Here is a 266,335-nt window from a genome sequence, read left to right as displayed (position 1 = left end):
ACTGCAGCAACTAGTCATGAAGAAATAAAAAGAATATTTTCTCGGTTGTCATATAAGATAGATAGCTGAAATATACATATATTGAATATTCCTATAGCCAGTGTGCATTTAGTCTATATATTATTTTGTCCGTATGTCTGTCGTTCATGCATTAAAAAAAACTTTTTTATTATTGGGTTGCGTGATAATTTTTTTTTTGCATATTCTCTCGTCTATTTTTAGCAAGTGAATGTCCACTCATTTGTCTGTTTGTCTATCAATGGCATGTTTTGCTTCGCTGTTAAATGATAAAAAGAAGAAAAATACTTTTATTTCCATATAAAAATTGTGAGTTATCCCGCCTTTAAGCGTTTACATGCTTACTTTTTCCAACCTCGTAATCTCCAGAATCTCTTATGCAATAAATCATGGACACAGGGATAGGACAATGAATTAGAAAATTTTTCTTCTCCCAAATTATAAAGTTTGGATATAGGTCTCTAGGGGCACGAAAAAATTGGATGAAGAATAGTTGTGAAATGATTTAAATTGTTATTGCTCCTTCCCTCTCCCTGGTAATATGTGGATAACTTTCTCTTAAACTTTCTCCCGTACTCCTTAACGTAAAAATTGGGTTCCAGCAAGGCCCAATCCCTTCAGCCCCCCCCGCCCCCATAGTCTCTTATCTCAACGGAGGCAGCAAGGAGATCCCTTTCCTCTGGTGGATTCCCCTTGGAAGGAAAAAAGATAATAAAAGGGAAATAAATATATCTGTAAACTTGTTACATTAGAATCTTTCATTTCTATCATACAATGAATATCTTTTGTTCTTTATTCTTTCTTAATTCAACAATATTTTTAAAATGATTGTATGAATTTATAACAAAATTTCAAAACTACCTAGGTATCATTTTACAAAAGTTTTCATGTGAAGAAAGTCACAAGAATAATGGAGGTTATAAGTAATTAAAGAATATATTTTGTATTTTTGTCTTCTTAAATTACCTATGTTACATTAATTGTTTGTTCTTATTTTTTTTGAATTTATAGTTTTCCCTCAGTTAGTTCAAGTGTCCCATTTTACTTATTATAACAGTTAGAAAGGCCTATAATACTTTCTCTTTTCACAATGTTTACTTGAATTTCTGCCGGGTTTGTAAACATTAAAGATACGTTTCATAGATATAATTTTAATTATAAATATATTACTAGTAAAAGGGGCATATCAAATACTTTGCTGAAGTCTACAGTACTAATAAAGGTAGTAAGACAAGAGAGGTAATGTTTGATAGAGCCAATAGGAGAATCGCATCGGAACTTACATTAAATCTCATTGGTTGAAATTGTGTACACATTTCATTACGAACGAATGTTTTTTTTTTCATTTCATACATAGATAAAAGTCAGCTGTAAACAATATCATTTCTTACTTCAAAGCTTTACTGAATCAAACTTACTTGCTCAAAAATTTCGTCATAAATGAGAAAGCTTCAAACAGAGGTGGATTTTTAAAGAAATTAGGCTCGCTACTCGCTGGTGAGACAAAATTATTTTTGTGAAAAATCCTCAAAAATCTACAAAAATTAAATAAAATCATAAAATGATTATTAACATATGATTTTGTTTAATTTTTTTAGATTTTTAATAAGCTTTTGGATGATTTTTCACAAAAATAATTTTGCCTCACCATCGAGTAGCGAGTCTATTTTTTAAAGAATCCACCTCAGCTTGAGTGGAAAGTAAACAATACTATCGTCTGCTAATAATGTTCCTCTTAAGATTTGACAAAATTAAGAAGCATAATTCAGTATAAAACTTCCCTGGCAGTCGGAGTGTTTTTAGCAGGTTTTTGGCTATCTTTATATTTTTTACATTTCCCCCTTATCTTAAGCGTTTTTGGTTCAATTTTCAAAAATTTTCTTGATGACAGCACGAAAATTAATTTCTGTCGTTCTCAGGGATTTTTTGATCAAAGATGAAAGGACTAGTAGTTTTTTTTTGTTGATAATATTTTAAATATTCCTATTTTCAAATTTTTTGTGGATAATGGTATCAAAATCAAATATTGCATCCTTCCTAGCATCCAGTATGTATGAATTGTCTAATTGATTTTAAACTTGATGAGACTTTGATTTTTGGTTGCAGTTAGGTACAAATTTAAAAGCGTAGCAACTCTATAATCAAAAGTTTTAAATATCCTGATTATAGTATTATAGCAGATGAGTGCAGCATAGAACATGTGACATTTTTTTTAAAAGTCACCCCACAATTGAATTAAGGGTGTATTTGATAAAAAAAATATGACCTTCGCGCGTTAGTTCACCAATTCATGGCCGCTTTTGAGATTTAAGTATGTTAAATTTGTACCCAGCTGATCATAAATTCGCATGGAAAATAAGGGAATGACACATTCATGTGATACATTTTAAGTAATGCGTCAGTTTTAAAAAATGTAACGCTATTGTCGCATTAACATGGCAAGAATTTGATAAAATTGTTGCTTGTTATACCGTTCCATTTTCTAAAATAAAACTAATTTGATTGCTATATTTTTATTTAAAAAATAGTAACTTTTTCGTTGCATATAAATGTCGTGAAGTTGAAATAATTGTAGCCTGATGAATCGTTGTATTGATTTGAAACCTAGTATAAGAAGTAAATGTTGTTATTTTTGTTTTTGACACCAAAGGTATTGCAACTATACTACATGTTTATTGAGAATTTTACGGTTTCCCTCATTTGCATATAGACACAAGCAAACTTTAATTGGCTGAGATCCGTTTCTAGGGATATTGCTACTCATTTTTTTTCTTTCTCTTTGATCTTTGCAAAATCTGTAAAAGGGTTGTATAAAAAGTAGTAATATTTTACTTCATAAGTCTTTATAAAACTATTAAAATATTTTTCTAGTATTTATTCAAATTCGGTATATAGGAACCGGTTCTCATCCATACGGAAAAACTATGTCTAGCATCGTATTATATCCAGCTTTCTACGAATATAAAAATGTACAATCATAAGACTTAATCTAGTTTTTTTAGCCCGTGCCTTCGGCATCTCGGGGTTAAAAAACTAGTTTTAATCTTATAATTGTACATTCTATATCCGCAGAAAGCTGTTTATAATACGATACGAAAAATAACTATTATCGAATTATTATGTATATTTTTTTTCCCCTATCTAAAGAAATTTTCTATTTCTCCACTAAAAAAGCTCTGCAATCAAACAATTATTAATGAATGTTTGATTAGTTACTGAACTTTCGCTTTATAGAAAGTTTATCATCCTTGAATCTTAAAATTTTAAAAATCTTTCAATACTTTACTAAACAATCTTCAAAGCAATTAAGTATCTTTAAACTTAAATGCCATTTTCAGATGACACAATACAATCTGTCCCGATTTTGTATTACTTTTGCGGAACATTTTTCCAGTTACGTCATATTTTTCTTTCCCGAAAAAGGGAAGGGGGAAAAAGGGAAGGGGGGAAGAAAAAAGAGATGGAAGAAAAGGGGGTTTTTCCCATCTCTTTTGAAGAGATTTTCTTCCCCCCTTCCCTTTTTCGGGAAAGAAAAATATGACGTAACTGGAAAAATGTTCCGCAAAAGTAATACAAATTCGGGACAGATTGTATTGTGTCTTTTCAGATTGAAAACTTATTTTTTGATATTAAATTTATAACTATTATTTTAATCTAAGAAAGAAACGTATTAAAAAAAAATAACGGACGATAGAGAGCTGAAAAGAACGTGAGTATTTTCTAGAATTTTTAGTTGAAAACCTGGTTTCCAGGAAAATTTTTCTCTAATCTCCATCTCAATCCCAAAGAAATGATTCAGCTTTTTTCCTCTGTTTTCTGTAAAGATTTATACCTTCCTATTCTACTAAAATGTTGGATGTTAAAACATTCTTTCCATTCATATATTTTTATTCGTTTACGTACTATTTGACATCTTACAGTCATGTCTATAAAGTAACTTTTTATTAGGATCAAAGATACTTAGAGTATTTCAATTATTTTTACCATCACAAACACAAAATGTAACACATTATTAACTCATAAAAACATCAAATTATTATCACAGCACTCAATAAAAACTACCTTTCTTTTTGATGAACAGGAAACTACGAATTTGACAATGGAAGGAAAAGAATAGTTCCAATAATTTAAAGCTGAAATTTAAAAGTATATAAGGTATTCTTGTTTAAGGTGCCCTTTTTGTATGGAATTTGATAGATTTTATAGTTTTGGATAAATTATCTTCCTCCTTGTTGAATAGTAATATCTGGTAATATCCTCTTAGAATTTTTTTTTCAATTTTGAAAATTTAAATCCCCCCCCCCCCCTGAAACGAACAACTCTGGCCGCAGCGCTCGGCTTCCTAGCCTGCCTAGCCGCAGCGCTCGGACACCTTGCCTGCCTAGCCGCAGCGCTCGGCTCCCTAGCCTAAAACCTAACCTAACCTAAAATAGTTGTTCGGGGGGGGGGGGGAGGTACTCAAATTTTCAAAATTGAAAAAAAAATTTCTAAGAGGGGAACGCCCAATATCTTATTTTTGGAGTTGAGTATATCTATTAAGAACAGTTTATATAAAAAAAGACTTTTTGTGAGTGTTGTATTTGTTGTAACAGCTTTTTACCTAATCCTTATACCTTTATTTTAGAAATAGCCAGAAGCCGTTTGTTCAGCATTGTATGAGTGTAAATTTTTATTCCTACCAACCTTAGTTTATCACTGAAACTAGAAGAAAAATATAAGAAATTTTTTTTCTCGTATTCATTCGAATCCTGTGGATAGGAACCGGTTCTCATCCATACGAAAAAACTATATCTAGCATCGTATTATATCCAGCTTTCTGCGAATATAAAAATGTACAATCATAAGATTAAAACCAGTTTTTTTTATCTTATAATTGTACATTTTATATCCGCGGAAAGCCGTTTATAATACGATGCGAGAAATAATTATTATTGCATTTCTCGCCGAATTAGGCAATTTGGAATCATTTGTGACCATGTTGTGTTTTCTGGTGGTGGCAGAAATTGGCGGTGAGCAGCGGGAGCGGGGGTCCCGCCGCCATTTTTAATTCAAATATTTTTTACCTAACAATCTAACAAGATTTTGCTCCAATATCTTCAAAAGCACAAGAAAAGTACTAAATTTAAGTTTAAACCTTGATAAATGAGATTTGAAAGCAGGGCGCTGTTTTTATGAAAGATACCAAAACTTGAGGTAATTAGTGACACAACCAAAAAGATGTTACCCAATTATCTTTAAAACTAAGGGAGTAACACCCAAAATAAAATTGCTGGTATGTCATGTTACGAGTCACCACATTCCCTCCCCCTCCCCCCCTTTATCTGAAAAGACACTAGGGTGGGTCGATTTTGGACATTTTTTATCTGAGACCAAAGCGGGAATCAGCATTTGATGATTTAAAATGTATCTTAAGTCTTAAAACTGCTGACGACTAAACAGTAAACATACAATTTTATGGCTATTTTTGAATAAAGAAATTACGGGTAATAGTTGCTCTTAAGGATAAAATATATTTTTTTTCTATATAAAAACCTGTTACAATATATACAGCTTCCTTTTGATTGCTAAGATGTTAGGAAATATGCGATTTTTAAGTCTTTATTCTTGTGAAACATCCAGGTAAAAAGCAATAATATTGTTTTGACCTAAACAAAGTATTTTATGTTACTAAAATACTTAAATATCATCTAGTAGCACATCCTAATATGAAATATAGGTGTTCAAGTCAATTTCAGATTCTAGGTACCATTCTGCAGGTCCTGATCCTCCAGGCTCCGGCAAACTTTAAATGACAAATGTGACCGCAATTTTTTACTCAAATACTTCAAATTCTAAACTTAAGCTTTTCTAATATGTCCACATAAAATACTTAAATTTAGTGAAAATCCACCGTCGTTTTCCCGCCGATTGATGCAGTAGTTGCACAGTACAGCAGCCAAGTACAGCTGCTGCCGCCCAAATTAATATTTTGTGATTTCTAATATAAAATTGACATGAAAATAAACATTTCCTGAAAAAAATGTTCTTCTAGCTTAAAAAATAAGAAAATCTACATCAAAGGAGGATGTGCTTAAGGACCATTTGGGCAGGGGGGGGGGGGGGTTTACTCGAGAACCCTTAGAGCTAGAGGGAGCTAATTTTGGATTTAAGCTTCTATGGGGCCAAAGTTACTTTTAAAATTATCGTCGACACCCCACCCCCCCCCCAAAAAAAAATTATTTTTTATTGCATTTCTCGCCGAATTAGGCAATTTGGAATCATTTGAGACCATGTTATTTTTTTCAAAAATTTTTCGCCTTACAAGCAACCCTGCAGGGTTGATTGTAAGGAGAAAATTTTTTTTTCAAATTCTCGTTTATGAAGGTATATCTTAAATACAGTATGCTACTCTCTTAGTTTTAGAGATAATTGGATGAAATCTTTTTGATTGTGTCACTAATTACCCCAAGTTTTGGTATCTTTAAAAAAAAACGGCGGCGGGACCGCCGCTCCCGACGTCCGCCGCCTTTTTCCGCCGCCACCAAAAAAAAAATTTTATTGCATTTCTCGCCGAATTAGGCAAATTGGAATCATTTGAGACCATGTTATTTTTTCAAATATTTTTCCCCTAACAAGCAACCCTGCGGGGGGACTTGGTCATTTTTTTCAAATTCTCGTTTATGAAGGTATTTTTTTTAGTGGCGGCGGAAAACGGCGGCGGACGTCGGGAGCGGCGGTCCCGCCGCCGTTTTTTTTTAAAGATACCAAAACTTGGGGTAATTAGTGACACAATCAAAAAGATTTCATCCAATTATCTCTAAAACTAAGTGAGTAGCATACTGTATTTAAGATATACCTTCATAAACGAGAATTTGAAAAAAAATTTTCGCCTTACAATCAACCCTGCGGGGGATTTAGTCACTTTTTTCAAATTCTCGAAAAAATAACATGGTCTCAAATGATTCCAAATTGCCTAATTCGGCGAGAAATGCAATAAAAAAAATTTTTTTTGGTGGCGGCGGCGGGCGGCAGGAGCGGTGGTCCCGCCGCCTTTTTTTTTAAAGATACCAATAGTTGTGGTAATTAGTGACCCAGCCCAAAAGATTTCATCCAATTATCTCTAAAACTAAGGGAGTAGCACCCAAAATAAAAGTCGAAACAAAATTGTAAGTAAAAGGGGGGGGGGGAATTGTGGTGACACGTCACACGACATACCAGCAATTTTATTTTGGGTGCTACTCCCTTAGTTTTAGAGATAATTGAATGAAATCTTTTGGGCTGGGTCACTAATTACCCCAACTATTGGTATCTTAAAAAAAACGGCGGCGGGACCGCCGCTCCCGCCGCCGTTTACCGCTGCCACAAAAAAAAATTATTTATTGACCATGTTTTTATTTATTGCATTTCTCGCCGAATTAGGCAATTTGGAATCATTTGAGACCATGTTATTTTTTTCAAAAATTTTTCGCCTTACAAGCAACCCTGCGGGGGATTTAGTCATTTTTTTCAAATTCTTGAAAAAAATACCATGGTCTCAAATAATTCCAAATTGCCTAATTCGGCGAGAAATGCAATAAAATTTTTTTTTTGGTGGCGGCTGTAAACGGCGGCGGGAGTGGCGGTCCCACCGCCGTTTTTTTTAAAAGATACCAATAGTTGGGTAATTAGTGACCCAGCCCAAAAGATTTCATCCAATTATCTCTAAAACTAAGGGAGTAGCACCCAAAATAAAAGTCGAAACAAAATTGTAAGTAAAGGGGGGGGGGGAAATGTGGTGACCATCACACGACATACCAGCAATTTTATTTTGGGTGCTACTCCCTTAGTTTTAGAGATAATTGGATGAAATCTTTTGGGCTGGGTCACTAATTACCCCAACTATTGGTATCTTTAAAAAAAACGGCGGCGGGACCGCCGCTCCCGCCGCCGTTTACCGCTGCCACAAAAAAAATTATTTATTGCATTTCTCGCCGAATTAGGCAATTTGGAATCATTTGAGACCATGTTATTTTTTTCAAAAATTTTTTGCCTTATAAGCAACCCTGCAGGGGATTTAGTCATTTTTTTCAAATTCTCGAAAAAAACAACATGGTCTCAAATGATTCCAAATTGCCTAATTCGGCGAGAAATGCAATAAAAAAATTTTTTTTGGTGGCGGCTGTAAACGGCGGCGGGCGGCGGGAGCGGCGGTCCCGCCGCCGTTTTTTTTTAAAGATACCAATAGTTGGGGTAATTAGTGACCCAGCCCAAAAGATTTCATCCAATTATCTCTAAAACTAAGGGAGTAGCACCCAAAATAAAAGTCGAAACAAAATTGTAAGTAAAGGGGGGGGGGGAAATGTGGTGACTCATAACACGACATACCAGCAATTTTATTTTGGGTGCTACTCCCTTAGTTTTAGAGATAATTGGATGAAATCTTTTGGGCTGGGTCACTAATTACCCTAACTATTGGTATCTTTAAAAAAAACGGCGGCGGGACCGCCGCTCCCGCCGCCCGTCGCCGTTTACCGCCGCCACAAAAAATTTTTTTTATTGCATTTCTCGCTGAATTAGGCAATTTGGAATCATTTGAGACCATGTTATTTTTTTCAAAAATTTTTCGCCTTAGTGACCCAGCCCAAAAGATTTCATCCAATTATCTCTAAAACTAAGGGAGTAGCACCCAAAATAAAATTGCTGGTATGTCGTGTGACGAGTCACCACATTCCCCCCCCCCCCCCTTTACTTACAATTTTGTTTCGACTTTTATTTTGGGTGCTACTCCCTTAGTTTTAGAGATAATTGGATGAAATCTTTTGGGCTGGGTCACTAATTACCCCAACTATTGGTATCTTTTAAAAAAAAACGGCGGCGGGACCGCCGCTCCCGCCGCCGTTTACAGCTGCCACCAAAAAATAATTTTTTATTGCATTTCTCGCCGAATTAGGCAATTTGGAATCATTTGAGACCATGTTATTTTTTTCGAGAATTTGAAAAAAATGACTAAATCCCCCGCAGGGTTGCTTGTAAGGCGAAAAATTTTTTGAAAAAATTAACATGGTCTCAAATGATTCCAAATTGCCTAATTCGGCGAGAAATGCAATAAAAAAAATTTTTTGGTGGCGGCGGTAAACGGCGGCGGGAGCGGCGGTCTCGCAGCCGTTTTTTTAAAGATACCAATAGATGGGGTAATTAGTGACCCAGCCCAAAAGATTTCATCCAATTATCTCTAAAACTAAGGGAGTAGCACCCAAAATAAAATTGCTGGTATGTCGTGTGACGAGTCACCACATTTCCCCCCCCCCCTTTACTTACAATTTTGTTTCAACTTTTATTTTGGGTGCTTCTCCCTTAGTTTTAGAGATAATTGGATGAAATCTTTTGGGCTGGGTCACTAATTACCCCAACTATTGGTATCTTTTAAAAAAAACGGCGGGGGGACCGCCGCTCCCGCCGCCCGCCGCCGTTTACAGCCGCCACCAAAAAATTTTTTTTTATTGCATTTCTCGCCGAATTAGGCAATTTGGAATCATTTGAGACCATGTTATTTTTTTCGAGAATTTGAAAAAAATGACTCAATCCCCCGCAGGGTTGGTTGTAAGGGGAAAAATTTTTGAAAAAAAAATAACATGAACTCAAATGATTCCAAATTGCCTCATTCGGCAAGAAATATAATAAAAAAAAATTTTTGGTGGCGGCGGAAAAGGCAGCGGGAGCGGCGGTCCCGCCGCCGTTTTTTTTAAAGATACCAATAGTTGGGGTAATGAGTGACCCAGCCCAAAAGATTTCATCCAATTATCTCTAAAACTAAGAGAGTAGCATACTGTATTTAAGATATACCTTCATAAACGAGAATTTGAAAAAATGACTAAGTCCCCCCCGCAGGGTTGCTTGTTAGGGGAAAAATTTTTGAAAAAATAACATGGTCTCAAATGATTCCAAATTGCCTAATTCGGCGAGAAATGCAATAAAAATTTTCTTTTTTGGTGGCGGCGGAAAACGGCGGGGGACGGCGGTCCCGCCGCCGTTTTTTTTTTAAGATACCAAAACTTGGGGTAATTAGTGACACAATCAAAAAGATTTCATCCAATTATCTTTAAAACTAAGAGAGTAGCATACTGTATTTAAGATATACCTTCATAAACGAGAATTTGAAAAAAATGACCCCCGCAGGGTTGCTTGTAAGGCGAAAAATTTTTGAAAAAAATAACATGGTCTCAAATGATTCCAAATTGCCTAATTCGGCGAGAAATGCAATAAAAAAAATTTTACCCCCCCCCCCAAAAAAAAAATTTTGGGGGGGGGGGGGTGGGGGGTCGACGATAATTTTAAAAGTAACTTTGGCCCCATAGAAGCTTAAATCCAAAATTAGCTCCCTCTAGCTCTAAGGGTTCTCGAGTAAACCCCCCCCCCTGCCCAAATGGTCCTTAAGCACATCCTCCCAATGATGTGTCTACTAGATATTTTAAATATTAACTATTCTAAACCCTAAACGTATCGTATTTCGAGAAAATTTGGAAGGGAATTTAGAGATATGAAAATATTGAAATTGGGGAATATTTATATACGTGTGCAAGAATTCTATTTCAAAAATAGGATATTAATTCCCCTCTCACTTCGTTCAAAAATACATCCCTATTTCTATTTTTCTAAATATTCAAATTTCTTAATATTTATATACGAAGTACTTGGTAAATAAATAGAAGATTTTGAAAAATAATAAATTTTTACGTTTTATATTTCTATTTCGAAATAAATCACGCAATCTTAAATTAAGTATGTTCGTTAAACAATTCCGAAATAAAATTTACTAGATATATTAGACTTTTAGGTTCTTTCTATGAAATTAATGTGATGACATAATTTCCTTACTCCAAAAAGTCTACCTGTTAAGAATACGACATTTTAGACGTCTTACTTTTTTCATTGCTTTTTTTACAGGGTAAAATAAAAATTCTTCCTAATATTAAAAAAGGATAATTTTGCATTACGTAAAAAAAGTATATAACGATAATGAAATATATTAAAGTTAACTTATAATAGTTTGTAATTGTATTTGTAACAATATATTTATAGATTCCCTGTTATTTGATATCATCCGTTTCCCTTTTTTAACATATTTATGGGGATAATTTAAGTTGACATTTTCTCCAAAACACTTTTCATGTGTGGTGTGTCTATATTCCCCCAATAGTTTCATTTTTGCTAGTTGTTAAAACAGTCTAAACTATACCTTATACTTTGCCTCTCTTTCATCATTGTACACTCCTACTTTTTTGTATTTTGTTTATTATCATTACTTTAAGTCTGGTTAGGTTAGGTTATATCAGTTATATTTGTAGCCCCGCTGGATTAGAATTATGCCCTGCAGGGGTTAGGTATTGAAGAAAAACCTACACCAACCTTATTTTCAATTTATCATAAAATTAAATGGCGCCTCTCATAGGAAAGCACTCAATGCAATTAATTATTATTTTTTAGAAAAAATAAGTGGAATTGTAGACACACCCATATGAGCAAGAGAGAATGAATAGATAGATAGATGGGGGTGGGGTGGAAAAAGGGTGAAATTTGTATCTCTACTCTGAGAGACCTTGCACCCCCCCCCCCCCCACACACACACACAAACACGTTCACATATACTCTGATATGCCTACCCACACATTCTTCTTTTTTTGTCTTATCTCCTTTCTTGAAATCATACATTATTATATTCTCTAAATTTATCACTTTTTACAAAGTCTGTTTTATGAGTTGTGTAATACAATTTTGTCTCAATATTTCAATAGTATATTTCTTATTTATACAACTTTACAAAATTACTTTTGTAAAAATGATAAAGGGAATGATTATTAATGTGCATATTTTTCACAGGGGAGATACATACATGGCTTCATTTAAAACTTGATGCCCTTGATTTAAAACTTGATGGCTCATGATTTAAAGTTTTGAATTCACATTTTTAAAATATATTTCAACTATTTTAATTTATAATTTTACCCCCTCCAAATAAAAAAGCAAGTACGTTCTTGCATGTCTGTATTAGTTTTTCTGTCTGTTTGTGGGTACCAAAGGATCTCGCTAACCGCTGAACAGATCGGGTTCTCCTTTACAGGGTAGCTTCTCATAGGCCCTGGGAAGTTTATAACTATTTTGGGGGGAGGGTACCACCACCCTCCCAAGAGAAAATTAATTGTTTGAATTATAAATGTGCACCAGGATATCAAAACTAAAAGGGTAAAAAAAATGTCACCCCCACCCCCATTCTGCCCTCCCAATCTTATTATAGGGTTGATATGGGTCACAAATATGAAAAAGGGTGGGATAAAATATTTTTAAGAGGATGGGTATAATTCAGGGATCTATGGGGATAAGACAATAAACAATAAATTGATGTTCATCCCCAATAATGATACACAAAATTACCCCTTCTTTAGTTTTAAATTAGAAGTTGAAACGTTTAAACACTCAATTTAATTAACCAACCAATCAAAATTCACTAAAGTTCCCAAAGTTGTTAAGCCAACGAATAAGAAAACCTTATTATAAATCATTGGGGACTAATGTAATAAACAATGTTATTGTCCCCTCTCTCTCTCTCTCTCTGGCCAACCCAGGTTATGAAAGTACCAAACTATGCATAAAACTATGTATATATGTGTAATGATAATATTATCATTTTGTATGCTTATGTTGAAATACATATCTATCTATCTAATTATACCAATTAGTGCTTAATGTATGTTTGTGTTCTGATATCCTTTTTATAATGCAAATTTAAATGTTAGTTTTCAAAATTATATATGTAAAAATTACTTTTAAAATAATAAAAAATTGTTGAATCTGAGTAGTAAAATCAAGGAAAGTTGGTAAACTCAAGTTTTTACCCCCCTCCCCACTTTTTTTTATTTTCCCATAGCAACATATATTTTTCAATATTATTATACTTTCAACGATTCTTTCCTTTTTTGATTTTTTTATGAAAGGCTCACAAAAAAGGGAAATTTTGAAGATACCAAATATCTTTCTTATATTAAAGACTAGCGGCTAGCCCTAAACTAGATATAAACCTTACCAGGACCTATGAAAAGATAACCTGTAAAGAAGAACAATATTGATTAAGTTATTAGCGAGATCCTTTGAAACATGCACACACAGACAGACAGAAAAATGTCCTGTTGCTTTATTATCAGAATAGTTTTACATAATTAGTGTCAGGGATATAAAGGGATAAGACAATGGCCGATAAATTGATGTACATCCCTAAAAATTAAAATAATCTATGAAAACTATGTTGATAAGGTCTGTATACTCCGACATACAGCATGTCTGATTCCATGCACAATTTACATCCTTATAATCACACCAGAGCTCAGTACAAAAACGTGCTGTAATGTTAAATCAAAAAATGTTCTAAGAACAGAGCTTGGGTTGTGTGTTGTAGGTAGGGATGAGGTATTAGTCATAGAAGGGTGGGGGTGTATGTTTTAAGCTTTAACATCTCTCAGAGGGTTAGAGGGAAAATTTTTCAATGTTAAGGAGAAGAGGCGAAGGGAAAAGGGCATTTTATTTCACATCTTCAGCTGGTAGGGGGAAGTTTGGGGAGGGGGGAGAGTTTATATATTTTGTACTTTGAGTTAAAGTCATTATTATTATGGGGGGGGAGGGGTAGGAGGGGTGGCTATGAGAAAATTATATAAAGGTGGGTATACATTTCAATACTACCCTATAACACATTTCTTGACCTAATAGTAATAAATTAAATAAATATGTGTATCTATCTATCTATCTCCCTCTCCCAAACTCTCTATTTAAACCCCTAAACATTTTTGACATCCTGTTTGAAATTGAGAAAATTTTTGGCAATTTTATGCATTTCCGAGGTTTTAATGGACATTAATGAATTTAAATTTTTATATTTATTATAACGTTATCATAAAATTTATTTATGCATTTAAGAAAATTTAAGTCATTTTTTACATAAATTTATAAGATAATGTGCTTTCTGGATAATTTAGATAAAATTCTTGAAAAATAGAGAACAAATCTATCTTCTTTTTTTTACACTCTCTCCCCTGAGCATAAATAAGCATTACAATATTTTCTTCCTTATCACTTTTTTCAAAGGTTGTTACAAGAGTTGTATAATATAGTTGTGCGCTATCAGTCTCATATGTACACCAGGGATCTAAAGGGATAAGGCATTAACCAATAAATTGTTATACATCCCCATTAATAATAAACAAAAATAACCCTTTTGTAGATTTCAATTAGTCGTTAAAACATTTGAACACTCCCTTCCCCCATTTGCTTATTTCATTTTACAAACTTTTGTCCTAAATAGTGTTAGGTAAATTGTAAACATTTTAAACATTTTAACTCCCCATCCCAAAAAAACCCTCTCAAACACACATAAAACGCACACTTACACATGTAAAACACACACACACACACAAATATATATTTTTTTTAAATAGAACCTATATTATATGCACACTATCTATCTATCTATCCATCTTCTTAAAAAAAGGGGTCATAGGGCGGAGAAAAAAGGGGGGAATCTTATCTTGCTAGCCAACATGGACAGAAAAATATCTCTTCTCTGATTGGTTAATTTTTACAAATGCAGTATTGTGATTGGTTAAAAGATTGATAAAAAGGACAATTTTATTGTACTCCACATGGGGATGAAAAAATTTCTTTGGAAGGGACAATGGGTTGTTTAATCAGGGATCTAAAGGGATAAGACAATGGCTGATAAATTTTTTTTTAGCAAAGCTACTCTAGAAATAACTTGGTGCGTCTGTCCATCTGTATGGCTAAGGGGAAACATAAATTTCCTGACTACTATTTAAAATGGAAAGCTAAAATTTTTGGTGAAAACTTGTAAGACCTATGCACATCAAGGCTACATACATCTTCCCTTATTATATTATACCAGGGAGGGAGACGACATTGGGCTGTTTATTACACTTGTCCACAAAGTTTTTTTGTCGAACAACTTTGGGGACTTTTGAAGAATAATGGTTGGTTAGTTCAATAAGTGTCTTAACGTTTCAACCACCAATTGTAATCTACAGAAGGGGTAATTTTGTGTATCATCTTTGGGGTTGTACATCAATATATCTGCCATTGTCATATCCCTTTAGATCTCATACATGCTCCATTATTACATTATACTGTTTAAATTTCTTTCTTGAAAACCTTTTTTTAGACAAGATTTTTTTCTAATTCTGTCTGCACGGTCATCAGTTTGTAATTTGGATGGGTTAGAATTGTTCTATTGTTTTCAAACTTTGCATGATGATTCCAATAACAGTTAGGTACGATTTAGAAAGCATAGCAACTCTATGAAAATCCGAATGTCCATTTAAAATAGGGTGATTTTTAACGTTTTTTTTGCAACATTTTTTTGTGTGATATTCATCTGAATTTTGGAATATTGATTCCTATGACAACAATGTTCAAAATCTCTATTAAAATAATTATGTATTATATAAATCCTGGGCAGGCTTTTAACCTCTCCTGGTTTGATTGTAGAGAGGGGGGGGGGAGGGTAGTTTAACCCCAATTTTTAAAAATCAAGTACAGATTAACTCATAACCATTAAATAAAAATAAATGGGCGGAGACAATAGTCTATGACCGTATTCTAATAGAGATTAATACCTGACCGTTTCGTTTTTTAGGAAATAAATGGGCGGAGATTAATGTCCGTTTTAATATGGGGCGGGGAATAACACACATTCCAATGACCGTTAAGATACACTCATGACCGTTTTAACCACGGCAATTTCAAATAAATATTTGGCAGGGAGGAAGTGGACATTGGGCTGTTTATTACACTAGTCTCTAGGGTTTTAAATTTCTTATTCGTTGGCTTAACAACTTTGGGAATTTTGATTGGTTCATTTAGTTGTGTCAAAACGTTTCAACCACTAACTGTGATCTACATTAGGGATGTGTGTTAATGAAGAAAATGCTTTTTATAAAACTTTGGGGACATGTGATATAAATAGCCCATTGTTCCCTTTCTCTAATATTTACTTTCAATTTTAGGATTTGATTATAATACTTTACCTTGTTGTACTAAGAATCATTATTTAAAAAATCAGATGAATAAGATAATTATGTCATACAAAATTGTTTTGTCAAAGTGTCAAGAAAATCAGCATGTTTTAAATGGATATACGGACTTTCTGGTAACGATTATAGTGTTGCTATGCTTTCTAAATTGTACCTAACTGTCATAGGAATCATCATGCACAGTTTGAAATCATTAGGACAATTCTAACATGCCTAAATTAACGAAAAGAACCAACAAAAGAGAAAGAGAGAGAAAGAAAGAGAAAAAGAGATAAAATGAATATAAAAGATAAAGAAAGAAAACACTTGATTATACAGATGCTTCGCTTATAATATTGAACATTGTTTGAATTTTTGAAAAGGAACCAGCATGTTTTTAAATGGATGTGATTCTGGTAATGATTATAGAGTTGCTACACTTCATAAATTATACCTAACTATTATTGGAATCATCATGTAAAGTTTAAAATCGATAGTATAATTGTAACATGTCTATTTTAGTTATCATTTCACAAATAAAAAATTTGGCAAAAAGTAAAATCATCATGTTTTAAATGGACATACGGACATTCTGGTAACGATTATAGAGTTTCTAACAAGGCCAATAAAATCTAAAATATTACATTTATATAGTTCATAGAAGCGAAGCTCCTCTATAATTAGGTTTAGCCAGTTAATCATTAAACAGCTTCCTTAAAATTAAGTTATCCATCTTAGGTAAGCTTCATATAGGTCCCCGTATAGTTTAAGGGAAACCATAAGGGATAAGACAATGAGCGATAAATTTATTTACATCCCCAAAGATTGATGCTCAACTTAATGAACAAACCATTAAAGTCCCCAAAGTTGTTAAGCCAATGAATAAGTAAACGTTATCATAAAACTTTGAATTGACAAAATTGTCCTATAGGAAGAATTATTAGGGGGGGGGGGGGATGTATGAAGTGAGAGAGAGTGAGTGTTTATTTAACTCCTCCCCCCCCCCCCCCCAAGAAATGCTAAGATTGCATTCCTAAGATACAGGGATAGAGCAATAATTCAGACCAGAAAATTGTAGACTGATCATTAATGATATTGTCTTCCTATTGAAAACTTTGGATCATGTAACTTGTCAATGGCCGAACAATTGATTTACATCCCCAATCATGATATACAAAATTTTCCCTTCTGTAGATTACAATTGGTGTTTAAAACATTTTGACACTAAATTAAATGAATCAACCAATCAAAATTCAATTTATTGTTTAGGTCTTGGGATGTTTTGAAGCAATTTTCTGATTTCCCTAGCTTCAAAATACAAATGAGAAAGATTTCTAGTTTCTACAATAAGAAGAGGCGCTAACATTTAGAAAAATTAGAACTAATACAAGAATGACAACATATATCAAAGCGAACCTCTGTAATGGTAGGACAAATAAACTTTATAATTACTTGTAAGTTGTAGAGTGTTAGAACTGAGGGCAGAATATAAATAGATATAAGGACATATAAGATTTTTAGGACTTGATTAGGGAGATGCTTCGCTTATAACATTACTAATATTATGCATGGTTAAAAACTTAAACATTTTAATAGATATTGAAAACAGAAATATACTTTTAATTTTTCATGACTCTATACATGTTTTTTTTATTATCTTTGTCTTAAGATGTATTATGTGTTAAACTTATAATTATTAAACTTTAAAAATTGTAATTTACAGAAGGGGTTGTGTATGATCATTGGGGATGTGAATCAATTTATCTGCCATTGTCTTATCCCTTTAGATCTCATATAAAGAATACAGGACTACAGCCCCTCCACCCCCCCCCCCCATCTAAGGTAATATGATATGAGTTGTCCATCTGAAGTCTATTATTAGGTTTGTTTGTTTTTTTTGGGGGGGGGGGAGGGGGGAGGCTTATGTTCATCATAGCTTAGACATTTTAAAGGCGAGGCTTTTCTATAATTAGGGTTGGTCCTTCCATCCGTCACAAATGGATAGCTTTTTTTGTTAATTTAGGCATGTTTGAGATATCAAGCAGTTTTTTAACAAATTGACTTACAATTTTGCTTCGACTCTTCTGACACTATACAAGTGTTAATATCCGTTTGTCCTACTGTATCAGTGCTTCGCTTTTATGGATCTTGTAATCCTTTCTAAAATTTTCCATGACTGAGTATATACATGTCATACATTTCCCCCCCCCCCCATAAAATGGGATTATCATCATCATAAATAATTAATGGGGGGTGGGGGGAAAGAAAGGAAGGGGTTGAACATAGGAATAGTGTGATCAACAGCTCATTGTCCCCTCCCTCCCTGGATATTAATTTTTCCGCCTCCCTTTTTATGTTTTAGGTTATGTCAGTCTAAAAGTCAAAATATCTTGCAATAAAAATTAAAAGTAAGAAAAATCAGGGATCTTAAGAGATAAGACAATAGCCAATAAATTGATGTACATCCCCAACAATGATACAAAATATGGTTCTGATATCGCAAAAACCAATCAACCAATATTATTTTTTTTATAATTCATTCTATAAAAATAAAAAACTCATCAATATTTAATTTTTAAAAAAAATTGTATAAAAAGTAAAAAAAAACACTGAGAAAATATTAGGTGTAGAGGTTTCGTGTTTTTTCTAGACAGCCATATTGGCTATTTTTCCAAATTTTGACGAAACGAAAAAATTTATTGGAAAATATCAGTAAATATTAACTTTCAGGATCGTAAAAATTTAGAAAAGATTTTAATATTTAGGTTTCCTGTCTAAATTCAACCCTTTCCCTAATTATTATAAACGTCTTTGGACAGTTAGAAAATAGGGGGAATATTAAAGAAATATTGACCCGACAGTTTCAAATTTCCATCGTCTAAGATCTATTGAATAGATTTCTAGTAGACATATGTCTGCATCCTCCTTTTAAGGACTTTTTTTATGAAATTCGTTTTTTTTTGTAAAATTCTTTATCTAAAAGCGAAAATACAATTTAAGTTAATTAATTTTGACATCTGTGATTGGTGGATTGAAAACTATCTACGCTCTGATTGGTGTCACGGATGTGAAAATTAATTAACTTAAATTGTACTTGCGCTTTTAAATAAAGAATTATACAAAAAACGAATTTTATAAAAAAAATCCTTAAAATTTTATGCAGATTTCAAATATTAAAATTCTTTAAAATTTAAAAAAAACGTATATATCTTAGTAAGGAAGCGAAATATGACTTTGACTGACTTATAGTCAGATATTCTTTATTAAACTAGGGAAGTGCACAAAAAAATTAGCCCTCTAGCTCTAATAGGAACTGAGATAATAAGGGGAGAATGTTTTATATGAATGTCGTCTTTGCATATTTTAAGAGTGAAATACACTTTTAAGTGGTCGCACTCAAAAACTCAATTTTAAAATTCTGTTTAGATAAGAAATACATTTTATCTGTTGCATATCCCCTCTTTGTCTAATTCCGATATGAACCCGCCCTAATAGATACACATTCATTTACTTATACAAGGTTAAGATTTATGTATGTATAGATTTAATTAAATTAAATATTCGTTGTTAAATTTAGAGTTCTGCTGCTGATATCCAGAAAGGAAAGAAATTCAACATGGAATCTAAAATATTTGCTATACCTGTTGGTGAGTTTATCATTTAATTAGGGTTCAGCAGCCGCCAGCCAGCAACTAATAAGTCTGATCAATAATAAGCTGCAAACCGCAGTATATTAGCTGCTTGTTACGGCTTCCAAGACCGCTTTCTCTTCATATTCTAAAATATCTACTTTACGCAAACTTTTAATCTTCGAAAACATGTTTATTTTAAGGAATTGGCAACCAGCGGCTGCAGCTTAATTTTGATTTTTAAGGCTATGACTACGTGCGGGTTTTAGTGGCTGCGGCTGAGCTTACCTTAGGCTGACTGAACTAAGTAAAAATTTGTAAACTGTTATAAAAATTGGAAGCAGCCTTTATAGTGCATAATAAAAAATGACGTCATACAATACAAATGACCAATGAACCAGTATACATTTAACCATTGGTCACTTACAATGTATACTGGACTATCATTGGGCATTTGTATTGTATGACGCCATTTTTTATTAGGCACAATAATCTGCTTATATTTAACACCTTTCAGCATTGTGGTAAATATGATATATATGTAGTGAATTACTTTACAATTTAAATTCAGAATTTACTCTTTAAAAGCATTTTGTGTGTGCGAGTGTCATTTGAATTTGAATTTGGCACAATCTCTCAAATCTTATTCTTAATGCATTTATATGGAAAATTTTGGACATTAGACTTTACCAGATTTAAACTGAGTGGTGAAAATTTGGATGCATTTAGATAAGTAAAGAAAAAGAGATGTTACAAAATTAAAAAAAAAACAGTTCTTTTTGCTACATATAAAAAGATTGCAATATTTCACCTACAATTACTTGATAATAGTTCAGTTTAGTTTTAGGCTATTTTTTGTCTTTACCTTCCTTTCAAATACAGATCCCCTTTGATGCTAGGGCTCAGACGCTTGTAAAATACAAATAAAAAATAACATTTATTTATAAAATTATTGTCTTATAAGATTACAAAACTTACAGTTATCATTCATTATATGTATTATCATTATTGTACAAAATTGAAACTTTCTTTTCCCTTTGAAGTAAGATCAGGGCTTCTTTTATAATACAATTCCTAAGAAAACATTTTGTTTTAAAAGGTAAAGTAATATACAATAATGAATCTAAAATACGTGGATGTATTGACAGGGAAAAATTTAAGGTTGCTAATATGGACCTAATTTATTTGACAGTTCGTTCATACAGTAGGAAGGGAGGAATTGGGGTTAAGGGGTTGAATGGGAGGTATCGTTGTTTTAGCCAGCTGGGAGTATCACTTTATTAATAAGTGATTAATAAGATATGCAAATAATAATATATCAATTTCAATAATAAATTTAAAAGTAGCGCAGCTTTATATGATTTTTTGTTTTAGATGAAAGAAAAGAAACATTTAACTTATTTCAAAGGTTAAAAGAACCCTAAAACTATAAAAGGGGTGTTTTTTTTTGTAAAAATGTAATATGTTACAGAAAACCTTTCAGTCTTTCAGCAGTTAAAGCGGTATATTTCTTGCAGGATTCCTTTAAATGTAGAATACCTAGCTAAGTTTCTGATAAATAAGGAAAACTTCTTTTTAGCTGAATTATTCTTACTTGGGACTTTGACTTAAGCATCAAGTGCTCTGCATTTAAACGGAGAGAGGAGGCACAAAAGTAGCCTAAAACTATTCAAGAGATAAATTTAAAAATTAAATAGGGTAAGGGGGGGGAAGTTTCGGTAAGGGGCTATTCTCGGTAATTTCGACCTACCTTCATTAAATGACCTTTTTCTCCATGTTCCTTTCAAATGACAGAAAAAAACATAAAAGCAAATTTGTTCCTTATTAAATTGCCTACAAAAAAGTATAAAATGAATTTTTTGTGAGATGAATATTAAGGGTACTTATTGGGTCTCAAAGTCGGACGAAAAATTTTTTTTTTCCAAAAATTTTTTAATAGGTGTGTAAAGATCGACCTACACAAAAATTGGTAAGACCTAGAGCTGATCTGAAAAACTTTTTGAACTAGAAATTGCCCGCTTTTTCCAAATCCGTTGAGAGCTTTAAAATCGGGTTAATATTTTTTTCAAAAATGACCAAAGTTGGCGCCGGGGGAAAAATCGGTAATTTCAAAAGAAATTAAAATTCAACTTTTAAGGTCATGTTTTCATGTTTTCTTTTGTCAAATCTATTATTCCATATGGACTTTTTAAGAATTAGGCCTAAAAATGAATAGAACAGATAAAAAACAAAAAAAAAATTAATTTTATTTTTTGAATCAAAATTTTGCGAGGAAAAAATCAAAATTTCTGGTCCTTTGAAAAAAAAATATTTTTGACATAGGAGGAATAGTCCGATCTTTATGAATTTTTTTGTGGTTAATCCCAATCACCTATACTAATTATGATTTATTACGCTTGTTTGGTCGTTTGGCCTTTTTTCATCGATTTTTTAAAGGTTAAAATGCAGTCAAGATTTTTTGCAAAGATGACACTTTTGCTTCAAATTCAATTTTTGAGGTCAATTTTTAATCAATTTTCATGTTTTTTGGGCTAAATCTATAGTTCAATGTGAGCTTTTTTAGGATCAGGCCTAAAAAGTAATAAAATACGTTTTTTTCTTATATTAATTTTAAGTTTTTAAAAAAAAAATTTTCGAATAAAAAAATCGAAAATTCGCGTCTTTCAAAAAAATTCATTTTTAACATAGAAGGAATAGTCCAATCATTATGAAACTTTTTGTGGATAATCCCTATAACCTATACTAATTATGATTATTTATGTTCGACTGGCCGTTTGGCCGTTTTTCATCGATTTTTTTTAGGTTGAAAAAAATTACCTATATTTCCCCCGGTGGTGGGGAAATATCGGTAACTTTTTTGCGGTCAATTTCGGCCAACTTCTAAAAGTCCTAGGATATTGTCCTTTTAGCACCTGATAGTCCTTTCCGTAAGCTTTCTACTGGTCTTGGTTTCATTTGAAAATATTAATATTTACCCCATTTTTTTTCAAAAAAAACGAAAAAAACCGAAATTTCCCCCCCCTTACCCTAGCCCAAACTATTCCGTGGCCTGTTTGAAGCTTCCATAAAATGGAGAACTCAATCGGTTCAGAAAATTTACTCAAAATTTAGCTTTTCTTTCTTAATAAAAATTTAGTTTTAGTTGATAAGTATATGAAAGTATTCCATCATTAGAGCATTCTATTTTCCTTATTCTTGATAAAAAAAACGTACTAAAAGTTAAATAATAGAGAAGCCATGTTTCAAAAGAGTCTTCTTTTTGAAAAGATAAAACACATTTTGGTTGGCAACAGTATGAAAGTATTCCACCAGTTGTTCAGCATTCATTCAACACAATTTAACCTATATCAGGGATCTAAAGGGATAAGACAATGGCCGATAAATTGATGTACATTTACAAAATTCCTCCTTCTACAATTAGTGGTTGATACATTAGGACACTGAACTAAATGAACCAACCAATCAAAAATCAATAATAGTTATTTCTTTCATCGTATTATAAACGGCTTTCCGCGGATATAGAATGTAAAATTATAAGATTAAAACCAGTTTTTTTAGCCCCGAGGTGCCGAAGGCTGGATATAATACGATGCTAGACATAGTTTTTTCGTATGGATGAGAACCGGTTCCCATCCACCGGATTCGAATGAATACAAGAAAACATATTTTGGTTGGCAACAGTATGAAAGTATTCCACCAGTTGTTCAGCATTCATTCAACACAATTTAACCTATATCAGGGATCTAAAGGGATAAGACAATGGCCGATAATTTGATGTACATTTACAAAATTACTCCTTCTACAATTAGTGGTTGATACATTAGGACACTGAACTAAATAAACTAACCAATCAAAAATCAATAAAAGTTTTCAAAATACTTAAACCAACAAATGAGAAAATGTTATCAAAAGACTTTGGGGACTAGTGTAATAAACAGCCCAATGTCATCTCCCTCTCTGAATCTATATTCATTACAGTTATCCTTTACTACATCAACATTTCACTTCCTCTTTAGCTAAAATTATGCTTTATATCAATGGATGTAGAATATACGTAGATATTTTGACAGGGGAAAAATTGTCGTCAATTTAGATTGCTAATATGGCATTCATTCATTGGTCAGATCGTTCATCCATTAGGATGGGATAGGATAAGGGGGATGGATGAATCGTTTTTTTTTTTAGCCAGCTACAAGTACATGCAAATCTGGTGTGAGGTTCAGTATTAATATATCCATTTTCATATAGTTATGGTTTAAAAGCCGGCCTGTTTATATAATTGGTACCTAAAGTCGAGCAGCTTTAGGCCTAATATGAATGAAATAAGTTTAAATTAGGGTGACTCAGTTTCGGATTTTTGATGATAGTAGGCCAAATCCTATATTTTTTAGGTTAGCCTAGGAGTTAACGTTTCCGAAGTCCAATACATAAAAATATCTATACATGCAAAAGGAAGCCCTAACTAATAGGCTAACCTAAGAAATATCAATAGGCCTAATGTGTTTTAATCTGTCTAAAAACAGGGTTGGTCTGTTGTGGTTTGATAATTTACACTTTTTTGTTAATTGATTTTATATGGTGTTCAGTTGGAATTGATTCTATAGATTTCCTTGTACAATTTTTTGGAAATTACTTGTTTTGTGATAACATCCTATTCATTCATTGTGAAAGGTTGTAAGAATTAATTCTGAGACAATTAAGAGAATATAGGGCAACGAGAAACCTGTTAACTTACTATTCTATAGTTTAAAAAGTAAATCTTTTACTTAAGACCCGTATTCATTAGATATTTTGTAGATTGAAGATGATAGGGTTGACTTATTGCTTTAAAACCTTTCATATTATGCAAAGCAACTATAAAGTCACAGAAAAATGCAAGTTTATCAGGGAACAAGAATGAACTTTAATCTTTTTGTATATCTTAATTGGTTGGTACAAACAAACAGTTTATATCAATGTTATTGGTGGATAAGTTTAAACACTTATAGTTTGTACCAGCTAATTAATATTTAATAAAAGTATTCGATGCTTTCAAGCCAAACGATTGTTCTCTCCATCCCTCACTTTGATATTCCAGCAATTATCCGTGGGAAAACCTTTCTAATTAATGATTATTGAAATGAAAATGATTTAATTTCAGGAATTACTGCTCCGTTGACGAAGGATTATCATGATGTTGTAGTTGCAATTTCTTTTGTTTTCAATCTTGTAGCAATTTTTTGACAATTATGACTACATTTCAATAATATTTAGAGATTCTATGAATGTTTTGTTAGAAATTATATATTGTATAACTTGTACTAAAGATAATGAAACTTGTAAATCTCATCCACAATATATTGGACAAACAGGACGTAAAGCAGTGGATAGATTTAGAGAACACAAAAATTCAATTGAACCAAATTCTGTAAAAACTGTAGGACAACATTTTTCACAAAATGGCCACAACCCTTGCCATTTACAATTTGTTCCTTTTGAGCAACTTAAAAGTAATAATATTGGATAAGATTAGCCCGAGAAAAATTTTATATTAGAAAATTTGAATCGTAGAACTTGATTCAAAATGTAGTTGCAATTGTTTTTTAAAAATATTTTTTTCAAACTATATACCCTTCCCTTTCTCTCTCTTATTACACAGCCAGTTTGACCCAGCTCATACCAATAACGAAATTAATTCGGAAGAAAATCACGAAACCTATACGTGTTTTTCAGCTGTCGTTGGGGGGCAACACATCGTAAAATTGACGACCTCTCCATGTGCCCCCCAAATATTATTTTAGATTTATTTTGCTTGTTGGTTATACCTTATTCCTGAGTTTGACCGCTTCTCCTTTATTTGTTGTTTGGTTGTGTTATAGTAAAGATCTAAACAGTAGCTGTGAATTTAAAATTTTATTTTTTATGATATATTTTAACATTTTGACTATTTTTGTATAATTCTTAATGCTTTTTTTTTCATTTATTTATGTTGTTGTTTTCTATTACAGATGCATTGATAATGAAGATTTTTTTCTTTGAAATATATTTCGTTATGAAGCAGCAGTAGTTACTAATCTATCAATGTTATGGTTGAGATAGATTTATAACTGTTAAAAGAATTAAATCGTGAATGTAAAAATTGATTTTTTATAAATATTTTCTTAACAAACGACTGTGCAATTACCAAATTTTACAAACTGACAGCCCAAGTAAGTTTTATTAAGAGTAGCTTCAATTATAATAACACAGATAAGCAAAATAATTACATTTATTACATCATGAACAAAATACAAAGAAAAAAAATATGATCATATTTACGATGAAAAGGGTTTCAACAATCGGAATTCAAGAACGGAAAAATTATTAAATAAATAAATATCTAAAATTCTCCCTTCGTAAGTGGTTTCTTTACTGAAGGAACTGAATCAGAAAAACTGGCATTATTAAATCACACAATTTTGATAAATGTTAGGTTTAAATCTTCAAACTAGGATTTTGTAAAAAAAAAAATATATAAAATTCTGGTTAATTACAATGATTTACATCCACATATTTTCTCTTGGGTTTAAATTTGGAAGATTATTTGAAAGAATTTTAAAATATGACAGAAATGACCTTTTACTTTTATAATTTTTAGAAACAATCGCTTTGCATTTGAAAAAAAATACAATATCATAATAATTGCATTTGTTGATTAAGCATAATAATTTTGTGAAACTAGAAGGTCTGTCATGACCAGTAGCTGGTCCTCTGTAAACTTTGTCTTGTGTTCCTGAAATAAATACAAATATTTAGAATTTTTAGTAGCGAAGGTACTCTATAATTCACGAGGTCCATCCGTCCGTAAAGCAATGGAAGAAATGTGATGTTCTTGGATTCTATATAATATAAATGGTCAATATAAATTTTAGTGTAGATTCCCAGCAAAAATGAAAATCCAGTGTAAATTTTACTTTTCTGTCAACCAATCTTAAAATTACACAAATACATTGTTTTTATAAACTTTTGGTGATTTTTTTCTATGATTTCTCGCATATTATCTCTCTTTCTTTTACTACTTTATGACCACTGCTCTGTAACACACATCGTCTGTTGGTTCTTTGAATCTTTATACTTCACTACTTTTGGATGTTGTTATCCTTTTTTTTGTTTACAAGTTGGCAATATCATTTATTGATGTCTTATCAAACGGAATTTGGTCCATATCTAAAATTTTCCCGAAAGAACGCAGTCTACCTCTTAGACCTAACTTTTACTTCTACTTAGTATGATGGAATAATAAACAACTGTATTACCTGCCAATTATCTTGATGAGTTCTCTTGAATTCTTGAAGACATTTCTTAATCGTTGTGGGGATTGGCTAAAATAAAACATAATTAAACTTAGTACTCTAAGATGATTTTTGAAAATTCAGTATCGTATTATAGACAGATTTCCGCGGATAGTGATTAGATTAATTCCAATTTTGTTGGCCCCGAGGGGAACAAGGATCGGGCCAACAAAAATGTTATTTTATGATTCTTACTTAATCATTCGCAGATATTTGCCTGTAATACGATACGACACATGATTTTTCAGTATCAATTAAAACTGGTTTTTATACAGCATAATATTAATCAGGTTTTGAAAACTAACTGTAAAAAAAGCATGAACGACAAGGACGTATACTATTGCAGAAGACTTAATATCCTACCTGGGAATCATTGAGATGTGTGGAGAGTTCCATGAGGACTGGGGGTACAAACTCTGGAACATCGTAGGGGAAAGCCTCAACAAATGCGCACAGTCCGATAATACCAGCATGGTGCGTTATGGTTTTATCCTGAAAATGATTAAGGATATCAAAATGTAAAAAAATAAATATACCTAGTATATCTAGATTCCTAATCAGTAAATTGAACCAATGAGAACACAGTGTAGGAAAAATCCGGCAATATTTTTTAATTAGAACGTGTAGGTACACATTTTAGTACTAAATGGCAGTTATATTTTTATATTTCGCATATATTAAAATGTCAGCTATATATTATAGGGTGGCCACAGACTTTTTTTCAAAATAGTATAAAATAGTATGCAAAAAAAAGTAAATAGTATGCAATAGTATGTAAAATTTTAAAAAATAGTATGCAATAGTATGTAAATTTTTTAAAAATAGTATGAAATAGTATGCATTTTAAACAAAATAGTATGAAATAGCAAGCATTTAAAACACTACAGGGCCTTAAAATGTTGGTTAGCTATCAGGAAATCATTACTTTCTTGTCTTATCAGATTGAAAAACATAGTAACAAACACCAACATTCTATTCTGAAAAAAAATAAAAAAAATGAGCTAAGAATTAGTAAAAAAATAAGTTGTTTATTGACTATTAAAAATTTTGGACTAGTAAAATAATTTTGTTGTGCACAGTGTCATAATTCATATCGTGATTTTAAAAAGTTCAAATATAATAATAAATAATAATAAATAAAGGTAAAGTTTCTGACAAGGGCGTCCAAGCTTTTTATTTTGGGGGGTTAAAATTTTTTTAAGGGGGGGGTAATTCGTTTTTGGGGGGGGTAAAATGGCGCGCGAAGCGCGCCGCAAATTTTTTTTACCCCCCCCAAAATTTTTACCCCGGGGTAAAATTTGCTTGGGGGGGGTAATTACCCCCTCTGAAATCTGTTGGCAGGGGTAAATTTAGTTTACCCCTCCCAAAATTTACCCCCGGGGTAAAATTTTTGGGGGGGGTAATTTAAATTTTGTTAAATATATAGTATTAAAAATGCGCGCGAAGCGCGCCAAAAAATTTTTTTATTAGAGATTTTTTATTTGGGGGGGGGGGGGGGGTAAATATCCCCTCCTAAATGGTTTAATAAATAATAATAATAAAAGTTCAAATAATAAATATTTTACAACAAAATGAGAGGATCTTTCTAATGACATAGAGAAACACATTATATTTATATTAGTTTGTTAGGAGTTAATCATAAACCTCAGTAACCTGTAGGATCATTTAATAATAAAAGTACTCCTCAATGATATTAAAATTTAAAAGGAGAAATCTTTACATTGAATGTAGAAATACCAATAACTTTCAATAAAGGTACAACAATCTGAACTGAAAGACTACTTTCTTCTGGAAACATTTCTAAAAAAAAATTGAAAACAAAGTAGCGAGTTTGCCGCATTTTCACAGTAGCATAGATAGGCATTTAGGTTAGGTAAGTGTTAATGATTGCCCCGCAGGGTAAGAGCCCCCCGCAGGGACTAGAAATAGGAGAAAAGATACTGTGAAAATGCGATGAAACCTGCTACTTGGCTTTCTTTTCATGATCAAAAAAATCAGTTTGTTTTAGTTACCTAAAAATTGAAGATTTATCTGAAATCCAAAGAAATAGTGGAAATAGTATGCAATTTTGGACAATAGTGGAAATAGCATATTTTTTTGGAATAGTTTGCATAGTATGCAAAAATAGTGGAAATAGTGGAAATAGTATGTTTGTGGCCAGCCTGTATATACTATATAGTTGAATTTCCAAGTATAAACTATATCAGGTAGATAAATAATGTCATCCAAAAAAATTCGTCGCTCGTATTATTAAAATGGATCATATGTGACTAGAATTCAAAAAAAACTGTCTTCTAGCAATTTAATTTAAGGTTAGTCAGATTGTTGCGTCTCACATCCCTTTAGGGAAGTGAAAATCTAACAAAAAATAGCTGACTGAATAATCATAAAAATTTCGAATACGTCTGGACCGGATGGGTTGATCTCCAAAAAAATAATATCAATTTAGCTATGGGAATATTCAATTTGACTATTGAGAAATACGTTTTTTATATTAAGAAAAATAAGAAAATCTCATGGTAGAATTTACTCCTGAAGAAAGTTTATTTTTGAGAAAAAAATTTAAGAATTAAGTTAATACCTTGCTGTTATCCAACTGTTCTTTCTTAACTTCTGGTTTTATAAACTTCTTTCCCCTTCGCGTCATCTTGGGGCGAATAAACGACCTCAGGGATGTTAACAGGGTCTGAACCTAAATAAATATTATGATTAGGAGTACGTCCAGTACATCACCCTGGTTGCTAAAAATTAATAATGTATTGGAAAATTTTTGATTAAATCTGGCATTGTCCCCTTACCACTATTATAACATTCATGACCCTCGCCAAATTTTAAATTATTGAAAAAAATAATTTAGGAATCTTCTCCTATTATAGGTTAGGTTAAGTATAGTTCCTGCAGGGTGTGTGTGAGTGTGTGTAGCCATAATTTCTTAGTGTTTGGATCTAAGTAGTCATACCTGCAGGGCAAAAAAACATATACTTCGTAAAAGAAAATGTACCTGTGAATTATCAATGAAACCAGAATGAAGAAGGCCACCGAGAATTTTTCCAGCCTTGATTCTGACGGTCAAATTGTCATCCTGTAAAATATGTCCATTAGTTCTATTGTACCTAGTTTGTGTGTATATTTCCTTTTTTATACATCATCAATATTTCTATTCATGTATCTTAATCATCTAAATCACTAGGCCTTTTTTTTGACATACGGACATACTGATCGACCTTCGCTTAAGACTGGGACTTCATGTTCTAAAGTAATGTTGTTTATAATTAAAATATTAAAAGCGTAGCACTGTACAACTGTGTACATACATATGATATACCTGCAAAAGATTGATAACAATTGTCTGAACTTGTTCTTTGTAGCTGGCATTCACTACGATCTTCAGAAAGTTGGTGAACACAGAAACCTGAAAAAATTACAATAATAAACATGAAGCTCTAACCATGAAAAATTTACCTATTGATTTAGAGGCTTTTGTTGTTGTAAAATAATAGACCAACTTTCCAACTGAAACCTATTCTTAATACCTATTGAAAAATCTTTCAAAGGAGTAGCTAAGGTAGAAAAAAAACAACAAGCCCTAAAACTGCAAGCAAACGCGTAGCTACGCCCCACTTTGTTATCCTTTAAAAGGTAAACATTTACGAATGAAATATACCTGGATAAATTCTAGTACAGACATTTTAGTCTTGTAACTGGAAGATTGAACAATTCTTTTGACCATGTCCAGCATTGGCTGGATAGCTTCTTCTGGCAGGATGCAGATGGACAGGTAACACAGTGCCTAATATGAATTTCAGAATAAGATTTTTTGTCTGTTTATTTCTGTCTAATTTCAATACACAGAGCTGAATCTTTAAATCACAGCGATACCACTGTCGATGCCTCTAGTGAGCCGATTTTGAAAGCAGCTCGCCTAATAGCGATCTTAAAATAAAAATGGCAGTGGTGAGCCGGGATACACTTTGGAAACACCCTCACTGGCATCTCAAAATGACTAATCCCATTGAGAAGGCGGGTGTTTCTAAAGTGCTTCCCGGCTCACCACTGCCATTTTGATTTAAGATTTAAAGATTCATGTTTTATTGGCAGCAGTGGCCAGCACTAAATAATTTAAAGGTCTGTGTCTGTCCTACAAGTTATGATTTTTAACTAGAAATTTTATTTTTATTGTCTTTCCGTTTTAATATCATGTTAAATCATCTATTTGTCAACTTTTCTTTATCACCTGCAGGCATGATTGCGAGACATCCTGATCCTTCTCTGTGCCAATAAACTGGCAGAGGTATGGCAGAAGCCGGAACATCTCAATGGACATGGTGCTTGAGAAGTTTCTAATCTGATTGGTCAGCCACAATGATGCTGTCTCCAGTATACGGTTGGATCTCTGCAAAAAAAAAAATTAGATGTAAAAAAGATGTTTTAAGAAATATTTTTTTTTATCGATGATAAAACTTTACTTTTTTTAGTTTTGATGAAGGTTTAGGCAAGTAATTTCACTGAAAGTGTCTTGTCGATCAGTGAACCCCCCTCTTATTTTGAGAAGTTTTCGTTTGTTTCTGTATTACTTAGGGTCGGGGTAGGTTAGTTTATATTGGATGCTGGTGCAGAAATAAACTAAACTTCAATACCTAATCATTTGATTTTTGAAAATGTTAAAAGAAACCTTCCTTTCTTATGGTAAAATATCACTTAGTCATGTAGACAGACCCGTGCATTCAAAGAATTGTTAGTCTGATGGTTGTTATTACGTTACCTTTGTTTCTTCATCATCAACGTCAGTCGTCATAGAGATATCTTCAGAACTTGTATTAGGAGATACTTCCTCTGTAGGAGGTTGGGGAGTAGCCGTTCCCGAGATAGGAGTGGTCATACCTACACAGATACTAGAGTTAGCTCGATATAACCATCTCGCTATTGGCTAGTTACCTATTATGATCTTATAGAACAATTTTGTTGTCACCCTATACGTTAGAAAATATAGAAAAAAATTTAAGATAAGATAATTTTCTTGGAAAATACCTGCCCAAATTGGTTTTACATTTCTTAGATTCTTTATAATGTATTGGCATGATTTAATAACCAATTTAAAATTTAATTTACTAACCTTTATAAACTGAAATTTTAATTCATACACTTTATTTCACTCTCTCTTTAGATTTAAAAAAAAAGACAACATCAAATATGTTTTTGAAAACATGTTGTGTTCATCACAACATGTTGTAACATAAACAGAGGTAAGTTCTTATAAAAAGAATGCTGTGTTAATGCAGAGATGGAAAAGAAAGGCGATGGCAATATTTTATTTCAATCTTGTATACTTTGGCATTTAAACTGAGAGTGTAAAACATATATTTATGTCTTATGATTATATGGCTCTTTTGGTTAAGGCAATATTTTTTCTATCTTATATACATTGGCATTTAAAAGAAGACTGTAAAACATATATTAATGTTTCATGCTGAGGTAGCTCTTTTGCTTAAGGCGTCAGATTTCAGATGTTAAGGAGGGTGATTCAAGACACACCAATGAAACAATATTTTTTCAATATTATATACTTTGGCATTTAAAGTAAGACTATTGAACACACATATATGTCTTATACTAAATTTGCTCTTTTGGTTAAGGCAACAGGTTTCAGATGTCAAGGATGGTGGTTCAAGACACACTACTGAAACTATATTATTTGCAATATTATATACTTTCGCATTTAAAATAAGACTGTTGAACTTTTACATATGTCTTATGCTAAATTAGCTCTTTTGGTTAAGGCAACAGGTTTCAGATGTCAAGGATGGTGGTTCAAGACCCACCACTGAAACTATATTATTTTCAATATTATATACTTTGGCATTTAAAATAAGACTGTTGAACACTTACATAAGTTTCAAGCTAAATTAGCTCTTTTGGTTAAGGCAACAGGTTTCAGATGTCAAGGATGGTGGTTCAAGACACACCACTGAAACAATATTTTTTCAATATTATATACTTTGGCATTTAAAGTAAGACTGTTAACCATACATATATGTCTCATACTATATATGCTCTTTTGGTTAAGGCAACAGGTTTCAGATGTCCAGGATGGTGGTTCAAGACACACCACTGAAACTATATTATTTTCAATATTATATACTTTGGTATTTAAAATAAGACTGTTGAAAACTCACTTATGTCTCGTGCTAAATTAGCTCTTTAGGTTAAGGCAACAGGTTTCAGATGTCAAGGATGGTGGTTCAAGACACACCACTGAAACAATATTTTTTCTATATTATATACTTTAACATTTAAAGTAAGACTGTTGAACACTCACTTATGTCTCATGCTAAGTTAGCTCTTTTGGTTAAGGCAACAGGTTTCAGATGTCAAGGATGGTGGTTCAAGACCCACCACTGAAACAATATTTTTTCAATTTTTCAAGGATGGTGGTTCAAGACACACCACTGAAACAAAAAAAATTCAATATTATATACTTTGGCGTTTAAAAGAAGACTGTAAAACATATATAAATCTTTCATACTTAAATAGCTCTTTTGGTTAAGGTGTCAAATTTCAGATGTCAAGGAGGGTGGTTCAAGACCCACCACTGAAACAATATTTTTTCAATATTATATACTTTGGCATTTAAAATAAGACTGTTGAACACTCACATATGTCTCATGCGAAAGTAGCTTTTTTGGTTAAGGCAACAGGTTTCAGATGTCAAGGATGGTGGTTCAAGACACACCACTGAAACAATATTATTTTAATATTATATACTTTTGCATTTAAAATAAGACTGTTGAACTTTTACATATGTCTTATGCTAAATTAGCTCTTTTGGTTAAGGCAACAGGTTTTAGATGTCAAGGATGGTGGTTCAAGACACACCACTGAAACAATATTATTTTCAATATTATATACTTTGGCATTTAAAATAAGACTGTTGAACAATCACATATGTCTTATGCTAAATTAGCTCTTTTGGTTAAGGCATCAGATTTTAGATGTCAAGGATGGTGGTTCAAGACACACCACTGAAACAATTTTTTTTTCAATCTTTATATTTTGGCATTTACAGTAAGACTAAAACAATAAATCTACAAAACAGGCATACCCCTGTAGAAATTTGGAGGTTTGGTGAGAAAATAATTTGTTTTACCACTGATATTTGGTTTAATGGATGCAAGATCGAGTCTCACCAAAAACAAATTAAAAAATATTTTAATTTTTTAAGTGACTGTATAATGTATAATGTAAATGATTAAAAATATTTTTAAATTTTGTATTACTTATTATCTCAGACAGTGAAAATTAAATTTTGTGTTTGGGTAGTTTTGAACTGAAAACTCTCTGATTGGAACCTCATCTCTACCCCTGAGCTATGATGACAGACATGGAAGAATGTAAAATTTTAAAGTATACTATAAGAAATAAGTTTTTGTATACATTGTCTATTTTCACAATTAAGAATTGGTCTCCAATATAGCTCATTTATAGAATGTTGGTTTCCTTATCCGTATGTTGCGGGTTCGAGGCTCTCCGAGAGGGGCAGGGATTTTATAGTTGTTAAAAATTGGGAGTTTCTGTGTAGTAAAAGTTGTCGCAAATATAGGTATTAAATATTAGGAGATACCTGGCAGAATGTCTTAAGAGGGTGATTATGGAGATTATATTAAACTGTACTGATTAATTACCAGAAACGAAATGGGGAGTTTTACACTTAAGAAATTAGAGATCTAATCTATTTATTTTCCATTGTTATATCCTATATCCCTACAATAGCGACTGCGCCCCTAGCATCTAAAGGCCCTGTATTAAAAGTAAAATATTCTAAAAACATTTGAAGGCCTAAATACACACACAAACTAGTCTAAAACCTTCCCAAGAACTATGTGAAGCTTACCTAAAACAAAGAACTCAATCAGTTCAGTGGCTATTGAAATCTTAATCTTCAGAGAAAAAAATCCTTCAATAAAATAGGAAGAAAGGTATTTCCTAGGCTAGAATACCTGAAACTGGTGTTTCCTCCCGTGAAAACTCAGGGTTGTGGTGATGTAGATTTAGCATGGGAATAATTTCATCCAGGAAAGTTTTCTTTGTTGGAAACCCTTCTCCAATATTCCATTGTTCCTATATTGCAAGACAAGATTAACTTTTCATGAAAACTTGTTCCTTTTAAAAATGAAAAATCACTGGTATTTTATCTACAGACATACAAACAAACAAAAAACGTCTTAATATTTTTTATCATAAATTAAAAATAAACTTAATCTAATGGAAATAATCATGATACAAAAATTTATACAGAAAAACTACTAGACATCCAATAAATGATTAGAAAATAATTTCTGATGCTTTTATATGACTAGAAAGCATTATGAAACTTTTTTATAGTGTTAGCAAAGGTAAAAACTCTAAGCAAATGTTTGAAATATAAATAAATAGCATTAGTCGTGATTAGTAATTCATACGTGCAAGGAAAAAAAAAGAGATTCAATACCTAGATAGCTGTGTTTTTAGTCATATTTACAAATTTAATTTAAAAACATTTTCATAGTATCTAACCTTATTAGGAGCTCCTTTCAAGGGAATATCCATGCATAGAAGAGTTGACATTGTGTTTGCAATTTGATGGCGCACATTGTTGTAAGGATGGTCCCAATGTTGTCTGAAATTAAAAAATAGTCTTAGTTTTCAGGGATAGGAGAATCTAAGGTGAATGAATTTTATTATTATTATCTATACATAGAATTTCTCAAATTCATCGACCATATTCCTGAATTTTTAATTAAAAAATATTTCAACCCAAAGGATGTAGAAAATAGGTGGATATTATGAAAGGGAAAGTTTTTTCGTCAATTTAGGTTGCTATTTCTTTTGTCATTTATTGGTTTGTTCATTTATCCATTAGAAGGGCAAGGTATGGGGTAAGGGGGGGGGGCGGGATAGTTGTGATCGTTATTATATAACTTTAACAGTTTGTTTTCTTATACCTATATAAACCTAAAAGCTTAATAATAACAAAAATTATCATTACCTCAATATGTTGTAAGTTCTAATAAACAAGTCTCTTGCTCTCCAATTAGAACTCAAACATTTGGTTACAAACAACAGATAAGAACTTTCCTGTGAGCAAAATAAACATTTAAGACATTTATCTATTACCCCATCAAAATATACAAGGATTTTTAAAGGGTAGTACCCTTAGTAGTCCTTGTTAAAAAGAAGTTTTTTCATATAAAAAAAAAATTTGAAGTAACTGTAGGTATTGTTTAGTAAACTAGCGGCAACGCCCCTAGAACCCTTGAGGTGGTGGGAGGTGAATTCGACCCCCCTCATTTTATATTTTAGTTCCCGAAAGAAAAAGTAAACACTAGAATAAAAGTTTTTTTTTGAGGAGGAGGTACAGTACACTCCCTCCAAAGCAGTTGTGAACTTTCCCAGGACATATGAAAAGCTACATGGTAAAGGAGAACCATAACTGTTCAATAGTTACTGAAATCCTTCGGTACAGACGTACAGACAGAGATCCTTTTACTTTATTATAAGGATGAACAAACCTTGAAAGCGCCCTGTGAAACAAGATTTTCCGAGGTGACCAACAGTTCCAACATTGATCTCAACCTGTTGGGATCTCCCTGCACATTACAAGCCATCATTTACTTTAGTTTTCGAATGAATTAAAGTTTGGATAAATTGGTTTAACTTGCAACAAATATCCAATTGAAATAATATATTTCGTCTATATTGATCAGAATACTGACGTAATGAATACTCGAAGTTTATGACATTTATTGGGGGCTAAAATGCACGTATAGGACTATAGGCAATTAATCCAGCTATATATATAGTTCATTAAGCTTAATGCATGATGAACTTAAAAATCTATTAATCCAGGATAGGCAAGTTGAGTAACTAAGGAACCTGTAGAGATAAAAGGGACCCATATATACTTCAGACTTAAGTTTCTTTAAAATATGCCCAATTTAAAAAAAGATGTATGTAGCATATCAACGTCAATTGATTAGCTCGAATGGTCCAAATATTAAGTACTTAAAACTCGTAAATGATTGTTTCCTTATTGCTAGCTCCACTGAAGCAAAGATCCCAATCAGACTGAGTCTCCAGAGTCACGTTACTCAACACCTTGATTAATATTTTTTTACACACAGTTTTAAAAAATCTTAGGGTGTTAATTTTCCATATTTTCCTCACATAAATCATAAAATTAATACCAGTTTTGTTATCCCAGACCTTAGGCCCCTCGGGACAAACAAAACTGGGTTTAATCAGGGAGGGAAGGGATATTGGTCTTTTTATTACACTAGCCCTCTTTGTAATATTTTTTTCTTATTCGTTGACTTAACAACTTTGAGGACTTTTAATGAATTTTGATAGGTTGGTTATTTAAGTTGAAAGTCGTTTTAACCACTAATTACAATCTACAAAGTGGGTAATTTTGTGTATCATCATTGGGAATGTACATTGTACATCAATCTATCGGCCATTGCCTTATCCCTTTAGATTCCTGGATTTTAATATAATATCTTTTATTTTGATATCCGCGAAAAGCTGTCTATAAACCGATGCACTAAATAACTGTTACAAATGTCAAAATAAAGAAGTTTCACTGAACCTGCTGGAAAACCGGAATTAGCCATGTCCATGCTTGCTGAGCTGATTGATAGTCCCAGAACCTCATGCCTCTGACCAAGCCGTACACCATCTCCGCGGCAGCTCTTTGCTGCGACTCCTCCGGCGAACACACCAGCTTCTCAATGTGACATTGGAAAACTGAAAGAAATAGTCTAATTTTCAAATATTTACTCCAAAACCATTTAGGTAGGTATCAAGTTTTCCTTGTCTTCTATTTTTACTTTGTATTTTGTTTCTGCAATTACATTAAAATAGTTCAATTATATTTACTAAATAAAGAATAAGAATTAAACTTACTTTGTCCGAGTTTGGGGCCAATATTCTCAAACAGAAAGCACATAAAAATTCCTCTGTCCATATTGAAGAAATCCAAGCCCTTCTCGTGTTCAAGAGAATTCAACTCCACAAACCTAAAGTTAAATTTACATGAATGCATTAACAAAAAATTATAAATTCAAAGAATTTTAATTTAAGAATACGAAAATTTGAATTTAGGATATGATACAACATTACAAGATTAAAATCTATTTAAACTACTTTGGATAAGAATTCTTAAAATAAGAAAGTAGTTTCTAAAAGTAATGAGACTTTTTATATTTTCTTATGAGATTTGTCTAAGGAACTGACCTTGCTACAAGGTTTTCATCCAGAAAGAATTGAGATATCAGGCTTCTCACTGAGTCAGGACTTGTATTAAAATCCTCCTGAAAAAAATCATAATCATAATTCTTAATCATATTTAAAGTACTAGCGGCTTCGCCCCTAATATCTAGGGGATCTGTATTCGAAGGGCGAAAGAGAGGACAAAAAAAGCCTAAAACCATCGCTTTAGAATAAAGTCACTAAAAGGAATGGGAACTTCCAAAAAAATTTATGTAGAATATACGTGGATATTATGACAGAGAAAAATTATCGTAAAGGGATAGTTGCACGAAATGCATTTGAACTTAATTTAGTGAACCGCATATTTTTTCCTAGTTATTAGGTTAAACTACATTTGTATGGTATATATTTAAAAGAATTTTAATTTTCTACCACGTAGTTTTTAAAATATCAAGACATGAAAATCGTCTTTTTGTAATAATTGCAATTTATAAAGACGATTTTCAAGTCTTGATATTTTAAAAACTACGAGGTAAATAATTGAAATTCTTTCAAATATATGCCTTATAAATGTAGTTTAGCCATTCAATCAGGAAAAAATATGCGGTTCACAAAATTAAGTTCAAATGCATTTCGTGGAACTACCCCTTTAGGTTGCTAAATGGAACTCGTTTATTGGCCAGTTCGTTCATCCAGAAGGAAGGATGGGGATAGGGTAATGGGTGTGGTTTCACTTCATTAAAGAAAATGATCTGGCGTAAGATCCAAGTAACAATATATCTAATACCAAAGAAAACTACAAAATAGGTTGAAATGGTACAATGAGCGACAAAGCTAAAATGGTAGACATCAGAAATTTAGAATAAATATCTTACCGGTCTGTGTGCCAATCTAACACGTTCGTTTTTAGGCCAAGTCCAGTAGCCCAGGTATGATTTCACTACAAATGGTTTGTTCCAGTATTGTTTCAGTTCATCCTGCAAATAGTTTCAAGTATTTTTTTTAATGGCTGCGTAAATTAAATATTTTCTCAGGGTTGAATATAGAGCAAAATTGAATAGTAAAAATAATATATCTACTATAATATTACTAAAATATCTAAATGAAATAGAAAATGTTAAGAATGAAAATGATTAAACTCACTACCTCCTCCATATTTCTATACTGCAGTAGAAGGTTATCCTCTCTTATTCCTGGTAGTTTTGGACTGTCTATATCAGTATCTAAAGAAAATACTTATCAAATCAATAATTTAAGATATCAAAGCACTAGTTAAAATCTTCATCTTACAACGAAGAATAGCTATGAAGTGGATTTTACTACCCAGTCATGGTACTTGAAGTAGCAATACTTCAAACGTAAAATATGAAAAATATAAATACTGTGTGACCCCTAAAAATTATTTTTGAAGGGTTTGCAGCCAATTTTTCTTGATGAATTATTTAAAGACGCATATGTCCTTGTACTCTTTACATTTCCACATCAGAATATATAATTTTTTTTATACATCAATTACCAGGAGAGGTTTTAAAAATATTTTTTTAGAAGGTCACACTATAGAGGGTTATAAAGATTATCAAAAGAAAACCAATGACAACAAGGAACCAGTAAAATGGTAGGTAGTCATTTTGATTTCACGAAAACATGTCATTCTTAAAATTTGCATATATGCAAGATCTATATTTGAAAACTACACGCACTTTCTGGAACTAGAATTTTTAATTTTCATAAAAATAAACTTACCTTGTAACATTTCCTTGAGTGGGATCTTTCTACTTGGCAATTTCTCCAGCTTCAAAACTCCCTCCATGGCTTGATTTGCCATGCATCTGCAAATTTATCCAAATACATTAAATATATTTTTTATTTAGCTACATTTTTATGTTTTTAGCAAGTAAATTCTTATAATTTGTAGCGCAGCTATTCTAAATCTTGGGTATGTCCGAAGTCTGAATCACATGTACGTAAAACCCATTTTCAAGAGGAAAGGGCATAATTGCTGGAATATTGTGAGAACAGACCAAATATATGTGTTTCTATCTAGGTATATGAGCAGGACTTCCATAGACCAAACATGTGCCAAGCGAGGATATACAGCCAACAAAGAGCAAATCTCTACTAGAAACCCTAGATGCTTTACACAAAGCAAGAACAGAATACACAAAGGCAGAAAGATGCGAAAGGATAAGAAAAGCCTTAAAAGCAAAGATCAGAATTGCTGACACGATATATGAGAATGGAGATATTGTGTATTTCAAGAAGGAGGGAGAAGATGCATGGAAAGGTCCTGCTAAGGTTGTCTTTCAAGACAGCAAAGTTATTTTTATCAGGGTAGGTAATACATACTACAGAGTTAGCGCTAACAGGTTGATAAAAGCAGGAGACGAATTAGCAAAAGAAATATTAAAGAAAGAAGAAGGCGGAGATACCAACAACAAAGAATCTCTGAACGATGATGACAAGGAAACAGAAAAAGAAGAGCAAGCAAATGACAAGGAACATTTCACAAGAAGCAAGCAAAGAGAGATTGACCAGATGCTAAATGAGCAAGAACAGACAAGAAGTAGAATATCCAACAAAGGCCCAAGAATGAACAACGACATATTGGAGAAAGTTGTGGAAACAAACAATGATCAGCAAGAACCACCATCAACAACAATTCCATATACAACCACCGTGACAGAATTTCAAGAAAATGAGGAAGCTATTGAAGAACCAATTGAAATACAAGAAACAACAAAGGAACCGGGTGAAATACAAGAATCAACTGAATCGAATGAACCAATTGAAGAGAGCAATGAAGACAAAAGCACTGAACAACAAGAACAAAATAACACAAAAATTCCACTGCGTAACTCAAAAGGTAGAAAAAGAAGAAAAGTAAGTCAAAAACCAACACCATGTTTTAATGAAGATGGCACTCTTCAAAATGCAATGAATGTGCTGAAGAGAAATCAATGATAGAATTGAAATTCTGGAGAAAGGCAAATGGGAAAAAGGAAAAATTCTCAGTCATGGAGGTAAGCTTGGAGGAAGAAATGCGGGATGGTTTAATATAGAATTGGACAACGGTGAAGTATTTCATGACGAAGTCTCTAAAAGAAACATCAGGTATGAAACCGAGGATGAACAAGTAATTGAAGACGATGAGATCTTAACAGTGATCAAGCTAGACAATGGCAAAAGTCTAAAAATCAATGATATAGACAAGCAAAAGATCAGAATGGAGGCTGAAGAAGAAACTGCAGTCCTAATGATATGTGAAGAGATTTTAGCAGTCATGGTACCAAAAGAGAAAAGGAACTCACCTGAATGCTTACAAGCAAAGTTTGATGAACTGAACAAGCTAATTGCTTTTGATACGTACAAAGTAGTAGAAGACAAAGGTCAGGATAAAATAACAACTACCTGGGTGCTGACTGAAAAAGGAACCGAAGTAAGAGCAAGACTCACTGCTCGAGGTTTTCAAGAAGACACAGATTTTCCTACAGATAGTCCAACTGTGCAGAAAGCCTCAATAAGACTACTAGCAGCCTTTGCAGCTACAAATAACTGGACAATTCACACAACAGATATCTCATCTGCATTCTTACAAGGCAGCCAGATGGATCGAGATGTCTTTGTTGAACCACCGAAAGAAGCTAACCAAAAGGGAAAGCTGTGGAAATTGATCAAATGTTTATATGGTCTGAAGGATGCTAGTCGTAAATGGTACATGAGAATACTTGCCAAGCTGAAAGAACTAGGATTCAAGAAATCCCCTCTTGATAAAGGTTTGTTTTACCTGATCAAAGATGATGTTCTGATTGGTATAGTAGGTGTACATGTCGATGATTTCTTCTATGCAGGCACCAAGGAATTCATAGAGAAGATTATGGTGGAAGTAATGAGCATTTTCAAGGTTGGAAAATCAGAATCAACAGAATTCATGTATACTGGTTTCCATTTCAAGCAGGACAGCACAGGGATAACCATAAATCAAGACAAATACATTGATGCAGCAAAGATCCCTGATGTAGATGCAAAGAATGTCAAAGATAAAGAGAGAGACATGAATCAAGAAGAACTAACTATGCTGAGACAGATCACTGGTGTTCTGAATTGGACTGTGAGAGCTACACGTCCCGATTTGGCTTTTGACTGTGTAGATCTTTCAACAAATTTCAAAGGTGGTCCACTAAGTGAACTAGTCAAAGCACAAAAATGTGCTGTGCGTATGAAGAAAGACAAAGTGTCTGTGAGAATTTCAGATTTGGGTGATCTGAACAATTGCCAGATTTGGATGTTCTCAGATGCAGCTTTCCGAAACTTGAACAAAAACACAGACAGCTGTGGCGGATTTGTGATTTTCTTGGTAAATATCAAGAATGGAAAATCAGCTGTGATTGAATGGAAGGCTAACAAGCTGAAAAGAAAAGTCCACAGTACACTCGGTGCTGAAGCGCAAGTACTCTCACTTGGAATAGATGCAGCACTAGGAGTGAAGACACAAATCAGAGAAATGACAAATGGAAAGGTAGATCTAAAAGTTAGAGCTATCACAGACAATGAATCAACTAGAGCTGCCATTTACTCTGAATCTGAAGTCCAAGAACGCATGCTGAGAGCAGACATTGCAATCCTGAAGGACATGATTGAAGACGGAAGAATCCTGGAAGTTCGATGGGTAGCTGGCAAGGATATGTTGGCCGACGTGTTAACTAAACGTGGAGTTAACAAGGCTGCTTTGATTGATGTCATTCAGAATGGAAGAATGCCACAAAGACTCTTAGATTTAATTTTAAATTAAAGTCAAGAGCACAAAAATCATGTAAATATGTACAAAAACAAACAATTTCTCAAAAATCAGATGTTTACATTTTTTGGCCCGAACTTCAGAAAAAGATGGCAACATGTCTCAGTTTTTTCATAAGCGATCCCGGAAGAAATCTGAAGTTAGAAACTCAAAATTGGCGATCCCGGCAAAGATATACTACGCGGCATCCTGCGCAAATTCTCGTCGAAATCGCCAAACCAAATCGAATTTTCCAGAACAGAAATTTTCGGAGCCCACATTTCATTTTTCACGACACGAACAACAGTGATAACTCTTTTAAAAGAAAATAAAAATTTTTTTTGCCGGCTACAGTAAAAGAACAAAGTATGGATCTCCATTTAATTTTTATTTTACCCAAATTTTTTTTTTATCACACCTGACCAATACAATGAAGTTTTTATGTGAAAACCTGGCTATATTTTTTATTTTATTTTTAAATGAAGTCCTTTTCTCGCATTAGTAAAAGACCAAACTATGGATTTTTTTTTCAACATCTTGACAATTTAACAGATTGTATCCCGTTATCCAACAGCGGCACAGTGAAAAATTATCTTGTTTCTCTTCTCAATTTTTCAAAGTTTCTTAACCATAACATGCAAAAGAACAAAGTATGGCTATTTATTGATTGTTTATTCTCATTTTCAGACAAGTTTTTTGAAACGAGAAATGCCTAACAACGTGCAAGACATCATTTTTGGATGGTTTTCCATGCCTGAGCGCCTTTGGGATCCGAACATCACACGTATTCGCTGGATTTCCCTGAAGGATTATGACATAAGAGAATGTACCGACATAATTCTGGAGGCAGTTAGGGACCAAACAATTGCTAAAAATATAGCAATCTGCTGTTTCCAACGCTGGGCTGGAACCATGGAGAAAGGAAAGATCAGAAAATACTTCGATGAAATTGTTGCAGAAGTTCAAAGACAAGAAAAGAACAAAGTATGTTTCTCCACAGCTCTTTTTCTGCCGAACAGTTCTCCAATCTGGCCACAGGTAGCCCAATTTAACGATGAAACCAGATGGTACAACGAGCTGCTCAAGATGCCGCCGATGAGCCTACACAAGATGGGGACAACAACAATTTCGGAGTATGATAAGACACTGAGAGTCCGAGGCATGTGTTTTAGTGAATTTCAAAGTGGCCTTGGATTCGGCACTCACCCCAGCTACGAAGGTTGCCAGAAGATAAAAAGCTACATGCTGGTGGCTTTTGATAATACCTTTGCTCCTCGTGCGTACACAGGGAAGTCTAGATTTGTCGGAGTTAAAATCCCTCCCCCACTCATTGAGACTGAAGGCTATAGATTTAATGCTTTCCATCGTCAAGAACTGGAGCTGAGAGGCCTGGCAGGAAGACCAGCTGCCTCAGAAGGGGCAAGAAGCCATAACTTGACCTGGAGTCACAGAAGACCTGAAGGTTGGCAACGCTGGGACATGTACCTCAGGTTCCCCATGAACACCAAAGAGGAGCGTGAGCATGCCCATGGAGAATGGCTGCAGGAGATAAACAGAACTGATCCCAAGCCAGTCTGGGGCAGAGTGGATGAAATTGAACAGGTTGAAGAGGAGGTAATTTTTGTCGAAGAGGTCATTGTTGCTGCTGTGCCTGGTGCTCAAGAGAGAGAGGTGGACTTGATCACGTTTTCAGATGAAGAAGCTGCTCAGCAAGAGCCCGAGCATCAAGCTAATGAAGATGATCTACAGGATCTGGCTGAAGATTTCAACAGAGCAGATGTAAGAGAAGACCTAACTGTTGAAATTGAAAACACAAACTGTAATGAAATCGAGCTTGAACTTTCTGACTACGAGGATGATGATTCTTTTGGCATCGACAGATATAACCAGATAAACGAACAGCTGGTTACAGAGTACAGAAAAGAACTAGCCAACAAGAACGTGCTTATCAGCCAACAGAAAACAGCGGCAAGGCAATGGAAAGGATTGGCAAATAAAAGTGAAGAAGAAAAACAAGTGTTGAGCAAAGACAAAGATTATTACATGAGAAGAGTCCAAGTGCTAGAGAAACAATTAGAACGTGTCACCCTGCAGTACAACTACCTCAAAGGATTGTACGAACAAGGCAGCCGTAAAAGAAGTGTCAAAGTCAATGACAGGAGGTTTGCCAGAAAGAGAGATTTCTCTGTTAACAGGAAGTAAAAGACCAAAGATTGTTTCTACGCTATACGGGTGATAAAAGACCAAACAATAAAACTGTTTAATATTAATGTGAGAACAGACCAAATATATGTGTTTCTATCTAGGTATATGAGCAGGACTTCCATAGACCAAACATGTGCCAAGCGAGGATATACAGTTAGCAGAAGAACCCCATGATCATAGACCAAAGTTCCATTCTTCTGATAACTGTGCTCATAGACCAAATATAACTATTTGTAAAAATATATCTATGCTTATATTTTATCTTTGATATTATTTCATGTGCCATTAATTCCAGAGTGTTTAGACATCTCTGGGGTTTTAATTTATGTCTGCAATTAATCTTATTCTGTGCATTTTAGAGAGGCTATAATGATCAGGTCCTACTAGATGATAAGTTGCATTGTGTGTGTGTTCACGGTGAGTCACACCCGGTTTATAGGAACTTCTCAAATATGTCTTGAACTTGTATTTTAAAGAACAAGTGTTTTTTTCACCGACTGCGAGTCGAAAAAACCTTAACTTTTTATTTTATATAAGGATCATTTCCTAATGCTTCTTTGATCATCAAGCAATAGTTTGAGCCACAGGCTGACCGTATCCCTAGTTGGGGTGGAGTCATAAGTGATCATGGTCAACAGCATGCCGACGGCCATCTCGTGGTGTCGCCAGTGCAGATTTTTATTGGACACAAGCTCAATGATTCTTCGCTCCAGCTCCTAATATAACAATGAATATAGACAATAAGGACTACAAAACATACATAAGTAGCGGGGCTCTTTAATATAAAAGTAAGAACAGAAGCAAGAAGTAAAAAGAAGATGGGAGAAAAGTGATCATAACAGACAAAGACAGACAGATGGATTTTATGCCACAAAATTTCAAAATTCTACCTTTGAACTAAGAAAACCCTATATTTCTTTTGTCTTTCATAGAAATATAGACTGATTATGAGATAAGGTGAATCATAGAGTAGATTTGCAATGTTCAGTAAAATGATAAAATCTTCACAAATTATGATTAATATCACTAACCTGGAAATGCAGATGAGAGCCCAGGGACAGGTTAGCCAGACTGCTCGGTTTCTCTACACCTGGAACCTGTTTAACAAGCTCCAGCAGGCTGCCAGGTAGCTCGATACTTGACAACGGTATGGTGTACAGGCAGTAATCCTAAAAATAATGCCTGTACAAAAAAAACTAATAAATGTCCTTAGTACCGAAGTAACAACATGTTTAATATTACAGAATCTTGTATTGTAAAAATTGTGTGTGCAAAAATCTGCAAAATAAAGGATGCAGATTTTGCTTAAGAAACTAATCTTAATGCCAATTTCCCTGAGAATATTATTAATACTATATATATCATATAACTGGTAGTATCTACTCATCTTGATACTAATATCTCTGAGAATATTATTAATACTATGTATATCATATACCTGGTAGTATCTACTCATTTTGATACCAATATCCCTGAGAATATTATTATTACTATGTATATCATATACCTGGTAGTATCTACTCATCTTGATACCAATATCTCTGAGAATATTATTAATACTATGTATATCATATAACTGGTAGTATCTACTCATCTTGATACCAATATCCCTGAGAATATTATTAATACTATGTATATCATATACCTGGTAGTATCTAATCATCTTGATACCAATATCCCTGAGAATATTATTAATACTATGTATATCATATACCTGGTAGTATCTAATCATCTTGATACCAATATGCCAGAGAATATTATTAATACTATGTATATCATATACCTGGTAGTATCTACTCATCTTGATACCAATATCCTTGAGAATATTATTAATACTATGCATATCATCTAATATACCTGGTAGTATCTACTCATCTTGATACCAATATCTCTGAGAATATTATTAATACTATGTATATCATATACCTGGTAGTATCTACTCATCTTGATACTAATATCTCTGAGAATATTATTATGCTATGTATATCATATACCTGGTAGTATCTACTTATCTTGATACCAATATCCCTGAGAATATTATTAATACTATGTATATCATATACCTGGTAGTATCTACTTATCTTGATACCAATATCCCTGAGAATATTATTAATACTATGTATATCATATACCTGGTAGTATCTAATCATCTTGATACCAATATGCCAGAGAATATTATTAATACTATGTATATCATATACCTGGTAGTATCTACTCATCTTGATACCAATATCTCTGAGAAGATCATCAATACTTTGTTTATCCCTGTGCTGAGCAGTAATCAAGGCTGGCCATAACTTGGAGGCTAGTTCCCTAAATTTATATTATTCAATTAATATAAGTTACATATAAAAAATTTAGTTCTAATTTAGGTGTAAATTACTTCAGTACACTAATTTATATGTATAACAATTTTGTCTTATTTGTCTTAAAAATTTTGGGTAGTATTTTAATTGAATTTTTTATAAGTTTGTTCCAAACTCGTAATGTCCAAACTTTTCAAGTTGATCAACCAAAAGTTTTATCTACAGAAGGGGTGATTTTGTTTATCATCATTAGGACATTAATTAATCGTACATAGTCTTATCCTTTAGTTACTTAGTTTGGTAACTACTGTTATGTGTGTGTTTAAATGTGGTGACTGCCATATTTATGGCAACATTGCGGCCCATTGCATTGTGACAATAGACTGTTATTAGAGCTATTATACACTGAGTATAAAAATGGAAAGAGCTAAATTAACATCTGTTGTATAAATATGCTTACCATGAATAGAAGAACATGTATTTTTCCTGATTGATGAGATATAAAGCACCCTTCATCATTTCCTCTGTAATTTCAGGACTATTGTGTAGACACTCCACAATTCTTGGCACTATCAGTTTCATACAATCTTTACCAAGCCGTCCTGGATAGAAAGAAAAATCGATTCTGCGGATTAAGCATAATAAAGATCTATTTCAATTTACTTATTAAGTATCCGTATGTAAAAGTAACTGGATGTCTATCTATCGGTAGCTTAAGATTTCGCAACCGCTGGACCAAAATAGTTCTTATTTAAAGTAAACCTTATTATTTTCCTTCTTTTCAAAACTAAAATGGAAGGTAAAGGGTCGTTTTCCCCTCTTCCTTCATCTCTCAAATGCTCCTAGAGGCCCCTAAGTTGCCAATAGTTGAATATATTATGCAATAAAATCTTGCAAAAAAAAATCTTTTGCAAATTTCAGAAATTTCTGCAATCACTAACTATCAGTTAAAATGTAATTTTTTTCCAATTATCTCCGACATTGTTTACCTACAACTTTGAGAAGAATTTCTTGTGCCAGAACTCTGACTTCACTGTACTGATGAACACACAGGGATAATAAATCATTCAACATCCGTGGACTGAAACTCTCAATAACTAAAAGTAAACAATAATGTTCTCGAGTCGATGCCATTTTTAAATTTTAGCAACTACAAAGCAAGGATAACGACATCCAAGGAGAACAAAACAAAATGAATTATAAGAGGGCAAATTCGGTTTCATAAAAAATAAACATATTCCTAGATAGTAAAAACAACAAAACTCTTTAATATAAAATGTGTATTGGTCTTTTTTTTGGCATAACCAAAAGACATCGCCGGACAAAATAAATTATTTATTAAATGCTATTGATCATTGGTATAAGAAATCTTCACACACTAAAAAATAAAGCCGATATTCTCCCTAACGGTTTCTTACAGACGGGCATTTCAAATTATAGAGTAGTTACGATACCTAAAATACAGTAGCATTTAGCATTAACCAAAGAATTACCTAAAAGATTCTTGAGCCAGAGATGAGTCTCCCACTGAATGCAAATTCTCTCAAGAATAACACTGGGCAGATGTTTCTTTTCTCTGACCAACCTGTCCTGGCGGTGGTTCTTGTCCCGTTTCTGGTCCTCCAAGTGGTCTCTAAAAAAGTTTATTCAATGGATATAAAACATACGACAAGGGGAATGATTTTGTCAACTAGGGTGCTAATAATAACATGAAAATCATTTTTGTTGTCAGTACGTTCATCCAGTGGAAGGTGAGAGGGGATGGATAGGGGGTTGTTATTTTAGCCAGCTGCAAGTTCCACTTTATTATTAGGGTAGATGATTATCTTGGATAAGGGGATCGTTATTTTAGCCAGCTAAAAGTGCTACTGACATGATAATCTGGTTTCAGATCCAAGTCATAATAAATATTAATTTAATTTTTAATAAATAAGCAAAAACCTGTATATCCTTTATAACATGCTTTGAAAACTTAGAAACATACTAGAAAGCAAAAATATTGTCAAAGTGTAACTTATTTATTTAACGATATTTTAACAATAAAAAATGATATTTTGATATCTATTCCAATTGAACTTCAAAATACTTCTACATACATACATACATAAATACATACATAGTGTTGATAGGAAGCTAAATATGAATAGTTAGTTTTACACAATCTCTACATTAATCCTGTTCCATTTTTTCGTTAGTCAATGAAAAGTAACACTTACCCAATTTCTTCTTCATCCATTCCATAGCAGAACAGCATGACGTCATAAACATTCAAGATGGCGCCTAATGACTCATAATCGTCATTGGCAGTGGCTACTATTTGCTTTTGAACACGTGATAATAGTTCATTTACACCCTAAAATACATGAGGTTATCACCAATATTCTATAATTGTAAACTTTTATCTAAAATTTTGAATCGGAACATTTTAGTTTGAAGCAAAATATCTCTCAAATGACTGAAGACTTTTAAGTGTTTGTTTAAATGTATTATGCTATTTTTGGATAAAATAAGGGTTTTAAAGGCTAAGACGAAGCCGCTAGTATCATGTAAATTAAAGTTGTTGCATGTATAATTTTTACTGGTAGTATTTATTAGTATCTTTAAAACAACTGGATTAGGTAATCACTCTACAATTTGTTAAGGATGTTTTATGTTGGTATAAGGGTTGGCAATCCGGATCCGTAATCCGGGATCCAGAATCCGCTCAATTTTTGGGCCAATTTTGAATCCGAATCCGGAATCCGTTTTTTAATAGCGGATTCCGGATTCTTAATTGGTAGGCTAAAATTAGCGTCTTGAGTTTTTTCTTTCAACAAATAGCAGTTTTTTTTCAGACAAAACTTATTTAAAAAGTGGCAGACATATACCTAAAAAGTATTTTATTGTTTCTTCTTACTACAGGTATAATCATGATTCATTTATTTTTTTAAAAAGCCTTTTAAAATACTGCTAGAATCCGGAATCCGAATCCGGAATCCGCCAAAAATAAGAATCCGGCCCAAAAATTCGACGGATTGCTATCACTTGTTGGTATATAGTGTTTTCCAAAATAAATTCAAATTATCTTATTTCCTTTTCAGGCACAAACCTGTCTAAGGGGTACTTCTCCAGATGGTCCAGGTAAGGTGATGGATAGTTTGTCCAACCACAACAAACTGGATGATAAAACGCTGTCCCATGGTCTACAAAAAAACAATGACAATTACTAATACCTAATATTTCAATGACAAAATAAAATAAGTTTGGATTAGGTACCTATTAAAAGATAAAAACGACCGGTAAACAAAAATTAATTGTCTTCTCAACAAAACTTTAAAAATATACAAAAGCAGCAAAGATACGCCAAAGTGGGACAATTATGCTACTCCTAATGCAAAAATAAACCCTCGGACCACCAAAATTATTGGATATTTTATTCTAATCCTGTAAGTCATAAAAAATATATCTCTTTAAAAAAATTTTTTAGGCATAGTAAAACGATTTAGTTACCTTGTTTGCTCCGGAGGGACCAGCTCGCTGACCCCCAGAATAATCTTGCAGACAAGCTTCAACTTTCTCTGGAGTGTCTCCTTGCACATCTGCTGTTCCTCCCCCTTGCTGTAGGAGTCCAGCAGGACCAGCAGAGGAGTCAGGTACCTGTCCAGTAAGCCTCGCACCACACCAAGCTCCTGAAATTAAAATTTTTGGCTACCGTTATTTATTTATTGAGTAGGTATCTGATTTAGATGTGAGGAAAATCATCTATTAAGTGACGTAAAAAGTAAGAAAGAATAGGAACTAGTTACTTTAAAAAAGCGATTTTGGTAAAAGATGTTTACCTAACTGTTCAATGCTTGTTTAAGCTTTTGAACTTCAATTTTGCGAAAAGAATGAAAGGGGGGAGGCGGATGTGCCACTTTTTGAAACCAGAAGTAAAACGCGCATGATCTCAGCCCATAAAAGAGTTACAGCTCTAAAATTCGGCACAGCAGTTGCTTTTGTGGAGAACAATATGGAACTGTGAAGAAACGGCGGCGGAAACGCCGCTCCTGCCGAAAATTGCCGTTTCCCGCCGAAATTTTTTTTGCCCTTTTTCGCCAAATTAGACAGTTCTCAATCGTCTGAGATAAACTTTTTTTTCTCATAAAAATTTCCCTTATATTTTAACTTGACACTTGTAAGATTTTACACTTGTATTTTTTTTAATATTGACATGTTTGAAATATTACAAGTGAAACGGCGGTTTTCGGCGGGATCGTCGGTTCCGCCGCCGTTTCTTCACAGTTCCATATTGTTCTCCACAAAAGCAACTGCTGTGCCGAATTTTAGAGCTGTAACTAATTTATGGGCTGAGATCATGTGCGTTTTACTTCTGGTTTCAAAAAGTGGCACATCCGCCTCCCCCCTTTAATACTGTAGAACTAATCTGCTCATTCTGAAAGTTTCAATCAATGAACATAGATAACATTCCTGTTATCATTACATCATGAGTATGTAAACTACTATGCTTCTCTATATGTCAAATAAACAAACCTGTTCATTAGGAATATTCCAGTCCACGTTGATTTGATCCATATGTACAGTTCTGCCCCAACCTCTGGCGTCCATCTCTATCCTGGGACTACATTCAACCAAACGGATCCGACACAACCAAGTGATCAAATTCTGAACATTTGAAGATTACTAAGACAACATCCAAAAGTTGTTTAAAAGGGGGGGGGGGGGGGCGTAATGACATTTATTCGTAATCCGTGAGCAAAATGGTCTTAAAATTTAGCTAGACCCTTCAAACTTGGTATATAAGCCTAGTCCTATAGGTATTACATCTAAATGGCAAAAAAATCCAAAATTTTTTATTTTAAGGTTAGGTTAGGTAAGAAAAACCCTGCGGAAATGGGGTTTTTAGGCTTTTTTTGGTCGATTTTGATGTGGAAACTTACCCTAAATTGTTTTTTTTAGGGTTTTAACTTAAATACACTGTATCTATTCATATGGACATTATTTAAGATGATTCAGCAAGTCGGGGACCGACCCCAGGGGGCTAGGTGGGTGGCCCGCAGGGGTTAGTGCCTTTTTCCCAATACATATGTTGTGATACATCTAATTATAGGTTTTTTAGGTCAAGGAACTCAAATTCAGAGCTAAAATAAGCATTAGACTAATCTGAAGCTAGCCCCAGCGGGCTAGGTTGGTGGCCCGCAGGGGTTAAGTGCATTTTTTCCAATATATATCTTGTTATATATCAAAATATAGGTTTTTTAGGTCAAGAAACTCAAATTCTGAGCAAAAATTAACATTAGACTAACCTGAAGCTAACCCCCCCGGGCTAGGTTGGTTTTCTGCAGGGCTTAAGAGCATTTACATAACCTAACCTATAAACTTACTTATATTTTTACATGTTTTTTCTTGAATAAACTTTGTCTATTAATGAGGACTTTATTTAAGATAATCCAGCTAGTCGGGAACCGACTCCAGCAGGTTAGGTTGGTGGCCCGCAGGGGTTAAGTGCATTTTTCCCAATATATATGTTGTTATACATCTAATTATAAGTTTTTTTAGGTCAGTTAACTCAAATTTAGAGCTAGAATTAGCATAAGACTAATCTGAAGCTAGCCCCAGCGGGCTAGGTCGGTGGCCCGCAGGGGTTAAATGCATTATTTTCCAATATATATCTTGTTATATATCAAAATATAGGTTTTTAAGGTCAAGAAACTCAAATTCAGAGCTAAAATAAGCATAAGTGTTACCTGAAGCTAACCCCCGCGGGCTAGGTAGATCTTCTGCAGGGCTTAAGTGCATTTTACCTAACCTAACCTAGAAACTTACTTATTTTTTTGGTTTTTTCCTTGAATGAACTGTGTCTATGAATGAGGAAATTTTTTTAGATGATCCAGCAAGTTGAGGACCTCCTTGGGTCAGCCTCCTGTATGAAGAATCTTTTAAATGATGGCTTTAGGACTGAACACTGTGTATCTAAGTAAAACCTAGCCCGCCTGGGTCAGTCCCCGACTTGCTAGATCATCTTAAATAATGTTCTCATGAACAGTTTATTCAATTAAAAAAACTAAGATTCTAGGTTAGGTTTGGTAAAATGCATTTAAGCCTTGCAGGCAACCCACCTAGCCCGCAGGGGCTAGCTTCAGATTAGTCTGATTCAATTATTAGCTCTCAATTTGAATTTCTGGACCTAAAAAACCTATAATTTTATGTACTTTTTAAAAATGCACTTAACCCCTGCGGGCCACCCACCTAGCCTGCTGGGCTCGGTCCCCAACTTGCTTGATCATCTTAAATAATGTTCTCATAAATAGACACAGTTTATTCCAGAAAAAACCCTAAAAAAAAGTAAGGTTCCAGGTTAGGTTAGGTAAAATGCACTTAGGACTTGCAGGCAATCCACCTAGCCCGCTGGGGCTAGCTTCAGATTAGTCTGATCCTTTTATTAGCTGTAAATTTGAGTTTCTTGACCTAAAAAACCTATAATTTGATGTATGATAACACATACTTTTTCTAAAAAATGCATTTAACCCCTACGGGCCACCCACCTAGCCCGCTGGGGTCAGTCTTCGACTTGCTTGATCATCTGAAATAAGATCCACATGAATGGACAGTTTATTTGAGAAACAAAACCTAAAAAAAAATAATATTAAATGTAAGTTTTTAGGTTAGGTTAGGTAAAATGTACTTAAGCCCTGTTGGCAACCCACCTAGCCCGCTGGTGTTAGCTTCAGATTAGTCTAATGCTTATTTCAGCTCTGAATTTGAGTTGTTTGACCTAAAAAAACCTATAATTGGTTGTATCTCAACATATATATTGGGAAAATGCACGTGACTTAACCCCTGCAGGCCACCCACCTAGCCTGCTGGGGTTAGCTTCAGATTATTCTAATGCTTATTTTAGCTCTGAATTTGAGTTCTTGACCTTAAAAACCTATATTTTGATATATCACAAGATGTATTTTGGAAAATAATGCACTTAACCCCTGCAGGCCACCGACCTAGCCCGCTGGGGCTAACTTCAGATTAGTCGGTCCTCGACTTGCTGGATCATTTTAAATAAAGTCCTCATTAATAGACACAGTTTATTCAAGAAAAAAACCTGTAAAAATATAAGTAAGTTTCTAGGTTAGGTTAGGTAAATGCTCTTAAGCCCTGCAGAAAACCAACCTAGCCCGGGGGGGTTAGCTTCAGGTTAGTCTAATGGTAATTTTCGCTCAGAATTTAAGTTTCTTGACCTAAAAAACCTATATTTTGATATATAACAAGATATATATTGGAAAAAATGCACTTAACCCCTGCGGGCCACCAACCTAGCCCTCTAAGGTCGGTTCCCGACTTGCTGGATTACCTTAAATAAAGTCCTCATTAATAGAAAAAGTTTATAAAAAAAACATGTTAAAATATAAGTAAGTTTCTAGTTTAGGTTAGGTAAATGCTCTTAAGCCCTGCAGAAAACCAACCTAGCCCGGGGGGGTTAGCTTCAGGTTAGTCTAGTGCTAATTTTCGCTTAGAATTTGAGTTTATTAACCTAAAAAACCTATATTTTGATATATAACATGATATATATTGGAAAAAATGCACTTAACCCCTGCGGGCCACCAACCTAGCCCGCTGGGGCTAGCTTCAGATTAGTCTAATGCTTATTTTAGCTCTAAATTTGAGTTCCTTGACCTAAAAAACCTATAATTAGATGTATTACAACATATGTATTGGGAAAAAGGCACTTAACCCCTGCGGGCCACCCACCTAGCCCCCTGGGGTCGGTCCCCGACATGCTGAATCATCTTAAATAAAGTCCATATGAATAGATACAGTGTATTTAAGTTAAAACCCTAAGAAAAAACAATTTAAGTTAAGTGTCCACATCAAAATAGACCAAAAAAAGCCAAAAACCCCATTTCCGCAGGGTTTTTCTTACCTAACCTAACCTTAAAATAAAAATTTTTAGATTTTTTTGCCATTTAGATGTTATACCTATAGGACTAGGCTTATATACCAAGTTTGAAGGGTCTAGCTAAATTTTAAGACCATTTTGCTCACGGATTACGAATAAATGTCATTACGCCCCCCCCCCCCCTTATTAGTCTTCATTCAGATGAACCATCCCTGGTATTAAGATTGTTAATCAAATACTGTGACAAAATTCAAATTTTTTTTGCAGGAATCTTAAGGGATAAGACAATGGCTGATAAATTTAAGTACATCTACAAGGATGATGATCAATATTTAATAAAAGTCCCTAAAGTAGCTAAGCGAACGAATAAGAAAATGTTATCATAAAACTTTGAGGAATAATGTAATTAACAGCACAATGTCCTGTCCATTCCTGATATTTTGTCTTAATAAGCTATCAAATTATTTCGGTATTTTTTTTTTAATTTTTGTACCTGTAGAATATTATGTGATAGCTCATATTCCTCTTTCTGTGCCAGGTCGAGGGTGAGATCAATAACCTGGCAGATTGGGGCTATATGGGGCAGGATATCACTACTCCGGCACCTGTAAAATCTTAAGCTTTAATCTTTTTCTGTTTCTTTTTGGGGTGTTGGTATTGGTATACTGTTGATTCTTACAATTTGTTGTTGAATACAAATTGGAACTAAGACTTGACATCTGACTAAGGGCAGAAATGAACAATGATAAGGTGGGGGGGTAAATACATTAACTCGCAGCATGATGTACTAACAATTTTATTTTATGTGATTCTCCCCTAGTTTAATGATAATTGAATAAAACCTTTTTGAATAAATCAGTTGTTTACCCCTTCCCATGTATCCATTTCCCCCTTTAATTTTTCAATAAAAAAAAACCTTTTTGCCCTTCAATACTACAAGGATCCACAATTATGGGAAAGATAGATTTGCTATCGCCGTCAAGTAAAATACAGCTTATAATTTTACATCATAAAACATGTGCTCCTACTGGTTTTAAATAGTTTAACACAATAAAGTAACTGTAATCTTTGACTGGCGAAAAAGATTTATCTTAGATAAAAAAAAACATACCTGTCAGCTTAAACACATGATACCAAGTAATAAAAGAAAATTATTTTTCTAACCTATAAACTTGAAGATTTCTAACATTGATAACTTCTCCCAGAAGTTGAAGATTGAACTGGAGCTCCTCGTCAACTTTTGTTGTGTCCTCCTTTCTCTTCTTATCCTGGTCTCTCTCCTCCATTAACCTTCATATTTAAGATTTGAAATATTCTATTTTTAATTTTTGTATGCTGATGCAAGTTACTGGCAGTGATTAAAAAGATATAGTTTAAAGAGTTTTAAAAAAGGTTGTTTGAAAGAAGAGATATCAAGATTAGTTTTCATAAAAACTTACCTATGCCTTTTGAAATGGAAAAGGCTGACTTCCTTAAGTAAAAAAGCAAAAAAAACATAGTAGGTACTTAAGGAAAGAAAATACAGGGATCTAAAGGGATAAGACAATGGCCGATAAATTGATGTACATCCCCAATGATCATTCACAAACTTATGCCTTCTATAGATTACTGTTAATGATTGAAACGTTTAAACACCCAACCTACCAATCAAAATTCAATAAAAGTCCCCAAAGTTGTTAAGCCAACGAGTAAGAAATATTACTATAAAACTTTGGGAACTAGAGTAAGAAACATATCAATGTCCTCTTCCTCTGTGAATAAAACAATCAAATATGAAATAAATTGTTACCTAGTCAAGGACTGGCATAGATAAGGAACAAAGAACTTTAAGGCTTTCTCTGGATTGCATTGCACAACAGATTTGCACATGCTTGCCAATATTCCGCCAGCCACGGTTGGCTCTACTATCTTCCCTTGGATGTAAACCTAAATAAAATAAAATATTACCTATCATATACAGTGAAGAAAAATTCATATCAATCATAAAATAGTTTGCCCCGTTATTGAATAGTTCAGCAAATAACATTATATCCTTTCGCAGTAAAGTTAAGTGAAATTAAAAGGTTTTGTTCAACAGGTTTATTACCCATAATAATATCTCCAATGTAGCAAATCAAGATGTCGTCTATATTAAGTCACGTTTATTCACTGTAGGTATACGAGCGACGGTTTTATTTGGACGATAAATTTGGTGTTCCAAAAGGATTTATCCTTCAGTACATAATATTCTTATTGATGTAATTTACTGATTAAGGATCTATACATACTACATCTATTTTATTTTCTGTACCTGCAGCTTTCTAAGGATGGTGTCATACATAGCAGGGGAGCTGTTGGCCACAATCCTGAGGAAAGTATCATTGATAGCAGCATCTGCGGCCAGCTCCTCGTCATTTAGATAGTCGTCAGTTATACCAGCATCTGATTTTAAGTCATTATTAAATTATTTTTATAGATAATAGGCAGATAATCAAGTCTGACAATAAAAGAAGCATTTCAAACAAGGTAACCAACTAAATAGGTATACACTTTATCAGCTGTTAACCGAATTCTTGTCGCTATTTTATTTTGATAGCTTATCAGAATTTGTTTGGGTGCAATGAAGATTCAATAAAACCATCTTATATCAATCAATCAATCTATCAAAGTCAAACCATAGAGTAATCAAGATAAGAATGGTAATGAGAAATAACTTAGAGTAATCAAGATAAGTATAAGGACATGTAGATACATAAGTCAATGATAATGAAGATTCTACTATTAGAGAGGATATTGATGTCATTTGCAAGTCTATTGAAAAGCCTAAGAAATCTTTATCTGCACTTACTGATTCTAATTATCCTTAACAAAAATATTATTTTCGATTAAAAGCTATTTAACCAAAGCTCTATGTTAATAAATGTTAAGTTTCTTCATACAAAGCGCATAAATAAGCTTAGGTTATAAAACTGTGTCAAGAAGACTAAACTTAAGAAAATAGACGGACATGCTTTACAAGCAGCCTACCCTATTTCTAAGATTTAATAAAACCATTCCTGAACGGATATTTTCTCTTCTCGAATTCTCGATAAGAGTGAAGCATCTGTCCATAAATTCTGCCACAAAGTTTTCTATGCAAACTGTCTTCAGGGCCAGGTTTCGCTCCTCTTCTGTGTAGTCTACAAACAAGAACATTACGAATCGTAGTAATATACCTTTGAGAGATTCATAATCAATTAGGTTCTCATCTTGGATGGAAAGTGGACAGTGATTTTATCAATATAAGCTTAACAATGAAATGTAATGTTATAGTGGAAACGCTCCTAAAAGACCATTATGGGGTACTTGTGGTGGGGGATAAGTCACCCCCCCCCCCATTATTATTTTAATTAAATTTTTTTTTTTGGGGGGGGGGGAGGGGTGGCGGCTTTTTTTTAGGGGCGATTTTGGGTGGTGGTACCCTCCCACAAAATAGTTATAAACCTTTCAAGTACATATGATAAGCTTCAATGTAAAGAAGTATCATATCGGTTCAGCGGTTAGCGAGATTTTGTACATACACGGACAGACAGTCTCACAAACATCCTGTTCCTTTATATAAGGAACCAAAAAATAAGCTTTCGGCTTAATAGATCAAAAGTGCCAGATTACTGTCCTCTAAATTTTCGCAAAAAGATGTATGAAAGGAAAATCATTCAATCTTATTTTCCTTCTACATATACATATATGAATTCTTTCAAATTCATTTGACTAACTAAAACCATTTATAATCCTTACTTTTCTTGTTAATATCACAGGTGAGATCAGCGACAGGAATCATCTCCAACAAATCACTCATCAGGACAAATATGTCCGTACACTTCCAGATGTCATTAACAGTGATGCCAGGTAGAAGCAATGTCAACAGCTCCAGTGCTTTTTCTGGATAGTTCCGCACCATCGGCCCAGCAACAGATGACAGAGCCTAGAAATTTTCAGCATAAAAAATGTTCCTAGCCGCTGTTGGATCATTAACCATAATTTGACTTAAAATTGGGGTGAAAAATACGCTTTTTATACATTTGTGTGGGATTCATTTACAGTTGGGGACAAATTATCTTCTTTTTGACTTGTAAAAGGTTGACTTATCTCAATATAGACGTAATAAGGTACAATAAAATACAACAAGTAAAGCACCATTGTTTGATCGATGTCAAGCATACTGTACAACTGTTACTTTTAAAACTTTCTACCTGAATACACACATGGAACCTGTGGGGTTCTGTTAGTGACTGTGAAGCTATTGCCAGCTTATCCAGAAGGTCAGGTATAATCAATGAAGGCGCAAGCACGGACAGTGAAGAAAATACAGCCCTTAATTTAAAAAAAAATATATTCTTATTTCGTAAGAATTTTTCTTGTACATCTAAATTATCAATAAAATTTTACCTAGATGTGTATGATTAACCCAATAAACAATTATAATAAAATGATATAAAAACCAGAAAAGTATATTACAATTTGTGCTCTTTAGACTATATTAAAGCATTTGATTTCTATTATTTTCTCAAGAAAGATAAGAGAATGTAATAAAATAGAAACAACTGATAAGGATATACCAATTTGATGCATTATTTAGGATAGTTATATATCGCATCGTATTATAAACAACTATCCGCGGATATTAAAATGAAAAATTATATCAAAATCAGGTTTGTTAGCACCGAGGGGCTGAAGTCCCGAGCTAACAAAACTTGTATTAATTTTAAGATTTTTATTTTCATATTCGTGGAAAATTTCTGTAATATGATGTTATACATTCTTTTTCAGTATGGCTGAGGACCGGTTCTAATCCAGCGGACATTAATCGTTTTTGAAGCAATACTGGAAAGTTATTTTTTATTTACCGTGAGTCATCTTCATAGCTGTTGTAAAGAACCAACATGGCAATAGGCTTCACAGACAACACAAACCTCTGGATATCATCGTCTGTCAGCCGCTTCTCAGGCTTTATCTAAACAATTTCATATTTTTATACAACTCATCCATATTTACTGACAATTAAATAGAAACAAAAAAATGTATAATGTTGAACATAATTAAGATGCACCTACGTGTGTTTTTAAGCTAATATTTTAAACATTGGCATGTGTTAAAAATAAATATGATGTTTTGAATAACGAGTGGCATAAGACAGAAGGACAATCACAAATGATATTTTTAAGATGTCTTTATTTGATAAAGAAAGGCTCTCACCCTGCACTCCCATTTCGTGTTATATCTCTCGACATGAACTCTGGACACAAACTGTGAGGTCAGGTTGGAAATAAACAGGTGTAGTTCTTCGCTACTGTTGTTAGTGTTGGCAGGATGGTAGTAGGACTGCAGAGCAGTCAACAGTTTGGTCAGATAATCCTGGCTGCTGGAGCCTGGTCCAAGAGTGAAGATTATCCACTAAATTGAGATAATAATATTTTAGGGGGCTATATTTTTACAACAAAATTAATTTTTTCTCTCTGCTACTTCCATTAGGACTAAATTTCTTTTCCTATCCCTTTAACATAATTAGAAACTCGTAGTAGCCAACTTTTACGAATATTGGACAAGTAAATAATGTTCACAATGGCATAGACTCGAAATAAAGTATTACCAAACTTTACCAATAAACTGTAAAGAGATATGATAAATATACAACCAAAATAACAAGTTAATGTTGAAATTCAAATCCTTCTCGTTCCTTCTTGAATATAAAATGAATTTGAAAATTTTGAAGATATATTTTAATTTCCTTATCAGGATGATGTTTTTATATGTCGTCTTTATGACAGGTTATTATATTATGAATATATTTCTTAAATTATGTATATAAAAAAATATTGTACGATAATATCAAATTAAATTAAAATAATTTATTTTTCATGTTTTTTTTTGTTCCAAAATCATCCCTGCATTAAAGAAAGAAAAATGTGTGTTTTGTTTTACAAAGCAGACTAAATATATTATGATAATATACAACGTCTCTTTGTGAGTTCATATTTAAAATATTGATTTTTATAAATGAATTAATAAAAAAATATTTGTTTGAAATTTGACTAAATATCATATCGTATAATTTACTTAACCCTTTTATTTAACAACCTTTGTTTTTAGGTCCTTTTTATTTAAATATTTCAAACAGCTGCCTTTTCTTTATCTTTAAAGTTAGAAAAACAATTTTTTCAGAAGATGTTTATCTTTATTATTATTTTATATTAGAAATCTCAAAATTTATTAGCGGAACCATAAAGTATTTTGAATTTGGGCTGTGGTAAAAAATCTTAATAGTGGACATAAAATAAAAATGCACATGAAGCTCTCTAAATTTTTTTTAGGATTATTTTTTTGGGGGGGGATATTCACCCCCCAATTAAAAAAACTGTTTGGGGGGGTAAATTTTATTTGGGGGGGGGGGAATAATCACCCCTTTACCCCCTCCCCTTGGACGTCCTTGTAGTTGTTACAAAATGGGTGAAATTGCACCACAGTTCTGATCCCACAATGTAAAAATTTCAAGTTAGTTTGAAACAGCATTTTGACACTCCGAGTATCATTTTACCCACAAACCTGTCGCATGACTCTTTTTTTTAATTTGAATCCCAAAATAAAGCTTGAACGTCTTTGATTTTTTTATCCTTATATAAAAGTATCATGATAACTATTTATCTATTTGTCTCAAAGAATCTCGCTAACTGCTAGACAGATATGGTTTTTCTTTACATTAAAGCTTTTTATATGTCCTGGCAATGTTTATAACTATTTTGGGAAGGGTGCCTCCACCATATAAAAATTGCTCCTGTACAAAAAATAACCCTCTAAAAATTTTGAAAAACAATCATCTTAAGTATAGTTAGGACTCTCCACCCCCCCCCCCCTCCCCTCCCTATCCCCAAGTGCCCCTAGAAATTTAAGGGTACGTAGCTGATAGTCCTTATATGGAAATAATGAGATGTATGTATATCTGTCTGTAACAAAGGAACTCGCTATCCACTGAACAGATATAGTCCTTGGTTTTTTTTTTGTAAAACTTAAATTTAAAAATGGAGGGGATCAAATTCTAGTGCCCCTAATGAGCGCTGGGGGCGTAGCCGCTTGTTTTAAGTATGTCAAGCATCATTTTAAAATTAAAAAGAAAATAAATGTTTCAGATAATAACAACCCAACAAATTATGTCTATAGCAATTTGATCAGCTGATTGGTTTGAATACTAGATGTTTTTTTAAGTAGCGCAGCTACTCTAAATCTAGGGGATAAATCTAATTTTGCTTAGAATTTACTTTCAGGTGTTTTAAACGTTGTAAATTGAAGATTTTATTTTGATAATTAATATTTTACAACAATATCTGCTATAAACTGTGAGTAAGTTTGATAAAATTACGTTTTTTTTGCAAGCTTTTTGGAAAATACTTCATTATTTTTATAATTCTGACAAAATAGAATTTCTGTTTAAGTAAATAACATAGCCACAAAAAGGTTTAAGTGGTTATTGAAATATTTTATTACCATTCTTGATAATTAAATAGTCGTTAACTATGTTTAATTTGCATTTTTAAAAAAGACAAGTAAAATATCCTACTTTAATGCTACTTTTATGAAGTTATCTTAAACCTTTTCCAAAAGTTTATTTTATAAAACTATTTTATTTTCCATTGATTTTATTGATTATATAGGTTCAAAATATTGAAAGTATTTTTTAAAGGTGTGTCAATTTAAAATTTCTATGGACTAAAGATATATTCATAGTGATAAAATTATGTTTTAATAATTGATATTATTTTGTTCAGGTTGTTTACAGTCAGTAAATTTATTTTTCAAGATTATCTAAACCTGAAGATTTTATTACTTGATTTAAATATTTAAATATCCATTTTTTTGTAAGTTCTATTTTAAGTTTATATTTGCTTTTCTTTTCAATTAAAATTCAAATATTAAAGATTATTTTTATTTTCAGAATAATCCTCCAATTTATTAGCACACCTATTATAGGAATTGTAAGCTATATATCCAGTAATATAATAGTGTGTGAAGGGGTAAAAATGTACTGTTAAGTGAAATAAATTAACTTAATAAAAATATACCTCCCCTTTATTCCTTTAAATTACACCAACATCTGATACAGCTAGGACACCTAAATCTTCTGTATCTGAGAAAACTGGTACTGTTCTCCGAAAGTCCACCAGACCTAGAATCCCCACACTGAAAGCTCCTGTATCTACTGGAAGAGCTTCACGACTACAGAAAGACATGAATGAAATTATGCCAGGAATTACTGTGAACCAAAGCCCTATGGCACTTGATGAAAATTTGGTGAATCCTGTATTACCTAATGATAAAAGCAGTCTCACCCCATTTCATAGCACCCCTGCTACCTCTCCAAGTACTGAAAGAGACAATATGACTCCTAAGATAAGACTTGCCAATTATCAAGATGACAATCAATTCACTACTACACCACTTGTTGACAGTGCAGGCACCAAACTTATTTCAACTCCAAGTCCTGTACCTCAGATTACTGCTGAAAGCACACCAGTCAATCTTAATAACTACCTGGATACTGTGAATGCTCACATTGACAAGTATGGTAATGACTTGTCTGTTGATCCTAATGCTAAAAGATCAGCTAATGAGAGATACAAGGACCTTCTTGTAAAGGTGAGTAATGCCAAAAGCATTGCTATTGAAAGAAATGACCATGCTTTATTGATTAGATGTTCTGAACTTAGCTCAAAACTTGAGGATTTTAAACTCAAGTGGAATATGTCAAGTAATAACAGCTCACTACTAAATCAGTCAGATTTCCATGGTTTCCCTACTCTACCATTATCCATTTACCCTGCTACAAACATTGTTCCTGAATTATCAAAACAAAACAATGATCCAGCAGTTAAGCCAAAGCAATCTACTGCCAACATCTTAAGAGAGGAATTTAAAAATCAGTTAAGTGATCTTGAAAAGAGAGTTCCTCCTACTGATCTCATCAATGGTCTGACCAGCAGGATTAATGCTCTAGAACTTAAACAACAAACCCCTCTTATGGAGCTTAATGCAACTTCTTCTGATGCAGCTGAGTTGTTCACGCAACTAGCTGATATTGGAACAAGAATGAATGAATTGGAAAATACACTAACCAGCTACCAACTAGGAATGAACAAGTATTCCAATCTTGCCTCAAGAATAAGTGTTATTGAAAATGATCTAAGAGGTAATTCCAATCAAATCAACTCTCTTGAAGATCAACTTGCAAGCACAAACTCAAAGATTGAGGATCAAACTCGTCTTAGTATTAATCAATTTAATGTTATTCAAGGGAGGCTAGATAATTTATCTGCTCAATTCAATTCATTTACACAACTTCAGCATGGAATGGGAAAGGAGTTCTCATCATTTAGAATGACAATCAACAATGAACTTGAGAACATTCATGGAGCTGTTGAAAATTTGGCTGGAAATCCTACCTCTCAACAAACTACTGCTATTGTAACTGAACATCAAGATAGAACAAATAGAACATCAGCAAAGCAGGTAGAATCAAACTATAATCATACTAGAAGCTGGGTAGATTGTCATAAGGACAATTTTAATAATCAAAGCAATTGTCCTCAACCTCGTCCTACTCCAACAGGACCACAAATTCCAAGAGGACCTCAAACACCAAGAAATTGTGTTGATTCTGATGATAATTCAACTGCCTCCATCCAGTCATCATTCTCTGCAAACTTGGATATTTATGGTAAGTCCTTGAATAGACAATCAAAGAGTGATTTCTTCAGACTCTGACTTCTTCTTTGCGCTACTAATGCACATTCATCACAATGTGCGCGCTCATGCTGGTACTGAAGCAACTTTAAGAGAATTAATGAAAACTGTTTTTGTGATTGGCAACCCTAGAAGAGTCATACAAGCTGTTCGTAAGAATTGTCCTAGATGTAGACTCCTCCTTAGAAAAACCTTAGAATTAGAAATGGGAAACCACCCTAACTCAAGAATGCAAATATCACCACCATTCTATCATTGTATGATTGACATTTGCTATGGCTTTAAAGGAAAAGTCCACAAATACTCACGAAGTAAGCCGCTCAAGAGTGGTCAAAACCCTGGTCTTAAAATATATGCACTTGTAATTGTGTGTTTACTATCAGGAGCTACCAACATACTTGCATTAGAAGGTATAGAGTGCCAAGATATTGTTGCTGCCATTGAAAGACATGCTGCTAGATATGGAATACCTTCAGTTATGTTTGTTGATCAAGGTACCCAACTTCGAGCATTGCAAAATGCTGAAGTAATTATAAGGGATGCTAATAACAACCTGAGAGACTCCATTGGACTTGAAATAGTACCTTCCACTGCTAAAAGTCACTGTGAGAGAGGCAGAGTGGAAAGAAAGATTAAAACTCTTAGAGAAATGCTTTTGAAGACAGCTGTTAATACAGATGTTGCAATGACTGCTCTTCAATGGGAAACAGTATTTTCTAAGATGGCCTCTCAAATTGATGATCTACCTATGGCTAGAGTTGATAAGTCTACTAGTAGTGACCCAGGCTGGGAATTGCTTACACCAAACAGACTTAAACTTGGAAGAAGTAATAACAGATCAATTGAAGGAACTATCAAACTTGATCCGAGCACAGGACCTGTTCAGCTTCTAAAAAGGATTCAAGATATTCAATCATATTGGTATGAGCTGCTGCTTGATAGACTCCATCACCTGATTCCTCGCCCTTCTCAGTGGTCAAAGACAGATATTATTAATCTTAATGATATTGTTGTGTTCAGATTTATTGATAATCAATCATCCAAATTAGAAACTTGGAAGACTGGCAAAGTTTCTGCTATTATGAACAATGGCAGAAAGATTACAGTTTCTTATCCTGTTACTTCACCAGATGGTTCTAGAGTATCAATAAGAAGTGTTTCAAGATCACCAAGGGATTTGTGTGTGATATCATCAGCTTCAGATCTTCAATTAAATTCAGCAGAGTTCTTCAACAAGATTAAAAACATTTCAAATTAATATCTAGCTGGATTTGTAATAAGCTAACTTCATTGTAATATGTTATATTCTTAAGTTTGTGATTTTTTACTTCCTTAAAGTTAACATGAATTCTCTAATAAGCATAAAAGCAGCATTAATATTTTTTCTTTTATCTTTCTAAGTTTTAAACTTTATCATTGTTTAATAAAATTAAAATTAACATTATAATGTCTTATTTTTTGTATAGTGCTTAGCTGTGCCAATTTACACTCCTATGTGATGCCTTTTGTTTAAAAAACCCCTTACACACACAAAAAATTATTAATTATTATTTTATTTTAATTTTTATTAATAAAATTGTATGGTGCATTGTTTGATAAATCATTCTAAAAATTGTATGCATTTCAAATCTTATCAAAACCTTTCAATAGAAAATTATCTGAAAGAGCTTGTTTTGGTGCATTGTTTGCCAAATTCATTCTAAAAATTCTATGCATTTCTAATCGTATCAAAAACCTTAAAATAGAAAATTGTCTGAAAGAGCTTGTTTTGTGTTATTCTAAATATTTTTCTTTTTATTAATACATTGGCTGTTCTTAGACACAAAATGGATGAAGCAGAGTTTAAATACCTCACTGCTAGGAGTAAACGCCGAACTGTGGATGACCCAACATCAGAGGATTTATTTCTTACTACTTCTGAACATGCAAAAACAATTCGTCAGTCACATGAGCGCTATTTAGGCGAGATACATCGTAGAGCTGCTCTTAAAGCTCCTGGGTCTACTAATCCTTTCAACATATTATTCTCACAACATCTAAGTTTACGCGATAGTTGGAATATGGCTAACATTCTCTCAAGAGGAATTGAATTAACTGGTTCTTTTGAAATAGATCAACATCATACTAAATCTTGGCAGCAACCTGCATTTCATTTGCCAACGCCCCCATTTAAAATTGAGATGGTGAACACTGTTGAATTTGATCCTGACAAATTTCAAGATCAAGTCATATGCTTCAACCAAGGACTCTCAGCCTATAGGCTTAATCACCATAATGTGGATCCAGTTGCTATGTCCTTAGATACTGTTACAGTTAGCTCAACTGATATGGATCTCATTATAGACTGCCATAACAAACAGCAAGTTTGTTCCATTACTATTCATGAAATTGAAGATTCAGAAATGTCAGGTTACAGACAGCTTCCAGCTTTGCTTTTAATAAGTAATGGTTACTATGCTATTGGGTTCAATTTTGGATTGAAGGATGTATCTGTTGGGCCTGAACGTACTGAGGTTTCTTACTCATACTCAGAATTGCCAGATCAAGTAAGAAGATTCTTGAAGTCTTTGCCTTTTCTATACACACATCAAAGAGGTCTCAGTATGGATAGAGTCTTGAATGAGTTCTTCCTTGATTTGTATGGTGCTGATATCAAGCTCAACATTTTGGATATTACCTCTGTTGCTGTAGCAGCTGGAATCAGGGCTGATTATTATGGATTATTCACTCTTTCTGCTATTGTTGTTGGATTACCATTCCCAGACATTGAAGGGATATTTGGTTATGAGTTTATTATAGACAACAAGCTCTCCAATCTGTACAAGAAGTATTTAATTGAGAGGATTATATCCCTAGATAATGTATATGCTATATTAGTTGGATTACTAGTTCGCCAGATGTTTCCTGATCCTGACATCACTCTAGCCATAACTGGAATGTCCCAGCACTCATTCACCTATTGGTTTTCAGCTTTTCTGAACTCAGCACTGTATACTGACAAAAATCTTCACAAACTATCTACTGCTGAAATGTCTACTAGATGTGAGATGATTAAGAGCATTACTGATGAGGACAATGACTATGCCAAGGCTTTGTGTGAACTACTGATTGATGTCCCAGTAGCCCAAGAAGGAGGGGAAAGGTTTCTCCACCATGCCAGAAGGTGTTTTTTGGATCAGTACATTGTTATTAAGAGACTTAATTTTGACAGCTTTGTGTGCCAGGCTCCTAATCAGGAGGTAGATATTGATCAGTTAGGATACAGATTTCTTTACAAGAGAGAAGTTGATTCCAAACATCATGGTCTCCCTGTTATAGATCTTGGTTTGCTTCCTAATCCTGAATTTGATGATTCTATCTTTAAGTTGGATCCTTTCAAAGATGATGTTTCTGTGTTATTCAGACAAGAAGATAGAGACCTTATCCCTGCTGTTGAAGAATGGGGTAGACTCAATGTTGATGATATCAAGGTTCTCATTGATAGGATCAGAGCCCTTAGAACTGACCAATTGGCAAGATTCTGGGTCCCAAAGATAAGATTGTATGAGATTCTAATTGGTGTTTACTACAGGATTACCAATGAGCATATCAGGGTTAACTATCTTGAGAGATGTATTTCTATCAAGCTTAGCAATGTTAAGACTCATCATGAGGAGCTTCAGGTTAGAAAGGATTCTCAGTATCAACAGATTAGAAAGGATTTTGTGTTGCACAACATTCAAGCAGGTACATCAAGAGTTGGTTTACATCAAGAAGCTGTTAGTAAAGTACCTGGATTCAATGCTACCAAAAATGCCAAGAAACTGGAGAAGAGAAAGGCTCGTTTGGCTAGAAGAAAGAGTGAGAATACTGAGAATTGGGTTTCAAGAGGAACTATTAGGAAAGCTAAGATAATGAGAAGAACTGAGAGTACTGAAGATCTGGGATCTAGAGAATCTGTGAATGAGGCTAAGGCAATCGGATCTCTTGATGCTGATGATCTTAGAAGAAAACTTGTGTAAGATTCCCAATCCAGGAGGTAATATCTTGATTTTCAATCTTCTATAGTCTGGATGAAATTGTATTTTATCTGACTGAAGTTTATTAAGTCTATATCTTAGTCTGGGTAAGATTTTATTTTATCTGACTTAGTAGACCTTTCTTATTGAATTATATTAAATTTAGTCTGGATGAGATTTTTATTTTATCTGACTATTAAAACTAAATAAAATTTAGTCTGGATGAGATTTTATTTTTTCTGACTAATAAAACCATGTTCAACTTAGTCTAGATGAGATTATATTTTATCTGACTAATAAAATTATATTAAAATATAGCCAGGCTATCTGACTAAACAAATCAACGTTAGAAGAACAAGCATAATCAAATTGAACAAATCTTTCCACAATGAATCTTTTCTTCCTGGGGGAGTGTGTCAATTTAAAATTTCTATGGACTAAAGATATATTCATAGTGATAAAATTATGTTTTAATAATTGATATTATTTTGTTCAGGTTGTTTACAGTCAGTAAATTTATTTTTCAAGATTATCTAAACCTGAAGATTTTATTACTTGATTTAAATATTTAAATATCCATTTTTTTGTAAGTTCTATTTTAAGTTTATATTTGCTTTTCTTTTCAATTAAAATTCAAATATTAAAGATTATTTTTATTTTCAGAATAATCCTCCAATTTATTAGCACACCTATTATAGGAATTGTAAGCTATATATCCAGTAATATAATAGTGTGTGAAGGGGTAAAAATGTACTGTTAAGTGAAATAAATTAACTTAATAAAAATATACCTCCCCTTTATTCCTTTAATTGCAAGGATAGCATACCAAAAGTAGCTTTTAATTGGGACAATCACTACTCGTTAAAGTGAAGTATTTTTAAGTAATTGGGCAATTATTTTATGGCTTGTGAATATAAGTTTTAGCCGCCACAAAAGGCTATAGATTAATTTTGATTGATTCCGATTTTTAATTTTTTAAATTTTTTTCAAATCTGAAAGAATATGCATGTCTTTTCAAAGAATAGATTAAATAAAAAACGAAATTAAACATATTCAGGCTATCAAAAAGCAAAAAATATTTTTTTTTACCATTAAATCGCAAATATTTAAAATCATTAGATTTTAAGCTTATTTTGCATAGAAACACATTTTTTCAGTTATTTCTTCTCAACAATGGATCTTAAATGATTATTACTGAAAACTTTTATGAAAATGTTATTAACAAAAACTTCAAATAACGGAAATAATTGCCGTTTGCGAAAATGTGTGCAAAAAGTTGCCAATATCTCGTTAGAAGGGACTTAATAGATTTTAATTCTTACTGCTTACGACTCAGTGGACTATAAACTATTAGAAAAGTATCACTTTAAGGTGAAATTTTGAGGGTCAACTTTTTTTCTTTTAAAATTCGCAGTGTGTTCAGTTCAAGTTAATCTAACATTAAACTTGATTTTATTGTATTATTAGTAAATAAATTAATATCCTTTGTTGGTCTTAAAAGCTTGTTTTATTTATAATTCGATGTTAGCACCAAAAACAAGTTTTTTCATACTTTGCCCCATAAAGGATATTAGTGAACATTATTTGTGCTGTATACCTGTGTAATACTATTGAGACAAGGTTGTCCAGACATACCATGCTTCAACCTGACACCAGAGCCACCATATGTGACAGGCAGGTTGAAACTGTTCATAAACCTGGTGTACATGTCACCCATGTATGGCTCCCAATCCATTTCTCCAGCCTATTCATATAACAAGGTTAGATGTCTTGAAGAAAACAAAAACAATCGGTACTTCAAATGTAAAATTTTCTAATCTAGTGAGGCTAGGTATATTAATATTGAGAAAAACAGGTATGCTAAACTACTATTAATACATTTTACACAAAACATGGACTGAATCATGGAAAAAATTATAAAGATTTAATAGTTATTTATCATACCATATTATTCATAGTTTTAAGCCTCTTGGGGCCAACAAGACTGGAATTTAATTTCTCGTATTCATTCGAATCCGGTGGATAGGAACCGGTTCTCATCCATACGAAAAAACTATGTCTAGCATCGTATTATATCCAGCTTTCTACGAATATAAAAATGTACAATCATAAGATTAAAACAGTTTTTTTAGCGCGTGCCTTCGGCACCTCGGGGCTAAAAACCTGGTTTTAATCTTATAATTGTACATTCCATATCCGCGGAAAGCCGTTTATAATACGATACGAGAAATAACTATTACAACTTTTCATTTTACTCTCTGGGGAAAATTTTCTTTAATACGATAAGATTAATCACTATTACTGTATCGTGGAAAATATATTATTTTATTAGTTATTTGTAAATTCCAGATTTGTTGAACCCGAGGGGCCGGAGGCCTGGGTCAACAGAACAGTGATAATACTCGTGGTTTAATTTTATCATTTGTGAAAATTTTCTATAATACGATACATTATTTATAAGTAACGATTCTAATCCAGGGGATATAACCGGATTCGAAGACGTACTGAAATTATATTAAAACTACTAACCTGATGTATAGCTAATCTAGCAAAGAGCTTGAGTATATCAACCTCCCAGTTAGGCGAGTTGCTCCAGGTTTGCCAGAACATGTTCAGGTCTGGCACCCACAGCTTCCATGACTTGTCTGGCGGGATCTTGCTGGTCGTGGGCATGAACAGCATGTAGTATTTGGTCACCTGGCAGATGGAGCGGTCATGCGGGCACATCATGTGCCGCCAGCGGTCAAGCATCTCTTGTGTAGCCTCTTCAGTAAAGTAGTGCCTGGCAACCTTGGAAAAATTTTAATTTTAAATCAGCATTTATTTGAATAATATTCCTATTCCTATAAAGATCTCCAAATAATTATATTAATAACCTTATTACCTTTATAACTGAAATTAACTGTGATTTAAAACCTTGGGCTGGTTTCACCAATCCTCTCATTGTGAAACTTGAGTCCTCCCAGTGCCTAAAAAACAATGAGGTATAGTTGTCACAAGAAGAACAGTATAAATATATTTATCCTTATACTAAAGTAACAGGATGTGTGTCTATCTGTGTATTGTCTGTACCGAAGGATCTCGCTAACCGCTGAACCGATCGTGTTCTCCTCTACAAGGTAGCTTCTCATAGGTCCTGGTAAGTTTTATAACTATTTTAGGGGAGGTTACTACTCTCCCAAGAAAATCGCCCCTAGAATTTTTTTTTTTTTTTGAAGGGGGGGGATTTTTTTCTAGGGGCGATTTCCGGCCAAATTATTGGTACAATTAGGCACTTATTTTTCCCTTTTGTTTAATAGATAATTTTTAAAAAGGTAAATATTGTCTCACTTTCCCTTTTTAACATCCCCCTATAATTTACACCCTAGTGGCCAGCGCTGTAAAGCCGGGAACCGCCATATTTTGCTTGAACCGGAGCTAGAGCCGTTATTTTCGTTTAAAAACGGCTCCGGCTCCGGGTTAGCTTAAAAAAGAGATTTTTTACTAATTATAATTTGGTAACTCTGTTGTGACGTGTGTAAATGCCCCTTTAAAGTTTTTCAAGTCAATTTTTATCAAAAATTGAACTATTAAAACCTTCGAAATTCAAAAATAGACTTGGCAAAAAATATGATAATGTTGAGCTTTTCTTGATTTTAAGTCGGAGCCAGAGCCAAATCCGGAGCCGCACCAAAATCAAACGGCTCCGCAACGCTGCTACTGGCAAATCTTAATGTAAGGGATTAATAAAGTATCATAAGTCTTAATTTTACAAAATATTATAATTACAAAAAAAAACTTACTTGTAAAGCTCGAAGAGGGGTTCCCACGGTAGAGTCAGCTCGTGTCGTTTTACCAAATATTTCTTTTTCATTAAAACATGAAGTAACTACAAATAAAATAACATTTAAAATATTGTACCTATCAATTATAGAAAAAATTATAAAAAAAAACATTTCTTTTTCTTTGGCCCCAGAAATTAAATTGAAAGAAATTAATTTTTCATGCTTTAAAGGTTTTTTTGGGTCAATACCAAACGCAGATAAAAAAAAACATTCTTAATTGAAAAATAAATTGAAGGACACATTACCTTGGCAAACGTATTTAGAGCGAGAGAACACACATGCTTCGTAGTCATCAGACCAAATATAACCTAAATACATACATGGGTTGGGTATTTTAATCATTATGATAGTGCCATCGCCACATGTAGCTTTCCTCGAATTATTGCTAAGGTGATATAGTTATTCCTTTCGTCATAAAAAGGGTTAACTTGGTCCCCCCTCCCCCCATTTTTTTGTTGAAGAGTCAGAACTTGACAAAGACCCGATTCCTACAATCATTTTTTGTCTTAAACAAAAACATATTTTGCTTTTTGAACTTTCAAAATTTACTAGATAAAACCGAGTTCATTTAAAGTAAGCTTTCATAAACACGATGGTACAAATTCAATGGATTTCACAACCAAAGGAACTATTACTTTCAGCAAACAAAATATTGATCACCAAAAAGCATTTAATAAATGATACTACTTTTTATCCAAAGGTTTACTGAACTAATGAATTTAAACTAGAAATTATTTTTACCTTTATGAAGAAAATGTGATCCTCCTTTGAAAACTTAAGCCCATACATTATGATATATTTGTGAAGATTTCTAACCCAATCATCGGCACCTGAAAGAGATATTTTGATCATATACAAATTGCAGTAGTTTTGATACCTAGGCAATGCTCAATAGATATAAATTTCAAAATTTCTAATCCTCGCAAAAACTTAGGTAGCTGTTTATGTTATTATTTTCAACACATTTATGTTATTTAAAAGAATTTAAATGAAATTAGTTGATGATTCAATCTTTATTGTTTCCAAATAATACTCTAATAGATATAGAAAACGTGGATATTATGACAGGGAAATTTTTGCCATCAATTTAAATTGCTAATATAGTCCACAGTTATTGGTATGTATAGGAGTGTAACCCGCGAACGTAGCTTAACACGTTGCGCATCCCGGCTCAACACAGCGTCAAAACTAAGGACGTTAAAAATGGTTACTACTGCTGCTATGTCAGATGTGCAACAATAGAGTAGGGGAATTCATTGGCCCAAAACAGGCGTAACTCATTATCAGACAAATATCTCTATTTGTACATTGAAACAAGGTAGGTAATCCTTTCACCTTTTAAACTTGTCTTTATGTGTATAAAACTTTTTTTTATAGACGGAAAGAAGTTTAAATCAGACCTACCTTTGTCAATATCATTATTGAGAATAGACTGTGACAGATTAAGTTTAATCTCTTGAAGGTACCGCTGCGAATCCGCATCTAGCTCCGCACTGTGCGGCAATTTCCGGTTGTAGATGTTCTCCCTCTGCGGATTGAACCCGAGACATTTTTCTCGGTCCATTTTTTTTCTAGTAATTTTAAAACTAAGTTAGTAATATTTTCTTAAAGCTTTGTTAAAAAGTAAAAAAATTGCAGACAATTTTAATCGATTTAAATCCTGTAAAGTAGACTCAAAGTCATATAGAATAATTTAGATAAAATGTCAAAATCAATGGAAAGAGGGTGTATATATAGCATAAGAAGTTGTTTTTAATTTACAAATACTAAAGCTTTACACGATTCAAATCGATATTAATCGCATAACATTTAACCCTTTCAATTAACTATGCATTGGACTAATGTTTCTGAGATGTTTGTAAGGGGGGGGGGGGGGGAGCGAAAGTGACACTTTTTGAAACCAAAACTAAAAGTCAAAGGAACTCAACTAAAAAAAAGAGTTACAGGTCTGACATTTTGCATGGCAGTTGCTTTATAGGGGTACAATATGGAACTGTGAAGAAACGGCGGCGCAACCGCCGAAAACCGCCGAGAAAAGGCAAAAAAAATATCGGCGGGAAACGGCGGTTTTCGGCGGTTGCGCCGCCGTTTCTTCACAGTTCCATATTGTACCCCTATAAAGCAACTGCCATGCAAAATCTCAGACCTGTAACTCTTTTTTTAGTTGAGTTCCTTTGTTGACCTCTAGTTTTGGTTTCAAAAAGTGTCACTTTCGCCCCCCCCCCCCCTTTTATATTTTTAACTAGGTGTAATTGTCGGCAAATTTTCATCTTCTTAGATCATGTTAACAATATTTACAAATCAAATTAATATAACAAGTAGGCAGTAGGTATTATGACAAGCAACATATAAAAAAAATACAAATTAATAAAAATAAAAATGATTTTTTTAATTTGGTAAAAATTTAGTATAAAATGTAAGAAAATAGAAATTGAAAAAATTATTGTTGGTATAATCTAAAAAATAAGGGGGGGGGGGGGGAAGTTTGTACAGTTATAGGAGATGAAAATTCAAATTTTTCCCTGGCCGTGTGGGCTTGTTTTTATAGTTATCAACCTAATTCTTTTTGTAAGCTCTCTTATATGATTGGATCTACCTGTAAAATTTTGAAAATTGAATTTTGGGACTTTCCCTCTAGGGGCTAGTGGGGCAAAAGACCCCCCCAAACACTAAAATAACTGTACAAACTCCCCCCCCCCTTCTATTAAACATTTTGTAAGGCACTTGATTTATAATTTTTATGTTAATAAATATTACATAAATAGGTAACAATAAGTATCAAAATCAGGAAGACTATCTTTGGCATAAGAAATTGAATTACATTTATAATACATTTCAATTAGTTGTCAAAAGACACAAGGCAGCAAAGGCAAGAGTATTAATTTTCAAAGCAACAATAAAGATATGATAAAGATACTGCTTTTTATTTTGTAATCCTGTCGCTTTGTAGTTTTAGAGTGAATTTATTAATTCCATTGTCCACGTCCACCATGAAGCTTGGATTGGTTGGCCTTTGGGCCATAGAGAACATAATCAGACATCCTAGTTTGTTATTACAGATCCAAGATTGATAATATTAGCATCCAGCTGTTGAGTATTATCCAAGATATTTAGTTCAATTTTGTGAAGGATGGATTTGGCCAGACATAAACCACTTGACTTACTGCACAGATAAACTTTACATCTGTTCCATAATATGTCTTTGTATTTTTGTAAATAAGACATAGAAATTCCTATTAAGACATAGCAATCACATAATCGAACTCGAATTCCGATCAGAATGGCAAAATATTTGTTGGTGCATCCGAAATGACGGATTAATACGAAACGGATTCTGATTAGCACCCCTGAATTCATGGTGGCCTAACCAAAGAATACATTGTATATTCTCTCATGTACAATAATTATAAGGTTAAGACTACTAACAATAAAAACTTAAGTCGCCCCATTTTTCTATGGCAGTAGCCGAAACATCGCTACCTCATTCATTTTATTTTAATTTGATACCTATTTGTATGAAAAATAAAAGACACATTCCTGAGATCAATTTGGATTGTTTTTAGAACATTGGATGAGAGTTTTATTGCTATTGAATTATCTTCATCTAATTTTCCAGTTTTATCCACTTGTACATCGCTGGCGACCTCTAGGTTCCAGGTTGATTTGGCATCTGTGTTCAGCTTCAAGTCAGGATGCTTCGTGTTGAACTAAAATAAAATATAAAATGATTTTTCATACTATTTTATTACCTAGATATAAAAATCTTTAGTAGTACATCTACTCAAGTTTTTTTTTGTTAAGTTACAAATATGAAACCCTTATCTTTTGAATACCTCTTTCTCATGGGAGTAGCTAAAGTGATATATAAACCACTAGCGGCTACGCCCCTAGAAGCCTCTAGAGGCACTTAAGATAGGAAGAGATAAGTCGACCTCATCCCATTTTTATTTTGAGTTGCAAAAGATTTTTAAAAGTATTTTTTGGGGGGAGGGGGGTGAAGACACCATCCCAAAAAAGTTTAAAACCTTCCCAGGACATATAAGAAGCTTCACTGTAAAGGAGAACAATATCAGTTCATCGGTTAGCGAGATCCTTCGGGACAGACAAAAAACGCTTACTACTTTATATAATAGGATTACATTACATATGTTAATTATAAATCATTGATTCTCAAAACTTTTCACTTTATATCAACACTTTTTCTAATACATTTTTTATGTTGTTTTTTTGAGCTACTTATGGACATAATTGTCTTGGTATCTTTGTAAAATTTCACCTTTAATGTTATTTCTTTGTCCAAACACAAAGCTACATCGATTTTGTGCAATACAACGTTATCATCAGAGACTTTTCCGCCTGAAATAACAAAAACCAAACTTAGTTGATTTTTAAAATAAAAATTAGAGGATTTTCTTTGATTATTATAATGTTATTTATCCGTTACCTGGAAATTTTATATCAAATAATTCGACAGTTCCAGCTTGAATATTGATTTGTTTAATACAATGATTGTTTGTGTCAGCAACATATAAAATATTTCCATCTTGAGAAAAGCATATTCCTCCAGGCTCACAAAATCTAAGATCATAAATTAAATAGGTGTGGGAATTGGTTTTGATGTATTACAACTTATTTTAATTTAGGTTTCATTTTATTTTTACTTGAAACTTTAGTTCTAAAACATGTCACTACATAACCAAACCACAGTGAACACAAATACATACTATTAATTACTATTCTATTCTATTACATTCAGGGAAAATATTTTTTTCTTCAGTGAAAATAAAATGTCTAATATTACCTTGCACTTTCAAAATCTCCAACTTCATTTCCAGGTTCTTTACCTGCCAACGTTTCTGTATTATTCTGTGGAAAAATCAAATTACCAATTGCAAAAAAATAGTTTAAAGTACGAACTATTGTTTTTATACTTCAATCATCCTAACCTATTTATTTACAAACTTTTTGTTAAATATAAATATCTTTAAATAGAAATAACAGGAGGCATGTGTTTTGTTTGTCTGTGTGTGTGTAGTAAAGGATCTCACTAACTACTGGACAAATATGATTCTCCTTTGTAGTGAAGATTCAGGAAAGGTTAAGGGATGTTTTACAACTATTTAGGAGAGGGTACCTTCAGTTTTCACCCTCCAAAGAAAAATTACCCCTAAAAAGAGACATGCTCCCTCTGAAACTAAATTTGAAAGTAGAGTGTCGACATACCCCTTCCTTCCTTTCCTTTAAATGCACCTACGGGCGTAGCCAGTAGTAAATAAAAAAAGTAATGATTTCCTTAGGCCCAGTAATTTTTTTAATTTTGTGGTTGTAGGAATCTGCAACAAACAATTCTGACCTGAAAAAATAAAAAACATTCAGCGACATGAATTAATTCAAAGTAAAGACAAAAAAAAACACCAAGCAAAAACATAATTTTCTATTTCTAAACGAACAGCTTCTTAAGTTCATCAAATAGCCCACCATCACCCCACAGGGATTAGACATTTGAAAAACTACCCTTCCCATATTTCAATTTATTAAAAAAAATAAAGGGGGTTTCAATGCATGACATACACAATACATTGTTGCCATTTATCATTAATATTAGATTGTGAAAGAATCAAGTAATCAGTAAAATGAAGGTAAAACTAATTTGGGTAAAAAATTTAATTTTCCACCTGACAGGATTCCAAGCAACAGCAAGAGGATGTTGAAGCTTAGCATTGATACCAGCCCCATCAACATCACCATAGGCAAACAGGTTCGTGGGATCTCTTTCTCCTCCACAAACATTTTTGACTGATCCATCCTGAGCAAAATTGTACTGTTTTAAAAATACCAACAACGAGGAAGAAAAACAATAATTTGGAAATTGTATGAGGGTTCCAAAAAGGAATATTTTTTATTAAAGATTTTGTACAATAATAAACACTAGCGGCTACGCCCCTAGAGGCCTCTAGGACACTTGAGGGGGAGAGAGTCGAATTTGATAACCTAATTTATTATTTTAGATTTGAAAAGATTTTGTAAAAATTTTTTTTGGGGGGGGGGATTTTTTTTCTAGGGGTGATTTCTCTTGGGAGAGTGGTGGTACCCTCCCACAAAATAGTTATCGCCACCCAATGATCAACCTAACATTTATAATGCTTTAGGCTTGATCCTTGATGTCAGTTTGTTGAAAGAAAGAGAAGATCATTTATCAATCATAATCATTGTGATTCTTACATATATATATATACTCGCTCCTTATATATATAGCTTTCATATTGCAATGATCTCTCTTTACTTTCAGAATATTATTATTATACAAATGTTACTCCAAGCAGGCCTTTCTGCATAACTATTATTATATCACTCAACTTCTCCATCTTCGCCGGCTACCTATCTGTTGACTGGCAGTTCCATCAGCCAGTTGCAGCTTCCATCTCCAGGAGTCCTCAGTTCCAGTTGACCAGGTACGGTTGTTTACGTGGTGGCAGTGGTCTCAATTCCCACACCCATCAACCTTTCACCAACTATGTCATCCCTGAAGCTTAAAGCTCCCGAAGTTCTACCAGCAGATGGAGTCACATCTGTTGCATTTAAAGCCTGGAAAAACTCTTTATATTCCTTCCTTGAACAAGATACAATCAACTATCTGTTCTTGACTGGTGGAATATATTCTAATTGGATTGCTCTTGCCGAGTCTAATAATCGCAGGAGAATTCAAGAGTTACACACCAGGGACCCAGACAAACTTAAACTTTCTCGTAAAGTTGGAAATGATTATACTCAAGATGACCTTGAAGCAGATCTTGATGAGTTACTTCTAAAACGAAACTCTCAACTATCCAAAATCATTCAACTAATTGCTGTGTGTTGTCATTACTCTGAACATGATGATATTACCAACCAAAGCACTTCCACAGAGTGGATCATGAACTATCTCCTTCAACACTACAACTTAGAAAAAAAGGGTGCTCATTTTCTGAAAGTCAGTGAGCTCTCCTATAAGCCAGGATCCAACCATCAAACCTTCTACAGAGAATTTAGATCAGCTATTTGTGACAATACTAAACGTAAAGGTCATAAAGTTAAATATTTGAATGAAAAGGAATTGAAAGAGGATGAGGGAATTTCCCCTACCTTTGAAGAGACCATTGTGCTATGGTGCTTAGAAAAAATTGATTCTAGATTACCTATGCATGTCAGCAAAACCTTTGGTCATCAAATGGTTGGTCATACTACTCTTAAAGACTTGCAAGTTCAAATCTTTCAAAGAATTCCAAGCATGATTGAGGATTTGAATGATGCGGAAGCTAATCGTGCCTCAGCTATCAATTCCTCTTCACTTCCAGAGGATTTCAGTCAAAACTTATCTCTTGCTGCAGGACAAATCCAAAGATCTAAATCTTGGAAATCAAAGCGTAAAAACACCTTCTGTCGCATCTGTAAAACTGCAGGAAGGCCTCCAGCAGTGTATGAATCACATTTTCCATCCAGCTGCAGATTGAAAGGTGCTCTTCTTAACTCAGTTCTAACTGAAGATTCTGATCATGATGATGATGATGATCATAACCCTAATGAAAATCAATGACTATCTACAGGTTGCTCCCCTACTACAAATGAATTCACTAGCATAAATTATCTCAACCCAATTCCAAGTCAGATTTTAACATTGTTTTACAACAACAATCCATTTCATATTACTCTGGACAGTGGAGCAACTGTTTCTTTTATTCGCAAATCTTATGCGGATAAACATAACATACCAATCTTGCCAAACAATCAGCTGGCACTACTCGCCGATGATAAAACAAGAATGACATCACTTGGTGAAATTGATATCACCTTACAACGTGGGGATCTAAATGTCAGACTAAAAGCCTTAGTAATGGATAAACTTCAAGCAGATTGCTTTGGTGGTACTACCTTTCATCATGAAAACAATGTGCAAGCTAAAATCCGGTCAAGAGAAATAAAGGTTGACAAACACACCTTTCCTCAGACCAATGAGCTCCTGCACCTGCCAGATCCGCCCTCTAAACTGGCATCAGCTTCAATTAAAGTACCATCTCATTCATTTCTTCAGCTTAATAAGGTAATCTCAATATTACCTAATGGAACCTTAGACATCCCTTTCAATGATAAAAGGCTTCCAAATGAATCACTTTTAGCTGTTCAACCTACAAACAATCCATTGTGGCCACCTCAGATATGTACTGTTAACTCTAACAGTATATCTTACACTAATCATACAGATAAACCACTACTTGGAGACAAGACAACAAAGTTCCTCTGTCTTCTACTAACCATAGATAAAATAGAGCCTAACTTTACAGTGCCACCACCTACATTGAACAGTGTTTCTGAACCATGTTTTTCGGATATCATTCTCAAAAACACAAATAAAGACATCTTACAACCCCATCAACTGCAAAGACTAGCACAAATACACACCATCAATAGTCATGCATTTAATACAGACTTGTCTAATGGTTATAATGGAAATTCAGGTAAATTTCAAGCTGCACTTAATTTTAAGTCTGAACAAATGCCTATTTCCAAGCACTGTCCTGTGCCACTTTATAATCATAAATGTCTAGCACTACAGCAACAGCTTATGGACACCCTTGAGCAACAAGGTGTTCTTGTGGATCCTCAAATACATAACATTCAGGTTAAGAAAGTATCCCCTTCTTTTATTCTCCAAAAAGGTAGAGCAAAACATAAAAAGCTAGAAGAATGCTCTCTAGATGACATTAGGTGGGTTGTTGCCTTCAATAACCTTAATGATGATCTACTACCAAAACCCTCTAAGCAAACTTCTGGCAGAAATGTCCTGACTTTCATTGCTAAACACAAATTTCACATCCATGCAGACCTGTTCAACTCATATTTTCAAATACCCGTTCGTAAACAAGACTGGCAATGGCTTGGAGTGCGTACACCCTTTAGAGGAGTCAGGGTATTAACAAGAGCTGGTCAGGGCCTACTCAACTCAGAAACAGAACTTGATGAATTGGTATCCAGGGTTCTGGGTGATGAGATTCTGAAAGGTTTCTGTTATGTTGAACGAGATGATATCATTGTTGGAGGTGATACTATAGATTCCACTATTGAAAACTGGAATAAAGTCTTATCTAAGCTTAACAACAATAACCTGAAGGTTGCTGCATCCAAAGTTAAGATTTTTCCCAAAGACATTGAAGTATTTGGTCACAGAATCATTGATGGTAAAGTTCACCCATCAGACCACATCCTTACTTCTCTTGGAAAATCTTCCATTGACCAACTAAACACTGTTAAACAAGTAAATTCTTGGAAAGGATTATACAAGACCTTGCTTTCCTCTATTCCAGGTCTTGCTCACATTTTAGATCCTTTTGACAAAGCAGTATCAGGATTGTCATCTAAGGATTCATTTTCCTGGACACCAGACCTTATAGCTTCCTTTAACAATGCCATGTCTCATCTTGGCAATGTTAATAAGTTAAATTTGCCCCATCCATCTGAACAATTAATTCTCATGCCAGATGGAGCAAGAACTCCAGGTGGAATTGGATGGGCTCTTTTTGTCCAAAGGAAAGTCGATGACAAACAATGCTTACTTCCAGTACAGTTTTTCAGTGCAAAGATTAAACCATACATGGCTAAATGGCTTCCTTGTGAAATAGAAGGTGTTGCAGCTTCACTAGCAATAAATGCTACTTCACATTGGATTTTGTCTTCTACTAAACCTACTTATGTCACACCTGACTGTAAAGCTGTTGTTGAAGCAGTAGAAAGAATGAGGAAAGGAAAAATTTCTAGAAATCCTCGTCTCCAGACCATACTGATTTCTATAAATAGAAGACCAGTCACCTTTATCCATTCCTCTGCTAAAACAGGTCAACATATTATACCTGATCATGCAAGCAGACTGGACATCACTTGTGGTTCCAAAGATTGTGCAGTGGAGAGATTTCTGGATGATATACCTGACAATGTTCAATGCATGTCAATGGTGTCCTTAAATGATCTCTTTACTCCCAATAATCCATGCCACATAGCAGCAACAGCCTCAGATAACATTCTGTCCCTTGCTGAAGGAGATCACCTACCTCTAGGTGACAAACATGTCTGGAAATCAATGCAAGAAAATGACAATGATATTACAACCGTAAAAGAGCTTCTAATTACTGGAGATTCTCCCAGGAAAAAATCTTCTCGCATGGTCAAAACCATATTTCGCCATGCCTCCCTACATGAAGGTATTGTGGTTGTCACTGAATCAGACAACAAACTATTTAAAGACTATCACAGAGTCGTCATTCCAAAAGACAAGGTAAGCACCATCTTACAGATGATTCACCTTAAAGGAAATCACCCATCTCTGTACCAAAGTGAAAAAGTGTTTGCTAGGTATTTTTTCTGCCCAGGATTCCGCAACATTCTTACTGAATTCTACAGTCAATGTTTTTTGTGCACCTCAGTCAAAAAGAATGAGAGTCCTAAACCTCCATTCAGAGAACCAGATCCACCAAATCATCCTGGTACTCACTTCAACATTGATGTAATGAAAAGAAATAAACAAATCATATTGGTTTGTACTGACATTTTCAGTAAGTATGTCACTGCTGTGCTCATACCCTCAGAAACCACTGATGATCTTGCTGATGGTATTGCAAGAGTTGTTTCCCCTATCAGAAGATCTCAGCAGATAATTGTTAAAACAGATGCCCACCCATCCTTCAAATCTCTGTTACAATCACCAACCAAGGATATGACAAATGCAGGCATTAAGCTTGTCATAGGTAATGTTTTTAATAAAAACAGTAATTGTCATGTTGACAAGATTATACAAGAACTTGAGTATGAAATTCGTAAATCACACAAAGAAAAAGATATCCTTTCTAACTTTGATGTTGCAAATGCTACATTTGCCCTGAATTCAAAGTTACGACGGCAAAATCTTTCTTCTTCAGAAATCCTATTTAAAAGAGATAACATTAGCAATGACTCAATTGATTTCTCAGATAAGACATTCAGAGAGTCAACAATACTAGAACAGACAAAGCAGCATGATAAAGGTAAAACTATTTCACCTTCCACTTCTATTAAACCTGGAATGATGGTTATGTTTAAACAAAATCCATCAAAACACTCAAGAAGACTTCCATTTCTTGTCATAGAAATAAACCAAAATCTCGCCAAAATAAAGAAAGTTCTGAACTTGGACACAGATAGACAAATGAAACTCTCATCAGTAGTACATGAAGTTAATGTAGAAAATCTCTTCCAAGTTAAATCCTTGTCATTTGGTTCAGGAATTCAAAAGCCTTCATCTGAAATGCACAGACCTGAAACCTTTTGGTCACCTAACAGTCCTCCAGATGACCCCGAGTCTGATATTGAGACAGAAACTCATGACTCCTTAATTCAAACAAATTACAGTTCAGTTTCAGCTCCAATACCAGTTTCTTCAAATATGGATCAAGATCCTGTTGAAGGTAACATGTCAGTTGATTATCCTACCACAGAGGAACATAATGATATGTCTCTTGACCAAGAAACTGAAAAATCAAATGTAAGACCAAGACTCAAAGAAAAATGGATTACCAAGAGAAAAATTCTACGGAATGAAAGAATAACAAAACTACGAGAAACCATTGCGGCTGTTAAAATTCAAACTTGGTATAAACAAAATATCATCAAAAGAACCAATCACAGACACTGCATGAAGTTACGCAATAGGAATCAAACCCCTGAACTCATCAGAAGCAAAAGCTTAAATGACATTTCTGAAGTTGTTTTCAGCAATGATGAAGACTGTAGAATCGTTGATTCTGAGAGCAAAGACACTCTTGATTGGGATTCATCCCCAGAATGTTTGGAACTTGATGATTCCAACCAACAACCTCTAAATATTGAATTCGGCAAAAGCAGCCATGATTTCTCACGTGTTTACAATTTTAATAATGTCTTACCTATCACCAACAAACCTTATGACTTTTCTTCTGTCTTACCTATTTCTCCTAAGAAAACTAAAAAGAAATCTACTTTTAAATACATAAGAAAGTTTATCAGTAACAGGAAGGCAAGTGGGGGAGCTTCTAAACATTAAATAACCAAATAATACCGCTTGAAAATTTTCAAACTAGGTATGGTTCTTAATAAACTGCTGTAGAGTAATCTACAATTAGGTTTATTAATTGATTAAATTGTCTCTTGTCATATCAACTAATTTCATTAATTTTGGTCTCATTCCTTTCAATTGTAAAGTGTTGGTAAAATATTAGTAGTAAATCTACAATTTGTTTTGTCAACATTTCTCATGATTTTAGCTAAATATCAAATAAATTAACAAGAAAGTTAAAGGGCACTTTTGGAAAGTTTTCCAGCTAGGTGTCATGAAACTTTTTTACATAATACATCATTAATTTACTAATCTTTTTAAAATTTTATTACCAAATTCATTTCACACATCAATTAAGAATGCTAATTTGTTAATTCAAACATTAGTAGTGTATCTACAACTGGTTTATTTAACAAATTCTTCACATCAATATTTAAGCACAGATGAATTTAAAATATTTTTAAACACAGTATTTGTTTTTAGCAAACTGTATCAAATAATAAAGAGTAACTATTTACAGTACAGACATCTTTGAGAAGTTTCTCACTTAGGTGACTGTATTGGCAATACAAATAAACAATAAAAACAGATTGACATTGCAAAACATCTTACTCAATTAAACACATCTGTAGTGTTACTACAACTATGAGTTTAATTGACTTCTCAAGGGGGCAGCGCCACCCAATGATCAACCTAACATTTATAATGCTTTAGGCTTGATCCTTGATGTCAGTTTGTTGAAAGAAAGAGAAGATCATTTATCAATCATAATCATTGTGATTCTTACATATATATATATACTCGCTCCTTATATATATAGCTTTCATATTGCAATGATCTCTCTTTACTTTCAGAATATTATTATTATACAAATGTTACTCCAAGCAGGCCTTTCTGCATAACTATTATTATATCACTCAACTTCTCCATCTTCGCCGGCTACCTATCTGTTGACTGGCAGTTCCATCAGCCAGTTGCAGCTTCCATCTCCAGGAGTCCTCAGTTCCAGTTGACCAGGTACGGTTGTTTACGTATAAACCTTTCCGGGACCTATGAGAAGCTACCCTGTTAAGAAGAACCCGATCAGTTCAGCGGTTAGCGAGATCCTTCGGTACAAACACACAGACAGACATCCTGTTATTATCCTTAGTATAAGGATAGGAAAGAAAATATCCATCGTAAAAAATCTCGAAAGTAAGACAAATCTGATTTTATCTCCTACCTTTAAATCAATCTTTCTAATGGTAGAGCTTTCACTATCTGCTAGAAACAAGGCCCCATCAGGTTCATGCTTGGTATCCAAAGTAAGGCCGCTAGGTTGAGCCAATCCAGCTTTGGCAGGATAAGAATTATTCCTTTAAAAAAATCATTACAAATTACTAAGAATTCTGTGTCAAGATTAATATTTTTATACACAAATAGCTCAGCATTAGAATAACAGTAAACTGTAATTCAGCCATAAAGATGAAAAATGTAATATAACCAATAAAAGTTTAACGATCTCGCTGCGTATCTGTATGTTGAATTGTACACCCTCGCCTCACATTCAAAGCAAATACTCAGTGCATTAGCGATTCTCGTTGATAATTTGGCAATGTAAATTACTTTTACACGATAGCTTAGCTGCACTACCAAAAACAATATAACAAATATACATATATATTAGGAATTATCTTAAATATGCGAATTAACAAAATATCAAAGCTTTTCATAGATCCTACTTTAAGAAAAAATAGATGATTTTAGTGCTTAAATGGGACATGGGTGACAAAAAAATATAAACCTATTTTCTTCAGCACCGCTGCCAACAATTCTGACCAATGTTTTGGCTGGATATTGCGCACCTTTCCACCAACTAACATCATCCAGGCAATACAACCATATCTGAAAACAAAATTTTTGTATTAATTTCATAGCAAGAATGGTCATATGAACAATAACATTCTAAAGTAATCTCAAGAGCATATGCTATACAGGGGCTGCTATTCAGCCAATTAATTTCATTTGTAATTAAAGAAAATTAAATATTTTGTTGGAGTAAAATTAGAGTAAAACTTGTTTTTTGGTGTAACTGAAAGGGAAGTGGGTATGAAGGGAAGAAAAAAGGGAAGGGGATTGAGGGGAAATATTAACTTAGAATTGTTTGTCAGAATCGCATTCTCTTTTCTCTGATGCTATAAAATAACATCCGAATAAAAATTCTACATTATTTCTATTATCATCACTCTTTGGAAAAATAAAATAAAATCATTACACATAAAAAAATTATGCAATTCCTATTCATTACACTAAGCACCGTTACTTATTTACAACTAGCTAACAACAATGCAACAAATCAATTACTAGTTTCATTTTTATTGCAAGTTTGCATTTTATTTGCACATGTCCTTGCAATTGCACAATGTTTTTTTTTTGCATCCTGCTAAATACTTGAATTAAGAAATGCATACCTAGATTTGTAAATATGTTCAGTTCAGACATAACATTATTTTTTGATACTGTACAATTAAATATTTTGCCAAAAAAAACAATTGAAATCCATCCATGCAATATAAAGTAATCTGAGATAAAAGCAAAAAGTTTTTATGAATCTTAATAAAGTTGCATCATAGTTAAAGCTATTAAAAGTTTACTAAATGCATTTCAAACAGCAAAAAAATGGAGAAACTTTACTGGTTCAGGAGCAAATACCCCCCTCAACTGCTGAAACTTGGTTGCTACATTAATGTAAATACTAGGGATGATAATCCGAATCTGCAATCCGAAAAAAAACAAGAATTCGCAATCTATGGATTAATCCGCTTTTTTTGCGGATTTTTGTAAGAATCCGAATCTGACCCAAAAATTGCAATCCCAAGAAAATAAATCCCTCTAAGGTAAGGTAAAGGATCTTTTCCCTTAAATGGTGAAGGACTAATTTTGGGAAGAAGGGTAGGATTGTTAATTCACAATAGGTATTAGAAAAATACAGGCAATTGAACAAAAAGTTCTTGGCAGCCCTGAGGTCTGAAGAGACTTAAGGCTGCCTGGCCTTAAGGAGGTAATACGAGGTAAGGTAAAGGATGATGAAGACTGGAGAGAAAAATATCTACCTGATGTATTCCCGCCATTGCTATAGCTACACATTTTTCTGACAGCTTACAGATATCCCATGGTGAGGAGATTTCCTGATCCATTCCAGGTTTTCCTCCCTCCTTATCCTGGCCTTGTTTACCAGTTCCACCGATGGTGCTCACCCTATAAAAGAAACTCTTTATTATTATGTGACAGTGTTTATAAACTCAATCGGCTAAAGTTTGATTCTATTTTAAATTTTAGCTGTTATTTTTAGCATTTCTAGATACAAGAAATTTTTTTTTTGCATTTTTATTTATTTAACATTCCATTCTCTCTTTTATTACACTAAAGATATGCTCAACAACCTATGGTACACTATGTGCCCAGAATTCCAAAATAAAACAAAAACTCATAATTCTGTTAATTTTGCTTCAAATTAAGAAATTTTTTTTTTAAATGAAGGATAATTGATTTAAGTTTTATTTTAGATACCTCAAAATGCTTTAAAATACTAAAAAATTAATAATATCGACAAAAAACACTTATTTAGCTATTTTGACAGTAAAGGTTTAGTGATTTTTAAAGATTTTAAATATATTGAAAACACAGACAGACATACAAACATCCTTTAATTTTATTATAAGGAATTATACTTGTAGCTTAATGATTTTCCATCACCATAATCATTTTATGACTAGTAGGGATATTCCCTGAAAAGCAGATCCTAATCGGTCCAGCAGATAGTAAGATATTTTTAGATTAATCCAGACTGACAGACCGACATATTTAATTATTCAAACGACATTTAAATTCTATTATTACCTCCCCCTCCTTGTTTAATTTTAGGTTTACGCCAATAAAGGACCAATAAAAAGCTACCCTAAAAATTGTTAAGTTAGGGCGTTAAGTCCACATGTATACGAGATCCTTCTGGAAATTAAAACAATTTTCTCGTATGTATTATTATAGGTTTTTGCTTAAATTAAATGAATTATCAATGTTATACTTATATATCAATTGATTTGTTGCAGAGGGGGAGGGGACATTGGGCTGTTTGTTACACTAGTCCCCAAAATCTTAAAATAACGTTTTATTAACCGTTGGTTTAACAACTTTAGGGGCTTTTACTGAATTTTAACGTTTAAACCACTAATTGTAATCTACAGAAGGGGTAATTTTGTGCATCATCATTGGGGAAGTTCATCAATTTATCGGCTATTAACTTATCCCCATAGATCCCTGGATTTGTTGAAATTACTAACTTTAAAAAGGAAAAACGTTAATAACATTTTGTAAAATAATTTTCTATTTTCCTATAACCCATTTTACTGTACTTTTTCATAAAAAAATTTACTTGTTATTGCTGCGCTACGTATAGACAAAACGGTCCTTGTTTTGAAAATAAAAACAAATCTATCACAAATCACCACAAAAGCACTAAGAACTTTAATCCAAAGGCATTGAAATCAAAGGATTGATAGTCTGCAATAGGGCCTTTATCAAGAAGGGAGGGGACATTGGGCTGTTTATCACTTTAGTCCTCAAAGTTTTATAATAACATTTTCTTGTTTGTTTTTTAAGTTGAGTGTCTTAACTTTTCAACCAATAATTGTAATTTACAAAAAAGGTAAGTTTGTGTATCATTATTGGTAATGTACATTAATTTATCGGCCATTGTCTTATCCCTTTAGATCCCTAGGCGTTCATACTCATAGGCTCTATGTATGTATAATATACATTTAATAACAAATTGGTTTAAATCATTTAGTTTCTTTACAAGTTTGCTTGACTCTTTTATTTCTTTAGAGCGTGTATACGGGGTGGATTAGGTTTTAGTTTTATCAAATTGAAACATTTAAGATGATATTCATTTGATTTAAAAAGAATGTTGATTGATTAGAAGCAACAGGTTCTATAACATAGCTTAAATAAATGTTTCTAGGGGTGTGCATGGGGGGTCTCCTCCCACCCTCCAGGGGTGGGGGGGGGGGAGGGGGCATGGATATCCTTTAGAGACTTTAAGCAATAAGAATAAGGGATTGTATAAAAAAAATTGCATCGAGAACTATAAATATCACGATAAAATGATTTGTAAAAAAAGTTATTTCAATTCGTCTTTATTATGTAAAAGTTGCTATAAAATGGGTCCGACCGCTCCTACAAAAATGGGAAAAAAAAATTTCAGCTAACGAGGCCGCCAGTGAAACTAACGGGATTCATTTACTGAGTGCCTTGATTAAACATGTATAAAGGTCTGATATGTTGCCTCGTTAGCTGAAAAAAGATCAAACTATTTGAAGTTGCAAGTAATAAGACAAAATATTATAATTCCTGCTTCTTTAGGGGGGAGTGCTTTGACATCAATTTTTCATGAGTTTTAGAAGTAAACGTATAAAAATTAATTTAAAATCGTATAGTATATTCAATAAGCCTTCAAAAAAGGTATAATATATTACTGTAGCTCAATTTTTGGTAGTTTGACGATAATTTAAAGTTTGCATATAAAATGTAATTTCAATAGTCAGGCTTTATTACAAAATCCTAAATATCTAGGTAGGCTACTTCAAGAGGCTATAAAATCATAAGTAATTGATATTTTCACCTCTTGCTTTGGGAATCCTTCTCAAATATGACAAAGATTAACCTTAAACTATAAAATTGGTCAATATCCAAAATTGCATTTTTTGGAATCTTGGAGTTTTTGCATTGCCTGGGCACATAGTGTGGTATTATCCTCTTAGGAAATTTTTTTTTCAATTTTGAAAATTTAAGTAACCCCCCCCCCCTGAACAACTCTAGCCGCAGCGCTCGGCCCCCTTGCCTGCTTAGCCGCAGCGCTCGGCCCCCTTGCCTGACTAGTCGCAGCGCTCGGCTCCCTAGCCTATAACCTAACCTAAACTAAAAAAGTTGCTCGTTGAAGGGGGGAGGTTAACTAAAAAGTTAACTTACATTTTTCTTTCAATATCAATTTGTCTAATAAGATGATTATCAGTATCAGCTACCAAAACCAGGTGCTGTCCAACACCCGCAACACCCTGGGGATTGTTAAAGGTTGCTGTGCTGAACTCTCCATCCGTTGAACCCCTGGAAGATCCTCCGATTATATGTAATACAGAATTGTTTGTTTTGTCTATGACTATAATACGATGGTTTCCACTATCTGATACAACTAAAACAAAAATTTGTTATAGGGAAATGAAAAGAATAGTCTTTCTTTAATTTAGATTTATTAAATCAATTTACAATTAGGCTGATAAAACGTGATTATATATTAATGATCCCCCCAACTGGGACTTCCTTGCTTCCACTTTCGATATGATATAACTGTTTTTATAGCTCACCTAAATAATTTTCGACAATGCAAATTTTTCCAGGATATTTTAGACTAGATCCTGTAACTTTACTTTGAAGACTTCTTGGCAATTTATTCTTGGTTAGCTCTTCTTTTTCTAAATCAAATAGAAAAGTTTACAAATACTGGGAATTAGGGGAATATTCACAAAATGATCCATTTGTCATTAGAATCTTACCAAAAAAATATTTAAAATCTAAAGGTATATTCAAAATATTAAAACGTTCCATCCTTGCCATTTCTTGCGGACACACAGAGGGACATTAGATTTTAAGAGTAGCCTCACTAGGTACTTAAAAACATTTTTAGTAATAATTGCATTAGAATAAGGTCAGATTTTTCAATTAACATGCTTTGTGTTAGTAGTTCAATATCTTCAAACATTACATACCTTTAAAATACTGAATAGCGACAGAGACATATTCAAACAAAAATTCCGAATGTCCCTCTCCAATAAAAACATGTATAGGTACTCCGGACGGTGATAGAATCAATAAAGTTGGCCAACAAGTCACGCCTGAAATTAAAAGTTTTAAACAGTATAAACTTTTGTCTATATATATCAATAATCAGAAATATTATTGCCATGCCCTTCCCTTCCATGCTTGTAAATTCTAAAGAACCTAAACCTACTAGCTCAAAGATATAATATAAATACCTAAATTATTCCAGAGTAATAAATCCACATCATTACAAACAGGATGTTCTATTTCATACCTAAAACATAATTTTTTGAAAATAAATTGATAACAGATGAAAATCATTCTTTTTTTTCGTTAAAAATGAGTAAAAACGAATTAATTTGAATATTTACCTTTTGATTGCATTTTCAAGCTGAAACTCAGACTTTTCATTTTGAAATTTAGCACTATGAACACCTATCACAGCCAATCCTTCAGGAAATTCTCTCTCAAGCTTTTCTATAAAGGAATAAAAGGTTGAAAATTACCTAACTTTTTTTAGTAGAACTTCTCTTTAACTACTTTGTCCATCTCTCTCTCGATCAGTCCTTCAAATCTAAAGATATTTCCAAGCAGGACCAGTAAAGGCTATTAAGGAAAATTCCATTTGCGTAAGAAATTATCCTTAACTAAAATACTAGATGAACTCCCATGTATCTTAGTATTACCACTATAAAAACCATCTTTTCCTGTAACATATATTGGGCACACTTAAATAGTCACACATGTCGTTATTTTGGGTTTTTATTGAGTTAATATTATCTTTAATCACCTAAATCTGGAAGAATGTGCATACAGTTGATGCAACAGTAGGTAAAAAAATCTACAACAGTGACATATCCCTGAAGTGAATCCCTAAAAAATTAAGATGGTATTAAATAAATTATTTCATCAGAAAATGTTGTAGGTTTTGTTTTCTTTCATTTCATCGAAATGAAATATTAATTTTAGTAAAAGTATATTATTATAACATAGCAAGGATATTCTTCTATGACAACAAAAAAATAATTGACTAATCTTTACCTAGAAATGGAAGAACTTGTGTTAAACCAGGTTAAATGTTCAGCAAACTCAATTCTTTCCTTTGTTTTGCTGAACTTGTCTAAATGATATGTTATGGATCTTGAGATGATATCTTTTCTAATATTGCTATTTGCAGGATCCTGGAGTTTTGCCTGAACCTCTTGACAGGCCCAATATAAAGGCATTATTACGCCTTCGTCGTCCATTTTTTTTATCTAAAAAACAATATCGTCCCATTATTTCAACAAATACAATTTAAAACACTGTAACTTTAAAGCCTCCCACCTCTTGATCCTCCACCCCAAATTAAAGTGATAAAAAAAATTGAGATGGGAGAAATCCCTTTAGACCAAATACCTAAGTACATAAGTAAGAATTTCCAAAGTGAATGAAAATAATGTGTATTCCATCTGGATGATTAATTACACTGCCCGCTAGTAACTATGAATGGTCATTTCCGCTGTACCTACCTACCTATGTAGAATATATTTTTACTAAACTTCCATTAGTTCAACACAATTACGTTTAATAATAAAGGCGTCATCATTTTAAGGATAATGTTGATAACATAGACAAATTTTGCTAACCATTATGTGCAGCGCGGGTAACACCCTTTTTAAATAGCGGCGCGCACTATATATCATTCCACGGAACTTCAGCACATTAAACATATGACACTATGCAATTATGTAACAACTTCCTAAATAAACCTTAAATCAATGATATTTTAATGGACAAAACTTTGGTACATACGTTTCCGGTCATCGTGCGTATTTGTTTATGAAGACTTTTCAAAATTGCACCATTCGTATTACAAATACAGCTTTTAAACACAGAACAATATATATAGACCTTCAATAACAAGTTTGACATACAAATTTTTTATTGCTATTTCTTTTTGCCAAGAGAATCATTTTTCGAAAAGACGCTGTAAACATGGTGGCACATGGCTTCATTCTACATAACTTGTTTTTCTATGATTGGGCGAGTTAGGGCGATGTTAATTCTACCTGCAACTTGTTCTTTAATTTTCGTTGTGTGCTTACTGCATATGGACCTATAGAGGACATTATACTCCTGACATATTTTTCGGTGTACGAACCGTTGATTTTATTTCTGGGATATTTTGTCTGTCAAGTTTTCATCCCTCTTACAACCAAGTTTATATATTTACAATTAGTTACGCGGCAACTGCGCACATAAGTTCAAAATTTGTTAGGGTCTTTCAACTTTTGAGAAAAAAATCATTGATATGAATTTTTTTATATTTTTTTTTGTTTTAGCCAAGGGTAATTAATCGTAAAAATACAATAAAATTTTTTAAAAAACATTTTAATCAAATTTTTTGGTGTACCCCATTATCTAAAGGTCGTCGTTGCAAGGCGGCTATTCGTCAGCATAAGCTTTGTAATTGTAATGCAAAGAATGGAGAATTACAAATACTTTCTAAATCTACATCAAAACAATACTAAGTCATAAATGGAGGCCTATTTCTATGCATTTGCAATTACATGAAATATATTTGACAATATTTTAAATAAAGTTATTGTGTTTTAATAAGGTTTTATTAATGTATAAACGATTATTTTAGAAGAATGTGATTTGATAAAATGATTGAAACTAAAATTCCTGTATTACCCCCAGGTTTGTTACAATAGTAATTATATATAATAACTATTTGATTTAATGATCGGTATCTTAAGTAATATTTGTACCAAATTATTCTTTCTCTAATCTATAGCTAGCTAGAGATAGAAAATGTTTATATATTAAATTGCAAATATTCGTTAAATTAGCTAGTTATTACAAATCTTATTTTAGATTTAAAGGGGGACACACAGTATATCCTAACTTTAACAATAGATGAAATATTATGGGAGCTAGAGTCACAACCTGTTCAGGTACAAAGGATCGAAATTATTATTATGGCTATATGCCTCCTTAAGTAACAGAAGTATTTACAAACTTCAAATAATTTAATATGATGGATTTTATATACAGCTGCACTTAATGGTCCAATAGTTGTACACATGCATTAGGTACTGCTGAAACCTTTGCACATGCACACACCTTCATATTTCCTTATCTCAACTTTAAAGTTAGAATAATAATTATATTAGACTCGTCTTGAATCAAAAATGCTTTACATTATCGATAAACATAGACGTAAATAATGCAATTTGATCAAACTCATTTTTAACAGGTCAAAGTTAGTTGGTGGGGTGAAAGCCAAAATGAAGGTCAAATATTTACTCCAGTTGATGTGGAAAACTTCACGAAAAGCAAAATTGGAGATGTTTTATTTGTAAGGTAGTTCTTAAGATTTAATAAATCAATTTAAATTTCAGGTGTGTTCTAAAATGTGTTTTCTATGGGGTTTTCTTGTATCATTAACAATTTTTCCCTATAAATACCAAAACAACAAAAAAAATTCATTTTGGACTTAAAAGCCCAACGCGTTAAGCAAAATTCAAATTAGTAAATTTTAAAGTGTTGATCATTCCTTACTGGTTTGTAATCAGTGGCGTGTGGTAAAGGTGGGTGGGTTAAAAGGGTGTATCAACTAGTGATGGCAATCCGTCAAATTTTTGGGCCGGATTCGGATTCCGGATTCTTTAAAGAATCCGTCAAAAAAATGGCGGATTCCTTGCGGATTCCGGATTCTAGCAGTATTTTAAAAGGATTAAAAAAAATAAGTGCTACACATGTCCTAAAAATTAATGCTCTTGGTGTTCTCTATAATTCACTTTCGATAATCGAACCAGATTTTAAAAGATTTTATATGTAATGATGGTAATCTTTGCCTTCAAAAAGAGGCAGTTGAAAGAAAAAACTCAAGACGCTAATTTCAATTAAGAATCCGGAATCCGCTATTAAAAAACGGATTCCGGATTCGGATTCCAAAATTGGCCCAAAAATTAGACGGATTCCGGATCCGGATTGCCAACCCTAGTATCAACACCCCCCCCTTAAATTTGACATATGAAAGGCCTTCCTTCCCATTTTTCACCTTCTAATGGTTTCAATTCCTCCTGGTGCGGTCTTCTGTTTCCTTTTAAGATTTATAATTTATTACCTATAATAGTAATTTACTTAGGTACGAAGTAAAAACCAGTGCAGCTAAGTTCACCACTTACCTCAAAGATGCAAGTCCTCTCAAAGTTGATGTCATAAATATTGATGATCATGTAGTTGGATCCTCTCTTGTTAACAACTTGGAACAGGTACAAAATTAGATTTAGGATTCTTTTATATCTTTACAATAGTAGAATTAATATGAAACTATTTAATAACTTTCCAATTCCTTCTTAATTTTTTATAGACCTAATATTTATTGTACTCCAATTTTGATAAATATTTATTTTATTTTAGATTACAGAATCATCATGTGGCTTTGAGGGCTACTATCCAGTTGTTAATTCAGGTACCAAGGAGATCATTGCCAACCTCAGAATCCATTTTCTACTTCAGACAATAAAGGACTATCAGGAAAAGACCAGGTCCAAATCAGCTTCGTCTGTTTCTAATTCTATTGGGACAAGAAGAATGATAAGATCTAGAAGTAAATCATCCAAATCTCCCCCTACCAGGGGAAGAAATCCCAATAGGGTTCAGTTCTCCGAGGGAAGCAGCCAATCGGTTTCTCCCATACGTAACAGAAATAGTATGAAAAAATACAGCCCTGGCAAGAAATCCCCCAAGAAAACAACACCCTTGGCCAATTCTATTGTTACAGAACTGCTGAATCAGAGTCAAGAATTAAGAAAATCAATGCAAGAAAAGTTGGATTCTAATTTTGGAGTACCTCAAACTAGGAAACCTAACTATCCATCTTTTGATTTCCAAGCTGAATCTAGATACGCTCCAAGAGAAGCAATTCCTTCTTGGAACCTGCCTGTTGATAGAATGAGAGTTTTGGCCTGTGTCTCTAAGATTGAAGTTAACATTACCTCGGTACAGATAACTCCGGTTGTCATGGAAAAAATTAACAAAGATTTGAAATCAAAGCCCAGAGATTCGACAGCACTTTCATTTTTTGTCAAGTTTAAATTACCAGGAGATAATGAAGAAACAAGTTTGTGTACCAGAAAAACCAAAGGGAATCTAGCGGAATTTCATGAAAAACGAACCATACCAATAACATTTACTTCAGACACCCTGGAAGAATGGTGGAACTATAAAACTGATTTTAAGATTTATTCCCGGCATCTAGGACAAAGAATTCCACTGCTTATTGGCGAGGCATCATTAGGTATGAAATATATTCTACTTCATGATCGATACACAGGCGGAGCTCCACTGTCTTTACCAGTTTACATTTCTAACAGCTTGTACAGAGATCTTAAACTACCACCGAAAACAAGTGAAATTGTTGGCAATATTCATCTTTCAATTCAGCTATCATATCGTGGTAGCGTAAAAAATAATCCTGCCGTAAAAAATGCTTGTTCTGGAAGCGGTAATGCTAAAGAAGACGAAACATCTGATAATTACACAGAGAAGGCTCCTTCTGAACCTGAAAATATTGAAGGTTCTACCTACAGGAGCACAACAGAATCAGTTAAACAACCGTCCACAAGTGCTCCAAGGGAGAGAATAACAATCACCAGCCGACCACGACCAGACAGTAGTACAAAAATGCAAATCTTCAAAGACACCCTGTATTTAGAAATGCGGGTAAGTGTCACAGATCCCTATGACGTTTTCCATGTAAAACACAGAAACCTGGATCTTTGTGAGGGTCAGGTTTCCCAGGGACAGGATCTGGTGATCACATCAGTGCTTTTTCTACCTGGCGATGATGGTTCTATTCATAATAGGTACATATATTAATTGCATTACTTCACTACTTTAATAATTTAATTTTCACAAATTTTATTCTAAGTAAGCTAAGGTAAAGTGATCTGAAAATCTTTTTCCGTATTTTCCCCTTTCTTGCTGGAAAAAAGGGGGGGGGGGGGGAATAAAAGCTTTTTTTGCACACCCTTTGATTGCAGCGTTAAATCTTTACCGTTCCATCTGCTTGATAGTACACCACTATAAAAAAAATATTTTTTTAGATTGATGCTTTCAAGGCTTTCTCAAAACTTCCTTATTTTGCAAGTTTGGCGCAAGGATCAGCTTCTTGGAATTGCTAAGGTAGGTACCTATCAAAATATTTGTCCCGTTTTAAAAAACCTTGATACAACAGTTTTTATGACATAACCGTATTTATTAGTATGATATATTAAACATTTTTGTTGGTTTTAGATTGGCACAGAACCTATTCACGAAGTGTTTAAATCTGGCGAGATAGAGAGTGACAAATGTCGTACTTTTTATGATGGTCTCTTTGATGTTGTCGATATCTTTGATGGACAGGTAAACATGAATCTAATCTAGATATTTGTCTATTCGTTGTTATTGTTGATTTGTTATTTGAGAACATGTTGAATTTTTCGAGCCTTAAAAGGAAGAAACTTTTCACTTATTTTTTTTTAATCATTTTACCTCCAAATGGCGTCCCCAAAGTCTAAAGATTATATTAACATTTTATCATATGTGTAGCTCTTAATTCTATTTTTAGAAAGTGACAGAACTGAAGATAAAGGTCCGAGTTGGGAACGAAGAATATATTGAGCCGCCAGATTTATCCAGTAGCAGTACCTTATGCCAACAACAGGCAACCAAAAATGACAAAGAAACTCAACATACGGATGAAAAGGCTACCATTGACTGTAAAAGTGTTCAGACTTCATTTATCGGTGAGAAAAAAAAACATTTTAAAGAATTATTCAATCTTATTTGAAAATTAAAATTTTAGTGCTCTTATCCATATCTACTTTGCATATAAGGTTAATCCGACCGGTTGTATGTAAACCACTCTATCTTCTTTTTATTGTTTTTTAAAGTTTGTAGGTTCCTATATATTATTTAGGATACGCTGGGATTGAACAAACATACAATATACACAAAAATGCAAGTTTCATTAAAAATTATTTGTTCGTGTGCTTAACAATAACGAAACAGAATGTTGATTTAACATTATAAATAACTATTAATTACTGTATTTAACCAAACTGATACCTAAATGTTTATATTTTAGGATAAATTAAAAGGAAGGAAAACCATAAAACGTCCCTATACTTGTTTTCTCCTTTTTAGATAGCGAAACCAACAAGAATGAGATCTCCGAAGATTCCGCAGATGTTAATGATAACAATTGCGATATTTCCCATGATGAAGTTATTGAATCTGATTCTGAAAATAATGAGACTGATTACAATAATACCAATAATAGTACTGTGAATGTTGAAATATGTATTGAAGAAGCTAGAAATCTGCCATATCTCAGAAACAATGGTAAATTAATTTTTTAAATTTAACAGGGGTGTATATTCTGCACAAGATTTATTTTTTTCCCCTGCTACAAAATTTTTTATTTTTTTTCCCTCCTAGATTTTTCTTAAAAAGTAGGGGGGGAAATAGAAAAATATTTAAAGAACTCTATATTTTATTTATTTTATCCCTCCTACCACACATTTTTTTAGTTTTTTTTTAACCAAGGAGTGGGGCGAAATGGAAAAAATGTTTTCAGTTTTCTTAATTTTTACATTTTTTCCCCTCCAACCACTTATTTTTTATTCCCCCCCCCCCCCCCTGAGCCGGGGATCCCATGCAGAATATACACCCCTGAAATTTAATTAAAATACCTATATATTTTATAAAAAAAAAATATGTAACAGTTTTTCTTTTGTTCTTTCTGTTTGTACATGATAGGACAGCTATTTTTTTTCATTTAAATAGTAATAACTTTTTATGAAAACTATTTTTTGTTGTCTGCTTTCGATTGCAGTGAATAATAATATGCTAATAATATTTTTTTTATGTATATGAATGCACTAATATTTAAAATCAATCATGCATACAATCAAGATTTTTGTTCAGGAGAAAAAGTAGAGCCCCAGGTTTACGCAACACTTTTGGAACACACCAGTAAGCTAGCAACTCCTGTTAAGGTTAGTCTATGTATTTGCTCAACAAGATTTTTTAAAGGAGGATGTCTTTTTCTTTATCTCAAAAATATAATGGCACCTTAAACAACAGAAGTTAATCGGCGGATTCCCAAACAACAAATTTTTTTAGCTACTTCATTGTTTTTTCCATTTTTTCTCCTCCCTGGGGGGGAAAACTAGCGGGACAGGGAATGAAATCTTTTTTTTTGCAGTCTAAGGAAAGATAATGAATCTTTTGCAGAATATACATCTCTGGAAATTACATGATAAATCCTTGTTTTGTATTTTTTTATTTTCTTTCTGCAAAAAAATGTGAATAATACGATGCAATAAGAAACTATTAAACCTCTAACTATTTTCAGCAATGCAATATGAAAGATTAAAGTTATTAAATTAAGGTTGGTACCTGCCCGGTGTGGAATTATGTTGTTTCAACCAAAATTGACATCGAATATATTAGAAATCCTAGGTAAAGTTTTAGTAGGTAGTATTTCTTGCTAGAAAAAAAAATATTCAAAGTAACATATCTATTTTAAAGCTAGAACTTGCGCAAATCTACTTTGAACCTTCTTTAATGTTAAATGATTTTAAAATTTGAATTTAAATTGCTTACCTAAATCAATATGTGAACACTCTTAACAATACTTCACACAATTTAAAAAAATTTAAGTTACACTACTGTTTTTTTTTTACAAAATTATTTGTACTCATGTTGATTAGTTGCATTATTTTAATCAAAATAAAAAAACTTCTCTTAGTTCCTTTTGTTGGTGATTTCAAATATTATTTTTTTTTCAGGAAATACTTGATTCTGAAAGTATGGCATTTTCGCGGTGAACCCGACAAAGATTGCACAGACCCTGAGAGAGACCAAGTGCTGGGCTACGTTGCTGTTGACCTTACACCCTTGAAATTGACCGCTTTCACTCAGGTTTCTGGCTGGTACAACATTACAGACTGGCTAGGTAAGTGCCGGGGCCAGATGAAGCTTTCTGTAACCCCGTTGGAGTCAATATTACGGAACCAAGAATGTTATACTTCATTTGCTCTTAACCTTCAACAAGATGAGTTTAATGATACTAGTGTTTGCGTTGGGAACAATGATGACGTAGATTATTTTGCAAGTGGTCATTATACAAATTATCCCTCACATTTAATACCCCACCAAGAGTTAATGATTAGATCAAGACACAAATCAAATCCTGATTTATCCTTGATATCTGAACCATCTCAGATAGGATCTAAAGTTTATAGGGGTCCAAGCGAGTCCTACTGGAGAGCACCACAATCTAAACAGGTGGATCCTACTGAAGCCAATAGTATATCCATGCTTGAGCGCACTCTTAACAGTCACCTTGCTGAATTAAATCTGCTTACAAACAAATGGATACAGCAAACTGAGGATAAAGAAAGTGATAATCTTGATGATAGCACCAATAAAACATTTACTTTAGACGAGGCAGATAGGAATGATTCTGTATTACTTATTGAAACTGAAAATGAGGACTTGCATGATTTACAAACAGCTGAACAAGTAGTAAATAAGAATCTAGAAAATCTTCGAAATTTCATGAAGCAAGGAGCTGGCCTGATACCTGAAACTGGAAGATCGTCAGGTAGAACTTCCCATATTTCAGAAGATTTGCCAAGAGATGATCAACCAAATTTGATGGATTTAGGCCTGGTTCTTGAAGATCTTGAACATATTCTTGACTTAGAAACGGATAGGTCACAAGAGAAGAATCAAAATTAAAGTCAAGAAAATTAATAAAGTAAAATATTAAATAATAACTTCTATTTGGCATAACCATTAAGCTTATTTCTTTATCTATTTATTAAGAATAGTATAGACAAGAAGGTTTTTTTTGTAATTAAAAGAATTTAATAAGTGCAGATTATTTCTTTACACAAAAAAATCCTCAAAGTTATTTATGTGTATTTAATGATAGTTTAGTACATGACCTTCTGTTATTTATATTGTAGTTTGACGGTTATCTATATTGTGTAACATATATATCAAAACTTATGACACAAAAAAGGCATTTAAAGAACTTCTTTCTTAAAACAAAGTACCTGACACTTTTTACCTCACTTATATAAAAGATTTACTTTATGATTAACTAGTCCATTGACAAAATTCTGGATCTCAAAATATTACCTAAGCAACATTTCCGTCCTTTCTGTAACGTGTTCCATGGAAATTAACATAAGATAAAAGAATGGTATAGTCCAAAAGTAGCACAGCAATAACATGGTATGCATGAAAAAATATCATCAAAAATCTTAGCAGTAATTGCCAATAGATCCCTGAATACGGAAATTAGTGGTTTTAAAAACCATCAATATACCAGGAAGTTATACTACGAGCGAAATTTTAAAACTAAGATGTACAGACACGACTTAATTGTAGATTAGCTGCGCTTAAAATACTTTTACTTTTATTCTTTTTAATTACCTAGTTTAAATGATTAATATAACCAAGCTAAAAATATATTTTCCAAGTTAAGAAAGTATTTATATATTGTATTGAAGTAATGTAAATTAACTATTTTTATTAAAACGTAAATTTTTTTTATTTATGTAACTTTGTGTACTTAAAAATCTATTAAATGTTATTAAAATCTTTTGTAATTTCAGAGAGTTTGATAGGTATAGAATGTAAATTAAAATAAGAGTTGAAATGGATTCTAAAACAAGGTTACGCAAATTGGCTGAGGCTGCCACAATTAGAATAGAATCAAATATTCCAATCAGGTACCAGAATATGTATTTGGGGGATATAATGGAATTATAATAATGGAGAAAACATTCAGACAAACTATTCCGCCTTTTATGAATCTACTAAATATTATCATAAATAGATATGAGTTAAAAATTACTAGGCGACCAAGTTTTTAATTAATATGTATTTTACCTACGAAAATTTTAAATTATTCCATGATGGGACATCTATTTTTTTTTTTTTGGGGGGGGGGGTATAAACCTTTTTATGTGTTTAAAGTTTCAAAATAAGAAATGCACCCTCAACGGATTCAGGATTGTATAGCTATATATTTTGCAACATTGCCAGAATTTTTTGAGGGGTTTACAATCCCCCCCAATTGACATCCTATATAACCAAGAACTGTCTTTCCGTCTACAAAAATTGGCAATTTATGGGGGGCTCATCTTTAAATCTTACCTTCTTACATTTCAAAACGCTTAATCCAAAGTTTATTCTTCTGTTTTATACGAATTTTAAGTATTTTTGCTCAACCGAATCAAAAAGAAAAGATTCCATTTTTCCTACGTGAATAAAAATCTTTAAAAAAAATTTAAAAACTAATTCTATTAAAATACGTCGCAAAGGGAAAACTTACCCTGTCTGAAATAGATAGATTGACTGTCTCTCTTATATCCGGGAACTGGGCAAGAATGTATGTTTAAAACCAACTATTGTCAATTTCTTTTATTTAAAAAAAATCATTGCTCGTCAATCATGTAATTAATGCTAATTAAAGCCAAAGAGTTTCATTGATTACTCTCTTCATTATTAATTTTTTTTTATGATTGCTGTGTCCTATTTCCAGTTTTTTTTGTATTTTAGTGAGGCAAAACCCTACTTTTTCAGGAATATTAATACATGTTGATTATTATATTGAATGTATATATGATTGAAATGTTTCAGGAGATATTTCCGGTCTGGTAATGAAATACTGAAAATGGCGAAGGTGAGACAATCATTTATTCATCAAATATATTTTAACACATTTTTATTTTAATTTCATTCATTTTTGAAAGAAATAATCTTTTAATCTAACATTTAAACTAATTCTGCACAACCTAACGTTTATTTAGATAAGAATAAATGTTCTACAGTTTTATGTAAGTTAGGCATTTTTATATCAAGCTTATAAGTATAGTAGATCCTTAAATAATCAGTGAATTAGACCAATAAGAACACAATATAGGAACAATCTAGCCATATAGTGTTTTTTTTTATGAGAACTTTTTTTAAAGCAATTTTACCCCACTTATAGTTATCACAATTTAATGATTAATGGCTTATTTTCTTCGTTTTTTAAGGGAAATTATGACACCAACCAAAAAAAAATTACAGTTTTTGTTGAAAAAGTACAGTAAAGTTGAAAATTAAAAACTTAGGTGTCAACATCTAAAAATGGTTTTAGCGCATTTTTCTTATGTTCAAATATTCTACCTTTTGCAAGAATGGCTGCAAAACGCTTCAAAGTTGAGATATAGAGCTATAAATTTATACAGATACTATTGGGGACATGTACTAGAATAGGTCAAAGTTTGAAGGCTATATCTCAATCAGGGAGAAAGTACTGGCCCCCCAAAGTCGACTACTGAAAATCCAATTTTTTTCTTGCAAAGGGTAGAAGATTTGAGCATAAGAAAAATGCGCTAAAACCATTTTTAGATGTTGTCACCTAAGTTTTTAATTTTCAACTTTACTGTACTTTTTCAACAAAAACTGTAATTTTTTTTGGTTGTTTCATAATTTCCCTTAAAAAACGAAGAAAATAAGCCATTAATCATTAAATTCTGATAACTATAAGTGGGGTAAAATTGCTTTCAAAAAAGTTCTCATAAAAAAAAACACACTGTATTATTGGTTAGAACCAACTTTCGAGTAAATATACCATAAGAGATGTTACCAAGCAAAATTATTTATCTGCTAAATATTCTCTTTTAAGTTGGACAAATTATTGTGTCTGACAGTCCATCTAGGCTAATAAATCTTTTTCAAGCTCACATTGTTATGTTGATTAATATTTACTTATTTTTGTTGTATTTATTTATTTAGGTCTATGATGACGAAGGTAACATGGAAGCCGCGTACGTGCTGTACCTCAAGTACGTGTCTCTGTTCCTGGAGGGCATCAAGGAGCACAAGGACTACGCCATGGTCCTCCCCGCGGAGAAAAAGAAAACCAATCAGACACTGAAGCTGGTGCTTGCTATCTCGGAAGAAATGAAAAATAAATTAAGGAAGTAAGAAATTTTTCGTTGCGGCACCTAAAGCCAGTTTTGACGCATTCAATCGTCTTGCTGACATTGTTCGAGTCACCATGGCCCGCGTCAAACTAAGTACTTTAGAATGGCTTTTGCTGCTCTGTCATAGTATGGTTTATCTGTTGGGTGTTTTTTAACTAATACCCTGCCTATGTTAATATTGTTAAGGAAAAATTTCAGTGATAAAAACAGCAGCGTCATAAGATAACAAGGAAAGGAGAGGAAAATAATAGAACCCTCCTGCTTCTCAAAAAAAGACAATAAAAACTGACTTGCTACCAAAGCTAAGGCAGAAATTAATACGTAACATTATTTGCTGTAATATTTTATGTTTGAATTTGATTCATCCTCTTGTAATAACAACAAAAAGAATATCTTTTAATGCAACATACTTATTTTTAGACGGTTTGATGAAGAATATGAAGTATGGCTGGTTGAAGAGGAACAAAGAAATAAAAGATTAGAACAGGAAAGACAAAGGCAATTAGAGGAACACAAGAAAAGGTGAGCTTCATTACAGGCGCATAGTTACGTTATAACTAGGGTACGTCAGTATATTCGACTGGCTGTCGTCAGTCACTATAAGGTTGTTAAAGTACAGTTTTATCTACGAAGTCTACAGTAACTGTACTGTACTGAGATTCCTTCTATCTCTTTCCGGATCAAATTAAAAGATTGCATATTATTCACAACTACCCTTGACTTGAGGGTGGGTGGGGGTGGGGACTCGAGGTGGTACTCTCCCAAAAGTTATAAACATTCCCAGGACCCATGAGAAGCTACCCTGTAAAATAGAACCATATCGGTTCAGTGGGTAACCGATCCTACGGTGCACACACACAATCAAACAGGGGTCCTTTTACTTTATTATAAGAAGATATTTATAGATATTACTGCTTTACTTTCTTTTTTTTTTTTTTTTTGTTTTAAAATATTTTTATCTTTTTAGAGAAGCTGAAGCCAAAGAGCGAGCTGCATTGATCGAAAAGGATCGACAGTTGGCCATATGGACTCAGGCTCAGATTGACAAGGGACTCGATCCCGACCAGCCGCCCCCGTCCAGCCCATTACCCCCATCATCTTGTCATGTACCACCACATCCACAATCACTTCCCCCTCCGAGTTATGATGAGCTTGTGTCAGATTATCCTAATTCAGGTATTTAAAATTTTCAGGGATATGACAATGTATGGACAGAAGATAAATTAATAGTTATTATGCTCTATTTCTATGGAAATTTATAACTATAAAAAATAGACGTAAGACTAAAAACGCATTTTTAGTTAAAAGTATGTAATGAAAACTGCAAAAACGCTATAATTAAAAAATTAACCTTTTATATTTTCAAAAATTTAAAGTTGAATGTAAGGGGGGGGGGAAGTTTGTACACTTATAGGAAATGAAATTCAGTACCAAAGTTTGGGAGGGTCGTATGGGACTTTCCTTCTAGGGGTTTGTGGAGCAAGAGACCCCCAAAATACAAAAATATGAGTACTGGGCTTATTTTTGAAGATATCGACCTGATTTTTTTTATAATACATTTTTAACTTAACCGAATTAACGAACCATTAAAGATTTCATTTTGGGACTTTCCTCTTAGGAGCTTGTGGAGCAAGAGACCCCAAAAACACAAAAAAATGAGTACTGGGCTTATTTTTGAAGATATCAACCTGCTTTTTTTTTATATAAAATTAATATTTAAACATAACCAAATCTACGAACCATTACAGATTTCATTTTGGGACTTTTCTTCTAGGGGCTTGTCACAGCTATCCTCAACAGTTTAGCGGATTTATAAACAACACGCTCTAAGCGGTCAATGGATCCTAAAAATAGACATACTTGCTGAATCATTCCTGGTTTTACCTAAATTATATCTGCTCCTTCTTCGGGACTATAGGCTTTTAAAGATTTTCACTTAAATTTCCCTATTATTTGACTTAAAAATAGTGTTCGACAAGACATCCTGTCGCTGTTTATAAGTTTTAATACAAAAAAAGATGTTATTATTTTCTTTTAAGGCCATCCAAATGTCTTTTATTAGATTTAATTTTAACCGATATAATTGTTATTGGTTCCCTCTGCCGTTTCTATCCATATTTCATGAAATTAAAACCATGAGAAAGAGTTGACAAGAAAATAAGATAAGTGTTGAGAGGATAAGTAAAAACTAAGTTAATGATAGAGGTATAGTATTAAGACTAAAGTAATTGTATCTAATATAAGGTTTAACAAGGTTAACCTCAAGAAAATTGTAAATATAATGGTGGGACAAAGTAAATCATAAAGTAAATGATCAGTTAAGTTGTCTTAATAAATAGAAAATAGAGGAATAGAAATGAAAGAAAAGAATGATAGGAGAATATATAAGAAAACCGAGAAACCCTTAATTATCAATATAAAAAATGTAGCATGACCAACAGACTGACAGACAAAGTAAGTTGTATGCTGTTACTTTTTGTTAAGGGATATCTTCACAAAAATTGACTTATCTATCTGAATTAGTATTGGTTAAAATTAAATTTTACCATATTGTTATGGACTGACAGACAAGATAAATTATAAAGTAGTTCTGCTACTAACCGCAACTATTGCTCGTCATGTAGCGCATCCGCTCTTCGTTGGGGATGTGATAGGTTCGCGGTACAATTAAAGAAGTTAAAAATTGTTCCTACTGTTACTATATACGGTGCGCGGCATAAATAGTTAGAGTAGGGAGACAGGGATCTAAAGGGATAAGACAATGACTTATAAAGTGATGTAAATCCCCAATGATGATACACAAATTTACCCCTTATTTAGCTTACACTAAGTGGTTGAAAAGCTTGGAAACTCAACTTAAATACCAATCAATCAAAACTTAATAAAAGTCTCCAAAGTTGTAAGCTAACAAATAAGAAAACACTATATTAAAACTTTTGCTACAGCCCAATGTCCCCTTTCCCTTCTCAGACAAAGTGTTGGTTGTCTGTTGAATGTTACTTAAATGAATATCCAACAGTGGGCGGTAGAGCTCCCATGACAAGCGCGCGGATTTTGAAATCGAAGGATAAACCCACCCCAATTAGGTATTTATGGTATACTCTGCTAACTTAATTTGAAGTCAAATAAGCTGATCATATTTATACCATCTACTTTCTTATATTATGCCTGGAGTAAAACTTCAATTATATAGGTTAGTACTCTAGCCTATAACTTTTCCTCAAGATAAAAATACAGTAAATCTTTAAGATGATTGTAAATTTCTTTGCTATTGATTATAGCATACTATTGAAAATCGGTATGCAAAAGATAAATTTCTTGTCAAGTTTCATAATTATCATTTTTATCTTTTGATATGATAAAAAGTAATGCAAAATTTAATTTTCTATTTTTATCATTGGTGTTGGGCGTTATATACCAAAAATATTTGATGCAGTTATCAGTAAGTATATAAATAGCAGGTCAACAGTCTTTAGATTTATGAAATAATATTAAATATGTATTAGATAGTAGTTCACAGCACAAAAAACGCGCGAACAGAGGTTAGTGGGTTAAACTAAGCACTACTTTTATTCCTCAAAAAATAAAAATCACCCTGTGATAAACATGCTGCTACTTTTGTTTTCCATAAATTGTAACATGTCTTTTATTACTATAAATAAACATATGGTTGCCCTTTAACATCCAGGGGATTTGTATTCAAAATGGAAGGAAAAGGCAGAAAAATACCATTCTGAGACCGATTTAAATTTTGCATTATTTCGAGAATTCAATCAATTCATTAGTTATTGAAATCTTAAGCTAGCTACAAACAAACAAAAAACCCTTAAAACTTAAAAATAGAATAAGTATAAAATACATTTTACATTTGTGCCAATAAAAAAAATTGATCCTAAATTCATGTTAGTATATCATACTGTAATCTTAGGCAATATAATTATTTTTTAGGAACCGCTATTCTTGACTAGCTGGAGATTTAAACGCACACTAGATCATTTTCTGATAATATTTTTTTCTTACTCCCCTGTAATTTATTAATTACATTTCATATTTTGTTTTGGTATCTATTTCAGCTTAAAACTGTAGTTATAATGTCACCAATCCTACTTTATAAAGTAGTAAGTTTTTTTTGGTCATGTGAAGGAAACGAAGTTGCGGGTTTCGTCGTATTTTAACAGTAGCTTTTGAAAGGTTATTAGGCGATTGCCCCGCAAGATTAGGCAATTGGCCCCGCGGGGTTAAAGCACCAGCAGGAGCTAGAAATAGGATAAAAGCTAATGTGAAAATATAATGAAAACTGCAACTTTGTTTCCTTCACATTAGCCAGTTTTTTTTATAAAGCCTAAGATCTGAAAAGTTGTTAGGTTGTACTTTTCAAGAAAGCACAATAATTTTTTAAAGTTATTTTAGGCTATTTTCCTCCTCCCCCGCCTTCCCTAGAGGATCAGGTTGACCAATTAGTAATCTAATAATGTTAAGTAGTAAGTTTTGTGAATGTATGAATTAACATTCTGATATTTGAATGGTAATTTTGTATAAAAACAAACACTGTAAATAATGGTAGAAGTAAACGCTGTTAACAATTTTATCAATATATTGAATACAAATGACTCCTTTTTTGTAATAAAACTTATAAACAGCGCAGGATGTCTTGTCGAACGCTATTTTTAAGTCAAATAATAGGGTAATTTAAGTGAAAATCTTTAAAAGCCTATAGTCCCGAAGAAGGAGCAGATATAATTTAGGTAAAATCAGGTATGATTCAGCAAGTATGTCTATTTTTAGGATCCATTGACCGCTTGGAGCGTGTTGCTTATAAATCCGCTAAACTGTTGAGGATAGCTGTGTTGTGGAGCAAGAGACCCCCAAAAATCATATAAATATGAGTTGTGGGCTTCTTTTTTAAGATATCAACCTGATTTTTTATATAAAAATACTATTTTAACATAACCGAATCTTCGAACCATTACAGATTTCATTTTGGGACTTTCCTTCTACGGGCTTGTGGAGCAAAAGACCCCAAAAACACTAAAAATATGAGTTATGAGCTTATTTTTTAAGATATCAACCTGATTTTTAAAAAATAATACTGTTTTAACATAACCAAATTAAGAAAACATTACAGATTTCATTTTGGAACTTTCCTTCTAGGGGCTAGTGGAGCAAAGATTCCAAAACCACTAAAAATGTGAGTTCTGAGCTTATTTTTAAAGATATCAACCTGATCTTTTTAAAATAATACTTTTATAACATAACCGAACTAAGAAACCATTAAGGATTTCATTTTGGGACTTTCCTTCTAGGGGCTTGTGGAGCAAAAGACCCCCAAAACACTAAAAATATGAGTTCTGAGCTTATTTTTTAAGATAACCTGAGAACTCAATTTATTTTGTTTTGGAGGTGTTTTACCCTACTTTCACCTAAAAGGAAAGTGCCAAACTGAAATTATTAGTGGCTACCTAGTTCAAACATGTGAAAAAAGTTTTCATGAAAAAAATCAGCTCAATATCTCTAAAAATATTTTTTGGGGGTCTTTTGCCCCACTAGCTTCTAGAAGGAAAGTCCCAAAATGAAATCTGTAATGGTTTCTTAGTTCGGTTATGTTAAAAAAAGTGTTCCTAAAAAAATCAGGTTGATATATTTAAAAAATAAGGTCAGAACTCATATTTTTAGTGTTTTTGGGGTCTTTTGCTCCACAAGCCCCTAGAAGAAAAGTCCCAAAATGAAATCTGTAATGGTTCGTAGATTCGGTTATGTTAAAATAGTATTTTTATACAAAAAATCAGGTTGTGATATCTTTAAAAATAAGCTCAGAACTCATATTTTTAGTGTTTTTGGGGTCTTTTGCTCCACAAGCCCGTAGAAGGAAAGTCCCAAAATGAAATCTGTAATGGTTCGTAGATTCGGTTATGTTAAAATAGTATTTTTTTATTATATAAAAAAGTAAGGTTGATATCTTAAAAGAGAAGCCCACAACTCATATGTTTATGATTTTTGGGGGTCTCTTGCTCCACAAGCCCCTAGAAGGAAAGTCCCAAAATGAAATCTGTAATGGTTCGTAGATTCGGTTATCATCATCAGGCGCATCTCTCTTTTTGACTGTTGAGTCCAGAGAATACGGACACCTTGTTCCTCCATGAATTTCTTTTTTTGGCAAGTGCTTCTGCTTCTCCCCATGTTAATTTCAAATCAAAGAGGTCCTTTTCAGTGCTCCGCCTCCAGGTCATTTTTGGTTGTCCCCGTTTACGTTTACCAGTGGTGGGGTTCCATTTTAAGCACTTTTTTGGAAACCTATTTTGTTCCATTCTGAGCACATGTCCTAGCCACCTTAGTCTTTTATATTTCACTTCTGCTTCAATACTATTGCACTTCGTCTTAGCATGCAGCTCAATGTTTGATATTTTGTTTGGCCAGAATATTTTGCAAATTCTTCTTAGGCAGCTATTGTGAAATGCATTAAGTTGATTTGTTTCAGTTTTCACAGTTCTCCAGCATTCAGCTCCATAAAGAAGAACTGATTTCACATTACTGTTGTAAAGTCTGATTTTTGTTTTCAGAGCAAGTTTCTTTGAATTCCAAACGTTGTGTAGACTGTTGAAAGCAACCCTAGCCTTATCAATCCTGGTCTTAATATCAGCTTTTGAGCCATTTTCGTTGCTGATAACACTCCCCAGATAGGTGAATTTGTTGCTTTGTTTCAATTGTTCACCATTTATTGTTATATTTTGATCAGGGTTTGTAGGTATATTCATAATTTCGGTCTTCTTGACATTGACAAAGAGCCCGACTTGTCCTGCATATTTGACTAGTCTATCTGTTTTAGCTTGTAGATGTTTGATTGTTTCTGAAATCAGTGCCAGGTCATCAGCAAAGTCCAGATCCTCTAGGTGTCCTAGTATGCCCAGCTGGAGACCACGTTTTTTGTCCTCTGTGGTTTTCTTCATCACCCAGTCAATGACCAATATAAATAGAATAGGTGATAAAATGCATCCCTGTCTAACTCCAGTGCTTATTCTAAAGAAATCAGATGTCTTATTGTTTCCAACTGAAACACAGGCTTGGAAGTTGTCATAGAACTTAGTTATCATAATTATCATCTTTTCAGGTATACCATAACTTCTTAGTATTTTCCAAAGTGTTTGTCTGTGTATGGAGTCAAAGGCCTTAGAGAAATCAACAAAATTTACATGGAGTGGCTTGTTAAATTCAACACATTGTTCAATAACCGTCCTAAGGGTGAAAATTTGGTCAACACAGCCCTTTCCAGCACGGAATCCAGCTTGTTCTTCTCTTAGTTTATTGTCAATTTTCTCATCAATTCTGTTTAAAATAACTTTACATAGGACCTTGCTTGGGATAGAAAGCAGCATAATTCCTCTCCAATTATCACAATTGTTCAAATCTCCCTTCTTAGGTAGTTTTATGATTATACCTTTAGACCAGTCCGTTGGTATCTTTTCTTGCCTCCAAATTTTACCAAAGAGATCAGTTAGAGTCCTAGCAGAAAGATCTATGTCTGCCTTAAGCATTTCGGCAGTTATCAAGTCAGGTCCTGGTGCTTTGTCATTCTTTAGACTATGTATAGCAGCTTTAACTTCTTGAATAGTTGGTGGTCGTGTGTCTATGTCTATTTCATGTCCTGGTTCTGGTTCAGCAGTAATTTCTGGTTCAGGTCTGTTCAACACTTCTTCAAAATGTGATTTCCACCTTTCAGCAACTTCTTTTTCTGTAGTGAGTAATTTACCATCTTTAGCCCTGATAGTTTCACCACTCTTTTTGCTATATTTGCCACTTAATTGCTTGGTTATGTTGTATACTGTTTTCATGTTACCAAAGTCAGCTGCTCTTTGGGCCTTTTCAGCCAGATTGTCAATGTAATCTCTCTTGTCTTTCCTTGTGCACTTTTTGACTTCTTTGTCTTTAGCAGTATATTCAGCTTTTAAATTTCTCATGTCAGCCAAATGTTGAGCATTATGGATTTTGTTTTTGAGCTTCTTTCTCTCTTCTATTTTGATCCATGTTTCTTCAGAGATCCAGTCCTTTTTCTCTGGTTTCTTGTGTCCTAGGATTTCCTTAGCAGTAGATTGAAAGTTTTCTTTAATTGAAGTCCATGTGATCTCAGTCTCGTCATTTAGGTCCTCTAAGACTTGAAATCTATTTCTGAGTTTTAAGACAAATTCATTCTTTATCACAGGGTCCTTTAATCTTGAAGAATCATATTGTCTACCAATCTCACTCTTTTTATCATGGCCAGTACGCTTCAGCTTTAATTTAATCTTACTGACAACTAGTTCATGGTCACTAAATATGTCGGCTCCTCTGTAACTCCTACAGTCTTGCATTGACTTGACCCATTTTCTATTGATCATAATGTGGTCAATCATGTTTCTTGTTTGTCCATCAGGCGTTGTCCAGGTATATTTGTGAATGTTTTTGTGTTGGAATAGTGTACCTCCTACAACCATATCATTATTTAAACAGAATTCAATTAAAAGTTCTCCATTTTCATTTCTTGTACCTATACCAAAGTGTCCCATTGCGTTCTCCACTCCAGTCCTGTCAGTTCCTACTTTAGCATTCATATCTCCAAGAACTAGGCACATGTCATGTTTGGGTACTGAGTTTCTGATTGATTGCAGTTGATCATAAAACTCTTGTTTTACTTCTCCATCTTTGTCATTTGTTGGGGCGTAGCATTGGATAATAGTCAACTTGCAATGCCTTGATTGGAATCTAGCCTTAATTATTCTGTCTGATATAGGTTTCCAGTCTATTAGTGAATTGACATGTCGTTTTTGAATAATTATAGCAACACCATACATATGTTGGCTTTCATGACCAGAATAAAGTATTAGGTGGCCATCTTTGGTTGTAGTTTGTCCTTGTCCTGTCCATCTACATTCCGCAATTCCAAGTATTCCAATATTGTAACTTGTCATTTCTTTAACTACTTGGGCTGTTTTAGTTGACTCATACATTGTTCTAACATTCCAGGTTCCTATCTTACAGCTTTGCTTAGAACTTATTGGTCCTGTCATCAAGTTGATAGCTTCCTTTCGGATTTGACCATCATCTTTCATATTCTCAGTAAACTGAGCATCAGTTCCAACAGTTCTTGTTTCATGTACACCTCTGGCTGTGTGAAAGCCATAAGTGTTTGAGGTTCTGTGGGTGTTTTCGCTAACTGTTGGGATTTTTACAGGTAGGATAGTTAGTCCTACGCAAACCTTCCATATCCCTGGAAGGAAGGGTGACTGGTAAGGGGAGGGACGTCAATATCCCCCAGTACTTCAAGAAGTACCTCCTGCCCCGAGATTCGGTTATGTTTAAATATTATTTTTATATAAAAAAAAGCAGGTTGATATCTTCAAAAATAAGCTCAGAACTCATATTATTAGTGTTTTTGGGGTCTTTTGCTCCACAAGCCCGTAGAAGGAAAGTCCCAAAATGAAATCTGTAATGGTTCGTAGATTCGGTTATGTTAAAATAGTATTTTTTTATTATATAAAAAAATCAGGTTGATATCTTAAAAGTGGTTTCTTAGTTCGGTTATGTTAAAAAAAGTGTTCCTAAAAAAAATCAGGTTGATATATTTAAAAAAAATAAGGTCAGAACTCATATTTTTAGTGTTTTTGGGGTCTTTTGCTCCACAAGCCCCTAGAAGGAAAGTCCCAAAATGAAATCTGTAATGGTTCGTTGATTCGGGTATGTTAAAAAAGTATTATAAAGAAAAAAAATCAGGTCGATATCTTTAAAAATAAGGTCAGAACTCATATTTTTAGTGTTTTTGGGGGTCTTTTGCTCCACAAGCCCCTAGAAGGAAAGTACCGAAATTCAATTTTCAAAGTTTTCCGTGTATATCAAGTCATATAAGAGAGCCTACAAAAAGAATTAGGTTGATAACTTTAAAAACAAGCCCATACGACCCTCCCAAACTTTGGTACTGAATTTCATTTCCTATAAGTGTACAAACTTCCCCCCCCCCTTTTTAAAAAAAAACGTACGTTAGTTATAAATATGTTAATCTTTTTAGGATCTATAGCTTCCGCCCCATATCGTGACGACCCTCCATCTTATCCCTCCGTAGATTCCCTAGCGGACTTTACCAATAACCTAAGAGGTCACCTGCCTGACCTCCAGACGGATAATGTTCCAGCTGGTAGTTATCAGCCACCTCCAAGTTTTGACAGATCAGTGAAACCTATGCCGAGTGGATCAGGATCTTCGCATGGGCATAGCAGTAAGAATTTTTTTGTTGGGTAGCTTCTTAAAGAAAATTGACTTTTTTTATTCTTGAGTGACACGAAAAGCTTTAATCAAAGTTTTAGACTTATAACCGCAGGTTCTAATCTCAGCATAACACCGTGTCATATTAACTAAAGACGTCAAAAATTACTCCTACTTCTGCTACTACGTCAAGTGTGCGACATAAATATTTAGCGTAGGGGGAATGTCTTGGTCCAACTCATTACTATGCACAGTTAAAAATTCCAGACAAAGGTCGTGCAAATAAAGGGTTCGTTATCTGCAGGTCCTCTATAGGAGCTCAGAGGCTTTAGTCTTCAGACTACTAGTGGCTTAACCACAAGAAGGGGATTTTTTATCGGGCCATCTTTCTTACCTACTTCAAAATAGCCTAAAACCTCATCTAACCCGACGATGAAACTTCCCTGTTTAATAGGTATATTATTTAATTTAAAATTATTATTATTATAATCTTTTAATTTAGATGTTCCTTTTATCCCTGACAGATCAAGTAAGCCTGTCTTTGGTCATGATTTGGGCAACAGACCTGTTATTGTTCCAACCAAGCTTATTTCAAGGAAAATTATGGTTCTACATTATTATTACTTTTAAATATTTCTAATTATTTGATATAATATGAAAAGCGAAGCAATAAACTTCACTCAGTTGAAAGAAAGGTTGCTTATTGACTATTAACATGGCCTTTTGTTTAATATCTCACATCATTTTTGATTTATGAGAACAGGGAAATTTTATAGAACTTTTCTACTTAATAATTAAAATAATATTAAGGGTTGTATATTCTCCAAAATTTCAGATTGGAAATATCCAGTTTTACTGCATAAATTGGGGAAAGAAATAATGAGGGGAAAATTCAACTAGGTTGCTATAGTACTTTTTAAAAAAGATTAATACACTCCTTTTTTAGATAAATGTTATTATTGTTTTATTGATTAAGAAACAAGGGAAAATTAAAATCGTAATGTTATAAAAACAGATTTCTGGAGCTAGCTCGTCCCAACTCTGATAGAGATATAGAAACCCTGGGGATGCTCGGAGGAAAACTTTCCAAAAACAAGTAAGATTACAAGATTACATTTCTCTTTTGATTGTGTAAACAAAACTTTGAATAAACTGTTTCTTCTTCTTCTTACAGCTAACAACTTTGCTAATAGTATTTAGTAATAAGAAGTTGGAAAACTATCTAATTAGATTACAACATGCTTCAAAGTGTGACTCAGAAACAAGTTAAAAAGTTAGCAATTGTTTTTACTTAAATTCTTATGATGTAGATTTTTTAACAATAACAAGATTTTTCAAGTACATTTTATAAGCGAAGCTGCTCTGCAAATTTGTACCTTAGTTGTTCAGTTTGTCCCGTGTCCCCATGTCTTGTGACGAGGTTTAATAAAACAAAAAGATATTCCATTATAAGCTGCTTCGCCTATAGCTGCTATGGCTTTACTTTAAAGAAAACTTTTTCTCAGGATATAAAAAATGTTAGAAGGAGGGTGTTCCTTACCTACATTTGATAACAAGCTGGAGACAAAAAGAGAAATGTCCCTGAAAAGTTTATGCTACTTACAATTTATGTAAAGATTTTGGTACTGCTTTTATCTTAACCTAGCGATAGTTTCACATACGGTCTGTTACAAATTTAAGAAACTAAACTCACGTTTATAAAATGATAATGCTAAGTTCTAGTCTCTTTGTTGTATAGGATGAAATGAAAATAATGTTTAGGGAGCGAAAGAAAATATGTAATACAAATATCATAATATTACAGAGATAAAGGAATAAGTAATTGAGCATAAAATTTTTATTAATATTTTACAAATCAAGTGAATAGACTTATCAAATGATTTTAGATATAACAGAAAGTTACTCTTGGACATAATAAGATAATTACATCATTTCTCTGAATAGAAGTTTTAAAACAGTTGAACCAAAAATTAATGATTTTAGTATTTATACCTACTTTTAAATAGTGTATTTTAGAAAATTTTGTATCCTTAATACCTACAATATTTTATTGTTATAGCTTATCATTTATTCTTGTAAATGAATATAATATTTTGGTGTAGAGTTACATGAATATGTATCTTAAGTTGTTTGCTTGTTAAGTGGGCGGCTAGCCAGGAATGCAAGGACAAGACAAGGGGAGAGATAAATTAATCTACCCTTTGAATTACTGGAAGATGCTAATATTTGATGGTTAAATGGGCTGTAGATTAATTTTACCATCATTATCCTTATTATCAATGGCGGGTAGCAGACTATATATGAATATTTTATAAATTATTCTTTTTATTACAAAGATATAAACTTGGGAATGTATAATATGTATAAATTAGGGTTGGCAATCCGGAATCCGGATCTGGAATCCGGGATCCGGAATCCGCCCAATTTTTGAGCAAATTTTGGAATCCGAATCCGGATCCGGAATCCGTTTTTTAATAGCGGATTCCGGATTCTTAATTGGAATGCTAAAATTAGCGTCTTGAGTTTTTTCTTTCAACTCTCGCTTTTTGAAGTCAAAGATTATCATCATTACATATAAAATTTTTTAAAATCTGGTTCGATTCTCGGAAGTGAATTATAGAGAACACCAAGAACATTAATTTTTAGGACATATGTAGCACGTAATTTTAAAATTTTTTTTAAAAGCCTTTAAAAATACTGCTAGAATCCGGAATCCGAATCCGGAATCTGCCAAAAATAAGAATCCGGAATCCGCAAGGAATCCGCCACTTTTTTTGACGGATTCTTTTAAGAATCCGGAATCCGAATCCGGCCCAAAAATTTGACGGATTGCCATCACTAGTATAAATATAGACTTCTTGAGCATATTGTATTATTTTACATTTCTAACAAATTTTTTATTTTCTATTGAAAAAAAGTTAAGTTACTACCTACCTATAATAACAATTTCATATTTTATACTTTAACAACCATATATTACTATCTATGATACAAAGTAGTTAGGTAATAAAGTTTCACATTTTTTAGGGTAATATAATGTTTTTTTTAGATTTACAGTGACGCATTTGTTGATTCCAAAACAAACAGGACAATCTGACCGCTGTGACCTCCAGGGCCACGAGGATCTTGGCGAAGCTTATGACAGGTAGGACATAATTTTAATCTGACCGCTTTGACCCCCTAGAGCCACGATTTAAGCAGGTCATTTCTAGAGGTACTACATCCACCTTATGGATTGTGCATAAAAAGGAAATCCACATTTTTATTTTCTTTCTAGTTTTTCTATGTTTGTAAGTTCAACTTTTTGCACTTCTGTTAGTGTACATTAAAGATAAACCTGGCCTTAATGTTCATCAAATACACTTTTATTGTATAATAAAAGTGTATCTTTGAAGATAATTGTAAAAGCAATGCAACTTTTATCTTTACAAAATTAAAAAGAAAATACAAGGTTTGTAAACAAGCATAGGAGTGAAGCAAAATATACTTTTTAAGGTTAAGCACATTTCAAACTTTTTTTTAATGATTATGTACTTTTATGGGCGATAAAAGTGATTCATCGGTTTGAAATATGTCATAATTATACATTCATGATATTTTTCTTCAGCTTAACAAATGAAATGAGAACTACTTTGCTTTTACGGATGTTGTCATCCTTGTTAATTTAAATTTATTTTTAATTGAATAAATTGTAGTATTGTTTGGTTATATTATGTGTAAAGAGAGCCTAAGAGAACTTTAATGTTTAATTATTAAAGTTGCCTTTTTTATTTTAGGTATATATTTATACCTTTATGTACTGTAGTATGCACTGTACATGAAAATAATTGTTTAGGCAAAAATGTAGAACATATAAGTTTTTATATTAATACTCGCGGAAAGTTGTCTGAAATAAAATGCGATAAATGATATTATTTCATTTTAGTGAGGACATAATCCTAGTTGGGTGGATACACACACATCCTGCCTACGACGTATTCCTGTCCAGCGTGGACATGCATAACCAGTACGAGTATCAGAACATGTTGAATGAGTTTGTCGCCATTGTTTGTAGCATCAAGTAAGATTTTAATTAGATTTGATATGATTCAAGTAGGCATTGAGTTAATAAGATTCTATCCGCGATGGTTGACTAATTACTATTTGATTTAACTTTTTATGTACTATCTGCTACGTGCTTGTCCTAGAGACCTCTTTGGGCACTTTAGGAAATGTGCGAGGGGGGGGGGGATCTTTAGTCGACCCTCGTTTCAATTTTAGTCTTTAAGGTGCTTAACAAAATTTCAAACGCTCAAATTTGTGGACAAATTTAGTCCTTGCATTATCTAAAGATTTGAATTTTGCTGTTATTAGTGTTGTCCTATATACTTAGGTTTAATGAAACTGGCTACTTGACCCTGACTGAGACTGGTATGGAGGATATTGGCAAGTGTACTCAAGAAAATTTTCATCCACATTCTAAGGAATCACAAGCTATTTATTTTAGGGTTGCATTGTTTTACTTATGTTTGACTGTCTGTCTCTCAATTTGTTGATACGGTGTTTAGTTTGATAAAAATAATTATTTGAGTGTGAGTTTTATTGACTGCGTATAGTATTTGGTGGTATAAATGAAATATTTCAACGGTCTATAACATCTCATTAACATTTTTGCTTTTAGTGGGACTCATAGTATCTGATTATTTAACCTTCAATATTAGAATTAATTGCTCGGTTTTTTAGAATAATATTTTCTATACAAATGTTTTAATTGTAAGGTACTGAGTAATAATTGTGTTATTGGCATAATTATATTGGATTTATTTCAATATTTCCCAGTGTTATTGATAGCAATATAACAATACAATATATGGACATTAATATACCAGTAGTATATGAAAAGGTTTTCAACAAATATAAAAACTTTATTATTTCTTGGAAATCTTGGGTTACTTACAAAACTTATCCAAAAAAATGCTTACACACACGCCACAGTTGTCTATATCATTTAAAACCAATTTAAAGGTTACATTAGTTCTCTTTCTTTTCTCAATATAAATGTTCCTTAATAAAACCAAACTGTAAGACTGCCGATTAAATTAACTTCTATTGGTTGATAATTTTTACATAGACTTTTTATTTCAAGCTATTGTAGAAATGTAAAATTCGGTAAATATTGAAATTAGATGTTATAAATAGATTTTCATTAATATTATATTTTCTTAAGTCAAATAAAAAAAAAATGATTATGTCCATAAGAGGAAAAGCAAAGATACTTTACGAAATGTGAAAGTAAAAAGTAATGCATGTATTTTAGTAAAAGAGTAAAGTTCCAAAATGAAATATGTGGTGGCTAATTAACTCATATCTAAGAATATAAGCTCAGAACTTATCATTTCAATGTTTTACCCCACTATGCCCTAGAAGGAAAGTGCAAAAATTAAATTTTTAAAGTTTTACAGGTAGATCCAATCATAGGAGATATTTTACAAAAAAATACAAAAAATTGGATTGATAATTATAAAAACAAGCCTACACGTCCAGGGTAAAATATACTTTTATACAAAACAGACAAAAATACAGCACAGAGCAGCATAGCTGCGATTCTTAGAAATAAAGCTTGATGATTATTTAGAATCCACCTCTGTTTGGTCCAGCCCAGCATGTTATTACTGATGATTCACTCAATATTAAGGTTATGGACCTCAGATAATCATTTGTATTTTTATGTGTTTGTTTTTATTGCAATATCTTGCTCCTTTTAAGAGATGTTAGGATCATAGAAAGAAAACAAAGTAGCGGATTTCGTCGTATTTTCACAGTAGCGTTTCTCCTATTACTAGCCCCTGCTGGGCCAATTTCTTAACCATGCGGGGCAATCATTATCATTTATCTAACCGAACATGACCTATCTAAAGCTACTTTGAAAATACGACGAAACCCGGTACTTTGTTTTCTTTCCATGATCCAGATATTATTATGTAAAAATTGCACAGCTAAAATATGCGTCTGAAGCAGCCATGAAGCAAATTAAAGGATGAAAAAAGTATACAATCCAATTTATATGGGAAAAGTTTAGGTATATTATATTTTAGCTTGAAATAAAAATAAAAAGATATTATTCCTTACTAAATATTTAACAAAATAGGTAAACTTCTAACTGCTAGACGTGAATTTTTAGTGCTATATAATAACAGTTGTGTTAAGATATCAAAATTAAAACAAATATCTTACTTTTAATATTATCACATTTCATTAACTAACTATGCTTATTAATTCACTATCGTATTAAAATTAGAGTGTTTATTACTTTATTCAAATAATCAGTCACTTTAATTAAATTATTTACAATAACAATAAAGCAAGCCAAACTTTGTGAGGGGAGTGAACATTTCTCACAATTTGAGTCAAATTATTTTGCTTCAAAGGTTTTTCTAATTTAACCCGAAACCTACCGTTTCAATTCAAATAATTTCACAATTTTTTTTATCCTAAAAAGTAAGTTAAGTTTCATTTAATCACATTTTTTTTATTGTACACAAATATGGAAAATTACCCTCCCCTCTCTTTAACTACTGATGGCATGCCCTACATTTTATATATTTTTCATTTATTGCAATATAATATAGTGCCAGACTAATAAATAAGGCATTTTATGTTTCATTTACAAGGTAAAAACAACAAAAAGTTTGAGCTAGATATGAAAATTGTGTCGCCTCAGCAATGAACTAACACAAAATTGATTTTCATTCCTAAGGATCAATATATTATCACTTGGATGTTGCACCAGATTTTCATGTACTCTCGCAGCTGGCTAAAATAACGAAAACTTCCTTTTCCACATGCTCTCCCCTTTTATTGGATAACCGATAAATGAGTTCCATAATAGCAACCTAAATTGACGGCAAATTTTATCCCATTAATATATCCACGTATTCTATATCCACGTATTCTATATCCATTTTAATAAGGGAGTTGAGGATATCCATTAAATATATAAAGTAGTAAGCTTTTTTGTCTGTACCGAAGGATCTCGCTACCCGCTGAACCGATATAATATTGTTCTCCTTTACATTGAAGCTTTCTACAGGTCCTTGGAAAGTTTTAGGTTTTTTTCTGCCCTTTCATAGTCATACCCCTTCGAATAAAGACCCCCTGGTTGATTTGGACGCAGCCGTAAGTTTAAAAATAAAAATAAAAAATAAAACATTTTTATCTTTGGTGCATTTTTGACATATAACTGTGATTTGTAAATACTCGATATTATTTTTCTATATATGCGATTTAATTTTGGCTTTAAATAAGAAATAAGGTATATCTTTGGTTTTTAAAACCTTTAATCTGTTATGTTTTTGTTTGGTGGGTTTTTAGATATGATATCTTTATATACAGTTAGTTAATTTCTTTAAGTATGATTGCTTTTTTACCCACCGAAGCAGCATGGGATAAAAAGATTATACAAATACAGGGCGTTTCAAAAAAAACTGCGTTTTCCAAATTTGGGAAACAACCATTAGGAGTACAAAAAAAATAATTATATGTCAATATTCTCTATAAAAATATGAATCGAAATTGTTACAGGTGTTTTTTAAAATCTCTGAAAATAACGGCGCATTTTAAAGCATAAATATTTCAAAAGATGCGCATGATGCTTTTTCTGGTAGAATTTTGTGCCTTAAGGTTGGTTTCCAAAAATTTATTCACTTGAAAACAACATCTTAATACGGCCAATACAATTTTCTACCAATTACACTAAAAAATTCATTTAAAATTCCCTCACTGAAAACAAATATTCAGTTTTTTCTTTTTGTATACTTAAGAAACATGACCTTAAAAATTGCTCATGTTCGTAAATCCCCGCCCCTAATTTATTTCTATAATCCTTTAATTTGATTGACAGGTTAAGATATAAACTCATAATTTATCCATAATTTGTAATTAAATGCTTTAATAAAAAAAATTCAAACTTCAATAACTTTTTTGTCTTTAGAGTTATTTTCTTTTTACTATAACCTACGTTATTAAAGAAGATTCTTTTACTGCAAATGCATCACAATCAAGAAATGTGAAAAAAATGACAATTTGCAGTTTCTTAAAAATGCTTTTGTGAGGAACTAAAAAGCATTTCACCTTTAAAACTCATTAAGGTACTTTTCTTATACCTTTTTCTAAATTAATATTGAAATTCTACGATTTTTTTATGCATAATAGAAGAGTTATTTTAATTTTTCTTGCACAACATTTTTCACATAAAGCATTTTTGGAAACTATGTACCTATCATAGAGGCCGTATTTTTAGAGATAATGAAAAACACCTGTTATAAATTTGATGTACTTTTTTACAGAGATAATCGTTTTTTCTGTATTCCTTCTGGTTGTGTCAGAAAAACGGAAAACGCAGTTTTTTCTGAAACACCGTGTATAATCTTTAGGCATGATAATAGAGAATAGAGAAATATTTGAGAACAATATTTGGAAATATTAGGTACAATATATTCATTAAAAGAATGATATTTAGAAATTATTTGATCATATTTCTTTGAAATAATCGCCTGTCTGTGATAAAAAAAATTCTATGAATACAAAAATTTAAAATACAGGAATTCTGTACTAAATTAAAGATATTATATAAAAATAGTTAAAAAAGATTAAATGCTATATGATATCACAAAATTACATGTATAAATTTTTGTCATGCTATAGTATATTTCATGGTTTTATTGACCTCGAAGGACATATTTTTCCTTGACGGCTTAGAAACTTTCTATATTTATTCATTGAATAGAAATTAATCGGGTTCTGGATGATGAATAATTAAAAGTTCAGCATCAAAAGCTTTACTTCTATTATAATATATACATTTATCTGCTTTCAGATCTATAAATTCAAATTAAAAATGTCTGCCACCAGTCTGACCACTGTTGTCAACAAGTTCCTGGACGACTACACTAACAACACCCCCAGGAAGTTGAAGATCATTGATGCCTACCTCACCTATATCTTCTTCACTGGCGTTTTTCAGGTATTGGACACTTAACAGCTTGTCTATAGCTGCAATAACTTGATACTAATATTTACTTTTTTAGAAGCGAAGCTACTCTATGATTCACTTTGTCAGTCAGTCCTTAACGCTTTAGGGGAAACGTGATTTTCTCGGATCTTATTTATGGATTAAATATGATCACATACTACATAATTCAACAAAGTTTCATCTAGATTTGACCATGAATTGGCATGCTAGATCGATTACTAGCTTATATACAACATTATTTGTGTTTCTTTTAACATGTTTTATTTTTATATCTTTTGGGATATTCTTGTATTACGATTACGCTTTTAAAGAGTATTTTATTTTCCTTTTTCTAAGATTTTCTTAACAAAATATACTCGCCATATTTTGCTTTACAATTGTCATTATGCCATTGTATCTTCTAGTGGCTGCGCTCCTTTTCACTGACAATTTAGTAGTAAAATGCAAAAGGAATTTCACCAGTTTTTTTAAGAATGTCTTAATCTAGATTTGGTGTAACACAAATATATGTTTTAGTTTGTGTACTGCTGCCTGGTCGGAACTTTCCCCTTCAATGCATTTCTTAGTGGCTTCATCTCCAGCGTAGCATCTTTCATTCTGGGGGTCTGTCTCAGGCTTCAGGTAATTAATTGGGGATGTTTCGTGAATAATGTTTCATAGTAATGTATAAAACAACGACCATTGGGTCCAAAATTGTGACTAAGGAGAGGGGGGGGGGGGGTTAATGCAACCATCTCGTAATCAATGATTAAATGGCACTTAGAAATCGAATTTCGATCTGAAATTTTACATTAGTAATCCTTGGTAGGTCTATTTTCCCTAAATCGAACAAAAAGTTGGAAAAGTAACGGCTGGCGGCTCAGCCGTTCAGCCGTTTTTTGCCTATTTTCAGGGCAAATTTATCGTTAATTACGTAGGAATCAACTTTTAAGAACATATTTTTGGTTTAATTCATTTTAAATGATAGCAATAACCATTTTTTAAATTTCTAGTACCAACAGCTACCGGCTAGAACCGTTTGATAAGGTTTTTGAGCGACAAAAAGTATTATGTGGTTTCATGACTTATTTGCTCTTAAGATAGCCAAAAAATGGCAAAACGGCTAAGCCGCCAGCCGTTAGCCGTTACTTTTCCAATTTTTTCTTCAATTCAGGGAAAATTGACCTACCAAGGATTATTCATATTCATGATCAAAATTCGAATTCTAAGTGCCATTTAATCATTGATTACAAGATGGTTGCATAACCCCCCCCCCCCCCCCCCTTATTTTTGTTCAGTTCCTATAGGTATACTTTAAATATGTGGTATCTGTATTAGTTCGATACGAGTCAGCCAAAAAAATACGCTGTAAATCAGATTCAATTTTGAATAAGCTACTTTACTTATTTACTTTGTAATATACTCTTTGTCCAAAGGAATAATAGAAAGATTATAATTTGGGTAGGATGATAATATAACTAATAAAATTGAGTGCTAATCCTTTAGCTGGAAAATATTTGCCAATTCCTATAAATTTCGCCCACAGAAATTACTTTCTAGTAAGAAAATTTCATAACTTTTATACACTGTGTACCTATGAAATTAGCTTAACAAATAATTTTTTTCGATTTTATCAAAAAACTAGATTGTAGATTAGGTCATTAACTTTTTTCTTGGTTCTTATTAGCGATGCCAATCCGTCAAATTTTTGGACCGGATTCGGATTCTTACAAGAATCCGTCCTAAATATGGCGGATTCCGGATTCTTATTTTTGGAGGATTCGGATTCCGGATTCTAGCAAAAATTTTTTTAAATTTAAAATTTAAGTGCTACATATGTCCTAAAAATCAATGTTCTTGGTGTTCTCTATAATTCACTTTCGAGAATCGAACCAGATTTTAAAAGATTTTTTATATAATGATGATAATCTTTGCCTTCAAAAAGGGGGAGTTGAAAGAAAAAACTCAAGACGCTAATTATAGCCTTCCGAATCCGAATCCGCTATTAATAAACGGTTTCAGGATTAGGATTCCAAAATTGACCAAAAATTGGGCGGATTCCGGATCCCGGATTCGGATACGGATTGCCAACCCTAGTTCTTATAAGATAGTATAATTTTTTTAAGCATGTGAACCATTTCAATTAGTTGGGTTCTGTATTCAGCTCTTCTCAAGAAATGTTTGACTACCCTGTAAACTGAGAATTTATTTTACAGTAATGGTTTAAACAATATTCATCCAAGATTAAACGCAAGAAAAACTTAAGAATTACATAAAAATGTTGCATATGGATATTCAGCTTTTTCATTCTGTCAAACTATTTCTTTACTCCACTTTACTGCTCCTTACCCACTTCTCCTTGTTTGTACCCTAAACAAATTATATCCATTTAATTTTTATAAGAATGGCATTGCGTAAGGACGTTCAAACATTTTGAAAAATATGCTAGATTTAACCCCTTTCCATTTAAAAAGTAAGGTAATAATATTATATAAAAAAATCAGAAATACAAAAAAAGTTACACAATTGAATTTTAGGCGTTTCATACACCATATTTTTTTCCCCCCCGCCCATCGAACAAAAAACGTTGTCCTGGATTAATACCGAGTTAACTTTGTATATATTTTACCTTGGTTAATGAATATTTATGTAAAAACATAATATGTTGTATGATTTTCCTTCTAAGATTCAGCTGTAGTTTTTATATTTCTTCTCATTTATATTTACATACAGGGATACAGGAACAATGGGATATAATAATAATAAAATAATAGTTATTTCTCGCATCGTATCATAAACAGCTTTCCGCGGATATAGAATGTACAATTATAAGGTTAAACCCAGTTTTTTTAGCCCCGAGGTGCTGAAGGCACGGGTTAAAAAACTGGTTTTAATCTTATAATTGTATATTTCTATATTCGTAGAAAGCTGGATATAATACGATGCTAGACATAGGTTTTTCGTATGGATGAGAACCGGTTCCTATCCACCGGATTCGAATGAATACGAGAAAATAATTTTTTCAATTTTGATACTAAAAGATCTATAAGAATCAGAGTTGGCAACATGCTGATTCGATGCTGATAATGTGCATAATAGTTTGAGATAAGATTAGTTTTTTTTCTTCACATCCCTATTCCTCCTTGATAGGTAGATCTTATGTATTATTTATACAAAATATGAATATTTTGTATGTAGATTGTTGTCAGACTTACATACAAGCAATTTATTAAAATGTTCGGATCTACTGCAGTTCACGGTAAAATATTGCTGGTAAGCAATATTTCCAAAAATCTATGAATTTTAAGGGCTGCTAGCTGCCAAACGGCTAAACGTACAGATCATACCTGACCACCATTTTAAGCGGCATATGAAAGTAAACAAATAATCTGGAATAGCCAAGATCCAATTATGTGCAGGGAAAGCTTCACTGAAGAAAAACGCATAAAATAGGTCTTTTTCGCGCATTTCTCTGCACTGCGAGATAATTAAGCATCATTGATATATGGCTTTTCCAGATTATTTGTAGGCCTTCTTAAGCCGCTTAAAACAGTGTGCGGGCATGATCTGTACGTTCAGCTGTTTGGCAGCTAGCAGCCTTTAAAATTCATAGATTTTTGGAAATATTGCTTACCAGCAATATTTTACCGTGAACTGCAGTAGATCCAAATGTTCTTTCAGTTTGTACTAGGCCAGTGCTTTTTCTTCTATTTCATGCGAAGTATGAGAATAGAAAATTAAGATATTTTCAAGGATGCCTTCGAAACCGATTAATATCTACTAGATTAGATCCGGTTTTCAAAATCATGTATAGCATCGTATTACTGACAATTCTCGAGTCTCGGCCATTCAGGGGTTTTAATCTTATAATTTCAATGCATTTGCAATAAAAGACCAAAAATTTGACTTGAAAATTATGATTCAGTTAAATTTGTCTGTAAGGGGAGGAGGGAAGTTTTGACACATTTGCGTAAACCTGGCACCTAGGCTTTATCTTTGGACTGAGAGGATAGGTTATTAATGATATAATCATTCTTATATGATGAATTTCACGAAGTTTTAAGATTTTTTAGATAGGCATCCAGGTTCCGGAGCTCCAGGCCTCCAGGTGGTCTCTGGAGGGAGGAGACATTGGGCTGTTTATTACACTAGTCCCAAAGTTTTATATCAGTTTTCTTATTCGTTGGCTTAATAACTTTGAGGTTTTCAACTGAATTTTGACTGGTTGGTTTATTAAGTTCAGTATCCAAACGTTTCAACCACTAATAATAATCTACAGAAGGGATAATTTTATGTATCATCCTTGTTTATTATTGTTTATTGTTTGTATTCTCTTAAGAACCCAAGTAGGGTCATAGTAAGAGGTCTGAATTTTGGATGTACAATTTGTTCATTGTACATCAATTTATTGACCATTGTCTTATCGCTTTAGATCCCTGGTAATTAATAATCTGATTATTATTACAGGTGAACCCAGCCAACAAGAGCCAGTTTATCAGCATCTCCCCGGAGAGAGGATTCGCTGACTTTATCTTCGCCCATGTCATCCTTCACCTCATTGTCGTCAACTTTATTGGTTGAATCATTAGCACCACTGACTTGGTTGTTTAGGACTTTTTACACCATTTTTTACAAGCAAATTTTTAAGATAAACCAGTTTGAAATTAGATATTTAAAATTTACTAATTAAACAGCAAAAAATGCATTTAAAATTTAGTTATGTCGTGTTTTTTGAAGTTAATACCTATTTATTTATAATATTTTATCCTTAAAAGATTGTTAAAAAAACCGTTTTGTTAATTGTTAATATGATCATCACTACCTGATTTTGCGTGTTTTATTAAATGTTTATTTGAGAGAAAAAAGTTTTTGATTTACCTTATTTTTTACTTTTCTGAAGTAAAAAATGTGTTCCATCCAAAATAGGCAAGAAAATCCAGGAAACTTTTCTCTCTGTTATTTACTCACATTATTTTATTTATATCAAAATATTAGAAAAGGGAAAATGTAAATTTTATATTTCTCTTTACAAATCTACAAGATCCTTGCTTAATAATAGGTGGATTAATATTTACGTTTTCAACTTTTTATGTATTTTTGCATTGGTAATTGTGTGTTGTTTTCAGAAAATGGCAATGTTGTGTCTGAGGGGGAGTTCTGGGGGTAATCTGGCCCAAAAAAATATTAATTTTTCTTTTAATTTTATAGGTTAGTATTTTATCCTATACTCTAAAGTAATAATGTTTTTCTGTTTGATGTTAAAGATCTCTTAAAATGTTGTGCGAATTAGTTGTAGTTTTCAGGGAAGCTTTATAAATGTTTTGGGTTTAGACCATTTTCCTGCTGCCCCCCTTGAGGCAAGGGGATAAGTAGATAGTCCTATTATTTAAACTAATAAGATTTTTTTCTATATGTTAAATATTGGTCTTATAAGTAGATAGTAGTAGATTATTTAAACTAATAAGATTAAAGCAAAGTGTCCGTTTTTCCTAGAAAGAGCGTGTAACATGTGGTGTAAGTAATACTGCCCCCCTCCACCATGTTTATAAACTTGTTCTACCATTCGATAGCTCCAAAACCGAGGACAAGTAATCATGATTGGGTTTTACAAATTAACAGTAAAAAAAAACTATTAGCCAGTTAATTTTAAAGTAAGGGGTATTTTGGGCCATCTTTTGCTCCATGAAGGGAAGTACAATGTACATAAAGGGTATTATAATCCTATCCTATTATATAAAGTAGTAAGATATTTTTTTGTCTGTAGCGATGGATCTCGCTAACCGCTGAACCGATATGGTTCTCCTTTTCAATGAAGCTTCTTATATGTTCAGGGAAGGTTTTTAACTATTTTGGGGGAGGGTATCTTTGCCCCCCTAACAAAAATTGCCCCCACCCCCAAAAAAAATAATAATTTTTGCTACTTTTTCTTTTTAAAACACAAATTAAAAATGGGTTAGGGCAGGTGTAGTTTTTACCCCTCTAACTTTAATTGCCCCTAGAGGCTTCTAGGGGGCGTAGCCGCTAGAATATATATGTATATATTTACATACATATACAATTGCACAAAATCTTTTTAACTACCAACTCATTCTGGTTGATCAAAGTTGAGAAAGAAAAGTTTTGTTAAGAAATGTAACATCCAATTCTTGTTAAAGATTTGTCTTTTATATAAAATTGAAATAGATTATCTGTAGCTCTAAATATAAGTTTCTCGGTATGTTCATCAGTCACCTTGTATCTAACCAAAATGAAATAATTGTCGTAGTGAAGTAACTGTTATTTAATACTTCATCTAAACTGTAATTATTATCAATTTCTTCTTATTGTGTTATTTAAAGCCATCCATGTTCTTATATTGTAATTTTGATTAATAACACAATTAGTAATAGAATTTTTTCTATGTTAGTTACCTAACCCTTTAAAGAATGACGACAAATAATTTTTCAGTAAGCAGCTTTCACAGCAGCAGCGTGTTATGTAAGAGAAATGGGAAGAGACAAAGAAAGATACCAGAATGGAAGAAAGAAAAATTATCAGCCCCATGGTGGAAAAAACCTCCAATTGTGATGACTTCCCCCATTGCCAAGACTCCCCATCCCATTAATCAAGTAAGATTTTTTTCATTTTAAAACGACCAAGCTAATATATTGCTTGATTCACTTCTACAAGAAACAATCAAATGAATTAAAAATGATTGCTAAAATCTAAATATATCTTCATGTCTTAGGATATTGTATTTTTATTAAAAAATAGGTTGAAAAATATTTTATATAAAAAACTCTTTCAAAAGAAACAATGTTGGTTAGGTGTTGTTTCTTTCGTTTTAGTAACGAAATACTCTACAAGTCATCCCTGTCGTCTAGTCTGCTTAATACTTATTGGATCATCATAAAAAAAAAACACATTTCTCTTTGCTATTACAACACTCAAACATTTAAGATATTTTTATAATTTTATGTAACTTGATTTGGATTTTCTATATACAGTGTGTTTATATGAGAACAATTTTGAAAGCAATTTTACCCCACTTATAGTTATCAGAATGTAGTTAGCATTGTTTAAGCGGATTTTCTGTATATAAAGGGAGGGGACATTTTCAGGGGTGTATATTCTGCAAAAGATTTATTTTTTTTCCCCTGCTACAAATTTTTTTATTTTTCTTCCCCCCCCCCCCCCCCCAGATTTTTCTCACCAAGTAGGGGAAAATTGGAAAAATATTTAAAGAACTCTATATTTTATTTATTTTATCCCTCCTACCACACTTTTTAAAAAGTTTTTTTCACCAAGGAGGAGGGGGAAATGGAAAAAATGTTTTCAGTTTTCTTAATTTTTACATTTTTTTTCCCTCCAACCACTTTTTTTTATTTCCCCCCCCCCCCCCCCCTGAGCAGGGGATCCCATGTAGAATATACACCCCTGGACATTTTTTGGGTGGATGGTGTCCCTTCTGCAAAGCAAATCATTGTTAGCATTAGCAAGATCTTAAGTTTCAACCGAACGGACTTCTATTATAGATTATATTGCTAGCTATTAAAAACTAAATGTTTTGATTGTCTAATGATTTTAGTTTGAATCTGTGGAAGATGAATTTTTATCAACAGTCCAGCAGAAGTCTTGCTGTGATCACCCTGTAGACATTGATGATCCATATTCTAAGGTAAATATTATTATTATTACCCTTTAGACATCGGTGATTTAAAAAAATCTAATTCTACTTAATAAATTTTCTTAAATTAATCTTTGATTTTTTAGGAACCAAAAATGTGCGTCCTTTGTCCCCGCCAATACGAGGAGAATATTTTACCCAGCTATAAAAATCCAAAGCTGCTGTCTCAGTTTGTTTCACCGCACACGGGCCATGTATATCAGTCACACATCACTGGACTGTGCAAATATATGCAGGTATTTTTAAATATGTATGCTAAAGTAGCTGGATGTGTGTCCCGTAAGAATTATAATTTGTTAACCAGTATGGCTTCGAAACTGATAATTAGCCGCTGCTGGATTGAAACTTCTTCTGGTCCATACAGATCAGTAATTGTTTCGCATTATACATAATATTCCGCGAATGATAAAATACCTAATATAGTAAAAAAATCTTTATTGTCTTTAACTTTTTAAATCTTTGCTTTTGTTAGCTGTTTTTTAATCCGATTGTAAAATTTTGGGCTTTTCTTACCGTCCCCCACAATGCAGTGATAAAGATTCGAAATGGATCCAATATGTTAGGGGGAAACTACTAGGTAGTTAATATCATTTTATTAAAATAAAAAAGAATTACATTATTAATTTGCTTTTGTCAAGTAAATTAAACCGAAAAAAAAATAATATTATTTCTCGTATTCATTCGAATCCGGTGGATAGGAACCGGTTCTCCTCCAAACGAAAAAAACTATGTCTAGCATCGTATTATATTCAGCTTTCTACGAATATAAAAAATTATAAGATAAAAACTAGTTTTTTTAGCCCCGAGGTGCCGCAGGCATTCTATATCCGCGGAAAGCCTTTTATAATTCGATGCGAGAAATAACTATTCCAGTATGGCTTACAAACCGTTTAATATACACTGGATTAGAACCGTATCTCAGCCATACAGAAAAAAAGACATAATAATCATAAAATTAATACCCGCTTTGTTAGTCCGGGTCTTCAGCTTCTCGTGGCTAACCAAACTGGTTTAATATTATAATTTTTTAATTTTACTATCCGCGGAAAGCTGTCTATAAAACGATACAATAAATAACTATTCTTATTGTTTCCTCTTTCCTTATAAATCAATTATACACCCATTATGAAATGATTGTTTGAAATAGGATTACAGGGAATTTAGTTATTTTTTCTTGGAAAATATAATTGTGAGAGGAATGAAGATATTCTAATCTTTTTAAGGCCATGTCCGTCAGTATTTATGCAAATATTTAAAAGATATAGACATCCTAGGTGACGGTAGCTAATCACATTCCAACAGAACGGGGCCAAGGCAAATACCCAATCATCCAAGGGGGGGGGGGAAGTTCTGACACATTACACATTTGCGTAAACGGTGAGTATAGGCTTTATCTTTGGACTGAGAGGATAGGCTATTAGGGATAAAATCATTCTTATATGATGAATTTCCCCCAGATTTAAGATTTTTTGGATAGGCCTCCAGGTTCCGGAGCTCCCGGCCTCCAGGTGGTATCTGTACAGGTAAAAGTGAAAAAAAAAAATTTTTTTTTTAAAGTTACAGGTCAACTTATAAAACAAAATATGCATCTTTTTTAATATTATTCACATATTTGAAGAAAAAATATGCATATTTTGTTTTATAAGTTGATTTTAAACTTAAAATTTTTTTTTTTTTTCATTTTTATCTGTACAGAGACCACCTTGAGGCCTGAAGCTCCGGAACCTGGAGGCCTATCCAAAAAATCTTAAATCTGGGGGAAATTCATCATATAAGAATGATTTTATCCCTAATAACCTATCCTCTCAGTCCAAAGATAAAGCCTATACTCACCGTTTACGCAAATGTGTCAGAACTTCCCCCCCCCCCCCTTAAACCCCACTATAACATGATTAACATAGAAAAGTCACATTATAGCAACGAAGGACGATGGGTACTTCACAAGAATATAAGCAATAGAAAACTTTAAATATTTTCATCTATCAAAATATCGAATTAAAATGCCTACAACTTTTTTGTCATTGAAGCTAAAGGCTTCAAATTTGGGGTATTAGGTCCACTTGTGGCAGTCTTTAAACTGTTAGATCGGTATATTTCTTGCAGACTTTCTTTAATTTATCATGCATAACTTTATTTCATTTTTTAATATTGTTTTTATGCTATTTCTTTATTTTCAGGGAATTGTGGAGTTGGAAGTTACACGTTCTCGAGCTGCAGGAAAACATTCATCTTTTTTTTTATAAGCGCGGCTACTGTATAAGCTTTAGACCCGTCTGTCTCTAGGTCTTCTTGAACTTTAACGTTTTTGTCAGTTTTAATAGCTATATACATTTAATAAATTTTCTGAATTTGGTTCCTAGCTACGCTTCTTCTGGAAGTAGTTATTCTTGTTATTTCCACAATCCTCTCTAATACAGAACAATAATAAGAACATCAATTAATTGATGTGCAAAAAAAGATTTATTAAGATAAATCCTGCTTTAGAATAGAATTCTATTATATTGCATTAACAAACTAATAAAACCTCTTTTTTTTAAGTAGTGCAACATTTATATATAAATTGTACGTCTGTTCGTTAAAAGAATTTGTTGTGAAAAATGAAAAAAAAAATCTTGTTAAAAACATTTAAATTTTTCTAATTATACCTAATAAAAATAGATTGCTGGTGCTCTACTTCATGAGAGAGGGTGGGGACATTGGACTGTATATTACACTGGACCCCAAAAAGTTATAATCAGTTGGCGTTTTCTTATTCGTTGGCTTAACAACTTTGGAGTTTTTTATTGAATATTGATTAGCTGTTCAAACGTTTCAAACACTGATTATAATTTTAGGTATCCTTATTGGTGATGTACAAAAAGGAAATAATAGCTTTCGCAATATTCCCTAAATTGTAAGCAAGCTTCCAGTCAAATGCGCTTATTATGTCTAACTGTTCTTAAAGTTGACCAAACGCATATTTACAAACAGTTTGACCTAATAAGCGCATTTGACTGGAATCTTACAACTTCACGGAATTTTACGAAAGCTACTATTCCCTTTTCAGCCATTGTATCATCTCTTTGGGATCCCTGCTACTTTGTAGAAAAAATATGTATCAATAAATGATGAATGTATTACCTCAGGCTATATGTCTACAAAAGTAATAGATCCTCTGTACCTGCAAGATCCACCCCTATTCAACCCGGGCAAACCAATTAAACCTAACCCTTGGTAAATCTCTCAGACTTAGGAACACTGCATACTAACTGGATAGAAGAATATCATTATAACAAACAAGTGTTCTGAAGATTGAGCTAATTTGCAATATGAATTGTGTTTTTTACAATAATTGTTGAAGACTAAAATATGGATGATATTATTTGTACTAAGCCTGCTAAAATCTAGGCAAAATAAGTTTTTATTGTTTTCATGTTAATATCCTTAAATTATGTGTGTAGATAACAATTCAAAACGTAGTTTTGCGCATTTCTTGTTTAATTTTTTAACTTTTTGTTTTACAAACATTCAAAGAAACCAATATCAAATGAACAGTTATATAACTAACTGAATAATATACATAGCTACTATTGTTTGTATTTACCATGTAGGGAGTGTACGTAATTAATAATAATAATAAATCAATCTTCAACCCTTTCTTTCCCTAAGTTTACCAATACTACCAAAGGTTCATAATTTTAATCACATTAAATGATGGAAAATAAAAATAATTGTCCATTTTGGTATCCCTGATATTCTGTAATATATCCAGCTCATGCAGTGTGGAAGTGATGGGTTAGTTAATACTACATTAACATTCACAATTATAATTCAATTCATTGTCAGTACAACTAGTTTATTTTCCTTGTTTTTTTTCCAACTTTTCAACAAAAAAAAAATTGGCTATTTTTACCACCAAAAATTAATTCTAGATAAATTTTCAGAAGTAAAAAAATATTGTAAAATGCCAGAAAAACGCGCTGCCCAGGAGTTGGCGATAATGCCGGTCTCCAAGAAGTCCAGAGGAGAGATGGTGAGTTAAATGTTGTTAAAAGCGATGCTACTGTATAACTCTAAATGTCCCTTCGTCTGTCTGAAAGCTACATTTAAGGGAAACCATCGTATTCTTAATATGTAAATGTTGATGTGAAGATTTAAATGGCCCATAAGCTTCTATTTTATAACTAATTTTTTTTCTTTATGTCCGTCTTTTACACTATATTGGATTTAATTTTTCTTTGGGAGATGGAGGGGGGGGGAGGTGTGATCCATAAAAAATGTGACTTATGTTTTGCTTTACTGATATTATGTAAAGTTAGCATAAAATAAGTAAAAATGAGGAAAGCAAAATTAACACTGTTATTTAAGGGAGGGTGAGGGGGGGGAGTTCCATGAAAAATGTTGTCCCTTAGTCGTCTATTGATAATTTAAATCACATCCCATCTTCACAGTTAACCTTTGTCCTGTTAAATATAACCCAAGTTTAATGCCATGAAAACTTTACACAATGTTGTATTGATGTTTATACTTAGATATGTAAATTAGTGTATATGTCTTTACTTGTTAATTATACAATTAAGTGTGGGATGTATTTAGTATTTATTAATATATTTATTGCACAATGTAATGCGATGCGTATTGTGTAATGTTTATTAATGATTATTATCAAGTTCCTCTTATTCCTATTAACACCAAAATCAAAATTTTCTTAAACTAAATGTTTTAAAGCACAACTACTTGTAGCCACGCAATTTGTGGTTTTAAAACGATTTCATTTTTTTACACACTCTTTATTAGGTATACCTTCAAAAGCTTTGGTATTTCAAAAAAGATTTTCATTATTATTTTAATACGATCATTGAAATATTATTTGCTTCTTGCTGCTATTTTGCTTGCTTGACTAAATTGTCCTAGACTCAAATAATTCCTGTGTTTGGCTATTTAAAACGTATAAATACAATACAAATAAAAATTCCATGTAGAACAATAGCATTATATGATGCTAAAAATAAACTTTTTATGGCTCTTTCTGGCTGAGTAATGCACTGAAATAGGGCACTTGTACAGAATATTAACCATAACTTACCCAGGATAATCAATCATTCCACAAACAATGTCTCTTTCATTCACTCTTTCTTTCTCTCTCTCTCTCTCTCTCTCTCTCTCTCTCTCTCTCTCTCTCTCTCTCTCTCTCTCTCTCTCTCTCTCTCTCTCTCTCTCTCTCTCTCTCTCTCTCTCTCTCTCTCTCTCTCTCTCTCTCTCTCTCTCTCTCTCTCTCTCTCTCTCTCTCTCTCTCTCTCTCTCTCTCTCTCTCTCTCTCTCTCTCTCTCTCTTTTCTATAATATGCATTATGTACATAGACTCTTTCTTATGTAGAATTTGATAAAAAGAAAAAAAAATACAAGAAAGAATGCTTATTTTCGTTAGTGGCAAAAATAAGTTTTAAGCTTTTATATGTCAGTCAAATGGCCAATTTTATCCTACAAAAGCAATAGTCTTATCTAGTGAAGTTCGGAAAGGGGTATCAACACCCCCACCCCCCTCCTCCCCTACAACAGGATTTGAGTTAGAACTGCCTTGCACTTTTTTCTTCCTCTCAATGCTTCTTTCCCCTTCCCCTGGAAAATCACTGTGAACTGTTTACTTGTTCACGAGTCTTTGTTACCTATATTGTTTAAAGTCAATTTTCATCAGATAACTTCATATTTTAAGAACTATAAAAAAAGCAATCATAAAATAACATCATTTTAAGAGTAACTTTGCAGTAAAAAAAAGCTGAAACAAGAGTATTATCCTGAGATTCTTATTATGGTCAGAACTACGTGCAAAGAATTGTATGCACAGACATCTCAACCAGCCATAAGGTGCTACAAAATGTTATATTTTTTTTCTTGTATTTATTCGAAACCAATTGATATCCAGGGGATTGGAACCGGTTTTCATCCATACAAAAAAATATGATAAGCATCGTATTATATGGGGTAGCGTGGGTTAATTGCGGTAGGGGGGGGGGGGTCAATTCCGGTCACCCCTACCAACTTTTAAAACTTTTTTTAACGATGTTTTGATCTTCAGAAAAGCAAAGTTGTAGTTTATTGCCTATTCTTTCATTTGTTACTTCAGCAAATGTTTGCCAGACCACTCCTTCTATGATTTCTTTGCCCTCAAAAATAGCCAAAAAAATTGGGGGAAAATTTCCAAATAGGCCGTGTTAAACCTAAAATTGTGAAAAAATGCGTCCTCAGGGTTTTTGTAAATGAAAACTATGGCCTTCAGTTATTGTTTGCAATTAAAGGCATTGTTCTAACTTTATTTTTTATAATTTTTTTTCATTAAAAAAAAGTTGGGATATTCCGGTCAGCATTTTTTTTTCGTATAAGAGGGTGTTTGCGATTTTTGCCCGGATTGGATTTTTATGTCAAATCGGCTAGGATTGAGCTAGAAAGGTGTTTAAGGTGTCTATAGAAAGCTCTTTGCATTCCCTAACAAAAACTCTACAGGATATGGGTTCTAATATTTAAACCTCAGCTTTTCATTCATAGTTTAAAATTTTGAAAAAAATTATTTTAAGTGGGTGTACCCCCCCCCCCTCAGTCAAGTTACCGGAATTACCCCACGCGTTGGGTAATTTCGGTATAGGCCACCCGCCTCCCTTTAGGCCGATTTTTACCGACTTCTAGTTGCGAGATCTTAATTGGACTAAGACAGGCTTCTTCCTTATTGCCTTATCATTCATTTTCGATCAAAAAACCGGAAAAGGGTTTTGGGAGTATGTTTTTTTTAGGTTGAAGCAAAAAGGTGACTGGAATAACCCCACGCTACCCTACAAATATAAAAATGTTCAATCATAAGATTAAAACCATTTTATAGCCCGTGCTTTCGGCATCTTCGGGCAAAAAAAACTGGTTTTAATCTTATAATTGTACATTACACCGACTCAGAATTACCACTTTTAAAAAAAAAATTCAATGGGCGCGCTGTTTCATTCCTTTTATGATATAATGACCATAAATACCAAAAAAAGTGTTCTGGTAGCTTCGGCACCTCGGGGCTAAAAAAAATAGTTTTAATCTTATAATTTTACATTTTATATTCGTGGAAAGCTGTTTATAATACGATACGAGAAATAACTATTATCATGTTCAGAAAACAATAGGTATCATGAAAGAATATTATAAAAGGACAAATAAATCCTAATATTGATTTCCATTGAATGCTTCACTTTTTTCATGACAAAAAAGCGATTTATAGAATATAAGGATTAAAATTAAGTCCAATTTTAAAAATGTGATATAAAATAGTGTTTTTGTAGGACCATGTGCAGCCACCTCCTATACAACCAATATGCTAAAAATCTCATGAATAAAATTGAGGCATAATCTCATATAAATATTGCCAATATTATAAAAAAAATGTGAAAATGTTTGCAGATAAAAACCTGCAGGCTTTTTGCATAGATTATGCGCTGATTTAGACACATGCATTTTTATGTCACATTTAAATAAAGTAAATACTTAACCTGATACATAATATTTATAATAGATGCTAGGGGTGCAACTGCTTGTGTTACATAATTGAACACTTATATAATATTAGTGATCATTATACAAGCCACATATGTGTGTGTGTGTGTGTGTGTGTAAGTGGGAAATGGTAATTAATATAAGCCGGTGTCATCTCGAATTTAACAGTTAGGCTACCTTTACCCACCCCTTTCCTTGAATTTCTTTTGAAAACCAAGCTTTTCTATAATTGTGGTCGACACATCTGTATGTACGTCCGTAACAGATAGCTCTTTTCGTTAATTAACTTATACATGTTAGAATTATCCATTCGTTTTTAAGCTTTGCAAGGTGATTCCTCTAACAGTTAGTTATGATTAAGGAAGTGTTGCAACTCTATAATCGTTACCAGAGAGTCCTTGCATTCATTTAAAATATGCTTCCATATTTTTGTATGATATAATTATCTTATTCATCTGATTTTTGGAATAGTTATCCCTAGGACAACAGGGTGTAGTATTATAATCGAAGCATCTCTGTAATAAAACGTGAAAAAGAAAGGTCAAACCGCCATTATTTTTCCTGCGACAGCCCTTAATTATGCGTGGCTATTTTTACCCAACTAAAATTAACTAATACAACAAATTAGCCCTAGAGAGGTGGGCAGGTTGTAGTTGTACTCCACGTTTTTAAAGGGTATTGCTTTAATCCTAATTATCTCATTAAAGGCTGGTGCATCCTGGGCCTTACACTAATAAACGCCTGCTATAATTTCAACTGCATTGTAATTGAATTCTTTTTCTTGCTTCATTAATGTCTTTTGCGTCATCCATTTTTTGAGACTACTGCTATGTCAGTCGCGAAATTGATAGGTTGTAAGACTTGCGAAAAAATTAGAAGAGTTGGTTGTCTGATAACTCTTGTGTGATGTAATACCCATTGTTATTAAATTACACATATCGTAGAGTTGATAGGTTCATAGAAGGAGAGGACACTGGCAAATATTTTATTTTTCTTAATATTTGTAAGTTACCAAAGAAAAAAGTATGTTACGTATCGATAATAAGAATAATCATTATCATATTCATTCATTCATCTAAAACATTTATTTAGTGCTAGACTTTCTATGAATAAAATAAAATACTTATTCCTCTGTATATAAAGAGGTCAATGCAAGCTAGGATGCAAATATCCATTGTTGTAAATCATAGCATTTTTCAATGAGAATTTTTTAATTTGTTTTTTTGTTCCCGTGTTTGCTCTAATACTGATATATATTTTCTTACATATTACATGAATGAGAACCTAAACAAAACCTTCGTCACTGCCCCTTTAAACTTTTAATTGAGAGGCTAAGTATTTAATGTTTGAATTTTAAACAGCTCCTGATTGCTGAGATGGGTTTTTAAAAGATGCTGCGTTTTTTCTCGACATTTTTTACGCTATGAATAACAAGCGCGGCATTCGCGAAATCTAAACAGAGTATACAACTTAAGAATTCAAAATTTTAAAATTATTATTTTAGCCATTTGTATAATGTCTAATATAGCTCTAAAAAGATATATTAATTGATATGCAGCAAAAATGGATTTAAGATATTTTGTTTTTCTTGTAACAAGGCTGTACCAACAAAAGCGAAACAATTAAATGAATAGTTGTACACTCTGTTTAGATTTCGCGAATGCCGCGCTTGTTATTCATAGCGTAAAAAATGTCGAGAAAAACGCGGCATCTTTTAAAAACCCATCTCTGAAAAATGTAACTGCAAAACGTTACTAATTGTAAAGAAGCTTCGCTTCACAAATGATTGTAGATTATAAAAAAACTGACCGAGAAGAGAAAAAAGATAAATGTTATTACAAGGATAACCCAATTACTTTATAGTGTTTATTTACTTGGTTTATAATATTTTTATTTATCGACCTGTATCTTTTATTGTATCTATATAATGTAGTCTTAAAGATAATATATTGTTATACTAAGCGAAGCTTTTCTAATGGAATATCCTACCAACCCATCAATATTTTACAACTTTGTAGCGCCAATACAAAATGGTTACAGCGTAAGTTGTAGTTCATTTTTAGACATATATACTATCTGACGGTTTTGCGGGGCTAAAAAATAATGTATTTTGGATAATTTCATCCGAATTTCCCATTCTTACTCTTTTTATTATCTTATAACTTTAACTCTAATTTAGGTTGTGGTTGGGAATCGATCCCGTGCCATCATGGAGGCTGCCCCAGCTAGAACTTCAAATATGGAGGCCCCCATCATGCTTCTCAGGTAAAAAGACGACATTTGATTAGATAGCTCTGTGATGTTATTGTAGGTTATCGAACACCTTGGTAAAGTCAAAGATACACAAATTCAAACTAACAACTAATAGTAACTTGCACAGCACAATTAGCAAGACTTGTCAAAAAATGTGCTGACAATAATTCCCCGTGGCACTATTTGCATCTAGTTGTGCAAGCAATGCATTGAACCTAAGAAAAGACATATCTTGCATATGAAACAATACAATATAAGCATAGAAAATTGAGGAAATAAGTGGTGTAACTTGTATTTTTCCACTTAAAAGGAGTATTTAATTTCTACTTTAGGGCGGGTGAAGAAACGGCGGAGGAAACACCACTCCTGCCGTTTTTTTTTTTGCTTTTTCTTGCCAAATTATACTACTTTGAATCAGTGTTTTATTTTGCTTTCATCAAATAAAGTTAAAATCAAACATTAAGATTTATAATTAAAGTAGTTTATACGAAACGGGTTAAGATTGTTAAATTATACTCTTAGATTGGTTTAATTTACTTTTAATCCCAGGAAAATTTATATGCATAAACTTATACCTACTACATACTTTTTCTAGCTACCTACTAAAGTTCGAAAATGTATAATATAATATGCAAAATAAACAAAATAAGGCCATCAATCAGGGGGTAGACCTGAACTCCGGGTATATTCATCACATAAATGAGACAATAATTGGGCAACATTTGTATGGAGGACTCGCATAATATGCAAATGGATGGACACAGGAAGTTAAAATGTATTAATTTGCTGGGATAAAGGAAAAGGTTTCAAAGTTAGGACTTTATTTAGAATATTTGCTTCTAAGAATTTGCCCTGGGTTTATTGTATTTTCAAGGTGCAGCTACTCTTTAATTATGGAAGGTAAAAAAACTGGAAATTACTGTTTGATACTTACCGTTGTTTTTCTTGTTATAGCTTTTTATTGCTACGCTACTTTCAGCTATTATCGTGCTGTTGATTATTCTCCATTAACAACCCAGGTCCAGCGTAAAGCTTCCCTGTAATAAAGTGATACTTCTGAAAAATAGAGTTTACTCAGTCACATATAATTTTGTATTAATTTGTCATTCATTCATTTATCCTTGTATACCTGTGTTAATAAATGAATGTTCATAGTGGCTTCAGTCTAGTCCCATGCTACAAATGTATTTTACATTGTGAAATATACAAGCAAACACTTGGCATTGGATGACATTCACCATTAATGCAAGTGCAAAATCGCGATTTTGATGTTTCTGTTTTTGTTAGGCAAGTAGATAAGGTTAGGTTTAGAACAGCCACGCAGGGTTTTCTCTCCTACCCAAAAATAAGTTTTTAAAATTAGGGGATGGGGGAAGTGTGTACAAGGTGGTATATATAATCGAAAATACTCTTATGCAAAAATTCTTTTAAAATCATTTATTTTAGGTATGTTTTCATATAATATTTTATTTTCACCTTAGGTTAAATAACCATATTTATAGACATATTTTAAAAATGTAAATTATTTTGTCTTCCATAACATAATGAAAGTTTGACAAGTCACTTTGTTTTTCCTATATTTTCCTCCGGAAAATATTCAGTAGGTAATAATATTTTGTTTCATTTGACAAAAATAGATTTTCAAAACGTAATAACTGATACGTCTATAGTTGGAAATGCGTAATCAAGAGTGTTTATGTCAAGTTTGGCAGACACGTTTATTATGGACGTATAGCAGACAATAGCTAATTATAGAGAAGACTAGCTATTCTTACCATCAAATAACTTCACTTTATTTTAGTTGATCAACTTTATTGAATACACAAATGGTAAAATAAGCAAAATTATATAACTGATAAATGTATAATTATCCAGGATTGGATTTTTAAAGTAACTGTGGCGTCCACACCTAGGGACTCGAGCCTACAGCTACAGGGGGCGAACCTAGCTATGCAAGATTCAAATGCCAACTAGCTCCCTTTGGCTTTGCATATATATATTTGCAAGCCGCAGCTTGCAATATCATGACAGCTACCCCTCAGAATCGCTTTTGAGAAAAAGCAATTCCTGATTACTTATTAAGTTAACCAGATTTTTTTTTTTAAAGAAATCGCTTGACAAAAGTCGCCCATTTCTTAACTTACTTTGTTCATTATTGTCCATAACTCTAAAAGGGAAATTGGGAAATATTTACTCTCTTGCTATAAGATAATTGACTTAAAATTTCTGATGAAGACTGGTTTGTGTACTTTACCTACACCTTCTCTATAGCTTATGAAATCAGTCCATGTTTTATTTAAAAACTACTTATGGAAATTCTGTCCTTGATGGTGTAAAAATTTTATGATTTACATGATATTAGTATGGATTCTGTGTAGTTTTTATTTATACCACGAAGAATAATCATGTTGAGTGGGAATTCGAGGAATTTTTTGTTTACCTTCAAAGTTTCGCGTGCATTTATACCACCATACATGTTTTTATATAAGCATTAGAATTTATTTCCTTTGAGGAGAGCAGTTGCTCTTTAAGTAGGTAGAGTTTGCTTAATTCCGTCCTTTGAAGCTTATTACATATTGAATTATTGTTTGTGATTTTCGATAGATTTTAAAAAGATAAAGATAAATAAATTGTAATAAAAAAACAGGAAATTTGAAGAAATATTATTCATTGACAATACATGCAAAAAAAGCTTTATATCAAATATTATTTTAATTTGTTATTTATCTGTTACGAAATACACAAATGTCCATATTTCATGAATTACTTGGAATCTCAGGATCAGGTAATTTTCAAACTGACCTGTTTCTTTATATTAGGCAGGTTTTAGGCTATTGATTTCAATTGATGTAAAATTACCCTTAATAATTTGCATAAAGTAAGTTAGTATTATTTTAGTTTTCGCACATTATTGTTTAATTTCAGTGGGCACAAGGCCGAGATATACACCGCCAAATTCCATCCCTCTGGTAACTGGTTGGCCAGCGCAGGCATGGAGAGGTTGGTCTACCTCTGGAACGTGTATGGGGAGTGTGAGAACGTGAGCATCATGACTGGTCACTCAGGGCCCATCATTCAGCTTTGCTTCACTGATGTAAGTAATGTTATATTAGATTTTTTTACTTTTAAGGAACAACAAACATTTTTAGTGAAACACATTAGACAGATTTGTTAAGAATTATGATAATTGAAAATCATTTTAAGTAATACTATGTAGGTTTACCAATTTCTCTTTTTATGCCCTGAAGGAAGAGGTCATATGACACTTTCTCTCATTGGTTGGCTTCAAAACTTTGGGTACTTTTATCAAATTTTGTGTAGTTTGTTCATACAAACAGTACCAAAGCTTTTCTGCCAAAAATTCTACAGAAGGGGTAATTTTGTTAGTTATCTTTGGGGATATACATCAATACATTGTCCATTATCTAATATATTTGTACGTAGTTAAAATGATATTTTTAGTACGAATTATGTGCCTTTCATTTTTCCTTTACCTACAACGCCCATAAATTAAAAGTTATTATACAAACCTTACCTGTCTTTTCAGGATGGAGACACAATCTACACAGCTAGCACAGATAAGACAGTGGGTGTTTTTGATACAATGACAGGTACTTTACATATTTTAGGGTAGATTATCATGTAAGTTAAGAAATGAATAATCAAATTAGGCAAAGAGTTTTGACTCATGTGTTGTAATTAAAAGAAACCATTTGTTTTTTTTTTCATTATTGTTGTCAAAATTTTGGTTTTTGGACTATTTGGAAGGATGAATGATTTATCATTTATTGCATTGGCAAATCACTATATCCCTGCTTATTTAGGACAGAGAATCAAGAGGTTTAAAGGTCACGAGGGAATGGTGAACACAGTTGCAGTGGCCAGAGATGAGAGACCCCTCATTGTGTCTGGAGGTGATGATTGTCATGTCAGAGTTTGGGACAGGTACAGTTTTAAGCTGCGGAGCTTCTCTAGAACAAGGTTTTGTCCATTCGTCACTCTTGAGAGTAAGGGACGAAGTCTCTACTTTTAATACGAGACTAATTAAGCTGTCATTTTGCGCATTCCTTAATGAAGAAGGTGAAGTGTATGTTGTATTGAGAACTAACATATTTTTACCAAAAGATTGTATTTGATATACTATCTAACCATGTCCACTTAATGCTCATGTTTACCAATACGAACTTTATAGTTTAATAAAAGATTTATCCACAAAAGAAATGCTATTTCTAAGAAATATCTAAATATCTGAAGTGGTTGATGTAAAGCAGGAACTGTATCCACAGCCGCTCCGTCAATTTTATGCATTTTGAAACTAAGTCATCTAAACATTATTAAGTCGCATTCTCAAAGAAATCATTATTTTATTTTACAGCCGTACTTTTTTAAGAACACGGAATGAAGCCGCATAAACAATTTTCGGCTGTAGATACCTTATGTAAAGATTTATTTTATTACAGAAATAGATCTTTGTCAATACACTTTCTATTAAAGTTTTGTGCAAAAATAAACTTTCTGTACATCAAAAATATTAGATTATGGTTTGCTATTTTACCTTATTGAGTATCCATTTCATTTTGTTTTAATTACCTACATACAAGGCATTTGATTTAATTATTAGACAACCAAATAAAAGAAATAATACTTTAGTAAACAGTAACAAGCCCTTTTCACTCCACAAATTGAGCATAGGCCGCGCACCTGACATAGCAGCAGTAGGAAGCATTTTAAACGTCTTTAGTTATGACGCGGTGTCGGACCGAGATTCGAACCTATCACCTTCCCGACGACGTGCTGATGCGCTACGTGTTGAGCCACGGTCGCGGGTACTCTTTAGTACTTTAGTACCTACAATTATTTGAAATTAATTTGTAATGGGGGGGGGGGGGGGGGTTAAAAACCTGTGAATTTTCTATGTTTTATTTGGAGAAATCATGTTGTTAAATTTTATTGTATTGTTCAATCATTCTGTCAACAACAAAAAGTCTGAACTACGGGAAGAATTCATATTGATAACTAAAAAAGCAGTTAAACGATTCAAAGCGATCAAAACCGTTTAAAATCTTTTTCAGTTGTAACTTAAATGATTTTTTTAGGCGTCAAAGATTACCTGTCCACAGTTTAAACAATGAATACCAAGTAACTGCAGTCACATTTACACATGATGCTAAACAGGTGAGAACAAGGATATGATAGTCCATAGTTTAAACAATGAATACCAAGTAAATATAGTTATATTTACACATGATGCTAAACAGGTGAGAACAAGGATATGATAGTCCATAGTTTAAACAATAAATACCAAGTAAATATAGTTATATTTACACATGATGCTAAACAGGTGAGAACAAGGATATGATAGTCCATAGTTTAAACAATAAATACCAAGTAAATATAGTTATATTTACACATGATGCTAAACAGGTGAGAACAAGGATATGACAGTCCATAGTTTAAACAATGAATACCAAGTAACTGCAGTCACATTTACACATGATGCTAAACAGGTGAGAACAAGGATATGATAGTCCATAGTTTAAACTATGAATACCAAGTAAATATAGTTATATTTACACATGATGCTAAACAGGTGAGAACAAGGATATGATAGTCCATAGTTTAAACAATAAATACCAAGTAAATATAGTTATATTTACACATGATGCTAAACAGGTGAGAACAAGGATATGATAGTCCATAGTTTAAACAATAAATACCAAGTAAATAATAGTTATATTTACACATGATGCTAAACAGGTGAGAACAAGGATATGACAGTCCATAGTTTAAACAATGAATACCAAGTAACTGCAGTCACATTTACACATGATGCTAAACAGGTGAGAACAAGGATATGATAGTCCATAGTTTAAACTATGAATACCAAGTAAATATAGTTATATTTACACATGATGCTAAACAGGTGAGAACAAGGATAGGATAATTGAAAGTAGCGAAGTATTCTGGTTAAATTATATTTACCGAACATTAATTTTGGTAATAGTCAGTAGTTAGTCATTAGTACCATTTAAAACTTACATAATAGGTAGGATTTTCATTTATATTCATTTGTTAGTTGATGTAATTACAAGACCAAAAGAAAATAAGCCACTACTCTAAGCTTTGGTTTGAAGAATGTATTTAAACAGAAAACAAGTTTGTATTTAAACATCAAATAAATAAAGTGTTTATTAGGGAAACAAAAAGAAATTTTTCTTCACTCCTAAAGTTTTGATTTTAGTTATTTTTAAAGAATTTCTTGCGTAGATTGCTTCCATACATATACATAATTTATTTATATTTACGTAATAAAAGACATGAAAGAAAGATAGAAAAATTAAATTTCTATCCTTTTGAATGTGATGTGCAAAAAATTTCCGCAAATAAACTTGTTTCTTTAATGACAACAATCATTTTAGGGATCTAAAGGGATACAATATCCGATAAATTGATTTACATACCCAATGATGATGCACAATTCTCTTATGTAGATTACAATTATTGGTTAAAACGTTTGGACACTCAATTTCATGAATCAACCAATCAAAATTCCCAAAAGTCCCAAAAGTTGTTAAGCCAACGAATAAGAAGACGCTTTAAAAAAAAAACTCTGGGAACTAGTGTAATAAACAGCCTATTGTACACTTTCATCCTGACAATATCTGCTAATGTTTTCTCGATTTGTTACAACTTAATGACTCACATCACCAGACAATTATCTTTGCACGCGCCTAGCTGACACTCTGAATGTGATTGTGGAAGAAAGTGAAGGGTTTACCAACCCAATTTACTTAAATCCAATTTCTTTTTCCCACTTTATTTGCGCAGGAAATCCCCATGTTAGCATTTCTGAAGATTAAACCAGACACTAGTTCAGAGATTTAGGGGCAAGTATTTAAGTATAATGCTAAACCAGTTATTTCATCTGAAGAAAATAAGTTTCCCTTACCTATATTTTTCGCAATTTAAGAATAAAACATCTCTAAAAAAAAATCTTGTCTATCGCTCAGTCTTTTATTCCCTTGGGTAAAAAAATCATTCCTTGGCATGATGGTGATTAGGAATAATAAAGCATGTATAAGCATGCTATTGAGATTAAGAAACACATAGCTTTTTTATTATATATATGTTATGGTCATCTTGTATCACTTAAAAAAGATAGAGGCGAAATAGTTCTATTTTGTGATGTGCTCATCTCAGAACTGTTATATGCGGGTCCGGGGGGGGTATTTCCCTAGCCTATCCATCTCCCTTTCTTTCTGGCCTTTATACAAATAACTTCTTTCATCTTTTTATCTTGATTTGCCAATATGATTGTCCATGGATTTCTGCAGAATTTTCACATTAAAACATTGAAACTGTTTCCACTTAAGTTATAATGACTTGTCCTCAAGGTAAAGAAATGGAAAGAAGTAGGATGTATTTGTGCTCATATCAGGGTTCTACTATAAGAATAGTTAGATTCATAAACCATAATATTCAATATAAATTAATAATATTAATAGTAGCTAGGCTTCTTAAATGTTATAGACTTAAATCTGTTGGTAGGTATAAAATATTCTTGTACTATATTTTGATATTTTTCCAATTCTCAATCTATTACCTGTATGTGTGATTTATTTAAATCACATACTCAATGTTAGTTTCCGTTTTTAAAGCTATCTTTTTCATAAACAAACTTACATCTTATTTAGCTAGTTAAATGTAAATATTATTATTTTCATTTTACTACTAATTTCCTAGACTTTAAAATGATTGGGAAGTGAGTCCCGTTTAAAGATAATATCCAAGTCATTTTCCTCATTGCTAATTTGTAATTTGAAATTAATATTACCAATACTCAGCATCTTTTAGTATCTCTAACTGTAACCTCTAGGGCTTCCACTTTACTGACCCATCATTAGTTTAGGTAAACTTAGTAGTTGTTCTACCCCTTCCAATAAAAGAATATTAGAGATTGACTTGACTATTTGGGGCCAATACTAAGCGTTTTAAGTTAAGATTGTTTTTTATAAATCATAAATCTTTCTCTGTAATTTATAAAACGTGTGAGGCTGGTAAATTATATAACATGTTTTTTAACCTGTAGGATCTTATGAATTAAAATAAAACCCGAAAAAATCTTTTTTGTGTTTTCAAGTTTTTTGGTTATTTTCAGGTTGTTTCCGGTGGCATTGATAATGACCTAAAAATTTGGGACCTGAGGAAAGGAATGGTGGAAACATACATGAAGGGACATACTGATACAGTTACAGGTAGGCCAGGATTGTGTGGAAGCTATGCTAATTTATTTCAACTACTAGGAAGGGTTGGGAATGCAGAAAAATAACCCTAAACCACAACACAAATACTTAAATCTAAATATTCAAACGAACAGACATCGTTCTACTTTGTTTTATAGATAAGTAGATTATTGATATAAATCTAAACATTTTTGAAAGGTTACTTATTAAATCTTAAGAAATTTATATTTTTTATATTTAAAACTAATCAATAAACAGGTTTATTTTGCATACAGTAAATTTCCATAACTTATATACGAAATGATGCACGGACAACCCTAATTATAATGTTCCTGTGCCACCTACTAAAAATATTCAGAAATGAATATAGAATTCGTAAAATAAATATTTAATCTTAAATGTGCCAAAATTCAATTCTTTTTATTTTATTTAAGATTATTTATGTCATAAAAGTAACAAAAATAGAAAATCTATTTAAAGATACAGGGTCATTCAAGAGAAATGATTTTTTACAAAACTTAATTATACATAGAAAATAAAACAATTATGTAAAATGCTTTATATATTTGGAAAACCTATTACGAGACATTTATGTTTCAAATATTAAAAAATTATTATTTCAACAAATTATGCACTAAAAACCGGTTTTTCCAAAGGCCTTTTTTTCGAAGATTTATGGATTTTAAGGTTGTGCAAAAAATACGCACCTTTTTCAATTAAATTAAAATTGCTCGGCTTGTGTTAATAGTAGAAAAATGTTATGCATATCGTTGGAATCGTCATAAGATCTAGTTTTTTAATATATAAAAACCATTCCTGTGATACGTATAGTTTAGGAGCTACGTGGTAAAATGTTCCAATTACTTAGTTAAAACTTTTGAACCTTTTTCTCAAATTTTTCAAAATTGCTCCCTAACTATAAATAGCATTAAAACAGTACTTATATTTTCAAAAATAGAGCTAATGACAATTCTAATGATATGTGTAACATTTTTCTACTATTAACACAAGCTGTGCAATTTGAATTTTAAAATGTGCGTATTTTTTGCACAACCTTAAAATCCATAAATCTTCGGAAAAAAAGGCCTTTGGAAAAACCAGTTTTTAAGGTATAATTTGTTGAAATAATAATTTTTAAATATTTGAAACATAAATGTCTCGTAATAGGTTTTCCAAATATATAAAGCATTTTACATATTTGTTTTATTTTCTATGTAAAATTAAGTTTTGTAAAAAAATCATTTCTCTTGAATGACCCTGTAGTTAACCTCTCTGAGGAGAAACCTAATAATAGATTTTTCTTTTATTCTTCATTAGGTTTTTCTAATGAAAGAATTATTTCTATATGTAAAATAACTGACATTATTCTTCGTAGAGTTGTAAAAATATAAAGGGATAATTTAGTTTTAGTTGAAGCAGAGCTACTCTTCAGGTTGTCTACCTACCTGAACAAAAATTTTAAAAAAATGTTAATCCCTCACAGTTATGGAATCTCGACCACAAAGATTTTTTTATCCAACCTTGACAAGTGAGGTATTTTTGGAAAGAGGAATATACATAGAAAACGCCTATGTAAATTAGAAAATCTGCAGAAATCATATTTGCAAGTTATTTGCAAAAATCTGCAATGTTAATATGTTTTTTCTTGATGTAAACACATTACTTGGCATAAAATCTATCATCCTAAATGTAAAAATCAGATATAGAATCTTTTCAGAGTCAATATAGTGCAAAAAGTAACCAAGACATTTTTGCAAAGTATGAAAATCTAAAGAAAATAGTTCTTTTTGCTTTTGATATACATATCAGATAAATGTATATAAAATTAGTGATCAAAAAGTATAAAACATGTTATAAGTTTTTTCAACACTGTCATTGATTAAATTGCACTTTTAGGTTTAAGAATTACCGAAGTAGTGCATAAAAACTCTTTTTATGTAGTAATTAAACAAATCAAGTGCCAAAAAACCAACTACAAAATGGCCTACTGCATTAAAAAAAAACGCCTAATTGTTGATTTGAATTTATTTTGTTTAATAACTTAGGTATTAAAAAGAGTTTTTATGTGCAACTTTGGTAATGAGTAAACCTAAAAGTGCATTTTAATCAATGATAGGGTTGAAAAAAGTTATAACTTGTTTTATAGTTTTTGATCACTAATTTTATATACATTTATCTGATATGTATGTCAAAATCAAAAAGAACTATTTTCTTTAGATTTTCATACTTTGCAAAAATGCCTTGGTTACTTTTTGCACTATATTTGCTCTAAAAAGGATTCTATATCTGATTTTTACATTTAGGATGGTAGATTGTATGCCAATTATTGTGTTTACATCAAGAAAAAACATATTTTTGGTTCCTATACCTTTTTTTTATCATAAATTGTGAGAAACTGCTTTTTTCATATATAAGGTGAAAAAAGTGACACTAAAGAAATATTTTTTGCCTTAAGTATGTTCTAAACATATAGATGAACACATTTCATAAAAAGATTTTTTCTAAATCTGTTATTTAAGGCATGAAATAAATTTTGCAAATTAACATTGCAGATTTTTGCAAATAACTTGCAAATATGATTTCTGCAGATTTTCTAATTTACATAGGTATTTTCTATGTATATTCCTCTTTCCAAAAATACCTCACTTGTCAAGGTTGGATAAAAAAATCTTTGTGGTCGAGATTCCATAAGTTTTAAGCCAACATATTGGAGAACTTTGTGTTTAACTTTTTAAAGTTCAAGTGAACTTTAAAGGATAATTGCATAGCATGTGAACATGAAAAAAAATTAATCGAATTTAAAGATTTAAACTTTTTAGGACTTTCATTGAGCCCTGATGGAAATTATGTTCTGACAAACTCTATGGATCAAAGTGCAAGAATATGGGTAAGCTTATTGTGTATAGATTTATTTCGCTTGGTTATCATAGTGTCACTCATGTTAGGTTTTTGTTTATTTCTAGTTTTTATTTTAGTACATTTAGTCAATTTCTATCCATCCCGTCTTGAGATACTTTTATCCATATATAAAAGTAGCAGGATGTCTTTCTGGAGCGAAGGATCTCATTAACCGATGATCCTATACGGTGTTGTAGTAGTGTAGCTTCCTATAGTTCCAGAGAAGATTTATAATCTTCCTTTGGGGGGAAGGTATCTCAAACATAAAAAATCACACCCCCCTCCCCACTAAAAAATATTTCCTTTACCGTCAAAATTTAAAAAAAAGAAAGTAAAGGGCTTAGCCACTAGTACACATTTTATTCTTCAGTCACAACAATATAAGTCATCTTTAACTTAAGATTTTAGTACATTTGTTGTTACATATAATTTTCTTTATTTGTATGTTAGTAGAATTATTCTAAAAGTGTTATAAACGGAAACAATCAATTCTAAGATTACGAGTACATACATAATTTATTACATGGATGTACTTTTACACATATTTATACATATATATATTTAATATAAAGTACATCCTATGTTTTTATTGTATTTTCAGATGCCCTTTTCAAAGTGAAAACAGAAAAGATTGAATATATTTTGTGTTTGTGTTCAATTAATCGAAGTATTGAAATTTTGTGCTTATTTTTCTTGTCAAAATAACAATGCTTCGTTATTTTAAGTTACGAGTATTTTACTCGCAAGTCTGAAAAGTATTGTTTAAGACTTGAATAGTTTTTGATTGATTGATTAACCACCATTGCTAATATAACATGGGTATCAGGACGAGACACTTTAGTACAAAGTAGATTTTATTGGCTTACCCTTACTTTAGACCTTTATCTGGAAGTCCTAAGGTAGAGAAGTTTATTTCTCAATTTGATCTCAACACAAACAGTTTTTTTTATCTATAGTACAAAAAAGTATACCTATTGTACATTACACAAGTCTGATGTGATAGTTAAACAGGGGTCAAGTTATTGGACACCGACAAAGGAATAACAAATTCAACATTTTTGACATTTCATTCTTTTTAGGGGGGGGGGTGCCGACAACAGTGTATCTGCTCTTAGCATTTTTTAAATTCTTTAGAAGTTATAAAATTAAAATTTATAAGCTGACCAGCCATTTGCACCATACAATAACTTAAAATTATTAAATTAAGTTTTTGAAAGTAGGTAAGCTATTACAAACAATTTTGCAAAATTACTTTAATTTTTCATATTTTTATTGGCTTTTGTGATGATATTATTATTACAGATGTAAAAACTCTTTTTTTTATTGTTGAACTTTTCTAGCAGCTATGAGGTGGTATGCAAAGACAGTTCACTAACAAAAAACATTTCTTTCCTTTTTGAACTTTTTCTCTAAGTCTGAACATACCATATTTTAAAATTTAAAGGTTGCACTTTGGATAACTTTTAATTTAGATAATTTATTTTTTGCCTTGTAAAGCTACAACTGTTAGAATAAATTATACTAACATTGGGCTATCCCACTAACCCTGAACTAAGTAGAACTTTACACTTGATCTCTCTCTCTCTCACTTTCTAGCTACAGCTCTGCAAAGTCATCTTTGATGTATACTTAAGTTTTATTCTCAAAGGAATAAACAATATCTTTGTTTGAGACGTCGTCGCATTCCCATTCTAGGGTTGCGGGGATAGTGCAATGTAACAACAAAATCGTCGCATTCCTAATCCACGGATACAGGAATAGTGCAATGTAACAACAAAATCGTCGCATTCCCATTCCAGGGATAGTACAATGTAGCAACAAAATCGTCGCAAAATTCCAAGTTTTAGCTCTAAAATTCTGTTTTTGGTAGCTTGTGAATATATGTTATCATTGTCCTATAGCCCTCCTGTAATGTCATCCTATAATTTATATAGATTCTTTTTAAAATTCCATTGATCCTGATATTATTAATTTAAAACAAGGTAAGTTATGAGCAAATATGATAAAAACATTAGTTATGCAACCATATGTTTTTCTACTAATTCCAAATGAATTTACAAAATAAAATGGCTGACCTCTGCAAAGTGTACAAATTATGCACGTTAGAATGTCATATACAGGCTTTAAAAATCATGACAAGTAAAAAATATCAAGAATTAGATGTTATTTATTAAGTGAAACCGTTGATAAAAGCTATTTTAGCAAATGAAAAAAATAGTAGGAAATAATTTTCAAATAAGATTTTTTTACTTCCTCTTGGTGTTAGAAATAACTAATTATAAACATACTTCTTTATTTTGTTTTTGTAATTCTTGAAATTAACTTCAGTTTAAATTTTCTGAGAATGTATGTTACATTTTTTGTTTTTAATGGTGTTAAAACAATATATTCTGGAAAAGATGTCAATCATTACCACTAATTTTACATGGACACTAATTTAGTTTGTAAGGGGAATATGCACGAACGAGAGCAAGTGATTATAAGCACCTTCCAGCAGTGATTCTAAATGTTTTTTTTTTGTGTGAATATACTAGGGTTATGTGTAATATCATTATATCAAATTAAAAAATCAAGTTTCACCATGGTTTTAAATTAAATTTTTGTTTGTTTGAAATGTTGAGCATTCAAATGTTTTGTTGAGTTCAAAAGTTCAAAAAAAGTAACACGCCAAAACATAATTGAGTGCAGTAAATTACAAAAGTACACTAATTACCTAAACTGTTTATAATATTACAAGTTACCATCGCTTTTTCTAAATTAACATTTTTTATTGAAAAAGTATAGGTACTTTTGTGTAACAGCAGTTTGAACTCAACAAAATATTTTATGATATATCGTCAAAAAAAGCCTAACATTTCAAAGTTTTTTTTTATATAAAACTATTGCGAAACTTAATTTTTTAATCGATATAAAGATATTCACAAACCCCTAGTATATTCACCAAAAATAACATTTAGAATCACTACTGGAAGGTGCTTAAAATCACTTGCTCTCGATCGTGCATACTCCCCTTTTAAAATTTTTCGATGACATTTTTATGATTATTTTTACACAATGAACATCATAAAACCTATTATGCTAACTAAAAAATATTTAAGTCACTGCTGAAAGCCCTTAATATACCAGGGGGAAGCCACTTGTGTTTTGAAACTTAATGAAATAGCCAGCGGTTTCGAATTGACACCTGTTATATAAAGGAGCTTAGATATAAATTAGGAAAACTGTCACAAAGGGAACAAAGAAATATATATCTCTTTGTCTAGTCTGCTAGAAATAAAGGTAGAAGTATCTAAGCAAGGAGTGAATTTCAATTTTGTTCTTTTTTTATGGAAAGAACTATTTTCATAATGGATATAAAGCTAAATAATTTTATAATTTAAAATCTAAATGCAGATTGTTAAGTAGAATGGTTGGTTTAGGGAGAGGGAGAGAAATTTACTGGACATCTTACTAAAGAATTATATTTGTTTATATCTTTATCCCTGTTAGTCTAGGGAGAGAGAGAGAGTGACGAGACAATGACATCTTACCAGAGAATTATATTTGTTTATATCTTTATTCCTTTTAGTCCAGAGAGAGAGAGAGAGAGAGTGACTGGATAATGACATCTTACCAGAGAATTATATTTGTTTATATCTTTATCCCTGTTAGTCTAGATTGAGAGAGAGAGACTAGACAATGACATCTTACCAGAGAATTATATTTGTTTATATCTTTATCCCTGTTAGTCTAGGGAGAGAATGAGAGAGTGACTAGACAATGACATCTTACCAGAGAATTATATTTGTTTATATCTTTATCCCTGTTAGTCTAGATTGAGAGAGAGAGACTAGACAATGACATCTTACCAGAGAATTATATTTGTTTATATCTTTATCCCTGTTAGTCTAGGGAGAGAATGAGAGAGTGACTAGACAATGACATCTTACCAGAGAATTATATTTGTTTATATCTTTATCCCTGTTAGTCTAGGGAGAGAATGAGAGAGTGACTAGACAATGACATCTTACCAGAGAATTATATTTGTTTATATCTTTATCCCTGTTAGTCTAGGTGAGATGAGAGAGAAACTGGACAATGACATCTTACCAGAGAATTATATTTGTTTATATCTTTATCCCTGTTAGTCTAGGTGAGATGAGAGAGAAACTGGACAATGACATCTTACCAGAGAATTATATTTGTTTGTTTATATCTTTATCCCTGTTAGTCTAGGTGAGATGAGAGAGAAACTGGACAATGACATCTTACCAGAGAATTATATTTGTTTGTTTATATCTTTATCCCTGTTAGTCTAGGTGAGATGAGAGAGAAACTGGACAATGACATCTTACCAGAGAATTATATTTGTTTATATCTTTATCCCTGTTAGTCTAGGTGAGATGAGAGAGAAACTGGACAATGACATCTTACCAGAGAATTATATTTGTTTGTTTATATCTTTATCCCTGTTAGTCTAGGTGAGATGAGAGAGAAACTGGACAATGACATCTTACCAGAGAATTATATTTGTTTGTTTATATCTTTATCCCTGTTAGTCTAGGTGAGATGAGAGAGAAACTGGACAATGACATCTTACCAGAGAATTATATTTGTTTATATCTTTATCCCTGTTAGTCTAGGTGAGATGAGAGAGAAACTGGACAATGACATCTTACCAGAGAATTATATTTGTTTGTTTATATCTTTATCCCTGTTAGTCTAGGTGAGATGAGAGAGAAACTGGACAATGACATCTTACCAGAGAATTATATTTGTTTATATCTTTATCCCTGTTAGTCTAGGTGAGATGAGAGAGAAACTGGACAATGACATCTTACCAGAGAATTATATTTGTTTATATCTTTATCCCTGTTAGTCTAGGTGAGATGAGAGAGAAACTGGACAATGACATCTTACCAGAGAATTATATTTGTTTATATCTTTATCCCTGTTAGTCTAGGTGAGATGAGAGAGAAACTGGACAATGACATCTTACCAGAGAATTATATTTGTTTATATCTTTATCCCTGTTAGTCTAGGTGAGATGAGAGAGAAACTGGACAATGACATCTTACCAGAGAATTATATTTGTTTATATCTTTATCCCTGTTAGTCTAGGTGAGATGAGAGAGAAACTGGACAATGACATCTTACCAGAGAATTATATTTGTTTATATCTTTATCCCTGTTAGTCTAGGTGAGATGAGAGAGAAACTGGACAATGACATCTTACCAGAGAATTATATTTGTTTATATCTTTATCCCTGCTAGTCTATTTGAGATGAGAGAGAAACTGGACAATGACATCTTACCAGAGAATTATATTTGTTTATATCTTTATCCCTGCTAGTCTATTTGAGATGAGAGAGAAACTGGACAATGACATCTTACCAGAAAAATATTTGTTTATCACAACGAACAAATAAGATTTCACTTTCCTAGAAATATTACATAACATGAATGACCCATCCACTCCGAGTTATTTGGGTTACAGAATATTTTTGTTTCAATTAAATGTTTTAAACGTCTTTTTTCACCTAGTGTTTAAAATTGAAATAAACAAATAACCCATTTTTTTATCATTTTTGGTGAACCATATTGGTTCAGCAAATAGCGAGACAGAAGACATCAGGTTATTTTATATTAGGATATAGTTTGTCGACAGTACACTATTGATAATTTCTATGGTGTTTTGTCTATTGCAAGCAAGTCAAGATTGTTTCAAGCTATTTTGGATTATAAATTCTGTTTTTCAGGATGTCCGACCCTTCTGCACCGGAGAGCGATGCGTGAAAATATTCCGCGGCCACGTGCACAACTTTGAGAAGAACCTGTTGAAGTGTGCGTGGTCGCCTGACGGTGAACTCATCAGCGCGGGTAGCTCAGATAGAAATGTTTATGTATGGAATGTTCAGCAAAGGTATGTGATCAATATTTCCTATTTTTGTAGTTAAATTAGTACCTAGACGATAAGGACATCGAACTGTAAATTATATCGGTACCAAGTTTGTACAAAAACATTTTCTAAGGAAAAGGTAGGTTGCGGGTAGAATCCGTAATAGTGTATGTTTTAAGGCTTAAAAATAGTAGTAGAACGATAATATTCACTAAATATGTGTATTTCTTTTGAGAACTATAGACAAAATTTTTTTTAAAGTTAACATAAATTTTTATCGTTCTACTACGAACGGAGAAAAGGGAATCGTCTTCCTCAAAAGTGACACAAAAGTTATGTAGTTTAGTTTTTCTCTTAAATCTTGAGTGATTGGACCAAACTAGCAGTATCCAATTTTAAACCATTTACCTATGCCATTTTTATATTGTTAAATTTTGTTCTTCCTTTATGTATTCCACATATTTTAGTTTTTATGCCTTAAAATGTAGCGTGTATAATTAAGTTTTCAATTGAAACTCGAAAGTTTTTAGAATTGTAATCATTGATCTAAAGGGATAAGACAATGGCCGATTAATTTATGTACATTCCCAATTATTATAAAACTTTGGGGACATTGTGTAATTGATCATTTTTCATTTGTGCTTCTATTAATTCTTAATAATATTGCGAAGAATATTCTTAAATTTTTAATTTAATGTTTAATTTAAAAATTCTTTATTATATGATAAGCTTTATAACTTTATTCATCCTTTCATCTATTTTTTTCCGCATTTTGGTGTTGAAAAGTTTTTTTTTAACTGTTGAAATATTGGGGAGAAATTGTGATTAATGGGAAATAAATCCCGCTATTTCACTCAATTTATTCAACCCAAATCCCTTCCAATCATTTCCCCTACTCAATCTTTAAAGAGTACACTGAAAACTTGTAAACTTTGATTTCTAATTTTCTTTATTTTTTTCTTTCTTAAAACTTTGTATTAGGTCTTTTGTAAATACAAGTTTTATTAATATTTAATGATAAAGAAACATTTAGTTGCATTGAAAATATGCTTTTTATAATGAAAAATTTTGTAAATAAGTTAGGTTTTTCTTATTTTTAGTAGCGAAGCTACTCTATAATTCGAAATGTCCGTCCGTCCGAGACAGAAAGGGGGAAACGTGATTTTCTCGGCTCCTATAAAAGATAGAGAGCTTAAATTTTTAGGGATAAAATATGCTAACAGTTTTCATATTTTCACCAAGTTTCATTAAGATTCGTCAGTTGGTTGGGGTGCTAGATCGATTCCTACATTTTTAAGTTTTCATGGTTTTATCAACTATTCAACATAGACGGTTGATATTTTTATGGATTAAATAAGTTCACAATTTACTTATCCCCACAAAGTTTCATCAAGATTTGCTAATTTGCTGAGGTGCTAGATCGATTCCTAGATTTTCGAGTTATAAATCATACAAGGTTTCGTGTTCTTTTTAGTTTAATGTTTTGTTTATGAAACTGCAATAAAGTTTATTTTTTCCAGATATCCATCCATAATTTTTTATCTTCGCTACTTATGGATGTTGTCATCCTTGTTCTATCTTTGTTTAATAAAGATTTTCTTTCAATTTCAGTTTATATACAGCTGAGTTTGTTTTGTTACTTTGCGATTGTATTAAAGGTCCCTTACATAATTGTCCTTAAGATACACTATTTAAAATATTTTTTTCTACAATGGTATGCTTCACAGTGACTTAAGACTAAAGGTTCATATGGTTACCCTGGGTATACTTTAAAGTGAATTAGTTTTATCTATAAATCATTTAGGGATATCAAAAACCTTTATGTTATTTTTCTCTGGAAGGGTTGCGGTACCCTTGGATAATAGCACAAAAAAAAGTTAGGCGCTGTAGGTAAATTTTCTGGAAAGCAAAACCTAATCGGCCTAAAATCAGGCAGACCTAACAGTTTTAATTTTTACTATAGACTATAAAAGGTATAAGTAAAATAAAAAGTAATAATGTGTATTTATTTTTAGGAAACTGGTGTATAAGCTACCTGGTCACCTGGGCGCTGTCAATGATGTGGACTTCCACAAGGTGGAGCCAATCATCCTGTCTGCCAGCTCTGATAAACAAATATACCTCGGAGAATTCGAACCCTAATCCTCTTCAGTTACAAAACAAAATAAAGTATTTTCCATTGTTTGTTAAGTTTGGCTCTTAATTTATAGTTGCAAGAAAAAATGTGAATGTATGCTCTTTTCTTATTTTTGTTTTACTACTTCGAAACTTGAACTAGAAAAAGTTAAGAATCAAAAAATAGCAAACAAGCTACCTAGTTATATTTACTTGTAATATTGTCATTTATATTTAAAATTAAAACAAACATTAATAATAAAAAATACGATTTTTAAAATTTGAAGTACCTTAAGAGATTTTTTCATTCTATTACACAAAATGGCCAGTCATTGGGTATGTTCTTTTTATGGTATTGAATACAAGTATATTTGATTAGGGAGATAGCATTGTTGAGAGAAATTCTCAGGAATAAAGGATACTTGATTTTAAGATATTTTCTTATTGCTATATTAGCCAACTTTTTGAAGTATTAGTTTTAAAGAATGTCTTCTATTATCAAGTTAAGCTAACATTCTTCAATGAAAAAAGGCAAATTCTCAAAAATTGAGTAGCTAGGTATAGAGTTATTTTCTTTTAACTTGACTTTCTTTTAATCCCTGGAATATAAATACATATATATTAAGATATATAAGTTTTCCGGAATTTTAAAGTTAGGGGGAGATTTGAAATCTGCGTCAAATTTTAAGGATTTTTTTATAAAATTCGTTTTTTCTATAATTCTTTATCTAAGAGCGGAAATGCATTTTAAGTTAATTAATTTTGACCAATAGGATAGGTGGATTTTAAACTACCTGCGCTCTAATTGGTTGAATGATGTACGACATCCAATCAGAGCGCAGATTTTTTAAATCCACCAATCACAGATGCCAAAATTAATTAACTTAAAATGCATTTCCGCTTTTAGATAAAGGATTATAGAAAAAACTAATTTTATAAAAAAATCCTTAAAATTTGATGCAGATTTCAAATCTCCCCCTAACTTTAAAATTCCGGAAAACTTATATATCTTAATATATATGGTTAATGTTTACTCTAAACTTTTCTAGACAACATAAAACTTTTTATATTCTATGATTGCAGCCAACAAAAATATTTATTATACTTTTTACTCCCATTATATTTACACACTAGATTATACACAAACAAATTCTGAACCGTGAAATCGTTTCCATTTTTCATCATTTTTGTCAGTTTCTGTATTTGTTTCTGCTATTTATTAGCAGAAAATCTAGTTATCATAAACCTAATATTTTTGGGATTGTTTTCTAAGCAAGGATTCATATGTCTATAAGTATCGAAGCAATAAAGAATATAAATTATATAATAAATAAAAAAATTAGGTAAGGATAACATAGTAAAAATACAAAAAAAATATTTTGCATTGGAAATCAATGAAAATCAGAAGAAATAAGATTACCTATTGTTAACTTTTTTTATCAATATACCTACTGTGAACCAGAATATAAAAGATAAATGTAAAACGTATATTAATATTTGATTGTTATTATGGATGTCATCTCTTAAGCATATACTGTCATGGAAAATATTACCTAAGCATTTTTTGTAACAAATATAATTTTTTGCCTTGAACTGTTTATTCTTTTTACTCTTTATTATATTATTTTTCCTGTTTCAGATTTTTGAAAATAATGTTTTTATATAAAAATATGTGATATTCGTCAGGGAGGGAGGGGACAACGGACTGTTTATTACACTAGTCCCCAAACTTTTATAATTACGTTTTCTTATTCGTAGAACTAACAACTTTGGGGACTTTTATTCAATTTTGTTAGTTCGTAAAGTCGAGTGTCGTCCAAACATTTGAACTACTAATTGTAAACTACAGAAGGGGTAATTTTGGAACTATATGGAGGAGATATACCTACCATAGTTTATCCGTAATTGTCTTATCCTATTACATACTGGAATATTCATAGTATAAAGTTTATTTGTATATTCTCTTTCCAAATTCGGTATGCGTTATAAAATGAAAGTTAATATACTATGCCTATTTTAGGTTCATATGTATCTCATTTTCTGTAACACGTTGAACATGGGGAAGGAATTTGGGGGGATTAATGTTCTTTTGTCGTTAAGTTTTGTGTTCTAGGCTAAAATTAGGCATGAAAGTTGTTTTTTTTATGTTCAATGTGAAGAAATTAATGTTACTAGAATTGCCCCCATTTAAGACCATGTGAATTACACTGATTTGACCTCTAATAAAGCCTATTAACCAAACATAGAACAAGTATACGTTTTACTATTTGAGCTATCTTCTGAATTATTGTATGCAATAAGAAGCTCGTACTTCGTCTGACATATTCTTTTTCTTGTTGAATTTATGACTTGCCATGATAAATTATTTTCTTTCTTTCGAGCTTCTGGTGCTGCTAGAATTTAAGTGTCTGCTCTTTACAATTTACAATAGTGGATGAATAAGCATAATTTTATACATTATTTTTATAATTATAATTGTAGCTTCTTAGGTATTTCATTTTTGAAGAAAAAAAATTGGGAAACATTTCTTCAATATAAAATTATAGCAATAACAATAAGGGATCTAAAGGGATAAGCTAATGGCCAATAAATTGAAGTACATTTCTAATAATAAAATTAGGGATGGGAATCCGTCGAATTTTTGGGCCGGATTCGGATTCCGGATTCTTAAGGAATCCGTCAAAAAAAGTGACGGATTCTTGCGGATTCCGGATTCTTATTTTTGGCGGATTCCGGATTCCGGATTCTAGCAGTATTTTAAAAGGCCGTCCGTCACAGAGGGATAGCTTTTTTCGTTAATTTATCACTATGTTACTTGGTTGAAGCCTTGATTTGTTTAAAGTGTTGACTTCCAGCATAACTAAAACATTTACATCACATTAGTAATTATTAAAAAGGGGGGGGGGGGCGAAAGTGACACTTTTTGAAACCAAAACTAAAAGTCAAAGGAACTCAACTAAAAAAAAGAGTTACAGGTCTGACATTTTGCATGGCAGTTGCTTTATAGGAGTACAATATGGAACTGTGAAGAAACGGCGTCGCAACCGCCGAGAAAAGGCAAACAAAATTTCGGCGGGAAACGGCGGTTTTCGGCGGTTGCGCCGCCGTTTCTTCACAGTTCCATATTTTACCCCTATAAAGCAACTGCCATGTAAAATCTCAGACCTGTAACTCTTTTTTTAGTTGAGTTCCTTTGTTGACTTTTAGTTTTGGTTTCAAAAAGTGTCACTTTCGCCCCCCCCTTTGTTATGTAGAAATTAAATAGCTCATCACGTGATCGCTGACCTGACAATGAGAGCTCTGTGTTATCAGCTGGTATATCAACTTCGTGGTTTATGTGGGAAGAAATGGGGGGGGGGTGGGGGGAAGGTGGTGTGTTTGGGGGGGGGGGGTGATCTTTGCCTTCAAAAAGAGGGAGTTGTAAGAAAAAACTCAAGACGGTAATTTTAGCCTACCAATTTAGAATCCGGTATCCGCTATAAAAAACGGATTCCGGATACGGATTCGGATTCCAAAATTGGCCGAAAATTGGGCGGATTCCGGATCCGGATTCTCATCACTAAATAAAATACAAAATTACCCCTTATAAAGATTACAATTATTTGTTAAAAAGTTTGGACCCTCAGCTTAATTAACCAACCAATCAAAATACAATTTGTCCCCAAAGTTGTTAAGCTGACGAATAAGAAATAGTTATTATAAAACTTCGGGGATTGATATATTAAACAGCCCAATGTCACCTCCTTCCTGAGTAACAATTCATCTAACCCTGAATAATTACATGTTAGAATCGTTCTCTCAATTGAATCCTGTAATGTGATGGATGTATGGTGGAATAATTTTTAATCTTTAGAAATTGTGAGTCAAAATTAACTTACTTGTTGATATACATACTATTATTTTGACGTGATTCCTTGGATACTTAGGTATGCTATGATCTTGCATCTTAAAACTCAAAAGTTATATTCTCTAATTTTAAGCATTTTTACAGCAAGTGTACATGTTGTATTTAAGGTCTTTTTAACAAAAGCTTCATTTTTAAAAACACCGCTACTGTTAAAACAAAAATTGTTGTCCTAAATGTTGTTCTCTTGCTTTGAACGGATTAAACTTAATAAAATAATAATGAAAAATCATTGTTTGTACTCAGGTGTACTTCAGTCTGTACAGTTTTATATAATTTTTAATTTTCTTACTAAAATCAAATGTTCCATTTTAAACTTAAGTGAACTACGACAAAACTGGGCCAATTTATGATTTATTTTTAACAGTAAATCTACTTCTCAATTTTCATGTAAACACTTGATTGTCAATATTTTCAGAAGGTTGAAAGACTTAAGAAATAAAAAATTTGTAATTCAAACACACTTGAAAACATAAGTCATAATTCCAGATAGATTTCGGTAACGGCTGAGCCGATTGAGTTCTCCATTTTAGGGAGGCTTCACATAGGTCTCGGGATGGCTTCAGGCTCTTTTATTTTCCGATTGTAGTCTTGGGATGGTTTTAGGGTATTTATGCCCTTCCTTGCCTTTTCGATCGAATACTAATACTCCAGATATTAGGGTCGTGACTGGTTGTTACTCATATTTGATACTCATGTGATAAGGATGCTTTTAATTGTATTATTATATATTATATAAAGAAATTTGTTTGTTCAAATTTATTTTTATTATTGGAGTTTAACATCCTTGGCTTTCTGTACTTTTTAAATTGATTGAAAACGTATAAAATTGAAGGAAAATCTGCTGAAAATGAAGAATAGGATCACTAAAATCAAAATTGGGTTGTTGCAATAAAAATTCTATTATTGTTTCGAAACAAAGTAATATTCGGATCTTAGCCATAATGAAAAATCATGTATAGCCGAGATAAAATATCCGCAGACAGCTGTCTATAATACGATGAAATAAATAACTATTCTTGCAATGGTGTTCTTTTGTAATTTATATTGATAAAACTATGAATTGTTTTGATAAGTTAACGTCAAACCGCACTTTGTTTGTCAAGCAATAGCAACAGAGACAAGGTTTGGCAAAGTCTCAAACCGCGAACCTCATTGGCGATTTACAGAAGTGACAATTAAGCCACGATCTAACTTGATAAGTAGCAGAGATATTTAATGCTATTAAGTTTACTTAACTGTTAGTTACAAATACATGAATGAGTTATAAACCAATTCTTGGTAGAAATGATGAAACCGGCAAACTTATTGAACCAAGGGACTCAAAAGTATTACATTTATAAAAAATATAAAAACATTCAAACTATTACACTATATTTCTGAACCAAAAACGCTCACGGTGATAACCAATTTAGATTTAGAACTAAGTAGAAACATGTCCGTCGGTCTGTCTGTTGGGCTCTGTTTTTCTTTGAATATGCTACTCGTAAACCTATGTAAATGTAACCCCTAACCCCAAAAGTTGCATTTTAAAACAGGGATGACAACATCCTTAAAAGCGAAGCACTAAAACGGTAGGACAAACGGACATTAACACTCGTATAGTGTCTAAACTGAATAATTAAAATATATGTATAAGTATAAGAGTCGAAGCAAAATTGTAAGTAAATTTGTTGAAAAACTGCTTTATACAGGATAATGTCCATGGACATACTTACATTTTTAGGACTCGCTTATAACATTGTTCTTTGTTGTCCCAGGAATCAATTAACCAAAAATCAGATCAAACGGTTAATTAGATCACATAAAAATTAGTTGTTAAAAAAGTAGAAAAATCAACATGTTTAAAATGTACATAAGGACATTCTGGTGATGATTATAGAGTTGCTACGCTTTATAAATCGTACTTAACTACTATAGGAATCATCATGCAAAGTTTGAAATCGATAGGATAATTCTAACATGCCTAAATTAAGGAATAAAAGCTATCTATCTCGGACGGACGTACAGACCGACCCTAATTATAGAAAAGCTTCGCTTTTAAAAGTGAATGAAGTGGGAGTTATGCTTCACCACTGGGGGGAGTAGCCACTAATATATTGAATATTATTTTATATATATAAATAAATGAGGATATTTTTAATTGGGCTTTGTCCTACCTGCTTCTAGCACTTTAACACTTCATTCAGTGTTATGAGATCTACATAATTGTTTCTTTTTATCTTTCTTCTCACTAAAATAGGTCTTAGTAAGATAATAGTTATTTCTCGCATCGTATTATAAACGGCTTTCCGCGGATATAGAATGTACAAGTATAAGATTAAAACCAGTTTTTTAGCCCCCAGGTGCCGTAGGCACGGGCTAAAAAAAACTGGTTTTAATCTTATGATTGTACATTTTTATATTCGTAGAAAGCTGGATATAATACGATGCTAGACATAGTTTTTTCGTATGGATGAGAACCGGTTCCTATCCACCGGATTCGAATGAATACGAGAAAGATACTTAACATAGTTTTATTGACCCCTCTATTCCTACTAAGAATATATTTTTTAGTTCAACTCTTTCCACGAAGAAAACTTTTTAGAATTTCAATTTGTTCTGTTGAACGGCAAGTTTATCGGATTTACTGGATGGAGTGTTTATACAATTGAGTCAAATAAATTGTGCAGCTATCTTTGAAATACAAAGGTTCGCTTTATTAAATTGATTAGGTAAATCAAAGGTTGTCAATTGTTTTGGGTATTATTTTCACTTTTATATGTAGATTACTAAAAATACAGGGGGGGGGGGGGGGGAGATCTGACACATTTGCGCAAACCTGGTGTATAGGCTTTATCTTTGGACTGAGATTATAGGTTATTAGGGATAAAATCATTCTTATATGATGAATTTCCCCCAGATTTAAGATTTTTTGGATAGGCCTCCAGGTGGTCTCTGTACAGGTAAAAATTAAAAAAAGGATTTTTTTTTGAAGAGTTATAGGTTAACTTATAAAACAAATTATGCTTCTTTTTGATTGTTATTCACATATTTGAAGAAAAAACATACATATTTTGTCTTATAAGCTGACATCTAACTCTTTAAAAAAAAAATTTCATTTTTACCTGTACAGAGACCACCTGGAGGCCTATCCAAAAATTCTTAAATCTGGGGGAAATTCATCATATAAGAATGATTTTATCCCTAATAACCTATCCTCTCAGTCCAAAGATAAGGCGTAAACACCAGGTTTACGCAAATGTGTCAGAACTCCCCCCCCCCCTTATTTTTTATTTCTTAATCGTATTTCAATTTAGTTTTTGTCTAAAAAGCCTAGTGTATATTTTCTCTACTAATCTTCAAAAAAATGTTGCTCATACATCTAGTAAAAAATGTGGGTTTATGAACACCTAATTTCTAGACAAATATCTATTTTTAGAATTTGTAGACTTTTGTGAAACATTATCTTCGTGTAAATCCCGCAGGGCTTGAAAAGCAGATGTACTATGAATATTGAAATAGGACTAGATAAATCTGCCAGGGACGATTTAATTATGAACTCCAGAAATATGGACAATATTTATTATCATAGGTTTCTTATTGGAGGGAGTGGTTTCCTCTCTGACCATTTATTTTTCATGAAAGGTCTGCCATTCCTCCATTTAAATAAAAACTGGTGGGGGGTAAATAAAACTTATGTTATACCCCGTTAAACGATCGTTCAATGGGAGTTGTATTACCCATTCTTGCCAGAATTAATTAGGCTGGAGGGGGTGTTAAACGAACCCTTCCGCTTAATGAAATCCTGTGCACGCCTTTACACCACATTTCACCCTAAAAATATACAGCAAACTCTTCATTATTAAGATATGTGAAATGTTTCTAAAAATAGTATTGGGGTATAGAGTTTAGTTGTATTTTCTGCTGTATAACAACCAACAAAGTTTATTCTATTTGTGTAATTTGTATGAACCAAGGCAGAGTTTGGGAGCCGGAGCCCTACGGCTGCAGGTTTGGGTTCGGAACACCATTCAGGGCCGGAGTAGACATCTTAAATTCACGAAAGCTGGATCGGTAATGGTCATAAAAAATCCAGGGCCCACATCGCTGGACCAAGGTATCTAATATTACCAGGATCAATCCAAAGTTTTCCTTTAAACTTGAAAGTGTTTGCCTCAGCAGAACTTTAAATTTTATTCTAAATAAATACAGAATATTTGGTATCACACATGGCCTAAACTGATTTCTAGGATTTATTGTCCAGTATCTCAAGTGGATTATAAAAAGGGGTTAAATTTTACTGTTTAAGTATTTGATTATTTTTGGATCATAGATCATTTGAAGTAGCGGCCTTTGTCGTATTTTCACAGTAGCTTTTCTCCTATTTCTACCCCCTGCGGGGCAATCATTAACATTTACCTAACCTTCAATAACCTATCAAAATTACTATGAATATATGACGAAACCCGCTACTTCGTTTTCGTTCCATGATCCCTATTTATTTTTATATAAAAGGGGGATGTGGAAAATAACCATTTGGGCAGGGGGGGGGGGTTTACTCGAGAACCCTTAGAGCTAGAGGGAGCTAATTTTGGATTTAAGCTTCTATGGGGCCAAAGTTACTTTTAAAATTATCGTCGACCCCCCACCCCCCCCCAAAAAATTTTTTTTTTGGGGGGGGGGGTAAAAATTTTTTTTATTGCATTTCTCGCCGAATTAGGCAATTTGAAATCATTTAAGACCATGTTATTTTTTTCAAAAATTTTTCGCCTTACAAGCAACCCTGCGGGGGGACTTAGTCATTTTTTTCAAATTCTCGTTGAAGGTATATCTTAAATACAGTATGCTACTCTCTTAGTTTTAAAGATAATTGGATGAAATCTTTTTGATTGTGTCACTAATTACCCCAAGTTTTGGTATCTTTAAAAAAAAACGGCGGCGGGACCGCCGCTCCCGCCGTCCGCCGCCGTTTTCCGCCGCCACCAAAAAAGAAATTTTTTATTGCATTTCTCGTAGAATTAGGCAATTTGGAATCATTTGAGACCATGTTATTTTTTCAAAAATTTTTCCCCTAACAAGCAACCCTGCGGGGGGGACTTAGACATTTTTTTCAAATTCTCGTTTATGAAGGTATATCTTATATAAAGTATGCTGATTGATTCAGTTATGTTTAAAAAAGTATTATTTAAAAAAATCAGGTTGATATCTTTAAAAATAAGCTCAGAACTCATATTTTTAGCGTTTGGGGGGTTTTTGTGCTCCACAAGCCCTAAGAAGGAAAGTCCCAAAATGAATCTGTAATGGTTCGTTGATTCAGTTATGTTAAAAAAGTATTATTTAAAAAAAATCAGGTTGATATCTTTAAAAATAAGCTCAGAACTCATATTTTTAGCGTTTGGGGGGTTTTGTGCTCCACAAGCCCTAAGAAGGAAAGTGCCGAAATTCAATTTTCAAAGTTTTATGTGTACATCCAGTCGTATAAGAGAGCCTACAAAAAGAATTAGGTTGATAACTATAAAAATAAGCCCACACGGCCTTCCCAAACTTTTATACTGAATTTCATTTCCTATAACTGTTCAAACTTCCCCCCCCCTTACCCCAAGTACTAAAGTTTGGGAGGGCTGTGTGGGTTTGTTTTTAGAGTTATCAACTTAATTCTTTTTGTGAGCTCTCTTATATGACTGGATCTACACATAAAACTTTGAAAATTGAATTTTGGGACTTTCCCTCTAGGGGCTAGTGGAGCAAAAGACCCCCCCAAACACTAAAAATTTAAGTTCTGAGCTTATTTTTAGAGATATTGAGATTATTTTTTTTTCGGAATTTGGAATCATTTGAGACCATGTTATTTTTTTCAAAAATTTTTCGCCTTACAAGCAACCCTGCGGGGGGACTTAGTCATTTTTTTCAAATTCTCGTTTATGAAGGTATATCTTAAATACAATATGCTACTCTCTTAGTTTTAAAGATAATTGGATGAAATCTTTTTGATTGTGTCACTAATTACCCCAAGTTTTGGTATCTTTAAAAAAAAACGGCGGCGGGACCGCCGCTCCCGCCGTCCGCCGCCGTTTTCCACCGCCACTAAAAAAGAAATTTTTTATTGCATTTCTCGCCGAATTAGGCAATTTGGAATCATTTGAGACCATGTTATTTTTTCAAAAATTTTTCCCCTAACAAGCAACCCTGCGGGGGGGACTTAGTCATTTTTTTCAAATTCTCGTTTATGAAGGTATATCTTAAATACTGTATGCTACTCTCTTAGTTTTAAAGATAATTGGATGAAATCTTTTTGATTGTGTCACTAATTACCCCAAGTTTTGATTCAGTTATGTTAAAAAAGTATTATTTAAAAAAATCAGGTTGATATCTTTAAAAATAAGCTCAGAACTCATATTTTTAGCGTTTGGGGGGTTTTTGTGCTCCACAAGCCCTAAGAAGGAAAGTCCCAAAATGAATCTGTAATGGTTCGTTGATTCAGTTATGTTAAAAAAGTATTATTTAAAAAAAATCAGGTTGATATCTTTAAAAATAAGCTCAGAACTCATATTTTTAGCATTTGGGGGTTTTTTGTGCTCCACAAGCCCTAAGAAGGAAAGTGCCGAAATTCAATTTTCAAAGTTTTATGTGTACATCCAGTCGTATAAGAGAGCCTACAAAAAGAATTAGGTTGATAACTATAAAAATAAGCCCACACGGCCTTCCCAAACTTTTATACTGAATTTCATTTCCTATAACTGTACAAACTTCCCCCCCCCCTTACCCCAAGTACTAAAGTTTGGGAGGGCTGTGTGGGTTTGTTTTTAGAGTTATCAACTTAATTCTTTTTGTGAGCTCTCTTATATGACTGGATCTACACATAAAACTTTGAAAATTGAATTTTGGGACTTTCCCTCTAGGGGCTAGTGGAGCAAAAGACCCCCCCAAACACTAAAAATTTAAGTTCTGAGCTTATTTTTAGAGATATTGAGATTATTTTTTTTTCGGAATTTGGAATCATTTGAGACCATGTTATTTTTTTCAAAAATTTTTCGCCTTACAAGCAACCCTGCAGGGGGACTTAGTCATTTTTTTCAAATTCTCGTTTATGAAGGTATATCTTAAATACAATATGCTACTCTCTTAGTTTTAAAGATAATTGGATGAAATCTTTTTGATTGTGTCACTAATTACCCTAAGTTTTGGTATCTTTAAAAAAAAACGGCGGCGGGACCGCCGCTCCCGCCGTCCGCCGCCGTTTTCCGCCGCCACCAAAAAAGAAATTTTTTATTGCATTTCTCGCCGAATTAGGCAATTTGGAATCATTTGAGACCATGTTATTTTTTCAAAAATTTTTCCCCTAACAAGCAACCCTGAGGGGGGGACTTAGTCATTTTTTTCAAATTCTCGTTTATGAAGGTATATCTTAAATACTGTATGCTACTCTCTTAGTTTTAAAGATAATTGATGAAATCTTTTTGATTGTGTCACTAATTACCCCAAGTTTTGATTCAGTTATGTTAAAAAAGTATTATTTAAAAAAATCAGGTTGATATCTTTAAAAATAAGCTCAGAACTCATATTTTTAGCGTTTGGGGGGTTTTTGTGCTCCACAAGCCCTAAGAAGGAAAGTCCCAAAATGAATCTGTAATGGTTCGTTGATTCAGTTATGTTAAAAAAGTATTATTTAAAAAAAATCAGGTTGATATCTTTAAAAATAAGCTCAGAACTCATATTTTTAGCGTTAGGGGGGTTTTTGTGCTCCACAAGCCCTAAGAAGGAAAGTGCCGAAATTCAATTTTCAAAGTTTTATGTGTACATCCAGTCGTATAAGAGAGCCTACAAAAAGAATTAGGTTGATAACTATAAAAATAAGCCCACACGGCCTTCCCAAACTTTTATACTGAATTTCATTTCCTATAACTGTACAAACTTCCCCCCCCCCCCCCTACCCCAAGTACTAAAGTTTGGGAGGGCCGTGTGGGTTTGTTTTTAGAGTTATCAACCTAATTCTTTTTGTGAGCTCTCTTATATGACTGGATCTACACATAAAACTTTGAAAATTGAATTTTGGGACTTTCCCTCTAGGGGCTAGTGGAGCAAAAGACCCCCCCAAACACTAAAAATTTAAGTTCTGAGCTTATTTTTAGAGATATTGAGATGATTTTTTCTTAGAAACCTATTAACAAAACCAAACTAAGTAATCATTGGAGATTTCATTTTGGGACTTTCCTTCTAGGGGCTTGTGGAGCAACAGACCCCCAAAAACACTAAAAATATGCGATCTGAGCTTTTTTTTAAAGATATCAACCTGATTTTTTTTAAATAATACTTTTTAACATAATTGAATCAACGAACCATTACAGATTTCATTTTGGGACTTTCCTTCTAGGGGCTTGTGGAGCAACAGACCCCCCCCCCCCCCAAACACTAAAAATTTAAGTTCTGAGCTTATTTTTAGAGATATTGAGATGATTTTTTTTCAGAAACCTTTTTTAACATAACCAAACTAAGTAATCATTGCAGATTTCATTTTGGAACTTTCCTTCTAGGGGCTTGTGGAGCAACAGACCCCAAAAAACACTAAAAATATCGTTCTGAGCTTATTTTTAAAGATATCAACCTGATTTTTTTTAAATAATACTTTTTAACATAATTGAATCAACGAACCATTACAGATTTCATTTTGGGACTTTCCTTCTAGGGGCTTGTGGAGCAACAGACCCCCAAAAACACTAAAAATATGCATTCTGAGCTTATTTTTAAAGATATCAACCTGATTTTTTATTGGGACTTCATTTTGGGACTTTCCTTCTAGGAGCTAGTGGAGCAAAATACTCCAAAAACACTAAAAATATGAGTTCTGAGCTTATTTTTAAAAATAACCGAATTAAGGAACCATTACAAAGGGGGGGCCGGGGGGCGAAAGTGACACTTTTTGAAACCAAAACTAAGAGTCAACAAAGGAACTCAACTAAAAAAAGGGTTACAGGTCTGAGATTTTGCATGGCAGTTGCTTTATAGGGGTACAATATGGAACTGTGAAGAAACGGCGGCGCAACCGTCGAAAACCGCTGTTTCCCGCCGTAATTTTTGTTGCCTTTTCTCGGCGGTTTTCGGCGGTTGCGCCGCCGTTTCTTCACAGTTCCATATTGTACCCCTATAAAGCAACTGCCATGCAAAATGTCAGACCTGTAACTCTTTTTTTTAGTTGAGTTCCTTTAACTTTTAATTTTGGTTTCAAAAAGTGTCACTTTCGCCCCCCCCCCCTTTCATTTTGGGAGTTTCCTTCTAGGGGCTAGTGAAGCAAAAGACCCCCAAAACACTAAAAATATGAGTTCTGAGCTTAGTTTTAAAGATATCAACTTCTTTTTTTTAGAACACTTTTTTAACATAACCAAACTTGGTAACTTTTACAGATTTCATTTTGGGACTTTCCTTCTATAAGCTAGTGGAGCAAAAGACCCTAAAAACAATAAAAATCTGTAAAAGTTACCAAGTTCGGTCATGTTAAAAAAGTGTTCTTAAAAAAAATCGGGTTGATATTTTAGAAATAAGGTCAGAACTCATATTTTTAGTGTTTTGGGGGTCTTTTGCTCAACTAGACCCTAGAAAGAAAGTCCGAAAATGAAATCTGTAATGCTTTCTTAGTTCGGTTATGTTAAAAAAGTATTATTTAAAAAAATCAGGTTGATATCTTTAAAAATAAGCTCAGAACTCATATTTTTAGTGTTTTTGGGGGTCTGTTGCTCCACAAGCCCCAAGAAGGAAAGTCCCAAAATGAAATCTGCAATGATTACTTAGTTTGGTTGTGTTAAAAAAGTTTTCTGAAAAAAAACAACTCAATATCTCTAAAAATAAGCTCAGAACCTAAATGTTTAGTGTTTGTGGGTCTTTTGCTCCACTAGCCCCAAGAAGGGAAGTCCAAAAATGAAATCTGCAATGATTACTTAGTTTGGTTATGTTAAAAAAGGTTTCTGACAAAAAAAATCAGCTCAATATCTCTTAAAACAAGCTCAGAACTTAAATTTTTAGTGTTTGGGGGGGTCTTTTGCTCCACTAGCCCCTAGAAGGAAAGTCCCAAAATGAAATCTGTAATGGTTCGTTGATCTAGTTATGTTAAAAAAGTTTTATTTAAAAAAAATCAGGTTGATATCTTTAAAAATAAGCTCAGAACGCATATTTTTAGTGTTTTTGGGGGTCTGTTGCTCCACAAGCCCTTAGAAGGAAAGTCCCAAAATGAAATCTCCAATGATTACTTAGTTTGGTTTTGTTAAAAAAGGTTTCTGAAAAAAAAATAATCTCAATATCTCTAAAAATAAGCTCAGAACTTAAATTTTTAGTGTTTGGGGGGGTCTTTTGCTCCACTAGCCCCTAGAGGGAAAGTCCCAAAATTCAATTTTAAAGTTTTATGTGTAGATCCAGTCATAAAAGAGAGCTCACAAAAAGAATTAGGTTGATAACTCTAAAAACAAACCCACACGGCCCTCCCAAACTTTAGTACTTGGGGTAAGGGGGGGGGGGGAAGTTTGAACAGTTATAGGAAATGAAATTCAGTATAAAAGTTTGGGAAGGCCGTGTGGGCTTATTTTTATAGTTATCAACCTAATTCTTTTTGTAGGCTCTCTTATACGACTGGGTGTACACATAAAACTTTGAAAATTGAATTTCGGCACTTTCCTTCTTAGGGCTTGTGGAGCACAAAAACCCCCCAAACGCTAAAAATATGAGTTCTGAGCTTATTTTTAAAGATAGCAACCTGATTTTTTAAAAATAATACTTCTTTAACATAACTGAATCAACGAACCATTACAGATTCATTTTGGGACTTTCCTTCTTAGGGCTTGTGGAGCACAAAAACCCCCCAAACGCTAAAAATATGAGTTATGAGCTTATTTTTAAAGATATCAACCTGATTTTTTTAAATAATACTTTTTTAACATAACTGAATCAAAACTTGGGGTAATTAGTGACACAATCAAAAAGATTTCATCAATTATCTTTAAAACTAAGAGAGTAGCATACAGTATTTAAGATATACCTTCATAAACGAGAATTTGAAAAAAATGACTAAGTCCCCCCCGCAGGGTTGCTTGTTAGGGGAAAAATTTTTGAAAAAATAACATGGTCTCAAATGATTCCAAATTGCCTAATTCGGCGAGAAATGCAATAAAAAATTTCTTTTTTGGTGGCGGCGGAAAACGGCGGCGGACGGCGGGAGCGGCGGTACCGCCACCGTTTTTTTTTAAAGATACTAAAACTTGGGGTAATTAGTGACACAATCAAAAAGATTTCATCCAATTATCTTTAAAACTAAGAGAGTAGCATACTGTATTTAAGATATACCTTCATAAACGAGAATTTGAAAAAAATGACTAAGTCCCCCCGCAGGGTTGCTTGTAAGGCGAAAAATTTTTGAAAAAAATAACATGGTCTCAAATGATTCCAAATTCCGAAAAAAAAATAATCTCAATATCTCTAAAAATAAGCTCAGAACTTAAATTTTTAGTGTTTGGGGGGGTCTTTTGCTCCACTAGCCCCTAGAGGGAAAGTCCCAAAATTCAATTTTCAAAGTTTTATGTGTAGATCCAGTCATATAAGAGAGCTCACAAAAAGAATTAGGTTGATAACTCTAAAAACAAACCCACACAGCCCTCCCAAACTTTAGTACTTGGGGTAAGGGGGGGGGGGGAAGTTTGTACAGTTATAGGAAATGAAATTCAGTATAAAAGTTTGGGAAGGCCGTGTGGGCTTATTTTTATAGTTATCAACCTAATTCTTTTTGTAGGCTCTCTTATACGACTGGATGTACACATAAAACTTTGAAAATTGAATTTCGGCACTTTCCTTCTTAGGGCTTGTTGAGCACAAAAAACCCCCAAACGCTAAAAATATGAGTTCTGAGCTTATTTTTAAAGATATCAACCTGATTTTTTTTAAATAATACTTTTTTAACATAACTGAATCAACGAACCATTACAGATTCATTTTGGGACTTTCCTTCTTAGGGCTTGTGGAGCACAAAAACCCCCCAAACGCTAAAAATATGAGTTCTGAGCTTATTTTTAAAGATATCAACCTGATTTTTTTAAATAATACTTTTTTAACATAACTGAATCAAAACTTGGGGTAATTAGTGACACAATCAAAAAGATTTCATCAATTATCTTTAAAACTAAGAGAGTAGCATACAGTATTTAAGATATACCTTCATAAACGAGAATTTGAAAAAAATGACTAAGTCCCCCCCGCAGGGTTGCTTGTTAGGGGAAAAATTTTTGAAAAAATAACATGGTCTCAAATGATTCCAAATTGCCTAATTCGGCGAGAAATGCAATAAAAAATTTCTTTTTTGGTGGCGGCGGAAAACGGCGGCGGACGGCGGGAGCGGCGGTCCCGCCGCCGTTTTTTTTTAAAGATACCAAAACTTGGGGTAATTAGTGACACAATCAAAAAGATTTCATCCAATTATCTTTAAAACTAAGAGAGTAGCATATTGTATTTAAGATATACCTTCATAAACGAGAATTTGAAAAAAATGACTAAGTCCCCCCGCAGGGTTGCTTGTAAGGCGAAAAATTTTTGAAAAAAATAACATGGTCTCAAATGATTCCAAATTCCGAAAAAAAAATAATCTCAATTTCTCTAAAAATAAGCTCAGAACTTAAATTTTTAGTGTTTGGGGGGGTCTTTTGCTCCACTAGCCCCTAGAGGGAAAGTCCCAAAATTCAATTTTCAAAGTTTTATGTGTAGATCCAGTCATATAAGAGAGCTCACAAAAAGAATTAGGTTGATAACTCTAAAAACAAACCCACACAGCCCTCCCAAACTTTAGTACTTGGGGTAAGGGGGGGGGGGAAGTTTGTACAGTTATAGGAAATGAAATTCAGTATAAAAGTTTGGGAAGGCCGTGTGGGCTTATTTTTATAGTTATCAACCTAATTCTTTTTGTAGGCTCTCTTATACGACTGGATGTACACATAAAACTTTGAAAATTGAATTTCGGCACTTTCCTTCTTAGGGCTTGTGGAGCACAAAAAACCCCCAAACGCTAAAAATATGAGTTCTGAGCTTATTTTTAAAGATATCAACCTGATTTTTTTTAAATAATACTTTTTTAACATAACTGAATCAACGAACCATTACAGAATCATTTTGGGACTTTCCTTCTTAGGGCTTGTGGAGCACAAAAACCCCCCAAACGCTAAAAATATGAGTTCTGAGCTTATTTTTAAAGATATCAACCTGATTTTTTTAAATAATACTTTTTTAACATAACTGAATCAAAACTTGGGGTAATTAGTGACACAATCAAAAAGATTTCATCCAATTATCTTTAAAACTAAGAGAGTAGCATACAGTATTTAAGATATACCTTCATAAACGAGAATTTGAAAAAAATGACTAAGTCCCCCCCGCAGGGTTGCTTGTTAGGGGAAAAATTTTTGAAAAAATAACATGGTCTCAAATGATTCCAAATTGCCTAATTCGGCGAGAAATGCAATAAAAAATTTCTTTTTTAGTGGCGGTGGAAAACGGCGGCGGACGGCGGGAGCGGCGGTCCCGCCGCCGTTTTTTTTTAAAGATACCAAAACTTGGGGTAATTAGTGACACAATCAAAAAGATTTCATCCAATTATCTTTAAAACTAAGAGAGTAGCATATTGTATTTAAGATATACCTTCATAAACGAGAATTTGAAAAAAATGACTAAGTCCCCCCGCAGGGTTGCTTGTAAGGCGAAAAATTTTTGAAAAAAATAACATGGTCTCAAATGATTCCAAATTCCGAAAAAAAAAATAATCTCAATATCTCTAAAAATAAGCTCAGAACTTAAATTTTTAGTGTTTGGGGGGGTCTTTTGCTCCACTAGCCCCTAGAGGGAAAGTCCCAAAATTCAATTTTCAAAGTTTTATGTGTAGATCCAGTCATATAAGAGAGCTCACAAAAAGAATTAAGTTGATAACTCTAAAAACAAACCCACACAGCCCTCCCAAACTTTAGTACTTGGGGTAAGGGGGGGGGAAGTTTGAACAGTTATAGGAAATGAAATTCAGTATAAAAGTTTGGGAAGGCCGTGTGGGCTTATTTTTATAGTTATCAACCTAATTCTTTTTGTAGGCTCTCTTATACGACTGGATGTACACATAAAACTTTGAAAATTGAATTTCGGCACTTTCCTTCTTAGGGCTTGTGGAGCACAAAAACCCCCCAAACGCTAAAAATATGAGTTCTGAGCTTATTTTTAAAGATATCAACCTGATTTTTTTTAAATAATACTTTTTTAACATAACTGAATCAACGAACCATTACAGATTCATTTTGGGACTTTCCTTCTTAGGGCTTGTGGAGCACAAAAACCCCCCAAACGCTAAAAATATGAGTTCTGAGCTTATTTTTAAAGATATCAACCTGATTTTTTTAAATAATACTTTTTTAAACATAACTGAATCAATCAGCATACTGTATTTAAGATATACCTTCATAAACGAGAATTTGAAAAAAATGACTAAGTCCCCCCCGCAGGGTTGCTTGTTAGGGGAAAAATTTTTGAAAAAATAACATGGTCTCAAATGATTCCAAATTGCCTAATTCGGCGAGAAATGCAATAAAAAAATTCTTTTTTGGTGGCGGCGGAAAACGGCGGCGGACGGCGGGAGCGGCGGTCCCGCCGCCGTTTTTTTTAAAGATACCAAAACTTGGGGTAATTAGTGACACAATCAAAAAGATTTCATCCAATTATCTTTAAAACTAAGAGAGTAGCATACTGTATTTAAGATATACCTTCAACGAGAATTTGAAAAAAATGACTAAGTCCCCCCGCAGGGTTGCTTGTAAGGCGAAAAATTTTTGAAAAAAATAACATGGTCTTAAATGATTTCAAATTGCCTAATTCGGCGAGAAATGCAATAAAAAAAATTTTTATCCCCCCCCCCCAAAAAAAAAATATTTGGGGGGGGGTGGGGGGTCGACGATAATTTTAAAAGTAACTTTGGCCCCATAGAAGCTTAAATCCAAAATTAGCTCCCTCTAGCTCTAAGGGTTCTCGAGTAAACCCCCCCCCCCTGCCCAAATGGTTATTTTCCACATCCCCCTTTTGCTAATTTTTTTCATGTTAAATTATAGATTTTGTTTTAAGTAATATATTTAAACTGTTTTTAACCTATTTTTGAATGGGGGGTCAAAAATATACTAGGACACCTATAGAATCAGACTGCAGAGCCCAAATTTGAATTAAGTCCCCAATAAACTTTTTTTGGGGGATTTAAAAATTAATTTTTAGTGTTGCTATAATCATTTTGACCGAAGCAAAAGCTTTTTTTTCACTTCGGGTAATATTGTGGCTTACAGAACATTTTTATATAATTCACTTTATATTGATACAATAAAAAAACATTACTCTGTTCATTGGAAATAATTTTTTTTTCCAAAACAATTACAGACTGGCCAGAGTGTACGTTTTGTACGTTTTGTACGTTACGCATCGAATCTGTGTACGTTCTGGACGTTATTTTGTTATGTGTACGTAACGTATTTTGAAATTTGTATTTTTGTACGTTTTACGTTTTTTTTTAAAATAATAAGAATCAAATATTAGCAGAAAAGTAATTTGTATGTTTTGTACGAAAATTTTTGCAAAAACAATAGGTGTATTATTTAAATAATTTCAATAATATCTTCAATTTTCATAGAACAAAAATATGTTAATTATGCATATATGTTATTAGAACTTACAGTTTAAATTTATGGATTTGAAATATATGTCCTATAGATATAGTTTAAACTATTGAACAGAAAGAGATATGCAGTTGACTAAATTCAAGTTTAAATGCATTTCATGCTACTACCCCTTTAATAGATTTTACGATAATTTTTTTCAAATTCTTTATATACTTGGGTAAATTTTCCGAGATATCATATGGTGCACAGTGTAGGATTAAGAAGTCTTATTTTTTGGTATCTTCAGTTTTTAAAGAATAAGAATCAAATATAAGTATAAAAGTATTTGTATATTTATTTGTATTTGTACTAAAAGTATTACAAAAATAGTATATTATCTATAATGCAAAGTAGAATGATGTCTGTCCGTCTGCTTGTCCGTCTGTATATCAGAAGCTTAATATCTCAGTAACCACTGAACCTATTGTGCTCTACTCTTCATGGAATATACCTAATAGTCTTGTGATGGTTTTTGCTATTTTCTTTGGGGGAGGGACACTTAAAGCTTTTTACTTTCTACTAGGATTAGAGGCTTCGTATCCCTCTTTTATAGAATCGTTTGTTGGAAATTTGTCAAAAAAAATATAAAAAAAGATTGTGATTATTTTTTTCATTTAGGCTTCGCCCCAGGGTGCGGTGGGGGTTTCCCCACCCCGCTGATTTGCATTAGTTTACAAAAATAAATTGAGGGGTGGTTGATTTTTTTTTTGGGGGGGGGGGTGGGTTTCCCACACTCTAAGAAAATAGCCTAAAACTACCACAGGACTAGTAGATATATTCCCTGAAGATTAGAATTTAGAACCCAATCTGTTCAGCGGTTACCAAGATCTTAAGCTTTAGACAGACAGGCATTGATTTACTTTGTATTAAAGACTAGTATTTTCTGAGATCTTTAGCAATAGACAAAATAACCCTATATCCTATTATATGTTTATCCTATAAATCCTTTTTTTTCTGTAACAAAGAATCTCGCTAACTGCTGAACCGACATGATCTTTGTGAGGTTGTAGGCTATTTTCTCTGTCCTTCCATATCCCTTCAAGAACCTGTATTCAAAATGGTAGAAAAATAGCCTAAAACCATCTCGGTAACTGTGTGAAGTAGTTATGAAAATCTTAAGCATCAGACAAAAAACTTACTACTTTATTTAATAGAATATACTTAGTACGTAATAACAGGATGTATGTCTCTCTGTCAGTTTATTTGTACCGAAGGTTCTCGCTAACCGCTATACCGATATGGTTCTCTTTTACAGGGTAGCTTCTCATAGGTCCTGGGAGAGGGTACAACCACCCTCCCAAGAGAAACTACTCTTAGAAAAAAATCACAACCCTTCCCCTATTTTTTCTTTTTAAAATTGAAATCAGAAATGGGGGTGGTCTACTCCCTCTTCCCTCACTAAAAAAATTATTAGTGAAGCTACTCTATAATCACTTTGTCAGTCCGTTATGCTATCGGAGAAACGTGATTTTCTCGGCTCCTGCTTTTTGATTGAATAAGTTCACATTCTACATATTTTCATTGAGATTTGCCTTTTGGTTGGGTGCTAGATCTATTCCTAGATTTTCTTTTTTTCATGGTTTTCTCGACTTCTATTCAAGATAGACGGCTGAAATTTTCAGGGAATAAATAAATTCACATTCTACATATTTACAAAAAGTTTCTTTAAGGTTTGTCTATTTGTTGCAGTGCTAGATCGATTCCTAGATGTATAGGTTTTTGTGATTTTCACAACTCATATTCCTGATAGACGGTTGTAATTTTCAGGGATTGTATTAGTTTTCATTCCTAATACTTCCACTAAATTTCATTGAGATTTGCTTATTGGTTGGGGGGCTGAATTTATTCCTAGATTTTCACGTTATTATATATTTTTAAAAGGTTTTGTGATTTATTTAAATAAGTTAAATGCTTATTTTTTACGACACTACTCTGTAGTTTATATAGTTCCCAGATTTCCATCCATAACTTTTGAGCTTCGCTACTTAAGGATGTTGTCATCCTTGTTTTTTACTTTTTATTTTTAAATAAAAAAAAGGGTTTTTGAATTCAACTCCCCCTCCCCCCCCCCCTAATCAAGTTCCTCTAGAGGCCTCTAAGGGCATAGTCGCTGGTCCTTATAATAGGATATACTTTGTACATAATAACAGAATGTCTGTTTGTTTGAACCAAAGAATCTAGCTAACCACGGAACCGATATGGTTCTCCTTAACAGGATAGCTTCTCATAGGTTTTTGGAAGTTTTATAACTATTTTGGGGAAGAGTATCACCATCCACCCTCCCAAGAGAAATTGACTTTAGAAAAAAAAACTACCTCCTCCCCCCAAAAATGAATTTTAATTGTCTATAAATAACTTTTGAGCTTCGCTACTTATGTATGTTGTCATCCATGTTTTTTTTATTGAATTCAACTCTCCCCTCCTCAAGTGCCCCTAGAGGCCTTTTATTATATCTTGTGTCTGTCAGTTCGCTATGGTTCTCCTTTACAGGTAGCTGCTAGTAGACTTAAATGTATTGATAATAGGTAACTAGGAAATTATTTAACTTATTTTTATTAGGAATGTACGTTTTTGTACGTTTTTTTACTTTTTTTATGTACGTAACGTATTTTTTTTGTGTACGTTATGTACGTTTTTTATTTTCAAAATTGGCTGGCCAGTCTGCAATTAATTTCATTGAAAAATCTAACATTTATAATAAAACAAATAATTCTGAAATCTAACCAATAAGAAGACTTGTTTTATATAATTCTTTACAATTCAAAAAAAGAGTGTTTTCACAAAGTGACGTATTTCCAATGTAGTTAAATATTTTTTATTTAATTAAAATGAAAAGAATGAAAACCATACACATAAAAGATACATACTTTTTAAAATTATTTTAAAAGATAAGTTTGAATAATCTTATTTTATAACACATTTGTATATGTGACAAAAATAAATTTGTTGTATTGCATAAACATTTGTTGTCATTTAACCCTTTACAACCATTTTTTATGTTTTTAAAATAAGTGAGAGAACACAAACATGTTAATGTTAATTCGTTGATATATTATAAAGAATTAACTTTTTAGTGAATTTTTATAGTAAAATCATAAGGCCTAATTTTACTCTATACCAGAATACAATATTTATGAAGCAAAACACTCTAAAAGCTACGAATTTTACCCAATTATAAAAAAAGACCTTTTGCTTCGATCAAAATGATCACGGCAACAGTAAAAATTAATATTTAAATCCCCCAAAAAAAGTTTATTGTGGACTTAATTCAAATTTAGGCTCTGCAGTCTCATTCTACTGGTGTCATAGTATATTTTTTATATACGTTTTAAAAATAGGTTAAAAACAGTTTAAGTTGACATTAATAAATGAACATTCAACACCTAGGATTAAATAAAATAATAACACTTATTATATTTTGGCCACACACAGATATACAGTGAAAAATCTATCTTCTTCCTAATATTTTTTGTTACATTCTACTTTTAGTTAAACGATTAATTTAGTTTAAACTATGAGTGTTATTGCTAGTTTGTAGGCATACAAATATTCTTACATTCACTTCTGTTATTGATCAGCCCATATTACATTGCGCACGAAGAGCATCTAAACTTGAATTTAGTGAACTGCTTATTTTTTTAAGTTCAATAGTTTGAACTACATCTGTATTACATTATATATATTTGAAATAATTTCATTTTTCTACTAGGCAGTTTAAAAATATCAAGACTTGAAAATCATATTTTATGATATATGCAACATAAATGACTGTGCTGTTTTCACAAAAACAGCACGATGACTATTTTGGTGGTACCTAATTCATTGCTATTTATTGTAATACAAAATTATTTATGTTAGATGGTATTCTTGTAACTTATGCTTGTAATCAAACTTGTTAAATGCTCTTCATGCAACTATCCCTTTGGTTGAAAACATTTACAAAAGTTGTTAAAATAGTTGTTTTTTATACACCATTGAAAAGCAAAGCTTTTTTTTATAAATAGGGACTATTTGTCCTTCACATTTATCTTTTTTCTTTTATTTATAAATGTTATTATTGTCCTATCAATTTAAACTTTTAGATTATGATTCCTGTAGCAGTGAGGTACGATCTTGAAAGAAATTCTGTAAGAGTTAACAGAAAGTCTGTACGTCCCTTTAAACATGCGGATTTCTAACCTTTTTGACAACGATTTTTTGTGACATTATTATCCTATTTATTTGATTTTTTAAAATACTGATTCCTAGGACAACAAATTGCAATGTTATAAGCGAAGCATCTTTATAATTAAGCACCAAAAAAAAGTAAATGTGTCCTTAAATTGTATCATGTATTTAATTAGACAATTTCTAATCATTTAAGTCAAACTTATTATTATCTATTAAAGTTGACCGTAATTTGACACATGACATTTTTTATTTTAATTTTCTTTAAAAAAATTGTCTCAAATAATTCAAAAAAAATTTTTTCTTCTTCAAATCCTAGTTTTAGCAACTGCTAAGCAGAATTTTAGAACACCTACCTCAGGTACAGAAAATAAGCATAAAAAAATACGCTCTTTTAACTTTGAATTTACTATTCCTTGTTCACGAAGTACCTTGTGACATTTAATTTTTCAACTGGCTAATGTTTCATATTTTGTCTCTAATGTTTTTTGCACATTGGTAATAGTTCTTGAAAATTTGGACCTTTTGTTATTAGTTCATCTTAAATATTTTTCTAAAATAGATATGTGGCATTTATATTTAAAAATTTGTCTGACATAAGCATTTCTAGTTGTTTTTGTCTGAGATAGGAAAATATAACAAAACTTTTATTTTGTTAATATACGATGATAAAAAAATTATTTGAATCACAAAATAAAATTTTATAGGTTTATCTCTCTTGATAAGTATTTTTCTACAACACAAACTATATTTTGATGATTTAAGTTGAACAATCGATCGTTTTGCATCAATCTTTTTTTAGTCTTTTTTTTCTCATATTCTATTATATAATTGAACATAGAACCATGTGGTATATCTTGTCTAATCAACCTCTATTCACCACTCATTTAGATCAAATTGTGTCATTTATAGAGAAGGAATATCAATATTTGCACAAAAATATCAGGAAAAAAAGAAAATTATTTTGAAGAAAGACAACGTATAAAATGAGTGAAAGAATAATTGAACTTCATATTTTAGGAGGTACTTTCTGCACACGACCTTTATTCTTGGCCCTTTGTATTTTTTATTTGAGATTAAACTTTTTAACCCTAGCTAAGCCACTGTGTTTAGTTACAGGAAAATGTACTTAGCTGTAATGAAAATATTACACCCCATAACTCTAGGCTATGTAGGCTTCACATCATACTAAATAGGGAGGGGGGACAATTCTATTTTTGGTCCTGACAAGTAATGGTTGGTGAATGTGATATCTCGTAGATTTATTATTTCTGGAAGGTGTTATTAAGTATGCCCCCTGTTCAGGGTTGTCGAATTGGGCACTTTTTTTGATATTGGGCGGCCCAATTGCCCAAAAGGGTTTTAGGCGGGTTTTGGGCACCCTTTTTGGGCAAATGTCGTAAAAAGCATATAAAAAGGATATAAAATAGCCTAAAACCATACCTAGACTTATTATTAAAAATAAAATAGCCGATAACCATCTCGGACCTATAAGGCTCCACTGGAAAGGAGAACCATATCGGTTCAGCTGTTAGCGAAATCCTTCTCTAGATACAAAAAAAGCTTACTAATTTATATAGTTAACTAGCAGCTACGGCCCTAGAGGCCTCTAGGGGCACTTGAGGAGGGGAGAGTCAAATTTGATAATCCAATTATCATATTAGATTTAAATAGAAAAAGTAAAAAAAAATTGGGGGGGGGGTGGGTTTCCTCCCCCCCATTTTTATTTTTAGTTTTAAAAAAATTTTTAAAAAGTTTTGGGGGGAGTGTAATTTTTTTTCTAGGGGCGATTTCTCTTAGGAGGGTGGTGGTACCCTCCCATAAAATAGTTATAAACCTTCCCAGAACCTATAAAAATTTACACTGTTAAGGAGAACCCGATCGGTTCAGCGGTTAGCGAGATCCTTCGGTACAAACACACAGACAAACAAACAAACAGACACACATCCTGTTACTTTAGTATAAGGATATCACCCAAAAAATAGGCCCGCCCCCCCTCTTTTTTAACCCCCTCCCCTTTTTCTCTTCCCCTAAAGGGGGGGTGCCCAAAAGGACCTTATATTGGGCGGCCCAAAACCGCCCGCCCAAAAATGCCCGCCCAAAAGCGCCCGCCCAAAATGACAACCCTGCCCCTGTTGGATTAGCATTTTATATGCTTTAAAAATTATTATATTACCTACAGGATTTAGGATAATTTGTTACTATTAAGTCAGATCTCAATTAGACCTTAATTGAACTCCGTACAAATACGGTTCTTCTTATAAGAAAAGCTTCATTGTGATCCTGACCGTTATTTTTATAATTAAATTAGTTGTGAAATGGTAGGTCAGCCCATAAACAAATCACATATCCCCATCAACCCCTTCCACCAAAAAAGATTTTAGAATTTTTAAATTATCTTAAAGCTAAATTGCTTAAAGCTGTGACCTCCTTCTCTGATGACACTGCAGGATATGGGCGCATCTAATTCTACATTTACGTGCTAAAAGTGGTAATAAAATATGCCTAATGCTTGTTAATGAAGGATATTACCGTAATGGTGTAAACAGCTTTTAATATCCTGGGATAATTACAGTGTATGTTTTAATTAATATGCTGTAGATACAGAGGCTGTTATGAGACATAAACAAACATTTACATGTATTTATTTTACCAGAAAGTAACTAACTATACTCCTTTATTTTTATACTAAATATAAAATGCAAAATAATACAATATTTAAGAAATATACCTATGCAAATTAGAATTTGTAGTTTTAACGTTGTCAAAGTATTTGATATAACATAAAACTTGTTTTTTTTTTCGCCAAAAAAATCTAGTTAAAACAAAGATATATAGGTAAGAAAGCGACAATGCATATAACATTTTCTCACTTTGTTTATAAACTTTTGGGGTGTTATAGAATTTTGATTGGGTTTTACAAAGTAAGTGTTCACACAATTCCACTTAAGTTTAGATAGACAGACATTGTATTAAAGAAAATGGTGTGCTTCGCTATATAGAACTGTTGGTATTTCTGTTTAAAAATATTTCATATAGATATTTGAAGTGATATTTTCCAGAAAACAAAAACTTGAAATATATCTATTTAACTTTGATGGAAAATAAAGTAGTAAATCATAATTTCAGAAAAAAATGAGAAGAGAAGTTTTTATTCTATTTTTAAGTTTAGGTAAGCATGTTTATAGTAGTATTGGTATATTTTGTGGAGCTACTGTATAAAATTGAACGTCTGTCTGTAAATTGTCATAGTTTGTTGATGATCTATTATTTGAAGTACTTGTTTGAAAATTTAAAAATTAGATATCTTTGAACACTTCACTGTTTTTCCCTTAATCATTTTTTATAAAAAGGCAAATAGTTTTTACTTCTTTCACGAATTAAAAAAGAAATTTACCACTTTCTCTTCACTTTTTAAAAAGGCATCAGTTTTCTTGAAAGCTTGTTTTGTTTCTGTTAATTGTTCACTGTAATGCTGGGCTTTTTAGACATATTTGGTATTTTTAAAAACCAAATAACTAAACTGTAATGTTGAATATTAAATCTTTGTTCAAACATTGGAATCAATACTACATCTATATTATGTACCATGTATTTACCCTATGTAAAAAGATTTTTTATACGAGAAATGAAAAGAATATATTCCTTCTACAAATATAAAATTAAATATGATTTCACTTTAAATATTTAATCCGAAACATGATTTTATTAAATTAACAATTTATTGACTGTCCTGTAAGATCTTGCCAACCAATGCACTAAACTGATTATGTTTCACCATTACAATATAACCTAACGTATACTTCGGGATGGTTTTGGTCTATTTTATTCTATGTTTAAGTCTAGTATTGGGATAATTGTAATTATGAAGAAAATTACTATTCTTCTATAATAAATCTTAAGGTATCATGAATAGGTTTATCATCAGACGGACAAAGTTATCCTATTATATAAAGTAGTAAGCTCTTTTTGTCTGAAGGATCTCGCTAACCGATAAAACGATATGGTTTTCCTTTACAGTAAAGCTTCTTAAAGGTCCTTATATGATTTTAGGCTATTTTGTTTTTATATATAAGCCTGGGTTCGAATATAGAGCCCCTAGATGCTAGAGGCGCATATGATAGTACAGTAATAGATACGAACGGTCAGGACAACATTATATCAACATCTGATGATTCTTTTTTTCAAGTAAAACTTATATGATATGCTTATACTAAAGTAACAGGATGTGTGTCTGTGTGTTTGTATGTTTGTGTGTTTGTTTGTACCGAAGGATCTCGCTAACCGCTGAACCGATCGGGTTCTCCTTAACAGGGTAGCTTCTCATAGGTCCCGGGAAGGTTTATTTTCTTGGGGGGTGGGACACCCCTAACCCCCCCAAAAAATAAAAAAAATCCCCCCCCCCAAAAAAAAAAAAATTTTACATTTTTTTAACTTAAATTAAAAATTAGGGGGGGGGGAGGCACCACACCCCCCCCCCCTGAAAAAAAAATTTTTTCGGTCCCCCAAAAATTTAGGTATTTTTACTTTTTCTTTTAAAATCTAAAATAAGAAATTGGGTTATGAAATTCGACTCTCCCCTCCTCAAGTGCTCCTAGAGGCCTCTAGGGGCGTAGCCGCTAGTATATTTATAAAAGAACATCCCTAATCCTTGAAAACATATCCTGTCAACATTAATTTAATATCAGTGTGTGTGTGTGTATGTGTATAAATACATGCGACGGCAACCAGAATTATTCTAAATTTAATTTCCGTCGATATGGTTTGTACAGAAAGAAGCTAGATCTAATATGAAAAGAGAATATTTTATACTCGCAGTTTCCTTACCATATGGATTGAACCCTTGAAGTAGCGTTGATTCCTTGTAATTAGAGCATGTCGATCATTATTGTACTTAAATTAATTACGCACAATCATTTTCATGGACAGAATGGTCCTTGTTTAACAATGTTTGGCAGTGCCCGCTAGAACTTTGAATTGTTAAATGTTACCAATTTGACTAAAACAAAGTATTTGATTCATATTTTTAGAAAAAAGTAAATGTATTTTATCAAAATGGATGAAACCTTCTATTCTCTTAATTGCCCCGTTCTACGGTTATTATCTGCTTGTAATGTTATGTGGTACTCTAACGCCAAAACTTTATGATATTAGGTTATGTAACATTTAACAGACAACCAAACATTTGATAGCATGATCTTTGTCTGCTAGTCTTGACCGTGCTTGGTAATCAGTTGTGCATGTTTACTGGCAAATGCACTTCTTTTACTCTTTACTCTTACAATTAGCGTCATGTGCCAGATATAGTAGCAGGATGAAGCATTTTTAATATCTTAATCCAGTGTTGTCTAGAACCCAAAACCCCCTCGACAGTAAACAGATTTGCTATCATTTACAATAATTTGTCTCGAATTTTAATTCTCTTTAGATGTGTTTCATTATGAGAAAACAAGTAATAGAGTTGCCTTCTTCCGTCAGTGGTCCATTCTTGTCTAGCAGTTTCCTATCATTTTCTATTGTGTAGTTGGGTCTTATTTGTTTTACAGTGGTGAAAGAAGAAAAGGAATAGTACATATTTGGTAAAACTTTCTACAATCTTCCATGTATGTACAATATGGTGTGGCAGGCATGTAGACAATCATTTTTTGCGTTGTTAGCCACCAAATTATTCAATTATAATGATTCGCTACGCTGTGTAATATTCAGGGTTGGCAAGAAAACTTCAGGGCAGTTAAAACCACGTGGCTTTTCCCGGGTTTAACCACAAACAAAAATCCACAGCAAAAGTTCACCTTTAAACGCCTGTACACACAGTATAAATTAGAATTTTCAACAAAAAATACTTATTTTTATAAAGCAACATTTTATTTTTTTTAAAAATAGAAAGAAATCAAAATGTACATAAAAAATTTAATTTAAACAACAAAAACTTACTTTATATATATTCTGTTTTTTTTCTCCACGATTTAGCCGATTAAAACTGAACTTTTCTAAAAAAAACCGGATTTTTGGCAACCCTGGTAATATTCGATGGATAAGTTTGTTCTTACACACAAGTAGCTGTTCCCTATGTCTGACCCTTGCAGGGACCTTAACCCGCGGGGCTACCTAGTATCCAATAAAACTAATCCAATCTGACATAAATTAAATAACAAACAAAAAACTAATCAATCCCCATTATTTTTAATTTATTTAAAAATACTGTGATCAAACTTTATCATTTTTAGACATTTTCGGATGTAGCAGTGAAAACCTATTCCTGAAATGAATATTATAAAACCTTGTTTATCTCTGCAGAATTTCTTATTTTCTCTTGGATTATTCATCCACCATTAATTTAGAACAATATAATTTCTAAACAAATGCATGAACAAACAATTTGTGGACACCACACAGGTGGCTTAAGCGAGATTTAGCTTTTTTTGCATTGAAATACCATAAAGTTATCTGTCTAAAGGCATCGATGTCTAAGCTTTTTCCTCTTGTTTTGATGGAGTTGTGGATGTATTCTGATACAAAATTAAGATAGGTTTTAGTCTCTATGACTTACTAACAGTCCAAGTTAAGTTTAGAATGAGAGTCACACTTATTGTGTGCAATGTTAAATGAAGGAGTTCATAACACAAACATTCTTTTTCAATCAAGGTAAAACAACAGTTCTACCCTTAAATAACCCATATTTCAGTATGGCTTAATATCCGGTATATTAGAACCGGTTCTCAGCCATACTGAAAAATCATTTATAGCATCGTATAACTGACAATTTTACACCAATATTAAAAAAATCATAAAATTAATACCTACTGGTTTTGTTAGTACGGGCCTTTGGCACATCGGGGCTAACAAAACTGGTTTTAATTTTTTTTTATTTTAATTTTTAATATCCGCGTAAATCTGTCTATAATACAATGCGATAAATAACTATTCTTCTTTATTGAGCTATGACTAGTAAGAACTTCTTATCCGCCAGATAAGTTTTATAATTTAAACTTTTACAAATATTTTACATCTTTCATTTTGAATATTTAAATGCTTTAACATCCATGGATAAGTACAATAGACTATCTGAGGTTTATGTAAAATATTGCCATTGTTAGCACTTTAATCCTCTCCCACTCTAGTAAATCCTGATTGTTCTAAATCACTAAAAGAATAAGAAATGTACTTTGTTATTTTACATCATTCAACAACATTTAATTTTTACTGTTATTGTTATTATACAAACTAAAATGTCTCAATCTTAGTTTTGTAAATGAAAAGTTTGTACTTTTAACATTCTTTTATTTAGAAGCATAGCTTTTATGGGATAAATGGATGTAGAATATACATGGATATTATGACAGGGAAAAGTTTTTCGACAATTTAGGTTGCTATTTCTCCTGTCATTTATTACTCAATTCGTTCATCCATGCAGTAGGAGGGGGGTATGGGGGATAATGTTATTTTAGCCCGATAGAAGCTTTACTTTATTAGAGAGCATGATAATCTGGTGTAAGATACATGAAATAATAATTCCATTATGATTTCAAGCATTGTGCGTCAGAACTATAAATCAATAACTTATAGTAATGTAACTTTGTCTGTAAGTTCATTTTAGGCTAGATATTTTATTCTTAACTTGACTTGATGTATTATCAGAAGGATATTTTATGCCTTAATTTTTTTTCATTTTAAAAAAGACATTAGTTTTCATGAAAGCTAGTCTTGTTTGGTTAGCTTTGTGATGAGGGACGATTTATAAGTTGAGATACTCTACATTACTCTATGCTGCACTTTGTATGATATAGTTTGCCTTTATGGATGCTCTCATACTTGTTCTGAAATCTGTCATATGACATTTTTTCTATTTTTAAAACAAAAATTTAAAATTTCTTTGAAGTTAAAAGAAATTGTTGCACTCCTGGGATAAAGTTTTTGATGTCATAATATTGAAATTCTTATTGAAAATTTGATAATCCATTGTCTTTTATAGTTTTTTCTATTACATGGGTGGATTTGGACATACATAATTTTGCATGAGGAGGATGGGGGGGGGGGGGGTTAGCGGGCTTTACTCATGATCCAGAGTAAAACTTAAGCTAGACATTCATAGCCCTTAAGTTTCTTTTGTATAATGTCTTGACTCTAAAAGTCCTAGACAAACTATGGGAATTAAAACCACGCAGTCCATTTATTTATATTTTGTAGATGAATTAGACATTTTGATTTACACCATCCTCCTTTTAAATAAGAAAAAACTTAAAATAAATTTTAATGAATTGATATTATAACCACATGATGACTTACTTAGCTTGAGTGCCAAATAAATGTGAATATAAGAATCAAAAATTTAAATTCCACAACAAAATTACCTACCCTTTTAATATAAGACATACAAATCAAATATCCATCTGTTTGGGAGGAATTGGGTACGAGTCCCCATACATCATCAATACAAAAGTGCATGGTTTACAAAAAAATAAGCAAAAAAACATTTCTAATTTCTCCAAAAAAGAAATAAAAAAGTTCTTAGGTTGTAAACAATTTTGATTCTTGTTAAAAAGTTAAAATTGGATTATTTATCACACACACCGTACATTAAGGTTTATATCAGAGATACAGGGAGAGCTGATGTAAACCTCAAATTGTCGATGTATAGCAGCAATTTGTATTGTTTATTCTCCTAAGCTAGGTGGTACCTGGCAGCACATTATTAAAAAATGATTTTCCAATCCCCCTGATTATTTATATTATTTTTTTAAATTAAAATTTTTAATTTAAAATCAGGAGAGAATGATTTTTATTCCTATTGCTATTTTTAATCCCCCACCTCTCGTTTTTAGTAGCAAAGCTACCCTATAATTCACTTTGTCCGTCAGTTTGTCAGTCCGTCCGTAACGCTCTGGGGGAAACGTGATTTTCTATACAAGATAGACAGCTGAAATTTTTAGTAAAATTCCTATGACATATGCCCATCTAATCTATACATTGTTTTGTCCATCTTTCTGTTATTTTGGTGCTAGATTGATTCCTAGATTTTAAGTTTTCGTGATTTTCTCGATTCCTTTTCAAGATATTTTAACATGTTAAATGTTTATTGTATGACACTGCTCTATAGTAAATTGTTTCCCAATATCCATTCATAAATTTTGAGCTTCTCTACTTATGGATGTTGTCATCCTTGGTTTTTTTTTATTATTTGGCAAATGAGTAATTCATCCTCCAGGTGGGTTAATATAAACTAAACTTGTAATCAAACTTATTTCAACTTTTATATATTTTTTTCTGTTTTTCCTACGCCAACTTAGGGCAGAAAGAAAGTTAATTTCTAATCCTATTTTTTCTACCATCTTACAATTTATATTTTGATAAAAGATTTATTTAGCTATTATTACTTTTTCAAAGTGAACTCAAAGTAATCTTAGATTATTAACATTAAGCGGCTTGTGCTATATAATAATAGAATTTCTTTTGTTTAGGTATTCATGTAGAATGCAAGCCAAAGGATTATTATAAAGTTTTGAACATCGAACCTAATTCAGATCTACCAACCATAAAGAGGGTAAGCTATATAATATGACTGTTGATTAAGATATTTTACTAGCTAAGCTATAAGGGATCAACTATTATTCTGCAACACTGCTCTCTATTCGGTTCGTTGTTAAATAAGAATTTACTGCAAACTTATTTAATTTAAGGGAGGGGGGTAATGCAACCACATCGTAATCAGGCACAAATGGCACTTAGAATCCGAATTTCAGGATGAAATTTGGAAGGAGTAATCCTTTGTAGTTATATTTTCCCTAGATTGAATGAAAAGTTGTAAAAGTAAAGGCTAAACTCGGATTGCTAACGGTTTAGATTATTTTCAGAGCAAAACTATCAATAATGATAAAATAATTTAATAAGTTCTAGTACCAAGTGCTTAATTGCTAGAACTGGCTAAAAACGGCTGGCAGCGGCTATGAAAAGTCGGTCGGTAGGGACTTTATTTTAACTGGAACAAGAAAAGAAGTTTATAAGAATTAACATAGTTAATAAAAGAGTAAGATAATTTCTTTTCCTTTAACCACTGAATTAGAACCGGTTCTCAGCCATACTGAAAAACCAGATATACTGTAGGTATAATATAGAGGATAACAAAACGGGTTTTAATCTTATAATTTTCATTTTTTATATCCGCGGTAAGCTAACAAGGGGGGGGGGAGTTCTGACACTTTTGCGTAAACAGTGATTATAGGCTTTGTCTTTGGACTGAGAGGATAGGTTATTAGGGATAAAATCATTCTTATATGATTTTTTTGGATAGGCCTCCAGGTTCCGGAGCTCCAGGCCTCCAGATGGTCTCTGTACAGGTAAAAATTAAAAATAAGATTTTTTTTTTAAGAGTTAGAAGTTAACTTATAAAACAAAATATATTCTTTTTGATTGTTATGCACATATTTGAAGAAAAGACATACATATTTTGTCTCATAAGCTGACATCTAACTCTTAAAAAAATTTTTTTTTTCATTTTTACCTGTAGAGAGACAACCTGGAGGCCTGGAGCTCCGGAACCTGGAGGCCTATCCAAAAAATCTTAAATCTGGGGGAAATTCATCATATAAGAATGATTTTATCCCTAATAGGCTATCCTCTCAGTCCAAAGACAAAGCCTATAATCACTGTTTACGCAAAAGTGTCAGAACTCCCCCCCCCTCCTTACACAATGTGATAACTAACTATTGAAATACAGGCATTTCGAGAGCAAGCCAAGATATATCATCCTGACAAGAATGATTCCCCTGATGCTGAACAAAAATTCAAGGATATTCAGGAGGCTTATGATGTTCTTAAAAGGAAATTAAAAGATTTAAAACTTGCAAAAAAAATTCAGCTGTGCAGTCACTTGGCTTTAATTTTAGATTATTGTCAAAAGGCGTTGTTGAAAAGGTTTATATTTATGTAAATTAATTTTAGGTCTTTTAATTTTTAGTGACAAATCACGTCGTTTGTATGATGAATCAAGGTAAATATTTAACCCTATTCTTATTTTTGAGTCGTCCAAAAATTCAACAACAAAAAAACTACCTAATGCTTATTTGATTTTCATTTTTTGCTAAAGGGGGAGTGGGGTAAAATGTGGTGACTCGTGCCACGACATTCCAGCAATTTTATTTTGGGCGCTGTTCCCTTAGTTTTAGAGATAATTGGGTAAAATCTTTTGGGTTGTGTCACTTATTACCCCAAGTTTTGGTATCTTTCAATAAAACGGTGGCAGGACCGCCATTTTCCGCCGCAAAAAAACAACAAGGTCTCAAATGATTCCAAATCGCCTTATTCGGCGAGAAATGCAAAAAAAAGTTTTGCGTCGGCGGCTGAAAACGGCGGGAGCGGCGGTCAAATAAACATTGGTTCCAATATCTTCACAAGCAGAGGAGTAGTACCTACTGAATTAAAGAAATAACTTGATTAACGAGAGTTTGAAAAAAGGTCCCCCCGCAGGGTTGGTTATTAGGGAAATTTAAAAAAAAAAAATAACATGGTTTCATATGATTCCAAATTGCCTGATTTGGCGAGAAATGCAAAAAAAAATTTTTGGGCGGCGGCGGAAAATGCCGGCGAACGTCGGTAGCGGCGGTCCCGCCGCCGTTTTTATTGAAAGATTCCAAAACTTGGGATAATTAGTGACACAATCCAAAAGATTTTAGCTCTAAAACTAAGGGAGTAGCGCCCAATATAAAATTGCTAGTATGTCGTAACACGAGTCACCACATTTTACCCCCCCCCCCCTTTTTTTACAAAACCTATTTTTTATGCAGTAAGGGGGGGGGGGGAGTTTGTACAGTTATAGGAAATGAAATTCAGTATAAAAGTTTGGGAGGGCCGTGTGGGCTTGTTCTTATAGTTATCAACCTAATTCTTTTTGTAGGCTCTCTTATACGACTGGATGTACACATAAAACTTTGAAAATTGAATTTCGGCACTTCCTTCTTGGAGCTTGTGAAGCACAAAAACCCCCCAAACACTAAAAAATGAGTTATGAGCTTATTTTTAAAGATATCAACCTGATTGATTTCATTTTGGGACTTACCTTCTAGGGGCTTGTAGAGCAAAAGACCCCCAAAAACACTAAAAATATGCGTTCTGAGCTTATTTTTAAAGATATTCACCTGTTTTTTTTAAATAATACTTTTTTAACATAACTGAATCAACAAACCATTACAGATTTCATTTGGGACTTTTCTTCTTGGGGCTTGTTGAGCACAAAAACCCCCCAAACACTAAAAATATGAGTTCTGAGCTTATTTTTAAAGATATCAACCTGATTTTTTAAAAACAATACCTTTTCAAAATAACTGAATCAACGAAGATTTCATTTGGGACTTTCCTTCTTTGGGCTTGTGGAGCACAAAACCCCCCAAACACTAAAAATATGAGTTCTGAGCTTATTTTTAAAGATATCAACCTGATTTTTTTCAATAATACTTTTTTAACATAACAAAATCAACGAACCATTACAGATTTCATTTTGGGACTTTTCTTCTAGGGGCTTGTGGAGCAAAATACCCCCAAAAACACTAAAAATATGCGTTCTGAGCTTATTTTTAAAGATACCAACCTGATTTTTTTAATAATACTTTTTAACATAACCGAATCAACAAACCATTTCAGATTTCATTTTGGAACTTTCCTTCTAGGGGCTTGTGGAGCAAAAGACCCCAAAACCACTAAAAATATGAGTTCTGAGCTTATTTTAAAGATGTCAACCTGATTTTTTTTAAGGAAACTTTCTTAACATACCTGAATTAAGGAACCATTACAGATTTCATTTTTAACTTTCCTTTTAGGGTCTAGTGGATCAAAAGACCCCCAAAACACTAAAAATATGAGTTCTGAGCTTTTTAACATAACCGAATCAACAAACCATTTCAGATTTCATTTTGGAACTTTCCTTCTAGGGGCTTGTGGAGCAAAAGACCCCAAAACCACTAAAAATATGAGTTCTGAGCTTATTTTAAAGATATCATCCTGATTTTTTTAAAATGATACTTTTTTAACATAACTAAATCAACGAACCATTACAGATTTCATTTTGGGATGATCAGGTTGATATCCTTAAAATAAGCTTAGAACTCATATTTCTAGTGTTTTGGGGGGGTCTTTTGCTCCACAAGCCCCTAGAAGGAAAGTCCCAAAATGAAATCTGTAATGGTCCGTTGATTCGGTTGTGTTAAAAAAGTATTATTGAAAAAAATCAGGTTGATATCCTTAAAAATAAGCTCAGAACGCATATTTTTAGTGTTTTTGGGGGTCTTTTGCTCTACAAGCCCCTAGAAGGAAAGTCCCAAAATAATATCTCCAATGGTTCGTTGATTCAGTAATGTTAAAAAAGTATTATTTAAAAAAAATCAGGTTGATATCTTTAAAAATAAGCTCAAAACGCATATTTTTAGTGTTTTAGGGGTCTTTTGCTCCACAAGCCTCTAGAAGGAAAGTCCCAAAATGAAATCTGTAATGGTTCGTTGATTCAGTTATGTTAAAAAAGTATTATTTAAAAAAAATCAGGTTGATATCTTTAAAAATAAGCTCAGAACTCATATTTTTAGTGTTTGGGGGGTTTTTGTGCTCAACAAGCCCCAAGAAGGAAAGGGCCGAAATTCAATTTTCAAAGTTTTATGTGTACATCCAGTCATATAAGAGAGCCTACAAAAAGAATTAGGTTGATAACTAAAAAAACAAGCCCACACGGCCCTCCCAAACTTTTATACTGAATTTCATTTCCTATAACTGTACAAACTTCCCCCCCCCCTTGTATCATGGATGTCTATCTACCAAAGTAGTAGCATGTTTTTTGTCTGTTTGAAATTTTGCTTAACCGGACCATTTTTTATCGGGTTTGATTTTTTCGGCTAGGTCTAAGCCTAACAAATTATTTCCTATCATGCTATTCGTTATTTTTAAGTACAGTGTGTTTTTTTTATGAGAACTTTTTTGAAAGCAATTTTACCCCACTTATAGTTATCAGAATTTAATGATTAATGGCTTATTTTCTTCGTTTTTTAATGCAATTAATAGAACAACAAAAAAATATTTCAGTTTTAATTTAAAAAGTACAGTAAAATCTAAAATTCAAAACTTAGGTGGCAACATCTAAAAATGGTTTTAGCACATTTTTCTTATGCTCAAATAATCAACCTTTTGCAAGAATGGCTGCTAAACACTTCAAAGTTGAGATATAGAGCTAAAAATGTATGCAGATACTATTAGGGACATGTACTAGAACATATCAAAGTTTGAAGGTCATATCTCAACCAATGAGGGAGTACTGGCCCCCCAAAGTCGACTACAGAAAATCAAATTTTTCAAAGAAAAATGCACTAAAACCATTTTTATATGTTGACACCTAAGTTTTGAATTTTAGATTTTACTGTACTTTTAAAATAAAAACTGAATTTTTTTTGGTGTCCTATTAATTGCATTAAAAAACGAAGAAAATAAGCCATTAATCATTAAATTCTGATAACTATAAGTAGGGTAAAATTGCTTTCAAAAAAGTTCTCATAAAAAAAAACACACTGTATATATGATGTCAATATTCCTGTCTACATGAAAATTTAGTTTTCTTTTGGCAAGAACCCTCTTGTTAAAAATTTTACCTAAAAACCCTCTTGTTATGTTGAGTAGGTATCTAAATTTGTACTAATCCATATTATTTAGGGCTGGAGGTTATGACTTTAATCCAGGATCCCCGCATGAGCATCATGGCTTTAGGCCAGCTTTCTTCAGGAATTACAAAATTTACGATCCAAGCGGCAAAGATCCGCAGCTTTTCAACAGAAATCAATCCGTTTCTGAAAATATTTGAGAACAATTAACTAATGTACATGGATTATAAAGCTTTAATGTAAAAAGTATACAGAAAAGATTTTTTTATTAGTGAAGCTTCTCCTCAATTCACCGTTTGTACGTTCGTCAGACTGTATCGCTATAATTGGGATGCGATTTTCTCGGCTGTTATTGATGATAGATTACTATTTTTTGCGAAGTTGTCCTTTACTCAAGGGAATCCAGTATACAACTTACATGGTCAATCGGTCATTCTTAAAAAGACATGTATACATATTTTATTGTGGTTTCGTGATTTTCTTTCAATTCTCCTAACTTGTATCCATATTTCTCTTCTTTTACATCCTCTTTTTTTATAACCACTAAACATTTGCTCTACAATTTACTTTGTCCTTGACTTTTTTCGCTTCGCTCCTTATGGATGTTGTCATATTTCTTTAATGGATTAACTTATTTATTTTGTAATTGTAATCAGAGCCAAGCCGTTCAAATTTAATTTTGAAAGCATGTTTGAAGATTTAATGGGCGGTGGTGGACCTTCACAGGTAAATTTTAATTATTTTTAGTTGGCAACAGCGGCTTCGCCCCTTTGGTTGTACCCTCCTCTAAAATATTTACAAACCTTTCCAGGACCTATGAAAAGCTACATTAAAAAAGAGAACCATTTCGGTCCAAGCGGTTAGCAAGATCCTTTGCTACAGACAAAAAAAAACTTTATAGAAGAGGATTAATTGGATATTAATTGGGGGAAGGGACAACAATGAACAAATTTGCTATTAATACTATTGAATACTAGATATGAAACAATGTTTTTTTAAAATGTAGTAGGCATTTTATGTGAAAGGTGTATTTTGAGATGGGCGTTTTCTGATATAGGCGTTTTTTGAGATGACCCGGGGAGAATTGTGTGGATACCAGGCACTTTGAAATGTATTACCTTCTATTTTTATCTGCTGTCACTAATAGTTATTTGTATTTATTGTTTGTATTGTAAAAACTTTTTTAGATTCTTCGACTTTTTGCTGGATGCATTTTGTCAATAGAGTAAAAAATGTAGACCCTTACTCATAGTTAATTGAACTTATTGTTGCTCCAAAAAATATCTAGGTGTAAATCAGGGATCTAAAGGGATAAGAAAATGACTAAAAAAATTATGTACATCCCCAATGATGACACAACCCCTTCTGTAGATCGCAATTAGTGGTAGAAACTTGATTAATTACCTAACTAAAAGGAATTCAATTAACGTTATTATACCAACGAAAAAGAAAACGTTATTAAAAATCTTTCGGGACTAATGTAATAAACAGCCCATTGTCCCATCCTTTTGATAGTTGTTAAACACACTGTTTTATTAGTCGTACTTTCGTCTCTACTTCATGATATCTCTTTCATGCGTCAATTACAGGACAACAGTAATAACAAGCGACATATTTAAAAACACTTAAGTTATAGGGTAACCTCGCTACATGGTCTTCTATTAAGTTTTAATAATTGGTGGCAAGATTGAGGTATAATGATATTATAAACTGCATCTAAGTTTAATATTTAGTTAATACGAGATAATTATAGATTTTGTGTGTGTGAGCGTAAAGTTTGCCTTCTGTGTATTTGGTAACCTAATATTGGGTTAGTGGGTGGGTTGTTTCAGGGATCCATATTAGAAAATATTAAGGCTTTAACAAAATATTCTTATTTTGAAAGTCTGCGTCAAAACTTAGGACTTTCAAATTGTTGTTACTGTCAGGTGCGTGACGTTAATAGTTTCTTTTCTTGCAAAGTTTTTATTCGATCCAATAGTGAAGAATCATGATAGGACCAGTAAAAAAATCAGGATCAATATTTTCACTGGTTGCATAGAAAATATCATGCAATGTTAATTGATTTATAAAGTTTAAAGTAAATGTGAACAATATTATATGTTGAACAGAATACATATTTCTATCTTTCATTGTGGGCTATAGATCTGGGGATATATAGTCAAACTAAACTTTGTGTAAACCTGCAAAAAGAACAGTTTTTAAAACATAAAACAGTTTTTTTCCATGTTTAGGGATGATACTCAGCTATAAAAGGCAAGCATAGACGTCAAAGGGGGGGGGGATGTGTAAAGGGGTATTTATCCCCCTCAAGTTTTGAAACCACTCATTTAACCCTCTCACAAAAAGCTTGGACGTCCTTGAGGGCAATGTATTCTTGTTTTTGTTTTTTTTAATTCCTTATTGTAGCTTACTCATGAGTCATTATTATCTAACCTTGGTCGGAGTATACCAGCTGTCTTGCTTTAAAAACCTGAGGAAATAAATATAAATATCCAATTAGAATAAGATTTTTTTATATGTTCTAGGCACCGTAATGTATGACAACAAATTTACATACATATAATAAGGTTTTAAAAGTTAAGGAATAATATTGCGAATGTTTAAAGTGTGGAGATAGCAATAGGCTTTAGTTGTATACCTAAGGATATTAATTTCTATGCTTATTTTGTGTATTTTAGACCTAATTAAGGTGTTTAACAAAATTTTCTAGGTATCTTTTAAATAGAATAGAAAATATGAAGGCAGAAGTAACACTCTTTGAAACCAACATTAAGAATAGAGCATGGCAGTTGCTTAATGCAGTATTAGATGGTACTCTAAAAAAACAGTTACACAACCTGCACTGCTGATGACGAAAAGTTGTCCAATAATGGTCACGAATGGCAGTTTCGGCGGTTCCGCCTCCATTTTGTCCTAGTTTTGTCTACAGAAAAAGGAAAAGTTCCATTATTTATATTTTTTAAAAGTTTAGAATTGTGTATATAAAAACTGGTCTCAGAATCCCGAAACTTTACCTAGAAGAGCATTTAGCTTTTGTTATTATTATACAAGTTAGAACCAAGTTTGCTATTATATACATTTATTGGGTTATTTTACACAACAATCATCTCATTTGTCACACTATAAGTAATTAAATTGATCTGGAAATATATTGCTTTATTAGCTAGAATATAGGGTAAAATATACAATATTCATATGTTAATAACAAAAGTTAGATACTGTTGAAATAAAAAATTATACAGTACTCGAATTAAGAATGAATGTCGTCTATAATCAGGGAGGTAGGGGACTGTAAATTTGAGATAGGCGTTTTCTGAGATAGGCTTTTTTGAGATGACCCTGTAAATTGTATCAATTCTTAAAGATTTTGAATGAACACGTTTTCTTCTTTAAAACATTGTGGACTTCTATTAAATCTTGATTGGTTGATACAAACTAGCAGCGTCCAAACTTTTTCACCAATAGTTTTAATCTTTAGGAGTGGTTATCTTGTTATACACAATTTTTTGGGGATTTTATTAGTTTGTAAACCATTGTCATATCTCTTGAAGCTCTATTCTAGATTTAACATTATTGTTTCTAAATTCTCGCTTATTTGAAATTCTACTAAAAAAACGTTTAACTTGAATTTAAACCTTTGAATGTTTTATCAACTCTCTCTTTTTGGGTTGCATCAATATTTCAACATTGATTTATACTTTATAATCATTGCTGATCTGTCGAACAATCAACACTTTTAAACTTTACTGATTGCTTGGCCTCTGGCATTTAGTGATGCCAGAGAAATTAGAATAATAGCCTAAAACCACCCTAAGACATTTATAAACCTTACCCTAAAAGTACGGCTCATTCAAGCCAGCAATTTCCAAGATCGTTAACTTCAGATAAAAAAACTTATTACTTTATTTTATAGGATTTTATGATGTTATTATGTTATGCTACATAGCACTGGATATTGTTGTCCTTATTTTATGTATATATTTTTCTATATTTGGTAAATTAGACTTGCAATAGCATTTGATTAATACAAACTTGAGAGATTTCATTACATATTCATTTTGGAATCAAGAAATTCTCAAGAAAAATTAAATGCTTCAAGTTTAGTGTGTAAGTTAATACCGAGATTACATTTAAATATTTAAAAAGTAATTAATTTGGCGCCCGGCCAAGTTTGAAAAGATCCAAGTCATTTTATATTCAAATTAAACACAAGAGTCAATATTTGAACTTGTGAAATTCAATAACTTTTCAAAATTATTAAGAAAAGAAGATGTAGACATAAGATTTTATTAGAAAATATATTATCCTAAAATCTTTTAAAGTCTGTCTCACTACTATTTCGAATGTTTTTAAATCTAAGGATCGTCATTATGATATTGATAAGGGGGATGGACACACACTTAACTTCTTTCGGAAAAGAAAGGGTGATGGGGTAATTTAAACTAATCGTGGTTACTCCTCCTCTTACAAAAAGAATAAAGTTCTCATTTCCCCTTATCTATAGATGAATAAAAAATGTATATCTATTGAGTCTTCCAATAATTTAACCATTAAAATCATCTAAATTTCACATATTTAGATTTTTAATAAAAAATGCTTTTAAGGTTATCAAGAATTAATTATTCATGAAATTTTCACAAGTTTCGGTGTTAATGATTATAAATTATTCATCACTAGACCAATTTTTATCCTGAAAGTTTTCTAATTTTTCTTAGAGTTTATAATTAGTCAAGAGCTAATATTAATCTCAGAGTTTTAGAATAAAATAGAGGCGCAGTAGATTCAGAATATGAGATTTTATTTTAATCTAAACTAGGTGCTGTCAAGTGAAGCACCGAAGGTTTAAACGAGAATAAAGAACATTCTATATAAGAATGGCTTGGCTAAAATTGTAATGTTTGTTTGGCCTTTTACTGATTTGTTGAAAATGATATCTTGGAAGGTAATATCCTCGTTCTATTCTAGAAATTATTCGGTGCTTACACATAGTAGGTACCTTGTTGAGACCCCCCCTCCCCCATTATTTTTGAAAAAGAAAATTGAAATTAAAAAAATTGGAAGAGTTTGTTTGTTTATTATACAGGTCTGGTTAAATTAGGATATATTCGATACTGGGTAGCCCCTTAGTGTTAGGACACCGCAGTTATATGCCCAACAAAGGTTAGGCATAGATAAAATAGACCACCATTCATATTTTAAATTTTTTTCAAACTTTGTGTCAAAGCATCAATTCAATAAAATATTTTAAGTTATATCATGTTAACAATTGGAAAATAATACAGTTCAATTTTCTGAAAGAATTGTCAGTAATTTTGAATACAAAACCTTCCAGACGTTGATTATAGGCTTATTGCAATACATCTTATATATTTTATTTTGTTCTGCCCAAAATTTTGATTAATGAAGGAAGTATAAATGAAGTGTTTGGTGTGTAGTGTCGATAGGAGGTAGCTTGGTTGATGTTGAAAAGACTTTATAAAGCCTTACATTTCTTGCATGGAAAAGTATCAAAATGGCACATTAAAGAAAGGGGGCATTTTATCGCGATATTCCGTAAAGTTGGGTGAAAGCTTCCAGTCAAATGCGCTTGTTATGTCAAACTGTCATCAATTATGCGTTTATTTATGCTATGTGTTTGGTCATAATTAAGAACAATTTGACCTTATAAGCGCATTTGACTGGTAGCTTGCACCCAACTTTATTGAATATTGCGAAAAAAGGCCCCCTTTATTATACCTTCATGCATTAGAAAAGAAAAATTATAGTTAGTAAAGTATACAAAAAAAACGTATTGGGCTTTTAAAGGGTTTAAACTAAAGCCATCTTTTCTCCAAATGATTGTCTTTGAACCATGCTATTGTATTCATTGCTCTGCTAGTAGAAGAATATTCTTAGACTTCATCATTAATATTTCACAAATTTGGCCAAACTTTTACAAACTGACTTTGTTGCTAACTTTTGGCGGTTTCTATCCTTGTGTTGTCAATAGAATATAACTTCATATTACTATGCAACCTTAGGTTTATAATTTAGTGTAATGCTTGACTTAGAAGCCTTTAAAACCACCCTTTGTTGTATATCAAGATCCTTGATGAAGCTACTACAGGTTTCAAAGATTTTATTCTTCAAGGTTTAAAAAAAATGAATTATTTTGTGGATTGCTCGGCAGCTGTGATTTAAGCCACACGGCTGTGGCTGATGGTGTATGTGGCAGAGGAAGCTGCGCAGCTGACTGTTGGTTGAAGCATATTAGGGCTGATCATTAAGGCTTCTTTAAACAGGGCGGCTGTGGCTAGTAAGCCCTAATTTTTCCTGTCATCAAATTACAATTTCCGTCTTTTACTAAAATGAAAAAAAAAAGATAAGAACTCGCCAATCATCAAGTATAAGTACAGCTCGGCTGAAAATTGTGTATTTACAGAGAAGTAGAATAAAATATTTCGGTTACAGTTTAATTCTCTGCAATTTGCTGTCATAAGCCGTATCTTTTGTGGTTTTGACTACATATTTAATAAGTACAAAGCAGCTGATGGAATTTAATAATATAGCTGCATCTTTTGTTGCTGATTTGTTCGTAAATTGTAAATGCAGCTCGCCGCCTTCAAGTGTAGCATTAGCTTTCAGCAGAAAGGAGAAGTAAATCCAAGCATTTTGTAACTTTATAGTAAGACACTCTTTCTTATGTATACTACACATTGTTGAACTATATTTAAAGTTATGCTTCGTAGCAAACATGTTCCTTTGCTTCTATTTCTGCAAAAAAAACTTATATTTACTTTTCAGGGAGGTATCATTGTGGTCCAGGAGAGGTTTTAAAGGGAGTGGAGGTGACATTACCCTCGCCCCCAATATTTAAAGCCTACCATTAAAAATAGTCATTCAGTGATGATGAGTTAAATTTTTAATTTATTTTAGGGTGGCGGTGGCTTTGGCTTTGGTAGTTTTGGATTTGAAGACCTATTTAAAGATTTTGCCCCTATGCCTGGTATGCATAATAGAAAAGGTAATTTTGAAACGCTCAATTGGAAATATTAATAGTTTCATAAGGTATTAAAAATCAAATATCACTGGCATACAATATACATGTATTTTACTGTTAGATTTAGCGCAGGTTTTATTTTTTTTATAATATTAGAACTTCGTCCCCAGATGGGGAGGAGTCTTTCCGACTCTTTACCCACATTTAAATTTTATCTAATAAATAAAGAAAAAATTTTGAAGGGTAGGAAGGAAGTTATCTTATTAGTTAAAGTAGTAATTTTTTTTGTATGTATATAAAGATTTCGATAACTACTGAACCGATAAAGTTCTCCATTCTATGGAAGCTTTAATTGAGTGCCTGGGTGCTTTTATACTATTTATTTTAAGATTTAAGCCTTGGTGTGGTTTTACCCTATTTCTCTGCTCATCTATTCATTCAAATACATAGGGCCTAATTAACTTTAAATTACTCACCTTTAAAGTTATCCATAAAATTTCTTACATTTTAATTAACTAATTGTATTGACAGGAAGAAAATCAAGTGGAGGTGGTATGAAGTGCAAAACAACAGTTAAACAAGTAGGAGGAATAACAACTACAATAATGCAATGTGAATAAAAACAACAACAAAATAACAAACATGTATGATATCATCATTTATTTTAGTGTCTAGTATGTATGTAAAGTACTAAATGGTAATACATTCAGTAGCGGGGCTATTCTTTGATTAAGATTTATCTGTACGTCCAACCATCAATTATTTAACATAGAAAGCTAAGAACAAATTGGTTTTGCAATTGTGCTTGTAATTTAAGATGTTATTACAATTACTAGAATGTATTATGCAAGGTATTGATGTCTATGGCTTTGTATATTATTCATGGAAATACCCAATTTAGAAAGTAGCTTCACTTATATTTCTAAATTACTTATTTAAAGACTTTTTATAATACATATATTGTTTGAATAATGCAAAAAAATCTCATAGATTAGATAATTGTAAACTCTTGTACCTGCTCAAACTTTTTATATTTTATCAAAACAATTTTTAGATCAGATTCTATCGGGGGTTGGCAGCTGCCCACTATTTACTCAAAAAAAAGCAGCTGCAAATTTTGAAAATTGTTTTAAATAGTAAGGGCGGCTGTAGAAAATCTAAAACTTTGTCGTTTTGGTATCTTTTTTTATGAATGACATCTGTCAATAATTGCTGTTGCAAATTGAAAATAAATGTCAGCTGCAACTATTTAAAGAATTTATCAGGTGGCTGTCGAGCCCTGAGTTATATATCTTGAAACTGCAAAGTTTCCTGTTAAAACTTTCTCCTCTAATCTTTTGTAAAGTAATTATTTTATAGATTTTTTTATTGTAATCATTTCTCAAATAGTTGTTCCTTACTAAAAAAGTTTTTTTGATATATTGGTAATATTTTATTATTTTGCAAGAAAAATCTTGGATTACTTTCAAATTTTGCAGAAAAAATAAAAAAAATACATCTTTTACCTTAGGTTAGGTTATATTGTGTACAATATAGCCCTGTATGGTTAGGGTATCGCAGATATTAGGCCCACCGCAGGGATTAGACATTAAGAAAAAAAACTAGCCCCATCACCTTTATTTCAATATTTAAAAAAATATGAGAGAGGGGGTGGTTCTGTGCTCGTTAGGTTTTTTTTGAGTGAAAACACCAGTTTTATATAATATACCGTGGGTAGTTTGCTCTTTAAGTACAGATCCTCTACAAGTAACAGTTGTCCGTACGTTTCTGTAGAAAATGTTAACTAATGCATTTTCTTTACGGTTAAGAATGTGTTTTTTTCCCGGTGGAAAAGTCGTCGTTTCCTGACACATAGTTAGTTGAATCATTTTAAACACCAGAAATTTATTAATATCTTGCAAAATCGTTTATACTTAGAATTTAGTGATATTCAGTAAATACAAATGTTTGTGCCAGTGACATTTTTTTTGTTTTTTTACTTTACATATTTCTATTTCTATATTTCTCTTTAAGTAGATAAGCTTTTATATGTATAAATTAATGAATGTTAATATTGCGTACTAATGATGTCATATTTCTATTTTTCTCTCTTTTAACACTTTCATACAAATATATTTACCAGGGACGGATAGGACATTGGGCTGTTTATTAAACAAGTCCCCAAAGTTTTATATTAACGTTTTCTTATTTGTTGGCTCAACAACTTTGGGGACATTTATTGAATTCCTATTGGTTGGTTCAATTAGTTGAGTGTCCAAACAATTCAACCACTAATTGTAATCTACTGAAGGGATAATTTTGTATAATCATTGGGGATGTACATTAATTTATCGGCTTTGTCTTATCCCTTTAGATCCCTGTATATTTACACATTCATCCTTCCAAATCTATCTGTCCTTGATTCGTCATTTATAGAAAATCTAGGAATAAAGGGTTTGGTATTTGAGCATTCATAATAATTATAACCCCTCATTGGACCTATAACAAGCTTCTCTTTTATGGAGAAACATCAGATTAGCATTTAGCGAGATCCTTCGCTACAGACACACAGAGACATCATATTACTTACATTAGACAAAACTATTGCATTATTTTATTTTCTATATGAAAAAAATTTGCTGATTTAGTTTGCTTTTTAAGAAAGCTTTTTATTGGTCCTGAGAAGGTGTAATGCTATTGTATGTGTGTGTCTTTGTAAAAAGTTGGTTAGGTCGATTCTCTGATATATATCTTTACTTGAGTTACGGGGGTTACACCCTAGAGTCTAGGGAAAATCCGCAAGGATCTGTTAAATCTAGTATTTGTATAATATCATAGCTTACTATTTTTTTAATCTATCTATACAGCTACTCAATTACCTAAACAATAAATATGTTCGTTGAAACTTAAATTGATAAAAAGTACTCATTAGGTATTTTTAAATCTCAACTCTTTGTGATATATTGGAAATTGAAGAAAAAGTCTTTCATATTTTAGAAATATTTATTTTGAACTTTCTTATTCCAATGAATACACTTTATCTTTGCACATCTTATTTCCATTGAAGATGTTAATTCATTTATATTTGATGTCATATATTTAATATTTTATTTATAATACCTATTCTAATTCTACTCTGTGATATATTAAATTAAATGTGATGTTCATTATTTGCCATCTAAAAGGGTTAGTTACATGAATCTTATTCACTACTTAAGGTTCTTTCTAAGGTGCCTTCTCATATGCAGCTTTTGATTTTTAAAATGAATTAGAAATAAGAGGGGGTATTTATTTCCTATGCTTAACGCTCGCTTGGTGCCATAACCCTCCGGGGCCTATACCTGTTGTGCCATTATCATGCGGGGCTTCCCAATATTTAAAGTAATAGATAAAGAACCCCTCCCCCCCTGAATTATAATTTTATTACGAAATCATATGCTCTGAGGGGATCATATGCTCTGCTGATTCTATCTGTGAAAGCGCCGGTATTTATTTATAGTTTGAAGCCTACATGGTAAAATATTAGGTAGGTATGCTACTTTAAAAACAAAAAAATGTTTGAAAACTTCATACAATTGACGTGTAGTAATAATAAGAATAAACAGCTAAATATTCTAATAAAGTGTATTAATTCAAAGACAGATTAAACATACAAATAGATATTAATTATAATAACAAGGTTAACACTTTTAGGTTCGTGCCGAATCGCAGAGCAAAGACTTGCTCCGAGAATGGTGACACAAGAACTAAAAGTTAATATATAAAATACATACAATGCTCTCAAGGCAGGGAGGAAGGGACTATACATCACATTTCTCCCTGGCTTTAATATGAACATAAATTTCGAAACTGTAACATTACAGGTTGAATATAACAATATGTTTATTACATGTTATTTATCAAATATGGTATAGGTAGCATTAAATGCTTATCAATTAAATAATGATTGATCTGGTATGACACCTGTCATAAATTTTATATTTTTTTTTTTTATTTTCTTTCCAGATCTTTAAACATTTCATATATATATTTTTATTTTGTTTTGGTTTTTTTTAAAACTCTTTTATGTTTTTTTTATGTTCCTTTTTTACTCTTTATGTGTTTTTTTTTCTTTTATATATATTTTATAAAACATTGATTAACATATAATCATCAGAAATGCATTGATATATAAAAACACTGATTAACATATAACCATCAGAAATGCATTGATTAACACATATCATTAGAGATGCATTGTTATAAAAGCATTGATATTATAACCTTCAGAGACTACTACTGCCTCGACAAATACTTAAACATTAATACATAAAAATAAAACTATGAATTAACACACATTAAACTATAATTATTATTTTCTTTTTCCAGCTGCTCTTCCTTTCTTGCCAGATTCTTCAATATCCATAGGAATGTTAGCCTTATTATCAATTCCAAGTTTTGCGGTCTCGTCACAAAGGCCGTCTTGAGGCAACCTTGCCTCAGTATCACCAAGCATATGTAGACATCTTTCAAATCCATTATTTACCGCAATCGAAATCGAGGTCGCAACGCTGTCAGCCTCCTCCTGATTATCCAAAATCTTTTGATTCTTGCGGCTAACCTCCTCCCCGAATTTATCAAGCATCGTCAATATTCCAGGCGTGTGTTCCATCCTCATTTCCTCCATCGCTTGTTCATCAACTCGCCATTGCTGGCCTGATAATTCAAGATCTAGACAAACAGGAATGTTCTGATCCAAAGGACGATCCTGCTGGATACAAACAGGACCCCCAAACCGAGTAATCAACTTAAAATCGCCATCAAACCAATCATTTACTCTGTGTTCAGGATTAAACTTCCATTCGAGATTTGTTGCCAGCAAACTTGTATGAATCTTTCCATCCAACTCCAGGCTAAGTTCCTTTGCCACGTCCTCTAAAGTAGTACCTGGCTCACAAAGCATCGTCTGCTTAGCCAGAGTAGGACGCAGACGTTTGCATCGCATCTGCATTTCCCATGCCAATATTCTTCCATCTACTTTATTGTTAGCCAAACTACCTGTATATGTCGCACTCACAAGATTCTCAATTATTTCTTTTTGCGCATCCAATCTAACATAGCGTATCTCAGCTGGCATCTCTCCACTGGTAATTAGGCTGACTGAATTTACGTTGAAGATTCGCGGTATAAAAACCGATAGGTACGCGTATTCATTCACATGAATAGCGTCAATAAAAACTTTAGCACTCAAATCCTGTTCAGACTTTCCTTCAAGCCACTCTTTCTGTAACTCGAATAAAGTTGTGGATGGCATCTGTTTCAAAATAAATGAAATCTTATTCACAACGTCTCTCCAATGCGCCAGAAGCCGGATAGCTGATACAACCTGCGTCTTCAAACGCGCATCAATACTATTGTCCACCGTTCTCAGCACAGACTGAAGGCTCATACGACCATCTGCAGGTATGACTTCAACTCTGGATAGTTGGTGCCAGTCATCCAGTTCCCCCATGTGCTTGATTATAGGCAACAATTCTCCCAACGTTTGGCAGCTTTTTCTCTCCATCTCATCTCCATCCAGGTACTCAATCTTAGCAAGAAGCACCAGACTTGGCAACATTTCACAAACAAGCTTGGAGAGAAACATAGTTGCACTTAACTTATTCAAATTATTTGTCTCGTTCCAGAACAGCTTTCTGTTTATGGCTTTAGAATGCTCACCAGCCGCTACCAGGTTCAAGTGTCTTGAGTTCTGGCTGGTATAGATAGGAATTCTGTCTAAGGCCCAGTCTAATGAGTTTATACATCTCCCAAACTCAAGCTGCAGTGAAAGCATGTTCACTAAGTTCAATTTAAACCTCGGGTCATTATCAATAAGACGAATTAAGTCTGCAAGTGGCATGTCTTCACTGTTGATAAACACATTCCTCGACGCTCTGCCCACACTCAACGTTGGCAGCTCGACACGCGACATTATCAACACCAGCCTGGATGCAGAATTGCTAACCAACGCGCTTACAGGTAGGCCAGGTTTGACTTGATTTCTTTCATCCGAAGGTTGTTTGTGGCGGCCGTTTTCTTCATTGCTCAATAACTTTTGATTCATTGTTGCCGCCGTAACCAACCTGCAAAAAAATACAATATAATTAAATTACAGCATAAGAATTTAATGTATAAACCTAGCATTAAATTCTTCTTCGGTAAATCTTTTTTTATAACACCATGAACAGCAGCAATACAAAACTACCAACATAGGAATTATACCTAACAACAACATCAAAACAATCAATACAAACTTAGCAAACAATGGTAGTATATCCTTAAACAAATGTTCTAGACCAAACCAAGAGCCTGTAACTTGTTCGAAAAATGACAACTTATGATCAACAAAATCCAATTTAGAAGCCTGTCCATTAAAATCCTCAAAATCTTCTAGACCCTGATATCTAATAGTCTTATTAAAATCAGCAATAAACACCTTCTCATCATTCAGAAAAATCTTCTGTCCCACATGTTCAGATCTCTCATTCTTAATGTGAAGAATCTCGAGTCCCTGCCCCTGATTTCCAAGAAACAAATTAGCTGTCAACTTCAAAAATACCGGACTTTGAGAACAATTCAACAATTTTATTTCCTCTACTGTAACAATCATTCTACTATACTCTTGTATCCCAACTGTTTCACCTTTATACTCCACCAATAAATGTCCTACAGCACAACCATAATCCACACCTAACTTTACTGGAATTTCAACCGCTGTACATTTCTCATACTTAGCAATTTCTCCCAGGTATACAATTCTGAAACCATGATGCAACTGTACATTTGATCTAACTTCCGTTTGAGCACATCTAGAAATACTAAGAAGTTCCATCATCCTCTCATTCCTCTCTCTACTAGCCAAAAACATAGCATTTAAATCAAACCTGGCTTCTTGTTTCAAGAGATCTCCAAAATAACTTCTAACAGCCGCCTTTGGTTCCTCTAAAAACTTAATACCTTCCAATTCTGTTACAAAAATCTTAAAATCCAAATGCTGCAAAACAAATTTCTCTGTTCCCATAACTTTAACTAAAATATTCCTTTCCGAGTTAGAAACAAAAAGTTGATCATTCCATGTTGTTAGATTGAATGTATCTTGAAAAACTACCTTAAAATTACTGGCCGGTTTTCGTACTACATATGGATAATAACGTGAAGTTGATGTTGCCCACAAATGATTTTCTTCAAAATTCGCCACAATTGTCTTTTTATCATAATCCATAACAACATTTCCCTTAATCAAAACTGGAGTATTTTTTACTAAAATATGCAAAGTCCCAATAGCAAAACCTAAGTCGAACCACATGTTGTGCGCATATACTCCCAGTGTCTTACATTGAATATTTTCTCCACCAACATCATTAAAAGGTGACAATGTTCCATTAACCGTAAAACTGTGAACAGTTGGCAAATCTATATTCACTTTAAAACTAATACCATCATATAGATACTTGCCAGAATGGAAAACCCTTCTACATTCATCCATACTTAACTCTACCTGTGTTTCATGTGGCACGTCTAACACGTGCACATGACTCGCAGTGCCACAGTACCAGTGCTCCAACTTTAGCCTAACCTCACAACTAATAGCTTCCGATAAAATAAAATCAGTTTCAGCCAAACCAAGTAATTCCACAGATCTGACCAGTTCCATCCTATCATGCAAACAGGCAGCTGATCTAAGCTCAACAGCACTTATCTGAGAACAATCATAAGCCGCTAACCGTGGATCCTGTGACGCATACATACAACCAACAATTACAAAACAATATGTCTGCATCACAACAAAAAATAGCAAAATATCCAAGTACCTGACACCGCCTCTATCTTCCTTGGTTTTTTCACAGGTATCCGGTCCAGAACGTCCACTCTTCGAACTACAAGCGTCAGGTGACCGTTTTCTCATTCCACGATCATTTCCCTCTCTTCTGTTCCGGTCATGTCTGTCACCTCCACCACCTCCTCGCTTGTCGTCACGCTCCCGACGATTGTCATGGTAATCTCTTCTCCTGCAAATATTATACAAATTATTACAAATATTATTTTTTAATCAGTTTTGCAAGATTCCTAGTTACTACATCTGCTACAGAATAACGTTCTAATCTATCTTTATCCCTACTTTGTCTATCCTCATCCAATTTTTGTAATTGTACTTCATTTGTAGAACCTTTAGGACGACCCTTCACAGGAATAGTTTCAGACATTTTTTGCGATTTTGCATTATCTAATGATCTATCTAAATCATCCTCCTCAACATCCCTGCCCCGTTTAACACTTCCCCTCCTTTGTTCCAAATTTACAATTTTATTCTGAAGTTTTGGAAAAGTATCTTCTAAAATACTCATTCGAGACTCTAATTCTCTAGCAGATTCCATGTTAATATCCTCTACACCCAAACTGTTGTCTATTAAACTATTATCATTCGTATAATCCCCGTGGAAAACACTATCTTTACTAATAGTAGAATATGTAGAATTTAACTTAGTTTTTTCATCCATATCTACACTCTCAGAAATATGAGTACTTTCTAAAGTATCACTAAGATCCTCAACTAAATCATTTAAACATTCATTATCTTTAGATACATTTGACCTTTGCTGTGACAAGCCCACACCCAAGAAAGAATCTTCCAAAGAATTTTGTGTTACCTGTTGTCCATCCTTTCGCTTTCTAACCACTTCTGGACTAGCGCCACAACTATTTTCTTCTTCTGTAACGCCTGAACAAGATAAATTTCTTAAGGTATTGGGAAAGTCATAGTTTATTTTCAAGTCATTGTCCACAGAAAAAAACTCATCTGTAACCACTAAGTCAATCTTTTCGTCTGGAGTCAAATCTAGAGTACTTTCTATAACATATATTTTATCCCTTGGCACGATTCTAACCCCTTTGTCTTTCAGTCTACACTTCTCTAAAGGTTGAACCTCAAACAAACTGTCAGAAATTACTTTTGTTACTAGACACGGACCCACCCATAAAGAACAAAGTTTACGAGCCACACCAATCGTAGTGACGTCATAATAAATATAACAATAGGAATTTATAGCTATCGGTCTACCTATCCTTTCTGTATTTTCTACCTGTAAATACTTCTCAGTTCTCTCCTGTCCTGTTCTCCAATTTCTGTCGAGACAATCCAACAGTTCTGAAAAATTCATATATTTAATCTTGGTGCGTGTTAAAGGATCAAATGCGTCCAGTGGAAGCTTAGGGTTGCGTAGGAAAAACTTGAAATACGGGGAACATCCCAGCCTCCGATTAAAAGAAGTGTTCATACAAAATTGCGTAGCTTTAAGTTTATGAGCCCAATCTCCATCAAGAAAACGTAAATCAGTCTTAAGAAACGAATACACCGATTGGTTGTATCTTTCACTAAAATTCGAATTTGCTGAGCGGGGAGGGATAAAAATCTGTTCAATCCCCAATCTCAAACAAACTTCCCTAAAGACTTTCGATTTAAAACTTTGAGCATTGTCAGTCCTAATCCTCTCGCACAATCCCCAGACAGAAAATAAATTAAACTTCAAACATTCGATAATTGTTTCAGCTTTAACATCCTCAATAGCAAACAACCACACATATCTAGTACAACTGTCAACTACTATCAAAATATGTTTACAAATGACTCCATTATATTCACACTCATTCAAAGGACCTAACGCATCAATGGCTAACTCTGCCATAGCCTCCCCAGCCAAAGGTGAAAATTCAATGGTATGATTATGTCTCAGTTTTTTACGCCTATTCAAACAAATAACACAATTGGCAACTGCCGCAGCTACATATTTAGACACATAGGGAAAAATAAAATGTCTGTTTATCTTACTCAAGGTCTCCAGGTAACCCCTATGTCCCGCTGTAACATCTGCATGAGCCAACAGAAAAACTTTATTATACATCCCGATAGGTACTACTACCCTCTCTATAAATTGAAATTCTTTCTGGAGCCGCATAGGTGAAGTCAAAATAATTAAACTGTTACGAAAACTCAAGTGTTCGAAAAACCTCAATATTTGTTTACCACGGTAAGGCATTTGAGACAATTCTCTGGACGTCGGTTTAATGTTATTTACAATGAATTTTCTTACCTCCACTAAAACAGGATCCTTCTCCAGACTACGACTGAATTCTCTTGCCTTCAATCTGTCCGCAATTTTACTGGCTGTCTCTGCTCCAATTCCTGCAATAAGACATAATTTAGGATCTTCTAATTGATATACAGTGTCTAATATTAACTCTCCTTGCTCGTCTGTCGATAATTTAGATATCCTATCTTTACTATCCACTAACGTAGCACAGTTATGGATTCTCGACCACAAAGATTTTTTTATCCAATCTTGACAAGTGAGGTATTTTTGGAAAGAGGAATATACATAGAAAATGCCCATGTAAATTAGAAAATCCGCAGAAATCATATTTGCATGTTATTTGCAAAAATCTGCGATGTTAATTTGCAAAATTAATTTCATGCCCTAAATGACTTATTTAGAAAAAAATCTTTTTATGAAATGTGTTTATCTATAAGTTTAGAACATACTTAAGGCAAAAAAAATTTCTTTAGTGTTACTTTTTTCACCTTATATATGAAAAAAGCAGTTTCTCACAATTTATGATAAAAAAGGTATAGGAACAAAAAATATGTTTTTTCTTGATGTGAACACAATAATTGGTATAAAATCTATCATCCTAAATGTAAAAATCAGATATAGACTCCTTTTTAGAGTCAATATAGTTCAAAAAGTAACCAAGACATTTTTGCAAAGTATGAAAATCTAAAGAAAATAGTTCTGTTTGCTTTTGATATACATATCAGATAAATGTATATAAAATTAGTGATCAAAAACTATAAAACATGTTATAAGTTTTTTCAACGCTGTCATTGATTAAATTGCACTTTTAGGTTTAAGAATTACCAAAGTAGTGCATAAAAAATCTTTTTATGTAGTAATTAAACAAAATAAATACCAAAAAAGCCAACTACAAAATGGTCTACTGCATTATAAAAAACGCCTAATTGTTGATTTGAAGTTATTTTCTTTAATAACTTAATAAAAAGAGTTTTTATGTGCAACTTTGGTAATGAGTAAACCTAAAAGTGCATTTTTATCAATGATAGGGTTGAAAAAAGTTATAACTTGTTTTATAGTTTTTGATCACTAATTTTATATACATTTATCTAATATGTTTATCAAAAGCAAAAAGAACTATTTTCTTTAGATTTTCATACTTTGCAAAAATGTCTTGGGTACTTTTTGCACTATATTGTCTCTAAAAAGGAGTCTATATCTGATTTTTATATTTAGGATGATAGATTTTATGCCAATTATTGTGTTTACATCAAGAAAAAACATATTGTTTTTGTTCCTGTACCTTTTTTTATCATAAATTGTGAGAAACTGCTTTTTTCATATATAAGGTGAAAAAAGTAACACTAAAGAAATTTTTTGTCTTAAGTATGTTCTAAACTTATAGATAAACACATTTCATAAAAATATTTTTTATAAATAAGTCATTTAAGGCATAAAATTAATTTTGCAAATTAATATTGCAGATTTTTGCAAATAACTTGCAAATATGATTTCTGCGGATTTTCTAATTTACATAGGCGTTTTCTATGTATATTCCTCTTTCCAAAAATACCTCACTTGTCAAGATTGGATAAAAAAATCTTTTTGGCGGAGAATCCATAACTGTGGTAGTACGTGACAATATATCAACATTAGTATGCATCTTGCCTTGCCTATGTACAACCTCATAACTGAAGGTGGATAAGAAATTTATCCACCTTATGGTGAGACCAACAAAATATCCATTTTGTCTCCAAGTAGATAGATGTTTCAGTGCAGCTGAATCAGTTCTAACAATAAATTTCTTGTGTCTCAAATAACATTCAAATCTTTCAACAGCATTTACTAATGCACATAATTCTCCTTTATGTGCTGCATAATTGGCTTCATGAGTTGAACAAACACGTGACCAACACGATATCATTTTTTCTTGACCATTTTGTTTTGACTTAATACTGCAGACATAGCTGTAGACGACCAATCTGTATCCAGCACAAATGGTTCAGCCTCCATCCTCCAATCTGGAAATGATTTACTGATTTCTTCACAGAACAATTCTCTAGTCTTTGTAAAAGCTTCCATACTTTTTTCATCCCATTCTATTTTACTACTGTTTCTGAATTTGTTCAATGGTGCCGTAATATCAGAAAAATTCTTAAAATATGAACCATAATAGTTTATGAAACCAGTAAATCTTTGAATATCTTTGCCTGTTTCAGGTACTGGCCAACTTTTAATTTTTTCAATATATGCCTGATCCATGAATATGCCTTCTGCATTTATAATATGACCCAGAAATTTCACTTCCTCTGCAAACAATGTACATTTTCCAAGATTAATCTTGAGTCCTGCTTCACAGAAAGTTCATAGTAGTATATTCAGATGCTCCAGATGTTCCTCCGCATTCATGCTATATACCAGAACATCGTCTAAATAGACGAGACAAAATGCTCTCAATTCAGGGCTCAAATCCATTACTCTATCCATCAATTTTACAAATGCACTTGGAGCATTGGTCAAACCGAACGGCAGCCTCTTGAAGCAGTACTGCCGCCCGTTAGAACAAAATGCGGTATATTTCCTAACAGATTCCTTCAAATGCATCGAATTATATGCCGAAGTGAGGTCAATGGACGTAAAAATCTTCTTTCCTCCCAGTTTGTCAAATAATTCACCAATGCTAGGCAAAGGATAACATATCTTCTCAGTTATCTCATTCAACGAGCGATAGTCCAAAGTTCAAAGAAACATTATCTTTCAAAAACGGAACTTTATCTAACTTCAATTTATCTTTAATAAAACGAATTTTCTTTAATGTAGTCGACACATCTTCTTTAACCCTATTCTCCTGCAACATCGCTATTTTCTCTTTAAAAACAAGTTTCCAACCAAAGTACCAGCAGGAACAGATTTCTTAAAAGTCTCAAAATTCGTAATCTTAGTCATAATTCTACCGTTTTTTCCAATCTCCGTAATTCCTTCATTTATCAACAGATTATTCCGGCTACAGTAACCTTGTCTAGGAGCTATATAACACAACTGTCCTTCAGGCATATTTCCTTTAGTTGAAACTTCTACCACAACTGTGCTTAATGCCAGAATTTCTATTCGATCTTTCAATGAACAAATCCATTTTTGTTCTTGTAATTCAGCTACATTAACTTCAGGTTTCCTAGTTCTTGCCTTCTCAATCTTTTCCAGAACAGTATGAACCAAATTCTTCACTACAATCTTACGTTTAGCCACCAGATTCACACTGATTCCATGCATCTCAATTCTGTTACCATCTTTCTCAAATATCGTCTTCACGTGATTTCTGTTAAGCCAATGACTACCTAGGTTCATAGGTACAGTCATGCCAGAAATCACATAGCAATCTTCTTTAAAACTGTGGCCTCCAATCTGAAATTCAACATTCCGAACAACACCGTCAATCTTGATGCTGGAACCCTGCACTCCTGATGCCTTTGAATCCGTCTCTTCAATCGTACATTCGAGTTTTCGAGCTAACACTTGAGAGATGAGGCAGCCACGGGCATTACCGCTGTCCACTAAGGCCAGGATCTCCATGTCACCAATCTTCGTTGGAACGTAGACCTCAGCCGCCATCTCAGATTCTTCATGAAAATTAGAAAATAGCTATCTAACCAACACCAACAGTTATGAGGTTGTAACTATCCAATTTTCCTACCAAATCTAATTTTCTATCTATTTCATAAAAAATAAAACAAATCACTCACCGACAATTTCAACGTCAAACAACAATGGTTCAATTCAAAACTAGATCTCAGTCACCACCAAAACTTCTCTTCGGCCGATCATCGAATGAATAGTATATCTCAACCACTACAACTACTCCTCTTTCCGACCAATCTAAAACATAATACAATTATTTTAGATGCCATACTTAAATGTATCACTTAACAAATAAATTTGCAACACATTTACTGAAAAGTTGTATTAAGAAATATAATATTAATCAAATATTTGTCAATCACCAAGCAACTAAAATAAATAATTCTTAATACAATATATATTTTCTAATACAATAAAATCTTTACCTAATAATTCTATGATGATCAGAATAATAACTTATCTCTTGCACAATTAATTTTATGTATTAGATTTTTGAAAGTCGAAGCTCAACTAACTATTCTTCTCTATACCTGAGAGCACCTTCTTGCGCAGCTCAACTTTCTTGCGCAGCTGAACTTTCTGCGCATGGAACGCCCAACTCCTGCTCATCATTGCAGCTACCTCTCTCCACCACCCCATCTTGCGCATACCAGCTCCGAGAGATAGTGCAAACTTTCCTTGCATATTTTGCTCACTCCCCCCTTCTCCTCAAAAGAGAGACAGCTCCACCATTCTTGCGCATACCAACTCCGAGAGACAGCGCAAATTATTTTGCAAATATTTGCCCACCCCCCCCTTCTTCATGAAGAGAGACAACTCCACTCAAATATCTAATGCATTATAACAATTTTGCTTCATGAAATTCTAAGCTTCATAAAAATTTTGCTGAATCAACATTACTAAATCGCAATATAATTGTTTTAAAATTAAATACTTAGAACCATAATAACTGACTCAACTTTTAAAACAATTTTTCACCTTTTCATCAAAATTTTAATACTTTTAAAATATCTAATTTCAAATTTTTATCCAATTTTCAATTTATTCAATTTAACATTAAATAAAATTAACTTTCTTCCATTAACAATTTTACAAAATTGTATTCCTATTTCGTTGAAATTAATCCATTTTCAATTCTTTATTATTCTTATCTCTGTTAGACTCCACAACAGTCTGAAACAAAAATAAATTTATCTAATTATATTGTAACAAAACATAACCAAAAAAAAACTAAAGTACATATTTTGATTTCCACGATAACATAATCTCATAAATTCATATACGATAGTAAACAACATGTTATCTTTCCATAATTCAAATAAACCATCAAAATAAGTCTATCACAATTTTAGAGTTGCTTCGTTCACTCCTTTATCATTAATTTTGTTTTGTTGTTGTTTATTTACAACGCGCATAAATCCAAACAATGCCGCGTAACATGTAGAAAATGGAATAAGGTTTTAGTGGTCTTAATACATACAAAATATTAATACCATAAAATGTCATCTATAATAGCACTATTCCATGCATCAACCTCCGCTACAAGGTCATCTTCATAATCGCGTGCCCCTAAACCGTCAACATACGACACTTCCTTCGTATCTTCTTCATCTTTCACCCCTCCTTCAACTTCACCAACCAATTTCTTTTTATCAGTGCCATGTTCATCCTTTTTAAAACTCTTTTGCCCCGTCTTATAGGGAACAAAAGGCTTGTTTCCCCACCGTAAATAGTATTTTCCCTTAGGATTAGGTAACTTTTTATCTCTAATATCAAAGCATTCCCTCATCATATGTCCTTTCCTATTGCAATAATAACAAATAAAACCACCTTGAATTGCGCCAATTAGAGGAATAAGTTCAGCTGGTCCGTCAAATTCATCAGCTAAATCAATTTCACATTGATTTATCTCATATGAAAAATTATCTTCATCACTAACCTGATCGATAGTCACAGGATTTGACTTAGAACCAACGCCACCAACCATTGTCTTAGCCAATGCCATCTGGTTCGTCGTACATCCTCTAGCCATTGATCCTGAAATTTGATTAAATTGTAGCCCTTTAACAATCAGCTGTGCTTTAACTATTAACTCAGTTCGAAACTTAGTTATCATTCGCACTTGTCCGTCACGCTCCAAATCTAACGAAAATTGACGCATTTGGTTAGCCAAAACTGGAGATAAAATCACATTACACACTTGAGAATAGAAATCCATAAACATATCATCAGTTGGTTTCGGATAAGCACGTTTCCAGAATGATAATATCTTATCAAAAAATGCATCAATCTTATCATTTTCATGTTGCTTAACACACAAATACGCATCTTTACACACATTTTTCATGTCGGGTGGTAAAAATGTCTCTCGCATCTTACACAAATATCCCTTTAATGATAATCGTCTATTCTCCATATCAGCAGGTTTTAGCGTATAACCACAAGCGGTTCTCACACCCACACACTTTTCAAACAGAATTTCCTTACACACTTGATGATTAGTCATATGATACCGTATAGTAGTCATCCAAAATCTCTCCAAATAATCATCAAAGAAAATCACATCATCGTCTACTAAAAATTCAGGCGCATTTTTTCTGAACTGATCATCAAGCTTAGCACACGTTTCATTGTACCTATGAACATTCTCCTCCCCCTGCAATACATACAAAGATCTATCTGGCACATAAACAAGAGATTTACACCAACTAACCTGCGGTTCACTCAGCCCCGCCTCGAAAAAATTGAGCGTGTTAAAATCCTCTGCTTTAACCTCAGTATTGGCTGGCCACCACATGAGAACTCCATTGTAGATATTATCCACAGCATCAACTTTAGACAGCTCCCATAGCTTTATGATCTTATCATCTTGATCTTGCATTCCTCCAAAAATAGTTCGAGAGCCACTAACAAACAATCCAGGCTTCTCCTCCGGCACAGATCCTCCAGCAGTCCTCTGCCAAGGCATAGAGTTATTCAGACTATTCTGCTGTGCAATTCTATCCAAAATTCGTTGCTGGCCAGTCATAAACTCATCAACAACCGTCACATTTTCGGTTTTGATGTCACCTTCAACACCAGGCACCACTACTTTAGTAAGACGTTCTTCTAAATCGTCCATACGAGTAGCTAATCCAGTAACTGCAGAACTGTTTGTATTAACATTATCCGTCAACTCCTGAACCTTCGTCTCCAGCGGCGTCATTCGCCCAGTCAAATTAACCAGCATATCTCCATTGGAATGAATATCACCCTGCAACGAGGTTATCGATTCGAAGATGTATTCAAGCTTCTCCTCCGGAGACAGCTTCTTGAAATGAGCAATGTCCACCTTCATCACTCACAAAAATATCCTGAACAAAAACAAAGCAAAGAAATAATGCAATTAAAAGAAAATCTGAGCTATAGATTCGTACTACACTACTGCGCCAAAAATGACGTGTAGTAATAATAAGAATAAACAGCTAAATATTCTAATAAAGTGTATTAATTCAAAGACAGATTAAACATACAAATAGATATTAATTATAATAACAAGGTTAACACTTTTAGGTTCGTGCCGAATCGCAGAGCAAAGACTTGCTCCGAGAATGGTGACACAAGAACTAAAAGTTAATATATAAAATACATACAATGCTCTCAAGGCAGGGAGGAAGGGACTATACATCACACAATTATCCCTTTTTAAAAAGTCAATATATATACATACCTATTTATTTTATTTAGATCTTTTTGTAATTTTATATTTTTATAATTAAAATATTCTGTGATATTATCAAAATCATACTACCTCTGATTGTATCATGGTTTCTTGCAGTTTCAGATTCGAGTCCTGTAGGTATTTACAATGAAAATCATACTACCTCTGATTGTATCATGGTTTCTTGCAGTTTCAGATTCGAGTCCTGTATTTACAATGGCAGAGGTATCCAGGAAAGCTAATGACTTGTTCAATCAGTTTTGGGAATGGCGTCTACGAAGAAGTCCTGAATTTAGGTAACACAAAGCTAGCTAGCTATTCTATACATAGTTGGTAGTTGGTGTGTTGAGTAAAAAAGTCAAAGTCATACTTTAAATATACGACATGGTTTATAGCCTGATTAAAACTTTTTTAATGATTGAACCAGCATATTGTTTATTTTCCCAAGCTAGACTTGTAGCTGGCTAAAATAACGATTCCACCGATTTACCCCATCCCCTCCCATCCTACTGGATGACCAAACTGACCAATAAATTATGTCTATGTTAGCAACCTGAATTGACGGACTGATTTTTCCCCGTCTTAATATCCACGTATATTCTACATCCATTACATTATTAGTACATTTAGAAACATCATAGAAAGCCAATTTTGATTATTTACTTCATTGATATTTATGTAGTTTTAGGCACATAAATTTGCATATTTTTTTCTAGCTTTGTTTTCAACTGTACTTACTCGAATATAATCATAAAACCTAATAATAATTTAGTTTTGTTTATTTAGTACTCAGGCTGGATGTAAAGAACATAACAGCCAGCTAGAAACCTTTACAGAAGAAAGGTAGGCACATCTCAAGTTTCAACTTTTTCATTGTTTTAAGTGAAAATGGTTATTTTACCCCTTGTCGAAGTGTTGAATTTAGCATGTAGGTGGTGCACTTTATACAGTAGCGGGTAAGTCAGGATATTTATATTATTGATTCACTAATATAATATTCGCATCCGTATTTTACTTTGATTTTTTTGTATGCCACAATTGTAGCCGACCTCCAAATAAGATTATTGAATTCTAGACTCTGACGCAACTGCCGCCCAATTTTAGGAACATACGGCTGCAAATTGTGGTTTTAGCTGTGGAATGTAGGAAAACATTGCGTCTGACAAGGGGTCTTAATACGGCCAGTTTGGCTGCCACTGCCGAGCCTTGTTTTAAAGAACCTATGCTGTCCAAAAGTATTAGCTTAAACAAAAGTGAAATAAAAGCTGTATACATTGAGATACAGTTACCTAAACTTTTTACTTCCACGCAGATTCTAACAAACTTTTACTTGGAGTTTTGTTTGCTTTGCCCTTTCCCTTAACTCTAATTATATAACGAGGTTTAATTCAAACAAGTTTTTACATTAATTTACATAAGATTTTAGTTTTATGTGCATTTTACGGCTTTTAGGGTTAACAAGAATAAATAAAAGGGATGGCAATCCGCCGAATTTTTGGGTCGGATTCGGATTCTTACAAAACTTCGCCAAATAAAATCCGATTCAAATTCTGGGTCCAAAAATTGAGCGGATTCGGATTGCCACCCTTATAAATGTATTGCCAAATTCAAAGCAAGATAAGTTAATTATTGTACATATCTTTTTATTTAACTTAATTTGGATATCTGTTCTAATTGGCCTTCTTTCTTTATAATTCTTGCTTTAGTGTGGTAATTTTTGTTGCATAGTTTTGATCAAGGGTCGACTGCCGCCTTTTTAAATCGCTGCCAGCTTCCAAGGGGGGGGGGGGATTCTATGTTGGCCGCGTCTACGCCGCGAATCTACCTTCAACTGCAACAGCAACAACACCAGCAACAGCAGCGGGAGCCAAGAGCCAATACCTACAATCTCCCTACCTTCCAACCATCATCATCAACTACAGCTTCCAGAGGTTTTTTAACATCCCCGACAATGTGGAATACTCCACAGCTGAACTGTGTTTTTAACTGAATTGACAAAGAATAAGGCTCTGCCAGCTTGCCTTATTCGGCTGCTATTGCTGATTGCTGGTATCGAACAAAATCCAGGCCCCTGGATATGCCCAATCTGTGACAAAAATCTAATATCATATGCAGTTGAGTGCGTCAAATGCAATAAATGGCTACACATAAAATGCTCCAAATTAAAATCAACCAAGGAGAGGAAGAAAATAACCAACTGGATTGGACCATGTTGCCTCTTTGCCCCCTCCCCCCCTCAATTTCGGCCTTCCCCACCTCCACCCACCCCACGCCCCCGTCGCGCCCCCCGTCGTCCCCCCACCAATCATCATCAACATCCTCAACAACAACATCCTCAACATCACCCTCAACAACAACATCCTCAACATCACCCTCAACAACAACAACAACAACCTCAACAACAACATCGTCAACAACATCCCCAACAACAACAACAACGTAGACCATCATCACCACCAGCACAATGCTCTCAAAACAACCAACAAAACCAAGGCTCCAACCTCAGAGTACTTCAATACAACATCAATGGTATCAACAACAAAATTGATGAACTCCTAGACTATATGGAGAAACGCAAAATCCTTATTGGAGTCCTCCAGGAAACAAAGCTCACCAGTAAATCTAAACTTAAGAAGACTAACAACTACACGCTAATACGGAAAGACAGGGGTACTAATAAAGGAGGAGGACTGGCATTCCTTGTCCACAAGGATGTTAGTTTTAACCTTGAACCTACACCCCAGAGTCATGAAGCAGATCAACACTTGGAATCGCTTACCATCAGCCTGCCAAGCAAGGACAACAACCATCTCTTCATTCGTAACATATATATTCCACCACAAAGTAGCTGTCACCAACAATATCAACCACCAATCAACCACTTATTTGACAACTTAGGAGCATCTTCCCTAATACTTGGTGATTTTAATGCACATCACGAGATGTGGCATACAGATGCTACTGAAGATGCAAGAGGCAGGATCATTGTTGATACTATAGCAGGACTTGACTATGGTATTATCAATGAAGATTTACCTACAAGACTTCAAGGTAACTCAGCCACCTCCCCAGATCTTAGCATTGTGTCTTCAAACCTTATTCCTACAACATCATGGAAAACTGAAACAAAAATGAGCTCGGATCATCTTCCCGTCATCATTGACCTGACAGCAGAGTTTACCAAGACTAACACTAAAAACTTCACCTACATAAATTTTAATAAAGCAGACTGGCCTAAATTTAAGGACTTTACATTTTCTCTAACGCAAGACCTGTTGAAGATGTTTTTAAAGCAGAAAGATTCTTCCGGAAAACTGTTCAAAAAGCTGCCAGCAAATTTATTCCTGCTGGAAGAATCCCCCGCACTTACAACTCCATTCCTACTGAAGCTGCCAGACTCATTGAAGAACGTGACAACCTCAGAACTAACGACCCTGCTGACAACCGTATTCATGATCTAAACATCAACATCAACAAACTCATCAATGATCATAGAAAAGAAAAGTGGAACGAACATCTGTCCACATGTCAAGCAGGATCCAAGAAGCTATGGAACACCATAAAAAGCCTCAATGACCATCCAATCCAACCGGATAACCAAGGCATTAGCTTCGAGAATAAGACTACAAATGATCCAAAGAAAATGGCTAATCTTTTCAACAAGCAGTACACACCAGCAATAGATAAAAAACCAGAACAAGTTTTTCGCAACACCCTCCGCAACATGAAAAAGAAATCAGACTCTCCTTTAGTTGTTTTCACCCCTGCCCAGACTGCTGCTGCAATAAAGAAAGCCAAAAATTCTAAAGCCTTAGGACCTGACGAGCTATCTCCAGTCATGCTGAAGAACTTGGGAATCATGGGAATCAAGTTCCTTACGGACATCTTTAATAAATGCCTTTTAACAACACACATCCCAGCAATATGGAAGATAGCCAAAATCATCCCACTTCTGAAGCCAGGTAAACCTATAAATCAAGGCACCAGTTACAGACCTGTGTCATTGCTCTCACCAGCGGCTAAAATACTTGAGGCTCTTCTTCTCCCTCATGTAACAGACTCCATCAATCTAGCCAACCACCAGCACGGCTTCAGAAAGGGTAGATCCACCACCACTGCACTTATCAGTATCCTCGACCATATCAACAAAGGCTTAAATAGGAAGAAGCCTGTTCATAGAACAGTATCAGTGGCTATCGACTTGTCAAAGGCATTTGACACAGTTGACCACCAACTCCTGCTCGACGACATCAAGAGCCTCCCACTGAATGGATACATCACCAGCTTCCTATGTGCCTACCTGAGAGGAAGATATACATTTGTCCTTTTTCGTAATGCAAAAGAAAATTGTAGAAAGGTAAAGCAAGGAGTACCACAAGGTGGAGTTCTTTCGCCTATTTTATTTAATTTATACATGTCCTCCATGCCTGCCCCTCTAGGTAACATTGAAATTGTTTCCTATGCTGATGACGGAAATGTACTTAATTCTGGCCCACAGATCGAACCACTGGTCACCGAATTAAATTCATATCTCTCCATCTTAAATAATTGGTTCAAGAGCCGGAACCTGTTCATATCACCATCAAAATCATCTGCAACATTATTCACAACTTCATCCAATGAAGTCAGCACCACCCTTGAGATCAGAATAGATGGACAGGAAGTACCTACTGTCAAAAAACCGAAAATTCTTGGTATAACCTTTGACAACCTTCTCTCATTCAGACAGCATGCCCAAGATCTTAAATCCAAGCTCCACACAAAGAACAACGTGTTGAAAGCCCTGTCTGGATCTAACTGGGGTAAAGAGAAGGAAGTCATGGTTACAACATATAAAGCAATCAGTCAATCAGTCCTAAATTACTGCTGTCCTGTCTGGACCCCCTCTCTCAGCGAAACTTCCTGGAAAGGTCCCCAGACTGCCCAGAATGCTGCCCTTCGGGTAGCCACAGGATGCCACCTAATGACAGACGTCGACCATCTTCACCATGAAACTAAGGTAATGAAGGTTAAACCTCATTGTGAGATGCTAAGCCAACAATTTCTCTTATCTACCCAGTCTATCAACCACCCTAATAAAGTCAACTTGTCAGCCCCCCCTCCCCCAAGACAAATGAAAAACACTTTGTCCTCAACATTTGGGGAAAAAGTCAAGCAGATATCATACCCAGATATGCCTACTGATATCTACAAGAAAAAGCTGAAAAATGTCCATACCAGCTGTGTCCGTGACCAAATAAATTCAATGGCTAAAAATAAAGTCTTGAATACCACCCCCCCAAAGATCTCAGACTCTGAAAAAGTCCTCCCAAGAGCGACGAGATCAACACTTGCCCAGCTCAGATCTGGCTACAGTAGCTATCTCAATAGCTACAAGGCCCGCATAAGCCAGAACCAAGCAACCCAAATAGTTGATACCTGTCCATTGTGCAACGCTGCATCACACACCACCACTCACCTGTTCAGCTGTCCGAGTAAACCCACACAATTAACAGTCAGAGACTTATGGTCCAAGCCCCTGGAAGCTGCCAGATTCCTTAATCTGGCGAGTAACGATGATGATCCTGGTTGAAAAGTGACGGGCTACAAGAAGAAGAAGAAGTTCTGACACATTTGCGTAAACAGTGAGTATAGGCTTTATCTTTGGACTGAGAGGATAGGTTATTAGGGATAAAATCATTCTTATATGATGAATTTCCCCCAGATTTAAGATTTTTTGGATAGGCCTTCAGGTTCCGGAGCTCCAGGCCTCCAGGTGGTCTCTGTACAGGTAAAAATGAAAAACATAATTTTTTTAAAGAGTGAGATGTCAGCTTATTAGACAAAATATGTATGTTTTTTCTTAAAATATGTGAAAAACAATCAAAAAGAAGCATATTTTGTTTATAAGTTAATCTCTAACTCTTCAAAAAAAATCTTATTTTTAATTTTACCTGTACAGAGACCACCTGGAGGCCTGGAGCTCCGGAACCTGGAGGCCTATCCAAAAAATCTTAAATCTTGGGGAAATTCATCATATAAGAATGATTTTATCCCTAATAACCTATCTTCTCAGTCAAAAGATAAAGCCTATAATCACTGTTTACGCTAATGTGTCAGAACTTCCCCCCCCCCCTTGTCAAAAATGACGGCTGTCGAAAGTAGATAACCGTCTACGTCTTTTTTTTATCTGCGATTCATGACGTTAACAATGGAGAAACAACTCCTATTGGTTGGAAAGTGTATAGCTTTTTGTGAGAAAGGACGGTTATTTTTTCATTTCTTTCGCATAATAAGTCAGCTATAAATAGGGTCGTATTACTTATTTTGTTGCTGGCATTATTAGAAAGACTCTTGAATAAAAAACATAGATAAGGTGTTTGTCAGCTAAAATTTCCTTTTAAGTTTCAGGAATTTTGGGGGTCAAATGGATATCTATATCTATTTATGTCTATTCTAACACTGACGTATTATTTGCATAAATTTTAAATGCTTAGCCTTGTTTTCCATATGAAATATATTTTTTGTTTAAGGTTTGCTGAGGATAATGATTTATGTGTAGCTATGAAAGCTACTGCTGAGGTGTTGCTCAACCTAACAGAAGATAAACAACTCCAGCTCAATATTCGCTTCCTTATTTCTGAACTTGATACCTTCATCAGTGGATATCCTTTTAAAGGTAAATCCTTATTCGAAAGAAATAGTAGCTGGGTGTATGTACCGAAACCGAAACTGGATTTGGGTTTTCTTTAAAGCGAAGCTTCTTAAAGGTCTCTGGAAGGTTTTTAAGGAAGGGGAATACCTTTACACCCACAAGGATAGGATAATCACTAGAAAATAACAACTCCCAGAAAAATATTTGTTTACTTTTTCTTCTTAAATCTAAAATCAAAATGGGGGTTTTCGAATTTAGACATTAAAAAAGTATTTGATGGTAAACAATTGACAATTTTTAACTACTGTACCTATTTGATGAAATTAAGTTAATTTTAATCATGGATTATCCCTAAAAATTATAAACAAAAGTGAAGGAAAATGTATAAAGTTATAGGATGTGTAAGAAGCGTAGGTTTATTATAAACGTGTATGAAAACATCCATGAAAGCGAAATTCAACCAGAAAACAATCATCATCAATTTAAGGGGTTCACTGCTCATGATAATGAAGTTTGATAAAATTGTATGAAAATTTTATTAAAAGTGCTTTTTTAGGCGTCAGGAAATGTAACTTTAAAAATATATTTTAAGGAGGTGTAATAATGCTTTATAATAACCTAATTGACCTAGGAATTATTATAACAAGGAACCTCTTCGCTTGACATATTTATTATTTACCTAACTGTTTAAAATTGACTTAAGGACTCTCTGTTGTAATTATGGAGTTGCGTCATCTTCAAATATTGTACCTTTTTGTTACAGTACCTAATCCCTCTGCTAAGTTTTATATCGATAAGATGATTTTAACATTTTCGATTTTATATTGGAATTAGATATACAAAAATATAAGAATTGTAGAAAAGCTTTGCTTTTAATAAATATGAGGAAAGAAAACACATTTATCTGCTAACAATTTGTTTTTCCTAACCTAACAAGGCTTTATACTGGATAGAGAAAGTGTAAAACTAATTGGATTCTTATTATGTTGGTATTAAGAATATTTGTATTGTATTAAAGTGCAGCTTCTATACAATAAGCTTTGTTTTCGTGTTGGGGGGGGGGGGGGGTGATAAGTCAGAAAATATTTTAAAACCATCTCAAGACATTTATAAAGCTTTCCTGAAAAGTACAACATAGTCGAGCATAAAAATTCAGCGATCTTGATTTTCAGACAAAATAACAAAATAACCTTATTGCTTTACATTATATTCTTCATTTTCTTTAAGCAAACATATGTGGTTTAGATTTTGCTTCTTTATTATGCTCCGTATTTATCCTTATTTTGTACATTTTGATAAAGTAATAGATTAAATAATTAGAATGTTGATAGACTATGGAAATAATTTCATTATCTATGTACAAATAGACTCACTGATTCAGCAGGAAGTCTTCAATAGTAATAATAATATCTTTTTTCTAAAAGCTTTTAAATTTTGGACAACTACCAGCTAAACCACCATAAGCCAATAAACACTATTATTGAGATTTGCAGTAGTAAAACTTGGTGGTTCAATGCTGAAGCTGTCTGTATTTCTGTCAGCAGCTTCTAAAGTCGTAGCATAGTGAAATTATTAGCCCTTTTCTATTAATCCGCAGCTGAATCTGTCGAGACATGGTAAAATTTTTGGTTGTCGTACAGATACTCTAGATATATACTCTAGTATATAGTTCATTAAATACAAGAGAAGAAAACAGCTTTATAGTTTATTTGCTAATCCATCTTACTTTCATTCACTTTTCATTGTCAGGCCTAATTACTAGGTAAAGCTTATTTGTTTTTTTATTCTATTGTACTGTTACATAGACTAAACTTTATTATTCTAACTTCTGCGAGTTTCTAAACTTTAATTTGTTATTCCCCATATCAAAATTATTGAATTAAGCTATATATAGAGAGATAGACAAATTTAAAATTAATAAGCATTCCAAAACTTTCCTATGACCTTTCCGTTAGATTTAAATCGTTTATCGGTAGTCAATAACAGCAAATTGATTAAGAAAAGTATATTAAATTCAAGGATTATATCTTTTTATAGGATTCCATTTCCCCATCAACTATATGGAGGGTGTACAAGTTGACTTGGAGAAACTAATTGAATGGGGGTCATTTGACACTAAACAAGACTATCTGGATCTTATCAACAGGTATAATTATCACACATTTTCAGGGAGGATGGTACCCAAAATTTTTAACCACGTTTTGATAGCTCAAAACTTTGGGTACTTTGATTAAATTTGGATTGGATGTTCATTAAATTCAGGGATAAGGGATAGGAAACCTGGCCATTAATTAGGTCCCGGCCTAGATTCTAAGGGGATATTGCAACTATTACAAATTACTATCAAACTGGCGGACGCTCCCAAGTAGCGATCGCTCTAAACCAATAAGAATCGGCCTGTTTTTAACAACCAATCACCAATTGGCGAAAATTTTAGAAGCAGACAATTCTTGAAAAAATAATGATTTCGTCTGCTACTAAAAAATAAATATAAATGGTGTTAGATCACATTAGCTTAATTATTAAATCTGCTTAGAGTTAAACATTAAAAAAGGGCCATATAGAAAAAACAAAAATAACGGGATTATTTTTTGGAAAGGAGGTAGCTACGAATTTTCATTTGGTAGTTTATAAATTAGATGTTGTATTTTGAATTTTAAAAATTTAATACGAAATTGATACAACACCTTAACCCTAATATATGTACAATACACAATACAACACAGTACAAATATATCACTACATATAGTATCCAAAGAATACTTGATAGAATGTTACCCAAGTGCATATTAATTTATTTATTTTGAATTTTAATTAGCAATGAAATTTTCAAATAAAATTTTTACTCATCAATAAAAATGCAAATAATACAAACTAAAATCTGTCTGAGGGAAACCCAACGATAGCTTTCTGACAGTTCAAATTACCAAAGTAAAAGATAAAAAAATTTTGGGAAAGAAAAAACTTCATTTTAACAAAAGTCATTAATATATAGGTTTATAAAAGGTTATGTTTTTTACTTTAAACTAGCTACCTGAATTTGATTCTATACTTTATCTACACACACACACACAGCTTTTTTATTAGCGTTTTATACGAAGCACTGCGCCATCCCAAAACTGGTTTATTAGGCTAGAAATAGGCCTAGGCTTGAAATAGGCCTGAAATAATATTTTCCTACGTTTCCCATCCCTTATCCCTGATTAAATTGAATAAAAGAACGTTTAAAGCAAAATTTTTAATTTACAGAAGGAGTAATTTTGTCTATCATTATTGGGGACCAACATTAATTTATTGTTTATTGTCCTATCCCTTAAGATCTCTGAATATTATTGTGTTGTGGGAATATATTCATAATAATCTTAGCTACTTTCTCCATAATATTGAATAATGTATTTTGATTTGATAACTTTACGCAATAATAACCCTCCCATAAGTCCTATGTTAATTCAGTGCTACGGTATATTGTTAATTTTTTATTCTGTATTTTCAAAAAAAACCTCATGTTTTTACTTCATCCATCCAACTAAAGAGACATAAAAGTTCCATATACATGAAATGGCAGTATTCTATTTTTTTCCTTTAAAAAAATCAGCTTTCAGAAAAACTACCTAATCTTGTTAGTTATAAACTAATAATAATAATAATAATAATGTTTATTTGGTGCTGCCAGGTACCCCCCAGCTTAGGAGATAGCACATACAATACTCTAAATTGCTGCTATCTATCGACAATTTAGAGTTTACATTATGATGTTTAACCTCATACAAAAAAATAAAATAACATTAACTAAGAGTTTAATTATTAACGTAGTATAAATTGGTGGAAAAGAAGGAAAATTTTCAGGATATGCACCAGGAGCTACAGGAGTACTATCTTGACCAAAATGGGGATAGTGTATTTGATTCCTGAAGCCCCTTTTTAGGAAATACGAAAAGAAATAAAAAGAATATGAAACATATTAAATGTGAAAGGGAAAATTGAAACTTTAATTTAGTTAAATTGAGTTGTAAGGATGGTAAAAAAAGAGAAAAAAAAACACAAATAAACATTTATATTATGTAAGAGAAATCAGTAAATAATAAGAAAGATGAAAAAAAAACAGATAAAGGAATTTAGAGAAAAACAAAATAAATCAAGTATGAAAGCAAAGAGAATAAAAAAGGAAAAATAATAAGATAGATCATTGTTGTATATAATTTTAATACCATATTTTAAATTTTAAAATATCATTGAAGATTAATAAGTAAAGGTTTTATTTAAAAAAGAAAGGAGAAAGAAAAAAATAACATGAAAAGGATAAAAAAAGCAATAATTCTAGCAATTGTCATTATGTTATTTTAAAAAAATAATAGATGTTTCTCATTTCAAAATAATATCTTTTTATAGAATGCCACTTTGATCTTTGCCCTATATTCAACCCTGCCCTACCCTCCCCGCCAAAGGACAACCCCCCCCCCTTAATAAAAAAAAATCACTAGGTATTTTATGAAATCATTTTTTTAAGATCTGTTTATGCACTCAGTACAGTTTTCTCTATTACAAATAAAATTAAGTTTTTCCAACAAAAAATCTTTAAGTTTCATACAAAATTGTTTTCTTGACATAACTGTGCTAAAAGTATATATAACCTCATCATTATTATTTTCATTTTCAGGATTAGGATTAGTATTAGGAATAATGATTTCATTCCATAGCTTTGGTAGATCAGAGTAAGGAAATTTTTTTAATGTCTCAAGTCTAACAAATGGAACATTGTACTGTTGATTATTTCTAAGAACCCTTGTTGTTCTTGTGCTATTTCTTATCCATAAGTTATCAAAAGAACATGGAAGCCTATGATGAACGTAATCAAACATAAATTGTAATTTAGAATAGACAATTTGTTGAGTTACAGGAAGAATTTCTAAATTTTTATATAAAATTGTAGTATGTGCATTATATTTTGAGTTGGTAATTATTCTCAGTGCTTTTTTTTGCTGTTTTACAAGTTTATCAAGCGTTGATGCTGTTGCACTTCCCCAAATTGGAGCACAATATGTAAGATGACTATGGACAAGTGAATTGTATAGTGTTTGCAATGCTTTTCTACCAATAATATGTTTTGCAGCATTTATAGCGAATAATGAGCGTGAAATCTTTTTATTTATCATATCAACTATTGTTCTTTTTATGTGCTTTATACTGAGAAAAAATCAATTTGTTTTCATATAGGTACAAAGCCTTTGATAATCTCGCGGACCAGATCATAACAGTAATGAAAGGAGCCATGACTCTTGGCCAGGTAAATCATGCAGTCTCTATGGCTGGTACAGTGGATCAGTGTGATGCCCATGTCAACAAGCCTGCCAGGTAATCCTTTGATTAATGTAACAGGATGTCTGTATGTCCAGCTGTCTGTGTGTTTGTAACTTTAGGTCAGGACAGATATGGTTCTCCTTATCAGCTTATTACAGGTCCGGGGAAGGTTTTGAAATATTTTGGGTAGAGGTTCCACGATCCTCCCAAGAGAAATAACCCCTGGAAAAAATATCCCCCTCCAAAAAATCTTGGATTGAAGTTTAATTTTTTGTAAAAAAAAAGATTCTGGCAATTAAAAAATTTTTTTTATATAAATAATATTATTTTAGGGAAACTGTATTTTATGAACCATTCAAGAACATGAAAAACATTGCAGCCGAAGACACAAATGCTTTACAGGTATTTTGCAAGCGCTTTAAGAGAAGGTTTTAATTACGTAGCGTGCACAGGAATTATAATGGGATGTTGAACTTTAGGCGGTATAAAAACATTCCCAATTTCAATTTAAGAGGCGCTTACTACTATTGATTATATAGAATTCCCAGGGAGTAAGGGAGGGGACAATGGATCGAATATTCAATCTTTAGGAGTCTCAGACTTTGGGGACTGGCTTAAAGGGAATGTGCAAGAATTTAGCAGTTTCTGACTGAGTTTGGGGACTTGCGCAAGAAATGCCGTTACTCGCTATGTTAGTTTTGAATATATATAGTTTTGCAGACAGAAAGTAGTTCAAATATAAATACACGGCCCCCCTCCCATACTATATTTCACTCCCTTCATCCCCACCTCCTTTTTAAAAGTAGACGAGAAAGGGAAATGGAGAAGGGAGGTGGGGGAAATAAACAGGATAAAAAGGGGCAGGAAGGCGTGCAGGACATATACTTGCCCATCCAGCTACACGCCTGCCTGCCCCTTTTTTCCGTGTTCACATCACTTGCCCCCAAATCTCTTTTCTCTTTCCCTGTCTTTTGAAGAGATCCAGGGAGATATTTCTAGTAATTAATTACAGAATGGTTATGTCAGTCTGTAATACTGGTAATCTTATTTTCAAATGATTGCTTTTTTTCTTGGAACTTTTTTCTTAGTTTATGGTTTTCTAGATTTAATCAACAATCACTTTACAATTTCCACCATATTTTCGGGATTATTCTGGTTTTCATAGCCTTTCTTCAAAAACTCTCAAATTGAATTAACTGCCCATTGTCCCCTCCCTTACTCCCTGTAGAATTCCGCTGCTGAAGCCATTGAAAGTTATGTGCAGCCTGGCTTCAAGAAGATATCCACCTTCTTGGCGGCCGAGTATATTCCAGCTGCCCGTCCAGAGATTGCCGCATCTTCTCTGCCAGGTAAAACTTTTGTATTTTTTACAATCAGGTTTTATGCGTCATTTATAAATATGTTTTCCGTCAATTTGTCATTATCTATAATACAAAGTAGAAAGATGTCTGTCCGTTCGTCCGTCTGCCTGTCTGACGCTTAAGTTTTAGGTGACACCTGAACGGATTGGGCTCTACTCTTCAGGTAATATACCTACTGGTCTTGTGGTGATTTTAATTTTTTCTTTCTTGTGTGGATGGACGAAGCCGCCAGTTTTAATATAAAACACACAGAAGAAGGCATTTTTAGCCACGGAAAATCAGTCAGACAGACATAAAAACATCGCATTTAGAACTCGTATTATTATTACAACAAGGATGACAACATCCACAAAAGCGAAGCACTGAAACGGTAGGACAAACGGACATTAACACTTGTATAGTGTCTGAACTGAATAGTCAGAATATAAAAGTATAAGAATCAAAGCAAAATTGTTAGTAAATTTGTTGAAAAACTGCTTGATACAGGATAATGTTTAAGGACATACTTACATTTTAGGACTTGATTATAGAGTTGCTTCGCTTATAATATTGTTCTTTGTTGTCCCAGGAATCAATATACAAAAAATCAGATCAAACGAATAATTAGAACACATAAAAATTTGTTGTTAAAAAAGTAGAAAAATCAACATGTTTAAAATGGACGTACGGACATTCTGGTAATGATTATAGAGTTGCTACGCTTTCTAAATCGTACCTTAATACTACAGGAATCATCATGCAAAGTTTGAAATCGATAGGACAATTCTAACATGCCTAAATTAACGAATAAAAGCTATCTATCTCGGACGGACGGACGGACGGACGGACGGACGGACGTACGGACCGACCCTAATTATAGAAAAGCTTCGCTTTTAAAAATATATATTACGCTAGAAACTGTAGAACGTAGGTTGATGCTTGGACTAAATAATTTTGTAGGTTCGCTCAACTATTTTTAATCAGGGAGGAAGAGGACAATAACTTTTAAGTAAATCTACAACCCCTTCTTTTACCCATATTTAACAGAAACCTGAGCAGAATTTTAAAAGAGATTTTATGAAGGATTTATTTCTCATCCTGCATTGTTGTATCCCCTAGTCTGTGGTGTTGAAGGCAGGATTAGTCTTGAATACTAAGTTGACAATAAAACTTATATAACATGGAAATGTACTGCAAAGTCGTCAAAATCAGTTATTTGACAAGTGGAACAATGATGGATCCCATATCTTTATCGTTAAAAAAATGTATTTCCACCCCTTAATAAAAAGACAATTAGATAATCTATGAAAAATCCATCCTTTTTCCCTAAATTACCGGATTGAAAATCTAATACATCCTTATCTTTATTTAAAAATATCTTCACAATTCTTTACTATCAGGGGTGTATATTCTACATGGGATCCCCGGCTCAGGGGGGGGGGGGGAATAAGAAATAAGTGGTTGGAGGGAAAAAAATGTAAAAATTAAGAAAACTGAAAACAATTTTTCCATTTCCCCCCCTCCTTGGTAAAAAAAACTAAAAAAATGTGTGGTAGGAGGGATAAAATAAATTAAATATAGAGTTCTTTAAATATTTTCCATTTCCCCCCCTACTTGGTGAGAAAAAACTAGGGGGGGAAAAAAATAAAAAAATTTGTAGCCGGGGAAAAAAAATAAATCTTGTGCAGAATATACACCCCTGACTAGTTTTATACCATAGGGGTGCGGGAAGAAAAATACCCTCACTTCTCAATGAAATTGTCAATATTTAACCCAAGGGAAATAAAACAGAGAGAGAGAGGGGACAATGGGCTGTTTATTACACTAGTGTCCAAAGTTATATACCTAGTAATATTTTCTTATACATATCTTCGCGTTGGATTTACAACTTTGAGGACTTTGGTGAATTTTGATTGGTTGTTTCATTAAGTTGGTTGTTCAAACGTTGCAACCAATAATTTAATCTACGGAAAGGGTTTTGTGTATCGTCATTGGGAATGTACATCAATTTATCGACTATTGTCTTATACCTTTAGATCCCTGGAAATTATATCCCTGGATTTAACATTATGACCCTGAGTTGAATAAAGTAAAATTCTGTAAATGTTATAGGAATGGAATATACTAATCTGGTGCTTCTTCTAAGTTAGGTTAGGTCCAGTAATGATAAGAATGAAATCTGCAGGGCTATTGTTTGATATAAGCAAAGTATTCGAAATATTTACTATTAGCTTGGTACTGTTAGGCCTCTGTTTAATTTCCCCTCCCACCATTTCCATTGTGGCTTTCAAACTCTAGACGACAAAATATGCAATTCTACCACAATGTCTCTTCTCCCTCTATTTTATTTCTCTGAAAAATATTAAAACTTGAGATTGCAAAAACTATTTTTGTAATAAAGTTTCACAAACTGAAATTGAATTAAAGTCATTTTAAGCTTTAAATTACAGCCAGTAGACATATATTACATACTAGGTTAGGGACAAGGGACCAGGATTCTGACAAACAATTCTAAATAAAAAATTTCTCCACAACCAACATCCTTATCCCCCCCCCTTTAATCCACTTCCCTTTACTCCAGTCCCCCCACCCTTATTTTTAATCTGTTTCAAAATAAGGTTGGCGGGTTAGGGTTTTCTTTGCTCAAAGTCAGCAAGGCACTTTGATGGACAATACCTTGAAGACGAGAAGATGAATATGAACATATAAACTTACAATGTTTTTAGTGAACGGAGCTGAGTATTACAAAACTTGCTTGGCCTTTCATACTTCAACAAATATGACGGCACAACAAATTCATGATACTGGACTTAAGGTGAAGTAGATAGTTTCAGGAGCACAGCTACCCTGCAACTAACTGTCCGTATCTTTGCTAGTCTGAAGAAGAAAGTTGGTCATTTGAAATTATTGAGAATTATGTATTCATTCCAATTAAAATAAGCAACAAATATTTTTAAAAATATATATATCTTGTTTTGCTCAGCTACCTATGGAAATATTTGTCCTTTAATTTTAGATAAAAAAATATTGAAAAAAATAAAGAAATGATTGATTTTTAATTTGACTTTAATTTGTAGGAAGTTGAAAGAATTGAGAATGAGATGAAAGAAATAATTGCTGAGATGGGATATGATCTTACTCTACCACAGTTTATTGAAAAAATAAGGTCATTAATTTGTTATAGGATCCTAATGTATTTTTTTTTACATTATTTCAAGTCAAAGACAGTTTTGAACAGTAACAATAAGCTAACAAGTTGTAAGAAAACAAGGATGACATTATCCATAAAAGCTAAACAAAGATGTAAATTTGCTTTAAAACTGATTAAATACAGTGTATTGTTTAAGGATATAATTTATTATTACCCTTTTAATACTTGATTATATAGATGCTTTGCCTATTATATTGTACTTTGTTGTCTAATGAATCATTATCATTAGATAAATAGGATAATTATATCATAAAAAGATTGTAGTCAAAAAGTTTTTTAAAAAAAATATGTTTTTTTTTCTTGTAACGATTAATGAGTTGCTATTTTTCTTTAATCGAACCTAATTGTAACAGGAATCAATCGATCTTTTGAACTCTTTCTGGAAAATAATTGAATACATAAATGTTTAGGAATGATAAGGCCAACTATTTCTCCTCTGCAAGTGAACTAATGGCGACTTTCAAGGATATCATAGAGAATAAGATTGAGCCAAACATATTGAAAATTTTCCACAACAAGCCTACCACTAAATTGGAAATTGTTGAGGTTTGTTATCTTTTTCTCAAAGTACAATAAGTACAATAAATTCACTGGAGTGAAAATAATCTTTTCTTTAAAGTAGTTATTTTAAATTATATTTCGGTGAACAACCTCTTCGGAGTAAATGAATAAAAAAAAATATTAAAAACAAAAGTTTTAGAAAACACTTAAGAATAATTATATTTTTCTTTTCTCAAATGCTTTTATGTACCTAACATAGAGTCTAAAATTAAGACAAACCTTGCTGATTAAAACCTCTATAAATCTAATAGATTAAAATACTGAGCATACAAAAAGATTAAAGAATGTAATTATTTCTTTTTTTAAGGTACCACCCAGTACACCTAACTTCCCTGCCGCATTCTATATAGCAGGTAAATACATTATTTTATTTCTCCTTTTTGCAGGAAGGGAAAGGGAAAGAATAATTAAATCTTGACCCTTTTTTTAAAATTCCAAATGATCATTCCCTATATAGTCTAGTAGGTAATAAAGGTTAACATTGTTTAATAGTTATTTCTTTCATCGTATTATAAACCGCTTTCCGCGGATATAGAATGTACAATTATAGGATTAAAACCAGTTTTTAGCCCCGAGGTGCCGAAGGCACGGGCTAAAAAACTGGTTTTAATCTTATGATTGTACATTTTTATATTCGTAGAAAGCTGGATATAATACGATGCTAGACATAGTTTTTTTCGTATGGATGAGAACCGGTTCCTATCCACCGGATTCGAATGAATACGAGAAAATATCTTTTCTGACAACAATGAAAATAATTAGATTATGAAAAGAAGTTGGGCCAATCAGGGAGAACGGAATTTTAGGTTCATTCTAAAAGAAAAAAAAGTTGCACACAAACTTAACTAAAAAGGATTTTTATTTATTCAATACAACTTAGCAAATTATTCAAGTTTGTTGAACGCATGATATCCCTCCCCCCCCCCCCCCCTCCATCCAACCCTCTCCATACAAAAATAGTTAAACTTGGCTGCGGCGGCTGCGGATTTTTGACTCAATAGAGACTTTTTCGGATACAGCTAGATATAAAATAAAATAGCCAGCAGCTGTGTTTACACAACTATTGGCATCAAACAGCGGCTGTTTCTGGCGGCTGCTGATATATTGCGATTTTAATTACCAATTCAGATTGTTGACTAAGAAATGTTCGATATCCTTTTCGAATCCAATAAAGAATAGACCTTAAATGATTTATTAAGGATATAGTGTGTATCTTTATTTGGTTAAGATTATATGATTATCCTATTTACCTTTGTTTGCAAATAGTTTACACACAATAGATATATTAGAATAGACTATCAATACAAATTGCCAATCCAGTATGGCTTCGAATCTGATTAATATCCGATGAACTAGAACCGGTTCTAAGCCATACTGTAAAATCATGTATAGCATCGTATTGCAGACAATTTTCAACGAACATTAAAATAAAAAATCATAAAATCTATACCGGTTTTGTTAGGCTGAGCCTTTGGCCTCTCAGATCTAACATAACTGGTTTAATCTTATAATTTTTCATTTTAATATCCGCGGAAAGCTGTCTATAATATTTTCAAACTAAAATATTATCTAATCTGTTGATCTATTGTTGTAAGCAACAAACATCACTTTGCCCCTTTTCTATAGTTTTCCACAGAAAAGTAAATAACGGACCAACTTTTCTCGAAAGAAATTATTTATTGGATTTCTTTTCTCAAAAGTAAACAGCAAATAAGAATTAAATTGATATAAAGTTTATTTTCTAGGCTATAAAGTAATTTTTAGGGGCGATTTCTATAGGGAGGGTGGTGGAACTCTCCCCTAAAATAAATTAGAAGCTACATTGTCAAGGAGAACTAAGTGGGGAGCGAGATCCTTCTGAACAAACAGACAGACAAACATAGATCCTGTTAATTTTATATTAGGATTACTTGAAAACAACTTACACACTAAACTCATGTTTATTGTGAATAGATTTTTCTTCTCTTTTCCTTTAATGAAGAAAAGACTAGAGCCCAGCATCCGCACTTAAGCCGTATCCTGTCGCGTACAAAAGTTTTTGAAATTCTTAACCGTCTGATGACCAAGGCTTTTTCAGAGTATAAATATCCTATTATATAAAGTAGTTCATTTTTTCTGTCTGAATCTTAAAATTTTGATCATCACAGAACTGGTTTAGTTCTCCCTTTTAGGGAAGATTCACATGAGGATAGTTTTAGGCCTTTTTATAATTAAGCCTGGGGTGGTTTTAACTTGAAATATTTTTCTGGCCCTTACTTACTCTTTTGAATACAGGGGCGCATCCGCTAGTAAACACATAACTGTCAATTTTTCGACAGCGGTATTAATTCTAAGTCATCAGTTTATACATGTTCAGAACGTTCTTATTATATTGACGGAATGTAGATGGTTCAGTCTTTTCAACTAGATAACTCATATTCCTCTGAGGATATAAACAATTCTATTTTATTTACTATGACCATCCCACCCGCCACTTTTCTTTGCTGAATCTATTTCTCTCAATTGGGTCGAAGTCCCTTGTGTGTTTGCCTTGGAGACATGGAGGAGTCAGGGACAGGGTTCGTTGTACCTCCTTTAAAAAACTGCCATGCCAAATTTCAGTGCTGTAACATTAATTGAGTTGTTAGTTGAGTTCCTTTCACTTTTGACTTTAAAAAGTATCACATCCCCCCTCCCTCCCCTTTTTCGAGTATAATCCCTTACGTGACAACGCCTCTTAAGGGGTGATACTTCGTATTTTCTCAATAGCTTTTGATAGGTTAATTTAGTTTACGTGGTTAGGGCTAGGTGATTGCCCCGCAGGGTTAGAGCTCCCCGCAGGGGCTAGAAATAGTGCAAAAGCTACTGTAAAAATGCGACGAAACGCCGCTTAAGAGGTGTTGCCACGAAAGGGACTATACCTTCAACTGAAAAAAAGCTTGCATATATTTTCACAAATCTTCATATCTCTTGTTCCTGAGAGGAAGGAATGGAGATAATTTTGTTCAATACACATTGAAAAATAAGAATTTGTAAATGAAAGAGATATGTAGCTTTGTACATTTAACAAATTTAAAAAGGTTTGGAATTTTTTTTCTCTTAAAATATTTTATTTTTATCGTCGAAAGTTGTTCTTACTTTTTAATTGGTGTTAATTGGCTATAACACTTTTAGAAGGGACATTGTAACATACACATAACACATTTAAACTAAAAGTCTATAGTATGATTCTTATATTGCTAAATCTGTTACTAATTAAAATTAATTAATTATGGAATTGATATAACATAATAAAAAAGTGTATTTTTTTTAACTTTATTTTTTACAAAAACCATATAAAAACTCCTTTTATGATAAAACTTTTGGTCTACATCATGCTCATTTTATCCCAGAATTGACAGTAGCATGTAGACAAATACACGAGGATAAATCTAAAAATAAAACCTCTGAGCATAAGTCCATTAATTTCAACCTAGTTTTGACACTATTGGAAATTTTCAAAATATACTGACTGCAGAATACAGACACAGTTTAAAAGAATTAACTTTATGGAGCAATCTTTGTTATATAAAATAGTCAGGCTAAGCTTAAGATACAGATTTCTATCTCCGTTAAATGGAAGCTTCATATAAGTCCAGGTCTGGTTTTGGGCTAAGCTAAGGAAGTTTTTAGGAAGCCCTTCGAATGCAAGGACCCTAGATAGGCGCACCTATAATTATTTGTTAGAGCTCAAACGTTAATTATTTTCGTTATTTAAAAAGCTTTTTATAGCAGTGTCTTTCATACTTTCCCTCGTCTATGCTTCTCTTTAAAAAAAACTCTGATAGTAAAAGAAGCACGCCTAAAAGTGTAGTACCAACCGGTTGTATAATTACAGGTACTGCTGATGGTAAGAGACCAGGCCGGCTGTATGTGAATACTAACAAGTATGATTCTCAGCCAAGATATGAAATGATCAGTCTGGCTCTTCATGAATCTATTCCTGGACACCATTTGCAGGTTATAAAGTGTTCAAAGATCTAATCCTTGGCTATTGCATAAATATAAGCATTATCAGGAGGTTTTTGTTCGAAGTTGAGATTACATCACGTCATCCTTATACAAAAGTAACAGGATGTCTTCTATCTCTAGCTTAAGATATCGCCAACCGCTGGACCTATATTGCTCTCCTTTTCAGTAAAGCTTCTCATAGGTCCCTGGAAGGTTTTGGGAAGGGTATTTTTACCCTCCCCTAAAAAACTTTTCAAACATTAAAAGAAAAAAATGGGAATTAGATGTTCGACATAACCCCCCCCCCGCATCCCTCAGTGCTCCTATTAGAGGCCTCTTAGAGACACTAGATTAAAGAGGGTTAGGGTGAGATTGACCCTCTAACTTCAATTCTATTTTGATTAAGTAACCAAATGTATTAAAGGGGCGATTTCTCTTGGCAGGATAGAGAGGTACACTCCATCATATTTAATAGTTGTAAACTTTCGCTGAATATATAAGACACTTTCTGAACCGATATCGGTTCAGCAGTTAGCGACATCCTTCGCTACATACAGACAGACTAGACACTAACATATAGACATCTTTTACTCCTTACTTATATTAGGATATCCATACGTGAAAGAACAATTAATCATATTTCATTAAAAAAAATTTGAAAGTATGTTTAATTGTTTAGGGATCCTACATGCTGGAAAAGAAGGAATTGCCGTTGTTTAGAAAGTTTCAGGAGGATAGGATCTACAGCCAGACTCCTACCAGGTTTCCTATCAATACTGCTTACGTTGAGGTACATATTTTTAAGTAGCAAAATTTCAAGCGTCTATCTTTAACTTTTAGAGGGAAACGTGATTTTTCTCAGCTACTATTCAAATCTATTATTGTACTCATTTCTACATACTTTATTTAAATTTCCATAGTGCTAAGAGTACTCTAATACGGTATACAACTTTTCTGTTGAAAAAAGAGAGTGAGGGAAGAGAATTCTTACAGAGATGCTAAGCATCTTAAATAAGAAATAAATAAAGTTTCAGAGTGACATTGTGCTTATATTAAATAGATTATTATTTCTTCAAATAAATTCAGTGAACGCTACTCGAAAATGAACTTGTTTTCCGGCATCGTAATCAAATTACTTTTAAAATTAGATATGAAATATCTAAAAATGAAATAAATCCAAATACAAATAAAAAAGTACAATTTTTTTCAATAAATGGGTGACTGTTGTTGATTTTTGGCTTCTATCCATTCTAATCCACCACTTTCATGGACTTTGATTCAGATTCTGATTGTAATTGTACGGCGGTTACCGCACATTTGCTGTTTTATGAAAAAAAGGATGTATACAACTTTGCCCACAAAGCTCTTGGTTTAATAGCAAAGAAAAATTTAGATGAAAAAAGTTGTTTTCAAAACAAATTACAAATTAAATTGACTTACAAAATTATGTACTTGCCCTTACAATAATCTTTTTAAAAGCGAAGCTTTTCTATAATTAGGGTCGGTCCGTCCGTCCGTCCGTCCGAGATAGATAGCTTTTAACCGTTAATTTAGGCATGTTAGAACTGTCCTATCGATTTCAAACTTTGCATGGTGATTCCTCTAGTAGTTAGGTACGATTTAGAAAGCGTAGCAACTCTATAATCATTACCAAAATGTCCGTACGTCCATTTTAAACATGTTGATTTTTCTACTTTTTAACAACAAATTTTTATGTGATCTAATTATCCGTTTGAGCTGATTTTTGGTATATTGATTCCTGGGACAACAAAAACAATTTTATGAGCGAAGCAACTCTATAATCAAGTCCTTAAAATGTAATTATGTCCATAAACATTATCCTGTATCAAGCAGTTTTGCAAAAATTTACTTACACTTTTGCTTCGACTCTTAAACTTTTATATTCTTATTATTCAGTTCAGACACTATACAAGTGTTAATGTCCGTTTGTTCTACCGTTTCAGTGCTTCGCTTTTATGGATGTTGTCATCCTTGTTTTTTTGTATCTCCAGGGTTGGGGTCTGTACTCGGAATCTTTGGGATTTGATCTCAATCTGTACACAAATCCTATTGACAGGTACGCAAAGTGTTTTAAGTAGATTTTATTTATTGTAGTAGCAAAGCTAAGGGGCGCCGTGGCTCAGTGGTAACACACTGAACTACGGTGGTGAGAGTTCGAGTTCAATTCTCCGTGTGTTGACTCGAATTTCTCATTCGCAATAATAATCACGCAACTTCCCCCTAAGAAACTATGGCTAATCAATCAATCAATCATCAAGTAGCAAAGCTACATTATGAATGTAACAATATATGTGTGTATGACTGTAACGCAAAATGTTCTCTAAAATATACAGCATGACCCTCAAAAAAGTATTTTTAAGCATCTGCAGCCCTTATTTCTCAATGAATTATTAAAAAATGCATATATTGTTGTTCTCTATAGTATTCCACGTAAGTAGATATAAAAATATTTTGTTTTACCTCCATTAACACCGGAGATTTTTAGTGCTAAAGTTTTGAAAAAGTGACTGAGGAAAAAGTAACTTTTAACATGATACGACTTTTTTAGCAAAATTAAGCTAGAAATCCTTTTATTTTTGTTACTAGCAGAAACTTTATACAAAAATGAAATAAAAAATTTAGTTTTGAGTAAAAAGCATTTTTTTACACATATTTTTTGAGTCTTTTTAGTTTAATGATATTTTGAAAAACTTACTTATTAGGCAAAATTGTTTAAGATTAAAAAACCAAATAAATCTCTATGAATATAGCAGGAAAATTGTTTTTGTTTCACAATCCTAACTTTAATAACAAAAAAGTTATAAAGAAAATAAAAATAAAACATAATGATTTTTTAGTCTAAAAAGCTTAATTTACCCCTTATTAAATAATTGAGATGTCAGAAAAGTAGGCGGAGCAACTGTCATAATTAATCCTTTTCTATAAATAAGGGTTAATAAATAACCTAAAATTTGCAAATAATTAATTCATTCAGTAGTATTTTTTGCCATTAAAAATTTATATTTTTTGGTGGAATAAAAAAGAAATATTTAGTTAACTTGTTTTTCTTTGTGTCTCATTATTCAATTGCCAGAAAAACATAATATAACCATCCAAAAAATAAGAGAAACAAAAAAATTCTTTTTCTCAGTCACTTTTTCAAAACTTTAGCTCAAAAAATCTCCGGTGTTAATGGAGGTAAAAAAAATATTTTTATATCTACTTACGTGGAATACTATGGAGAACAAGGACATATGCATTTTTTAATAATTCATTGAGAAATAAGGGCTGCAGATGCTTAAAAATACTTTTTTGAGGGTCATGCTGTATGTTCTAACCTGCATAGCAAGTATTTATGTCTTTATTTTCAAGACATTCCCCTTGTTAATGTCATGCAGAATAGTTATAAGTCAGATGCAGAGATTCGAACCTATTACCCTCCCTAATGTTTATTGTTATAATTATTTTATGTAATCCAAAGGTATGGACATCTAAGTGAGGAGATTTTCCGTGCTTGTAGGCTTGTTGTGGATACAGGTTAAACAATATTTTTAGCAGTTAGGATAATTAACTTCATCCAGCCGACCCCCTCATTTCCAATTTTAGTTCTTTCCATGGGCCGGGCTATTTCTCTTGGGAGGTTGATGATGGTGACCTACCCAAAAATGATTATTTATTAACCTTCCCAAGCCAAAGGAGAACCATATACGGTTCATCAGTTGGTGAGGTCCTTTGGTACAAATAGACAGACATCCTGTTTCTTTTATACGAGTATTATAATTCAGGCATGCATGCCCTGGGCTGGACTAGAGAGGAGGCTGTACAGTACATGCTCGCGCACACAGCTGCTAGTGAATCTAATACCAGAGGAGAGGTAAATCAACAGCTTGATAATCTGGTAATGTCCGTTCTTACATAGTCAGTCTGAATGACGTTGCAATTGCTTTTACATAAATGACCTATGGTTTGATAAGATGTAGGATTCTCATAATCATATTAAAATAAATATCATAAAATTAATACTAGTTTTGTAAGCTCGTGCTTTCGACCCCTTTGGGGCTAACAAAACTAGTTTAAATCATACAATTTTTCATTTTAATATCCACGGAAAGCTGTCTATAATAACTATACTTGAATAGATTGACCGGTATATAACCTGGCCTGGACAAGCTACAGGCTACAAGATCGGTCAACTTAAGATCAAGGAACTAAGACAAAGAGCTGAAACTGAATTGGGAGAAAAATTCAATATCAAAGACTTCCATGAGGTAACTTTTCAAATAAAAAAATCAAGTTGAATTTTTATTGATTTTTGGGCCATACGTGAAAGAAGTAAACTGAGAAATATAAACATTCTAAAAAAATTAAACAAAAACGCCATTTTTTGGGGGGGAATCTTATATCACATAGGTACCTTCGCGGATGATCTACGCAAAAATTAACCTTGTTTATAAAACTGCTCCAATATTACAGATTGTGCTGGAGTCAGCTGGACCTCTGAATATTCTTGAGGAACAGATAACTGTGTTTATCAACCAAAACAAGAACAAAGCTTGATTTTAACAGCAAAGCAACTAAATTGAATCACATCTAATTTTTATTGCATTTTAAAGTTCCAAGACACAAATGTTTTTGAAATAATTACATAAAAGTAACCGGATGTCTGCCTGTCTTTTGTGTGAAGCGAAGGATCTGAACCGATATGGTTCTTCTTTACAGTGAAAGTTCTTACAGGCACAGGAAAGATTTATAACTGTTTGGGGGAAGAGTACCTCGACCAACCCAAGATAAATCGACTATATTAAAAAAATACTTCCTTTTTTGATTTTAAACAAATTTAAGTGATAAAATGTTATCTCATTATCTTTTGTCTATTTTCATTAAAAAAAATAAGATTTGGTTTAATTTTAAGTTTAATCATTACAAGACTATGAATTTATTAATATTACTAAATATTTTTTCCTAATAGAACGCTTATATTGTTTATATGAATAATTAACCTGTCCTTAGCTATACTGAAAAATTATGTATAGCATCGAATTAAAGATAATTTTCAACGAATATTAAAGTAAAATCCTAAAATTAAGACCAGTTTTGTTTGCCCTGGCCTTCTGCTTATGAGGCAAATAAAACTAACAAATAATCTTATACTTTTTTTATTTTAATATCTGCGGAAAGCTATCTATAATACGATGCGATAAATAACTAAAATTGATTATTGTGATCTACTGCTTAACTTATTACTTTTTTTGTAACTATATAACAATAAATTAAGAAAAACAACGAATATGGGATCGTTTTCTGTAGCGAAGTTTCTTTATAGGGGTTCTATTTTTCCTGTCTGTCATGGTATAGTGTCCAGATTTTAAATACCAACCTTGTACCTAATCCCTGGATTAGTACAATTAGGTCAATTGAATTTAAGTTGCCTATTTTGTACACAGTTTCCTCGGTGTTTCCCCGTCCTATCTCAATATTTGCACTACTAGCTAAAAAAGCTCCATATGATGAGGAAACACCGAGGAAACTGTGTACACATTTGGAAATTCAAATTCAAATGACCTACAATTAGGTGAACAGGGAAGAAGGGGGCATTGGACTGTTAATTATACTGGTACCCAAAGTTTGATCAACATTTTTTTCTCATGGGTTGGCGTAAAAACGTACTCTTATTGAATCTTGATCGATTAATATAAACTTTTCCAACAATAATTTATTCTACAAAAGAATAATTTGATTTACCTTGATTGGGAGTTGTACATCAATTTATCGTCTATTGTCCTATCCTTTAATATCCTTGGGTATGAATGTGTTATTTATTAATTTAGCACTGCACCTCTTCATCTATCTTCATCTAAATGAATAAATAATCTTCAGTGTGCATCACATACACCAATATACATGGATACTATGAAGGAGGAAAATATTGTTGTCAATTTAGCTTGCTAACTTGTAACTCATTTATTGGTTCATCCAGTAGGAAGTTAGGGGATAGGGTCATTTTAGCCCGCTGCATGTTTAAGTTTATAAGAGAACGAAGAATGCGTGGATATTATGCCAGGAGAAAAATTGTCAATTGAACTTGCTATTTCCCCTGTCTAGTAGGAGGGGATATATTAATTTTAGCCCGCTAGAAGGTTCATTTTATTAGAGAACATGAAAATCTGGTGTAAGATTCAAGTAATATGTATCCATTGTTTAGAGCTTTCATTACATATTATAAGAAAACCAACCTTTCTAATTTATTTGCCATTGCTTCTTTGGATAACAAAATATCTTAGCAGATGTGAAGTCACGTCTTAATCTTAAAAGTAATTGTTATAATGTAGAACATACGTACTTTATGCCCTACTGTAGAAATAAAATATTCTATCCCTATGACATTTTCAGGGAAATATATATCCATCTTCAACCGGGGGTCTTGGGATAACGACTGAAGTAATTTAGTTCCTGACAATGTGAAATGGAGTTAAGTGCTTTTTCCACCCGCGCTTCTATGGTTTATGAGAGAGTAGAACTAAATATCCTAAAATATAAATAAGGATATGATTTGATATTTTTGTCTAATATTGTACGGATGGAATTTTGAAGGTTATTTACTAGTCTATTTATTTTTTTACTGGCGGCTAAGCCCCTAGAGGCCTCTAGTGGCACAGTAAGTGTTTTTATTTTATTTCAAATATTTAATCTGAGAAATGATTTGTCTATGTTGCGTTCAAGTCTCTACGAAAAAGCGAGAATAATTAAAAAATAACTAAATAATATAAACCTTCCTGGGACCTATGAGAAGCAATCCTTGAAAGGAAAATCAGATCGGTTCATTGGTTAGCAAGATCCTTTGGTACAAACAAACAGACAGACATTCTGATACTTTATTATAAGGATTTATTCCATTTAAAGGGGGAAAAACTCTGGTTCAGATAAGTTAACGGCATGCCAAAAACAGGGACACTAGCTAGATTTGATTATTTTGATATTTCTTATGCAATAACATTTATCAAAATAAATTTAAATTCAAGACTATATCTACCCTTCATTAGAAAAATATATGAAACTAGTACCTTCCTTATCTGCAGAACTTAAATCCTAATTGGTAGCTTAAATACAAGATTTACTAACTTTAATTCACATTAACATCCGAGACTTACATCAGGTTATATAGACAAGACTTACATTTACAAGTTTGAATTTTCTGGTATAAGTACAAATTGTTATACCATCCAAACCACTCAATAATCTCCATTATTGCACAATCAACATAAGGAAAAAGGATAAGAGGATGAATACTCACCCCTTTTTCATGGTAAAATACTACTTCCCCATCCCTAAATTTAGAAGCAGACGAAAATCAAAAACCGCCCAGGGCTTTTTGTAAGTCAATCATAAATAATAATGTGAATAAAAAGAAAAGCGATATTTAGCAAACAGCCGTGGGCGGTCAGAATCAGCTGAATGTTCATTATGAAAAAAATTTCTCCCTTTTTAGAAATAGAAGGATTCATCTTTCATGAACAAATTTTTTTAAATAAAAATAAAATTCTATGTAATTTTTAATTAAAACATTAAAATGAAAATATCTAATCTAATATTCTTGCCCTAAATATGGAAATAGTAAAAAGTAAAAAAATATTTTTTTAAAATAATTTTTAATCCTCCCATTTGAAAAGTAGTGGAATAGCAATAAATTTTAGCGCGGCAACAGCGCTGAGTAGGCCTCTAGGCCCACTGCCTATTTTCGTCTTCTAGTTGCTTCGATTCCTCTCTTTTATTTTTTTCTCTATGACAATCAAGGAGAAGTTGTGTGAATGTATTTCGACTGAGAAATTTGAGTTGTCTCATGGGGACTTGAACTCAAACTACACCACTCCTCTTGACTATATGGTCACCCTGTACCTTAATACAATTAGATTGCAAATTTGAATTAAAATTCAAATGAACTATTGGGTCACCCTGTACCTAACAAGTTGATATGAATATAAATCCAAATGAACTATATTGTCCCCCTGTACCTAACAAGTTGATTAGAATTTAAATCTAAATGAACTATGTGGTCACCCTGTAGCTATCATGTTAATTAGAATCCAAATGAACTATGTGGTCACCCTGTATCTGTCACATTGGTTAGAATCCAAATGAATTAGTGGTCACCTTGTACATATCAAGTTTATTAAAATACAAATAAACTATGTGGTCACCCTGTACATGTCAAGTGGATTACCATACAAATCCAGATGAGATCCAAGAGATTCAGCATACAGACCAAAACCTTACATAATAGAATAAAGATTACTGTCACTCATTAATTTGGTCTACTTAGTTAAAAATTTTCTTTTTTTTTCTTTCATTGAATTATTTCAATTAGTACAAATTTAAAATATTAAAACTAATTAACCTTCGAATGTTATGGGAGTATGATAAAAAATATTGAATGAAATGTAAAAAAAACCTGAGTATTATAAACTAAATGCTTTGAACCATGTGTGTAGGTTTGTGTGTATCTTCCTGTTGGTATATCATATAAGGCAACCATTTTACATTAAGAACCAAAATATGAGCAAAACAAGGATGACAACATCCATAAAAGCGAAGCACTGAAACGGTAGGACAAACGGACATTAACACTTGTATAGTATCTGAACTGAAAAATCGGAACATAAATGTATAAATGTCGAATCAAAATTGTAGGTAAATTTGTTGAAAAACTGCTTAAAAACAGAATAATGTTTATGGACATACTTACATTTTGGGACTTGATTATAGAGTTGCTTCGCTTATAATATTGTTCTTTGTTGTCCCAGGAATCAATATATCAAAAATCAGATCAAACGGATAATTAAAACACTTAAAAATTGGTTGTTAAAAAAGTAGAAAAATCAACATGTTTAAAATGGACGTACGGACATTCTGGTAATGATTATAGAGTTGCTACGCTTTCTAAATCGTACCCAACTACTACAGGAATCATCATGCAAAGTTTGAAATCGATAGGACAATTCTAACATGCCTAAATTAACGAATAAAAGCTATCTATCTCGGACGGACGGACGGACCGACCCTAATTATAGAAAAGCTTCGCTTTTAAAAAGCGAATTTAATTATTTGTCCTAGCTGTCTAAACAGGTTTAAGGAAAGTGATAATTGCTACCAACACTCCCCCCCCCCCCAAAACAAAAAAAGCGGCTCCACATTGCTACCTAAACTAGGTTTTGGTACCGCGTTTTAGCTCGCCTAGAAACAAAAGGTATGTCCAAATCTTTTGGTTGGCTATCCTAATTATTGTGTTTGAACGTGTGTGTGTGTGTGTCTGTGTACATATACGTGTATGTTTGTGTGTAGACAATAATGGTATTATACAATTATATGTATATTTTGGATACACAAAACTATTTTTAAACCAATTTGGGCGGAGAAGTTCTATTTTTAGAATTCATATAGACCAGGGGAGGTGGAGGGCGGGGGGTGGTGAAGGTTACAACAACGGAGATACAGAGGCTGCCTAAATCCTTGAAAGGGGGGGGGGGAGGGGGAAGAAGTAAAGACCTCCCCAATGTCGGTATTTCAGTTTTTGCCCACTCTCAAAATATTTTATTATCCCCACTCCCCCTTTTATCTTAATCCTCTTTGCAAAAAAGTATAATTGTACATTTCCTCTTTTCTGTCCAAGTTTGATGCAACAAATATTATTTTCCCCCATGATGTCATACCCGGTGCTACTACAATCTTGCAAAGATTCTTTATTTTTAAAAGCAAAGCTTTGCTATTATTAGGGTCTGTACGTCACAGTTAACTCTTTTCGTTTATTTAGGCAAGTTAGAAATGTCCTATTAATTTCAAACTTTGGATGCTGCTTTCTGTTACAATAAGGCAGGAGTTAGAGAGCGTAGCAACTCTATAATCGTTACCAGATATTCCGTACGTCAATTTGAAACATGCTATTTTTTTACTGCTTTGACAACAAACATTACAACAAGGTACAATGTTACAAGCGAAGCATCTCCATAATCGAAACCTAAAAATATAAGTGTGTCCTTCAACAGTATCTTGTACTTAAGTAACTTGTAACTTTGCAACACTATAGTTGTTACCAGAATGTCCGTACGTCCATTTTAAACATTTTTAACTTTTTTAGCAACAAATTTTTATATGATAAAATTATCCGATTGATCTGATTTTTGGAATACTGATTCCTAGGACAAGAAAGTACACTGTTATAAGTGAAGCATCTCTATAATTAAGCCCTAAAAATGTAAGTATATCCTTAAACATTATCCTGTATTTAAGCAGTTTGGTAACAGATTTACTTACAATTTTGTTTAGATTTATGCATTAATATTCTGCTTTTTCAGTTCTGACACTCTACAAGGGTTAATGTTCGGTTGTCCTACTGTTTTAGGGCTTCGCTTGTATGGATGTTGTAATCCTTGTTGTTATAAAACTTTGGGCTCCATGATCCAAAGGTTGTTCTCTCTGTGGAACCAGAAATTTCTTCTTTCCTTTCAGACTAAACTATAAGAATACACATAAAAGTAAAAACACTTCTATTCTCTAAAGTACTGTTGAGATGTAAATATTTTATATTACGACACTACAGGCTTTATCATTAATTTATAGGGCTCCCTCTTCTGAAAGAAAGGTAACCTTCAATAGCTGGGAATGGGAGCTTTGTTAAGGGGGGAGGGGGTAAATAGGTAGATGTACAAATAAATAAGATGCAATTTTTCCTGAGCTTGATCTTTAAATCGTTTTTATGCCGCGCTGAATCGGGGCTATTCAGAGGTGAACCATAGGCGCGCTGGTGGTAAGCCACAGCGCACCTGATTTTTAAAAGATTTTCGGCGCGGTGTTGTTAAATCGCTTGCGCACTCACTAAAATATCGATCCGCGCCAGTACAACTTTATTACTTAAGCAGTGCCAGTAAGGTATTTTATATAAAATACCGTGTCAGTATGGTATTTTATATAAAACATTAATATATCATTTATTTTAAAAATAACTATAAAAATGTTTTCACGATAGTTTTGCAATAAAATATTAAAGTAATTAAAAAAATATCCATTTATTACATATGCAATGGGTCTTTCGTTGGGGCTCAGTGCATGATTCACCCCGATTTAAACCGGCAATGCCACTCGGTGAGTGCCATTGCCGCGCCGGGCCCGCGCCACTGCCCGATTCAAATCGCCCATGCAAATTCGATTTAAAGATTGATATTAATAATTTGATGGTGCGCCAAATGAATCGCCCCGGTTTATATCACCTATAAACGATTTAAAGATCGCGCTCTGTATGAAAAAAGAGAAATTTTTCTACATCATCGATTGTTAAGATATCTATCTACATAATTTTTTCAATGCTCATAGTCATTATAAAACAAGGATGACAACATCCATAAAAGCGAAGCACTGAAACGGTAGGACAAACGGACATTAACACTTGTATAGTGTCTAAACTGAATTATCAGAATATAAAAGTATAAGAGTCGAAGCAAAATTGTAAGTAAATTTGTTGAAAAACTTCTTGATACAGGAGGATAATGTTTATTGAGTTTATCGACATACTTACATTTTTAGGATTTGATTTTAGAGTTGCTTCGCTTAAAATATTGTTCTTTGTTGTCCCAGGAATCAATATACCAAAAATCAGATCAAACGGATAATTAGATCACATAAAAATTTGCTGTTAAAAGATTAGAAAAATCAACATGTTTAAAATGGACGTACGGACATTCTGGTAATGATTATAGAGTTGCTACGCTTTCTAAATCGTACCTAACTACTACAGGAATTATCATGCAAAGTTTGAAATCGATGGACAATTCTAACATGTCTAAATTAACGAATAAAAGCTATCTATCTCGGACGGACGTACGGACGGACATACGGACCGACCCTAGTTATAGAAAAGCTTCGCTTTTAAAAACAGTGCTTCCAATTTAAAAATATTTTTCCAATTAGTAACTTTACCAATAAATTGTCAAAATTATCTAATTTTGTTTCGTATAGGGTATGCCAAGCCGATTGGGTACACAATTTAATTGCGAATAATTGTCTGATTCTAAGAGCCATATTACTTTAGAACAGAATTGTTCTTGTGTTTATTTGATATACTGATAATTAGTAGATGAAAACATTTCCCTAGAAATAAAATTATATCTTATTTATATACAACAAGAAAATGAGTACAATATTCATATATTGTTTCTCTCTTGAGATCTAGCGAATCTACTCCAAATGTCTGTCTATCCGTACGTCAAATTCATACGTCAAGTGCTTGAAAGATTATCATAATCAAAAGGTATCTATTACATAACTCACACTAAGTCCGTCGGTAAATCTTATTGGAAATGTGAATTTTCCTACTTTAATTAATGTTTAGATTTTTTATAAACGGTTTCTACAAATAAAATATGTTATCGATAGTTACATTTTAGAAGGGTAATTTGCTAGGGTCAACATTCACAGCCACTAACAGCTGCGCGGCTTCCAGAAGCCTCAAAATCAGCCATATGGCTTACAGTAGCCTCACAATCAGCCGGCGGCTAAAATAAATTATAAGCCACTCAGCATCAACCACCAAATTTCAAATTTCAGAAACTTCAGACATCAAATTTTAAGCAGCAGCAACCTTATATCCAACTACAGCAACACTCAGCCGCAAGGATAAACTCAAAGCTGCCATGTCCTTGTAATTTTCTTTCAACATTTGGAAAAAAGTAAAATAAACCTAAAATTTTGAAATTCCTAGCTTCTAAAAAGTATATTTTATACATATTCAACTTTGCGCAAATTTCACCTTCCTGGCAAAACTTTTCTGTTTTTATTTAAAACCTTTTTCCTGCCTTTTCTTTTCCACCAGTCTTAGCATTCTTGACAACTTGGACAAAACTTTTTACTCAGATAAAAATATTTTTATAATTTTGTTTTTACACATTTTCTTTTTTTGATTTATTAAAATTCTTTACATTACAAACAAACAATTTATGTTTGTGTACAATGAAACAATTTTTTTAACTTTATCAGTTAGAGAGTTGAATCCATTTTTATAGTAGCAGAAATGTAATCTATGATTACGGTTTTGACCCTCTAAAAAACGTAATCTACCATTCCACTTTCCTCTCTCTTGGTGATGATATCATCAACGCTGATATGATTTTTGTAATCTACCATTCCAATTTTGCCTCTCTTGGTGATGATATCATCAATGCTGATACGATTTTTGAAATGTACCATTCTACTTTCAAGAGAGGCGAAACTGGAATGGTGGTTTACACTTTGACATAATTGAAATCATACATACTATTTTTAAATTATGTTAATCATAGGAATGTATGAAATATTATTTATAATTTAAAAATTTTTATGTAAAATAAAAATAATAACTAGAATATGCAATTACTATTATGTAAATTTAAATAAGGAAATCAATGTTTATGAATACGCTGATATGTAAACATATATGTACCATTCCAGTTTCGCCTCTATTGAAAGTGGAATGGTAAATTTCTAAAATCGTATCGGCGTTGATGATATCATCACCAAGAGAGGGGAAAGTGGAATGGTGGATTACATTTTTTAGAGGGTCAAAACCGTACTCATAGATTACATTTCTGCATCTATAAAAATGAATTCAACTCCCTAACTGTTTATCCTTATATAAAAGTCTGTCTATCTGTAGCGAAGGATCTTTGTGAGCCGATATGGTTCTCCTTTTCAGTGAAGCTTTCTATTGGTCCAAGAAAAGAGATAAAATAGCGGATACACTCTACTGTCGACTTGCCACATGATACACTGATGTTTTAACAAAATCAAAAATCAAATTAAAAGGTCTCAGAATGGTTAAAAACTTTATTATTATGTTCTAGAATATGTTTATTGCATCCTATTGTAGACAGTTTTCCGCGGGGAGGAAAATAAAAAATAAAGGATTTTTTTACGTGGGAAACTTTAATGTTTAAAACGATGTTTTTTTACTAAGGTTTAAAGTTTATTCCAGCGGAAATAAATCTGATTTGGTTCACAGCAATTATTATATAAAAATATCAGGATCTGTGTCTGTATATCTGCGCGTACAAAAAGATCTCTAACTTTTAAATCGGTATGCTTTTCCTTTACAGTCTTCTCATACTTCTCATATGGGTCATCGGAAGGTTTATACTTATTTATTTGGGGGGAGTTTACCATCACTTTCCCAAGAGAAATCGCCCTTGGGAAAACATGCCTCCCCGGAATTTATTACTTATAAAAACTAAACACATAATTGGGGTGGGATGGGTCTACTGTACCCCTCTAGAGTACCAAAGTGACGTTTCCGCAAGTCAAAGAATAATGGTATGCCCAAAAATATGTATTTAAATTGATATAGAGATTGTAGCTTTCTCACATAAAGAATTATAAGCCAGTCTATAGTTCCTTATATTTATGAAGATATTTATGAGAAATGTTTAGTAAAATGTGAAACATAAAAACCCAATGACCTATGATATAAAGCCATATAAAGCAAACACTCTAAGAAAAGAAGACTCTATCAGATCAGATCTTCAATTTTAGATAATACTAAAGGGCAAGAATTAAAAAAAAGATATGTTCTTCAAATTTGTATGACCAAGTGACATGATTAAATGTGGTAAGACGGCAGTATACGGACAAGCCTTTCATAGAGTTGCTATGCTGCGGCTTATCAAATTACAACCCAGCGCTAATCCTATTATCACCATTTCACCCTGCCCCTCCGGGGCCTTGCAGAGACCTCACAAGCAGCGGTCAGATTGGACATCTCTGATAGTGGGAGGGGCGCGGCCCCTCTACAACCCCAAGCCCCAGTCAACTGTCTTACCGGGAGATGTCTGCCTTCCCCTCGCTTAAGCTTACCCCACAAATATCTACCGCAACAGGGCTCCGCCCTCATCTCCCCACACCCCCTTCTACCTAACCTATGTTATCATCTAATTTTGTATATATAGTAATAATCCTATTGTAAATGTATTCAGTTTAAATATATCTTTGTAGTAGTGACTACTGCTAGTTCTTTATTGATAGAATCTTTAAGGCTAGGGGCTCGTTTGACTCGAACTCGCGATTGTAAGTCAAAACGCTTCAACTTACCACATAAACATTTATGAAAAGGATGCTCATTATGACAATTGAATATATTGAAATAAATAATATTGACTGAAATAAATAACATTGACTGAAATTAACAACTTGATTTGTTGCGCTCATATGAGCTTAATAATGATAATAACATTTTCCTTTCAATAATATTTTTGTTATGAAAATTCATTTACTGAAAATTTTGATGTTCCACTATGAAGGAAAATCTACCAAATTGTACAAAACATATGTTTTCTTATAACCATTCATTTTTCAAAATATGAAATCAAAAGTAACTTTACAAAGTGTCTTAAAAATCAGCCATGTGACGTCACAAAAATGAGGAAGATGAGAGGAGAAGTGGGAAAGAAAACTCCCCAAAAAGAGATGAATAATCCCTCATTTTTATGATGTCACATGGCTGATTTTTGAGACACTTTGTAAAGTTACAAATTAAAAGGTTATTTATTAGAGTGCAGAGACAAATAAATATTTCCTTTGCCCTCAACAAGTTGGCAGATTGTAGTTGGCAGCTCCCACACACAGACAACATTCATACCACCAACATTACATCAGCCATAATGACCACCGTATCCTATTATATTACACCATAATATAAACCTTAATAGTTATCTATGTATTATTACTTGGATGTTGCACCAAATATTCATGTACTCTGATAAAGTAATACTCGCAGCTGGCTAAAGCAAAGATACCGCCCATCCACACACGTTATCCCTTCCTACAGGATGAATGAATTGACCAATAACTGAGGTCCATATTAGCAAGCTAAGTTGACGACAAATATTTCCCTGTCAATCTATTCACATAAATCCTTTATCAATTTTACTTGTATACAATCATTAATTATTAAACGTCCATTAGTATCATTAATTATTATAGAACAATAGCTATTTGTTCATTAACTTAAAAATCTCAATACCTAAGGTAATAACTGTTCCACTGAATTTTTATTTTCGAAAACCGCCTACAAAGTTCTAATTATTTCACAAGGTTTTAAAGTTTGAACTTTTAACATCGAGGTAGATATATAGCCAAAGGTTTAACTTATAGCTAAAAATAACTAAAAGTGTTATTTAAAATAAAAACAGAGCATTGCATACAGACACAAACACTCAAAATGGTAGCTACGCTACTAATAAACTGTTACATATTGTAGTAGGAAGTCTTGAGAAACCGCAAACCTTTTCTTGGCTACTTCTCAACAATTCACATAATTTACCTAATGTTTGCAAAGGTTCTTCTTTACCATCTCTCCTCTCCCCTTCCCCTACTTTCTGTCCGTTTTCCCCCTCTCATATCTGATAGTAACCTTCCATATTTACCCCTCCAGTGTTCTAACACTGAGCAAACATTTATTAGAGTTGGATTTGTTTGAACTAGAAGAAGCCATTACATGCATTATAGTCAGGGCTGCCATTTAGGATATTTAGTACTACAGGTTGCGCCCTTAGAATCTATTAGCTCTTAATTTGGAGGATAATAGAGATAAATTTATCCCAAGACTTTAATTTCAGTATAAAAAAAGCAAGAACTATTATGTAACCTATGTGAAGCTTCCCTAAAATTGAAGATGTAATCAATTTAGTTGTTAGCAAATGGTCTGACCAAAAACCTTACTACTTTAGAGATTAAAAGTAGTGTTACCAGATTTGTTTTTGCAGTCAGTGTGGTGTCAGTTATTTTGTGAAGGTCAAAGGTGCCATGTTTCATAAGTTTGTTAAGGTCTTTTTAATCAAATATCAGGATTACATTTGTAGTCAGGGATGCCATGCCGGGTTATTGTTGTATACAGAAAAAAAGAGGTGAATTCTTTAAAATAAATTTGCCTGACTAAAATCAGTTTGCCTCACTATAATCAGTTTGCCTCTCTAAAACCAGTTTGCCCCACTAAAATCAGTTTGCCTCACTAAAATCAGTTTGCCTCACTAAAAATTTAGAGGGGATAATTTTGCCTCACTAAAATTTTAGTGGGGCAAACTGATTTTATTGAGGCAAAAGTTTTTTAAAGAATTCACCTCAGATTTATTGTTGTTTTAGCGAGGGATTTATTAATGTGGTATCTATTCTTTTTAAATACGAAATATTCTTTTTATAAAGATTTATCATAATCAATTTTGAACTCAATTTTATAGTAAATATATTTTATTTTGACTTAAGTAAAGTAATAAACTTTATTTCATAATAAATGTTATTTTGACGCTGGTAAAGTCTTAAACTTAGTTTCAAATTAATGTAATCATGACTTTAGTAAATTGGAAGTACTGCAATAACCCTTTGGGGCTTTTACCTGCGCTGTCCTAACCCTTCGGGGTTAACCAGTATACTACATAACCTAAACCTTACCGGACTAAAGTGATAAAGAAACAAATCAGATGCTACCTCATTTCTCTCAATCTGTTTTAGATACATTAAGAGAAAACGCCCATTAATTAAGAATCATACACAAAAAATCCCATTAAACTAACAAAATCACATTAAACTAACCAGATAATGTAATACAAATTGTCCAATGTTGAATACATAATTAAGTCAATTTTGTATTGTTTGGCTGGTGTCCAACTTACTGACAAGTTGAGTCTTTTGTATTCAATATTGTATTTATATTTGTGTTTTATATATTTTTCAGCTTAAACTAAAGCATTTTAAAGATTCTTTAAGAATTATCTATAATACAAAGTAAAACGATGTCTGTGTGTCTGTCTGTTTGTTTATTTGTAGCGAAGGATCTCGCTAACTGCTGAACCGATCGGGTTCTCCTTTACAGAGTAGCTTCTCATAGGTCCCGGGAAGGTTTATAACTATTTTCTTGGGGGGTGGGACACCCCTAACCCCCCCAAAAAATTAAAAATACCACCCCCCAAAAAATTTTTGTTTTCTTCTTAAAACTAAAATTAGAATATTGGGGTCGACTACCCCCCCCCCAACCCCCCCCCCCTCCAAAATTTTTTTTTATTTTTCTTTTAAATTTAAAATACGAAAAATTGGTTTGATTAAACCTCTCGGGGCAAAGCCCCTATATGTTAGGGGCGAAGCCGCTAGTCTATAATACAAAGTAGAACGATGTCTGTCTGTCTATTTGTTTGTCTGTCTGTTTGTAGCAAAGGATCTCGCTAACCGCTGAACCGGTCTGGTTCTCCTTTACAGGGTAGCTTCTCATAGGTCCTAGGAAAGTTTATAACTATTTTCTTGGGGGGTGGGACACCCCCAACCCCCCCAAAAAATGAAAAATACCCCCCCTAAATTTTTTTCTTCTTTTTAAGATTAAAATCAAAATAGTGGGGTCGACTACCCCCCAACCCCCCCAAAAAAATTTCCCCCCCCCAAAATTTTATTTTTAAATTTTTCTTATAAATCTAAAATACCAAAAATTGGTTTGATTAAAACTCTTGGGGCAAAGCCCCTAGAGGCTAGGGGCGAAGCCGCTAATTTAACATAAAGCAGCTGTTTACTTCATTTTTGTAACTATAGGAAGCCGCAGATAGGTATCTAAAAATTTAGCGGCTGCTGAGCCCTGGATTAATATTTTTAGAAACTAAACCAGCGTTATCCCTCAAAGTGGCCTTGTTGATCAAAAAACCTTCCCTAAATTATTAATTAGGGTGTGGGGATTTATTACTTAAAGTAAGCTTAAGTAAACTGTAAGTTACTGGGTAGCACCTCTGGGTCAGGGCGTCATAGGTACTGACCCCAAGCATAAACTCCTCCCCCCTTATTTAAATTATTTTTTAAATAATTGTTTTTGTAAAGTTTGAATAATTTTGATGGTCTTGAAAATGGAGCTGTGCTTAATCTTCTAACATCAAGAATGTAAAAATTAAATCTGATTCTTCTCTAAAATTGAAACCTATATCTCCATCGTTGGTGAGCATGTACTAATTCTTTAAAATTTTATGTTTTAGAATAAAATTTAAGATACTGCATAGTAGATTGATAAATATGTACATAAATAAATATAGAAAAGCAAAAGCATTATGTAAACATATTAGAAATGTATATTCAATATATATGCAGATGTGTATGAAGTATAATTTGATATTTCTATTTATTCAGCTTGGTCCTATGGTTCAGGGTTACCAACCAGGGAGGAATGGAGGGGACATTGGGCTGTTTATAACAGTAGTCCCCAAAATCTTATTTTAATGTTATCTTATTCCTTTGGCATAACAACCTTGGGGAATTAATTGAATTTTGATTGGTTGATTCATTTAGTTGAGAGTCCACATGTTTCAACCACTGCACTGTAGCCAACAGAAGGGTTATTCTATGTATCATAATTGGGTATTTGCATCAATTTATCGGCCATTGTCTTATCTCATTAGATCCCTGGTTACCAACACAGATGGAAAGTAATATAGTTTTAAAATTCAGTCAAAATTGTGAATTTATATTAAATCAATTGCAGTTATAATGAGCCAAAACTTTTTAAGTTTTTTTGGTTAGCCTAGGAGTTAGTATATCTGTGTAAGGCATAGGATAAACTAACACCTTGTTAGCCTAGGAAATTCTATAAATTAGGCTCTGCAATGGATGTAATATAAAATCACAAGATTGACAGAATTTTAAAATTTATTTATGAAATAAATTGAGAAAGGGGGGGGGGATATTAGTGCTTAACTGGCATAAAGCATAGATGATTAAAGTCCCTCAACAGATTATGACGATCAAATACGATAAAATAACCAATAAGAGGCCAGCATAAATTTTACCATTGGTCAATTACAGTGTATACTGGCCTCTCATTGGCTATTCAATCGTATGACGTCATAATCTGAATTTAATCATCTTCGCATAAAGCAGTTAAAGATTCATGACTATAACTTCTGGCAAGTAGTGTACTCAAATTACAATTCGAGAATATTTTATGAATATGGTTATGGGACATCGAGGCTCATCTAGCTGTATATTTTATGAAGAAAAAATATCTTCCCCCGTATCATGATCCCTTTTTCCATGACGGCATTTCATATTCTCCATATTTTCTTTGTAGATTCGGAATATTTATGTTTTATTGAATCTTGTCAGATAAGGAAAAGGGACCAAGTAAGTAGTCAACCACAGATAAAGGATAAGGGGTTGACAAAAAAACACTTAATAACAAGGACGACAACATACATAATAGGGCGGGTTCATATTGGAATTAGACAAAGAGGGGATATGCAACAGATAAAATTAACCTTAAAAACATTTATGACCGAAAAAGAATTTTAAAAAATTGAGTTTTAGAACGCGACCACCAAAAAATATATTTCATTACTTATCAATATGCAAAGACGACATTCAAATTTTTTTTTGAATCAGAACTATGGCTTCATGGTGCTCCCTGGAAAGGCCTTGAGGAGCTGAATCAGGAACTTTTGTCCGTTTCAAAATATCTCGTTCCTAGCCTTAGAAATCACTAAAAAACCACAATTTTTTAAGGTTTATTGAGAATTGTCTAATTTGTAGAGGTTTTTTAGATTTTCTCAGGCTAGGAACGAGATTTTTTTAAACGGTTAAAAGTTCCTGATTCTACTCCTCAATGCCTTTCCTGCGAGAACCATGAAGCCATAGTTCTGATTCAAAAAAAATTTGACTCCCATTTACAAATAGCTATACAATTGAATGTCTGGTCGTCAGCGGTTTTAAGACTTGGGATAAATTTTAAATCATCCAGAGGTGTATTATACTCATACAAATCATTTGCAGATCCCCGCTTTGGCCTCAGAAAAAAAATGTCCAAAATCGACCCACCCTAATACATAAGTTGTTTAACAAAGTAAGAGAGACAAAATCATCTTATATCAAGAATGGATAGAAGGGTGGATTGGGTTTGAGAGAGATTGCTCATGGGGCAGGAAAATCTTGTGAAGCTATTCTGCAGCTGATATCCAATCAATCAAATTGATTAAAGGGGTGCATGGCAGATTTACCACTAGCAAAAATACAGTGATATTACTGTCATAAACACAGTGATTTGCTGTCATAAACACAGTTTTACTGTCAAATCCACAGACATAAGAGCGCTACAGACAAAAAAAACAGACAATCAAAAAAAGTACATAACTTTTGTTTTAGGGATTTTGAAGTTTTGCAAAAAGTATTTTTTCTTCAAAATTTAGATCTTCTCCTTTTAATAATCTAAAGTAAGAAACAATGCTAAAATATTTTTTAGAGGGACAAATGAACTAAGATAACTAATATAATGAACTAATAATAACTTTTTCCCCTGCAGAACTCTAATTACCTTCATTTAACTACCGACAGACGGACAAGACAAAAATGGTCAGAAGAATCTTCTAAAAAGCATCAATCCTTATACTAAAGTAACAGGATGTTTGTGTGTTTGTGTGTCTGTGTGTTTGTACCGAAGGATCTCGCTAACAGCTGAACCGATCGGGTTCTCCTTAACAGGGTAGATTCTCAAAGGTCCCTGGAAGGTTTATAACTATTTTGGACTAGGGTACCACCACCCTCCCTACAGAAATCATTTTTTTTTAAATTTCAGAAAGAGAGTTCAACGCAACAGTAACATCAAACGCAACATAGCCATATTTTAAATATAAAATTATAAAAAAGTGCCAATAGAGGCCTCTGGGGGCGTAGCCGCTAGTCTTAAATAGATAAAATAACGCCCCCCCCCAAAAAAAAAATAAAACAAATGACATCCATAATCCTAACAATATGACAGTGAACAAATTCCGAGATATATAAGAACAAGAAAAGAGAGAACAAAAAGAAAAAATAATTTGTTTGACT

General features: G+C 32.9%; 9 protein-coding genes across 23 annotated transcripts; 7 read left to right on the top strand and 2 right to left on the bottom strand.

Moving 5' to 3' along the window:
• Positions 1–25,903: 25,903 nt before the first annotated feature.
• On the bottom strand, positions 25,904–74,817 carry LOC145335310 (proteasome activator complex subunit 4B-like). Of its 2 annotated transcripts, none has more exons than XM_080181048.1 (46): positions 74,361–74,817; positions 73,698–73,786; positions 73,202–73,264; positions 72,915–73,000; positions 72,017–72,101; positions 71,662–71,922; positions 70,730–70,876; positions 60,599–60,796; positions 60,250–60,356; positions 59,596–59,716; positions 59,141–59,327; positions 58,424–58,542; positions 57,675–57,809; positions 57,174–57,310; positions 56,549–56,674; positions 55,878–55,998; positions 52,024–52,155; positions 51,001–51,179; positions 50,600–50,693; positions 49,728–49,864; positions 49,005–49,144; positions 48,501–48,608; positions 47,972–48,113; positions 47,407–47,518; positions 46,237–46,374; positions 45,754–45,921; positions 39,970–40,057; positions 39,373–39,449; positions 39,102–39,203; positions 38,251–38,327; positions 37,921–38,033; positions 37,604–37,761; positions 37,047–37,113; positions 36,528–36,607; positions 36,005–36,093; positions 35,533–35,635; positions 34,977–35,097; positions 31,745–31,863; positions 31,217–31,375; positions 30,647–30,772; positions 30,308–30,394; positions 29,984–30,064; positions 29,564–29,674; positions 27,346–27,474; positions 26,947–27,012; positions 25,904–26,423 (listed from the first exon to the last, which is right to left on the bottom strand). In XM_080181048.1, the coding sequence occupies exons 1-46, from the start codon at positions 74,518–74,520 to the stop codon at positions 26,346–26,348; spliced, it is 5,523 nt and encodes a 1,840-aa protein (XP_080037174.1). In that variant the 5' UTR covers positions 74,521–74,817; the 3' UTR covers positions 25,904–26,345. The 2 variants fall into 2 exon arrangements, with proteins under 2 accessions (XP_080037174.1, XP_080037180.1); XM_080181054.1 differs by having other exon boundaries at positions 55,878–55,989.
• A 1,055-nt stretch (positions 74,818–75,872) lies between these two features.
• On the bottom strand, positions 75,873–93,182 carry LOC145335326 (NHL repeat-containing protein 2). The gene is made up of 17 exons (XM_080181065.1): positions 92,944–93,182; positions 92,693–92,775; positions 92,274–92,379; positions 92,118–92,176; positions 91,851–91,976; positions 91,449–91,556; positions 91,057–91,276; positions 88,143–88,287; positions 86,834–86,934; positions 86,273–86,405; positions 78,632–78,762; positions 78,251–78,309; positions 77,758–77,824; positions 77,401–77,534; positions 77,233–77,312; positions 76,497–76,663; positions 75,873–76,143 (listed from the first exon to the last, which is right to left on the bottom strand). The coding sequence occupies exons 1-17, from the start codon at positions 93,147–93,149 to the stop codon at positions 75,999–76,001; spliced, it is 2,070 nt and encodes a 689-aa protein (XP_080037191.1). The 5' UTR covers positions 93,150–93,182; the 3' UTR covers positions 75,873–75,998.
• A 1,309-nt stretch (positions 93,183–94,491) lies between these two features.
• Positions 94,492–102,576, top strand: LOC145335165 (uncharacterized). Its single transcript, XM_080180898.1, has 12 exons — positions 94,492–94,587; positions 94,765–94,844; positions 95,147–95,253; positions 96,041–96,167; positions 96,316–97,763; positions 98,004–98,082; positions 98,194–98,304; positions 98,510–98,687; positions 99,088–99,285; positions 99,871–99,941; positions 100,337–100,407; positions 100,737–102,576. The coding sequence occupies exons 1-12, from the start codon at positions 94,554–94,556 to the stop codon at positions 101,689–101,691; spliced, it is 3,459 nt and encodes a 1,152-aa protein (XP_080037024.1). The 5' UTR covers positions 94,492–94,553; the 3' UTR covers positions 101,692–102,576.
• Positions 102,577–102,578: 2 nt separating this feature from the next.
• Positions 102,579–124,021, top strand: LOC145335224 (STAM-binding protein-like A). Of its 8 annotated transcripts, none has more exons than XM_080181003.1 (14): positions 102,579–102,692; positions 103,606–103,648; positions 104,749–104,936; positions 105,360–105,461; positions 105,907–106,115; positions 114,973–115,179; positions 115,669–115,762; positions 116,182–116,262; positions 118,216–118,311; positions 119,092–119,226; positions 119,539–119,629; positions 120,781–120,915; positions 121,117–121,224; positions 123,578–124,021. In XM_080181003.1, the coding sequence occupies exons 1-12, from the start codon at positions 102,619–102,621 to the stop codon at positions 120,856–120,858; spliced, it is 1,398 nt and encodes a 465-aa protein (XP_080037129.1). In that variant the 5' UTR covers positions 102,579–102,618; the 3' UTR covers positions 120,859–120,915; positions 121,117–121,224; positions 123,578–124,021. The 8 variants fall into 8 exon arrangements, with proteins under 8 accessions (XP_080037129.1, XP_080037123.1, XP_080037118.1 ...); XM_080180997.1 differs by having other exon boundaries at positions 120,781–120,940; positions 123,664–124,021; XM_080180992.1 differs by adding an exon at positions 121,327–121,816 and having other exon boundaries at positions 120,781–121,224; positions 123,664–124,021.
• Positions 124,022–124,031: 10 nt separating this feature from the next.
• On the top strand, positions 124,032–129,285 carry Dad1 (dolichyl-diphosphooligosaccharide--protein glycosyltransferase subunit). Its single transcript, XM_080181038.1, has 3 exons — positions 124,032–124,167; positions 124,693–124,797; positions 128,623–129,285. Exons 1-3 carry the CDS (start codon positions 124,042–124,044, stop codon positions 128,734–128,736), a joined length of 345 nt encoding a protein of 114 aa, XP_080037164.1. The 5' UTR covers positions 124,032–124,041; the 3' UTR covers positions 128,737–129,285.
• mRpS18C (mitochondrial ribosomal protein S18C) lies at positions 129,258–135,677 on the top strand. Its single transcript, XM_080181018.1, has 6 exons — positions 129,258–129,363; positions 130,603–130,763; positions 131,723–131,812; positions 131,908–132,057; positions 133,999–134,039; positions 134,948–135,677. Exons 1-6 carry the CDS (start codon positions 129,285–129,287, stop codon positions 135,036–135,038), a joined length of 612 nt encoding a protein of 203 aa, XP_080037144.1. The 5' UTR covers positions 129,258–129,284; the 3' UTR covers positions 135,039–135,677.
• LOC145335175 (uncharacterized) lies at positions 130,791–249,773 on the top strand. Of its 7 annotated transcripts, none has more exons than XM_080180951.1 (21): positions 130,791–130,825; positions 223,663–223,769; positions 224,260–224,316; positions 229,986–230,131; positions 232,145–232,253; positions 235,322–235,459; positions 235,738–235,807; positions 236,634–236,754; positions 239,472–239,560; positions 239,823–239,911; positions 240,367–240,502; positions 240,825–240,870; positions 244,374–244,495; positions 245,166–245,276; positions 246,499–246,563; positions 247,968–248,023; positions 248,272–248,360; positions 248,626–248,754; positions 248,960–249,114; positions 249,456–249,554; positions 249,665–249,773. In XM_080180951.1, exons 2-19 carry the CDS (start codon positions 223,690–223,692, stop codon positions 249,041–249,043), a joined length of 1,737 nt encoding a protein of 578 aa, XP_080037077.1. In that variant the 5' UTR covers positions 130,791–130,825; positions 223,663–223,689; the 3' UTR covers positions 249,044–249,114; positions 249,456–249,554; positions 249,665–249,773. The 7 variants fall into 7 exon arrangements, with proteins under 7 accessions (XP_080037077.1, XP_080037070.1, XP_080037055.1 ...); XM_080180944.1 differs by having other exon boundaries at positions 249,381–249,554; XM_080180929.1 differs by having other exon boundaries at positions 248,960–249,137; positions 249,399–249,554.
• On the top strand, positions 135,765–146,769 carry LOC145312375 (U5 small nuclear ribonucleoprotein 40 kDa protein-like). Its single transcript, XM_080151614.1, has 6 exons — positions 135,765–135,833; positions 141,503–141,588; positions 144,502–144,670; positions 145,124–145,187; positions 145,401–145,521; positions 146,673–146,769. The coding sequence occupies exons 1-6, from the start codon at positions 135,765–135,767 to the stop codon at positions 146,767–146,769; spliced, it is 606 nt and encodes a 201-aa protein (XP_080007740.1).
• On the top strand, positions 147,333–161,046 carry LOC145335288 (U5 small nuclear ribonucleoprotein 40 kDa protein-like). The gene is made up of 5 exons (XM_080181028.1): positions 147,333–147,416; positions 149,735–149,831; positions 152,639–152,706; positions 158,456–158,619; positions 160,611–161,046. Exons 1-5 carry the CDS (start codon positions 147,348–147,350, stop codon positions 160,735–160,737), a joined length of 525 nt encoding a protein of 174 aa, XP_080037154.1. The 5' UTR covers positions 147,333–147,347; the 3' UTR covers positions 160,738–161,046.
• Positions 249,774–266,335: the final 16,562 nt, after the last annotated feature.

Source organism: Acartia tonsa, chromosome 2 (assembly GCF_053477335.1).
Source record: "Acartia tonsa isolate MP-2025a chromosome 2, ASM5347733v1, whole genome shotgun sequence".
Classification (NCBI taxonomy): domain Eukaryota; kingdom Metazoa; phylum Arthropoda; class Copepoda; order Calanoida; family Acartiidae; genus Acartia; species Acartia tonsa.
The sequence above is the reverse complement of the archived record's forward strand: the minus strand, read 5'-3'. Positions and strand labels throughout refer to the sequence as shown.

What these genes read in the sequence shown, in the direction of transcription:
- LOC145312375 (XM_080151614.1), top strand. Translation starts at nt 135,765, where the DNA reads ATGCCAGAAAAACGCGCTGCCCAGGAGTTGGCGATAATGCCGGTCTCC. An exon ending in AGAAGTCCAGAGGAGAGATG is followed by an intron (nt 135,834 to 141,502) that starts GTGAGTTAAATG and finishes ACTCTAATTTAG; the next exon opens with GTTGTGGTTGGGAATCGATC. An exon ending in CATGTCAGAGTTTGGGACAG is followed by an intron (nt 145,522 to 146,672) that starts GTACAGTTTTAA and finishes TGATTTTTTTAG; the next exon opens with GCGTCAAAGATTACCTGTCC.
- LOC145335175 (XM_080180951.1), top strand. Translation starts at nt 223,690, where the DNA reads ATGGCAGAGGTATCCAGGAAAGCTAATGACTTGTTCAATCAGTTTTGG. An exon ending in CATGTCAACAAGCCTGCCAG is followed by an intron (nt 235,460 to 235,737) that starts GTAATCCTTTGA and finishes ATATTATTTTAG; the next exon opens with GGAAACTGTATTTTATGAAC. An exon ending in CTAAATTGGAAATTGTTGAG is followed by an intron (nt 240,503 to 240,824) that starts GTTTGTTATCTT and finishes TCTTTTTTTAAG; the next exon opens with GTACCACCCAGTACACCTAA.
- mRpS18C (XM_080181018.1), top strand. Translation starts at nt 129,285, where the DNA reads ATGGCAATGTTGTGTCTGAGGGGGAGTTCTGGGGGTAATCTGGCCCAA. An exon ending in TTTTTCTTTTAATTTTATAG is followed by an intron (nt 129,364 to 130,602) that starts GTTAGTATTTTA and finishes ATAATTTTTCAG; the next exon opens with TAAGCAGCTTTCACAGCAGC. An exon ending in TTGATGATCCATATTCTAAG is followed by an intron (nt 131,813 to 131,907) that starts GTAAATATTATT and finishes TTGATTTTTTAG; the next exon opens with GAACCAAAAATGTGCGTCCT.
- LOC145335326 (XM_080181065.1), bottom strand. Translation starts at nt 93,149, where the DNA reads ATGGACGACGAAGGCGTAATAATGCCTTTATATTGGGCCTGTCAAGAG. An exon ending in ACAAGTTCTTCCATTTCTAG is followed by an intron (nt 92,776 to 92,943) that starts GTAAAGATTAGT and finishes TTAATTTTTTAG; the next exon opens with GGATTCACTTCAGGGATATG. An exon ending in GGAGATTTTGAAAGTGCAAG is followed by an intron (nt 77,535 to 77,757) that starts GTAATATTAGAC and finishes TTATGATCTTAG; the next exon opens with ATTTTGTGAGCCTGGAGGAA.
- Dad1 (XM_080181038.1), top strand. Translation starts at nt 124,042, where the DNA reads ATGTCTGCCACCAGTCTGACCACTGTTGTCAACAAGTTCCTGGACGAC. An exon ending in TCTTCACTGGCGTTTTTCAG is followed by an intron (nt 124,168 to 124,692) that starts GTATTGGACACT and finishes TATATGTTTTAG; the next exon opens with TTTGTGTACTGCTGCCTGGT. An exon ending in GGGTCTGTCTCAGGCTTCAG is followed by an intron (nt 124,798 to 128,622) that starts GTAATTAATTGG and finishes TTATTATTACAG; the next exon opens with GTGAACCCAGCCAACAAGAG.
- LOC145335310 (XM_080181048.1), bottom strand. Translation starts at nt 74,520, where the DNA reads ATGGACCGAGAAAAATGTCTCGGGTTCAATCCGCAGAGGGAGAACATC. An exon ending in TTGTTATCAATCTTTTGCAG is followed by an intron (nt 30,065 to 30,307) that starts GTATATCATATG and finishes CATATTTTACAG; the next exon opens with GATGACAATTTGACCGTCAG. An exon ending in CACATCTCAATGATTCCCAG is followed by an intron (nt 27,013 to 27,345) that starts GTAGGATATTAA and finishes GTTTTATTTTAG; the next exon opens with CCAATCCCCACAACGATTAA.
- LOC145335224 (XM_080181003.1), top strand. Translation starts at nt 102,619, where the DNA reads ATGGATTCTAAAACAAGGTTACGCAAATTGGCTGAGGCTGCCACAATT. An exon ending in TTAGAGGAACACAAGAAAAG is followed by an intron (nt 105,462 to 105,906) that starts GTGAGCTTCATT and finishes TTATCTTTTTAG; the next exon opens with AGAAGCTGAAGCCAAAGAGC. An exon ending in GTCAGATTATCCTAATTCAG is followed by an intron (nt 106,116 to 114,972) that starts GTATTTAAAATT and finishes TAATCTTTTTAG; the next exon opens with GATCTATAGCTTCCGCCCCA.
- LOC145335165 (XM_080180898.1), top strand. Translation starts at nt 94,554, where the DNA reads ATGATTGAAACTAAAATTCCTGTATTACCCCCAG. An exon ending in AGCTTCTTGGAATTGCTAAG is followed by an intron (nt 98,083 to 98,193) that starts GTAGGTACCTAT and finishes TGTTGGTTTTAG; the next exon opens with ATTGGCACAGAACCTATTCA. An exon ending in GAATATATTAGAAATCCTAG is followed by an intron (nt 100,408 to 100,736) that starts GTAAAGTTTTAG and finishes TTTTTTTTTCAG; the next exon opens with GAAATACTTGATTCTGAAAG.
- LOC145335288 (XM_080181028.1), top strand. Translation starts at nt 147,348, where the DNA reads ATGACAGTCCATAGTTTAAACAATGAATACCAAGTAACTGCAGTCACA. An exon ending in ACATACTGATACAGTTACAG is followed by an intron (nt 149,832 to 152,638) that starts GTAGGCCAGGAT and finishes TAAACTTTTTAG; the next exon opens with GACTTTCATTGAGCCCTGAT. An exon ending in GTATGGAATGTTCAGCAAAG is followed by an intron (nt 158,620 to 160,610) that starts GTATGTGATCAA and finishes ATTTATTTTTAG; the next exon opens with GAAACTGGTGTATAAGCTAC.